This window comes from Cavia porcellus, unplaced genomic scaffold (assembly GCF_034190915.1).
Source record: "Cavia porcellus strain 051 isolate PalLab524CR breed Dunkin Hartley unplaced genomic scaffold, mCavPor4.1 scaffold_5, whole genome shotgun sequence".
NCBI lineage: Eukaryota > Metazoa > Chordata > Mammalia > Rodentia > Caviidae > Cavia > Cavia porcellus.
This window is the reverse complement of record NW_026947488.1, coordinates 85,399,862-85,654,338: the sequence shown is the minus strand read 5'-3', so window position 1 is coordinate 85,654,338 and position 254,477 is coordinate 85,399,862. Positions and strand designations below refer to the sequence as shown.

General features: G+C 36.5%; 4 protein-coding genes across 13 annotated transcripts; 2 read left to right on the top strand and 2 right to left on the bottom strand.

The window, feature by feature from the left end:
- Positions 1-43,236: 43,236 nt before the first annotated feature.
- On the top strand, positions 43,237-52,759 carry Trim59 (tripartite motif containing 59). Of its 5 annotated transcripts, none has more exons than XM_063249278.1 (4): positions 43,237-43,445; positions 43,895-44,072; positions 46,757-46,818; positions 51,122-52,759. In XM_063249278.1, exon 4 carries the CDS (start codon positions 51,125-51,127, stop codon positions 52,301-52,303), a length of 1,179 nt encoding a protein of 392 aa, XP_063105348.1. In that variant the 5' UTR covers positions 43,237-43,445; positions 43,895-44,072; positions 46,757-46,818; positions 51,122-51,124; the 3' UTR covers positions 52,304-52,759. The 5 variants fall into 5 exon arrangements, with proteins under 5 accessions (XP_063105348.1, XP_063105345.1, XP_013015340.1 ...); XM_063249275.1 differs by having other exon boundaries at positions 43,237-43,461; XM_013159886.3 differs by lacking the exon at positions 46,757-46,818 and having other exon boundaries at positions 43,251-43,445.
- A 1,480-nt stretch (positions 52,760-54,239) lies between these two features.
- Positions 54,240-85,871, bottom strand: Smc4 (structural maintenance of chromosomes 4). Of its 4 annotated transcripts, XM_063249267.1 has the most exons (24): positions 85,572-85,865; positions 84,399-84,542; positions 83,309-83,487; positions 82,654-82,845; positions 81,084-81,260; positions 74,495-74,659; positions 74,127-74,254; positions 73,391-73,531; positions 72,631-72,781; positions 70,915-71,079; positions 69,091-69,324; positions 66,829-67,014; positions 65,165-65,326; positions 62,831-63,056; positions 62,671-62,750; positions 61,712-61,864; positions 60,693-60,819; positions 58,875-59,064; positions 58,041-58,185; positions 57,602-57,775; positions 57,046-57,228; positions 56,680-56,912; positions 55,636-55,819; positions 54,240-55,223 (listed from the first exon to the last, which is right to left on the bottom strand). In XM_063249267.1, the coding sequence occupies exons 2-24, from the start codon at positions 84,535-84,537 to the stop codon at positions 55,071-55,073; spliced, it is 3,867 nt and encodes a 1,288-aa protein (XP_063105337.1). In that variant the 5' UTR covers positions 84,538-84,542; positions 85,572-85,865; the 3' UTR covers positions 54,240-55,070. The 4 variants fall into 4 exon arrangements, with proteins under 4 accessions (XP_063105337.1, XP_063105340.1, XP_063105339.1 ...); XM_063249270.1 differs by lacking the exon at positions 69,091-69,324 and having other exon boundaries at positions 85,572-85,871; XM_063249269.1 differs by lacking the exon at positions 57,602-57,775 and having other exon boundaries at positions 85,572-85,868.
- A 157-nt stretch (positions 85,872-86,028) lies between these two features.
- On the top strand, positions 86,029-217,049 carry Ift80 (intraflagellar transport 80). Of its 3 annotated transcripts, XM_063249273.1 has the most exons (21): positions 86,081-86,208; positions 88,648-88,721; positions 98,077-98,161; positions 100,946-101,165; positions 106,979-107,089; positions 108,901-108,969; positions 119,081-119,190; positions 122,917-123,006; positions 123,912-124,049; positions 168,217-168,396; positions 174,284-174,402; positions 178,137-178,211; positions 182,607-182,770; positions 189,568-189,632; positions 196,298-196,433; positions 196,830-196,977; positions 199,217-199,388; positions 203,177-203,266; positions 203,361-203,533; positions 208,945-209,068; positions 215,398-217,049. In XM_063249273.1, the coding sequence occupies exons 3-21, from the start codon at positions 98,123-98,125 to the stop codon at positions 215,503-215,505; spliced, it is 2,331 nt and encodes a 776-aa protein (XP_063105343.1). In that variant the 5' UTR covers positions 86,081-86,208; positions 88,648-88,721; positions 98,077-98,122; the 3' UTR covers positions 215,506-217,049. The 3 variants fall into 3 exon arrangements, with proteins under 3 accessions (XP_063105342.1, XP_063105343.1, XP_063105344.1); XM_063249272.1 differs by lacking the exon at positions 88,648-88,721 and having other exon boundaries at positions 86,029-86,208; XM_063249274.1 differs by lacking the exons at positions 88,648-88,721; positions 98,077-98,161; positions 100,946-101,165 and having other exon boundaries at positions 86,083-86,208.
- Positions 217,050-231,032: 13,983 nt separating this feature from the next.
- CUNH3orf80 (chromosome unknown C3orf80 homolog) lies at positions 231,033-232,188 on the bottom strand. The gene is made up of 2 exons (XM_063249279.1): positions 231,309-232,188; positions 231,033-231,168 (listed from the first exon to the last, which is right to left on the bottom strand). Exon 1 carries the CDS (start codon positions 232,097-232,099, stop codon positions 231,368-231,370), a length of 732 nt encoding a protein of 243 aa, XP_063105349.1. The 5' UTR covers positions 232,100-232,188; the 3' UTR covers positions 231,033-231,168; positions 231,309-231,367.
- Positions 232,189-254,477: the final 22,289 nt, after the last annotated feature.

Genomic DNA, 254,477 nt, shown 5'->3' with positions numbered 1-254,477 from the left:
CTTACCTTGTCTGCAGTTCATAGGCTTTTCTGTTTCCTTAAAGGTATAACTGTATTATAAAATGATGGGTTTATTGTAAAATTAATGTACTATATGGGACACCCTTTTCCTATTTTTTCATTGCCTCAATTTCCTCAAGATTGCAGAAGTTAGCCTGGCATGGTGGCACATGCCTGTAATCGCAGCACTCAGGACACTGAGGTAGGAAGATCCCCATTAAGTTTGAAACTCAGCCACATAGTTCAAAGCCAGCCTGAACTTATCTTCATAAAAGTTACAGAAATCAAACTAAGTTTTGGCTTTAAAGATTAATTACTGTAAAACAAATTACCTCAACCATTACATATATTTCTTCAGTTTCTGAGGAGTCCAATAACAGCTTAGCTGCATCCTGTGTTCAGGGCCCAATAAAGGCAACAGTCAAGTCTCATTGAAATCTGGGGCTCAAAAAAAAAAAAAAAAGAAAAGAAATCTGGGGCTCTTCATGATTGTGTGGCAGAATCCATTTCCTTGTAGCTGTAGAACTCATAGCAGCATGCTTTTTCAAGTCCAGCAGGAAACTTTCTGATCTCAGGGATGGCCCATCCACTTAAAGGGCTCAGCTGAGTAGTTCAGTCCTCTAACCCCCAGATAACTTCCCTTTTTAATAACTCAAAGCCAAACTGAATAGGAACCTTAATTATACCTGCAAAATCCCTTCACCTTGCCTATATCTAGACTGCTCACATGGATTAGTTATTTCTTTATATTCACAAATCTTGCTCAGATTCAAGGGAGGGAGTTGTACAGGGTATGTATGCCAGGGAATATTGGGAAGCTTTAGTAATCAAACGTGAGGGAATATAGTTACTTAGAACTGGATCAGTTTAGAAGTGATTATATGTAGTGCAGCCTCATGTTTGGATCAGTCACCTGTGAGAACCTAATGAAAATTGGACCAGCTTTCCTCCAAAAGTGCATTATCCATACATTTTCCATAAATTTTGTTAAGCGATGTGTGGGTGTCTGGTTCACAGAGGACGTATGATCTGCCCCAGTGTTCCCCTTCAAATGACTGGTCAAAGTGGTTTGCCCAAGTCACACAGCTATTAAGGAAGGGCCAGCTAAGGCACAGACCTCTAGTCCTGTACTGTACAGTGCTTCCAGTTGCTTCTTTAGAACTAATCTAAAATTTGTGAACCAGTGCAAAACAAGTTTGCAGCTTCCCCTGTCTTGTATATAAACAGGCCTGTTTATCTTTAATCAAAGGCAGTTACCAGAGTTTATTTTCTTTTTTATGTGTGAAATTTAAATTAGAATTACTATTGATTATTTTGAAGACCTAGATATGAGTATTCTTACACCAATTTTACTTCTGACTACTTACATTCATTAAAGGGAAACCAGTTTAATAGGCTAGAGGGGGAATTTTACAGACATTCTGATCCAATATTCCAGATAATAGCAAAGTCCATGCCTGTAACATTGGGAATATTTAGTGAACTATTTTAATGATTTCTTTTTTTAGTGTGGCTTTTTTTTTTTTTTTTTTTTTTTTTTAACGAATGGGGATGTAGCTTGGTAGAGTGCTTCCTAGCATGCACAAGATCTGCAGTTTGACCCTTAGTACCACCGAAAAAAGCCTTTAAAAGTACAGTAGTACAATTGTGCCTGGTGCACACATCTATAATCCCAGCACCCTGGAGGCTGAGACTGGAGGATTTTGAGAAGCCAGCGTGGACTGCATCATGAGACTCTTGTCTCAAAAAATAATAAAATTGAAAATCCGGTTGCTGCAAATGAAGATACACAATGGTAACTGTAGGGCTATGTTTTTTTGTTTTTGTTTTTGTTTTTTGAGAGTCTCGCTGGCCTCTACTGAGCTTAAGTAAGTCTACCTCAGTCTCTCCAGTAGCTGGTCTAAGGCATTGTACCACTATATCTGGTTCTGTAGTGCATCTTAAGAAAGATGAAAAAATTTGTCAGCTACTACTCTGTGTAGGAGCAGCTGAGTGGAGAAAACTGAATGTTCTACAGGTTCTTTCTGACCTACCTCCTGCCATAGGACTGCAGCATTCCTTTATCACTTACATTCTCTTTGCCCCAATTTCTATATCTTGTGTCTATGCTGCCTATGCCAGGTACCTAGCTTTTCCAGACAGTTCTTCCAGTTTTATTGTATCTTCTATTTTCATTTTTCTATTTACTCTTCAAACATAAATCCTCTTCCTTGATTATATTTTACTTCTGATATGTATAGCTGTTACTGTTTTGTATTTGTCATTGCTGTTGATAATTGAATACCTCAGACTGCATAAGTTCTTTTAAAAAGGTTTATTTGGGGTCAGAGTTCTGATCAAAGGTCAGGGGGCCATGTCTGGTGATGCTCTTGCTGTCAAGAGTCCTGCGGTGGCCCAGAACATCACATGGTGAGAGACAGGAAGTACTGACATGTGCATCTGGTTTCGCTCCCTCTTATAAAAACTCACGAATTTAATCGTGGAGGTTCTAGTGACCCTGTCTAACCCTAATCATTTTCTGTATCGCTGCCCCCCCCCCGCAACTAAAGTCACCTTGTGTTTCCGCCCTTTTAATACCTCAGTGAAATTACAACATGTGGCCTCAGGCAGCACTCAACTCCTATCAGATAATAGCAGTAGCTGGCCAATTCCTTGACCATGGTTACTCTCTTAACTTTGCTCAAGATTTATTCCAACCAGTTTTTACTCTTTGAAGCAAGTAATTTCCACTCATGGAATCCCAGCATACTGGGAAATAGAAGAATCACAAGTTGAAGCTCAGCCTGAGTGATTTAGCAAGGCCCTGTCTCAAAGGGCTAGGATGTAGCTCAAAGTGAAGACAGTTGGTTCAATTCTCAGTATGGGCGGGGTGGGGGGAGCACTCCAGTAATAAACCTGGGTTTTTGTGGTCCACTCAGATCTCCAGTTTCCTTCCAGATAATGCCTTCAGTTCCCTGTGCTCTCCATTGTTCTCAAGTTTTGAGCCCTGTGATATTCTTTGTATGTGTATATGTGTACACACAGAATAATCTAGGTATCATCTAAGGGAAATTCTCTTTAAAGTTTGCTAGAATTAGGCAAAAGCTTAATTCTACATTTGGTGATATGTGAGAACTCACATTGGAGTAAGAGTTTAGAAAAACAACTAAAATGTACTAAACACATTCTACTATTGAGCTAAATCCCCTGACAGCCTCCTTGTTTAGGAACAGTGATAAAACCCAACTCTTGGACTTTACTATAAAGAGGGAGTTCTGTAAGAAACATTTTGACTCATAATTGTGAGTGGGTTCAAAGTAATCTTCCGACAGTATTACCATACTTCTTGTAACTTAAAGGTTGCCCATCTTTAAACATAAAACTTAACTCCAGCTATTTCCTTTTGGATCTACCAATGTGCTGCCTCCATAAACAGGTATATTCTGCACAAATGCAACTCCCAGTAGAGCGTTCAGAGTGCACTGCCCAGGAAACTAGGAATTCTCCAGGTCTTTATTGTATTCAAATTAGTGATGGATGGTTTTGCTCATCTTAATGTTTTAGTCAAAGCTAAACTAAATGCACACAGAACTGGTGCATGAAACTTACCTCCCTCCGCCTTTGAACTAGTTTAGGGTTGTCTACGGCAAATTACCTAAATAAGTAGCTTTGTCCTAGTCAACTCAAGACATGCAAAAAGAGTACTGCAAGGTTCATTTCCCCATTACCTGTGTCTTATCTTATTCTCCCAGCTGCAGGGAGCCAAAGAGGCAGCCAAGAGATAGTGTCTTGTTTTCATCCTGGTTTTTCTCAACTTCATAGGTCCCTTGAGTACTCCAGATATCTCTCAAGAAATAAGGGAGATATCTAAGACTACCTACCATCCTTGCCATCCCCATTAACTTTTACTTTGTAGGATATGTTTTACATTTATGAAATTTTTTCCAGTCTCTAGTGTGTTCATTCATTGCTCTATCACACTGCGTTTCTCTGTCTTTTTCCACTAGATTGTAAGCTCCTTAAAGGGCAAGGACAGCGTATAAGCAAGCTCTGTAAACACCATAAGGTGCCATGAGTTCTATGGGTACTCAATAAACTTTTGTGATAATGATGCAACTTCTCACATGAACTGATTGTAGTGACTACCTCTAATAGTTAAGAACTTGAAATTTTCCACATAGTATCTGAGGTTTAGGAAGCTTTCACTAGTGAGGAAAAATAATTTATTCCTTGCAGACTAATGTTCCTTATTTTTCCTCACTTTTGATATTTTACCCCTATCATATCTGAGTATCTAATTTTGTAAAATGTGGAAATAGATCCTTATGTGTTTTCTAAATAAAACTTAGGAACATGAAGCAGAGATAACCTAAAGTGCCCTGACACACTGATACAACTCATTTCTGGGGAATACATACTGAAATGGTTTTATTAATAAATGTTTCCACAAAAAAAGTGTCCAAACCATAAAGGTAAGTTAATGCTTTTTTGATCAGTCAACTATAGTATGAAATTATTAGCGTGTGTTTTTTATTCATGTGTTCATTGGTTTTAAATAACCACATAATTATGTAAGTTTTCTTCTGCCTAAACAGCATTTACACATTTTAGTTGATGGAAAGGATTAAAAGCAAACATAAGAAATATCCTCAGTTTTATTTAGTCCCTTTCTAGGCAATATTATCACTAATGTATTGGTTCATTCTTGTACTGTTAGTTTTTGTAGAGGCCTTATTAAAACTCGCACAGTGACCCTTTGATAGCTTATCTGGCTTCAGATCTTGGCTCTGCTGCTTAACTCCTGTGGGACCTTATATTTCCACCTCTGTGTACTTCAGTTTCTTCATTTGGAAAAGTGAATCAATAGTAGTACCTATCTGAGTGACTTAAATGTGTTCAGTAAACCACATAGAATAATCTTAGGTATACAACATACAGCATTTAAAGGAAGCTTGCTTTGAAGTTTGCTGCAACTAAATACAGAAGTTTTATTCATTTCTACGTGTGTCAATATTTGAGGACCCACACTGGATCAGCACTAAGGAGTTTAGGAAAACAATGCCAATTAAAATGTATTTGCTGTCAATTTAGTTTAGGATAGAGAGTCATTAGTGGATTAAAATGTGATAAAAGAACAAATAAAAGCATGATAGATACATGGTAACTGAGGTTAAACACTACAACTACGTATTTGATGAAACACCCAAAAAATTTAGACTTAATACTGTGTTCCTAAATTCTTTATCTCGGTCTTCAGACTTCAACTATTCAAACTCCCATTTTTTTCAAACCTCTAATTCCCTGCATTCACCTCACTTATTAAAAAATAATCTTTCCTATTTCAGTGAGGGGTGGCAGAAAAAAAGTAGCTCACTTTCTGCTTAAAAACCAGAGATGGCAGTTACCTAATCCCTATTCCATTAGACACTGTATCTTTTCTCATAACTAAGTCAACCCTGTTTTAATTCCTATCTTTAGCCCTTCTCAGGAATCCCATACTATGCATTAGAGCTTTTCTTATCATGTCCATTATTCCTTTCAGTGTGTTCCTTCCCCTAACACTTAAACATCAGATTTTTTTCATTTTAAGAAAGCTCTACCCTCTCATTCCAGTTCTTACCCCATCTTCCTCTTAATCATCACAACCGAAACACAAGTTTGCTTATTTTCTTCAGTTGTTCAGATCCTACTCACCTTACCTGTTTCAATCTTTAATTTGCCCACAGCATTCTATAAAGCTCTTGAAAAGTCACAAGAATATTGTGTAAGTGGTGATTATTATAATTAAAGCATTCAGAGACTGTACCATTCTCTTCTAATTTTTCATGCCATCTCCTCCCTACTGCCAACTCCCTCTGCCTCCAGAAATTTACCCAGTATTTTGTCTTTTCTTTCTCCGAAGTTTTAAGTTTCAGCCTAAGGTTCTCTTCTCACACCAAACTCCCTTTATACAAAAATAAAATGAACATACTTAAATGATTATAACATACTACTAACCTCCCGTTGAATGTTGGCTATCTCTGAAATCTATTCTGCCTTCCTGAAACACATAAGTGTTTGAAAAGCAGCCAGAAGTCAACTTGTCCAAACACAAGCCTGTAGTCTTGCCCTGCTTCCCTCAGACATGGTCCTCTTGTCTGTGACTGTCTTCCCCCTCTAATGTTCTCATGAATGACTTGCATCCATTCACTTGCTTCCTTAGTATGACTGTGCCTTTTCTTGAGCCGCTGTAAAATTCTGTTAAGATAATCTCAAGCCATTCTGGCCCTTCCTAATCTGATCTCTGCATGGAAGGCAGAATAATCTTTCCAAAATCGAGTCTGAGGTGCCAGCATTTTTCTCATATCCTCTCACGGCTCTCACAATAAAAGACTTTTTTTTTTCTTTTTGATCTAATTATTCAGAATCTCAACATGTGCAAAATTAGGGGGAAAAAGGGCCAGGGATTTAGCTCAGTGGCCTAAGTGCCTCCCTGGCAAGCACAAGGTTGTGAGTTCAAACCCTGGTACCAAAAAAAATTAGGGGTGAAATCCTGTATGCATTGCCCAGTTTCAGCCATCAACGCATAGTCAAACTTATCTCTGGCCCATCTATCTTTCATGTTTTCTATGATGCTTATCATCATGAGAGAAATGAGGTACAACTCTCTGTCTTCATTACAATGGCTCTGATTTTTGAATTGACAGTTCCAAGTGCTGACAGATGCAAAGCAATTGGAATTCTCATACATTCCTAGTGGGAATGCAAAATGGCCCAGCCTCTTTGGAAAGTAATTTTCTAATATGTCCTTTATCCTGCTACCAGCAACGCCAATCTTTGAGATTTACCTGAGCAAAATGAAATTTGTCTATGTGAAAACCTGTGTATGAACGCTTATAGGTACATTATTTATAATCATCCCAACAGAAAACAAAGTTCTTTCAGTTGGTGAGTAAACTAGTACATCCACCTAACTGATTATTACTTATCACTAAAAAACTGATAACGACATGAATGCATATGTTTGTTAGCTGTAATAAGCCAGATTCAAAGATTTCATACAGTGTGATTCCATTTATATGACTGTTTGGAATAGGAAAAATCAGTTATCCAGTACTGCAAAATAGATAAAATGCTACTATCGAACATAACAAGACTGGAATTAAGGGCTGGGAATTTAGCTCAGCGGCATAAGCGCCTGCCTTGCAAGCAGGCAGTCGTGAGTTCGATCCCTGGTACCGATAAAAACGAAAAAGACCAAAAAAAAAAAAAAGACTGGAATTAAAAGTTATAGTTTCCTTTTTATTTATTTATTGGTACTAGGGATCAAACTCATGACTTCACACTTACCAGGCAAATGCTTGAGCTACTGAGCTAAATCCCCAGCCCTACGATTTTCTTAAGACATTTAATAAATAGGTTGGTTCTTCTAATTTGTACTTTAAAAAAAGGAATGTTCATATGAAAATTCTGAAAAAGAGCTTTGTTGGACTTTAAAATATAAATCAGTAGTTAAAACAATATAGAATTGGCCCAATACAATTTGTTAGAGCCTTTTGGGAGGGGTGCTGGGGATTGAACTCAAAATCTTACACGTGGTAGGCAGGCATTATGTATTCCTGAGCTACACTCTCAGTCTTAGAGGCATTTTTTAAAATTGAGTAGACCCAAATGATTATGAAAATGTATTATATATGAGAGGTAGCATCTCAAATAACTGAGGTAAGATGGGTTGTTTACGAAATAGCAACAGAAATCAGACTAGCCATCTAGAAGGAAAGTTGTCTTTACATCTCCTGCTTTTATACCAGGAAAAAATACAAGGAATAAAGATAAAAACACTGAAGCTAGATGTGGTGGCGCACATCTGTAATCCCAGCTCTCAGGAGGCAGAGGCAAGAAGATCACTACAAGTTTGAGGCCAAAGTTTGGGCTACAAAGTGAGTTCAAGACCAACCTGAACTACCCAGAAAGACCCTGTCTCAAAAAAACAAAAAATGAACACTAAATCTATAAAAGTACTAGGTGAAAACCATAGGATAATTGTTGTATAACTGCAAAGTAGGGAAAAATCTTTCTGGGCATGTGTAAAACTGAGAAGATAGGAATAAATTCACTAACATAATTATTTGTGCAGGAAAATCTTTATCACTGGCCACTCATGCTGATATACACCTGTAATCTCAGCACTCAGGAGGCTGAGGCAAGAGAATTAACTGAATTTGAGGTCAGCCTGAGGCACAAGTTCAAGGTCAGCCTGAACTATGTAGAGAGACCCTGTCTCAAAAAAAAAAAAAAAATCAGAGCCAGGGGTTTGGCTCAGTGGTGTAAATGCCTGCCTGGCAAGAAAAATCTTCATGAAAGAAGTGAGAAAATTTGTGTGCTGGATGAGCGGGCATTGGGGATGGAACCCAGGGTCTCATGTGTAGTAGGAAAGCACTTTAGCATTAAGCTACACCTAGCCCAAAAAAACCTATTCGTAATTATTTGATACAAGGGGTCACCTGGGCATGGTGGCACACGCCTGTAATCCCGGTACTCAGAAGGCTGAGGCATGAGGCTCACTGCAAATTCAAGGGCAGACTGGGCTACAAATTGAGTTCAAGGCCAGTCTGAACTGCATAGTGAGACCCTGTCTCAAAAAGACAAACAACAAACACCAAAACCAAAAAAAAAACAAAAAAAAAAAAAAAAAAAACCAGGCCCAATATTTCCAACATGAAGATTCCTACAAATTACTTTTAAGAGGCTCAGTGCAAAACAAGATAAAATCTACAGAGTTAATAGTGTACAAGTGGCTGTCTTATGGGTTGAATTTTGTTCCTCTAAAATTCATATGTTGAAGTTAACCCTCAAAATGTAACTTTATTTGGAAGTGTGTTTAGAGAGATGATCAAGTAAAAATGGAGTCAACAGAGTGTGCCCAAATGCTATAAGACTGATGTCCTTAGAAAAGGGGGAAACACACACACACACACACACACACACACACACACCAGTGAGTGATTTTTCTACAAGCCAAGGAAAGCCCCCTATCAGAAGCTAGGGGAGGAGTGTGGATTGTTGTGGGTACACCACAGTTCACAGAAAGCTCGAGATACCTTGATCTCAGATTTCTAGGCTCCAAAACTGTGACAGTAAATTTTGGTTATTTAAGCCACCAAGTTTGCAGTATTTTGTTACAGTAGCACTAGTAAAGCAATATAGTCTCTATATCTGAAACCTGCAGTATCCCAGTAAGTGACATTCAAATTAAAACTGCAAGAAACCGTATGTAGTCTAGCAGATTAAAGATGAAGAAACTGGATGACAAAGTGTCATTGATGTGAGCAAACAGTGCTCCCATGCCTTGCTGTTTGCAGAGCAGATTGGTACAAAATCAACAGTGGAGATAAAATTTTCTTCTCTTTTTGCCTAGCCCCACCCCACCCCACCTGCCCCACCCCACCTGCCTCTCCTCTCCTCCGCTCTTCCTCCTCCTCCTCCTCATCCTTCTCTGCCCTTCTTTCCCCTTCCCTCCCCTCCTTACCTTTTCCTCCTCTCCCTCCTGTCTTCCCTCCCCTCACCCCTCCCCCATCCCATCTCCCTTCTCCCCTCCCCCAGCCCATCTCCCTTCTCCCCTCCCCCAGCCCATCTCCCTTCTCCCCTCCCCCAGCCCATCTCCAATCTCCCCTCTCTACTGTCATGTGATGTATTAGGAATTTGCACTGAGCTACATCCTCAGCCTTTTTTGTTTGTTTTAGGACAAAATCTCACAAAGTCCCTTATGTTGCCCAGGCTCGGCTGGAACTTGCATTCTCCTGCCTTATCTTCCAAGTTATATCTCACTAAAGCTGTTTCTAAAAAAGCTAACGAAAGTTGGGAGGTAATTTCAGACTGCTGAAATTACAGGTGTGAGCCATCATGTCCAGCTGGTAGAAGTAAATTTAATAAAATCTATCAAAATTATTTTTAAAAGTATCCTCAAAATATGTGAAATAACATGCATGCAAATGTATTCACTGAGACATCATATAGAAAATGAAAAAACTAGAATTATCGGTAGTGAGTGGTTTATAATCAACAACCTCAGAATAGATTATTTTACACCTACTTTCAAAATAAAAAGACCTTTTGTGTATGGATATAGACAGATCTCCAAAGTATTAAGAGACTAATAAAGCAAAATTCACAATTGTACATGGCATTTTAATGTTTACATTTTAAAAGGATGTGCATATACACATTTACTTGCTTATGCTTAAAATATCTCTGAAAGAATATACCCAAGAAAGTATTAACATTGGATTCTCCATAGAAGAAAATTGTATTTGTAAAGCACAAGATTGGAGGGAATCTTTTATCACATGATCTTTAAGAAAATACTTTTGAATTTTGAATCACATGAATAATATATATTTTAACATTTTTTGCTGCCACACGGTGGCAGTGTTCAAAGCTTTATAGAACATAATACTGTGTTTTAAAATTTTGTCACATGACATAAATTTATGTATTTGTCTTGTATCCTTCAAGGATACAACCAGAAACTAAAAATATTTTAAATTTATTTTCATGTAGTGTAGCATATTTTGGGAGTGATATATTTCTTCCATTTCCCTAATTTTATAATCATAGTCTATTTGTTTCGGTTTTGTTTTCATCAAAGCACTACAGACCCAAAATAAGGAAAAAAAAAAAAAAACAACACAGTACAAAAGGACCTTTAATGAAACACTAGTCCTCTTCTCCACCCCTCTTCTATCCCCACAGTCAACTGACTATCAAAATAATCTTAAATACTATGTATATATCTCTAGTTTTAGTTTTTATCAACTTTATTTTTTTATCATTTAACTTTACAATAGTTGTTCTTTCAATCACGTATATCAAAATAAAATGAAATACAGAACATTATAGAACTTATCAAAACAGAATATTGAATAGAGCAGTACCATTAATCAGAATAGAGCAAAACAGTAATAAAAATCTTTGCCTTCAAAGAGATGGTAGAAGGAAATCCCCCTTATTTGCTATGGTCAACCTCCCAGGAGATGCTCAGATTTCTAGTTCCCATTTGCTAATGGGGGGCGGGGGGGACATGACAGAAGAAGGGGGTAGGGCTAGTTTGACTCTAGGCCATGCGCCAGTAGGTTCACTGTCGCTTAACAGAGAGGCACGCTGGTTGCTTGGTTTCCCAGATTCATAAGTTCCAACATGGTGTGGATCTCAGAAGACACTGGTGGTTCTTCCCCTGGAGGGCCCGTCCTCTGCCACACTGTAGCCGCTTACTGGGGAGGGGAGGTGCTTGTTTGGTTTCCGCAGCATCCTAAGTTCCAACATGGCGCGGATCTCTCAGTTTTTATCAACTTTAGTTAAAATACACTACTTACGACAGTCAAAGGCTTATATCACTAATACTACTTACCATTCCTATTTTCACCCCCTCGCCACAGTACTGGGGATCAAAGCCAGGGATACACTACCAGTGAGCTACATTCCCAGCCCCTGCACTTGAAACCAGATCTTTAAACCTCCAGTTCTTGTTTTATCAGTTTTCAACATTGTCTCTTACTTCCCTGAAATGTAAGACAGAATATTATCACTCTCTTTCTTCTTTTCACCTCTCTGCCCCTTCTCACCTCCCAACTTTCGTTAGCTTTTTTAGAAACAGCTTTAGTGAGATATAACTTGCACACCGTGAAGTTAACCTACATGCAGTATATCACTCAATGGCTTTTAGTATATTTTCAGTTATACAATCTTCACCATTGTCGTGAGTAACTAGGGTACTCTGAACTCCGGGAAAGGTAAACACGCAAACACGCCTGATCGGGACACGGGGGGTGCAGCACTCGGAAAGGAAGACAGGAGAGACACGGCACCTTTACTGCCTGCACCGCGTTGCACTGTACTGCACTCACAATCTTTATTTTAAGATTCATATATAGTAAACCAGATCAGTTCACAGAGCCCAGATAATTAAGTAGTGAAAAGGCATTCTTTGTGACAAGCTACAATGTGACAGACTACAATGTTTATTCTAAACTATCTAAGTGAAGCAAATAATCACAACCAGTTCTCCTAACTTCTCTAGCCCAGGAAGAAATTCATTAGCTCAAGAATGTTGTTAATTTGTCTGCTGTTAGTGTCACAAAGGGTGGCCAGCCACTTCCTCAAGACTTCTGCAAAACAAAGCCAGCTCACAGTATGGTTTCCAGAGGGTGAGAGATCTCACTGAGAACAGGCATTCCTATTCTACCTCGGTCTCGCATACGGGGGAGGGGGGGGCGGCGCTATTGTAAATTGCAGGTTAGAGGGGGTTGGGCCTACAAAGTGACACCTCATCCCCCACACACCATAACCTATTATTAGAATATTTTCTTTCTTTTTTTTTTTTTTTATCAGTACCAGGGATCGAACTCACCACCACCTGCTTGCAAGGCAGGTGCTTATGCCGCTGAGCTAAATCTCCAGCCCTGGAACATTTTCATTACCCAACAAAAAAATACTCTGCACCAACTAACAGTCACTCCTCATTGCCCCAGAGCTCCAACCTGACTCCACCATCTACCTGCCTGCTGTCATGGCCTATTGTGAATACTTTTCATAAATAAAGCCCTACAACCATATGTGATCTTTTGTGACTGGCTTCTTTACTTAGCATGTTTTTGAGAGGTTCATTAATGTGTAACGTGTCACTATTTCTCTTTATTGAAAAATAATACTCCATTATCTATATTTATACCTTTTGTTTGTCCCTTCATATCAGTTGATAGATATTTTAGGTGTTTCCACATTTTTGTCATTTTATACACAATGCCGTGGTACACCATTATCTTTATTTTCTCATTTTCTTCTGTAACTAAGGTTGCCTTCTCTCTCCCGACTATGGCTTGATCCTGAAAGCTGAAAAGTAATGAAAATGATTGCTATTGTGTGCATATTTCTCACCACAGAGCCAGCTATTGGGTTAGGACTGTACTTGCTTCTCTAGAAGACAATTAAGCAACCTGTACCACTTTCAGCAGCAAGATCAAACAGATTTTGATACTCTATTTAATTCCTCAAAATCATGCCACACTTAAATTTGTTTCACATTTGAATTGTCTTCTCTACGGTGTTTTCTCTCAGATTTCTAACTGTGCCAATCCAAAAGAAAAAAAGTTCTCATCATATCTCCAAATTTATCCAGCATCTCTCAAGTTAATGTCTCATTTGATATTTGTAAATGTGACCATGTATATTTTGCTGTAGTTTCAGGGTTACATCTTTTGTTTTTGCAAAACAAAAAAACAAGGCCAAGGATATAGTTGAGCAATCAGCACTTGCCTAGTATGTTCCAGGCCCTGGGTTCCATTTCTAGCGCCACAAAACACATGCAAACTAAACTAAAAAAAGAAACAAAACACTCTGTAAAGACATCTTTTAGAAATAAATCATGATAAAGATCATTATATATTTAAAGTATAATTCCAAAATTTAACTGTTACTTGGAAAATTTTATGTAAGCCAGTACACTATAGAATAATTGCCTTAAACATAAGACATGTTGATAAAAGCATTTCAACATAACTGAATATTTATAAAATAATCAGCTTACCAAGCAACAGAGGTTTTCTAAATACCTTCTATTTGCTGAGTGCAGAGTCAGCCCCTGGACCCTAGAAGTTTTCAGTAGCAAATAAAGTTCCCTTCTCATGGAGCTTATAGTCAAGCTGATTGCAATAGGACTGCGGACACCTTTACCATTAGCAGGTACAGCTGTGGCTTCAGGTACAGGCCAACAGGGTAGTGCCCAGGTGTTGGGGAAGAACTGGACAGGGTCAGCGCAGTTCTTCCTGCTGTTCTGTACTTGTCATGAACACAAGGGGTAAGAAAAGCAGCACCCGCAGAGCCACTGCTCTCTTCTGTTTTGGTTCCATTTCATTCTTCCTCGGACTTTCCATACACCTACAGATCTTGTTTTTCTAATGACTCTTTACTCAGTCAAGTCCTGTGGGTTCTTGGGCTTGATTCTGAAAGCCCTAATTAAGACTCCTTATCACTACAACCTGGCCGTTTTCCTACAGGCATCTAAGGAGAACAGGAATCTTCCAGCCACTCTAAAATGGTCTTTACTGTTTCTGTTTTTCCCTAAATCCTTCAAGTGAAAGCAAAAAGGAAATGGGAAGGAGGAAAGGATGGACACACAACTTTGTTGATACTTTTGAAAAGCAGCACCGCTTGGCACAACATGGGAGCTGCCATACCAATTTAGTGAGGTAGCATGTTTGGACAAGGCGATTGCTTCACCCACTCTCATCTCCCAAGCATTTCAGACTGAATACGAAGGAGTGTTCCTGCTCCACGGCCCAGCATGGCTGAGCAAGGTGACTTACCCTTCACCTTGGCTTCAATAGATGCCAAAGCAGCAAAACTGGAGATTGCAGAAACTTTGGGGTCCACCTGCAGCCCGAGTCAGAAAGCCAGGAGTAGTCGAGAAGTGCCTGGGGACGTATTATGCCAGGTGAGACAGCTTCGTCTCCACTTTTTGGTTATGTGTGAACTAATGAGTGGAAACTCACTGGTAGATCAGCAGGTCTGCTCTATCAGCTAGAGATTCAAAGACGGATGGTAATTTTCTACAGACAACCAATGCATTAATTTTTTAACTCTCCAAAATGATCCTCTTCTAGGTCCACTGAGCTTGTTGGCAGATAATCTGTAGACCCTCAGCCACTGCAGGCTATCTGCAGCTTTCTGTCATCGGGGGCCCGCTACAGGCAGCTCACAACATGGTGCTTGCTTCTTTAAATCAGCAGGAGAGCAAGAACATGACAGGTAGCAAGACAATCTCCTAATGATGACATAATTGCAGCAGTGACATCCCATCACCTAGTCATATGTATCGGATAGAAACGAATCACAGATCTTACTCACATTTAGGACTTCTTCAGGGTTTTTATCCTGCATAGATGTTGGATTCTGTCAAAGGCTTTTTCTGAGTCTATTGAGATGATCATGTGCATTTTATTCTTGTTTCTGTCTATGTGAAGAGTTAGGTTAGTTGATTTGTGTATGGTGAACAATCCTTACATTCCTAGGATAAAGCCTACTTAGTCACGGTCTATGATTTTTTTTCATAATTTTTTTGCCTTGTGTTTTGCTGGTATCTTGTTGAGGACTTTTGCATTATATTCACCACAGATATTGGTCTATAATTCTCTTTTTTTGGTTGGATTCTTGTCTGTTTAGGGAATTAGAGTAATGTTAGCTTTCAAGAAGAATTTTGGGAAGTACTCTTTCCCTCTTGATTTCATCAGCGTTTGAGGTGTATTGGTGTTAGACCTTCCCTGAAGTTCTTGTAGAAATAAACTGTGAATCCATCAGGCCCTGGGTGTTTCTTAACTGGTAGAATTTTTTATTTTCGCTTCAGTTTCATTGCCTGTTGTTGGATTTTTCAAGTCTTCTTGGTTCAATTTTGGTAATTCATATGTATCTAGGAGTCCCTCTATTTCTTTTTAGTTCTTCGGTTTTTTGGCATAAAGATTTGTGAAATAGTTGCTAATGATATCCTTGATTTTGGCAGTGTTCACTGTGATTTACCTTTTTCATTTCTTTTTTTAAAAGCTTTTTAGATTTTATTTTATTTTAGTACCGGGAATTGAAACTCAGGACCTTATGCTTGCCAGGCAGGCACTTATGCCACTGAGCTATATCTCTAGCCCCCTTTTTTCATTTCTAATTGCATGGATTTGTGTCTTTTCTTTCCTTTTTGGTAAAATTGACTAAGAGTTTGTTTTGTTTATTATTTCAAAGAACCAGCTATTCAATTCATGGATTCTTCTCTTTTCTTTTTTTCCAGCCTCCATTTCAGTGATGTCTGCTCTGATGTTTATAATTTCCTTCCTTATACTAACTCTGGACTTGGACTGTTTTTTGTTTTTCTAGGACTTTAGAGATGCATTAGGTTGTCTGTTTGGGCTTGCTCTGTTTTTCTGACATTGGGCATTCACACCTATAAACTTCCTTTATAAGACTGCTTTCATTGTGTCCCATAAATTCTGATATGTTATACTAACATTATCATTTAATTCTAGGAGCTGTTATTTCTTCCTTAATTTCTTCTGTGACCCATAGTTTTATCAATGACAAACTACATTTGTATAGTTTCTGTGTTTTCTTTGCTATTGGTTTCTAGCTTCTTTGCATGTGATCTGATAATATACATTATAAAATTTTGATTCTTTTGCATTTACTTAGCCATGTTTTATTAGCTTCTATGTGGTCTATTTTGTAGGAAGTATCATGTGCTGGAAAAAAGAATGCATATTCTGGTGTTGCTGGGAGGAGCACTTTGAAGATACCTATGAACACATTCCTGCCAACTTGAACCACTGGTGGTACATGAATGACCGTCCCATCAGGTAGTGTGTACCATCCAAAAGGGCTATCGCATGTTACCTGGTGGAATGGTCATACATGTACTACCAGTGGTTCAAGCCGGCAAGTATGTAACACATTCAAATTAGAGCTGCCCAGCTGTGAGACATATGAACTATGGCACCTTCCTGAACATGTTAAGTCCATTTCTTCAAAGATTTGGCTCAACTCTGATAGTTAATTTTTTTGTTCAGTTGATCTATTCACGATAGTGGAGTTTTGAAGTCTTCCACTATAATTGTATTGATGTTTGTCTGATCTTTTATGTCCATTAGTGTTTGTTTTATGAAGTTGGATTCACCATGGTTTGACACATATATGTTTATAATTGTTATCTCCCCTATTGAATAGTCCTATAACCAACATGTGATGTCTTTGTTTGTTTCTTTTGATCAGCTTTGGCTTAAAGTAAACTTTGAGAATAGGATAGCTACTCCTAATTTGGGGGGAGGGGTTCCTGTTGTATGGAATATTGTTCTCTATCTTTGATCTTTAGTATATGAATTGCATTTCATGTAAGATATGTTTCTTGTACACAGCATACTGTTGAGTTTTGTTTCTTGAGCCATTCCACTAATCTGTATCTTTCAATTAACAAATTGAAGCCATTCACATGGTTATAATTGATAGGTACTGACTTATTTCTGTCATTGTATTATCGTTGCCCTTTTGCTTTCTTTCTCTTCTACTTAATTGCTAGTCCTACCTGATGCATTCTTTCTATTGGTCCTCTTGGCATTGTTAGCTTCATTGTCTCTTTCTAAGTTATCCATGAGATTTTTTTGAGTATTAGTTTGGTAATTGTGAGGTTCTTTAGCTGCTTTTTATCATGGAAATGTCTTGTTTTTCCATAAATTCTGAAAGATAACTTTGCAGGATAAATCAATCTGGGTTGGAAGTTGTTTTGTTTTAGGTCTTGAACCACTTCATTCCAAGCTCTCTTTGCTTTTAAAGTTTATGTTGAGGAGTCTGTTGTGATTTTAACAGGTTTTCCTTTATAGGTGATTCATTGTTTTTCTCTAGCAGCTTTTTAATTTTTGTTTTATTTTAAAGAGAATAAAACAAAAGAGAACAGAACAAAGCAAATCAGAACAGAACAATGCAAGCAACACAGCACTAACCAACAAGACAACTGGTCATCAGCAGTAGCTACCATGTGTCTTTTCTTCGACATAGTTGAGTAAACCTTCACACACAATAATATCAAACATAACAAAATAGTATAAAACCATTCAAAAGAATGAAAGCATTACAAGACTTCAAAACCAAATAATAGGAAATGAACAATGGCTACTGTAATATCTCATTTTCCTCAAAAAATTTGTTTATACCATCTCATATAATAAAATCAAATAAAACACAACACAATAGAACCAATCAAAGCAGAAGAGCAAAAGCATGGTGGGACTTCAAAACAAGATGATAGTAAATTAGCAATGGCTACCATAATGTCTTGTTTTCTTCAAAATAGCTGTTCATACCATCACACATAATAAAATCAAACAAAATAGAATAAAACCCATCAAACCAATAAATGAAAGCATTATAAGGCTTCAAAGCAATATAAGGGGAAACCATGATTACCATAAAATATTCCATTATATTCAATGCCCCTACCATAAACTCTAACAAAATAAGACAGAACAAAGCCAAACCTTAACAAAATTGTGTAAGCAATGCAAGAATTCAAGACAAGACAATAAGAAATTGACAGTATTTTCCACCTTTCCCTCCTAGATGTTTCCTCCCCTTTGCTCTTACATTAACCATTTTGCTTTTGGATCCCATAACTCCTGTTTCTTATGCTATGGTTCACGTGTATGAGTTCGAATTGTTTCGGCCATGAACTGATCTCCAGTGGTGTCTATTTACCTACAGGAGCCTTGAGATTATTCTACTTTATAGCCGTAACTTCCCACTGCATAAAAATACCATATCTTTCTTCTCCATTCTGTGGTTGATGGGCAAGTTACTCTTGCTTTTTTTTTTTTGTCTCCTGTCACATGGAACAATTGTTTTCTCTCCTTTGATTTTCAGTCTATGAATTTCCTTTCCAGTTAGATGTGTTTCTTGTATACAGTATATCAATGGATCTTGTTTCTTGATCCACTCTCTCTGTTTCTTTTTATTGCTGACCTGAGGCCATCTACATTAATGGTTACAATCAGCATGCATTGGTTTGTCTCTGCCCTGCTGTCCTCCTGTTGTTGGCCCTCCACTTTTCTCCTTCATTCAATTGCCTGTGTTTTTTGGTGACCCTCCTCTGCTGCTGCTCCTGGAACCATGATCATCTTTATCTCTAGGATATTCTCTGGCATTCTCTGTAGGGTTGGTTTGATAATCATGAATTCCTTCAGTTGTTCTTTATCATGGAAATATCTTATTTTTCCATCAATTTTGAAAGATAGCTTTTCTGGGTACATCAGTCTGGGTTGGAAGTTGTTTTCTTTCAGGGTTCGAAACACTTCACTCCAAACTCTTGTTGACTTGATGGTTTGTGTTGACAAGTCTGCAGTGATTCTGATTGGTTTTCCTTTATAGGTATTCTGTCTCTTTCCTCTAACAGCTTTTAATATTCTGTTTTTGTGCTAAATTTCTGGGATCTTGATTATTATATGTCTGGGAGTAGATTTACTTTGGTCATGGCTAGTTGGAGTCCTATATGTCTCACTTATCTGCATGCCAGATCCATTTCTCATGTTTGTGAGGTTTTCTTCTATTACTTCTGTGAATATCTTTCTAATTTCATTTGTGTTGACTCCTGCTTCTTCATTGATACTTGTCACTCATAAATTATGCTTCTTTGCATCATCTTGCAGCTGTTGAGTTGTTATTTCCTGATTCCTTGTTATTTTTAAGAGATCTTTCCTATTACGATCACTAGCTGCAATACTGTCTTCAAGGTTTGAAGGTCTATCTTCAGTCTCTCTCAAGCGGGTTTTGCTAGCTTTCGATTGAATTTTTAACTTCCTGCATCTCTCTTTGAATCTGTTTCATGCATTGTAATTCCTTTCTACATTCATTCAAGGTTTCCATCATTTTCCTATGCTCCTCTTTATTGTCTGTCTTCTTTACACCTGCTGAACAATTCTTTCAGTACGTTTCTGATTTCTTCTTTTACCTGAGACATTATTTCTGATTTGACTGCTTTTACAATCTCACGAAGTTGTTTCCTTACTTCAGTTGCTATCCTCTCTGAGATTTCAGGTGTGTAACTTCCATTTTCTTCTGTGACTGTATCTCCCAGACTTACTGTGTGTGGGCTAGAGGTCTGAGTTTGCCTTTTGCTCCATTTTAACATTCTCCTAGGTTCCTCCCAACAAGCTGGTTGTAGGTTCTTAGGCACTTCCCACATAGGCTGCCCCTAAGCAGTGTAGTAGGATGAGACAGGCCCTGGGTTCCTCTAATTCTAGATTTGTAGGGAGGTTGTAGAGTGAGGAACGGGCTTCTCCAGAGATATGCAGCTATACTGGACCTTCACTGATGATCATAGGTGCATGCAAGTGGGGCTGCTTCTCTCAGTCTGTGTGTCTACACTGGGACTTCTGTGATGGGAGACACACAGACACACAGCGTGTATTTGTCTGATTCTGGTAGTGGGTGATGGCTGTCTGAGGAAACCAAGGGCCTCCAATGGTGGCCTATGGATTCACAGGACTTACCTGGCTGTGTGTCCCTGCTCCTGCTGGCTGCCTGCAGAAAGGAGCCTGCCAGGGGCAGCTCCCTAAAGGTGAAGACAGATCTGCTGGTTCTCTCTGCCTACATTGGTCGCCTGTAGGATGTGGCCTTTTGGTGGAAGTGCACAGCAGGCAGAGGTGGATCTGTCTGTCTCCTTTGGCCCATGCTGGGCTGGGTGTGTGGAAGAAAAGGTGTTCCGTGGTGACACCCGGCAGGCAGAGGCAGGTCTTCTAGTTCTCTCTGCCCATGCTGGGTGTACCTCTAGCAGCTTTTAAGATTCTATTCTTGTGTGGTATTTCTGGTATTATTGTTTTTGTCTCTTTTTTTTCTTTCTGGCATTTTAATTATTATATGCCATGGAGTGAATTTTTTCTGATTATGGATATTCAATAGTCTACATGCTTCAATTATCTATATGTTAAATTCTTTCCCCATGTCTGGAAAGTTTTCTGCTGTTTCTTATGTAAACTGTTTTTTAATGCCTTTTATGCTGTCTTCTGATTTATTATTAATTGTAACTACTCTTATATTAGTCTGCGCATTATCTAGCAGCTGTTTGATCCACCTTTCATGTTTGCTTACTGTTTTTAAGATGTCTTTCATTAACTGATTGCTAATCATAGCCCTGTCTTCTAGATCTGATGCTCTTGTCTCACACTAATTGCTTCTGCTGCCCATACTTTCAATCGTATTTTTAAACTCCTGAGCTTCTGTTTGTAACTCTTTATGGATTCCCATTCTTTGCTATGCTGGTCATTCATGTTTTATATCTTTCTTTTACTCCAGTAGATTTTTTTTTTTTTTGATCTTTTTCCTTTTTATCGGTACCGGGGATCGAACTCACGACTGCCTGCTTGCAAGGCAGGCGCTTATGCCGCTGAGCTAAATCCCCAGCCCCCCCAGTAGGTTTTTTATTACTGCCTTTTCCAGACTTGCTGATCATTTGTTTCCTTTGAATCATGTGGTACATTGAAAACTGATGGTCAACTTCAACACCTGCTGAACTGAATCAGTGTGGTGCTGAGTGTAGATGGCCCACCTGAGGATTGTTGCCAGCATAGAAAGGAGACCTAGAGAGGAGGTGTAGAGTGTTGTTGTTTGGTGGTGTTTGTTCTCCTACTGCTGTGGGTTCTCCTGGAGGAGCTTGCTGAGCTTCTTTCCTGATATGAACTTGGCTGTTCTCATTGTCATAGAATCTTGGGACCATGTCATTGATGAGAATGGCTGTGGGGGAGCCACTTGGGGAAGCTCTGCTCCTCACATTGAGCATCACTTCCTCACTCTGGAGGGGAAGATGGTGGCTACTCAGTCTCCAGGAGAAACTTGTCACACTGGCTTCCTGACAGTTCTCATCATCATAAGAGCTTGGGACCTCATTGTTACTGAGGATGGCTGTGGTACTTTTGGGGGGGAGCTCTGGTTCTTACTTTGAACATTGCTGCCTGTCTCCAGTTCAGAACCTGTAGCCTACTGGCACAGACTTTCTAGCTTCCAACACTGACCTTGGGGCCTTCCCAGTGCAGATCTGTAAAAAAGACTTGGATGATTCATTGTTGTGAGCTCTAGGCCTCACGTTGGACTCATGGGAAGCATTGTCATGGGTTCGAGGCTTTCAGCTGAACTCATGCAGTATATTGTTATGGGATCCAGGCCCTCTGCTGGATTCTTTAGGTCTTTGGTGTGTGGACAGATTTCCTATACTTTTATATTTGACTCCTTAGATGATCATTATAAATAATACTAAAAATGTGTCCTATATTGTCTTATTCTCCTTGCAAACCCTGACTACAACACATCATTATCTGTTTATTTTTTTCTTTGAATTCACCAAACACCTTGTTGAACTATTTTGTTGCCTCTCCTGATACCCTTTCAGGCATTTCTGCTGTGTGATTTTTCTCCCCTTCATTGCTCCTCAGCTGGCTTTGAGGGAGCTGGGCATTTGGGGAGTTGTTTTGCTAACTTCTTTTCTCATTTTTCTATTTTTTGTTTGTTTTTTTATGCTATAGTTTTGAGCTTCTTTGACTCAGTGCCTGATTCTTCAGGAATGAGCCACAGTATTTTTTTATGACCCCCAGACAATCCAGCTATTGGCATGCAGAGAAAACCAATTCATAGCACCAACTATATCCTCTTGCTATGGTAGTAAATTCAACAACAACACTTGTGTCAAATATAAGGTGGATACTGACAAACCCCAAGAACTACTCATGAACCACCCATACCCAGAGCAAAAATGTCTATGATTTTAACAAGGACAATTAGACAATAAGACAGTGACCTATAGTAAATCAAACAGCTAGTTTCTACTGTAGTCACATAGAAAACTACCAATAGGTAGTGCAAAAGCTCCAATAGACCACTGAACTAAATTTTAGCTCCTTCAGTTCCATCTCCTCTAAAGATTACTGTATTCTGGCCCTCATCACGGAATACAGATCCTCTGATCTTCCTGGCCTGAGTTTGAGCTTCTTAGGAGACCTCAGATGACCTATGTTTTCCCCCCTAGCCCTCTCCAACTGTATTTCCTAAGACTGTCTCTCATAGTCTCTGCCACGACATAGCAGCTCTTGAGGTTCTGGGGGTGAAGGACCACAAAAGGAAGAGAAAATAAAGAAGAGACAAGGCTGGGGTCAGGTGGAGCCCTTACTCTCCTGATGGGAGGAAAAAACTGGCTGTTCACTGCAGGAATGTTTATTTATACATTTTTAGCGACTTGCGGTCACATGACACCCTCTTGTCCTAGCAGCCCACTGTTTGGATTGTCTTAGGGCCCGGTGTTTTCTGGGCTGAAGCAGCTTCTGCATGTGGCTTACCCCGGGCACTCTTTGTTCTTGGGATAGCCATGCCCCAGCCTTGTGCTGTGGTCAATTTCCAGCTTCAGTGGCTCCAACAGTCTCTGCAGTAGAACAACACTTCATTTTGGAGTGAAACTCTCCCTTTGGGTGTTGTCTCATCCTCAACCAGGTCAGTCTTTTGGTTATCTCTGCTGCTCTGAGCCATGAGGCGCTAGGGGAGGCTGATTTCAGCAGTGAGGGTAGGGTGGGGCCCACTCCTCTCCCATGGGGCTGGGAGTTCTGTCTTTAGAATGCTCATCTCCTTTTTCATTTTCCTTTTTAAACTGATAATGGTATTTCCCTGTGATAAAATGCAAAAAGTAAGCTTGCTGTGGCAGCACATAGACTGAAATACAAGAAGCAATTCCAGATTGCCTCATCTCCAAGGCCACCTTCACCCCAATCCCATACCAAACTGGAAGAGAGGTCCTTCTGTCTTGCAGGGCACATGCTGAATAACAATGTTGCTGGAACAGACATGCATTTTAACTTTCACTCCTCTGTCATCTACTTTGCTTCTTATCACTTCTCACTCTTACCTCTCACCCCAAATAACTGACGTGTTTCTAAATTTCTCAGGTCGTCAGATCTGAACACCTGCCTGCTCCTGTACTGGGTACATTAGAAAGAAACAAATGAGTTTAAGGTAAAAGACAACATTAAGAGACATAAGGCTGGGGCTGGGCATGAGGGTGCATACCTGTAATCCCAAATACTTGGAAAGCTGAGGCAGGAGGTTTGCGAAGTTCAAGGCCAACCTGGATAACTTAGTGAGAAGCTGTGTCAAAAAAATTTTAACAGGCCTGGGGATGCAGCTCAGTGGTAGAGTGCTTGCCTAGCATGTGCCATGCCCTGGGTTCAATCCTAGTAACACATACACATGCGCGTGCATGAGTAAAAAACAAAAATAGTCATTGCTTTAGATTTAGATTTTATAACATATATAAGAGGGACTAAAAGTGTGTTTGCTGTGTGTGTGTGTGTGTATGTGTTTTTCAGACCTAAGAATAAATGTATAAGTGAAAAAGTACTGTAGCACAGGCTTTCCTTTGCCTGCAGTGGATATGGCAGCTCAGTGGTTTAGCATTTGATGGAGAACATTGTTAGGTTGAAAGCTGTTAGCAAGATCTTTGAACTGTAAAATTTCTACCTAGCAAGAACCCTACTAGGACCAATCATTTTGACTTGAAGCTTGGTTTGAGTCTTAAATAGGCCAACAGAACTTCAGGATGAAAGAACCATGCTTCTTTTTCCAGGGAAAGGTGGATATTCTTCTTGAATTAGACCATTTATTAGCATCATTTTCATTTAGAGTCGCCGTGCCCCATAAAGTGTAGCATTAGTGGAGCCCATTTTCCTCTGATGACTAAAGCTTTCTGTGTGATGACCATGTCTGCAAAGATCAGTACAAACTGGAAAGAGCTGCTTGAGAGCCTGACTCAGGCCTTGTGTTTCCTGCCTCTCCACCTCCTTCCCTCAGGCCTTAAAACGATGCACCTGTTCTTTTATGGAATCAACCCTGTGGGATGGAGGAGGAAGGGGAGGCAATGAAGGCCTAAGAGGGGAGGCTTGGGGACTCAGGAAGGCTCCATCCGCAGTCACACGCCAGCCTCAGGAAGGGCGGGATTTGAGATTTGCTTCCTTCTCCTAACGTAGAAATTTTTAGAAAGTATTATATGGGGTTTGGGGATGCAGTTCAGTGCTAGAGTGCTTGCCTTGCATGGCCAGGGCCATGGGTTTGACCACAGCACTGCGTAAATAGTAAATAGTATCTCTATTTACTTTCTTTCCGATAACTGCTAATGCAAACATGTGTAGCAATGTTACACATTTAAACTTCATTTATTTGTAAAGATTAAGAACTGTATGAAAAAGAAAAGAATCGTATGGTGTGAGAACTTCTGGGAGAAGAGCACAGGTCCTTATGGCTGGAAGGGAATCTGGAGATGGCTGCTCTTATTTGGTATTTAAGGAAAAACTGAGGCCCAGAAAGAGGTGCCCAGAGTGGTTTAGCAGGTTAGTGGCAGAACAGTGATCCAACTCTGCTCACGCTGGGTGAGTGCCCTATCATAAAAGATGGCTTATTCATTCACTTATTTTTCAAAATAACATTTGTTTCTTTTTTTTTTTTTTTTTTGTCTTTTTCCTTTTTATCGGTACCAGGGATCGAACTCACGACCGCCTGCTTGCAAGGCAGGTGCTTATGCCGCTGAGCTAAATCTCCAGCCCCCAAAATAACATTTGGGTACTCAACGAGCCAGGCACAGTTCAGGGCAACTTGTACCTTATGATAGCGGTGAACACAGACTCAGGATGTTACCAGGTGCTACAGGAGGGTTAAGAAAGCCTAGGGGTGAGAGAGAGAGTCGAGGCTAGCGAGGGGTGCAAGAACCAGAGGTGTGCAAGCAGGTAGATAGCTACAGAATGATTCTGAGCTGGTCAGAGACCTGGCAAACTCCATGCCTCGGGAAGACCACTCTGGGGCCTGAGAACATGGCTCAGAGGCAGAGTACTTGCCTAAAATGCTCCAGGGTCTGGGTTTGATCCTAAGAAACAAAAGGAGGAAGAGAAGGAAGTGAAAGAGGGACAAGAAAGGAAGGAAGGGTTTCCTCTGACTGCAGCAGGGTAAAGAAACTAGGTTAGAGCTTGCTGGTGTGGCGTTGAGCCAAGAAAACCTCTGGGCGGCAGGCAGAGCACGGTGTGTTCCCACCTCCAGCGGCCTCACTCGGTACCCCAGCATGCTGCACAGAAGCTGTCTCTCTCTGTGTGCCGTCATGGGGTCACGCTGCTTTGAGGGGCTGCGAAACTCTGGGTGGAGAAACCGCTTAGGAAGGAAATCTGTGTGGAACTCTTACTGCCCTGAACGAGAGACTGGGATCTGATTCTAGACTTTGCAATGTACTGACTGTAGGTGCTGAATGGAAAACAGAAGTAAGAGACCCTAAGTCTCGGCAACTGGAAGGGTGATGGTACTGTTCATGGAGACGGGAGACATAAGCGAAGAGCTAGTGTGTGGGGAAGCTCAGTTAGCACGCACTAACGGTTAGGTTCCTGGAAAGCATGAAGTGATGTTTAGTCAGCAGGCTAGAGGGAGCAGAGAAGGAAGCCTGGCTGCACTTACGGATTCAAGGCTTCTCGGACAGCTAGTAACTAAAGGTCTAAGGTCAGGTAATAAAGTGGCCAAAAGAAATGTGTGTTTCCAGGAGAGGAGCATCAGTAAGAAGGATGGGCACACAGAAAAGGAATTCCAGGCCAGTCACTGTTGTGCATGTCTGTGGTCACGATACTTAGGAGGCAGGCGCAGGTGGATTCTTGAGCCCAGGAATTTAGGCCCAGACTGGGTAACATAGTGTTTGTCTGTTTGTCTCCAGAGCTATAGAATCTTGTGTGTAGCTATAAATAACCTCTAATCTATGGCTTCATTCATATTCTTAATATGCATGAATGGTGTTAACATTTTTGACTGCAAGAGGAAAACGCTTTGTTGCCTGAGTATACGGAAGACATAGAGAAAGATGAAGGAAACAGAGACCCCAGGGTATTTAAGTAAAATCTGACGAGAGACCTTGAGATTTGGTGATCTAAGAAATAGAGGTTTGGAGAAAGAGGACTTTCCCTTCCTTTCTTTTCCTTTCTTTTGCTTTCTTTTCTGTGTGTGCATGTGTGTTTCTCTGTGTGAGTGTGGTGCTGGGGATCAAGCACAAGATCTTACATGGCCTCACTTCTGTGTGGTACCCAGAGCACTGCTGTCCGGGTCCCGCAGAGAGTTGAGCTGCATCAGGGGCGGCCTCTCAGAGCTTTCAGAAGACATGCTCGGATTAGGATCCTGGCAAACCCTAGAACACCTGAAATCACCCTCCGATCCATGACACATCACTGGGAAACTTCCACGGCTGAGGGTTTGCTGGTGGTTGGAACAAAAGAGCAAGCACAAAACTTGGCTTCTGTGTGTCACAGGGTGAGATTGGGCGATTCAGGCACCTGGTGTGGGAGACACAGCAGCATTTTTGGGTTTTTTTTTTTTTTTTTTTTTTTTTGGTCTTTTTCCTTTTTGTTGGTACCAGGAATCAAACTCACGACTGCCTGCTTGCAAGGCAGGCGCTTATGCCACTGAGCTAAATCCCCAGCCCCTAGCATTTTTGGAAGGGGCAGCAAGCACCATATTTCCTTTGGGCAAAGCCAACTTTCTGAAAGTAGCAGACACTTAGTGAAAAGGTGACTTTCCTGGAAATAGAAGTTTGGAAGCTCATGGTTGGAGGGTTTAGGAGGGAATGCAACTGAGGAAGACTAGGTCAGGAGAAGGAAAATCAGAAAAATAAAGGAGTGGTGTGCATAAGAGGAGAGATAACCACAGATATTGCTGACTAAAGGGCTTGAGGAAGAGAGAAGTTGGGAAATAGGAAGCTTCCCAAAGATCCACTGTGCTTCCAGAGGGGCTCCTGGGAAGATTTATCCGGAACCTGTCTGTGAGCTTCCGGGGCAGGGTAAGGGTTGGATTTTGGACCCTGCATTCCAGCATCTCCTCTGCTCCTCTGAGGGAATGCAGAGTCTTTCAGTTAATACTTGTTGGCGTAGTGGAAATGCCTCTATTTTATATTCAAATGTCAGTCTCTCATCTCAGTGTCTGGTATTCACTAGTTAATTCCATGCTGATCATCCTCACATGCTCTTAGGGGTGTAGACTTAACTTCCCCCTCGCGGCTCCCGCCTGTCAGGTACCCCCTGGTGAGACCTGGCCCCGCCTCCACCTGTTACTGAGGGCAGTTTAGCCACTCTGCCGGTCAGGTGTGACAAGAAAGTGGTGGGGCCCTGGTTTGACCTCTGTGTTTTCTAACAAGGATCAGGGGTGTCTGGCTAGAAGAGCAGGAAGCCAGTGTGTCTTATGGAAATGGGGTGCAGTGAGGCCAGGAGGTATTCTCTTGCATCCCTAAGTCCTCTCTGGGGGAGGGCCTCCTTTACATATTTATAAATTTCTTTAGAGGCAGATGGGGGCAGAATTTAGTGCAGAAGTTTAAAGCTGTAGACACCTCAATCCTCTGCAGCACTTGTCAGAACACAGATCGCGGCCGCCAGCCCCCCCCCCCTCCCCCCGGGTTTCTGACTGAGTGGTCTGAGGGGGCCCGAGAGTGCGCATTGTGAACACAGCTCTGTGCTGCTGACGCTGCCAGTTCAAAGGCGGCATTTGGAGAACAAGTGGTTCCTGAGGCAGGATATTTCCTGATGGTAAAGGAAAGAATCTGGAGTTAAGAAGGGAAGGAGGGGAGAAGAGGGAAGCGATGGGCCGGTTGAATTCTGGGTCCTGTGTGACACAGTGCTTCAGCTGCGGTAAAGACACAAATGAACAGGCTTGGGGTGAAGAGATGTCTTGAGACAAATGAAAACAGATTGAATTCTGCCTTCTGGGCTGACATGTGGTGAAACAGATTCACTGTGAGGCCAGTGGAACTTAAAATTAAACCCATGAAGTTTTCAGCAAACTCAGCACTTGAGAATTTCTGTAGGTAGTGGAAATTGACTGCAGGGGTAGTTTCAAAGAATTGCACTTTAAAACTTAAGGAACAAAAAATAAGCAAAGTGAGAGACAGGTAAGGTGGGTTTGTGTATCTCTGCAGACCTACTGTATGTCATCTAGGAAGAAGGACCTGCTAGGAAGAAAGAAAAGTTGTGGGGGAAGAGACCTTGGTACACAGTGCACTGCTGAGGAGGATGTGATAACCCTAATGTACAGAATCCGTCAGTGGTCAGTAACACGCTGGAAACCCAGGGAAGACGGACGCTCTCACCTCAAACTCTTTAAATAAATCTGTGTACTCATTAAGTACCTGATGATATAACTCCACAAGTATTTACTAATTCTATTCATTATTAACTAGGGGAGACAAGGAGGTTTTTACTGTGGTCCAATTTCCCCTCATATTTGTATATACTCATAAATAGATACAATGTACACATCAGTTTTCTTTTTTTCTGGGGTTGGGGATTTAGCTCAGTGGCACAAGCACCTGCCTGGCAAGTGTGAGGTCATGAGTTTGATCCCTGGTACTGCCCCCAAAAAATAAAAATAAAAAAATGAGATCTCAGTATGGAGCCAGGAGCTGGCTTCAAATTACTGGGCTCGATCAATCCTCCTGCCTCAGCCTCCCATACTTCATACTGTTAATAGTGGTCACCTCGAAAAGGTGAGATTACCACATTTTTTCACTTCATTTCTGTACTGATAATTTCTCATAAAATGGGGGTTTTTGTTACTTTTTTAATTGGAAAATAGTTTTAGAAGCAAATTTTATTTTATACTTTAGTTTTCAATTGTTTCATGAATCTAGAGATTTTTTTTCACTCAAAAAAGGAAAAGGGATAAGAACTTTATAGTAAAGATGAAAATAGAAATAAAATTTAATGTATGGATACTCAACAAATAGAGATGATAAACTTGAAATTAAACTGAACCAACCTGTTCTGCAATGAGTTTAACAAGCTTCCAACAGAAACTTGTGATGAACGTGGCTCTGTGGGTGTGTAGACCATGCAGTGCTCAGTGGTTGGTGGTGGTTTCTTCACCCCATAGCACACATGTGGACTCAGCTCACTGGTATGCGGGGCAGGACTGACTGCAAAGACCAGTGTATTTAAACAGTGTTCAAATCTGTCAATGCTATATAGCTCTAACTTCAAACAGGGCACACAAATTCAATCTAAGCAGGGACTAATGCTGAATTTGCTCTTTGTATTTCTAACTCCTTCAAATTCAACTTCTGAAAGTCACCTTACGAGGTTCTTTTGTTTTCATTTTGTCTCTGTTTTGAGACAGGGTATCTTGATGTCATTCAGGCCGGTCTTAAACCTACCGTGTAGCCTCAGCTGGCCTCAAGTTCATAGCAATCCTCCTGCCTCAACCTCCCAAGTGCTGGGAATATAAGCATGTGCCATCGTGCCTGGCTTTCAGATTGGTTTTATTTTGTTCCTTTATCATTAATCCATATAACATCTCATTCACAGAGTAAATAGTGTGCTTTCAAAACTCATCATTATTTTCACTGCATTTGCAAACAATACTTTACATACTATATGTAAAAATCAAGTTTGGCAGGGCTAACAGGGCCTGGGCCACCCTCCTCAACACAATTTTGGCTGAGATGACTTGCACAGAAGAGCAGCAAGAAGTTTCTGAAAAAGCTTTTCTTTATGGTACGTGCCTACAATCCCGGCACTTGGGAGGCTGAGGCAGGAGAATCACTATGAGTTTGAAGCAAGCCTGAACTATATGGTAAGTCCTTGTCTCCAAAAATAAAGTGAGAAGGAAAGAAATAAAAGAAAGGGACAGCTCATAAGTAAAGCAAAGCATAATACACTACCTGTACTCCTGAGTAGGTAGTACTTTAGGACAATGAAGATTTATGATATTTATTATTCCACTGATTGGAGAGCTGTTTTGTGATCAAGGATCATTTGATTGCAAATGGCTCAGGAGCTTGGCATGGTGGCACACATATGTAACCCCAGCACTTGGGAGGCTGAGGCAGAAGGATTGAATCTGAGGCCAGCCTGGGCTACACAGTAGCCAGGACTACAGAGGGATAGACCCTTCTCAAAACAACAAAACAAATCAAAACAAAAAAACACAGCCAACCCTACTCAGACTAGCTATAACCAAACCAAACCAAACCAAACAACAACAACAAAACCCCCAAATTGATTAGTTCTTATAACCAAACACAGGCAGATGCAGTTCAAGCACAGAAGGACCCAAAAGTTCATTTGATGTCCTTTGTGCTTTCTCCCGTCATTCCTGTGTGCTGATTTTATCCTCAAGGATACTTTCCAGCAGAGGCCACTTACAGATTAAGATTCATCACGCCAGCATGTGTGAGTGTGTGTGTGGGTGGTTTTCTTATGGCTGACACGAGGGGCACAGGCTAGAGAGCTCACTGGGCCTTGGCTGTTGCTCGAGCTGGTTAGTGTGATCCATGGGGAAGGGGACAGCATACGTGGATTGTGTGAGTTTGGGACACATATTCATTTTTCTAGCACACATGGGTCTAGTCATTCATATTGGCACTGGGAGAGAACACAAATACTTACTTCATGAATTTACCCAGTATATTTAATAATCCATGTCTTTCATAATATTGCCCATCTTTTTTGTTTTACAGTTTATCATTAACATACAGTCATTTACATATAGTCAAAGGATACAGTTTGGTAAGTTTTAACACACAAGAATCTACACGTCACCACAAAGAAGATAAAGAACATTTAGCCGTCCTGTCTTAACCCATGACAGTTCTTCAGTCTTTGTTTTACAAGAAATTGACTTTATGTTATTTTTGAGTTAAGTTTAGACTTACAGTAAGTCGCCAATGTAGTTTTAAAAGTTCTCACAGGGCGGGCAGTGCAAGCTCAGCGACAGAGTCTTTGCCTGCCATGTGTGAGGCCCTGGGCTCAGTCCCCAGCATCACAGCAAACAAAAACAAAAAGTTTCCATACATATGTTACCCAGTTTATTCCCATTGTGTTAATATTTTTTGTGATCATTGTAAATTATCAGAACTAGGAAATACTATTAGTATATTATTAATTAGTGATCTCATTAAAATGTCACCAGTTTTCCACTACCTTCTTTCTCTGCCCTTCTTAGTACACTGTGTCAAGAGGCCCATCTTCCTGCTGTGTTTCATGAAAGGTGATGTTAACTTTGATGACGTGGTTAACGGTGTTTACTAGGTGTCTTCACTGTAAACTTAGGTGTGGGGATAAACTCCAAGACAAACATTCTGTTTCTCATCATATGTGCTCCTATGAATTGTAACAGACATTGATTAATTATTTTATTTTTTATTTTTTGACATTGATTAATTCTTACTTGGTATTTACCAACAGTTCTTACTTGGCATTTACCAAATGATTTTCTTTTCTCTTTTTGGTATCAGGAATCAAACTGAAGACCTTGCGCCTGGCAGGCAGGCTTTGGCTGCAGAACTGTATTCCTGGCTATTTTCTATTTCTGTCTTCCTATTGCATTTGTTAAATTCTGCTATGTTGGACAGCTGTCTCTTCTCCGCTATTTACTTACATATTTATTTCTATTACTGGGAATCTGATCTAGGGCCTCATGCCTGCTAGGCAGGTGCTCTGTTGCTGAGCTACATCACAGCCCTTTTTGAGACAGGGTCCAAATCTCACAGCCTGTCCTTGCACTCCTGCCTCAGCTTACCACATATGTACACTTACAGGTATGCGCCACCATATCTGGCTTCATTATTTATTTATATCAATATGGACTTGTGGATATGAATTTTATCTTATAAGTAATAACATTATCATTATTTAGTTAGTTGCTCAGATTGTCCCAGATTAGGCTATTGGTTGGGCCTTCAAGTTGAGTCCTTTTGAAATACTCTCTCTCTATATTTTTTTTTATACCATTTTCTTACTTTCTGTGATCTCTTTGTTTTTGAGCCAAGGTCTCCCTATGTAATTCAGGCTGGCATTGAAGTCACTATGTGGTCAAGGCTGGCCTCAAACTCATAGCAATCTTTCTGCCTCAGCCTCCTAAGTGCTGGGATACAGGCATGCACCACTATGCATGGCTACTTTCTGCTATAAGATGTTCCAGATTTCTTTTTGCCCTGACCGGTGTCCAGCTACAGAAGTCTTAAAAGATCACCCTGACTGGGCCAATGGAATAATTCTTAGTTTGCAATGTTCATCAATTTTATAGGCAAGAAATGGTATCTAAGCTGCTGTCTTAATTTGCATTTCTCTTAAATTCAAGAGGTTTGAACACCTTTTTAATGTGTTTAAGATCTATTTGTGGGCCACGGATTTAGCTCAGCAGCATAAGCACCTGCCTGGCAAGTGTGAGGTCATGAGTTTGATCCCGGTACCAAAAAAAGAAAAAAATCTATTTGTATGTTTTTTTGTAAATTATCTGTGTGTTTTCTCTATTTTTCTATCAGGTGTATGGTTTTTTGTCCCTCAGTGTTTCATAATAGGGATATTAGTCCTTTTGTACTGACAAATGTTGCACTATTTTCTTTCACTTGTTTTTGCCCTTGATTATGGTGGTTTTGCTATGCAATGTTTTTCATTTCATGTAGTATCAAGATTTTCTTTCATTGCCTCCAGATTTTGAGTCATAGAAAAAGCCTTTTTCTGCATAAAAGTTTAGTAAATGTTTATTCATTTTTGTATAATACTTCTATGCTTTCCTTTTATTTAGAATCTCGATACATTTGTAATTTATTCCTATGTGTGGGTATGAAGTATGGACCTAATTTTATCTTTTTTCAAATGACTAGTTAATTGCTCCCAGAATGATTTACAAAATTGTATCTTTGCTCCAGTAATTTGAAATGTAAACTTTATCATATTAAATTTTTATATACTTGAATCTGTTTTAAGATCTTTAGTCCAGGAGTTGGAAAAAATTTTTTTAAAGGATCATAGAGCAAATATTCAGGATTGCAGATCATGATGTCACTATGGTTATCATAAGGCAAAAGCAGATATAGACAATTCATGAATAAATGAATATTCCAATAGCACTTGCTGTAAAAAATAACTATGGGCCATAACTTGCTGACCTGTAGTTTATCCCACTGACCTATTTTGTGCCAGTAACGCATTGTTTTAATTACAGAGATTTTAAAGTATATTTTAATATCTACTATGGTCAGTTTTTCCCCTTGAAATTAGTTCAATCTTTTTAAAGACAAATATTAGGCCCATGAAATTAATGTAACTTTTTATTTCTTGTTAGTTTTTCGGTTTGGCTCATAGACTAACCCTAAAGACAGTTTCCAAAGAAGAGTTCTAGAAATGTTATAAGCAATGTTAATGACTATTTTGAGTCTCCCAATGTGTTAGAGCTTAGCAGCATGACATGGATTTGAATGCATGAAGTGTGCACTATTACAAAATTAATGCACACAACTTACCTTAAGGTTACTTTGCTCCCTCTGCCTTCCCTCCTTCCTTTCTTTCTCTCTTTCTTGCTTTCCTCAGTGCCAAGAATCAAATTCAGGGTCTTGGAAATACTAGGCAAGTATTGTACCACTAACATACCACTTACATATCTAGCCCATAGCTAAAGCTTTTACATGAGCAATTTAAAAACTGGAGTGAATAAAAATTTTACTGAGAAAATATTTTCAACTGTTACACTAACCTTTGAAAACATCTTTTTTTGCGGGGCGGTTGGTTTTTTGAGACCAGATCTCCATATGTAGTTCAGGCTGGCCTTGAACTCATTGGGTAGCCCAGGCTGGCCTCAAACTTGTGATGATTCTCCTGCAACAGCTTCCTGAGTATTGGAATTACATGCATGCACCACCATGCTCAGCAAAGAAGAAGTCTGAAATAATCTTGGATATTACAGTTAGCACTAGGAATGCCTTTAGTAGGATTTTTTCCCCTGTGGCAAATATTTTATTAACTGCAAGTGACAGATAATTTAGTACAGTTTAAGATCTTAGGAGTTCTACAAAAAATTCTGTCAAGCATCTCTTATTTAGCAGAACATTATTTAGTTGAATACTTTTAAAAATAGAACGCTTCTTAGTTTTAAGACATCTAGAGCTTTGTCCTATTGAGAATATCATCAAACCATTTGCCAAAGCTTTGCCATTACTTAGCCTTTTTGATTTGTTTGTTTGTTTTTCAACAGGGTCTTGCCAGGTAGCCCAGGTGGACCTGAATTCACTGTGTTGTGATGGCCTTAAACTTGCAGTGATCCTCCTGCCTCGGCCTCTCTAGTGCTGGGGTAATAGTCATGTCCTGCCATGCCTGGCATTGCACTACTTACTTTGATCAGTACTGCAGATATATTGAGTAGAATTTATGAACAAGAATTAGAAGCTCTGAGTAAATAGGAAGCACATTGTAACTCATAGTGCCCACCAGGAACCAGAAACACTGAACTGTACAAAGAGTGTCATGATTCTGATAGGTACTTGTGTAATTTTTATGGTGAAGAAAAAGTGATTTTAAAAAGCAAAGTGGGAAGTTCATTTTGGATTTTAATGAAAAGCAACAGTGTCTTGTCAGGTGAACCATAATTGTTATTAGAGAAGGAATTACCATTTGTTTTAGGAAAAACAGCTTGATTTTATGAGGATGGAAGCCAGGAGCTGATACAATGAAAAAGGATACTGTGTCCTGTACAGCAAAGTGAATAGACTGTATTTTGCTGCAGAGAGAAGGCGATTGGAAGAGAGGTCCATGAGATGGAGCGAGGCGAGGCGATGTGATGTGATGTGATGTGAATAAACCCATCCCTGCCAACGTCGTCTGCCAGCGTTGTCTCACTGTGACAAACGTCTTTTTGTTTATGGGTAATAGATCTCCAATTGTTCATCGACAGGTGGGTGAAATTGTGACTTGTTTTCAACACAGTGTCAATGGCAGTTTGAACACAAGCAGATCACTCCATACCAAGTTTAATTTTTGGTTTTCAAATGTCCCGTTAGAATTTACTCAGTGGGGAAAGCTCTTCTCCTGGCTCCGGATGAAACGCCAGCAAGCCCTTGATTTTTCTAGTCATTGCTTAGTTACCCGAAGTCTCCTTTAACATGTACAGGCTCATTTCAGATGCTGGTGCCACTGTGAAAGCTGAACCTTTATTTGCAACTATATTTGTTCCCACTCCTTTAGGTAAAGGTCAGCTGCTGGGGGTTTTCAGATTGACTCACAGGGAAGGAATGTGTTTGCCCCCCCCCCCATTACCTCCCTTCCACATCCCTGCTCTCACTCAACCTGCTATTTCTTAACTGCTGTTTCTCTTCTTCCTGGAGTGGAGGAGGAGAGGGAAGTAAGGTGGGTGAGTTCTTACTGACAGGCACTGGGAAGCCCGGTTTATGTTTAGACCTGGGTAACGTTTAAAGCTGGCTCTTCTCATGGGGGATCTTTGAAGGCTGTTTGGAGAGCCTGAAACTCTTTCATGAGTGCTTTCGAGTACACCACTGGGGACCTCTCATCCCTGGCTGCCCAAGCTGGTGAGCATGCTCTCTTCTGGCTCTTTCTGCAGCACTGGGGGGCTAGGATGCTCTTGGTTCTGCTCACTGCTTGCCCCTCTCGTTGGCACAATTGTGTAGGACCTTTGCAACCTGCGCCTGCTTATCTGGTCCCTGACAACATTCAGGCTTCTGCGGTATCCACTAACGTTGGGAATGCAGCAGCAGCTCTTCCTCCTTCTGGCCATGAGGGTGGCCGGCTTTCCGGGGCTTAGTAAATGCCAGTCTACTCAATCCCTGCAGGGCAGGAGAGACTTTGCTGGGAGCCCGCTGCCCCTCCGGTTCTCAGGAGGTCTGAGGTGAGAGGCAGGCTGTGGGGAGACAGTGGGGCTGGAGGCACCTCCCGGTTCCTTCCCCTCACAGAGCCTCTCTCCACCTTTCTCCACCTCCCCTACATGGAAGGAATGAAGCCTGGGCTACAAAGGAGGGAACTGGTAAAACGTGGACCCAATGCTTTAGCAGCTGGCCACAAACTATTACAGTTGTGTACCTTGCACAGTTATCACTGCAAAACATCCAAACAAACAACTTTTCCTGTGCTGAGATCTGAAATTCGTCACAAAGACATACTGATGATTTTTGTACTGGGAAATTTTGACAGATGAAAAACCATGAGATGAAAAACATGTTTAATCACATAATGACATAAATTACCCTCTGATGGCCCTGCAATCTCACAATATGCCACATTGGTATATTGATCATTTCAAACAAAAATCCCTTGAGAAACTGTACCTTCAGGAAGAGACATTTGGCCTGCATCTTCCCACATGCCATGAAGATTGCTTTGGAAGGGATGTTCCTCACATTGCAAGAGCAAGAAGCAGCCTTGAGCACTAGAGACGGGGGCCAGAAGTGAACCTGAAAAAACACATTCTTGGAAGCCACCGTTATCTCCCACCAACTTCTTCATTGCCCGTATTATCTCTTAGTGACATCCCTAGGACTCACCACGGTGCAGATATCCATGTGTCTTGTCATTCCTTCACAAATTTGTTATTTGTCTAAAAAGTATAAAGTCACCATGCTTTGGTCAGTTCTCTGACGTCACTTTTCTGCAAAACTCCCTCATGTAAAATTAATAAAACATGTATTTTTCTCTTGTTCATCAGTTCTGGCATTAATTGGGTTTCTAGATCCAGCCAAAGAACCCATATAGAACTAGAGAGAAAGCAGGGGATCTCTCCCCAGTAGTGCAGAAGTGCTATTCACTAGGGCAATAGGAGGGTTAAGTCTGGCCTTGCGTTGCCGTGGACTTGCTGTTACCTCGAGCAAAGTTCTTCTCCTGTGAGACCAAGTTATGCTGCTAAAAATGAGATCATCTCTGGGATACGTTCTCCACCTGCTCTGTGACACTAAGCTCTCAACACTTTATATGTGCCAACACCAACCCACAGAGATCTTGTTAGGATGGCACCGTGTATTTATGGAAGGCCCCTCAAATTACATCCATAGAATCTTAACCCTACAACCGTGAATATAACCTGATTTGGAAAAAATGTCTTTGCAGATAAAATTAAGCATCTTGACTTGAGATCATTCTGGATTATGCACATAGGCCCTAATTCCAGTGACAAGTGTTTCTTATAAGGGATAGAAAAGGTGGACAGAGGAATACCGGTGTGGCAGAGGCCAAGGGTGGCATCACTGTGACCACGAGCTACCAGAAGTTGGGAAACACAAGGGCATGCTGTTCAGCCCTCAGAGGGAGCACATATGTGATTACACCTTGTGTTCAAAACTGTGAGAGAATAAATTTCTGTTATTTTTAGACACTAAGTTTGTGGTAATTTGTTACAGGAGCCTAGAACACTTACACAGAAGCAAAGAAAGGCTGTGTGGTGGTGCATGCCTGTGATCCAAGGTATTCAGGAGGCTGAGGCAGGAGGATTGCGAGTTTGAGACCAGCCTGGTTAATTTAGTGAGAACCTGGCTCAAATAAAATTTAAAAAGCCTAATGTTGTAGTCAGAGGTTGCAAGGAGAACAATTACATACAGAACACAGAATTTATAATACTATTATATAATGGTCACCCAGAGTTAAATAACAAGAAAGGGCAGGAAATCTGTCCACAACACTAAAGACCGGATAATCCAGCCAAGGGCCTGGATTCCACAGCAATGTCCTGCATGAGTTCAGCTGAAGACCTAGAGCCCATGACAATGCCCCTACAAGTCCAACTGGAGACTCAGAGCCCTTGATTCATACCAGTCTGTTTTATGGATCCGTGTTGGGAAGGTTCAAAGGTCAGCGGTGGACACTAGAAGGTCTGTGCCAGTGGGTGAAGAAGTTGTGCCAGTAGGTTGAAGAGTCTACACTGGAGTCAAGAAGTGATGCTCAAAATAAGGACCAGGGCTCCCTTTGTATCACAGCCATCCTCAGTGACAAGATCCTGAACTCCTGTGATGACGGTAATAGTCGAGTACATGTCAGAAAGCCAGCGTGACAATTTCTGGTGATTAAACAACACACACCTTCCCCTCTGGAGCCAGGAAGTAATGCTCAACATAAGGACCAAAGTTTCTCCCAAAATAAACCAGGGCCACTCTCAGCCAAAGGTCCCAAGCTCCTTTGCTGATAATGGCTGAGTTCTTTTCAGGGAAGCCAGCATGACGAGCTCCTCCAGGAGAACCAACAGCTCTAAATAACAACACTTAGGAGAACCCACCACACTAATCCTACTCCTTTCCATGTCTCTATGCTGGCAGCTTTCCTCAGGTGGCCATATATACTCAGCACCGTGCTGATTTAATTCAGCAGTGTTAAACTGACCACCAGTCTTTAGTCCATAGCACCTAATACACACAGGAATCTGGATTCAGTTCCTGGCACAGGTTGGGGCAGGGCCGTGAGGAAGAAGATAAAAGCACTCAGACTGCAGTGAAGACCTCGTACTTTGGGATGAGAGAACCACATTGAGTAGCCTTGAGGGAGTTAATTTTGCTAGCATTTAGTTCTTGCTTTATAAAATGATAGGACAGTGGGTTTTTAATATTTCATTTAGAAGTTTAAAAAATAAAAACTTTCATAGAGCATTTGTGAGGATTAAGTAAGATAATGAACAGCCTGGTGTGGTGGCTCATGCCTGTAATTCCAGCATTCAGGAGGCTGAGGCGGGAGCCTCTGCACACGAGTTTGAGATCAGACTGTACTACATGGTTGAAAGTCAGCCAGGAGTAAGTGACAAGACCCTGTCTCAAACAAACAAATAAACAATAAATGAGTTAGGACAGTGCCTAGCTCGTAATAAGTGTTCAGTGAGTGGCAGCCATTGCAGTTTAAGGTTATTACATGCATACTGCAACCTTTTCCTTTTTTGAATGTGCTAAAACTTACTTCTATATTCAGCGTTACCATCTGAAAAAATAATGCAGAGTTCAAATTAAGTCACACCCCATCAGCCTAAACTTTTTTCCTAAATGGCAAATTGTGGTTACTGTGAACATTAAAGGCACCCCGCAGAGAATTACAGGCAACGTTCTGTCTTCCATAGTGACCTCTCCATAGGTCCCCTCTCCCCCAAAGAGATGCCAAATTCTGCAGATGCTCCAGTCTCTTATGAAAAAATGGGGTAGCATTTGCACAACATCCATGCACATGCTTGCATGTACTTCACATCATCTCTGGATTACTTAAAATCCCTAATATAAGGTAAACATTAAGGAGATAGTTTTAGGCTCCACTAGAGGATAATAGGAAAATATCTGTACGTCTTCAGTACAGATACGGTTTTCCCCCAAATAATTTTGATCCATAGTTGATTGAAACAGCACAAGTGGAAGCCAAGCACACAGAGGACCCTGTGAGAGCTGACTGGATATGTGACCATCCATATGAACAATTTCGAGTCCTTAGCACACAAACATATTTGCCATTTGTCATTCTGAATACTCAGGGTGACGTGTGCGCTTCACCATGTGCTGAAGGGAGAGCGGGGTCTTTGGAAGTAGAAAAGTACTGTTGTAGTCCTCTGAGAAACGCGGGCAGTGTCTCTCTCAGTAGAGGGCTGAAACGACAGAGGCGGTTCACTACTCATACTCTTCAAAACGCAAAAGATAAACATTTCTTAATTTTCAGCTGTGATGGCAGCTCCACAAGGGTGGCACTGTCCAGCGCTGGACTCAGTTCGCTGTCTCACGTCCCACCCTGTTGAGTGTGGGAAGCAGGCTCTCCTCTAAAAGGTGTGACAGCCTGTCATTAACGGGTGCTGAGAGAGCCTGTCAGATTTGTATCTGTTCCCGAAATGCCTCAGTGGTTTCTCAGGACGGATGATCACAGGGTGCCACTTTAACTGCCTGCTCACCAGGCACCTGCAATTAGAGGAGCTCTGTTCCAATCTGAGCTGCTGGTCCCAGTTTGTCTAATATTGCCATTTAACTATGTTTGTATGTTAGCTCAGTTGAGTATAGCAACTTGAGTACAGGAGCTATATTCTTTGCTTTTTTTTTTTTTTTGTACTTGGTATTGAACCCAACACCTGCACATCCCTTTTAAGTTTTGAGACACCGCCTTGCCGTGTCTCTAAATTGTGCAGACAGTACTTGAATTGGTGCTCCTTTTGCCTCAGCCTCCCAGAGTGCAAGATTACAACTGTGTGCCTTTAAGCCCAGCTTGTTCTTTGCATTTCTAATATTGCATTAGGCAACTAACAAATATTGCACTTGTTTGATGAGAAAAATTAGAAAGTCACGTAATACTGTAGCAAATAGAAATGCTATGATTTATAAAAAATCTTGAAGTTCAAAATATCTGCATAATTAAATGCTGCTTGTGTAAAATTTACACAGTTCTAGAAAACTGGGTAAGTGCCAACATCATTAAAGCAAATGCAATTAGTGGCATTTGAAATTCGATGATTTTTAATGGTAGACAGTAAGAAAGAAAACTTCGTAGGAGGTAACTGATACTTGAAGGAAACATTTTTATCAACTTCCAACTTGCATTCTAGGATACAGCTTGAGGTCTATGTGAAAATAAATTCTTCATACAAGTTACTGCCTAGGGTTTTAAAAATGTGTGGTTTATTTTGAGCACTAATATGTAAATTTGGGCCCAAAATCAGTTTAAGGGAAACCAACATTGACAAGTTTTTCCTTTTCTGAAAATTTTCAAGATTGCCTTCAAGATCTCTTCCAAGTCCAAATCTCTCTCTCACTGCTTCATAAAGCTATGGCTCTTTTTTCCAGGTAAAATGACATTTTATAAACTGTTAGATTCTAGCTCAGAGCCCCTGGTTCACTGGCACTGTAACCATGGCAGTTACAGGCATCACTTACAGTAACCATGGCAACTGTAACTAGTTGCAGCTGTCTGTTCTTTGAAATCAGAAATGAACTACAGGAACCTTCCAACTGAAAAATCACAAGTTGTCTTTAATTCTACTGAGGCCAATGTGGTGGGAGATTTAAAATCTGAAGCTATTAATAAAACCCCAAATTAAACGGAATCTGAGCACTCTGGGAAGCTGAGGCAGGATCACAAATTTGAGCCCAGCCGGCACACCTCAGTGACTGAGACTGGGTCTTATAATAAAAAAGGGCTAAGGATGTAATTATGTGGGAATGCCCTGGATTCGGTCCTTCATATCATAAAAAGCAAAACCAAAAACCAAAACCGCCAAGTGTTTTAGCTATTCTAGATAGCTTTTCCCTGTCATTCAGATTGCTGTTGTAGTGCTTGAGACAGAAGAAGCAGGGAGTCTGCCCTGAGCACCAAAATGTCCCCAAATTTGTTTTTTTGCTTCTTCTTCCAGTATCTGATAGTAACTGAAAGTTTTTTTTATCATCTTTTTCCAATATTCTGTTAAAAGGTTATTATTGGAATTGAACAGCTGGACTTCCCCACTCTCCCTTTTTAAGGGTCCTACGCATCTTCGTATGTGATTTTAAGCTTATAGATTTTAAGGTTTTTTTTTTTTTTTTGTCTTTTTCCTTTTTATCGGTACCAGGGATCGAACTCACGACTACCTGCTTGCAAGGCAGGTGCAGACACTTATGCCTGCTGAGCTAAATCCCCAGCCCCTGGATTTTAAGTATTTACTCCTGCACTCGTGTCAATTCTCCCATGGACCCTTACAGCCCAGTGTTAACTTTTATGGAGTGCATGAATCACTCAGTCCTCACAGTTGGTGGCCACTGCCTAGGCTGCCTGTTTCCGTCGGCTCCTGGCTGTCTGGAGATACAGGTGTGGCCTCTTTTCCACGTCATAACTCCTGGCCCCACCACCAGGACCCCAGGAATCTGCTTCTCTCAAACATTTAGCTTTTCCCTTAAATGTTATTTTTCTCAAGAGGTTCAGGCTTTCTGGAAAACATCTATCTTCCAGAGCTATTTCTTTCTTGCAACATGTAATAACTCTAGCAATAAGGAAGCAGAGGAGAAACCAGGTGGAAAAACTATCTCAAAACATTAACACTCAGCCATATTCATTCCATCCTATACGATACGCAATTACACCTTGAAGGAGAATAATTTTTAGAAAAGTATATGCATTTATTATTCTGGAAAGATTCACGACAGACTGATAGTAAGTGATGGGGAGGACCCCGATGTTTATAATAAAGTGGAAACAGATTTATACCAGCATGAAACCGGGTATCTCTGGGTGTGCCCAGATCCTCACTTCCTAAGCAGCCTTTCAGGAGAGCCTCTGTGGTTGAACTGGAGACTTGAGAGTCGTGTCTGCCATTGTTTTGACTTCTGCTTTATATTCGTTTAATGTTTTTCTGTAATCTATTGAATAAAACCCTAGGCTCTGAATGTACTGGCCACACTCCATACTCCAAGTCCTGCTTTTGCTACAGCACTAACTAAGACGCCTTTTAAGCATCCACTAGAGGCGGGAAGCTGTGAGAATGTGTGGAGGTCTCAACAGATGAATGGTTTCCCAAGAAAAATAAAAAGGAAACGGGTCACTGAGCTGTCGCTGATTCTAGGGGTCAGGAAGGCGGATCGGAAACTTGAATTTGGCGGGCTGGGGATGGGGTGCAGCGCCTGCCTGGCGAGCGCGGGGTCCAGAGTTCGACTCCCAGTCCCCACAAAAAAAAGAGTTGCGTGCAACCCGCGTCACCTCCCGAGTTCAGGAAGTGAAAAGGGGCAAGGGCTTCGCACAGCCCCTAGCGCTCCGTCCTCTCCACGCGCAACCAGGGCCACGCGGCCGCGTCAGCCCACGAAATCGCTGCGAGGGACGTGGGCCGCCGCAGGCCGGCCTCGCCCGCCGTCGTCAGGGCCCTGGCGCCAGCCCACGTCGGCAGCCCGGAGCCGGCCAGCGGCGCGCAGGCGCAGAAAGGCCGGGCGCCCCCGCGCGTGGAGTCCGGGCTCGCGCCTCCGCAGCCGCCTGCCGTTTACTTTCAAACGGCGCCGCGCGCTTTTCTCGCTAAGCCCCGCCCCCTGCCCCGCCCGCGTCCTGCCGTGCTCTGCCGCGGACCAGGGCGCTTCCTGGACGCCCGGTTCTTCCCGGTGACTCTGGAGGCGTTTGGGAACGGACCGGACGCCTCAGAGACTGTCTTCCAGCATCCCTCTTCTTTCGGGAGTTGTGAGGCGTGAGGACGGAGACGACGGTGGGCGCCGGAGCCGGTCAGCGCGGGCGCCTCCGCCAGGAGGGAAGAGCGGCTGGGCGGGGGCGGGTGCTGTGCCCGTTTTACGGACGGGAAAGTTCGGCTTTGCGGTGTGGAGTAAAACTGGGCTGGAGTCCCGCAGCGCTTCAGTGGCAGAACGGGGAGATGGAAAAGCGTGCTGAGGAGAATGACCCAAACCGAAAAGGTTTCAGCTGGTCATCTTTAACTCCCACGGACGCTTCTTGCCTTCCTGTTAAATTTAAGCAACCTAAAACGGCCGCGAACGATGGTTCGTCATCAGCATGTTGGTTAATATTGAGCACTCGTAAGATACTTCATGCTGTAAAAAGAGATCTTTTGTGTTACAAAAGTGTTGAGATTTTCAAGATGCAACTAATACCTCTGTTGTAGCTGCAGTAACTCAGTACCTGCCACTGTCTTTCTTAAAACAGGTGTAAGGAAATAAAACATCAAAAGTAGTGAGCTTACGACCATTTCTGTGGTGTACTGTTTGAGTACACAAATCTGAGAAACACTAAGGATAAAATTAATTTTGGAATAAGAGAAACTGGAAAAGTTGGAGAAGATAAAAGCATATCCAGTATCCTTATCAGGAAACCAACAAAATAGGTAAGTTCTAAGAGATTAACCGAGTGATTTAAACTGTAAGGTGAAATTTAAAAATCATTGAGAAAAGATATACTACAACACACCACCTTATGGAAAAGCAGAAAGCAAGCAGCTCCCTCAATTTGACATACACTTTCCTCAAAGGCGGTCGTTATGAATTTTTTTTTTTTAAGTACTGAGAATTGAACTCACAAGCTTGTGGTTGCTGAGCTATATTCCCAGCCCCATTATGAATTCTTACATAGCGTTACAGAAATTGTACAAGGATTTATATATCTCAGCACGGCATTATTTTATACATACAGATTGCATTTATTAAATTATCTGATATTTTTCTAATCATTCACATGCTGGTCTTTTTTTTTTTTTTAAGTGAACTGGTGGTATCAAAGTTTAGTTCAGAAATTTTGATTTTAATGTTAGTTGCCTTTTTTTTGTTTTGTTTTGTTTTTGTCTTTTATCGGTACCAGGGATCGAACTGACAACTGCCTGCTTGCAAGGCAGGCGCTTATGCCGCTGAGCTAAATCCCCACCCCCTTGTTAGTTGCCTTTTAATGACATTGCCTTTTAAGCAACTGTTTTGCTGAATGTTTTCTGCCAAACATATTTTCACTTTGTAAGTGTAAAAAAAAGTGATTCAGAAATTTTGTTAAATTTTTGTTGTTGTTGTTTGGGGGAAATGGGTTGATAGCAGAGTGAAAGAAAACAGTACAGACGGCCAAAGAGTTAAAATTACATCTGAGTAGGCTTATTTTTTTAATTTGCAAGCATTATTCGTGATGCTTCCATTATTTTTGTATGTGACAAAGGCATTTAAAAATAATCTTATCTGCTAGGGATTTAGCTCGGCGGCATAAGCTCCTGCCTGGCAAGCACGAGGTCGTGAGTTCGATCCTTGGTACCAAAAAAGAAAAAAAAATCTTACTAAAGTATGTATAGAGCTGGTGCAGTTGTAGCGTTTTTTGTTTCGAATTACATGAAATGTATTTTTTTAATCAGGTCCACATGTGAACCCTTACCCTCCGGGTAGTACCCACCTCAGTTTTCTCAGACTTCACAGCTGGCTCAGCGGAAGTCCTCACAAATTATTTAAACCTGTAATGGGGTGAATAGAATTTCTTTTCAGAAGTTATGATATGTAATGTTTCATAGTCAGTCATGTTTAGAAATGAAAAGCAATAAGGTATTAGTGAATTAAAACTTAAAAATAGTTTACACAGGAGAATGGGTAATATTTTTGGTATTGCTTAATTCTGTCACCTGTAAATTAGTATGTGATCTAATGTGCTAGACACTGTGTTAGACATTGTGTTTGTTTTTCATACTGAACATAAGAGGTTTGTGAGGTAATTTGTAAGTAGATAATTTAGCCTCAGATTTCTTTCTGAGATTTAAAAACAAGTTCATATTTTTGTGACTTATAAGGAAGCCAGAAATCTTGAACTAAGTCCAGTTTTACTTTGGCTTTTAATATTCAATAGGGGAAAATACATTTTGCATGGGTTACTTTAAATTTAGTTTTCGATGTTTAAAACCATAAGTTAATACATTGATTCTAAAATTTGGCAGAAGAGAGGCTAAATAATAAGACAGTTGAAACACTTTTTTAGGTTTATTATTAAATGTGTGTAACATAAACTTACCATTAAACCATTTTTTTTTTTTCTTTTTGGTCTTTTTCCTTTTTATCGGTACCAGGGATCAAACTCATGACTGTCTGCAAGCTAAATCCCCAGCCCCATTAAACCATTTTTAAAAACTGTACAGGTTGGTGGCGTTGCATATCAGAATGACCTTCTGTCTTCAGGCCTTTTTTTATCTTCTCCAACTATGCATTAAACACTTATTTTTCTCTGCCTGGAACCACTGTTCTCCTTTGTCTGTGGATTACTTACTCATGTTTGTACTACCTGTGTTTTTTGCTTTTAGTATGACTATACATCTTTTCTCTAGGCACTTAAATGAGTGAATTAATAGATTTTGTTGATTTAACTATTTCTGGAGAGAACTATCATAGCACTTTTTCTTGGCACCAGGGATTGAACCCATTGAGCATGTGTTCTACTGCTGAGCTACATAGCCAGTCCAGTTGTGGTAGTTTTCTTTAAATGTACTCCTTGATTGATTTTTGCTGATTTTGTATTTAGGATTTTACATCAGTATTCATTTTTGAAATTATCCTACTTTAGTTTGTGCCGGCTCTTTGAGGTTTGCAAACTTCTATATTGGTCTTCTGGTACCGGTGAATAAGAAATTGTTTCTTGAACATTTGAAAGAACTCATCAGAAGAGCTTGCCTCCCTCTCCTCCAGTTTTTTTTCAGATTAACACTCTGCAAAGCAGTAAAATTTTCCCATAGTTTACGTTATATTCTTGGGTCACTTTTGATACTTTGAACTGACTTAGGGAATAGTTCATTTGTTATAAGCTGTTACACATACTAGTGTACAGCTTTGTAAGTTCTAATGTATAACTGGCTTTTTTCTTGTTTGATTTCCTTTTCTCAGTGTTAACTGTACTTGTGCTCTTTTTGTCTTTTTTAGGGTAGTGTATTAATCTGTTGCTGCATAACAGATTATCTCAAAACCTAGTAGCCAATAGGTAGAGTTCATTGGGTGCCATTTTAGAAGCTGCTTAAAAAAAGAAAACTGCCTGTCACAGGTAGCTAATGTTTTGTTTACACAGCCCAGGTTGGCATCTAACCCATGGAGATCTTTCTGCCTCAGCTTTGAGTGACAGGAATACTGGTATGTACCACCATACTTGGCTCCATTTTTTTTTTTTTAATTCCCTGAAAGGTGTTCTGTGTTGCTCAGCTGATCTTAAAACTTCTGAGCTTGGCCACCATGCCTGGCTTTTTTCAGTTGAACCGTCATTTTATGTTCTTTTTGTTAAATATGGGAGGTATGGCTTCACCTCTGCCCTGTGGAATTGTTTAACCTGGGTCTTGCCAAGAATGTTTTGTTTCACATAAATGAATTACATCTTGAATGTGAACAGAAATTCACAAATCCTTTTACTTCCAGACCTTATGGATGTTGGCCACATTATCATCGAGTACGCCTCCTTATTTTTTTTATTATTTTTAATTTTTGAAACGGTCTAGCTGTGTAGTCCACACTGGCCTCCAAGTTACTCTGCAGGCTAAGCTTGGCTGGCCTCGAACCCGTTGCGGTCTTCCTATCTCAGCCTGCAGAGTGCTGGGATAACAAGCTTGCATCACCATGCCTGGCTTCCTCCTTGTTTTAGATATGTTCTGGTTGTGTACTTTTGTGCAAGTATCTGCATGTGTAAGAAGGCTTTTTCATTAAGATCTCCAGCATTTCATTTATCTTCCATCTAGTGTCTCTTCAGCCAAGTAGCCTGGACTTCTTAACATAGCAGCTGATTGCCTGGCTTCTTAATGGCTATATCAAGAAAGCAAAGGATTACTTAAATTGTATTCTGCTGGGTAGAAGCAGACCTTCGGTCTCCACAGATTTCTATTAGATTTCATGTCTGAATGAATTAACAGAAAACTCATTCTATAGAAGAGCGTAGGTGGGAACTAAGTTGTGTGTATCTGTTTTCTTAGGAAATTACAATCTGCCAGACCATTTAAGACCATTTTTAAAATTTTCCTTTTTTTCATCCTGCTTTTCCGCTTGGATGCTTATAGGGTTATCTGTCTTTCATCTGTTTATGTTATATATTTTCTTTCTCTTTTACTTTCTGAGATGAGAGTCTAAGTTGCCCAGGGTGGTCTCAAACTTGTAAACATCAGCTTCTGGAGTTACTGGGATTATAGGCATGACCTACCATGTGGAACTAACCTTTTATTATATTTTTAATTGCATGTTAAGTGAAATCACCTTACATATAATGAAAAACAGAAGACCCCTGGTCTCACTTTTTTTTTTTTTTTTTTTTTTACTTCTGATTCCTGTTCCAAAAGCAATCATCACATCTCTTCAAACTGATCTTTTGGTATTTACTTCTGTATTTCAATATGCTTGTACTGTCTTTTTCATTAGAAACTATTGACTTTCGTGTAAGGGAAGATTAAGATTTTATAAACTGTTTTCTCCCTTACCGCTCTCCCTCACAGAAGTTGTCACTCCTGTAAAAATCAGTACAGTATTTGATACTTAGGACTATGTTAACTTGGCAGATAGGCCACTATGGTATTTGGTGTTTTCATGATTATTCCTTTTTTCTTAGTTTTTGCCCTCTACCTTTAAGCACATGAAGTATTCTGTCCATTCTATTTATTTAATGACAGCTCTTCTGCTCATGCTTGGTGGCACACACTTAGAATCCCAGCACTGGGAGGGTGAGACAGCAGGACAGCAAATTTGAGCCCAGCCTAGCCAGTTCACTTAGTGAAACTCTTTCTTTAAAAAAAAAAAAAAGAAAAATAAAAAGGACTAGCTCTGGTCCAAAACCTCAGATTCAGTCCTTACTACACAAACAAAACAAAGCCCTGCCTGTTCTCTAGATCGGTAAAGTTGTCCTGAACTGTTACCCTTTTTTTCTCCCTCCTTGTACTTCATGAAGAGTTGTCCGGGGTTCGTCTGAGAACTTTCATGTCAAATTGCATCAACATGGATTTTTTTCTGGGGCATAAATTCAGTCCCACTTGAGTAAATCTTTTTTCTTCCCCTTTGAATATCAAAGGCATTCATTGTCTTCTAGTCTCCAGTGTTAGTGATGTTTTCATTATCTGGATATTATACAGCATAGCTAAATCTAAGAGGTTTATCCTAGAAAGTACAACCTAGAAAGTTTTGTCTTTTTTTCTTCCTCTAGGTGGCTTGTAGAAAATTTTTGGTGCATGAAGTTTTATATTGGTTTCTGAAAAAACCCCTAACCATGATAGATAGCCACCTATATTCTTGTACTTTGTGCAGGCAGTAACTGGTTAGAAAGTGCCCAAAAGTTGAACTTTTTAGGCTCCTAAAAGGAATTTCAGAGAAGTTTGTTCCCATATTTATTAACAAGGACAGAGTAGGGTAAAGTTAAGTTTCTTAGAAAAGTTTTTCTTTTTTGGCTAATTTTGTTACTTATATATTAAAAAGTTCTAGATTTAATGTCCATTGTTGAAATTTTGTTTTTTGTAAAGTACTATTTTGTTTGTCCCTCACTAAAACATGTTTGGCTTCTTGGGGGTGGTTTTGTGACTTCACAGCCCTCTAGGTGAGGGATAGTTGTAAAGACTGTCCAGCACCCGGGCACTTTAACTTATCTGCTATGAGTGTTGTCTTCTGTACTGTTGCTCAGTTAGTTTCTTAAAAAGCTTCATAGTTGAAGCTTAGTTTCTTTTTGTAGGACACAATTTGGCTCATTTGGGACCTGAACATTGTCAGTATAAAATGGAGTATTTTCTGATGAACTATTGTTACAGCTTTTCCTAAGAAATAAAACTAAGGTCTGTATTAATACTGGTCTCTTACCAGGCAGCCTTTCACTCAATGGTAGGGCTTGAATGTCTACTGTGTTTAAGTTTGGAGCTTAGACTATAGAAATGTCTGATACAATTCCTGCCCTTTAAGGAAGCTTACATTGTTTTTTTGTTGTTGTTATCGCTGGAACTGAACTCTGGACTTTTGTGCCTGTCAGGCAAGCACTGTTACTGAGCTGTATCCACAGCCCTTACATTCTAATATATATACAGTGTTTAAAATATTGAGTAAAAGTGTCCAATGAGAACCAGGGAAGAGGCCAGGTTTATTTAGACTTGAAGGATGGAATAGAGTTTAGTAGATGCTAAGGATGAACCTCTAGCTAAGTCTGAAATTTTTGTTTACTAAAAGTGCAGTTATTTTAGATGCTATTTTCACAAACTTAATTTTAAAATATTTTTGAGATATGGGGTCTTACCATGTAGCCCAGGCTGGCCTTGAATTCCCTATGTAGCGGAGGATGGCTTCAAACTCGTGGAGTGATCCTCCTGTTTTACCCTCCCAGAGTGCTGGATTACAGGTGTGTACACCTGGATTAAAAGGTTTTGTAAGATTTGATAACTTCATATGTTACACGAATGATGCTTGAATTTTTTATATTTTTGGCTTAAGATTCTCGTAGCAGTAGTTTAGCTTGGTTTCTATATCAGGACTGACTAGTCCTGAGGATGGCTTTCATGCAGGTATGTACAAAGGAAAAATCTAAGAGGTGGTAGAGTATAAAACTGTCAGATTTTTCTAAATACTCAGAATAGATTATAGAGATGTTACTTTTATCAGGGTGAGAACAGGGTCTCTGTCACAGGGAACAAAAGATGACTATTGGACATCTGTCTTCTAGTTTTTCATTTAAAAATTAAATCAGGACTTCTAAAGCACCATAATCAGTTCTTCATCCTTCAAACACTTTTATTGCAACAACTGTTTTGAAAAAGCTTTCCCTTCCAAATTTTCATGCTAAAGCTGCTTATGGAACTTGATTGTAACTTATATTAAACACTTGCTTAGCATGTGAGATCTTGGGTTTTATCCAGCACACCTATCAAAAAGTATTTCCTTATGCTGATCCTGGTCTTTAAGCTTATGTTTGAATTCAGGCAGGTAAGAAAATTCAGTTTCTACAGAAATACGTATGTTCTTTTAACCATGATTGAGTCAACTGGGAGCATGTTTTCTTCTTTTGCATTAAATAATCTATTTTATTAAGTCTAATTTGTAATAGAAATGTTTAGTTTTGTCTGTTCATTCCATGTGGTTTGATTTTAACATGTTAGCATGCAGAAAGTTACATATGGTAGTTATAATTCAGCAGACTTTAATGTAATGTTTGAGCTAACTTTAGTCTTCATTACATAGAAACAAATTTTTGAAGTATTTTATTACATACTGAAATTTTAGATGAACTTTGTTCAAAAAGAATAAGCTCTTGATTAGGTTTCATATATTAGGAATTGAATACTAAGCTTCATTTTTAAAAATCTTAGTAAATAGTTTTCTTTTAAATGATAATCAGTGTATCAACAATTTGAAGGTTAATGACTAAAACTTTACAAAATATGAGCAGATGGATTTGTTATATGTAGACTTTGCTTTTCCTTTTTCTCGACAGGAAATGCACAATTTTGAGGATGAGTTAATGTGTCCCATTTGTTACAGTATTTTTGAAGATCCTCGTATTCTACCATGCTCTCATACATTTTGTAGAAGTTGTTTGGAAAGTGTTCTTCAGGCATCTGGTAATTTTTATATATGGAGACCTTTAAGAATTCCACTCAAGTGTCCTAATTGCAGAAGTGTTACTGAAATTACTCCAACTGGTATTGAATCTTTACCTGTTAATTTTGCATTAAGGGCTATTATTGAAAAGTACCAGCAAGAAGACCATCCAGACGTCATTTTCTGCCCAGAACATTATAAGCAACCATTAAATGTTTATTGTCTACTAGATAAAAAGTTAGTTTGTGGTCACTGCCTTACTGTAGGTCAACATCGTGGTCATCCTATAGATGACCTTCAGAGTGCCTATCTGAAAGAAAAGGACACACCTCAGAAACTGCTGAAACAGTTAACTGACACACATTGGACAGATATTACTCATCTTATTGAAAAGCTAGAAGAACAGAGGTCCCATTCTCAGGAAATGGTCCAGGGCAATAAAGAAGCTGTTCTCCAGTATTTTGAAGAGCTTACTGATACATTAGAACAGAGGAAAAAAAGTTTGATAACATCTCTTTGTGATGTTGGCAACCTGATAAATCAAGAATATACTCCACATATTGAAAGGATGAAAGAAATAAGAGAACAGCAGCTTGAATTAATAACACTGACAACGTCTTTACAAGAAGAGTCTCCACTTAAATTTCTTGAAAAAATCGAGAACATCTGCCAGCGTGTGCAGGTCTTGAAACAAAGACCACTCATGGAGGTCCAACCTGTTGAAATTTATCCTCGAGTAAGCCAAGTATTAAAAGAATGGAGCAAAACAGAAATTGGAGAAATTAAGAAAGCTCTCATTCCTGAAATGAAACTTTCTTCAATAAGGATGCCACCTTCCTGGTCTGATAAAAAAGTTGAATTTTTTCAAATTTTAAGCATTTCGGTGTTGTTAATATTGATACTCTTTTTCTGCCAGTATGTAATAGCCTTCTTAAATGACATATCTTCAGTGTGTTTTTCTGAAATCTCTTACCAAAGTTTATCTAATGATTTGCATGATTTAAAAAACATGCTATGCCATACTTTATATTTGTTAAAGGAATTTATTTGGAAAAATTTCTCCTTGAAAATTTGAATCTAAATTAATTGGGCTTATTCTGTACAAAAGGCTATTGCTAACTGGAGAAATAGAAGGTGTAAGTGGTAAACTAAATGAGTCCCAGCAAACTAAAAACTTGCTAGACCTCCCATGCTTCCGTTGAAGATGGTTCAGCAGTGAAAATTCAAATCATTAGATATTGGTAATCAGTAATCATTTGTATTGGCTTGAATGTTGACTTAATGCTGCTGACATTTAAATATTGTACTGCTGTTGTCTATTACATATGTTACTGGTGTCTATGTATATATCTATGGTTTAGATTAAAGTGGAAAATCCTCAAAATACACGCCTTTATTTCCTTGTGGCTTGAAGCTTTTGAATGTGTGAATAAGGAGGGTAAAAAGAGGCTTAAACCACACAAGCAAATTTTAATGATATAACCCTATTTAAAAAATTTAAAAAGCAAAATAAAGCATAATCTTGACAATTTCTAATACTTAAGTGTTTTTATAGTTTACATAAATTAAAAATGGCATTTGGGAGCTGAGTGTGGTAGTGCAGGCTTAAGCTACAGGGGAGACTAAGGCATTTCATTCCTAGATTTCAGGGTCAGGCCTGGCAACAACAAAATATAAATGGGAAGGGAAAGGAAGGCTGAAGGTGTAGCTCAGGCTCAGTGGTAAAACCCTTATTGCCAAGCATGTCTCTCGTTCTGTCAAATTTCTTAAAAGCTATAAAACATTTTCCTAGGACAGAATGATGTTGATTGCATACTTCATTCTCAACAGATTTTCATGGCATCATGTGAAATTATATTCACCTTAAAATGGTCTTACGTTTTGCTGCCAGATGTTTCCAGTGCTAGTACAAAAGTACCAACAATTTAATTTTATATTCTTGAACAGTATGTACTTCATTAAGTCAGAGCTCTTTAATTGCTTTAGCAGGGACTCTAACCCTAACCCACAACTGTACTTCAGTCCATCATCTGTCACATCTTAAGCACTAACTAATTTGCTTTTCAGAACTCCCAGGTACCCAGACGGGCTGCTCTTGGATCTCTTTCTAGGAGCCTTAAATTCAGTAATTTTCCTGGTCAGATTAGGAAAATACTCCTGATCTTACAATTTATACACACAAAGTTCTAATGAATAGACACAGCTGTGTTTATAAGCTAGTTCTAAAATACTCCAAAGGTCTTGTTAAGAATAAGCCTTAACATTTAAGATGGCAGCATGAGGTCATTTTATGATTAGACTCACACTACACCTAACAATTATTGTGCAAATAACCAGTGTAATTAATTGAGGTGAAGAGACACTTAGGACAGAATTCTACAAATGCACTTAAGTTGCACTATCATCACCTGAACTTTTATCCACACCACAAAAGTCTCCCATGGGTTTAAGTAATAAAATGTTAAGCTATTATGCACTTAATCTTTTATTTCTGAATAATGCAAAGCTACCATGTGGGAGAACCAACCCCCTCTTCAGTTAATACTCATAGAACTGGAGGCCAACCAAGATTATTGCATATGGATCTGGATTATTTTTAATCCTAAAAAAATTTCACTTTCCACCAATGAAAAAGCACAGCATTTTCTGTTTTCTCCTTCTGTGCCTGAACTTGCTTTAAGTTTACTTCTATTTTTGTGTTCACATTTTAATGACTTTTTAAAGGTATCAGGACTTGAATTCAGGACCTTATGCTTGCCAGGCAGGCACTATGCCAGTGAGCTACATCCCTTACATGTTTGTTTGCTTATTCATTCATTATAATGGCTTTATTAAATGTCAGGTTTCTGATATTTAAATATTAGTCTTCTTAATGAGTCAACTAAGGATAAATTTCCAGAAATTGCTTGGGTAAAGATACTTGATTCCATCAGGTGGTTGTTGACTTTCATAATATTCTTGAGACAACATAAAAAATCCGGACATGAGTCAAACAACACATTCACGGTATCTTATATTCCACTTATTACTGTATTCATTCTTTGAAATGTAGCATCATCATGTTCAAACATTGTTTTTGCATTCAGTTTTCCAACAAATTTTAAATAGTCAAAGCACACCAAGTTTTGAAGTGTCTGTTTAAATTTTTATAAATTAAAAACGGCTGTTTACAAAACAAGGTTCCCTTTATTTGGGTAATATGATTGTCACAGAAAACCAAGTAGAATGCTTTAAAAATTTTTCCAAGATAGGTTGAATGTCCATGGAAGCTATGTTGAGCCTTGGAGAATAAGATCTAGTTTTAGAACTTTGTCCCAACTAAAAAACTTAATACTCTGGGACAAAGGGCAAGTCATTGGCCCCTACAGGAATCTGATTTTTCTTAACAGTCTTACAAAACTCTCATCCTGCTGGGCGTGATAGGATATAGTGGCTGAGGCAGGGGGATCACAGATTTGAGGCCATCTTGAATTGTGAAATGAAATCCTATCTTAAAAATCTCTCGTTCATTCTTAACATTCCCTATAAACAGGTATACAGGAAACAAAACTAAACAAAACTGGGTGGTGGAACCACTGAGGTGGTGATTCCAGGGTCTTCATAGTGTGATAGATTCCCAGGGACTTGCTAAATTACAAATTTCCTGGGCTAAAATTGCAACATTCCTGCCTCAGAGAAGCATTGTTTTAGACACTGTAACATGATTCTTAACATCATAAAACAAACAGTTTGGTCATCAGTTAGAATATGTATTTTATAGAATATGTCATAATTCTTACAATAGAAAATCAATAATATACCATGCATCTATGCCAATTCAACTTGAATCTTCAGGATGAAATTCAACAAAGTCCTTTAGATGCAATTTCTTTTGGATTTACTGCAACACTCTTTGTTATATTGTATGTCTTGTAGATTCCAATAAGTCTATCAGCTATCTCAAACATATTATTTCGAAGGGAAATTATTATGAATTGGGCATTTTTTGTTTGCTCCTAAAGAGAGAAAAAAAAAGGAATATTAAATAAGTAAATCATATAAACAGGCAAGCTTTAGTTCTCTATTTCCTGGGCATTAAGTTCAGTATTACGTAGGTAATTAACATGTATAAGAATGATAGTACAGATAAGAGAAATCGGGGTATTTTTTTGAAGCATTACTGCCTACAAGTCTAGTGGAACAGATCTAGGAAGGAGACTTGGGATTCTAGCTGGTGTTCTGTTCATTTGGATGGTCAATTTATATTTTACTCATCAAAAATGAAAATACTTGGTACAAATAAAGACTTGGTTTCTTCATGGAGTTAGAGAACACAGAAAAAGCTTAACAATCAAAAAACAAAACTGCACAAACAATGTTTAGGGAAACCATAAAATTTCTAGAATTAAAACGTACATGATTACTTACATAGATATAAAATGCAACAATGGACACATTTTTAAAATCAAGGGCTGCATCAATCTCATCCATGAAGTAAAGAGGAGTAGGTTTGTAGTGGTGAAGAGCAAATACTAAAGCCAGTGAACTAAGTGTTTTCTCTCCTCCTGAAAGGTTGAAGATCTTCTTCCAACTTTTCTTAGGTGGTCTAACACTGAAATAATTAAGAAAATCAGTGCCTATAATTAGGTGCCTACAATCCCTGTTACTCAAGAGGCAGAGAGAGGATTATCAAGCCTGAGTTGGCCCTGGGTAGCAACAAGAACCTCGCCTCAGAATTAAATTTAAAAAGAAGCTGTGCTTAGTGGTACAACATCAGCTTTGTCCGCCTAAGGCCCTGCGTTTAATCCCAGTACAGAAGGGTGGGGAAAGTCATGGTTTTTTTTTTTTTTGACTCAGCAATATATATGCCCCAGCCATATTTTGGTACAGAGTCTCAGTCTCACCAAGTTGGTGGTAGGTTTGTGAACTTCCTGCCTCAACCTCTTAATAGTGCTGGGATTAGAAGTCACCAGCATGCCCGGCTAAGACTCCATGATTTGATTTGTATGACCGAGCACTACTACCTTCCTCCTTGGGAAATCTAACTTGATTTTCACAAATACGAACTTTTTTTTCGGGTAATTTTATGAAAACGTTACTAGAAGATTAATATAGACTAGCTATCAAAATTTTAGTATTTCAACAGCCAATTAAGTACTTCTTACTATTCCTTTTATCCAATAAAAATTTTCAATCCTGACATTAGATTACAAAGATTTGAAAAAAAATTTTTTTTGGTACCATGAATTGAACTCACAATCTTATGCTTACCAGGCAGGGAAGATCTGAAAATATATAAACTAGGTTGTAAAGATTAAATATTTGTTTGTACATAATATTTACTGTAAGCCGCCTGTATAAACTAGTATTTATCATCAAATAAAATAAGTTATAGATCTCACCTTCATATCTTATCAAGAAATATTAAGTTTGAAAAATAGGTAAAGTTAGTATTTAAGACTCCATACAAACCTGAACATAATTCCTTCAGAGAAAGGATCCAAGCTGTCTACCAGTTCTAGTTCAGCATCCCCTCCCAAAGTAAGCATCTGGTAATTTTCCTTTAATTTATTTGTTATTATATAAAACCCGGCCATGAATTCATTAAGCCTTTGTTTTCGAAGATCTTCATATGCCTGTCTACAATTATCTCTTTCAGAAGTAATTTTATCCAATTCTGCAACCCGCTGCAAATATAATTCTTCCTGTGAAAAGATTGAGAAAAACCTCTTCAGATATATATGAGATGAAAATTAATACAGTTCATTGTCTAAAAGTAAAGGTGATAATTTAGGCTAAGAACCAAAAATATGTATTACTCAAACAATTGATTCATACTTTCTTTTTATATTCTGCAATGGCACCAAGGTTTGGTTTGATTTCATGACACCGGGCTTCTAAGAGTGCAATTTGATTTGTTATAGAATCTGGATTCTTAATTGTTTCAAGATCCTCTGGGCTTAGAACAGAAACTTCTTCAACAGGATTATTATCTATAGGATGCAGTGATATTTTTGAAATCTATGAAAGAAGACACAGTAATAAAATTTATTTTTTAAACATGAAAACATTACATAGTTATGAAAACAGGAATTGTGATAAATCAACTTTTTTCTCAAAAGCTTTCCACAGACATAGTTGTTCCATAAGAAGTGTTCATGTGATCAAAATTTTGTTAAACCTCCAGATCAGCTCTGGAATAAAAAGCAGTGTAACCATTACTCAGATTTTTCTGTATATAATTATTACTATTTATTGCTCATTATCCTTATATTGAGAAGTGATTATAGAATACTGTATCATAGAATTAAGAATTACAGCATACCTCAAAAAATAAAAAACCCACACGTTTTTCATACAGGTATAAGGTTAAACTTAATGGTAGCAATCTCACCTCTCTTTGCCAATATTTTATTTTAGAATTATGTTCAGCAATATGACTATCTATTTGCTCAAGTTTCAACTTAATACTTAGTGCATCTTTTTGAAGGGCATGTTCATTATCTTGAATAACTTTTAGTTCTTGAAGAAGATTATGATGTTCTTTCTGGATCTCTGGTAAGGACTCCTAAAAACCAAGAAGAACTGATACAGATAGGATCTTTCTGAAAGGCATTTTTACATTAGAAAGGGGAAGTCAGCAATCTCTCCCACATCCTTTCCATCTTAAATTAAAAAAACCCCAAAACAAAAATTACATGTTATACAAATAAAAGTTTATAAAGCTAAAACTTCAGTTTATTGAGTGCTTATTATGAAGCACTAAGATGGTGTTTGCAACCCTTAAAATTGCTTCAAGTACCACCCCCATCCTTTTTAAAATGAAATATTACCTCTGCAGCATTTGTATTTTTTATGACGTCTGCTGCTTTATCCTCAAGACTTCTTAGTTCTGCTGTTAAGTCATTTATTTCCTTGTTAGTATCCTTTATTTCTTTCTCCGTGCGAAACTGAGAGTCTTCTGCCTTTTTAAGATTTCTAAAGCAAAGGGACATTAAAAATGTAATACTGTTTTGAAAATCTACCAAGGAATTTTCCATGATAGTTGATGTGAAATTTTTTTTATCATAGATTGTTTATGATTACTAAAACATTCTTGAATTCGTTTATATATATCAGAGAAATACTTGTGGGGTGAGTTGTATTATTAAATATTCTTACAAACAAAGTCATCATCCAACTTTAGATTCAATATTATCCATTAAATTATTTCTTATCACAGTAGAGGTTTTAATTGATCTTAATTTTAAAAGACTGAAATAGTTTCGTGGTAGAGTTCCATCTGACATGCATGAGGCCCTGGGTTTGATCCTTAGCACCCCAACAAAAAGCTACCAAGACAATTTTGCCACGAGTTGCCATAAGCACTATATCTACTTAAATTACATGGATTTCTCTAAATCAGACAAAACTCTGGTATCTGTGCACTCAAAACTGGGGAGTTATATAATTATACTTTGTCAAAGTTTACCTGTTTACCACATTTAAAAAAAACTGGTTTCAATAAATGTTCATTGTAAGTTTGCCCTTACTAAGTCCTACTAAGTAATAACATGTCAGATACGTTTAATAAGTAACAATAAGAGAAACATTTAATGGAACATTAAATTTAGGTATTAACTCCCTTTGCAATGTGAAGAATGGTTAGAAAAGTATGGATATTCTACCTGTTGGCAGTCTTGATTGCTACTTGGGCTTTAGTAATAGCAGAAGCACATTCATCTAATTGCTTATTTATTTTATCAAGTTTGTCTTGTTGGGCCTTGAGTTTATGATTATTGATTTCTACAATGACATTATGTAACCGTTTAATCTCAGCTTCTACTTTACCAGCTTTCTCAGCCACACCATCATATTCTGCAATTAAAAAAAAAAATTAAATTTAAATTTCTTTAATCACTTAACCTGATGTAAAAAATAAAGTTTTAGATATTAGGAAAAAGTACCTTTAAAAAACCAGAACCCTATGTCAATACAGTAATACATATTGTTAAAAATCTCTTGCTCAACACTGATTTCTTAATGGCTTCATGCTTTAGGTTCTTTTCAAACACCTCCAATTTTTCTTAGATGTTTTACTACTTCCTGGTTTCATGGTTTTTAGCCTTGAGACTATATGTCTGACTCTTACTTACTCAAGGTGAAGAAATTGTGGTTATTTTCTTATTTTAGTAGTTTTTCACATTTTGTTTGTATCAAAGTGAACAAGATAAACTGATGTTCTTCCCCGTGATAATGGATAAATATTTCCAAGATTCTTGTGTAGATAGGATTTAGACTTAAATCTATTCACATTGACCTGCATAATTTGGAAGGACATGTTTCCTGTTGGCACGTAGTCTAGAAAAAAAGTCTAGATTTTTTGGTGATGGTCTGAGATGTTGTTGTGGCCAGTCAGTATATCTGTACTGATAACAGGCTGTGACATTAACTTTGATGAGATAGAATACAGTCGGTGCACTGTGCTTCTGCTGTAGGCATTTACAGAGGCATCTTCCCAATTTGAGAGATTACTTTCTAAATGTAGAAGAGGCAATACTCTTTTGCTTGTTCCACAAAGTACTCTGAAAATTATTCCTGAGTGTTTAACCTAGAAACTCTCTTGTAAATAATCTAATGACTTGTTACACCTGTACTATACAAATCCTACTTACACTAGTGAGGGTGGGTTGTGTTCTTATAGTTGAATTCTAATCACCATCCAATGAAGGAAGGATGGTAGAAAGGGTGGAGAATTCAAGCTACCAAGAACAGCTTGTTCGGGGCTGGGGATTTAGCTCAGCGGCTTAAGCACCTGCCTTGCAAGCGCAAGCAGGCAGTGGTGAATTTGATCCCTGGTACCGATAAAAAATGAAAAACAAAACAGCTTGTTCTGAAAGACAAGCAAAAATGCTAATGGGTATAGAGTACCTCAAAGCTCCAATGTACCTTGCGGAATAACTGGCACAGAAAGAGGTAAGAGATGTGATGAGATCAAAGGACTGGACAGAGTTTAACTATTGCTTCCTTTCTTTTATCTCTCCTCTTACGTAGATGTTATAATTTCAAAAATCTTCCAGATACCTTCTCATTTCTTTTATCTTTTTGTAATTCCTTACTAGAACATAGCCTGAACTCTCATCCTATCTATTATGTTTAATTCCAATCTCTCTCTCTCGTTTTTTTTTTTTTTTGTACTGGGACTCAAACTCAGGGCCCCCTGGTCCTATTTGCTATATTTCTGATACTACTATTTGGCTCTTAAAAAACAAAAAACCCCTTGCTTTTTTGGGGGGATGTCAGATATACATATTTTATGGTCCTATACATTGGTAACACTAGCCATAGCTTCCACCTAGTTTCTCTTACTTTATTCTCTAAAAAGCAAGGGAGATATCTATCTTACCTATCTATCTATCTATGTGTGTGATCTTTGACAAACTGCTATGTTAAGCATTGTAAACTTTATTCTTGACAAACTCTTAAGTCTGTATCTTTAAACATACCTTTTTTGAAAGCACTGACATTTTTTTCTAGCAATTTCTGCTTTTGTTGGTCAGGAGCTGTAGCAAGTACATTAGCTTCAAGTTCCTTAACTTGTATACTCAAATATTCTTCTTGCTCTGATAAACGCTACAAAATATTTTAACATTTAAGGCCAATGTATTAACATAGTGACAGTAACATTTTTGAAAATTTAAAACAGGCATTTAAAAAAATACGCTAATAGGAAAAGGGCAAAAACATGAATATATATAATGAAAATGGCCCTAAACACAAAAAGATATGTAAGACAAGTTCAGATGCCATTTTTCACTTTAGAAAGGAGCAAACTTACATATAGTTAAATCTAGTATTTAAAGATCTGGAAAATATTTATATGTGCTGTTTCATGAATTAGTACCCACTTTGAGGACAACATGTCATTACACAAGAAATGCTTTGCCCTACACACTGTATAATTCTTATGGATAAATATGTAAAGTTATACAGTACTACAAGGATATTTTAAACTATGACAATGTACATGACAATGTACATAATAATACAGAAAAACATTTATCAAAAGATAGTATAAACAAATACTCTAAAACAACTAAAAAACAAAGGCAGTTTATACTGGCTTGGAAAGAAAGCCACACTTTGTTAAGAAAAGTCAGTACGATATTAAAAAAAGTCATCTGTACTAAAAAACAAAGGCAGTTTATACTGGCTTGGAAAGAAAGCCACACTTTGTTAAGAAAAGTCAGTATGATATTAAAAAAAGTCATCTGTACTCTTTACATAAATATATCCACCAGATATGTAAATATATAACATGCAAACTATGTATTTTAAAAGCTGAGGAATAATTTGAAGCACTAATCTGGGGATTTTCTGAAACTTTAGAAAAAATGATGGGTGCACATCACTTTTTCATAATCAACAAAACATCCCACTTTGAAAAGAATACAATAAATGGTAACCTAATTGCCAAGGGAGATCATCACACACACACACACACACACACACACACACACAGTACCTGGATGCTTGCAGTAAACTTCTCTAGTGTATTCTTCATTTCTCGATCATTCTGTCGTAATTTAACTACTGCTTCTTCAAGTTGTATTTTCTGTTCCTGGATTTGCATTGCTTTTTTGGAATCTCTTTGCAACTGTGATTCCATTTGATTTAGCTACAAAGAAATGAAAGTCGTGTCATTTCAGATTGACAGCAGAATCAATCCAGAATGAAGAAAACCGAAACTTCTGATTTTACGGACACAAAACAAACTTCTGATTTGATTTTTGAATCCCAATGTTAAATAAAGCTTAGGAGATGGTCAACAGATTTCTGAACCATATGGAGGATGGAAAAACAACTTTAAATTTTGTAAAGTAATCAATTCTTTCAGAAAAGATACGGCATTCAAACACTTGAGTGGAAAGAGGCAAACTATTTCAAAAATGGGAGTATGTGAGAGTCAAAGCATATTTGGGATAAGTTTGATAGCTAGGATAACTAAGTACTTTTTTCTTTAAAGGAGGCTGTGGTGGGAATCAAGCCTAGGGCCTCACATCTTCTGCATGCATTTTACTACAGACCTACACCCCCAGCCCACCTAACATCTTGTTTTTAAGGAAGAAAGGTTTAGATAATAAATACTCCTTACTACAATAATGAAAAACAGTATTTTTTCCTTGGTATTTTGTTAGAAAAATTTTAAGTACAGGAAAAACAAAACAGGCACCAGAAGTTTTTGTTATACCTTAAAGAATTATTTTGAAATAAACTACTTATGCAATGCAGCAACAATTGTGTGACAGAATAAGGGTGTTATATAAACATAAACATTCCCAGTCATTTATATAATCATTACTAGGAAATTCAATGTTAATTTAAAAATTGAGCATAGTATAGTTAAAACGGCTGAATTTTGTAGGATGCTTTGCCTCAGCAAAACTAAAAATAAAGTCTAACAACATTTTTACATATGCTGACCTCTTTCTCAGAGATTTCAACAACAACTGAAGAACCCATTCTTCCTTTCATTACTTTGCTTCCACCACCAGTCATTGTACCTGGAGAACATGGGAGAAATCAGTGAGGGATCCTGACCAAGATTAAATAAGTTCAAAAGGAGGAAAAAGATCACCCTTACCTGACTGTTCTATGATTTGCCCCTGTAAAGTTACCACCCTCCATCTTCTATTTTTCTGATATGCTACTCTTGTAGCTTGATCCAAGTTGTCAGCTACCAAGGTATCTTGTAAAGCAAAGTAAAAAGCTTGGCGAATTTCCTCATCTTTTACTTTAACTAAATCAAATAACCGGGGAGTATTTTCAGGAGTTTGAATTTTGGTCATTTTTTTGGTCCAGACTGCCATCTAAAGTTAAAAATTTTAAAAAAAAGTATTAGTATTTTGTTTCTTTTAAGTATCATGATCCTATTCTATATAACAATCTAACGAATTCACATCAAAAACTTAAGCTCAGCAAGTTTATAAGATATAAGACCAATACTTAACTGCATTTCCATATAGCAGCAATGAATAATCTGGAAGCAAAACTTACTACAAAGCTATAGTATCCAAGACTGTATACTTATACTAGCACAAGGGACAAAACTTGAGAGTATAGAAATAAACTGTCACATTTATATTTGGCTGATTTTTAATGAGGTGCCCAAAAATTCAATGGGGGAGAATATAACCTTTCCAAATAAGTAGTGCTGGAAACAACTGAACTTGCAAAATTTGCCCAGAAACTACATATCATAGAAAAAAATTAGAACTGGGCATGATGGTGCTCTGGGAATCTGGAACACAAGGAACACAAGTTTAAGCCTACACTAAACAGTGAGATCCCATCACAAAAATTAGAAAGGGTTGGGGATAATAGCATAGCATGAAAGCTCAATCCTTAGCACAGCAACAACCAACCAACCAACCAACCAACCAACCAAAAACTCAGAATGAATAAAAACCTAAACACAAAAAGCTAAAAAGTACAATACTAGCAACCTAAGAAAAAAAATTAGATAACGAAATGATCAAAATTAACCTTTGTACTTCAAAAGACACTATCAAAAAGCGGAAGTACAATCCACAGAAATGGCAGGAATTATCTGTAAAACATATACTGACAAGACATGAATAAAGGGTGAAGAACTCACAACTCTACAATATGAAGAAAAAACAAAGCTATGAAAACACAGGCAAAGGACTTAAATAAACATTTCTCCAAGAAATCAAAGGCCAAGAAGCACATAAAAGATTGTTCAACATTAGTCATCAGAGAAATTCAAAAAAGAATTATAATAACTGTTAATCGGGATGTAAAGAAACTGGCACATACATGCACTGGTGGGAAAAAGTACTGCCATTATAGAAAACAGTTGGGCAAGTCCTCAAAAAGTTAAACAGAATATTACTATATGACCCAGCAATTCTACTCCTAACTATGTTATCTGAGAAAACCAAAGACTCATGTTTATGCAAAATCTTATGCATCAATGTTCACAGAAACATTATTGCTCAAGCAGTCAAAAAGTGGCAACAATCCAAATGTCAACAACAGATGAATGAATACTATGTGGCATGTATACACAGACAATAGGACATCATTCAGCAATAAAAATGAATAGGTACAAGCTACAAAATAGATGAACATGAAAACCTGTAATGCAGCAGAAAGCCACAAACTGTATGATTATATTTGCATGAAATGTCCAGAATAGATAAATTTACAGATACAGTACAATGGTGATAGGTTAGGGGTGGAGAAGAGAGTAAGGACTGACAAGTAAAACCTATGAGGACACAAAAATAATCTGGGTTTAGATAATGGCTATGGCTTGAAAACCTTGAGAGTATATTATAACTCACCAAACTATATATATTCTGACCATTTAAACTCAGGCAACACGTTTAGTTACATACTGACTGTTCCAAGCATTGCTTGGGGAAGGTATCATTTTGACCAATTGATTTTTGTACTGAATTAATTTGATAAAATTGATTTTTATTCTTGTATTTTATAGAAGAATGAAAAATATGCATTTTTGGTAACCCTGTTTTTAAACAGACTGTTATTAAAATACTGAGTTTTACTGTAAAAATTCTTATACAGCAACTATTACTTGTCTCAGTAAAGGTTTTATTGAATGATGTCTCATTATCTGGATCTGCGTACCTAACTTATCTGTTAAATGCACATTTAGGTTGTTCCACTCTTTGGTAAAAAATTTTTTGTTTTTGTTTTTTGAGACAGGGTCTCATATAGTTCAGGCTGGCCTTGAACATAGTGATCCTCCCTGCCTCAGTCTCTGGAGTGCTGGACATGCACCACCATGCCTGGCTGGCAAAATCTCTTATTAACCCAAAGTCTAAAATAATTTCCCAAACTTATCAGAGGTTCACTGAATAATGGAAAAGAAGAGGGTAGATTTCAAAAGGAAAAAAACATTTGGTACTAGCTTACTATGAATACTCACTTTATCTAAACCTATAAAGGTTGCAACTCCAATATTTTGTCTTTTAAGGAAGTTTACACATTCTTGGGCTGTATCAATAGAATCAACAACAATGTAGTCTAAGGCATGGCAGCAGGATGAAATCGCCACATCATATTTTTCATCAATGGCTCCTAGGTCTCCCTGATGAGAAGAGGTTAAAAATTCACAGATAATTACAAAGGAATTAGGTTAAGTAGTATAAGGTAATTTCATTAGTATTCACACACACAGATTTAAAGCTACCTTAATTAAAACTGTATGTATACATAGTTTAGAAGTATGAAATGACACAACGACAATTTTTCGGTGTCCCCATCACTACAACCTTCTCCTACTACAGAAGTAATTGTTACCAGTGGTTTTTAATGTTATTTATCTTTTTATTCTTTTTTTCCCCTTTGAGACAGAGTCCTGCTACAGTTTAGGTTGGCCTTAAATTCATGGTGATCCTCTTGCTTCAACCTCATGTGTGTGGAATTATAGGCATGTACCATCTTGCCCAGTTAATGTACATTTAAAAAAACATTTAACAGTAAGTGGTTTGAATTTGAATGAGCAGAGTGAAAGAACATATATTTATGGAGGTAAAATCTAAGCAAACTAAAAGTAAAATAACTTACAAAAATTTACATCTACCTACCTACCTACCTATGCTGAGGACCAAACTCAACACTTGCTGGGCTAGTGCTCTTAGCCCTGAGCCGAATCTGCAGCCCCAAGAATTCCAATTACTAAAAGCCATCTAAGATAATATAAGTACTGACGAAACAAATCTGTCTCATTATTAATTTGTCATTAAGCTACCAAGCAGCATTCACTGGCTGGCTTTGATTTTCCTTGGTAACAAATGAACAGAATCAAACTGCAGCACTAAGAAACTATGGTAGAAGTCACTTAATACTAATATAGAAAAACCTCTGGTAGCTGATTTGTATTTGCCCTTTTGTTACCATTATTCATGTTTCCTTCTATGGAAGGCTACTTGGAAACTGCCTCTATTAGTTGCTTTTGGCTCTCTAGCATTAGGCAATATAAGTTTATCTACTGGGACTGCAGGGCAAGAGATGAAGAGGACTGAGGTATTTCCTTTTGATCATAGTTCCCTAATCTCAGGAGTAAAAATTTTCCTTAATATCCCTGATCTGTCATAATCGACATGTTAAATATGATAAATAGTTTATCTTAAAATGCTGTTTTATCATGATTGGTATAATCATAACATTGGTGATTGTGATAAGCCATGGGATTGGGGAGGGTTGCACTGATAATTTTTTCCTTTATCAAAGTTGTTTAGACTATTCTGAGTCTTTTGTATTTCTACAGAAAAAGTTAATATTTATGAAAAATGATGTTGGCATTTTGATAAGGGATTGTGTTTTCTGATCTTTATTATTTGTGCCCATTTGTTTTTGGTTTTATTCTTTTATTTCTAATTTGTTAAGGAAATGAGGGTATTTCATAACTTTCTTTTCCAATAAATGTACTTGGTGTTAAAAAAGTATGTTAGATAAACTCAATATATTGCAATTCTTATTTTTCAAAAAAAAGATTAGTTTATGGTGATGTTCAATTGATACAAAGTAAGAATATAATCTGCAATGTCTATCTTGAAAAAAATGTAGTTATTCTCAAATTTAGATTACCAATCTTCCATATATTCCTGGAATCCTGCCAGACTTTTTTTCTTGAATTATTGCATCAAGTACTTTTCCTCTACTTCGATTCATTGCTAAGGAACTCTTCGCTTCTTCAACTTTTCGGAAAAGATCATGAACCAAACTTTTGAAGTTTATTTCTTCTTGTGTAAGTTTCTGAAGTTCTTTTTCCTTCTATAATAAAGAAAAAAACCAAAGAAAACCAAACCCCAAAACATTAGATCTTCAACATATCCAATCACAGCACAAAATCAATTGTAATGTTTTAATAATAATCAAGAAAGAAAGGGCCAAAAGTACACATTAACTTCCAACTTGGCTTTGAAAAATATGCATGGACTTTCTGTTTTAAATTATTTGGGTCAATAGAAAGGAACGCAAAAGCAATATACTTCCAGAAATAGTTCATCCTGATAGAGAATGAAGAGACATAGCTAAGGAAATCCTAGTTTGGCACCACAGCAATGTATTAATATGTTCTAATTCTTTTTCTTTTTTGTTGTCTTTTTGAGACAGGGTCTCTCTAAGCAGTTCAGGCTGGCCTTGAGCTCACTTTGTAGCGTAGGCTGGTCTCAAACTCCCAATAATCCTCCTGCTTCAGCCTCCCGAATGCTGGGATTACAGGTGTGAGCCACCATGCCCGGCTATAACAATTTTTTTTTTTTTTTTTTGGTACCAGGGACTGAACTCATGATCTCACACTTGCCAGGCAGGCACTTATGCCACTGAGCTGAATCCCCAGCTCCCCTAATTCTTAAGTTCTGCTCTAACCAACAGCAGATCTAGGGTCAGGATACCAGGTAAAGAGTGACTGGGCACAGTATCATGGTTATGCTATACTTTTCTTTGTGATTAAATAGAAATGAAAAACAAACAAAAAAACATTATCTAAATAAAGAAAGGGGGGGGGAATGATTGGATAGCCTCACTACTATGCAAAAATGTCAATGCTGCCAACCAGAGATGACCCAAATCAAAATTTCATTTCTCAATCTCCAATTTAGCAGTAGTAATATTTTTTAACTGGTGCACTCCACCATTTTCTGCCTTTAAGTTACTATTACTTGTTATACAAGCATAAAGTTAAAGCTCAAGCTATGCATGAAACTTTTAAAAAGTAAACTCAGTCAGTAGAAAGGTAGAGGTAGTCAGTAGATGTAACTTACATTTACATACCACATGGTCATGAAATCCCGATAAGAAAATAACACGTGCTTATTACAATGAAAAATATTCATTTTTTAGCTGGGCATGGTGGCTCACGCCTGTAATCCCAGCACTTGGGAGGCTGAGGCAGGAGGATTGTTGAGAGTTCAAGACCAGCCTGTGCTGCAAAAGTGAGCTCAAGGCCAGCCTGAATTGCACAGCGAGACCCCATCTCAAAAAAGGCAAAAAAAAAAAAAAAAAAAAAAAAAATTTATTTTCAATATTGTGACTACATAAACAGCATGTTTTTCTTTTTAAGTCAAAATCTTGTCATGTTGCCCAGGCTGGCCTCAACCTGGGATGAAGGAATCTTTCTTAGCCTCCTGAGAAGGAGAGGCTGGGACTACAAGCAGGTGTCACTGTGCCTTGCTAAAACAAACGTGATTTTCTGTTCTATCCTGTCTATAGAAGCTTTGGAAATTTAAGTTTATGAAATTTCTTAGACATCTAATTAACTCCAATTTGTGAGAGGGTCACTGATGAGCTAGGTAAGTTAAGATTGTTCATCTTTAATTCACAATATTTTGGAGTCCCAATAGAGAAGAAACTATTTAGAAATTAAATAATAAAAATGAGAACTTGCACATTCAATTTCTTATGTTTACATATGTTGCCTAACCTACAGATTTAGAGAGTTTCTTTTGCTTAAGTTATTTCCATGGGAACGCAGCAGTGGCTAATTTGTTGTATGAGGCTTCTGAGGAGGAGTTTCTTTTGTAATAACAGGGACAAACTGAAGGCCCTTGACATGCTAGGTAATATGCTGAACAGACTCCATTCTTTTCAGATAATACTAAATGAGAAAAAAGTTAACTACACACCAGTCACTTTAATGTTAAGATTAAAAACAAAAATAATTCTAGGGTTGACACCTGTGCATGTTAGTGCACACCTGTAATCTCAGCATTCAGGGGACTGAGGCAGGAGGACTGTCATATAATGAATTTAAGACAAGCTGAAACTACACTGAGATCCCTGTCTCAACACAACACAATACTAGGGTTGAAAAACAAATGTTAAGAGGTAGTACAGAAAGAGATTTACCTCCTTCAATTCTTGTTCGATTTGAGGGAGTTTTGCCTCTATATCTCCGATTGCAGCTTTCCTTTCTTTGAGAGTCTCAGAAGCTGCAGTGAGAGCTTCTTTTGCCTTACTTAATTGAGATACTGCATTATTGTACCGACTGAGGTAGATGTCAAGTTCTGACTGGGCTACCTCCATCTTTGAACGTGCTTCATTTACAGATTTGTTGAAACCCATTAGTTCTTTCTCTCGACTCTGTTAAAAATATGAATCCATTAAATCTGAAATACATTTCTAAAACTAAACAAATGGAAACCATACATTTTGAAGTCAATTTATTCTGTAGGCACAGTACATGAAAATAAGGTGTTTTTTTTTGGTATTGGGGATCAAACTCAAAAGTGCCTTGCCTTGCCTTGCCAAGCAAGCACTTATGCTGCTGAGCTAAATCCCTGGCCCCCGAAAATAAGTTCCTGTAAGTGGGACTCCTAGTAGTGCACACCTAGTTGTCAACGTACAACATATGAGAGTCTTGATGTTCTAAAAGCTTCACAAGGCAGAGATTAGTATGCTCATTTTAAAGATTCAAACAAAAGGAGTAATTCAAAGAAAAAAAATCTTGTGTCTAAAGTTTACATTGTATGCGTTTTCCTTATTACCAGGCATAAGAATTACCCAGAAAGTTCCTCAAATGTATTTAAACTGAAAATCTTTACATTAGCAAAAGAATAAAGAACGAAGACAGCTGAGCTCCAGTTGTGTATTTAGCACAGTGAAAGGAACACAGAGGAGCCCAGTATACACTGAATGTGCAAAATCCACTATTTTAAAGCATTCTATCATGAAAGTGACTGCATTACCCATTGCCTCTTATCATCTACACAGCCTACTTGTAGATCTGTAATGACACAACATGTCTATATTTCAAAGCACATTAGTACACGTTTATATTCCAAAGTACAATTAAATCTGTAGCCTTTTATGCAGTCAATTCAATTACTGTATCTATTAAAAAATACATATTTAACATTCTCAATGCTGGGGCTGAGGATTTAGCTCAGCGGCATAAGCTCCTGCCTTGCAATCGTAGGCAGTCGTGAGTTTGATCCCTGGTACTGATTTAAAAAAAAAAAAAAAATTCTCAATGCTGTCAAAAGGCTCTGTTGAATACAAAGATGCCTAATGCTATGTTTATACTTTGTTGAGTAGACCATACATATTAATGTTAAAACCAACCATCCTCATACTCTCGTTTTATTAATGAAGAGGTAAAATAATAGCTGAGATTTATAAATTTCTTATGTTTTAGGTACTTTATATGTATATATATATTTTTTATTTACTCAGAGGATATATTTCTCTCTTCATTTTGAGGAAGATAAATTGGAGATCTAAAATCTTCTACAGGAGCAGAGAGAGACTTATCTAGGATATGAATCACAACCGGACATAAGAGTCACAGCTTTTAACTGTTACACCACATTAAAGGAAAAAGGTAAATGTTGATAAGCTATGCTTAGCGTGTTCCTAGATTTTTAATTGGCCAACAAACTACCAAGAAAATAATTTAGGGGATCAAGAGGAAAGTGTGAAAATTTTGTAAGTTTACAGTAACCAAAGTACTTGACATATTTTCTACTATTACAAATTCTGAATTACTTTTTCTTTAAGTGGGAAAGCAAAAAGTAGGAGGAGCGTCTCTAGGTTGAATAGTTTTAGGGATGTTCAATATATTCAAAGGCTAAACTTAATTCTTTTAGAAGTTGACTTTTGTAGCACTGCAAAAACATCTTCAAGTTTTAAAAAAGCCACCAAAATCCACACTGATTATAAAAAAAAACTTACTTCTTTTTCCTTCTGAAGCCCTTGTGTTTCCTGTTTAAGACTATCCATAACTTCCTTTAGTTTTTTTTCTTCTTTCTCTTTTTCTTTTTCAAGGGAATCTTTTTTAGTTGTTGTTTCAGTTATGATGGTCTCACTCTTGGGAGGTACGCTTTTAAATTCTTCAACCTGAGATTATAAGACAAATTAAAGTTACAGAAGCAAATACCTTTATGCTACCAATAAAAACAACATTTGATTTGAAAACTACTTCTCAGGCTATGGGTATGGATCAGTAACAATGCCCTTAGCGTACACAGAACCCAAAATTAAAATCCCCAGTACTACAAGAAAAAAAAAAAGTAACAAAAAGAAATTCTTAGGAGCAGTGGGTCTTTGTAACTAAATTTGAACTGGTTAGCTTCACAAGGGGTTTTTCAATTATTTCTGTACTTTCAATTTAACAGTAAAATCAATCTTATGCATGGATTCATTTATGAAAAACTATTCTTCCTGGTATAGCTATAAGTCTATCTTTCAAACATCTTGATTTTGGGCTGTAATTATCCTTCTTTTGCCTTAAACATGCTATGACCACATGGAATTGTAAATACTATTCTTCATGGTATATATCATAATATACTGCAAATTACCTTTATCTCACCCCTGCGTCCAAATCTAAGATCCGTAACAACTTTACCCTTCTAGAGTCATACTGAACTTACATTTTATATTATTAATAGTTACTCAGCCACATTTTATGCCTACAAGTTAATGCCTCTGTAACATTTTATGCTTTGTTTAGTCTGTCCAATTTGAAGTTACTCCCAATTTATTTTTTTTTTCTGACTGCTTTTTACCAGAGAAGTTCAGTATTTCCAAAATTAATACTCATCAAACACTGATTGATTGACTTAAACAATGATTTATACAATTTGTGTTGGCCATACTGGACACAAAATATCTTAATACATTTGGAGAATGCTTATAATGCAAAGCAGTACCGACTAAATGGTAGTTACTCTGTCATACATGGAATAAAGCTTTTGAGGTTGGATTTAGTGGTTGTATCTATTAATATCTGTTCTATGATTATTTAAGAGACCCCCTATGGCACAGTAGGCTGTTGCACATTGTGGACCTGGTTCATTTTTTAAACTTAAGAATAGCTAATTAATATCTTGTTATAAATTATGAACTTTCCCATCTTTCCTGGGAAGGAGAGAGAGAGAGAAACTCCTACTCTGATCTTGTTAGCTTGATTTTTATAAGGGGCAGGTTTTTAAAAAGTCTGTAATATTTATTCAAAAATATCTTTTTAAACTATTACTTTAGGAAAAAGAAAATTATCACAAGCATCAAAATAGAACTGCTGATAAGTATTTTCCCAACAACACATTATAATATATACTCTAAAACTCAATGTATACAAGGTTTCCCATCAGGGAACAAAAATCATATTCTGAGAAAAAACACTGAACATTCAGAATTCTAACCCATGATTTTTTTGTTTTGTTTTTTGAGATAGGGCCTTGTTACTTAGTTAACATTGGTCTTGAACTCACAGCAATTCTCCTGTCTCAGCCTCACAAGTGCTGGCATTATAGGTATGCACCCCACCATACCTGGCCCTAACTCATGCTCTTAAGGCAATTAAAAAAAGTACATTTGTAAAAAAATAGTAGTAATTGGATCTGATATTCAGATATGAAGTTTTCAGGATTTTTTAATAGCACATACCTTTTCTTTTTCTTTTTGAAGTTGTTTCTCCAGTTTTTTGCCTTTACTAGTAGCATGCTTTAATTTTTCCCTAACTTGAACATCTTCCAAATCCAACTTTGTAAATTTTTCTTTATTCTCTTCAATAAATTTTGTAACTTTATTGAGTTTCCTAGAAAAGCAAGTAAAGTAGTAATTATTTTGGAGAGCATATATTTAAAAATCATAATGTCTTTTATTTTTCTCTTTGAGACAGGGTCTTATTGTGATTTCCCAAAAGTCAAACATGTTAAAATTTCTCATTACAAAGTACTTTTCTTTCCGTTTTTAAAATGGAAGGAAACACATTTTTCAATGACTATGACTGTAGATATATAAAATTTTACTATAAAAGTTAAAGAATAGGGGCTGGGGATTTAGCTCAGCGGCATAAGCGCCTGCCTTGCAAGCAGGCAGTAGTGTGTTGGATCCCCAGTACCGATAAAAAGGAAAAAGACAAAAAAAAAAAAAAAAAAAAAAAAAGTTAAAGAATAACCTATTAGGTCAAATGCTTTGGTGTTATAAATGCATTCTGCCGCTAGAGGGCGGCACCCCAATACCAGTGATCCATACACATTCGCTAACAGTGAGTTGGATTCAGGGCAGTACTTTTTTAAACAAAAGGAGACCATCTTACATACTGGCAAACATCTTAAAAATGTTTGCCCAAAGTCTACATATAGACACATGCATAATAAAAATTTAGTTTAAATACATTTACTACTTTCCAAAATAATATTACTTCTCTATATCTTGCACAGCTTTATTCTTTGCTTTCATTTCATTTGACAGTATATTGTTCCTCTCATTGATTTCTTTGGTATCTTCACGATTCTTTTCCTTTTGTATTTCCATTTCAGCAATTCGTTTCTGCAAATCATAACTAGAGAAACAACAAAAAAATAGATATTCTAAAACTGTACAACTATTTTAGTAAAATCAGCTGTTTCTAAATTATTTGTGACTATAGTCAACTTACAGTCACCTAGGCTATGATTTATCTCTGCCACCCCCCATTTTAAAGCTAGAAATTAGGAGTAAGAGAATATAAATAAAATTGGACCTATCATGTGAATTTAAAAGAATATATACAGTAGTAACCTCTATTCTTAGTTACCTGCTGACAACTATCTGAAAACCTTAAATGGTAAATTCCAGAAATAAAATACTCACTAGTTTGAAACAGCACAATATTCTGTTCCATAATCTTCCTCTTTGTTCAGCATTCCCCCACTGTATATACTCACCACCAACAGTCACTCAGTGATGCAAAGGCAGCACCAGGGTATAAAACATGGAGGAAAAATTAACTGTACTATGACACTGCTATAAGGCATGTAACGGTTTGGAACCATCTGGAATATTATCTACATACTGTGTATGTAAAAGTATTTTTTCACATCAGTCTTCACGTTACTATAAAAAAAGGGCTTTGATTAGATAGAAATATATAAAACCTGACAACTTAAGGTACTTACATGTAATACTGACAAACATGATTTTTTTTCTTAAATATTTCATTTTCCAAGGTAAGAAATTCAATGGCTATGTTTTTCTCTCCTTCTAAGGCATCTTTTTCCTTTTCCACCATTTTAACTCTGTTTAACTACAAAATTAAAAATTTAAAAATCAAATATACACTTTATTCATACAAACTGAATCTAAACTATGCCAACTTTAAATAAAAACTGTATTAACAAAGAACATGTTCTTTTGAAATGCTGACAATATATATTTTAATATAAAATAGTAAAGATTCAATTAAAAACTATTATGACTGATTCAGTAAAATTCTTAAATTCATAAATGAAACATTCTGATTCATAAGACTACAATACAGATTCACCTTTTCTCCTCTGTGTTCATTTAGTATTTCAACTCTTCGACACAGGACTTTAATAGGTTCATTTAGTCGTCCACAACCAATTATATCTTCTAAATATTCAAGCATACCCTCATCATGTTCAGTCTGGCCTTTTGGTTTCATCATAGCTATTTGTTCAACTTCACCCTTAAAAAAAAGTCATATTTCATACTCATTGTATGTGTTTAAAACAATTTTAGGTGAGAACTGGAGACAGTCAAACTCAACAGTAATGAACAACTAATGTTCATCAAATAACCTAGAAATATGTACTGTACTTACTAGTCCCTTACATGATTCTTTTAACATCCTAACATATACCCACATATATATGCAAAGCCAAAAGGAAGTTCCCTATCTAGAATATTCTTTTAATAGAATTTTTCTATTAAGCAAAATTTAGCAAAGTATTGGTGTAATTAGCAATTTTATCGTTGTGGTGACATTAACCAACCATTAATAACAGTCAAAGGTTCTGTTTAAAAGCATTTCATGGCTAAAGTGTGGAAGGAAACCTGTCCCTGAATGGTTAGTATAGTTTCTATATACAGTTATATAACACCTCAACAAGTAAAGGGCTTCATAAGAATGTTTAAAACTTCAGTGTTCAATTTTCTAAAAATAAAGGCTTAAATGGAAAAGGTTAACTATTTCTTACAGTAATAAAAGAAATCCAACTGATCACATTGACTGGAGAAAATTAATGGCCCTGGAGTATGTACTACAGGAAACTTTTGCTCACAATCTTCAACCTAAGAACTCTGAATTCCGGGGTCTGGGGATTTAGCTCAGCGGCATAAGTACCTGCCTTGCAAGCAGGCGGTCCTGAGTTCGATCCCCGAATACCGATAAAAATGAAAAAGCCCCAAACAAACAAAAAACCAAAAAACCTCTGAATTGTAATTAACATCTTAGATTAATGTTTGTATTTATGTAGTTCAACCAGCAACACAAAAAGAAAGTCTATAATCAGTCAAGGTTTACTATCAGGTGAAGAAAATTTTGTCTGAACATGTTCAGACAAAATGCTTTTACTTCACTTCTTAGAAGTAGCCTACTTATACTCTACTATAACTATTACAACAACAACAACAAAAAGACACAGGCAGGCAAGTGGGAAAAAAATACATTTCTTACTTCCAGCAAAATAGCTAAAAAAGGAAAAACAAAACAAATAAACCAAGAGCACCCCCCCAAAGCAATTACTCATTAAAATATCTTAGCAATTCTTTTTTTAGTCTGATTCAACCCTCAAAATTTGAGATAACACTTGTTACTAATAAAAGGTATAATATTTAAATAAACATCAACATAATTTATGCCTTCTACTTATATAAAATAATTAAAGGTAACACAAAACAGCTCATTTTGAAATCTTCTCAAAGCATAAGTTTTAATAGGTTTATAGGTCATCAATTTTCAGTAGTATGACACTCCATTAGCACCATGATCACTAACTATAAAGTGACATTTATTTCAAAAAGGCCTGTTATTTATTTTTCTTAAGATTCAGTACCTTATATATGAATCAGTTCATATGTTTATGTGCACTATTTTATTCTGCTTTGTTAGTTCTTCTCAAATGTTTGCAGCAATAATTTAAGTTTTAGATAGCACTTAAACTTGGATGAATACCCAAAACTGGGTTACAACAGATGAATTTAGTCATTGAAGAAACCAAAAACTTTTTTCAAGTTTTTACTTCGATAAGGTTTATCGATAGTGGCACTTCTGTTATTTGCTATGGCTGTTCTTTGTTGTGGGAGTTGTATTGGGTGCTGTAAAAATGTTTAACGTATCTGACCTATATTTACTACTAGTATTCCCCTTTACCAGCTGCAACAACACAAAACAGGGGTACAGAACTTCCTGAGAACCACTCATCTAGAAGCTGTAGTTTAAAACTTTTGATTTATCCAAAGGATATCTGACAACCAATTTAATACAGTACCTATCAATTTGAATATTTGAAAGCCTATTTTGAAAATCTAAATACCTATTTTTAGATAAATGAAAAACACACCAAAAGAATTTATATCAAATGGCCATAAGGTATTACTTAAGTCTTTATTTTTTTGATAACCAAAAGCTGGGATCTGCTCATAGTTTACACAGATTAAAAACACTCCTCATAGTATCACATGTTTCTGGCTAACTTCTTGAAGAAATGGTGTATAGTTATTAGGAAACAGTCTAGCTTTGGCTAAAGCAGAGTAGTTGCTTATTGGGTTATTTGTTCCTTTCTTCCCAAATAAGATGGAAGGACATACAGTTCATTTCCTCTCATTATAATAAATATTCAATTTTAAAAATGTTACGGCAAATTCATTTATGAATCAAAATAAATTCCACCTGAAGTCCCATATAACATTTAGTTTTAGATACACTGTACATTTTTTTAAAACCAGTTACTATATCAGATCAGCTTGGCAATACTGAATCAACAGTGTGAACCTTTAGCCCATACTTACTTGACTTTTGACTATTAGGACTTCTATGGTTTTCCACTGAAAATCAAGGACTGTTCTTGCAGCTACCTTTTGCATCCTAATCCTTTCCCCTCATTTTGTTATTTACTACATAATCTGTGGGTTGAACAATCTGATTAGAGGACGACTTGTTTCTCAGAAAATTTACCAGTCCCATGAGAATTTTTAAGTTTTCATTTAGGGTAATAATGCAGTATATTTCGGAAATAATTTAAAAGCACCAATCTGAATTTATCAGTTACCTTGCCATGTCAAGGCTCCAAATCACATAGTGGTGGCACAAAAACCCACAAAAGTATTTCAGTTTGTTAAAATGCTGGTATCTGAAACTGGCAAAATTTTATAGTATCTTACAAAGTTATCTCTACTTCCTGAAGCTTCATGCATAGAAAATAAGGTTTTAAATACCTGTTTTTTCAATTACGAATTATGTTAAGATGCTTGGCTATGGGTGTAACTCAGTGGCAGAGCAACTGGCAAGCCATCTGTGAGACCCTGGGTTTGACCACCTGCATCATACACTTAAGAGTAAATATACAAACAAGGCCTTAAATTCTAATTTATTGAAGGCTTTGCTGGGTGGCAAACAAGGATACTGTGATTTAGTTATACCAGTGATAGCAAAACTTTCAGAGCTTTCAGTGATACAAACAATCCACCATAGCACACATGCCATAGGTTTCCCACCACTGAAACTATTCTTTGATAATCAAATCTAAGAAAAATGAAGATCGGATGACTTTTATGTTTATTCGATATAATAAAAATTTTACCAAGCATATAGAAAACTCAAATAGCATACAGCTATAAAAGAGGGGGCCTTGAATCATTAAAATAAACATGGGTGTCTGCATCAGAATTAAATGGCTCAGAACTATTATGCTTTGATAAATCCCGCCCCAGTGTTAGGGAGCTAGCCCAGGGCCTCACACATGCTAAGCATGTGCTAACTCCAACCCTTGAACTTTGAATTTTTATTTTGCTTTAATCTTTATTTTTCACATTTTAACTATACTATAACTTGCTCTTTATCTTCTAGTACATTTTACTCTAATTTGGTCTTTCATAGTTACTACAGGCCAAGAAACAAAATCACTAAGGTTAATATCTGTTTAAAAAGTGCACAACGCTTCTGTGGTTGGACTTCATATTTAGATGCTTAGGGGCAGCATTCTAAATTCTTATTTTTCATGGTTGAGGTGTTGACTCAGACAGTTTTGGAAAAGCTGAAGTATGGATTAATAAGGCTGAAACATTGCTTTTGATATTACAGTAAGTTATTTCTACTATCCAAAAGACTAGAACTTGAAGAGTTTGTATGCCATGTCAACCTTGGAAGACGTATATTGAAAAAAGGGTGATAGATAACTCAGATCTAGATTTAGTCTCCAAAACTGAAAACAATAAACTTAGATTTTGTAATTCCAAAATTTGAAAATTTGACAACATTAAAGTTGTGCTAATAGTTGTAGCCTTTTCTGGGGGACTGGGGATTAACACAAGAAGTACTGAGCTATACCTTCAGTCCTTTTTTGAGACAGGTCTCAACTAAGTTGCCCAGGCTGTCTTTGAAGAACTTGAATTTTTGATATTCTTGTCTCAGCCTCCTGAGTAAATGCTGGGATTACAGGCAAGTGCAACCACATCATGTCATAATCTAATGCATAGGTGTAAAAAATAGTTTTAACCATCTTTGTAGTACTTATAGCATCTTTGTACAGTGCATTAGAAACCCATATGAATTGTTAATGAATGAAATTTTTAAATGAATCAAAATACTAAAAGTGCTTATTTAAAAATACCTAAGACAGTAGTATATGAACACTGTAACTTTTTAAAAAACACTTATGGCCTTCTAAAATTTAGGGCGTTTTATTCTTAAAAATAAAACTTTACTTTCAATAAATTTAGATTACTTGGGATGTGTTAACCACTACCACTGTTCAAACAGACCATATATTTAAAGTAATCATTTATGTCTTGGTTGATATCATGTTGCCTCTAAGTTCACAGGCTCCAAAGTCATTAAAAACCACAATATTACTTACCTTCAAATGCTTTGTATTGCTACCGTAAGAATCTAAAAATTTTGATTAAATAGCTAAAAACAAAACACACCCCATAGAAACCACTCCCATTCTTTCTCAAACTTAGTAGTGTACCACTGTCTAATCTAACCCTAGTTTTTTCTTCTAACAACTGAGTTCCTAAGGTTCTTACTGTAAATTTAATCATGTCAAATTCAATCTATTAATTTGAAAGTGTTAGTATATTATTCAGGAAGAATATTTTAAAATAATTTAATTGTTAAAGAGCACAGAAAAAGGTTCTTATTATCATGAGGACAAATGGCTTAACTATCCTAAGGTTTTTTGGAAGCATACACTTAATATAAATGTGACAACTTATAATTTATTTATTTCTTTGGGAAATTATTACATATTAACTGGATTTTTCACAAAGCAGCTAAATGAAGGAAAATAAATTACCCTTAAAAAGAGCTAAAATTCAGTCTGTTTTGCTAAGCCTTTGCACAGGTTTTTAAACTTTATCCCAGGATGAGAGTAATGGAACAGCCAAGAACAAGATAACAGGAGGCTGAGGCAGGACTGCTGTGAGTTTGAGGCCAGCCTGTCCTACAAAGTAAGCTCGAGGCCAGCCTGAACTGCATAATGAAACCCTATCTGAAATAAACAAAAAACAACAAAACCCTCACAATTTGTAGTGAAATACTATGACTAGTAAATTGAACATATAAAGGGTATTTATTTATAATCAAGTCAAATTCTAAAAGATGATAGTCCATAAAATAATTCAATTTGATTTAAAGACAAACCCCAGGGAAGCTGTAATTCCACATGTACATAAACTCAAATCTTGTTTAAAGATGTATCTACAATTGATTTCCTAACATAAGCAAGTTTGGGTCATTTGCTACCTTATGTAACAAATATATAGGATTTGGGCAGTAAATGATACTGAGTAAAGGTTTTCCAGAATGTTACTAATTTGCCTTGAACATTATGCACTATACGTCTAAAAGTAGTATTTTTAAAAAACAGGTGAAGAATATAGACTAAACTGGAAATATTTAATAACATTTTATAAGTTTGTTAATGGGAAAGTCATCCCAAGAAAACATTTAGTAGCAATTCAAAATTATCAACTGATTTTAAAATCAATAAGTAGCACAAGATATTAGTAGCAACTTCTGCTTAAGGAAATGGTTTTACTTTTCTTACTATGCTCCTAGGTAATAGCAGTCCTCAAATCCACCAGTAATTTCAAAATATTTGAAAATGCTATAGTTTTATAGTAAAAAAAGCTTTTGAAAACTAAGACACAGGGAAGATTTTTCTTACCAAGCAATAATGGTAGAAAATACCTTTACTTAAAAAAAAAAAAAATCTGTAGTCAAATTCAGCTTAATATTGGGGATTTAAAACTTTTGTTCTTAAAAGTTGTGATATATTGGGTTATTTTCTGATCTATCAGTAAAAGTAGCTCAAGAAAATAAGTCATTCTAAACAAAACAAACCAACGTAAAGAATAAACTTTTAGTGTTAAAAATTAAATAAAATTAGGTGTTCAGGAAAACTTGCCAAAAATAAAGCATATATATATTTTGCCATTATTAGAAGAGATAAAACAAAAAAAGGAAAGGCTATTAAAAGATAATCTCATTTAAAATTTTATCTTAAAGGGAAATACAAACAAATGATAAATAGTTGCTATATTCCTGTCACACTAAAGCAGCACAATAATATTGGTGTTTAATATTTATTTCACTACGCCAATATTTACGTGCTGCTAGAGTGGAACAAGTATGTCAGTCCATCCAAATTAACAGATACTGATGAAAGTATACGTTTGAATGAATTTCCTTAAATTTCTAGAGCAGCATATAATGATTCGCATCTTGACTAACGTATGTAAATCATGATGTGCTGCTAGAGTACTTTAAGGCCTCAAATATACAGGATCCATCCATTAGGGAAAACCCCCAATCTATCATTATTGGAAAAAACAAACAAAAAACCAAAAACTAGAGTTTTATAGTATGTGGTTTTTAATAAATTTACCTGCAATATTAAAAATCTATTATGGTCCAAGTCAATTCCATGGCTTCGCAGAAGGTTCCCAACATCCTTAAATGTTGTTTTCTTCCCACTTATGTGATAGACAGAAGTATTATCTCTGTAGGCCGTTCTAGATACATAGAAGTTACTGTTAGGAATGACTTCATAATCATCCCCTTCCTGTTTTGAGGAAAAATAAAACAAGAAAACAACTGTTGGTATCAAGTCACTGTTCTGCTTCAAATTTCACTCACTTCATACTGAAACTACATCTATACATTAAATACTTAAATTGAACATGCACACAAACTGACAGTAGTTCTCAAAAATAACCTTGCTTAGCAAATAAAAGATAGTTTTTTCAAGTTGTTTGCTTCCTTTCTCAAAGATCTCCAAAACCAAAAGCCAAACCAAGCAAACAAAAACTCCAGCCCTGAACATATCAGGACAGATAAGAACCAAGGAGTCCCACCATAACTAAAATAAACCTATTCAAATTAATAATCATGTTGACAGACCAATTATCAGTTCACATAAAAAAGCTACAAGACTAGATAATACAAGGAAAAGCAAGATAGTGATGTTGGGATATTTTGGTGGTGCTGGAGGAGGACAAGTCACTAACTGAAGTAAAAAGAATTGTAAAGAACTCACAACTCTATTCTTTGATTTTGAAAAGAAATCATATGCAAATCTACTGTAACATTAAAACTTACTTATAAGCTCAGTGATATTGAGCCTATAGCTTTTCTACTGTGGATGAATCAAATATAAACAGGCAGTGGAATAAAACTCTCATCTACATTGAAATCCAAATTATAGAATAAAATGCATTAGCAAGCAAAATCAAAATCTATTGCTTGGTGTAATCAGTGCTCTTTATATTAAAAAAGAAAGGAACGCCACCACCACCCAGTAGCTGTGTCACCTGCAGTTAAGGTTTTTTTAGATTCTATTCAGTCATTTTTGAACCATTTCCTAAGTTACTCATTAAACACATGACAATCTCCCTAAACAATACCAAATAGTAAACAATCTAAATAAGACATTTTATCAGTGCCCCCAATTCTAGATAACACAGTCATTTACCTTTCTCCCATTTCAAAAGTGTTTAATCATAGTAGTTCAAATGAAAGATCTTTCATATCACAGATACATAGGACCATTAAAAATATATTTAATATGCACTGGAATAATGAAAAATTAGTCAACCACTAAATTTTCAAGTTTAGGTAATTTTTCTAAAGTAATAAAATATAACTTTCGAAATGAACCCAAATTTATAGTAAAAGACTCACACTGAAGGTCTTCAATCTGCTCACTCTTTTATTCCCAGAGGTGAGGATTACCATTAACTAATCGTAATTTTTCCTCTTTAAGATTTTTAATGCTTTATTTTTCACAAACACCACTGCCCCCAAAGAAAATATGGTATTAAAAGAAATTATCTTTTTGCTTTAATTACAGACATTTTAAAAGGCTGATTTAAACCGGTAATGATAAAATGTATGTAATGTATTGAAGTCTTTTCTTACTTGAAGTTATACTAAGTAAAAACATAGAAACTCCTTACCTTATCAATTATCTTTTGAAAATGAACTTCTACAGTACAACTCTTAATATCCTTGTGTTCATCGGAATTATGTATTAGCACTGAAAGTTTTTTGGATCTTATTTTTTGTGCTCGATAGCCAAACACAAAAAGCATAGAATCAATAACATTGGATTTGCCACTGCCATTTGGCCCAATAATACAGGAAAAGCGCTGCATAAAAAAACAGGAAAAAAACTTAAACGGTCATAATACTACTACTCATTTTTTAATTTAAACTGCCTGCCTTTTTATTTGCAGCAAAAACTGCAAGTTAAAATTTTCATTGCTAGAAGACACACCAACCTGAGTTTTCTCACATCATAATTTCGTTTTGCAATCTCCAATGCCTTAAAATCATGTTTTAGTTTGTGTCCAGACTTTACAAAAGTCAATGTAATAGTTAACGGGAAACGTTGCTTTTAAACAAAAACATTCAATGAGGAAAACTTTATAGAAAGGTACCAAAGAGAACAGACAATTTCAGTCGTTAAATTCATTATATATGTAATGTGTGAGAGAGAGAGTGAGAGAGACAGGCAGGATAGTTATAAAATTGAAACAACTTGTAATAAAGATGTATTAACTTATAAACGATTATAAAAGATCTTACAAATGATCTGAAAAGGGCAAATACCTTATGGAAAGGTCCTAGAATTTTTTCCCCAGCATAGGACTTAAAGTTCTGGTTTACAATATGAGTTATCATAAGCCGAGGAGCTCCAGCTTCATTTGTCATAGCTGGAGGTGGGGGTGGAGGAATACTATTCAAAATCTCTTCTAAACTTCGGTTATCGAGTTGTTCACCTGGAGTCTCTAAGTCGTTCAAAGCAAAAGCAAAGAAAGGGGGAAAAAGCCTGTATTAGTTTGGAAGACTACTGCCTGCTAATATTCAAAATATAGAATGGAGAAATGTTACTTTAGAAACCTAGAAATCTCTATTTGCCATTCGAGTATACTATTATTCTAAATTCACGGGGATGCTATTTAATCTTTCAGTTTAGTTTTACTAAAGACAGAAACTCTTAAAGAAATGCCACCAGTCATAAAATCCATAGAACTAAAGTATAGTTAGGAATCAAAACATTAGATCATGAAATAGATCCGGAAAGAAAACAACAAACGAATCCCCCACTTCCTATCGTAAACAGGAGATTAAATTCTAAGGTCCTAAGTCAGATGCAGGACTCCTTATCTTTCAGCGCTTGAAAAACGCGCTTCAAGGATACTGTCATAGGGGTTTCACAATACGCATCGCTCAATTCCTAGACTCAAAAAGGTACAGCAGTTTTTAAATAAATTATCACCTCTTTAAGGGCTACCTAAGACCACAAAAGTGAGGTTAGGGTTCAGGCAAGTTTTCACATTCATTTACAGGACGCTGAATCTGGGAAAAAAGCTCACTAGCTCTTGGCTGATAGTGACGATTTCAGCGAAAATTCAGTACATATTTTGGGTCAGTTGCCTTTCAAAACGCGGCAAATTCACAACTGAAACCCCTCCGCACGCCCCATCTCTCCAACACCATAGCACCGAAACTGCACTGAGTCCTCTCTGAAAATCGCCGAATGGTTTTTCCACAGTTGCTCTCTGGAGGAGACCCTGGACTTTCAAAGTCACCGCACATCTTTGGCCCGCGCCCCACGACCCCGCCAGCCTCGGGGCTGCTCGCCGACGCACCCGGCCCCCAGGCGCGCGCTCCGGCCGAATCGCGGCGGGTCATTCACCTGCGGCGGCTGCTGGGTCCTCGGCGCGGCCGGCCGGCGGCGGCTCCTGTTCCGTGTCGCTGCTGGCGGCGTCCGGGGACGGCGGTGTCCCCTTCTCTTTGCGCCGGGCAGAGGAGGGCTGGGTGCCTTTTCGGGGCATGGTCGCTGGCCCGGAGGAAAGCGGGGAATAGGTCAGCAACACTGCCCCGCCGGACTCCGCACCAGGCCAGCCTCGGTCCGCGCCCTACTCCGCGTCGCCCGCCCTACTCGGGGAGACTTCGGTCCACCCGTTTCCAAGAGCCCCATTTAAAACTCCGCTCCGAGGCTTCAGATCCTTAGGGAAGGGGCCCCCAAAAAAAAGAAAAAAAAAAAAAAAAAAAAAGAACCACCCAAGTACAAGAAGGCGGGACTGGTTTACTTCCCCAACCCTATCAAGTTAAAAACCTAGACCTGCCTGGGAAACCAGAACTGTGCACGCACTGCGATCTTTTCTGTTTTTAAGGCTATCGTCTGCAGCACAGGCATATCACCTCTAACGCCTTTCTAAATGACCAACTCCCATTCCCACGCGCTCTGGGCGAGAGGATGCAAGCGCACTTTCCGTGCTAATTCACTTTAGCTTCAGCGTGGAGTGGCCGTCAATTCCACAGGAGGAAAAACCTCTAGGCGATTCGCCGCCCGCTTTCCTCTCCGCGCCATTTACTCTAGGTGCCCGGACGGCCCGGGGGACTCGAGGTCCCCTCGCTGGTGCAGGCGGGAGGCCGAACAGAAGCTGGGGCTGTCTGCCAGCCGCTTCGAAACGGGACGCCGGCAGCGCCGGGTCGAGTTCGGTCGCTCGGGGCGGCAGGGGTTTGTCTCCCGGGAGCTTGGGGCGGAGGCCCGCTGGACAGCGAAGCACGAAAGTCACCAGTGCAGGCGCAGACCTGGTGACCAGTGCCGCGGGGACCGGGGCTTGCCTCCCCACCGCGCCGGACCTGAGGGTTTTTGCGAAGAGGTCCCGAGGGTTGCTGCCTCCTAGAGAATCGCGTAAGCAGCCGAGGAAGAGGCGCCGGGGAGGCGCGCGGAAGCCCCCGCCGCGGGGGGAGGGGTGACAGCGAGAGACTCCCGCATAGCCTCCGCCCAGAAGTGGCTGCTCCCGCGGACAGCGCAGTGAATATGAGTGTGACAACCTGACCAGGAAAATAGGTACTTTACCTGCGGGACAGTCCGCTCAGACCGGGGCTGGAAACGGTTGTACAGGCCCACCCCCTCCCCGCTCTTACTGGTGTTTCGGCTCCGGGTCCTTCACTCGAAAATGGCGCCTAAAATACAAACTCGAACGGAAATTCGTTACAAATGCGCGCAATGATTTCTGGGATTCACTAATTTAAAATAAAGTGCAGCGATTACCACCGCCATCTTCTGGTCGCTCGTGCGCATGCGCAAGATCCTGGCGGGCTTCTGGAGGCAGGGGAAGTTTCTATTAAGTGAAAAGAAAATGTGAAGAAATGCTTTCTCTGTGGCCTAAGCAGAAGCACTGTTACAGGAACTACAGCGTTTGCAAAACCAACTTGGCAAATTTTGGCGGAAAAAAAGAAAAAAAGCGAAGGGTCCCGCCCACATTTGGAGGCGGGGCTCGGTTGTCCAATGACTCCCCTTAAAGAGAGGGCGGGCTCGATTAGGGGCGGGCACCCGGCCCCACCCCCCTGACGTAAATCTGGAAAATCTCGCGGGAAGAAGGAAGCTGGAGCCCTGCGCTTAGAAATCACTATGGTGACGAGCAGGTCAGGAAGCTTCTTGAAAACTGGTCGCTGGTCTACTTGCAGTCGCCGCTGCTTTCTTGAAACTTGAGGTAAGTCTCTTTACCTCTTAGGGGTTTGAGAAAAAGATTTGGAAGTTGTAGCCGTCACAGGATTCTACTGTCGCTTGCTTTGAGAGTGTGTGCTTCGTGGCGCATCAGTTATTTTCTGTTTCTCTGGGGGCTTTAGGGCTCTGGGGGTAGCTTTTGGGATGCGAAGGAGGAAGACCAGAGCATGAAGGAAGTAGAGGAAATACTAGAAGCCCAGGTTTAGTGAATGATTGTGTAGTTCACGTGTCAATAGCAAAATTTCGATTTTCGAATTATTAAGTAATTATTGTCATTAATGAAAGGGAATTTGGGGCGCTTAAAATCCTTTGACCAAAGCATTTCTAATGGAACAACAGTTTGCCGGGGTTATCTGGTTATCTATAAGGGAATTATGGATCAGTAATTATTTAAGTCGCTTTTTTACACATTGTACTGCACAGAGCATATTTGACAAGCACTGTAATGAAAATTCCTGTCCCAGAGTATTTAGTTTTTGTTATGGGTTTTTAATTGAGTCTATGGAACTGATGGTAGATGACTAGGATTTAGAACCCATAAATCTCCTGGAAATTATATACAGAGTTCGTGTGTGCATTTTTTTGAAGAGTCGGTTTTCTTCACATCTTTGCATTTGATCATAATCCTTCACAGTGTTAAAGAACCACTAGTTGATTTGACTACTGTATTTATTCACGACGCATATTTTTAGAACCGTTAGCCTCGTTTTTTTTTTTTATTAGGGTCTGGCATATTAGAATACCAATAAATCTTTATGAATGAGTTTACATTGTTTCTCTAAAACTAGTATGGCTCTTGCACTGAGGAGCATAAAGTTAGCTTCAGTGATTATCAGAAAGAGGTGAAGAGGAGGGGTACACTCCTTTCAGCTGTAAGCATTCGGTGGGTTTGAGAGACTGATGTGGTTTGAATAAGCCTTGACTTATTATAATATACCTTTGGGTTTTTGCAGCTGAAAAAATTGTTTTCCTAAAATAAAATACAGAAAATCTTAAAGTAATACTTAATGAAAATAATTTTGGGCTGTTCAGGATATCAGGATACTATAGAGATTCCTTTCAGGCCTCTGGAATCATTTTCATTTTCAAAGGATGTAAAACACTACAAAACCTAAGTAGAAGAGATATCAACCATGGGGTGTGAAGGAACCGTTGTAGCCCAAATTGAGTGGTAGTAATAGATGCACAAAGTAGTAGAAAGATGTACCTAGGAAAAGCTTACAATCTCAAGTCCTGTAGTTTTCACATTGTGTATTAGGACAATGTACTCAATTTATCGTTTTGCCTGAGGGGATTTATTTATAAAACCAGCATATCATATATAAGATTATTTATAATTGTTCATATAGCACATGTAAGCATTTGATGTTGCTGTGTTCATAACATTAACATTATGAGTGCTAAGGATGAATAATGGAGTGCCAAGTTAGAGGAAGGATAGCTTATGAAGCATTATGAAAGTCACGTTAAGGATATTAGATATGAGATGGAAAATACAGCTATCAGAAAAATTTTGCCTGAAGAATGACTTGGTACAAATAAGAACAATTAACAGTTATTATATGGGATGTATAAAAAGGAAAAAAGACAAATAATTCTTGGTTTTAGTAAATTAATGTTTTCTTGAATGTGGGAAGTAAGATACCAACACAGCAGAAAGGAAAAAATATGAAGTCATTTTGGGGAAAAATTTATAGCTTTTGATAGTAAGAATATACAGCTTTAAAGTCAGACAGGTACTATCTTCATGAATACTTGAATTATTGTTTAGGGGATTAAAAAAATGGTGAGTCAGAGATATATCCTAGTTGTACTGGCTTGCCAAGTTGCTATGTGTAAGGAGGGTCTTAAATGATGTGATGTGAAAGAAACGGAATTTTAATAAATCAGTTGGCAGGTGGCCTTCAATTTGATTAAACCTAACCACCTCATTCAACAAATATTTTCAAAACAAGTTTAAACCAATTTTGTAATGAAGAAAAAGCATTCATAACAAATGCATACAGAGTACTCCTAAATCAAGAGATCTGTATATACAAATGAAAATAATACATTCAGAATACACGTAATTTTTGAGTTGGTATTAAGGTCACAGTAAAGATTTTGGTTGATTGTTGACAGTACTTTGTATCCTCTTGTGAAATTAACGGTCTAATTATAAGAAGTTAGTCCACCTGGAAAAGATTGGATTACAACCATAACCCCATCATTGGAAACTATACCCTTGTCGAATCTAGGGCACCAACAATACTTATGCAGTGTGAATCAAAATACATAGTGAATGCTTTTTAAAAAAATTTAAAATTAATATAGTAAAATACACATTATCCTTAATTCCCATATGTATAATCTGTTTCAATGCACATACACTTATCCCATCATTGTTGCCATTTTGAGCTGTGGAAGTCTTTTGTGTCTTTTTAAGGTGTGATCAAAAATATGGTGAATGCTGCTGCAGAGTGCCATCCAGTGGAAAGGCCGGCTTGGAAAAACATTATGGTGTGTCCTCATCTGTTTTATTCACCAAATCTGACGCCATTTGACTTCTGGCTCTTCCCCAAACTCAAAATGATCATGAAATGGGAAATGTTTTAAATCAATTCAAAGAAGCAAAGCATTCAGCACAACTAAGACACAAAGAATGCTTCCAGAACTGCTTCAGATAGTTGAAACAATTATGGAATAAGCGTGTTCAAAGTGAGGGGAAGTAATTTGAGAGAGATTAATAGCAATGTGTCTTTTAATATAATACATTTTAACATTTATACATTCATAGTACTTGTTGATCACACTTCATAGCTGCAATTTCAGGCAATATGAGAAAAGAAGCCTTATTTTTTATACTACAAAAGCAAAATTATATCACACATGAAGAAATAAGCTTTGATAAAAATTTGACTTAGAATTAAAATCCTTCCTTACAATTTTTTAAATGCAGTTTTATAAAAATTCTAATGCTTTAACTTTTAAAAACTTTTGAGAAAGTCTGAAATGAAATTTCTCAGCAAATGTTAAAAGATTATAATAGCGAATATTTAAATAAATTGGATATTAACTAATAAAAACATGAATTTATATAAATAATGTATAAATACTTAGATAATATTGTTAAATTTTAATAAGTTGGATAGAGACATAGTACAGGTAGAAATGAATATCCCTGTTGATGATATAAATCCCTAGGTTTTGAATATAGCTTAATGGTAGAGTGGTTACTTAGATATTTGAGGCCCTGAATTCTATCCCCAGCAGAAGCAGAGTGAGATAGAAATACATTGTAAGTTTCCTAGTGTGTTAGTTTTATTGGATCTCTGAGCTAACATTACAAAAAATAAACCAAAGCAAAACAAAAACTTTGGGAAACTGGGAAGTAGAATAGTTGTATTCTGGAAATACCATCTTGTTTTTATTCCTGTAGGTTGGAATTATGGAAAGACTTATTCAACTGATAGAAGAAGTAGAGAATATAGGTCAGAGAAAATAGGGTAAGAGAGTGTCATAAGAGTAATTGAAACTCTAAAAATAGGTTACATTTTTAAGGTTAATAAATGGGGAGAGACTAGCACCAGAACAAGGTTATTGAAGTTGTTTTCATTTTTAGAATCTAGGAAAAACATGTAATTACACTAATGTCTAAGATATATTACAAGCACTGGAGAGTCTAAATTCAAATTTGTTGTGAGAAAAAAATTCTGTATATTGTCTGTTAAATGTCAGGCGATTAGAGCTGGGGCTGTTCAGTGGTAGGGTGCTTGCCTAGCAGGCATAAGGCCCTGCATTCCATCCCCAGCTGGTGGGGGTGGTAGGAGTGACTATAACTGCTGGATTCAGGGCTCACCAAATAAACCACCATCTGTATTTACATTCATGTAGTGCTGCTGCATGTTGTGATTAAAAAAAATAATGCTTAAATTACCAACGTATTACAGGAAAATATACATTAGTATTAATCCCTTTCAAAATACCTGCTGCTCTCAAACAGTTACTCCATTCTTGCCATTTTCTGAACCTACTCTGAAGTCCTCTTTTATGAGTGTTTAGTGGTGCTGTTATGGCTGTCCTGATGTCCTGAACAGATTCAAACTGTTTACCCTTAACAATTACCTGTAATGGTAACTGTTTTTGACCTTAAGAAGAATCAGAAGTCCCATGGGGCTGATTTGTTCAGTAAGGTGGATGAGGACACACCATAATGTTTTTGTTTGGCAGAAATTGCCATTTACTTTTTGAATCCATGAAACGACATCAGAAAAAGGAGTTCTAGAATTGTTTCAGAAGGTGGCAAGAATGATGGGATAATTGTGTTCGAAGCAAGGGGAGTGTTTTCAGGCTTGTATCTTTTAGTGTGATAAATTTCTAAAAAATTTAAACATTCATTGAGTTCATTGATCACACCCTTTATATTCTGACTCCATGTTGTGGCTTGTGATACCTCTAGGCTTTTTTCTTGCCGTGGTAAGAACTACAGGAACTCCAGCCTCAAATCCTTTAAAATTAAAGACCAGGGGCAGGGGGTCAGTCTATCATTTCCCTGAGCTACCTGTGAAACAGTCACTGTCCTGAAAGAATGGAAGGCTCTACTTGACCTAAGTGTAAGCATCATTCTGACTCTATTCAAGTCACGTAGGATAAGAATGAAAAAGCAGTTATTCCATAGACAAATTCTTTTTATCTAGGAAAAGAGTCAATATATGTTAGGCCTCCAGTTGGACTCGTGGGAGGCACTGTCATGGGCTATAGGTCTTCAGCTGGACTCATGAAGGACATTTCTGTGAGATCTAGTCTCTGGTCTGAATTTTCTAGGTCTTTTAGTGTTGTGGCCAAATTTCTGCACTTTCTTGTATTTAACTCTGGGTACCCATCATAAAATAATATAAATTCTGTCCTGTATGTAATGTTCTCCTTACAACCCCTGAATATCATGATTGGGAATTCTAGGATATCCTGGGCTATATAGTAAGTTCAAGTCATGGTCTCAAAGATGGTGAATATTTTCAGTAAATTACCTAAATTTCAGTGGAGCACATGTCCAAAAAGAGAAAGATCATAAAACATGTGCAAGATAGAAAGTTGCAAAGCAAAAAGATAACTATAAATAATATAAACACATAATGCACATAAGATGGCAATTTAGGAGTAAATTTGATTGCTAAAATTATTTCTTGAAACTGCTCCACAGTAGAAAGAAAAAGAGTAACACTAGACTATGGCTATTAATCGTAGCCAGAATTGTGAAGAAACATAAATACTGAACTTTATACATGCACTATGATAACTGCATGCAGGTATTGGAGCGCGTGAAGATTGGAGGTCTTTACTAGTTGAGCTACACTGCCATTTTTCAGTCACGTGTCTTGACTCTGTGCCTGGCATTGGTTAATCTGTTCCTGTCTCTGTCCTACCATATGGGAGATCTTAGATTTAGTCTGCAAGCAGCTCCGTGATAGACTATTCGAATAAAAAACTGCCACTTCCTTATTTCTCTACTCTACATGTGAGTCTGATTAGAGTTATCAGCTTAGGGAAACTTTGATGAAAAATGCAGTTTTTAAAAATACTGTCTTGTGTGGTCATGGACAAGCCTAATGTATTTATTAATAACAATCTTCTAGGGTTATCCAATATGCAACTAAATAATGAACTTGGTAAAATATGCTGATGATTCCTCTCATTCTTGTTTGCTCACTTGCAGTTTTTGCCACTTTATATTTCTATAGGTACATTCTTGTCCACAAATCAAGCCTTTCCTGTTTACTGCCTAAAATCTTTCTACTTAGTGCTTTACTGCATAGTTATTTCTTAAATCTGATTCTTTTTTTCTTTCTTTAAGCTATCTTAATCTTTTTTTTTTACCATGTTAATCTTTTTAAGTGTACACTTCAGTAGTATTAAGTACATTAACTCTGTGTGCTGTTGGTTGCCTTCATCTACAGAACTTTTCATCTTGCAGAACTGAAACTCTTCACCCATTAAACAATAACTTGCCATTTCCCCCTTCCCCTTATATCCTGGAAGCCACCATGCTACTTTTTGTCTCAAGAATTAGACTACTTTTGGTGCTTCATCTATGTAGAACCATACAGTGTTTGTCCTTCAGTGACTGGTTTATTTCAATTAACATGATGCTTGGGTCTTAATTCTTAATTTTCTTGTTTCTAACTCTGTTCCATGTTAAAGCCACATATTCGCACACAGAGGTGTGGAATCTATGATGAACTTACATTTTTACAGGTTCAGTATCCCTTACCCAAAATATTTGAGACTAAAAGCTTTTCATATTTTGATTATTTTTATGTACTGGAATAATTATATATATATTTGAGATAGCTTGTGTGTTACCCCAGAATCTAAAAACACTTATTTAAGCTTCATGTGCACCTTATACATGTTGCCTGAAGTTAATTTTATACAATATTTTTAGGCACCTCTATTCTGACATTGACTTGTCACATGAGGACAGGTATGGAATTTTCAACTTGTGACGTCATATGACATTTAAAATGTTTTGAGTTTTGGAGCATTTTGGATTTCAGATTTCTAGATTTAGGATTTTCAGCTTCTTCTATATAGTTTATAATGAACATGTTTAGATATGGATTCTGGTATACCTTGGTGTATATATGGTAAATTCTGATTACTAGGAGTTCTTCTCAGGGAAGAGTCCTTTTTAACAACACCTCCTTCTTTGAGTCAGTCACGTCTAATTCAAAATATGGCACAGATATCAAATTGTCAGAGCCCGTATCCTAACTGTAAGGAAGATGAAAGGGAAGTTGATTTTTAAAAAAATTTTAGTAGTTGTTTTTTTTTTTCTTTTTGTAAATTCAAAATCGCTACCATAATTTATCTTGTTATCTTTGAAATAGCTGCCAATGCCATCAGATGCAATAAAATCAAACAACACAGAACAGAACAGAATTTAACCCAGTGGAACAATGAAAGTGATACAGGACTTCAAAACAAGATAATAGAGAATCAACAATGGCGACCACCCTCAGAAGGAGATCCCCCAAAATACTAAAGTGTGTATTGCCATCCTCTGAATAGGTGATCAGAGAACCAGCTTTAGACTTGTTAAGTCAGTGAAACAACTAAACACTACAAGCATTAAATTGTATTTTACCTCAATAGCCATCATCACAGTCTGCATTTCTCTGGATCAGCTGGTCACTTTTAGAAGGGTGGTTGGTTCTTCTGGCTTCCCAGCCTGCATGCCAGAAGTGGCTGGCATCTGGCTCTCCCCAAAGTGGCCTATGCATGATGCCAGTTCGCAGGGAAGGCTTGCTTCTTGGTGACTTCTTGTTCTCCGCCTTTACAGTCCGTGAATGGCACTGACCCATGGGAAAAGGCTGATGTCTGGCTATCCCCGCAGTAGCCTGTACATGGCGCCGATTTGCAGGGAGGGCTTGCTTCTTGTTTTCTTCTCCTGCAGACCCTGTTGTTGTTTTTTTAATCATGGGGAAAAGGTCAAAGGGAAAAGGTCAGTTCCGAAAATATATAGGCGTGATAGTACCAAATTTACCTGATTTGTAATTCTATATAAATATGTTAGTATCCCAACAATGGGTTCTGAGTATTTTTAATTTGTTTACTCTGATAATAGAAAAATGGTATCTGGTTGTTCTAGTTTTCATTTTTTTATAATTGAAGCTAGACATTGTTTTGAGTTTTTGATTCATATATTATATGTATTTATGTTTCTGTGAATTGTCAGTCTGTAAGTTTTTAAAAGTAGAAATACCTCATCCACCAATGACTTTGATTAAATGACTATAAAGGACTTCTTTTAGTTATCATCTATCTCTGTGGTATCCCTAATATATCTCCATTATTGATTCTCTGTCCTTTGCCTCCAAATATACTGAAGTCTACCTTGATTTAAAAGGCCTTTATTGATGCTATTCTATTTCTTTCCTTTAACATCTGTATTTACCTACATATATGTATATACATATATATGTAGATATGTACACATTTTCTATCATCTACTTACATATTTACTGTGAGTTTAAAGAATTGGCTAGTGTGACTGTGGGAACTGACATCTACAGGGCAGTGTTACCCAGAAGGTTAGAAATTCAGGTGGTAGTTGATATTGTAGTTTTGATTCTGAAAGATGGAAGCTCAGGCAGAATGTCTGTGTTGTGAACTGAAGGCAAAATTTCTTCTTTGGGAAATGTCTGTCTTTGTTCTTAAAGTCCTCAACTGCTTGAATGCAGTTCACTCATGTCATATAGAGAAATACATTCTACTTAAAGTCATTGGTTATAAATGTTTATCACTTGTAAAAGTAACATTTACAGCAAAATTCAGACTAGCATTTGCCAAAAAAAAGTAGGCATCATAATCTAGCCACTTTGACATATTAAATTAATCATCACAGTGGGAGTCCTGATCAATAAGTGCTTTTGACACTGTCATAAGAATTTGTTTGAGTGCTGAATGAGATAGGTTAAAACAGTCATGTTGTCTGTCATTGCATAGATTGTTGTGGGTACAGGAGACCAGTTGGGAGCTATTGTAATAATTCTGGTTAGTAGTTGATGCCATACAGGCATCATAGCAGGGGGTTTGCCTTAGTTTTCTCTCATTGCCAGACAAAATACCTGACACCCATAGTAAAAGGAGGAAAGGTTTATTTAGCTCGCAGTTTGCAAAAGTTTCAGTCCATAATTGGCTGGCTCCAAGGCAGAATGGCACTTGGTGGAGGGGCAAAGTTCATGGTGATGGAAGATAGCAAAAGTAACAAGAACAAAAGGGGAGAAACAAGCCTTTTTCCTCCCATATATTGTATGCAAGCTACTCACTTTAGGGCGGGTTTAGCACTCACACCCCAAGTCCCAGTACTAGACAATGAATCAATCACAAACTTTAGATTCAGCCTCCTTTAAAAAGTTTGCCTCTATGACCATGCATGAGGTTTGAGGGGATATCCAAACACAAACCATAATGGAGTAATGAGTGCTTTGAATATACAGCCAACAATTTTTCCAACTTGGATTTGGGGTATGAAAGAAGAGTCAGTGATGAGTCTGAGATTTCCTGGCCTATGCATCTGAAAGAATGGAATTGCCAGGGGCTGGGGATTTAGCTCAGCGGCATAAGCACCTGCCTTACAAGCAGGCGGTTGTGAGTTGGATCCCCGGTACGGATAAAAATGAAAAAGACAAAAAAAAAAAAAAAAAAAAAATGGAATTGCCATTTACCAAGGTGGATAGCACTGTGGGAAGAGCAAAGGTACAGAAAAGATCAGAGATCTGATAGAGAACCAGTTAAGTTTGAGATGATTATTAGAAATTCAGAGTTGTCAAAAAGTTTAGTGGAAAGATATTAACTGGTGACATGAAATTGAGAGTTGTTACTATACAGTGAATATATTTGAATTGTAAATGATGAAACTTTGTGAGTTCACATATAAGACCCAGAAATGGTACAAGGTCTGAACTCAGAAACTGCTTTTTCTGTAGACATGTAGGGGCTGTTTTGCCTCCCAGGATCCCATTGTGCCACTGTGACTGGAAACTTGATTTTTTCTTCTTTCTATTTGAGACTTAATCCCTTTGAAACAACTCCTACTAGATTAGGGTTAGGGTTGGTATCCACCTTCTTTTTTTACAATCACCTGCAGATGTCTTTGCTATTTCTACTCATTCAATGAATATCATAGCAATGAATTGCTTGTCTCTTCTCTCCCCTTCTATTTTTACTATTCTCAGTGATTTAAATATCCACATATCACCATAACCTTCTCTGTCCTCAATTCCTCGACCTTGGCCACCCACTCCTTTGTTCATAATTCCTCCACTGCATTCTTAGTTCATTTGGAAGAAAAACTGGAACTTTTATTGTGACTTTCCAAGAGCCTACATAACTTGTGTTTCCTTTCTTTCCTGATTTTCTTTTTACTCGCTTTGTTTTAACCACACTGACCTTTGTATTTCACTGCCTTGAAAGGAGCTACTATTGTATGCATTTATATAGATAAATTTTTTCTTATCTGTTGTCGTTTTCAGAAGCAGTAACTTTCTGACTTTATTCTTTTAAAATCCTTGTAATCTGAGTAAATTTGAATTATAATGAGCAAACTGCCTTTTATAAAGTATAATTGGAGACCATCTGGTGGAAGAGAAAGGTTTTTTTTTTTTTTTTTTTTTTTTGTCTTTTTCGTTTTTATTGGTACCAGGGATCGAACTCATGACTGCCTGCTTGCAAGGCAGGTGCTTATGCCGCTGAGCTAAATCCCCAGCCCCAAGAGAAAGGTTTTTGTTGTTCTGTTTTTGTTTGTTTGGTTTTCTTTCTTTCTTTTTGTCCTACTGGGGTTTGAACCCAGAGTTTTTGCACTGGACTTTGCACTGTCCTCACATGTTTTCCTTTTTTAAAAAAAATAATTGATTTAAAAAAATTAATTTAAAAAGTTTAACACCGAAGATGGTGTTTTGCCAAGTTGCCAAATTCCTGAGACTGGGTTTGAACTTAGAATCTTTCTAAGATTCTAATCAGCATCTCAAGCTAAGGAATTTTAAGAAAGATGAAAAACTCCTAAGGACAAAAAACTGAGCTTGTGAATTGTGCTTGGGAGAGATTATATTCTGCCTCTGGTTGTGCTATCAATAGTTTTCATGTTTCATTTTTGTTGATGGTTTTTCTGAGACCTGTTTTCAGTATGTAGCCTACACTGCCCTGGAACTTGCACTCCTCCCGCCTTAGCCTCCTGTTTTTTTGTGTGAGATTGCTCTCACTATGCTGAGATTGTAGATGTGTGCTACCAAGCCCAGATCCAGTTTCACAGTTTTGAACATCAAGAGAAATCCTCTAAGAGTCCTAGAAGAGAGAAAAGTGAAAAGAATGCTTTGGAATATAGCTATATTTATTCTTCCGTGGTTCCTGGATTATGGGGACAGATATTTTCTAAGGGAGAAAGTTCTTATTGAATTCTTATATATAGTAAGCACAATTCCTTTGATGTAGTTAGAAGTAATTTTCTACTTGGAAAAGAGATTTTTTTCACCTTTAATTAATTTTCATTTGATTTAATTTATTTAGATTTGTGATAGTATTTAAAAAGAATTCTGTAAATGCAAATTGGACTCAGACAATTTAGCGTTTTCTTGATTATGTGGTGATTTAGCGGATGTTTTCTTTTTGCAGGTTTTCATTTGGTAATTACACTATGATTCTTATACAATTTTTTTTTTTTTTTTTTTGTGAGTTGGCCTCTTACTATGCCTTGAATGCCTGTACTTCAGTAGTCTTGCTGAGTAACTGAGACTGGAGTCGTGTGCCATCATGCCCATCTTATATTACATCTACAAGTTATCTATTATCTCTTCCTTAACGAATTCATTCATTTTTCATGTTGCAACTATGGTAGCTACAATTGTTGGGCCACTAGGTTGATAATGTTTTGTTAACATTATTATTCTAGAATTAAGGCTTTTAAAAATAGAGTTTTGCTACTAGACCATATGAATATAGTTGATAACCATTAGACAGAATCAAAATTGATCTGTGATTTCACAGTTCCCTTTTTGCAGAATCTTTTGATTGGCCTCAGAACAGGTTTTGGATATTGTTTGGTTGACCAGATTTACTTAGTGTTGTTCTAGATTGGAAGGACTGTCTCAGGCAGATTATAGAAGACTTCTGGAGTTCAACCCAAGGTTCCCCATTACCTCTTGGCAGGATTGGCACAATCACTAGTTTTCTTCCTCTTTCTGTATACTTAAAGCCAGAGGATTAGAGTTATTGTGGTTCTTCTTGGGGTATTTTATCTGCTTTTTCTTTTTTCTTTTTCCTGTACACGTACATTTTGTCTTTGCTGCTCAGTTATGTTTTTCTCCTTTTATTTTTACAGTGAATACAATCAAGTGGCAACTTAAAATTTTACTGGAAGTGGAGACATGAGACTGAAGATATCTCTTTTAAAAGAACCAAAGCATATCCTTTTAATATTTACAAACTATATTGTAATCACCTGATGATAGTATTATTGAACAGTTTTTTTTCCAGTTTTTTAATCTAGAGAATGGATTGATTTTTTAAAAACTTTTTGGAGTTTCTGTGCTGCTGAAGCAAGCATTTTTTTTTCATTTTTAATAGTGGTTTAGCAAAATTGTTTTTGAAATATTTGAGATCATATGTTGTAGGTACATTTCTCCAAACTGTTTGTTCTAAACCTTATTTTGAATTTCTTACTCAAGTATTTTCCTTAAGTGCTTGAAAAGTAGTCTTTGTTTAGTTTCATAGTTTAATATATTTTTTAAAAGTATATAACTTCTTTGTTAGTGTGAACTCATAATTGAAGTTTTGCACTCTGTAGAGGACAAGCTAAGGAAAGCTGAGAAGGAAGATTCTTTATTTTACAGAGGAGTGTGGCAATTGTTAACATTTCCTTAAATACATGATTCTGTATTTTGTCAGCAAGAGTCTTCAGTAATGTGTCAAGATGTGACTGCCCACATTTAGACTAGTTCTCAAAACACTATTTGTAGACTTTATTGCAAGTCTGTTAAGGGGTAAGGAAATTGAAAGTGAGAGGTGGGGAATTTTTGTAGCAATTTATCATTATTGTAACATCCAGACATAAGATAATTCATTTTAATTTTTAAAAAATGTTACTTTATATTGCTGAGGATTGAACCCAAGGCCTCAAACATGTTAAGCATGTACTGTACCACTGAATCACATTTCCAAGCCCACACTTTAATTTTTTTTTTTTTTTTTTTTTAGGTACCGGGAATCAAACTTATGACCTGACACTTGCCAGGCAGGTGCTTATGCCACTGAGCTGAATCATCAGCCCAACACACTATAATTTTATAAAATGTTAGTTTGCAGTGGATTCAAAATAAAGACAACATGGTCCTTTATCAAAAATAGAAAGTGCTGATTTAAACATCTGATCAAACCTTTTGATATTAGGGGCTGAGGATTTAGCTTAGCAGCATAAGTGCCTGCCTTGCAAGCAGGCAATCGTGAGTTCGATCCCCAGTACTGATAAAAAGGAAACACCAAAAAAAAAAAAAAAAAAACCCTTTTGATATTTATATGTTATCATTTGTACTATTTGTTCTAATTAATTCTTAAGTAAAGATTTAATTTATCTTCTTTTTAATGTGTACTTTAAGGAATTTATACTATTCACAATGTATTTAATTTTCTTTTGTTTTTTGGGTTAGGGTCTCACTATGAAGTTCAGGCTGATCTTGAACTCACGGTGATCCTTTTGCCTCAGCTTCCCGTTAGCTGGGGTTACAGATAAACTCACCTATGCCCAGCCATACACAATTTTATAGATGCCTACTATTTGCTTTTGTATTTTAAAGCTCAAGAATAACTCCTTTTAGAATTTCTTGATCTAGCAGTACTTTAATTTCTCCCATAATTTTAGGTGACCTATTTGATGGTAACTTCTTGCACATCTGATATATTTATGGTATTCATAAAAAGATAAAATAATGTCTTTTGATTTGAGATATACATATGTATTTCTCACTTTCTAGAATTTACTGTATTCATTTATAACTTTTAGAAACCTTGTTGGGAATACAGCAATTATATTGGAGCAGTTTTTCAGTCATGGTCTAGTGGTCCTTTTGTTAACATTGTGTTTCAAATAATATTTCACTTCCACTATAGTACCTCTTTATGAGGACTCTTAAGGACTTCTTGTAATCTTTTAGTCTTTCTCATTTTTGCTTACTCTACCATATTTTGAAATAATAAATTTTTGAACATCTCAAAATAACTGGCGCATTGTCTGTTTCCTTGGAAAAAATTTGATTGCACGGATAAACCAAAAAAGCATTGAGAAAAGAGAATAAAGTAAAAGGATTGCATAATAATAAGACAGGAAACAACCCAACCAGGAATGACAGGTCAATTTAAAAATACCAATGTAAACAAGAAGAACCATTCTATATAAAAGATAGACCGAAATACCTTCTCTAGGTATACAGCTTGTCCTGATGGAGGATATGACAGCTACTTTAGCATCTCAATTTTCATGGAAATTCTTCTGATAATTCACGAACTAACAAATTAGGTTAAATAAAGGATTTTAGAGGTCATATTTTATTCCCGACTATGCATCTGATGGGTATAATAAATTGTAGAATTATATTTTGACTTTAATATTTAAAAGTTGGGTATTGTCAATTGAAAATAAATAATGAAAAATAGGTGGAAAGTTTGGTAAGATTTATCTTCAGCTATTAAGCCATGATTTGTTCCTCTAGGTGCATTGTTCTTACAATGTGTGATTTAAAATGATGTTTTTCAGTCATCTTTTAATAGTTGATTTAAAAAAAAAACTTGCCAAAATAATACATCCCTTCTAATAAATGCTACATATCTAGTGTAGTTGTTTTTTTCATATGTATATCCTAATACTTTAGATCATTTCCTGCCCTTTGATCTATTGGATTTCTTTCGTGTATCTTTTGGCTATGTTTAAGAAATGTTTTGTAACACAAATTTAAAATTTTTATGAAGCTAAACTCCCCATCTTTGGCATCTGACTTTCTTTCTTGCTTTCTATTTGGACAACAGTTTTTATAGATGTTTAATTTCCATTATATGGAAAAACATCAAGATCATAAAGTGCAAACTACGTTTAGAAGCTTAAAAACATTTGACTTACTTTATTCTATAATCCACATCTGTGAATTTGTTAATTTTTTGAGACTTTTTTATTTTTATGCTTCCTTAATATGGCATCACATCAAGAATTAGTAAGCTGTGTGGGCTGGACTACTGCTGAAGAACTGTATTCATGTAGTGATGATCACCAGATAGTGAAGTGGAACTTGTTAGCCAGTGAAACAAGTCAAATAGTAAAACTCCCTGATGATATTTACCCTATAGATCTTCACTGGTTTCCAAAAAGTTTAGGCACAAAGAAACAGACTCAAGCAGAAAGTTTTGTTCTCACAAGTTCTGATGGTAAGTTAATGTTATGATGCTGGTCTTTGTATTTAAAAGACAGAGTATGTTCATGTGACTTGTGGTTTGAATTGTTTTATAAAACTGACATTTGTGGATCTGCATACTTGCATTCGCACATCTTATTCATTTTCTACTTCGTCATTTGGTTTGTGTTTAGGCCATAGAATTATTGTTATTGGAAGAAGTGAATTAAACTGGATTATAGTAGTATTGAATCTAGGCCTTTGGCTTTACTCTCATTGTGCTCTTATGAGTTGATTTTAGCTGTTATCATAATTTTGGGTTCTAATTTCTTCACATTTGACTTAATAACATAAGCACATTAAAAAATATGGGTATACTTACTCATTTAGTCAGGTATCTATTAAATATATCCTTTATTTTCTAGCTCATATTAATATCCAGGTACAGAGTAAAATTTATGTAATTTCACCGTAGTTTTGTTATTAGTGAATAGAATTTCTTAAGTAATCTTTTTATTTTGGCTTCTTAGAAATACTTAAACTATTTTTATCTGTACTGTATTTTGTATACCAAATGCAGGTATACCGATTATGAGTACATTCATTTTAAGTAACAGAAACTTGGCAAATTTATGTGCAAATTTTTTTTTTTTTTTTTTTTAACCTAGCTCTGGGAGTAGATCTTCAAGCTGCCCAAGACTCTGCAGTTCTGTTTCTTGAATAGGATTTCTCTTATCCTTATTGATTTATGTTTTAGATATGTGAAACATTAATAGGGATGGTTCTACAAAGTGAAAACTACAGTGTATCAAAATATGCAGAATAATGTCGCTAACCTCATCCACCCAATTTCATACATTCTGTTTCTATTTTTTTCCTATAGGTGACTAAGCTCTTTAGTTTTGGTTTGTCTATCCTGTGTTTCTTTAGTTTTGTCACATATACATTACCACATTTTCTTTGCATTTTTTAAATTCAGTAGAATATGAGCATTGACTTCTATTTGGTAAATTTGTTAAGATAATTAGTCTATTTGGTAAAATAATTAGTCTTGATAATTTCTATGGTCTGTTTATCTGAATTATTCAGATTACCTAGTCACAATTAAATAAATATTCCTTGTATGTCTAGTTCACATTGGCTTTAGACAAAAGATTGTCACAGTGGAAAAAACATCTATACTAAAACAAATGTAATTTGAAAGACAGATATGCAAATATAATATGAAAAAATGTGACTTGAGAAACTATAACATTTGGTTTTATTTTCGTACTTTCTATTCAAAATAAAATAAGAAAGCATGCCCCAATTAGATGTGGGGAAAAAAGAGAACCAAATATTTTCTCCCAGGCTACGATGAGGGGTCTTGTAGAAGGCAGTGAAGAGTGATATCAAAGAGAAGAAGTAGGATGAGACAGAAAATAATATCCATGAATAAAAAGAAGTGTTCAGGGAAGAAGGTGGATGCCATTGGGATATTGTCAGTGGGTCTCCCTAGGAAAACATCTGAAGTCATTCTACTTCTTTGTTTTTATTTTAGTGATACTGAGGTTAGAACCAGGGCCTTCACACTGAGCTACACTCCCAACTTTTTTGAGACAGAACCTAAGTTGCTGAATTTCCCAGGACAGGCTTAAATTTTTGATCATTCTTCTTAGTCTGTAGTACCACACCCCTGTGCTATGTTCTTTTTTAACCCACTACATTTTAAAAAATTTATTTTGAGCAACACAAGTGAGATCCATTCTCTTAACAAATTTTTAAATATGCAGGACAGTATTGTTAATTATAAGCACATTGTTTTATTTTAGTCTCTGAAACATGTTCATGTTGCTTGATGTTAACCCAGCACTTAAAAAATTTCCTCTAGCTCATTCCTCAAGAGGTTCTCTAGTTGCCTGTCACTTTTTCCTCTTGACTTTTGTCCTCAAGGCTGGCAGAAGAGGAAGTTATATTTTTAAATTTGTTCATTACTCTTTCAGTGTTCCCCTTTCTGACCCCCTTCCTCTTCTGTATTTATGACATCAAGTTTTAAAAAAAATTGTGAGATTTGAGGGAGGTCCAAAAATGTATAAGCAAACTTTTGCCAAGTATTTTGTCTTACCAATACTTTTCTCCGCTAGGTTATTTTCTATTTTTAAATAATAGACACAGCTGTATTCTGCATTTTAGAGATGTTCTTTAAAAATGTGTTAAAGATTTACATTTTTAAAATAATTGAATTATTTAATATGTATTAGGGAGACTGCCATGTAAAAAGAATTCAAGAATAAAATGATTTTTGGGAGGTGTGAATATCTTTTGTAAAGCCACTAAACACTTGTTATATTAGGGAAAATTGATTTTTAAAAACATTTTATTAGATATTAAAAATTTTTGCTATATATTCACTTAAAATCCACTTTAAAAAGAATTTGTATGTTTATCTTTTGTATTAGAAGTTACTCATTAGAATCACTCTGACTTTTGCTGCCATCTGCCAAAACATTTCTGCTATGAGCAGTCTGCAAAAGTGCTTGTATGCTCTTTTTGCTGGTATTCTATTCCAAGCCTTCTTGTTCTCATGGGCTTTCTTAAGGCATTTGGACCCTTTAAAATGTTTTTCATAGATTTTACTGTCTTTGTTCTTTTGTCATTTATAAATAATTTGGTTTATTCTGAAATGTTGGGGTTAATTTAATGTAATTATTTAATGTGTTTGTTTTATTTCTCAGTGTTTAAATATCTATTCCTTTAATCCAGATCATCTACTACTTGGTTAATAAATGAATCAGTGAGACTTCCTGATTATATTTTTTCTCAACCCCAACCCCCAAGCAAGTAATTAGAAATAAATTAATCTATTGTTTTAGTCTTGCAGTTTCTTTTATATCTTTAGGAAATTAAGCCCAAGAATTCACACCTGGCACTTTCTACAATTTTTTTAAAAGTCACAGAAGGCCTCTATGGTGGGTGGTATGCTCCTCCCAGCACTCAAGAGGCTGAGGCAGGAGGATCATAAATTCAAGGCCAACCTTGACTACATCCAAGTCAGTCTCAACTACATAGTCAGATGTTGCCTCAAAAAAATAGAGAAGGACTTGTAGAGAAGAACTCAGATAGTTAAATGGATAACTATGGGTTTTTACAAGCACTATTGTAAATAAACTATAGGTTGATTTATATAACTTTGTATTTCTTTCTAAATCTGGATTTGCTGTTTAAATGGTTTGTAACAATGCAAATAACAAATCTATGCAGAAAGATGACCTCACTTGTCGTTGTCCACAGAGGTTTTCTGTGGGATTATGAAAAGCTGAAGTAATATTTGCTCTTGTCAGAAAGTTAGTGTTTTAGGGTACAAAATATCAGTATTTAAATACAAGACTTTCTAAAAATTAGAATAGATTCAGAGACAATTTTTAGACTACATCTGATCAAATGTTATTTTGTTACTCTGATGGATTCCTTTATTAACTGCAACAGTATTTTATTATTTGTACTGTATTTTATGTGCCAGTCATGCTAGCGTTTATGAAACAGACTTGAATAAAGTAAATAATGGCCACAGGGTTAACTGGTTAACTATATGTCTTTGGTTCTTTCCTTCCTTCCTTCCTTCTCTCTCTCTCTCTCTCTCTCTCTCTCTCTCTGTCTCTCTGTTTCTCTGTCTCTCTTTCTCTTTTTCTTTTGTTTTTTGAGACAAGATCTCACTGTGTAATAGTTTAGACTGGCCTTGAATTTACTGTGTAGCCAAGGTTGGCTTCAAACTCTCGCTATTCTTTGTGTCTCAGACTCCTGAGTGCTGGGATTACAGAAGATTGACCCTGCACATGATACTATATATCATCTTTATATATAGTTTCATCTTTATATATGATTTCCTCTTTCAAGGTTATTTTTCCCCTTGTATTTTCTTTGTAAGGTAGAGTGTTAATAAGTATGTCATGTTTTATAAAGTAATATAGCACAATTGATTTCAGAGTAATCTTGTTACTTTAGAAAAACCACACAGCTGTGAGTATAAAGTTAAAAGAAAGATATAAGGAAAAGTAGTTGGTGTCACTGGGTGGCTTGATGAAAGACAAGAGTAACTTATGGTTAAAGGCCAAGAAAATGAATGATGAGAGAAAAAAGCCTTTAAAATTAATGGGAAAGAAAAGGCTGTTAAAAGTATACTGAATCGGGGGCTGGAGATTTAGCTCAGCGGCATAAGCACCTGCCTTGCAAGCAGGCAGTCGTGAGTTTGATCCCTGGTACTGATAAAAAGGAAAAAGACGGGAAAAAAAAAAAAGTATACTGAATCAGTAAAATTTAACAAATGCTGGCTACACAAAACCACTATTGCAAATAAAAATGAGTAAGATGTGGTCCTGGCCTGAAAGAAATTATAGCTTAATAAAAATGCTGTAACAGTATTAAATTAAAAAATTTGAGACTAACAGGTTTCTGGAATGAAGGGGTTTATTAAGCCATAACAGACACTAGTCAGAAAGAAAGAACTGGCCCTGAGACAGATTCCTTCCACCAGCAGCAGCAAGGGAAGGCAGCAGCTAGGGAAATGGCCATTGTATCTAAAGACTGAAGTACTTTATGTTGAAAAGCTGGGGAAGGAATCTCAGGTTAGTTATACTTGGCTATTTAGAAAAGGGGCAGTGTTACTCAGAGGGGCAAATATTGCTATGTATATTACCTGTTTTAAGTGCTGGAGAGGAATCTAGCACACTGAGCATGCTAAAAAAGTACTTAATCACTGGGCTATATTGACCCCCTACTCTATTACATATATTTTTACTTTTTTTTTTTCATCGGTACTGGGGATTGAACTCATGATCTGCCTGCTTGCAAGGCAGGTGCTTATGCCGCTGAGCTAAATCCCCAGCCCCACATACATTTTTAATGAATACATAGGTAAAAGATAAAAAAAACCATAACTTTAAAGAATATCAGCAAAAATATATAAGATGTCAAAGGAACAAGTCAACTGTGCAAAGAATAAGTGACATGACAAGCTGAGAATCTTGAGAAGTTGTAAGTTAGAAGTGAATTTAAACGAAGTAAATTCTCAGCTAAAATTTGATTAGTTAACTACATTATTCTTTTGCATATCTATCTATCTATCTATCTATCTATCTTATCTATCTATCTATCTGTCTGTCTGTCTATATATATATGTAGTTTAAGCTGGCCTTGAAATCACTTTGTAGCCCAGGCTGGCCTCAAACTCACAACATTCCTCCTGCCTCAGCCTTCTGAATGCTGGGATTATGCATATAATGCAGGCATGGTGCACCACCATGCCTGGCTGATGTTTTCTGGCTGTCTTACATATTTTTACTTAAGTCCTTTGTGTTTTTTACTCTTTTTTTTTTTTTGCCTATATATGTATAAGCTTTTGGAGGATAGTATCTAAGTGGCCTAAATTTTGTCTATCTAGGGATGTATAAAAATCATATAAGGTAAGTATTTTAAAACTTGGGGTGATTCACTTAAGCATTTTTGTTCCTCTCCTTTATACTTTTCCTGACTTTTACCTAACTGAAAAAGAATACCAGTAATGCAAAAGTTTGCTTATATAGAAGATGTTCTTCACATCTTGGTGTTTCTTGGCTATATTCCAGCAGAATTTCATTGTGTGTCTGAACTGTCATAGTACAGCGTACATATATCTATTATATTACTTGTTTTGAAGTTTGTTAATTTTATTTTTATGTCTTTTCCTGTAGGTTCATGCGTTGCTTGAGGTTGAAGTAATTCTATTGCTTGCCTTAATGCCTTTACTGCTTGGTACTGTACTAACTGATAGTAGATGTTCAACAGATGTTTATGAATTGAATAAAACAGACCTGTCAAATGCAATTCTTCTAGGTAGATTTCACCTGATTTCTAAGTTAGGAAGAGTAGAAAAAAGTGTGGAAGCTCACTGTGGAGCAGTACTTGCAGGAAGATGGAATTATGAAGGAACAGCATTAGTTACAGGTAAGTTGCAAGATGACATTTGTGTTTTTTTTTTTTTTTTTTTTTAAACAATTTTTGCAGTGTGTGGGATTGAACCGAGGGGCGCATACATGCTAGGCAAGTGTTTTATCGCTGACCTCTGCCTCTACTTTGGATATAGTCGTTTAAATGAATCTTTAAAAGAAAGTCTCCAAAACAACAGAATATTTTCATTCAGCAATAGTCTTTTACAGTGTAATAGCAAGTAACTGGCACAGTACTAATCTGCACTGCTATGTAAGTATTACAATTCAAAATGTCTATTGTTAGTTTTCTCATATGACTTTTGGAGACTGTTCTGTTAAATAGGCTTTTAGAATGGTCAAATATGGAATAAGTAAATTGTAATTCTGTAAAATTCCAAAATTAAAACGTTCACTTAACTGACCTTTATTTTTCTTCTATTTCTCTCTTATCCCTGTCCTTTGAGAATTCTCATCTTTACTTATTATACCAATTATTTATTGTACCATCACAAATCACCCCAGCAGTTGATGAGTTAACATGTAGGATCTGACCATTTTTGTGGTCAGGAGGCAGTTTAGATGGATAGTTCTTTCTGGCTTAGTACTTCTAGGTGTTATGTGGGGCTGCAGTCATAAGAAATTGACTATGGCTGGAGGCTCCACTTCCCAGATGGCTTACTCACATGGTCTTGGCAAGAGGCCTTAGTTTTTCTCTGGTTTGGCAGAAGTCCCTAATTCCTTGCCACATGGATATCTCTATAGTGATACTTGAGTATTTTTATAACATGACAGGTGGCTTCTCCCAGTGATTCAAAAAAAAAGCAAGATGGAAACCATGATATCTTTTGTGACTTGCCCTCAGAAATCATGCTCCATTATTTCCATCACATTGTGTTCATTAGAAGCAAGTCACCAAGTGCAGCCCACACTGAAGGAGAGAAAAATTAAATTGCACTCCTTAAAGGAAGAATAAGAAAGAATTTGTGTATATACTTTAAAACTACCCATACCTATTTCCTGGGCCTTCATAGTAGAAGGACTTTTCTCAGTGAATTGTTCATCTCTCACTTGAAATTTTAACAACTGCTTTTATTCAGTGGCTTCTTTATTTTTAGCATATAAATACCTTTAGATGTCACTCATTTTAAAAATTAAGAAGGAAACCTAAAGCCCAAATTGGTCATATAATTCATTGATAGCATACTTAGCATGCGTGAAGCCCTGGGTTCTAGAGCTACACACAAAAATAAATTAATTAAAATAAAATAAAAGTTCCTCTCTTAAACAACTCTAGCACAACTTCCTCTTCTTTTTTTTTTTTTTAAAGCCAGTCAAATTTAGCAGTGGGGGGGTGGTATACCAATTTTAGTGACACTAATGTTAATAAGTTCTGATAACCCACTGCCATCGGACCAGCCAACTTCCTCTTCTTTTTCAGCAAAGCTATTTTAAAGAGTAGTCTATTATTTCACTTCATTCCATCCTCGACTCATTGGAATTTAACTACAGCAGCTCTCCCTACACTGAAAATACTTGTTAGAATTCTAAAAGGGAGATTACAATGACAGTGGAAACAATATTTGAGTACATTTATTAGTCATTAGCAAAATTAGCAAAAGAATGAAATTAGCAAAAATAAATTCAGTTAGGAAAGTTAGAGACTACCTTGATAAAATTGTGTCAAAGTAATTTCCATTTCATTTTATAGTTATAAAGCATTCTGTCTTTTAAATTTTAAACATACACTAATATACTCTTGATTTTACTTGCAAATTTGATGCTTAAATTTATTTCCTATAGATGAAAATAATTTTGTTCTCTATGCAGTTGGAGAAGATGGACAAATAAAAATTTGGTCAAAGACTGGAATGCTTAGGTCAACTTTAGCTCAACAAGGTATGTTTTATAATTGATACTTTTAATAGTTGATAATTTTATCTTTGAAAATTGTGCAGTATAAAAGTACCTTTAACATTTTTCTTTAGAAGCAATTTAATACAGTATGAGACTGATTTTGATCATATTTAAAACTTTTCTTCTTACCTGCTATACTCTGGTATTCATATTATTGAAGCTGAGGAACATAAGAGATACTCCAGTACTTTCTGTGTTTGTGGAAAGGTAATTACAGACTATTCTTTTAAAATAATTTTGAATGGGCTGGGGATATAGCTCTGTCACAATGCCTGCCTAGTCCAGAGTCCAGGTCCTAAGGTCCTGAATTTGATTCCCAATGCCAAAAGAAAAAAAATTTTCAAAGCATTTGGTTCATATTTTATGTAAATTAGAGTTAGTTGTCTAAGTAAATCATAGTAGGGGAAGTCATTAAAAAGTATTTCCTGGGGCTGGGGATTTAGCTCAGCGGCATAAGCGCCTGCCTTGCAAGCAGGCAGGCATGAGTTCGATCCCTGGTACTGATAAAAAACGAAAAAGACAAAAAAAAAAAATTTCCTTATTAAAAAGTTCCAATAGCTGTATAATATTAGGACCCCTACTCCATTATGTTGTGCATTTGATTTCTATCCTAATGGAGGGGAATATAAACACTAATGATCTGGAATTTAGTAAACCTCACTGTTTAAGGGAGCATCTCAGTGTTCCATATTAATGAACAGGGATGGCAGTAAGTTGCTTTCTTAGTTGTTCCTAATGAGATTTAGATTATGATTTTCTTCTAGAACTGATTTTTTTTTTTGGTACCAGGAATCAAACTCACAGCCTTGCACTTGCCAAACAGGTGCTTATGCCACTGAGCTACATCCCTGGCCCAAGATAACCGATTATTTTTTTAATTATATTTTAGGTAGGACTGTAGCATGTTTTAATGTTGACTTGAGCATACAGGCGCTGATTTACAGAGGCCAAAATATTTGTAAGTTATTCTTCAGAATTATAGATAAAGTTACAGTATGAAGCATCAATAACTGACTTCTAAAAACTTACAGATTCCATTTTAAAAACAATGTTTACTCTTAGGATCATGTTAAAATCACATTTCCTTTAGCTGGGCTTTAAACAAATATAAACAGAAGTATCCAGATGTTCAAGTAGTGTTTTTCTTCTGAAGTTAAATGTTTGCTACAGATAATCTTCTTTTATACAGGTAATCAAGTATAGTATTCATGAGTGGAAAATTTATTGTTGATAGAGGGAGTCATAGTTGAATATCAGTTTTTTTTTGTTTGTTTATTTTTTGTTTTTTTGAGATAGTCTTGCTGTGCCATGGGAGCTGACCTTGAACTCACTTTGTAGCCCAGGATGGCCTCGAACTTGTAACGATCCTCCTGCCTCAGCCTTCCAATGCTGGGATTACAGGCATGTGCCACCATGCCCAGCTGAACATCAGTTTTAAAGTCAACTTATTACTTTATTAATAAAATGATAAAATATACCTTTAGAAAATAAATCTTGCCAGCTGTAGTGGTGTATATTTATAATCCCGGCATTTGGGAGAGTGAGGCAGGAGGAATGCTCTGAGTTGCAGGCAAGCTTGGGCTACATAGTGAGTTCTAGTCAAATCTAAACTACATCGTAAGATCCTATCTGGAAAAAAAAATAAATAAATATTACTTTAATCTTTTAGTGACCATGGGAATTTGATTTTGGCTTTATAGATTTTTTTTTTAATTGGGTTTTGAACCCTCGCCCTTGTGAATGCTAGACAAGTTCTCTACCACTGAGCTGTAACCCAAATTCCTATAGACTTTTCTGTTAAAGCCAATTATGTGAGTTATGTAATATTCTTACTTTGATACATGATTTATGAGCATTTGACAATATTCTTAGAGAGATCACCAAAACCTTAGAAAGACTTCAGACAATTTCAGTTTTTGACTATTACTACTACTGTGACATCTTTTTTCTTTATCAATTTTGTTAACTGTAAATGACATGTATCCTCAGAGAAATTCTGAAAGTTTATCTCACTGTCCACCATAGAAGATCTGTATTCTTTCCTAGGGTCTTTCACCTTCATAATCAGAGAAAGTCTTTAGTTACTGATCCTATTATTATTTTTGCAGTGATGGAGACTGAACTCAGGGCCCTGACTATGCTAGGCAAACAATTTACCACTGACCAGTCAGCCCCAGCCTCTGATAATTTGTAAACTTTCTTTGATAAGTTTTGAGGGTGGTTGTATATCTGAACTACTGAGACCAAGATGCGAAATACTTAAGGCAGAATATAAGGTAGGTGCAGTGAGTGACTCCTGCCTCCTTTGAAGAAAGAAGCTATAACTTTAGATACAAAATAAAACTATGTAAACTCAACTTATTGTTAAACTTGAAATTACATACACAGTTTTGAAATTATCCTGGAGATTTTTATCATGTTTCTTATTATTCTTTGATAATTGAAAGGAACCCCTAAAGCTTCTGTTTTCTTAGATTATTCTCAATCACTTCTTTTGAATCCACCATTTCAGACTTCTCAAAGTCTAAAGTGAAAACCTGGAATAAATTGTTTATTATAAGCATTGTTAATAATAGTCAGTACTGTAGTTTATCTATGCATATAATGGATCCGATAACCAACCTACTATTTATTTTACTCTTAAGGGCAAAATGCTTCAGTGTTCCCAAATTTGCAAGGCCAGGTTGGAAACACATGTTTACAAATTAGAGGCTTCCTGTAATATCAGAAATTACAAACATGTGGCCTGTAAGTTGAACCTGTCCCACAGGGTATGATGTAGGCTCAGTTTTAAAATCAGGAGACTTAATTTACAGATTTAGATTACCTTTAAAAAGTTGGAAGATATGGCAATATTGGGTTTGCTTTCTGGCATAAATATAGTGAGTTGGGGTTTAGTAGTGTTGCTTCATTTTTAGTTGGATTTTTAAAACTTCTTTGCATGTTTTTTATCACACTACCCACTTCACTCATTTGTTTCATGATATAGCACAAAGTAAATCTCTAAAGGGATTTGAGTTTGTAATTGTTTCAGTTATAGTAATAGTAAAATTTGAGGTTTAGTATAAGTCTAATAAGCAACACTTAAGTCATTTTACTTGATTTTTGTTTTAATTTAATATTTAACAGGTAATATATTACATGGATAAGAATTTGAAGCATGAAAATGATATCATGTTACTTTATATCATTTTTTGTTTTAAAATACTACCTTTGTCTCTCCTTTATTCCTGTTTTAGCTATGCAGCTCACATTCCTACCTAGAAGCAATTAGTATTACCATTTTCTTTTATTGAAGTTTTTTTTATCGGTACCGTTGATCAAACTCACGACCACATGCTTGCAAGGCAGGCGCTTATGCTGCTGAGCTAAATACATTTTCTTGTGTATTAAAAAATATTTATAGAAATATATGTTTATATATATTCAAATATATATGTATAAACAAGTGGTGCATACTACTGACATAGGGGAATGAAACGCCCAACTACTATGTCTGTGAGTTCGTGTTCTCAAAAATCGAAGAATGAATTTTAGGAACAATGAAGGTAAGAGTAGAATATATTTATTGAGAGAAAGAAAGCTTCCATCTGAAGAGAGACAGAAGGGATTCCGAGAGGGTTGCCAAGGACTCTGTCTTTTTTAGGGACTTTATTTATAGAGTAAAACCATGGGTTCAAGGTGGGGGAAGACTGGGAACTCACAAGGCAAGTTGGGCATAAGATGGGCATTAACTGTAGTTAGCCAATAAGATCAATAGTTCAGGTAAAATTGATTACATTAGGAACAAATGTGGAAGTGAGTAGTAGAAAGTGGGCATTCTTACAGAGCAGTGACTCTTTCCTTGGAACTATTTAGGGTGTCAATCCCAGGATATGGGTGCATTTGTATGGTCTTTTGTCGTGAGGCCTGGCCCACAGCAGGAGGCATCACCTTCCCGCTGCTGCCAGGTGTTTGCCCTGGCTCCATTGAGGACCTAGCCCTATCTCACTGCCCATAGTATTTTTAACTAACTCAGCTGCCTGCAACACTACTGTAGTGCTGTTTGCTTTTTTCCCACTTGAATCATAAACTATTTTATAGGTTATTTGCAGCATGTAAAAGTTGTCCTCAAAGTGTTTTTCTAAAGTGGATGTACTAATGTACCTATCAGCAGTAGATAAACATTTCAGTTTTCCACCTCCTAGCAAATGTTTGTCACTGACTTTGGTGTGTGTGTGTGTGTGTGTATGTGGAGTGAGTGAATGAGTGAGAGACATCGAGAGCGAGAGCCAGAGAGAGAGAGAGAAAGTGAGTGAGTGAGAGAGAGAGAGAGAGAGAGAGAGTGTGCGGCACTGGGAGTTGAACCAGAGCCCTACAAATGCTAAGTGATAGAACTGTGGGGGACCGGCGGTGGCTGAAAAGATAAGAAGTATGAAATATAAATGACCTTTATTTTGAGAATGTGGGGAGAGACACCCCCGATCCCCTGGGGCACAGCATATACCCCCTCATCTCTCCGTGGAACACGTGGAGTGGAGGATTACCTGTAGCTTAGGTTAGGGGTGGTGCCTGAGGGGCATTAGGGCTGCAGAAGTAGCCCATTGGTATTCTTTTGGCACCATAGGTAAATTCCTAGGGGTGGGGGAGATAGAGTCACAGGTAAATCCCTAGGGGTGGGGTAGGTGGAGCTCTTTGGTTCCACCTGAGGCTTTTCCAGCTACAGTGTCTGGCCTGGGCCAAAACTCTTTCACTAAGCATGTGGTCTGCTATTGAGCTATACTCCTAGCCTTTGTCTATTTTTTAATTGTAATCTAGAGTGGATGTGAAATGGTATCTCAATGTGGTTTTGATTTGCATGTCCCTGTTGATTAATAACAGGGACATGCAAATCCCTTGAACATCCTTTTATTTTCTTCTTTCTTTTTTCACTTTATTTTCATTTTCTTGTTAGTCATTGGTGCTACTTAAGCTTTTCTAGTAAGACATACTTTTCCTGTTTCATCTCTGGAAAAATCATTAGAGGATTTAAATTGTTGTAATAACACTGCTCCAGAAGGGAAAGCTTGTGATTATTTATAATGTCTGTATTACAGACTACAAATTTTGAGGATGATTGTAAATGTGAACAACTGATGCCAGATGATACAGATTAAAATGAGAATGCAAGATAGATGGAAATGGGGGAACCTCTGCCTACTTTAAAGAGAAAAACTAAATTTTGATACAGAGTACAAATATTAAATTATTATAAAACTTGTACATCTGTAAACACTGTTGAACTATTTTTGTGATTTTCATCTCCATGTTTATTTTAATTTCACTTATTTCTTGATGAATAGAAATTATTTTCTGCATTTATTTCTCGGCTGTTGGAGCCAAATTTTCCTACAAAAACTCGCCATTATAATTTTGTCCTCTAATACAGAAGACATAATAATTCCTTAGATGTTTTGAGAAAAATTTCACTTACCAAGATCAGTTTAAAAATGATTCTTATTGGTACCTGAGAAATTATTGTTTCTTAATAGAGAAAAATAAGATACAGATTAGGAATAATTACAGATAAGGTCTATGTTATGTAACATTGTATATTTTAATTCTGAGTTCAAATTGTAATAAAGTAGTACTACAGATATTTCAGACATGGGAATGGAACAAACCAAAACCTGCCTATAATAAATTTAATGAAGATAAACTGGAAATCTAAATAAATATAAGGCAGAATGTGCTCACTGCTACAAAATGCTTATGGAGGACAAGAAGACAGGTTAATATTTTCTTAGGGAGAAAAGGTACTGGAATTTTGTTTTCTGGAAAATATTGCAGCATCTCTATTGGACTTTGAAGAATGAAGACATTATTTAAGGAAGTAAGCTTGTTGGCACTGGAGTTGAGCTGTGAAGAAAGTGTAATGATTGGAGGCATAGGGACAGAAGAGTGGGAGGCACAGAAGTCGGAGAGCTGGAGCAGACCCTTTGGGCTGGGGTGCAGGCTGAGGTTCTGTGCTCCTAAAAGAGGCAAAGGAAAAGGTTTGGAGTTTGTCATGTAACCATACAAAACAAAAAACAAAACAAAAAAAATTGAGTAGGACAGTAAGAGATAATAGGATCTTTTAGGAAGCTTAATTTAGTAATAACATCTGGGATAAATTAGGGGGAAGTAGAGATTAAATGGAGGTAGCTAGTAAGGATATTTCTGAAAGGTCCCATGCTAGTGCTGATGAATGCTTCAGGGGATGCAGTGACATTGTAAGTGAATAGTGTTCCCTGGGAACCCTGTAAAGGATGAAAAGTTCAGAGAGAGAGTAAACTAGGGAATATTTGTTGAGGGATGATGACTTTGCATATGAAGAGTTTGAAGTTCTGGCATGGAAATATCTTCAGGGCAAATGGAAAAGTGGAATGGCTCAAAAATAAAAAGTAAAATATTAACTTGGAAGTCAGATAAAGGTAGAAGATGAATGACTGTGGGGGAAATGGAGACCTCTGAAAGAGAGGTGCCTGAGCATCTAAAGAAACAAATAGAAACTAAGGAAATAACCTTTATTTAAGCTTTTTCTTGTTCTGACTCAGTGTCATACATAACCCTTAATTAGTTTTTTTGGAATAAATCTAGTTGTATTATCTGTTATATTTACTGTACCATATCTTCTACAGATAGATTGAAAGAAAAATAGTTCCTAGTTTTTAATTCTTACTGATTTGGTACAAAATTGAATGCCTGCTCTCATGAAAACATTAAGCTAATGGTTGCTTATTGTATTACAAAGTCATTTTTAGTAATAGTGGTTAAAAATGCTTATTTAGTGCTAGACTTTATTCTAATCACTTATTTGTTAATTTAGACCTATATTACTTTGAAGGCAGAGATTGCTGTTGCTTCATTATGATAATGAAAAGTTTATCTTAAACATATTCTTCAAAACAAGATTTTTTGGGGATACTTTTACATAGTATGAATGTAAAAAACATGGTCTGTGTGACCAGGTACTTCCTTAAAACATTTGAAGTACATTTTTATCTCTTCTGTGGTTTAAAATGCCTTCAACAGGTTGAAAGAATTTAGATAATTTGTTTTACAGAGAGATAAAGGTCTGACATTTAACACAACCCCAGGTGCATGTGGTTTCTTAAAGAATGTCAAAAAGGTCACATGATTTTAGTGTGCAAAGTCAGAAAAACAAGATCTTTTTGAGTTTCTTAAGTGAAATGGAGCATAAATAAAAAGCGTGACATTAATTAATATATATTATTTTGGTGGTTGTGTCCATTTTTGTTAATGACTGTTAATAACATCTTGTTACGTAATTTGCTTAACTCTTTGTTTTAAAGTAATTCAATCTGGAACTTAAATTTATTATTTGCATCTCAACTTTGGGAACTAAAATATAGCTCTAGGAATAGTTTAGTACTTTAATAAGTATGTTTTCAGCATTTTAAACGTTATGAGTTTATCCCAAATTCTACTGGGATGAATTTCCAGTAGAAATATAGTAATAGAAATCATTATTGTCTTTGGGAAGTTAATTCCCACTTATAATAATGTCCTTTATCAGAACCACCCAAATTAGAAGTTATATAGCTATGTCTTTCATCTCCTTTAAAAAAAAAAAAACTTGCATGTGTGGTCATTTCACATGATGTTTTACTTAAATGTATGGAATGAGCATAATGAAGACTTCTAGTTAGTTGTTGATGTTATTTCCATATTGGGTTTTTTGAACTACCGAGGCTTAGCTGTTGATCTTATTTCAGGCTGCATATTTATCATAAAGAACTCCATATTGTTTCCATTGCTTTTATTTTGACTGAAGGGGGTGGTTAAAAACTGTTATAACAAAGGAACTAACTTTTTTCTATACTGTTTCTTTAACATTATTATTGTTTAAAATTTGTTATATAAGTAGGAAGTAAATTATCTTGTGTCAACATGTAGATAAGTCTTATGAAGAAAAATTTATAAACAAGGAAATGGTGACACAGTTGACTTAAGAGGCCATGAATAAATACTCAGGAGGATGAAAGCGTCCCTTAGCTCCTCATCCCCTAACTATATCTTTACCACAACTAAAGGCCTAAAGTCACATCCTGTATAACTCAATGGGAGTTGTAGCTACCAAATTATTTCCTTGGGGGTAGATGTTTGTCGTAGTTCATGTATACCCCATGAGAGTATAATTTCACTAAATTTATTCATGAGGACAGCCTGTAAGTTAAAATATATTAGTTTTATTTTTGCAAAAAATTATAACTGTAAAAGTGGAAATAAACAGGCACCCACAGTTCTGTCATAAGTCTGTCCTGACCCTTTTCCAACTCTCACTAAGAACTACATTTGAAATATCTGAAATTTTGACTCACGTTTCTGAGGAGTTTATTAAAATTGAATTATTCATTTGGAGTTTCTATTTTTGAAGCTTAGGTCAGCTACTGACGACTCGCATAGAATATTCCCAAGAATATATAGAAGGAGTATCTTTTGAGGATGATCATAGAAAGGCAAGATTAGTTCAAATCTGAAAGTAATAGAACAAAGGAAATTATAAATATCAGAGTTGAAATTAATGAAATTGAGAATAAAAATATACAAAAAAAATCAATAAATCAAAACTGGTTCTTTGAAAAGGCAGGAAGGAGATCTGGGGATTGGGACGAGGAAAAGGGAAAGTAAACTGGAACAAGATACTACGTGTGTTTGTACCAATTCCTCACTATGAATGTATTAGTGTTTTATGGTAAGGGAACAAGGGTCATGGGTGAGGAGAAGGGGAAAGGGAAATAAGAGGAATAAAGCTAAGCCATGTACAGTAACCTAATAACTCCAGTTAATCTAAATATTGTATGTTGTAACAGGAACTAAGACAATATCAACAAGAGTGGAAAATGGGATAGGGTAACTGAAGGAGGAGGGAAGGGAAAAGAATGAAAAGAAACAGCAATATGCTATAATATGTACATGTAATCATTCCTCAAGGTGATTAAAAACTACATGAACTGTGAATGCATACAAATAAAATTTTAAAATACATAAAAATGAAAAAAGATGGATGTATTTACTGTGTATTGAAAAGTATACTACTAAAAATGCAAAAACAAGGAAATGTTGTCCTTAAATATAATTTAGTTAAAAAATATAATTGAATTAAAAATAACATTTCTAAATTCCTCCCAGAAGTTAAAAACAGAATCAAATTTAATGCAGTTTATAGTATGGTTGGTAGGTTAAACTTGAAATTTCCTATGGAGTTAGCTTTATTCTGGTTACAGGAATGTGAGCTTTTTAAAAACTAGCTTTTAGGGTAAAGCTACACTTGATAGACAACAAAGATTTCCCTAATGTGATTTTTAATTTACCATTTAAGAATTCATAGGTGGGAGAGATAGATTGGTTTGAGATGGCATTTTCTATCCATGAGACTATTGCTTAAGCACCAAGGTGAGGGGAAATTTGTTATTTATTGCAGCATCAGGTATGGGACTAAATGTATAAGGTAAGTATACCATGTGATAGGATTTTGGCATGCCCAAAAGATGAGAAGTGTAGCTTAGGTTTGGGGTGGTGCCTAAGGGGCATTAGTGATGCACAGGTAGCCCATTGGTATTCATTTCGCGCCACAGGTAAATCTGCGGGAAAAGCTGACCTCAAGATAGAGCCCCTTGGTTCTGCCTCCCAGCGCCCCCCGCCCCCCAGTGTCCCATCTGGGACAAAAACCTTTCACCATGTATATTTTCCTGTGGAAAATTTATTCACCTTCTATATAGAATTAAATACCGATGGCTATTGATGATGGGACATGATAAACTGACTTCAGATATCACTGTATATCTTAAAAATGAATTTTATTTTTTGCAGCGTTTCTGAAAACTCTGTATTTCCTGAGCAATATCTAAATTAATAAAAAGGTAGTATGTCAGTTATTCACAGAGTTTTAATGACCAGTATTAATTTAGTCTGTATTTCAGCCACAGGCTGTTTGTTCTCCAGTCAGAAAGGACCTTTGAATAGGAAGAAATGAAAAGATGCCACAGAATGCTTTATTGATCCTAAATAATACAACTTTTTATAAGTTGTTAAAATGAAAGTTTATTATTATTTTTTATTTTCTCTACAGGAACACCAGTGTATTCAGTAGCTTGGGGCCCTGATTCAGAAAAAGTTCTTTATACAGCAGGAAAGCAGCTGATTATTAAACCTCTTCAACCGAATGCTAAAGTTTTACAGGTATTTCACAGGCATTTGTAAATCGTTACCACGCTATGTCTAACTGCTAAACTGGAGGAAACTTGGCATCCCTTTCTTCTGAGTTGTTACTTCACAGTTTGAAGTTTTAAGTGTATAGTTTTATCAGCCTTATAAAGAGGCAGTATTCTGTTTTCAGTAAGATTCATATTCCTCTTATTAAAATTCATATTCTACCAGTAAATTGTAAAGATATTTTTAGTTACTAAACTGTCACATGATTTGGCACAGCTAAGCATCTTTAAATTTAGTGAGTCAGACTTGTATTTATAGATTTGAGACAAAACAGAAGTAAATCATAAAACTTATACTAAGAGTTATACTTTTTAAAAATCATCACCAGCATCATCTATTGAAGCTCTCCAAGAGCATAGCATTCTTTTAATATTTTTAGAATGGAGGAAGAGTCAATATATCGTTCAAACAAATTATGTGATACAGCTCTATGAATAATATGTGAGTATGTATCTGAAGGATGTATGTTAAGTTCATGTTTTGAGTTGTTCAGAAAGGAAGAAGAGTTAAGTTAGGAGCTGAATCTAAAAGGAAAGGAGAAAGGAAAGTATCAAATCCAGGTGCCAGGAAAATGATTAATCAAAATGATAGCAGCACTGTTTGACTAGTAAGAACATGGGCTTTGGAGTTGGTCAGCAAGGCTAAAAATCTTCACTTACTTGCCCACATGTGGTGTTAGGCAAGTTATGAAAAAATATTTGAGTGTCAGCTTTCTTGTCCATTAGTTGTTGACACCAGTACCTACTTAATAGGATTATTGTGAGGATTGCATGAGTAAAATTACGGAGTACATAAGACAGTGCCTGGCATGCAGTAAGAACTCAGTGTAGAGTAGTTATTATTGATGCTATGTTAGTATGGGTTAATTTGCCATCTGTACCTCTTGACTAGGGAAGTCAGGGGAAAAAGTGTAAAATGACGAGGCTCTGGTCCGGAAACTTGGGAATAGAGATTGACAGGATTTAGCAAACAGAAAAGTGTTTTAAAAGACGTAAGGCTCAATAGTTGAGTAGATAGTGATTTTAGCAAGTAAAGAGAGAAAACATAGAATATGATATATGTGCATTTATATATATGAATATATTTATGAATATAGTCAACATACATTTTTACCATGTAGAGAACATTGCTAGAAAAATTTGGGCAAAGAAAAGAAACTGGGAAAAAGAACTAGTTCTGGCTACCTTTACACAAAGTTCTCTGTTATCAATTCTTATGCTCGGAAAATTTTGCTAAGAAAAATAGCAAAACACAGCAATAACAGGCAAGTTGAATCTTTTAGTTTATATCTTTACAGTTATATAGACACATGTAATTAGGCTTATATAAATGAAGTTCAGGAAGCTGCTTGTATACTGATCAATCAGGAGGTAGTGTACAGTTCAGGAGATAGTAGAGATGGAAAAGTACCCATTGTGAAAGTTTAATTAGAATAAAGGAGCAATTAAAGAGCAATTAAATTAGTAACTTAGTTAATCAATAAAGGAATGCATTACTAGTTCTTTTTTTCTAGAGTTGAGTTTAGAAGTATCTGCCAAATTTCTTTTAAGATGTTCTGAATATCCAAAACCTGGTCTTATAATGAATAAGCTTTTTATTTTTTTATTCATTCAGGAAAAAATATATTGCATGCTTACTATGTATAGCACTATGCTTGGTATGAGATATTTAAAGTGAAACAGGACAGGGACTGGGAATATAGTTCTGTTGGGGAGCATGTGCTGTAGTATGTTTGAAGCTCTGGATTTGATCCCCCCCCCAACAAAAGCATGTCTTAAATTTATTTAAAGAAAAAAGAAATACAAACTCTTTCAAGCAGCTTGTTCAAAGGAAATTTATAAAATGTCTAATACATTGAGAAACAATTGAAAATTATCTATAATTACGATATGTAAATGTATACAGATACTTGTTAGCATCGTAAGTCATAAGATCATTTTAATTCATGTTTTTCATAGCTTTCAAATAATCATAACTTTATTTTGTAGCTTTAAAAGGAAACTCAAGAAACCATGTGTATGTGTGTCTAAATGTCTTTTTGCATTTGCTGTTTATCTCAGGATATTAGATTCACTTAGAAATCGTGAGAGTTTTTGCATTATTAACATGTATTATCAAAGCATTTGTGCTGGGCATGATGGTGTGTGCCTATAATCTAGGCTACACAGGAGGCTGAGGCAAGAGGATAGCAAGTTTAAAACCAGCCTGGGCAACTTTAGCAGGATTCGTTTAAATAGTTTTTAGAAATAATAAAAAGAGCTGGGGGCAGAGACTCACACATCAGTGATGAAACTGACTTGATTCTCATCGCTACAGAAATCAAAATAGACCAACCAAAAACAAAAACAAAAACAAAAACAAAGTGATGTATTTTTGTGTATTTTAAGTGAAGCAAGCTGCAAATTGTTGCTTATTCTTGGAGCTTGTTTTACCCAAATTTAATATTTTACTCTGTATACTTTAAGAACAGTAAATTGGGAAGATTATTATAAAGAGATAGTCTTTTAATCTGTCACCTTTTGATATTAAGAGGCATTGAAATGTAACTCAAAGTGTTTAAGGTATGTTGTTTTTGTTATTTTGTTCTGCTCACAGTAGCATTTAATTACATGTGTGGTAATAACTAAATGGGAACATAAATTATGTTTAAGAGCAAGACACCATGCTTGTTTCCTAGATTGCCAGTGTCTGGGTTACTTTATATATACATATATGTATAAAATATATGTGTAGAAAACATTATCTTGATGTATAATAAATGCAGCAGAAGATTTTCAGTCATCCAGTTATGAACCAGACCCAAAAAGGCAAAGACAGTGATGCTTAGGGGAATATGCAGAAATGAATAAAGAGAATATTTAAGTTGTTCATGCAGTAGGTGTTAAAAAACAAAAGTAAAAAAGAAAGTAGACTGATGGTATACCTCAGTGATAGGCATATTGAGCCTGTGTTGGGCCCTGGGTTTAATTCCCAGCACAAGAAAAGAGGGAATGAGAGGGAGATGGAGTGTGTATGTGTGTGTCTGTGTGTAGGGGAGGAACAGGCAAGAAGACAGTATCATATCAGTAATAGGATCACTTGTACAAAGGAGACAGCAAGATTTAGAGTCAACTGACATTTTGGAATATATAATATATTTATTCCAATGTTAGCACACAGATAAAAAATTTCAAATAGTTCAGCAGTATTTGGAGTCCAGCAGTATTGAGTAAGCTGCTGCATGGATGTCAAGAGCTTTCACTGTTATAAACTAGTAATGACACAAACATAAGGAATTGCACAGTGGCTATGAATATAGGATTATAGGTTACACAGTGGAATACAGGATTTTCTGAATTCATGGCAAAAAAAAAAAAAAAAAAAAACCATTAGAAAGAGATAAATGAGGTAGATGTGGCAGTGTGATTCTGAAGCTCCAGATACTCAGGAGATTGAATCACTTGAGTACACAGCCAGCCTGGGCAACATAGCAAGGATGCTGTCTCTTAATGAAAAGAGAGAGAGAAGAGAGGAGAGGAGAGGAGAGGAGAGGAGAGAGAGAGAGAGGAGGAGAGAGAAGAGAGAGAGAGAGGAGGGAAAGGGAGAGGAGAGGAGAGAGAGAGAGAAAGAGAGAGAGGAAAAAAAGGTTAGAAAATCTTCACATAAAAAAATCCTCACATTTACAATTAATTTTTGGCTCTTTTTTTCTCACAGTGGAAAGCTCATGATGGTATTATTTTGAAAGTTGATTGGAACTCAGTCAATGATCTTATTTTATCTGCTGGTGAAGACTGTAAATATAAGGTAAGTAATGTTTAGACTTACCACCTGATTGAAGGGATCAAGTTTAGCATGTATGGTTATAGTTTCAATATTTTAATTTAGTCATGTCTTTTAACTCTAGAAATTTTGCTAATTTTTTAAAATTTTAAGTGGAATTCTAATGTTCTAGGTATAAAAACTATCTTGTTGACCTATAGAATTTAATAGTCAATATGATTCAATTTAAATCAGCTCAGTTACATTTTTACTGAACAGTGATCAGTTTCAAAGCAAAATAATTTATGAGGAAGAATAAAATTTTTCTTCTCTGTTGTGGTAGGGATCAAACCTAGGACTCTGCATATGCTAAGCAAGTGCTTTCCCATTGAGGTACACCTCCAGCCCCATGACACTCAATGTAACTATAGTTGGAAGAACTAGAAATAGAAATAAATTATTTCTAATAAACTAGAAATAGAAATAAATTATTTTGGAGAAAGTTGATACAGCTTTCAGTGGACAAACAGAAATTCATGCAAGGTATTAAATATCTCAAAACCTTGCTATTAATTTAAAGCACTCGGGGCTGGGGGTTTAGCTCAGCGGCATAAGCACCTGCCTTGCAAGCAGGCGGTCGTGAGTTCGATCCCCGGTACCGATAAAAATGAAAAAAGACAAAAAAAAAAAAAAATTTAAAGCACTCAAAATGGTTTAGGGTTGAGTAAAATCTGAAAGTTGCTATAATGTTTACTTAATATCTTTTTGAAATATTAGGTTAAAAGGAATACAGCTTTTTTCGTCATATAATAATACCTTTGATAATAAAGACATTCCATTGCTAATAGTATAACATGATGATTTATTAATCTTTGATACCTTATTGGAGGACAAACTTGTTTGCAATAATATGGTGATTGTTACAGATTTTTAAAAGTTTGCTTTTATAGGTATGGGATAGTTATGGCCGTCCATTGTACAGTTCACAACCTCATGAACATCCTATAACCTCAGTTGCTTGGGCTCCTGATGGAGAATTATTTGCTGTTGGATCATTTCATACTTTACGCCTGTGTGATAAAACTGGGGTAAGTTGTAATGGTGATCAGTCACATATATGGCATCATAAGTGTGATAAGTATCATGCACATGTTTCCTGTCTTTGGAAAACATTCTCAGTGACTGCATTTGACTGAGTCTTTCTCATTTATCTTCAATATGCTGGTTCCATCCATTTCATATTAGTGGGGCCAAAGAAACTATTAAGATTTGAAGAATGAACATCTACTGTACTATTTCTTTCTGGAAATACTTACTTTGAACCTGATTATGAAGCCTGTAAAGTGTTGAAATTATGCACGTTCAATAGGGAGAATCTAGTTTTAAATTTGTTTTTACTATGTTTCATACAAAATTTGAGTTGTATATTTCTTCTAAGAAATTAATAGTAAATTTTTAAAAAATTCATTTTAATACCAGAGGACATATTTGTCTTTAAGAATTCATATCTGAGGGGCTGAGGCTCTGGCATAAGCGCCTGCCTTGCAAGCAGGCAGTTGTGAGTTCGATCCTCGGTACCGATAAAAAAAAAAAAAAAAAAGAAAAAGACAAAAAAAAAAAAAAAAAGAGAGAATTCATATCTGAATATATGTGGGAATTTCCTCCTCCTGAGACTATGCCTTCTGTCATACAAATTCTGTTTAGAACCTAGGAAACAGCCATGCTTAGTGTCATTTTGTCCATTGTTCTTCAAGAAAGAGTTCTTCCATTGAAGTGGCTCCCAAACAGCATCAGTGTGTAGCAGAAAGAGTTTGAATGGGTGTTGTTTAACTGTCACTATAACAGAATACCTGAGTTAGTCAGCTTATAAATTGAAAAGACTTACCTTACCTACAGTTTGGAAGGTTCCAATCCATGATTGCTCGGCCCCATGTTTGGGGCCAGTGTTTGGGCCAGTGGCGAGGCAGCACAGCATAGGGAGAACATGGGGCAGAGCTGCTCATCTCTTCAGCCAGAAAGCAAAAGAGAAAGCAAGTGGGCCAGGGTCCTACAGTTCTCCTCAAGGGCACACTCCCAGTGACATGAGGGCCTCTTGCACTTTAACCTTCTAAAGGTTCTACCACCTCCCAGGAGTACAGTTCTGGAACCAAGGCTTTAACAGATGGGCTTCTGGGAAAACTTTTAAGATCCAAACTGTAGCAGTGAGGCTACTCCATATTATTCCCAACTAGGAGGAAATCACATAATTATTCTATTGCCTATTTTCTTCAAATATAAAATAAGAGCTTGGAATTTTTAGAGCTTGATAAATAATTTATTACTTTTCAGGTTACTTACTTTCTATCACATAAAGTTTCAGCTGTCTGCTTGGCTTTAGAAGCTCTCTGAAATCTGGTGTCATAAAATTTACTCAATCTCTTCCTCTATAACTCTCTGATTTGTATGTGTACTCAAATTAGGTTAAACACTGGGTCAGGAACCTTTCCTGCCCTGTGCTAATATCCTCATTCGTTACCTCTTTTCACATAACACTCTCACCTGTAAGACATAGTGAGTCCTAATGTTAGCTTACATTTGACATCGTTGCATTGTATCATCCATAGATGACTTAAAAGTTTATCTCATTTTATTTCTGTTACCAAGATCTCTTTTTTCTCACTTACAGCGTTTTTTTCAGTTACATTATTTTATCACTTAAAGACCTGTTGTTTTGTGTTTTGTTTTGTTTTTGGAGTTAAGAATCTTTTGCTTCAGGTTTTTTATCAATAAATTTTGTCAGTCTAATTTTTACCATGTATTATGCTCTTATATTATTCTTAATGCTAAAGTTCATAGGATCTTACAGCATAAACATTTTTATTATCTGCAAAATATATTAGATATTCTAATTTATCAATAAGACAATTTAAGCATAATTTTAATTTGTTGTTTTGATGAAAATATTTTAAAATTTTTAAGTGGGGATTGATCTGAATATTTGAATTAAAGATTTACCTCATTAGGTACTGTTATCTTTACCTCTTTAGACACTGTAAATCTGGAAAAGTAAACTGAATAGACTGACTTTTAATGATTTTTAGACATTTGAGACTAACATTTTATTTATTTATTTTTGAGACTAACATTTTAAATACATATTTTTTTTGTTCAAGAGGCATTAAATATATATAACTCACCAGAGAATGTCCTAGAACCGGGGGCTCGAAATAGGAAAAAAATGTAGACTTTCACCACAATTGTTAACAGGCGAATCAGATGAAAAAATTTATTATAGAATGGTGTGATGAGTGCTTATGAGTTTGTTAAGCACTGGGAGAGCCATACTATGTCTGTGGGACACTAATTAGAAAGCTGAGGCTAGGTATCTTAATAATTTTTTGATGAGACAAGGTTAGGGGAAAAGAGTTGCATGTAAAAGGAATCTCTTGTGCCTTCAAGTGTAAGAGAGTATGGTGCTTTTTGTGCAGTATAAATAAGATGCATTGGAGAATGCCAGGAAGATGATATAGAATAGATACTTTTATCCAACCATACTAATAACCATGGTCTTTAGATTGCACTTGAAGGGATACTTGGATAAAACATGTGAGATGTCTGATAGTCTCTCTGAGTTCTGAAAGGAGCAATGTGTACCCTAATGTGAAAAAAATAATTTGGAGATGAAGTAATAAACCATAGTTTAATTGAAAAGATTGTTTTGTTTTGGTGCCTGGGATTGATACTGAATTCTGTATCACTGAACTATACTCCCAACCCTGAAAAGATTAAAGTTTTTAAAATCTTTTATAATTTATTCTTCCTATTCTTAGCATCTATATTTAAAATTACTTTCCTGTTACTTCTGCCATTTTGCTATAAGGAAAAATTTATATCATATGAATAATATGTGTGGTAATATTGCTTTTTGGTTTTCTAAATTGATTCAGAGTAACTAGTTGTAAATACTATTTAAGCACTTTTTACCCCTTTTTGAGACAGTCTTATTCAGTCATTCAGGCTGGTCTTTAACTCACTGTGTAGCCTAGGCTAGCCTCAACAATGGCAACCCCAAGTGCTGGGATTATGGGTATGTACCACTATGCCCAGTTTGAGCACTTTAATTCATTAAATTATAAAAAAATCTTTCTTTCATTTTTTGATTGCCTTAGTTTATTAAAAATATTTGATATTTTTTCTTGCTATGTTTTTTCATTTTTCAGGGTTTTTATGATAATCTGCTTTTATTCAGTTATCTTTTTATTTAATAAATTTCTATTTATCTTTTTTTTAAATTGGTACTGGGGATTGAACTCACAACCACCTGCTTGCAAGGTAGGTGCTCATGCCGCTGAGCTAAATCCCCAGCCCCTTAATGAATTTCTTGATTATACTAGGTTTTATCCCTAGAACAGTTGCAAGAAATAATGTATTTATTTCATATACACATATATATTTATTTTTTCAAACCTTTCTGAAAAATAGTTTGCAATTATGCATCAAATGCCTAAGAAATACATATGTACATTAGCCTAGAAATTCCAGTTCTGGGAATTTATCTAAGGAAAAAAATAGAATGAAGAATGTCTAGTGAAGCATTATGTGTATTTAATAAAAAAAAAGATTCAAAATCTCCAAAAGAACATTATTTAATTGTTGTGTAAAACTGTTATAATGAATTTTTATTTAGTTATCAAAATATCATAATATACTTTTATAATGCCATCAAGATATTTTTGAGATAAAATGTCTAATCATAGGATGCTGTAATTGTAATTGTAATTTGTAAGTCTGAATAAAAGGTAGTCTGACAGCCTAAAACAGATTTTATCAGCACTGTAGTTATCTCTGGAGTTTGGGGTTATAGGTTAGTTTTCTGTTTTACCTACTTGCATTTCCTAAAATTTTCAAACCAGGGAAGATGGCAGATTAATAGGTAGCGAGGTAGAGAGCCTCTTTGAGAAAAACAACTCAGACACTAGAATTTAACACCATGGAGAAGAACAGAAAAAAGAAGAGGGATTCTCATGACCTAGGAAGAAATTGAGGAAAAAGAAAAAAAAGAAAAAAAAAAAAAGCAGAAAAAACGTGGATGAAAAGCTGGAATCAATCACACACACTCTCACTGGAGCCGGTCCCACACTATGCTGGGTACACCTTGGAGGCAGACAATTTGCAATAGTACTGAAATTGGGAATGGTGAGTCCAAGACCCTTGGTGGGAGGATGTAGTGCAGGAGAGAGCGGAATCAACATGGAGAGCTGCATTAACACGTGGTGAGTGCTAGGAATTTGGTCTCATGGAGGGGGTGACTGCCTGGATGACATATTGGACAGGCCTGCACCTGGAACTGCAGTGGCATCAGTTGGCCACTCCTGGCCCAAAGAGGACTGAAGTGATCGGCTTGGGCTGGATCACACCCCTGGTCAGGACCCAATAGCCAGGGACAAAACTGTCCCGAACCTGTGACATACTCACAGCGTAGACTAATGTGCTGAAGGTACTCGCCAGCTGACTGGCTCAGAGGAGAGGGGCCAGCCCACATCGTCCCTGCATGCACCTCACAGATCAACAGTAAACTGGAGAGGGTAGCAATCCCCTAGGCCAGGATGCTTCAGAAAAACTGTAAGCAATATGGAAAGGGCCTGAGACCTCCACCATACACCTATCTGAAAGAAATCATAAACATGACAAGAGACAGAAACAAGAAGAAGCCTCCAACTGCTGACCCAGGGAAAATAAGTCCAGGAGAGGTAAATACAGAAGAGATTGAGGGCAGCAAACATGTAATATCGGACACAGTATTAGCGGACATACAGAAATACCTTCGTGACTTAAAACTGAAATACTAATTCAAATGAGGCAAGTTACAAAAAGATTAATAAAAGAAATGCTAAGCACTTTTCAAGAAGTCACAGATGGAAGAATGGAGGAACCCAGAAAAAGGAGAGAAACCTTTGATGAAGAATATAAACAAAATCTAGAATAGATTTGTGATCTATTCTATCTTTGGATCATGTGAAACAGATCCAAAGAGATTACCAGGAAATTAAAAACTCCATTGAAAGCTGGCAAAATTCCTTGACAGAAACTAAAGTTAGACTTTCAAAACTTGAAGATAGATTTGCAATGTGTGATCATGAAAGGAAAGATTTGTTAAAAATAACAGGGAACCAGGAATTAACAATACAAAGGATAGAAGATGACAAGAGGATCTATAACTTAATAATAAAAGATGTGAGCGAAGAAGCAGGAGTAAACACAAATGAAATACAAAGGCTATAACAAAAAAATAATTAAGGAATACTTTCCAGGCATAGGAAAAGGTAATGATATTCAAATATATGAGGTATACAGAACTCCAGCCAGCTACAACCAAAACAGATCTATACCCAGACATATAATAATCAAGATCCAGAAATTCATCACAAGAACAGAATATTAAAAGCGGTCAGAGAAAAGAAACAGATCCACCTCTAAAGGAAAACCCATCAAAATCACAACAGACTTCTCGACACAAACTATCAAATCAAGAAGAGCTTGGAGTGAAGTATTCCAAGCTCTGAAAGAGAATAGCCTCCAACACAGATTGATGTATCCTGCAAAACTGTCCTTCAAAATTAATGGAGAAACAAGATGTTTCCATAACAAAGAGGAACTGTGGCAGTTCGTGACCACCAATCCAACTCTACAAAAATACTGAAGAACATTCTAGAAAGTGAGAAAAAAATCACCAGGATTCCAGCAACAGTGGCAGAGTGGGCCCAATGAATGGGGCAGACAGTGGAATGAAGGAGAAAAGTAGATAACCAAAAGCAGAAAAATAGCATAGCAGAGATGAAACAGAGAAGACTGGCTATAATCTCTAACACAGATGGCCTTGATACACTAACAAAAAGAAACACAGGCAGAGTAGATCAGGAGATAGAGTCCATTGAGATGCTCTGAATAGGAAATATACTCAACCAGAAAGAGGGTTAATAAACTGAAGGACAAAGATGAGAAAACAATGCTCTGTGTGTTAGGCAACCAGAGAGAAATAGTGACAGCTCGTCCAGCAGCTGCAGATAGGTTGGAAAGTCATGACACTTTTGTGCAGTGGAGAATTACTCAGCTATAAGGAAGGAAAACCTTGAGGCTTTAGTAGGTAAAGGAATACAGCTCAAGATCAAGCTCAGGGGTAAAAAGATTCAGAACCACTTAGGTAGATAGCGGGTTGCCCTCCCTAGTCTAAAAACTAAAGGAGTTAGTGGGACCCAAAATATACAAAGCACCCTGAGAAAGGGAAAGGGGAGGAACTGTCTAAAAAAGGAAGGCAGAGGATATTGTTAATAGTGTATCAGAATTTAAAAGCCACACTAGTCTTATCACTGTTTACTTTGATTTTATTCTGTTCCTGTCTGTTTACTCATACTAGATATGAGGGCACAGACAGCTATCCCAGAAGTAGCAGGATATACTATGGTAACTATCCTTAATTTCCTATTAACTTAACCTGAAGCCGTGTATTACTTACACTGTCATATTATGACTAATCTTATTTGAATCTGGTTTGTTAGATCACTGTTTTGTCTTGACTGATTTTATTCGAATTTGGTATGCGTGATAGTAATCAAGTCTAAGATCAGAGGCAACTACTCTGAAGATGACAAGATACAATAGGATACCCATTCCAGTTTGATTATTAACTGCCTTTGAAGTCCTATAAGGTCTCCAATGTTTTGTTTTTATTAATATTGCTATGTAGTGCCATGTTCAATTATATTATGCCTGATGATATAGACAATTCTATTGAAAATAACAAGAGACATCATAGTAACTACTGTAGATCACCTAGTATTATAGTTTTATATGTCTTTTTTGTTTCATGTTTTTCTAGGAGTTTGTTTTGTTGTCTTGTTTTGATTTGTTTTTCCCTCTAATACAGAAAGGATAGGTATACATGTAGAGATTCATGCATGTGTAGAACTTCTAAACAGTTGATGAGAATAGATTATATAATGCACGATGTAATGAGCAGATACTCTGAAGAAAAAGAGACACTAAGATATGAGTGCTAATTCCGTAGTGTCATGATATAAAATCTAGCAATACTATTATTCTCTGTCTAGAGTGATATTAGTTTGTTTTCTTTTGTTTAATTTCAGTATTCGTAAACATTTAGACAGCTATTTCGAAGAGAATGAGAAACATTATGGCAGTCATTGTTGACTCCCCTGTTGTCTGGTATTGAAGACCTAAATGCTTTCATCATCCTCTTCTGATCAGTTTAGTCCTATTTATTCAGTATGAATGTACTGTGTGTGAAGACAGTTTAGTCCTATTTGTTCAGTATGAATGTATTGTGTGTGAAGATAAGGACAACTATTTGGAAGAAAACAAGAGATAATAGGATAGACAGTGAAGATCTCTGGTGGTCTTGCTTTGAAATCTGTGTTTCTTAAATTGTTTTCTTATGATGTGTTTTGTTCTGTTTAATTTTACCCTCTTTAAAATTAAAAAAAAAAAAAAAGAATGTACCATGAAAAAAAATTTTTTTCAGACCAAGTAAGTACTGATTTTTTGTTTGTTTTGTTTTTGTCTTTTTGAGACAGGATCTTGCTGTAAAGTTCAGGCTGGCCTTGAGCTCATTTTTTTATCCCAGGTTAGTCTTGAATTTGCAAGAATGCTCCTGCCTCAGTCTCCTGAGTGCTAGGATTACAGGCGTGTGCCACCATGCACAATCTGTCTTTTTTTGAGATAGGGTAAAAACTAACTTTGACTTTAATTTTATTTTGTTTACAAAATCTATTGGATTCTCTAATGTAATTCATCCTTTCTTTTTTAGAAATACGCTTTTGAAGCTTTTTAAAAAAAGAAATATGCATTGGTTATAATATAGAAAATTTATTTTTGGTGACAACAAATATATCTTTATTGGGGAATAATTCTCACTGTAATATAATTGCTATAAGTATTTTGAGTTAAAAATTACTTGTAAACAGTACATATATTCAGCATCTTTCTAAAATGACTGAACATACCTTTCCTTTGTGGCTAGACAGTTATTAAAAATTAATACAGACTTAGTTACGGATTTAATTATATTTATGATGAATTTTAAAGGCAGGTACAGGCTGCTGCTAGTAATGAGAACTGATCTAGCTAAAGAATCAAGGGAGGTTACTGTGATGAAAAGGAATTATTGAGACCTTTCACCTTTTATGCTTAATAGCAATACTAACTGCAGGACCAATTTAAAGCTGAAAATTTATCACCTGCTTCTAGCCACTTTGCTCACATAGTTGCTTAGCTCACTTAAAAAGAAAAACTTACTAAATATTGATATCATGATGTTAGGTAAAATAAACCAGACACAAAATACTGCATGGTTTCTTTTATTAGAGTACCCTTCCAAATAAAAAACAAAATATAGGATAGATAATAAGAATTAGGAAGACAGATCTTTCTAATATGGAAGAGGATTAAAAAGATGAAAGGATGTGAAAGAGAGGAGAAGGGGTTGAAAAAAAGAATTAAGATATGTGATGTACATGTACCAACTCGGCACAAGAAATGTAATCTTTATGTATTAGAAACATAATAAAACATAAAAACTGGAAAAAAGTAAGTGTATTTTCTTTTTAATCTGCAAATGCTACACTTAGGTGTAGGTCCTTCTTTCTTTGTTTCCCTTAGAACTTAAAGTAGTATAATTAATGTATGGATAAATAATGTAATCATTTATTGAGGGTAAAACTAATGGCAGAATTTCAATTTGAGGTATTGATTATAAGATTTGAATACTCAGGGATGACCTATATTTAAGCTTTTTCCATAAATTTATCAGATTTCTATTTAGTGTTTAAAAGCTGATCACAGGTTTTTAGTTAAATGCAGTATTTCTAAATCAGCCATGTATGTATCATCCCCCCCAAGTGATCACGTTCAGGGCCTTACATGTTCTAGGCAAGCACTCTCACTGATTGCATGGGAAGTACTACAGACAATCAACAATTAGAATATCATTCTTTTGCATAGCAAAAGAAATCACACCAGAGTGAAAAGACCATCTACAGAGTTTGGAAAAAGTTTTTAGCTGATTCTTCCTCAAAGAACTAATATCTAGAACATATAAAAAATTGAAAAAAATCAGACCCCACAAATTTAAAGACCCAGCTCAAAAATGGGCGTCTGAATATACACTTTTCAGATGTAGAAGTAAAAACAGCCAATATGTATGTGAAAATATGTTCACCATCATCTGATCATGCAAGAGAAGTAAATTCATACAACTCTGAGATTCTGTCTCACTCCAGAAACAATAGCTATTATCAAGAAATCAACCAATAACAAATGTTGGTGGGAATGTGGAGAAAAAGAAACCCTTTTCTGCTGTTGCTGTGGAACTCAGAGTGGAGATTCCTCAGAAAACTAAAACTAGATGTTATTCCCCTTCTTGATATTTTCTCAAAAAAATTAAAAGCATCATACCACAATAATATTAGCACACTCATGTTTATAGCAGCAGTTTGTAATAGCTAAATCTTGGAACAAACCCAAATGCCCATCAATCAATGAATGGATAAAGAAAATGTGGTTCTATAATACAACATAGTACTACTCAGCTATAAAGGAAGATAAATTTGAGACATTTATAGCTAAATGGGTTTACCTTGAGACCATACTCTTTAAGCGAAAGAAATTGGACAAATGTATAAATATCTCATTGTTCCTCGGATTTGAGAAACCCTAAAGTGTAAATAAGAACCGAAATGTAAATACAATTGAGAAGGAGGAAGATATTGTTCAAAAGAAAAGGGGAACTGAAGAGGTGGGAATAAAGAAAGGGGAAAAAATGAGAAAAGAAAGGTAAAATGGAAACAAAGCTTTGTAAATGAGAGAAAGAGGGGCTAGAGGGAGGGGAGGTAATAAGAGAAAAAAGAATGAAGATATATACAGGTACATACTCCCTGTGGTGAATATAATCACTATGTATATCTAAATTGTATTTCAAAACTTAATAATAAAAAAAAAAGCTTGAATATTTTGAAGGCTATTTCTAATTGGGTTTTGGTTTGCATGCATTTTTTTGTTGCTTTTTTTTTTTTTTTTTTGAGGGGGATGGGGTACTAGAGATTGAACTCCATGACCTTGAGCTTGCCAGGCAGGTGCTTAATGCTGCTGAGCTAAATCCCCAGTCCCTGGGTCAGGCTGGTCTCAAACTTGAGGTGATCCTCTTTCCTCAGCCTCCCAAGTGCTAGGATTACAGGTGTATGCCTCCACACCCAGTCCAGGTGCATTTCTTAATATGCAAATATAGAGCTAGTTTGGTGACAGGAACGTTTGAAAAAGTGGAAAGTCTTGTCTTTTTCTATAGGTATATTACTCTCTTTTGTTACATAGTAAATCCAACTTTCCCATTAATTTGTATCATAAATAGTTCTGTTTAGATCTTTTATTGAGCAAACAGTTACCTGTGTTGTCTCACAAGTCTTGTCCTGGCTGATTTGTGAGGACTATGGCCAATTGTCAGTTATTTTTCAAGGCCATTGCTGCATCATTCTGATGTGTCCTACTAGTTTTTCACCTAGAGACAAATTTGAAACCTCGGTATTCCATACTATAGTCAGCTTTTCAGTTTTATTGTGCTGATGCTGAGGCCTTTATACACTGATGTAAAGATCCCTTCCCCCTGCTCTCTAGTCTCCATGATTCTCTTCCAAGAGGAGTCCTCCCTTACTCCCTTTTGCTGTCATTATTGCAGTCCAGGCAGTAGGCATGGCCCCTACTCCAGGCTTCCCTGCATATTGAGAAGTCACTGCTTCATTATTGCAGGCAGATAGGGTCTGACTGAGTTGTCCCTGCACTGTCTACCGTGCCATGTGGGCTTGAAAGGAGAGCTGCCTCTGCTCACTTTAGTGCAGAATGGGATGTTCAGCAGGCTGGGTCCCACTGCTCCTTTAGCATGTAATGCCTGTTGGGGAGAGTATAAAGGTTTCTTCTGTGATGTGTGCCAGGATTAAGGTAGGACCCCCCTCTGCCCTGTTCTTTTGCCAGAGAGAATGGGCTTCATTGCATGCTTTGTTCTCCCCTCCCCTCACTTCTCCTTTCAGTACTGGGTGTCAAATCTAGTGAATTTTACAGGATAAGCACATACTCTACCACTGAGCTATACCCCTCAGAGTTACTTTACTTGAATCTAAATTCCAGGCAGGATATATATGGGGAAAAAAGATGAAATTTCAGGGTGCTTACCACTGGTTCCCTAGCCAAACTTCTTGTTTTTCTTTGCAACTTTCAGAGTCTTCTGATAGTTCTTTTCTAAGATTTGTCCAGGGTTTTTTGTTGCAGTTAGTAGGAAGAACAGGGTAGAATGCACTTGATTCTATTTTGTTCTCAGTTGAAGTCCCATTCATATCTCTGTTGACTTTTTAGCTATATGTCTTTGCATTTACTTCTTTGCATGATAGTTATCTCTGGTTGCTCTGAAGATTAAAATATATATTAACTATGTAGGTTACCTGTAATTAGTATTTACCACTCACTGTTCCAGTTTCTCTTGATCCTTTATTATGTAGTTACAGATACTGCATCTTCCATAGCATGTAGTAAGTTTTGCTTTTAAAAAATAACATTCATTTTAAAGAAATTATGAAAATTATTTTTTTATAGTTACCTATGTATTTAACATTTCTGTATGCATCCTTTCTAAAATTCTAGTTTTCATCTTATATCATTTTCTTCAGTCTAAAAACTTTTAGCATTTCTTATGTGTATATTTGCACTTGATGGATTGTTTTTACTTTTTATTTAAAAATGATTTCATTTCTTTCTCCTTTATGGTAGGGTATCTTCACTGGATTTTAACACACTGTATTGAAATTTGCTTTGTTGCTGTCATTTCCTTTAGCATGTTAATGATGTTCATTCACTTTCTTTTGATTTTTTTATGAGATGTTTAATGAAACTGAAATGGAAAGAGTACACCCAAAGTCATTTCTACCACTGCTCTAATTCCCAAACCAGAGTAGGCTCCAACCAAAAAACACAAAACTAAAAACCATTCTCTTCAATGAATATGGATATAAAAATCTTTCAATAAGATACTTGTAAACAATGTAACACATTATTAGAAAAGATTACAATTAAGTTAACTTCATCCCAGGAATGCAAACATGGTTTAATATTCTGAATACAAATTAATAATTAATATATCACACAAAAGGTACAGAAATGACAAGGTCATCTCAATAGATGCAGAAAAGGCCTTTGACAAAATCAACACACAAAATCACTAGTGTTCCTGTACATGGATGACATGATGAAAAAAAAACTCTGAAAGATATAGAAGGACATTATCTCAATCTCATATAGACTGTTTGACAAATCTACTGCCAGCATCATATTAAACAGAGAAAAACTGTAAGTTTTCCTCTAGAATTAGGAACAGCAGCATGGTGGCATATGCCTTTTATACCAGAACTTGGAAGGCTGAAGCAAGAGGATCGCTGTGAGTTTGAGGCCAGCTTAAACTGCATAATGAAACCCTGTCTCAAAAAGACCAAAATAAATACCTATATACATACAGAAATAAAATTCGGAACAATATAGGAAAATCGTCTATCACCACTCCTGTTCAACGTAGTACTTGAAACATTAGCCACAGAAATCAGGCAAGAGAAATGAAAGAATCTGTGCAGAAAAGAAAGAAGTCAAACTATGCTTATTTGCAGATGATATGATCCTGTACGTAGAAGGCCCAAAAAATTTCACTGAAAGACTCCTACAATAAATACAGCAAGAAAGCAGGGTACAAAATCAACACACAAAATCACTAGTGTTCCTGTACATCAACTAAGAAAGATATTTGTAAAACAAGACCATTCATAGTAGTTTCAAGAAAAACTAAATACTTAGGAATAAACCTAACAAGAGAAATAAAAAGACCTCTATTATGACAGCTATAATACTTCAAGGAAATCAAAGGAAACATCATAAAATGGAAAGATATTCTGGATAGGCAAAACCAATACCGTCAAAATGACCATACTGCCAAAAGTGATATACAGATTGAATGCGATTCTAATCCATATACCTACAGCATTCCTCACAGAACTTAAAAAACAAAATCCTAAATTTGTATGGAAAAGCAGTCCTGGGCAACAAAAGCAAAGTAGGAGGCATTACAGTCCTCAAATTTCAAGTTATATTACAAAGCTACAGTGGCAAAACAAAAACAAAAACAAAACTGGCTCAAAACCTGACATGTGGATCAGTGGAACAGTGTAGAAGATGTAAAAACAGTCTCAGGCACTTTCAACCATCTGATCTTTGACAAAGGAGCCAAAGACACATGCCAGAGGAAACATAGCCTTTTTAACAAATGGTCTTGGGGAAACTGGCAATCCACCTGCAGAAGATTGAATGTAAACTCATATCTTTCCCCATGTATTAAAATGAAAATCGATTAAAGACCTAGATGTTAAAATAGTCACTGAATCTGCCTGAAAATTAAATAAGCAAACTATTGAAGACAGACTTAGACAAGAAATTTTTAAACAGAACCTCAATTACAAGAAGTAACATCAACCTTTTTCCTCTGAGTGCCCAGCATAGGCCGAGAGAACCAGGAGATTGGCCTCTGCCAGCCAGGTGCTGCCAGTGGAAGGCCCTTTCTTACGTGTGCCCACAGCAGGTCGAGGGAGACAGACAGATCCATGTGTGCCTGCTGTGCGCTGCTACCAAAAGGCACATCCTGCAGGCAGCCAGCGTGGGCAGAAAGAACTAGCATATCCACCTTCACCCTGAGGGAGCTGCCACCAGAAGGCTTCTTTCTACAGGCAGCCAGCGGAAGCAGGGATACACAGCCAGGTAAAAACTGTGCATCTGTAGGCGACCATTGGAGGCCGTTGGTTCCCTCAGGCAGCTGTCACCCACTAGCAGAATCAGACAAACACGCCTCATTGCATCTGTCACCATTGTGGGAGTCCCAGTGTAGCCACACAGCCTGAGAGAAGCAGCCCCACCTAGATGCACCCCTGATCATCAATGAAGCCCCCATGTAGCTGCATAGCTCTGGAGAAGCCTGCTCCATTCTCTGCTATCTCCCTGTAAATCTGGAATTAGAGGACCTCAGGTGTCTGACTCGTAGGGGCAGCCACCATGGGAAGTGTGTGGGGCCCCATGACCAGTTGGGAGGAACCTACAAGAATGTCAAAATGAAGGAGTAAAAGGCAAACTCAGACCTCTAACCCACACACAATAAGTCTGGGAGATACACTCATGGAAGAAAACGGCAATTACACATCTGATATCTCTGAGAGGGTAGCAACTGAAGTAAGGAAACAACTTTATGAGATTGAAAAAGCAGTCAAATCAGAAATAATGTCTCAGGTAAAAGAAGAAATCACAAACATACTGAAAGAATTGTTCAGCAGGTGTAAAGAAGACAGACAATAAAGAGGAGCATAGGAAAATGATGGAAACCTTGAATGAATGTAGAAAGGAATTACAATGCAATGAAACAGATTCAAAGAGAGATGCAGGAAGTTAAAAATTCAATCGAAAGCTGGCAAAATTGCTTGGAAGAGACTGAAGATAGACTTTCAAACCTTGAAGACAAGATCGCAGCTAGTGATTGTGAAAGGAAAGATCTCTTAAAAGTAAGGAATCAGAAAATAGCAACTCAGTGGCTGCAATATGATGCAAAGAAGAATAGTTTAAGAATGATAAGGTGTAGGTGAAAAAGTAGGTGTCAACACAAATGAAATTAAAAGGATATTCACAGAAGTAATAGAAGAAAACCTCACAAACATGGGAAATGGATCTGTGAAGTAAGATAAGTGAGGCATATAGGACTCCAATTAGCCATAACCAAAGTAAATGTACACCCACACATATAATAATCAGGATTCCAGAAATTCAGCACAAGAATAGAATATTAAAAGTTGTTGGAGAAAAGAGACAGATCACCTATAAAGGAAAACCAATCAGAATTATGGCAGACTTATCAACACAAACCACCAAATGAAGAAGAGTTTAGAGTGAGGTGTGTCAAACCCTGAAAGAAAATAACTTCCAACCCAGATTGATTTACCCTGCAAAACTATCTTTCAAAAAATATATATATGTATTTTGTATCAGGGATCGAACTCACAACCTCGTGCTTGCCAGGCAGGCACTTATGCAGCTGAGCTAAATTTCCAGCTTTATTTGTTTCTTTCATTTTTTCTTTGTTTTGGGGGTGGTGCCAGGGATTAAACTCACAACCTTGCATTTGCCAGCCAGGCAGTTAGGTGACTGAGCAAAATCCCTGGCCCTATCTTTCAAAATTGATGGGGAAAAAAGATACTTCCATGATAAAGAACAACTGAACTCATGACCACTAAACCAACCCTCCAGAGAGTACTAAAGAATATTCTAGAGAGAGATAAAGATGACATTGTTCCAGGAACAGCAGCAGAGGGGGATTGCCAAACAAGACAGGCAATTGAATGAAGGGGAAAAGTGGAGGGCCAACAATAGGACGATAGCAGGGCAGAGACAAACCAATGTATGCTGGTTGTAACCATTAATGTAGATGGTCTCAGGTCAGTAATAAAAAGAAATGCAGGGAGAGTGGATCGAGAAACAAGATCCATGGATACACTGTATAAAAGAAACACATTTAACTGAAAAGGAAATTCATAGACTGAAAATCAAAGGAGAGAAAACAATTGTTCCATGTAATAGGAGACCAAAAAATAAATAAACAAAAAGCAACGATAACTTGCCCATCAACCACAGAATTGATAAGAAGTATATGGTATTTTCATGCAGTGGAAAGCTACCCACCTATAAAGTACAATAATCTCAAGGCTCCTGTAAGTAAATGAACGCAACTGGAGGTTATGTTCATGGCCAAAATAGTTTGAATGCATATGAGTGAATCCTAGCATAAGAAATAGAAGGAGTTAATGGAATCCAAAAGCAAAATAGTTAATATGAGAGCAAAGGGAAAGAAATACCTGGGATGGAGAGGTGGAAACTACTGTTAATTTCTTGTTGTCTTTTCTTGAACTTTTGCATTGTTTACAGAATTTTGTTAAGGTTTGGCTTTGTTCTGTCTTGTTTTGTTAGATTCTGTGCTGTCAGATGGTAGAGGCAGTTATTTTCAATATAATGGGATATGTTATGGTAATCCTGGTTTCTTATTATATTGCTCTGAAGTCTTATAATGCTTTCATTCATTTGATTGGTTTTATTCCATTTTTTTATTTTATTATGTGTGATATGAATAGCTATTTGGTTTTTTTAAAATTTTATTTACAGAAAGACTGAGCAAAACAGAAAATGGGTAGAAATAATACATTCAGAGAAAAAAATAAACAGAAATCACTAGTTGATGATTACAGATTGTCTTCTTACAAATAGTTGTTCACGATACAAAAGTGGAACATATAAACTGGGAATTCAAACAGCAAGACTGCAAAAATTCTGCTCAACTATCCAACAAAAACTTAGTAATATGGTTGTCAATCCTATACACTTAAACATACATGTAGTTATCCATATCTTCATTTGTGTTGAGATTATACAAATTAAAGCATGCTAAAATCATTTTGAACAAAAAAATAATAGTATTGCTGGATTTCACATCATGACACTCTGGGACCAGCATTGGGTACTGTAATGTCTTTTTTTTTTTTAATTTCATTTAAAGAAAGACTAAACAAAACAGAAATTGGGTAGAAATAATACATTCTTTCAAAGAAAAAAATAAACAGTAAGAAATCACTAGTTAATGATTACAGATTGTCTTCTTACAAATAGTTATTCAAGATACTAAAGTGGAGTATATAAAGTGGGGATTCAAACAGTGAGACTGCAACCAGTTCTGTTCAGCTATCCAACAAAAACTTAGAAATATGTTTATGAATCCTATACACTTAAACATACATGCAGTTATCCATATCTTCAATTATATTGAGATTGAATAAACCCAAGCAGGCTAATATCACTCTGAACAAAGAATAATACTATTGTTGGGTTTCACATTATGACCCTCCAGGACCAGCACTGGGTATTTTAGTGTCTCTTTTTCTTCAGAGTATCTGTTCATGTGTCATAAGATCAGTTCTCATAAACTGTTAATAGATACTACACATGCATGAGTCTTACCATGTAGTTCTATCCTTTTTATATTAGAGGGAGAAAAGAAAGCAATAAAAAACAAAACATATTCCTAAAAACACATGAAACAAAAAAGACCTTTAAGACCATTGTACAAGGAGTTCTACCATAGTTTTCTGTGTTGTCTCTTGTTATCGTCAATAGAATTGGCTATACCATCAGACATAGTATAATTGAATATATCATTACATACCAATATTAATAAAAACACAACTTTGTATGTAGTATAAAAGTTCAAAAACAGGCAGAAATCAAACCAGAATGTGTATTGTAGTGAGTCTTGTCATCTTCAGTGTAGTTGCCTGTACTCTCAGACTTGATACTATCAATCATATCAGTTTTGAATAAAATCTGTCAATACCAAACAGCAATCAAACCAGATTTAACTAAGATCAGTCATGATAAAACAGTATAAGTCATACATGGCTCCAGATTAAGATAATAGGAAAATAAAGATGATTACTGTGCTATATCCTGATGTTTTTGGGATAGCTGTCTGTGCCCTCAAATCTAATGCAAGTAGACAAACTGGTACAGAATAAAATCTATAAAAAAATTTTAAAACAATAAAATTTTTCTAAGCAGAGTGGTGCGAGTAATGTGGGTTTTAAATCCTGATACACTATTAACAATATCTTGTGCCATCTTTTTTAAGGCTCTCCCTCCCCTTTCACTTCCCCAGGGTACACTGTGCATTTTGGGTCTGACCAATATGCTTGGTTTTAAATTAGGGAGGGGGCAACCTGTTATTTACCTAAGTGGTTCTGAACCTTCTCTCACCTGTATTAGAACTCTTCATTGTATTCCTTTACCTATTAAAGCCTGTCTTTCCATCCTATTCACAAATACTGGTCTAGTTGCCCCCATTACTCTCTGGTTCTCTGTCACAGAGAGCATTGTTTTCTCATATTTAATTTTCAGTCTATGTACTCTTTTTCATGTTAATTATATTTCCTATAAATAACATCTCAGTGGACCCTGCCTCCTGATGTACTCCATGTGTGGTTCTTTTTTTTTTTTTTTCATTTAGTGTATCATGTATATTATAGATTATAACCAACCTTCTCTGCCTCATTTCTGTTATGCTCTTTTTTTGCCCTCAGTTGTCTGCTTATCTACTTCATTCTATTTTCTGCTGCATTCATTAAGGCCTCTCTGCCACTGTTCCTGAAATCCTATACTTTTATCTCTCTCTAGAATGCCCTGCAGTATTCTCTGTAGAATTGGATTGGTGGTTGTGAATTTCCCAAGTTCCTCTTTGTCTTGGAAGCATCTTGTTTCTCCATTAATTTCTAGAGACAGTTTAGCAGGGTATATCAATCTGGGTTGGAGGTTATTTTCTTTCAGGGCTTGGAATATTTTGCCCCAGGCTCTTCTTGACTTGATGGTTTTTGTTGAAAAGTCCTGCGTTATTCTGATGGGCCTTTCTTTAATAGGTTATCTGTTTCTTGTGTCTAACAGCTTTTAATCTGTTCTCATATTGAATTTCTGGGATCTTGTTTATTATATGCCTGGGTGTAGCTCTGTTTTGGTTGTAGGTGGCTGGAGATTGGTATGCCTCATACATCAGAATATCATCTCCTTTTCCTATGTTTGGAAGTTTTCCTTAATTATTTCTGTGAATAGCCTTTGTAGTTCCTTTGTTTGCACCCCTGCTTCTTCATTCACATTCTTTATTCTCAAGTTATAGATCCTCTTTTCATCTTCTATCCTTTGTATTGTTATTGCTTGTTATTTTTAAAAAGTTTTTCCTTTCATAATCCCACATTGCAAACCTGTCCTCCAGTTTGCATAATCTGTCCTTAGTTTCTTTCAAGCAGTTTTGCCATCTTTACATATAGTTTTTAATTTCCTGGTAATCTCTTTGAATCTGCTTCATGTATTCTGTATTTTCTTTATATTCTTCATCAAATGGTTCTCTCCTTTGTTTGAGTTCCTCCCTTCTTCTGTCTGTGTCTTCTTGAGGGGTGCTTAACATCTCCTTTATTAATCTTCTTATATGTTGCTTTACTTGGCTAAATATTCACCTTTGAACTTGTCTATGAGGTTCCGAAGATATCTCTATGTCCACTAGTGCTGTGTGTGGTAATGCATGTTTGCTGTTCTCATTTTCCTTGGTATTTACCGTCCTGGGTGAATGTTCTCAGGGACCTGGGGACCTGGAGACTTTTTGTTGTTGCTTCCTCTTCCCATCTTTTTTGTTTCTTCTAGCAGGCCCCAGTTTCTTTCTTTGTTGGTAACAATTCTGAAGCAAGCTGGCTAGGTGACCCTTCCCACTGCAGTGTGCTAGTGAGTTGTAAACAGGGGCAGCGTACGCTGGGCCCTCCCCTCCGGATCAGTGAAGCTGCTGAGGCCTGCACTGTGTTACTGTGCACTGCCTGCCTTCCTGGACAGTCAAACTTCTGAGGCTTCACTGCCTTAGTGTGGTTAGTGTGCGTGGCAGCATAGGGAATTGATTTTGGATAACCTATTGTATCTCAACGAGGTTGCATGCCCCAGGCCTAGCTCACTTCACCAATACCATTGGGGAAGGGAACAATTGACTGAAGTCACTGCTGCCCCTTGTACTTGCCAGTCCTGCCCAGTCCCAGAATGTTGTCTGCCGGAGCCCCCCTTTCTGTGGAATGGCTCCACTCCTGTTGCTCACCACAGGTCGATACAGGCTGCCCACCAGCTCAGCTCTCCTTTCGGCTGCCCAACCCCTGACCTCAGTGTGAGTGCGCCTCCATTGATTCAAAGCAAAGGACCTTGTATGGCTCAGCAGTTTGCCTGCTGCAGCAGGAGCACTGAACCTTTAGCTGTTCCAATAATAGAACCAGGACTGTATGTTTCATTGGTTCTTCTCACCTTAGTTTCTTCTTGGGACGTGAGAATTCATCTCACTCTGGGGCTCCCCACACTATTTTGTTGAATTCTAAGTTGACTATCCCAGGGAGCCTCTGTTGCCTGCTGTTATCTAATCCACCATCTTTTCCCAAAGACCTGAAGCGCTATTTTGAAGAAAATAAGACATTATGGCAGCAATTGTTGATTTATTATTATTTTATTTTGAAGTCCTACCATACTTTTGTTGTTTTGTTTTGATTGGTTCTGTCTTTTTGTGGTTATTAGATTTTGTTATGTGTGGTGGTATCCACAGTGTTTTTGAGGAAAATGAGATATTATAGTAGCCATTGTTCATTTCCTTGGTTTTGTTCATTTACTTGGTTTTGAAGTCCTGTAATGCTTTCATTCTTTTGAAAGGTTTTATACTATTTTGTTATGTGTGATATTACTGTATGAGAAGATATCCTCAACTGTTTCAAGAAAAGAGACATTATGGTAGCTCCTGTTAATGACCAGTTTTCTTGTTGTCAAGTCAAGCTGTGTTGCTCGCATTGTTCTGTTCTGGTTTGCTTTGCTCTGTTACCTTTTGTTTTATTCTCTTTAAAATAAAAGACTAAAGAAATAGCATCAAGAATCAACAAATGGGACTGTATCAATGAGAAAAGTTTTTAAATGCAAAGGAAATGGCCAACAGAGTGAAATGATAATTACAGTATGTTTAAAAAATTTTTTTGCCAGTTTTTCCTTAGAGGGCCAGTATATAGAAGAAAAATTATGTGTGTATATATATATATATATATATATATATATATATTTCCTGATAATAATATATATAATATATATACCCATATATATATATATATATATATATATATATATATATACCTCCTGAAACAAAAGACCCACTCCAAACATGAAAAACTGAAATGAATAGAATTTCTGAGTGCAAATGGCCAATCAGTAGATGAAAAAATATTCAATAGCACTGGTCATTTGAGACATGCAAATTAAAACATTTGAGATTTGCTCTTCTGCCAGAAATAATGAATACCATCAAAGAATCAAATAATGTTTGCAAGGCTGTAAGGAGAAATGGAACCCTTCTGTATTGTTGGTGGGAATATAAACTAGTATAACTGTTATGGAAATCCATATAGAGATTCCTCACAAAACTGAAACTGGAGATTTCATTCAACCCAGCCATCCCTCTTATCGGTATCTTCTCCGAGTTAAAAGCATCATATGACAGTGATACATGTGTATCTATGTTTGTAGCACCATAACTCCCAATAGTTTAATCTTAGAAACAAGCTGTATGTTCATGTCCATCAACAAATAGACAAAGAAAATGTGGCTTTTATGCACAATGGAATACTACTCTTCCATAAAAAGGATATACTTGAGAATATAATATTAAGTGAAATATCACATACACAAACTTAAATATTGCATGATTTTTCTTATATGAGAAACTTCGTGTATAAGTAATCTTAGGAACAACGAAAAGGCAATAGGAATCTGGGGGTTAGATCTTTTGCAAATGCCAAGGGGACCAAGAAATGAAGGGAGGGGGTGAGGGAAGGAGGATAAATAGGAAGTAAAAAGAATTGAGATGTGTAATATGCATCTAGCGACTCCTCACAATGATTGTAATCATTGTGTACTGCAAACATGTATTAGTAAAAATTTAACAGTTTTATTTTGAGACAGAATTTCACTTAGTTTCCCAGGCTGGTTTTAAACTCACTATCCTCCTTCCTGTACATTACTTGCCTGACTTTTACTCCTTTGTTTAAACAAATAATATTCCATAGCATGGCTATAATACTCATCTGCTCTTATGGCTTGTGTCTAGATGTCTCCTCAGAGCTTCACGTGGTCATAGGTAGAGCTTTTTGGAGATGGCAGAATCTAGAGTGTGCAAAGCTGGGATTAGGATGTGATGCTGGGATGGATTCAAACTGTTTTGCTAGGATTAAGGGTGCTGCATCCTGCGTGGGAGTACTGTCTATCCTAAGAACAAGTAGCCTTGGACAGAATATATGGAATAGAAAGAGATTCTGCTGTTGTTGCTGCTTGTTGTCTATTGCTGTCTCACTACTTGGCTGCTTTTGCTGCCTTTTGACCACCATTAAGTGTTTTTCCTCCACAATGTGCTTCTGCCATGCCAGCCTGCCTTGGAGTCTGCCAGGTATGAACTGAAACCTCAACAAACTGTGAGCTAAACAAACTTTTCCTCCTTTAACTTTTAGTGTCAGTTATTTTGTATCAGCAATGAGAGAAGTAATTTAAGACACCTATTCATCAATTGATAGATGAATCAATTGATCTGTCATCTTTGGGTTGTTTTATATTGATTATAAGAATTAGTGCTGTCAAGAATGTGTAATTTTTGTATGGACGTAAGTTTAGTTTCTCTTGGGTGTATAATAAGTAGGGACAAGGTGTTGGGACAAGTAGTGTCTCTGTGTTTAACATTTTGACGAATTGTCAGAATTTTCCAGTGTGGTTTTCTGCTTGTTTTTATCAAAAACTCTAGTCTTCAGATAGTTGTTTTTATATTTTATCTGGAATGTATAGATTCTGTGAGAAGCCTGATTTGATAGCAGCTGTTTTGCTGTTGTCTTTCCTTACATTTCAAAAACTTTTAGAAGTATTTCACCATGAATTCTTAAAAATTGGCTCTTTACATTTCAGTGCTATGCTAAAGTACTTTACTCAAGGTAGAGTGAGTTTCCTATTAAGAAACTGTCCAGGAAAACTGAGATTCATAAGTAGTCAGTTCACAAACAAATGCAAGTGGTCAGTACAAATGTATTCAATTTAATAAGTAAATTTTAAAAAGCAAATAATTAAAATCATATATTTTATCTAACATTGAGAAGATTGATAATGACTTTTAAGCCTCAGTTTCATTTAAACAGGATTCATTCAACTTTTCCTTTTCTTTTGTGCTAGAGCTTGAGTCCACAGTCATGATACATGTGCTTTATGACTAATCTACACCTTGACTCAACCTTTTTTCTCTTCAAATCCATTTTATTTCAAGGAGAAAAAGAAAGAAAGAAAGAAAGAAAGAAAGAAAGAAAGAAAGAAAGAAAGAAAACCTAAAAGTTTCAAAACATGTCAACTAGAGGGCAACGATGGTACATACATTGCACACCATTATCCCCAAATCATTTACCCAGATCACAAGTTATCCACATTCAGTTGTCTGCACAATAGTGGCACAAATCTTTCTCCTCAGTGAACTCAGAGAAATAAGTAATATAACTATCTTAACTAATTTATATATGTATATATATATATATATACACACACACACACACACACACACATATGTGGTTTCTTTCAGCTTCTCACACTAGTGAGACAATATGATATTTACATGTCTTATTTCATTAATGATTGTGGTTTCAAATTGCATCCATTTACTTATAAAAGCCTCCAATTTATCCTTCTTTATGGCTGAGTAGTACTCTATCATATAAAAATATCTAATCTTTTCTATCCATTCCTAGTTAATGGGCATTTAGGTTGTTTCCAAGATCTGGCTATTACAAATTGTGCTGCTATAAACATGAGTGCACATATATCACTGTGGTATGATACTTTTCTTTTGGGAGAATACACAGAAGGGGAGTAGCTGGGTTGAATGGGACCTCTAGTCCTAGTTTTTTTTTTTCTTTTTTTAATTGGTACTGGGGATCGAACTCAACGACCGCCTGTTTGCAAGGCAGGTGCTTATGCCACTGAGCTAAATCCCCAGCCCTATCCTAGTTTTTTGAGGAGTCTCCAAACTTATTTCCACAGTGGTTGCATCAGTTTACACTCCCACCAACAGTGGAGGAGGGTTCCTTTGTCCTCCACAGTCCCTCCAGCATTTGTTATTGCTTGATTTCTTTATCCTAGCCATTGATTCTGAGGTGAGGTGGATTCTCAGTATTGTTTTAATTTACACCTCTTGAGTGACCAGTGTTGCTGAACATTTTTTACATATTTATTTGCTGTTTGTATTTCTTCATATAGGAGAAATATGGGTTCATCTTAGATGCCCATTTTTGGGTTGGATTTTTAAATCTGGGGGGACTGATTTTTTTTTTTTTTTTAGTACTTCATATATGTTCTCAATAGTAATCCTTTGAGGTACAGCTGGAAAACGTTTTTTCCCACATTGTAGTTTTCTCTTCACTCTGTTGGTGGTTTCTCTGACTTTGCAAAGCTTTTCAATGGGGTGAGATCCCAGTGGTTGATTCTTTGTGATAGTTCCTGTGCAATCGGGGTTTTGTTCATAAAGTCTTTGCCTATACCAGTATCTTCAAGAGTTTTACCAACTCTGTCTTCCAGCAGATTAAATCTTTCTGTTTTAATATTAAGATCTTTGACCCTATTCTGATTTTAGCCTAGTATATGATGAAAGATATGGGTCCAGTTTTAATCCTCAACATGTGTAGAGTCAGTTTTTCCAGCACTATTTATTTATTTTTTATTATTTTGAAGGTAGTGAAATACAACAGAACAAGACAGAACGTAGCCAATTGAGACAGTGCAGTAAAATTGGTACAGAATGTCACAACAGGTTATTGGGATAACAGTAATAGGTGCTGTAGTATATCTTGTTACCTTCCCAATAGTTGTTCAGGTATAGCAAAGTCAAACCAAATACAGAACGTTATAGAACTTATCAAAATAGAATATTGAATAAAGCAACACAGTTAATCAGACCAAAGCAAAAACCTTGATAACAATATTTGCCTTCAAAGAGATGGTAGAAGGAAATCCCCCCTATTTGCTATATTGCATTTGGTCAACCTCCCAAGAGATGCTCAGACCTCTGGCAATTTGCTAATGGGGGAGAGGGGGAAAGAAGGTGTGGTTGGGATGCTTGATTCTTAGCCCGTACGCCAGTAGGCTCATGGCTACCGGCTGGTTGCTTGGTTTCCCAGTGCCCTGAGTTCCAACATGGCTTGGATCTCGGGAGATGCTGGGGGGTTCTCCCCCTGGGGTAGCCACTGCTTTTTAAAGGCACGGCTGCTTACCAGGGAGACAGGCTCAAAGAGCTGGTTTTTTTTTTTTTTTCCTCAGCACTATTTGTTAAAGAGACTATCTTTCTTCCAGTGAGTGTGCTTGGCACCATTGTCAAAGATAAGGTGGCTTAGTGTGTCTGGAGTTTTTTCTGCATCTTCTAATCTGTTCCATTAATCTTTGAGTCTTTTTTTTTTTTTTTAGCCAGGCCCACTTGTTTTTATCACAGTAGCTTTATAGTATAATTTCAGTTCAGGAATTGTGATGCGTCCTGTTTTGTCTTTGTTGCCCAGGATTGCCTTTGCTACTTTAAGCCCCTTCTGGTTTCAGATGAATTTTATGATGGTTTTTCTCTAATTCTGTGAAATATACTATTGGAATTTTGATTGGGAGTACATTGAATCTGTATAACAGTTTTTGAAGTATGGCCATTTTCACCATATGTTTCTTCCTACTCAAGAGCACAGGATGTCTCTCCATTTTTTAAATATCTTCTTCAATCTCCTTTTTCAGAATACTGTAGTTTTCAATGTAGAGGTCTTTTACCTCCTTGGTTATATTGATTCCCAAGTATTTCATTATTTTGGATGTCATTGTAAAATGTATTGTTCCCTAATTTCTTTCTTTCTTTTTTTATTTTAAAGAGAATAAACCCAAGCAAAATAAAACAGAACAAAGCAAATCAAAACTAGTGTAAATGATGTAGGGCTTCAAAACAGTATGAAATCAGCAATGATTACCATAATGCCTGTTCTTTTCAAAATAGCTGTAAATACCTTCAGACATAGTAGAAATCAAACAAAACAGAACAGAACAGAACCCATAACAGCAAAGCAATGAATATCATAAAGGACTTCAAAACAAGACAATAGTGAATCCAAAATGGCTACCATAATGGCTCCCTGGCGTAGCTTGCTTTTCTTTTACCATAATATGTCTTGCTGTCTTTAAAATAGCTGCCCATTTGATCAGATATAACAAAATCAAACAAAATAAAAGAATAAAACCCAACCCAATAAAACAATGAAAACAATACAGGACTTCAAAACAAGAAAATAGGGAATTAACAGTGGCCACCACCTTCAGAAGAAGATCCCCCTAGATGCCTTTCTGCATACCATTGCCTTGGATTTGTCAAACCACTGGCCCTAGACCTGCATAGTCAGTGAAACACCGAAACCCACAAGCATCAAATATTCTCAATAGTTATCATCGCAGCCTGTGTTTCTCTGGATCAGCTGGTGGTTATGGGTGGGGAGAGATTGGCTCTTTTTTATTCCCCAGCCTGCAAGCTGGAAGGGACTGGGATATGGCTGTCTCCCTGGTGACAGCCGACTGTGCAAGGTGCTGGTTTGCATGGAGGGCTTGCTTCTTGTTGACTTCTTGTTCTCTTCCCCTGTAGTCTGTGAATGGCACTGATAGGATAGGATCTGGCTATCCCGCGGTGGAAGTGGCCCATGCATGGCACTGTTTGTAGGGAGGGTTTGCTTCTTGTTGACATCTTGTTCTCTTCACCTGTCTGTTTCCCTAATTTTTCTCTTGGTGAGTTTGTTGTTCATGTTCAGGAAGGCTATTAATTTTTGTGTGTTTACTTTATAACTAACTACATTACTGAATTTGCCTATGAAATCTAGTAGACGTTTGGTGGAGTTTTTGGGGTCTTCTAAGTAGAGTATTATGTCATTTGCAAATAATGATAGTTTAACTTCTTTCTTTCCTATTTGTAGTCCTTTTATTTCTTTCTCTTGTTTAATTGCTCCGGCTAAAGTTTCCAGGACTGTATTGAATAAGATTGGAGACAGTGGACATCCTTGTCTTGTTCCTGATTTTAAACAGAAAGCTTTCAGTTTTTGTCTGTTTAGTATGATGATGGCTGTTAGTTTGTCATAGGTGGCTTTTATCAGATTGAGATAAAGACCATCTGTTCCAATTTTCTGTAGGGTTTTTTTTTTTTTTATCATGAATTGGTGCTGACTTTGTCAAAAGCCTTTTCTGCATCTATTGAGATGATCATATGATTTTTATCTTTGGCTCTGTTAATATAGTGTATTACATTTATAGATTTATATATGTTCAGCCATCCCTGCATCTCTGGGATGAATCCCACTTGATCATGGTATACAGTCTTTATGATTTGCTGCATTCAGTTTACCAGTATCTTATTGAAGACTTTTGCATCAATATGCACTAGGGAAATTGGCCTGTAATTGTCTTTTTCAGTTGGGTCCTTCTCTGGTTCTGGTATCAGGGTAATGCTTGCTTCAGGAATAAAGTTGGAAGTATTGCTTCCCTTTCAATTTCATTAAAGACTTTGAGAAGTAGTGGTGTTAGATCTTCTCTAAATTTCTTATAGAATTCAGCAGTAAATCCATCAGGGCCTGGGCTTTTCTTTTTTGATAGGCTTTTAATTACATCTTTAATTTCATTCATTGATATTGAGTTATTTAGGAATTTTATATCTTCTTGATTCAACTTTGGTAATTCATATGTATCTAGGAATCTGTCTGTTTCTTTTGTATTTTCCATCTTATTAGAACACTTGTTTTCAAAGTAGCTATAGGTGATTTTCTAGATTTCTGTAGGGTCTGTTGTGATACCAGCCATTTCACTCCAGATTGCATGGATATGAATCTTTCCTTTTTTTTTGGATAAGGTTGGTTAAGGGTTTGTCAATTGTATTTGATTTTTCAAAGAATCAACTCTTGGATTCATTGATTCTTTGTATTTCTTTTTAGTCTCCAATGTGTTGATTTCTGCTCTGATCTTTATGGTTTTCTCCCTGGCTTAGCTTGCTTTTCTTTTACTAGCAGTTCCATTAAGTTGTTTAATTGACTTGCTCTATGTTCTTGATATAGGTATTTACTGCTCTAAATTTTCCTCTTAAGATTGCTTTCATTGTGTTCCTCACGTTCCAGTATGTTATATTATCATTATCATTCAACTGTAAAAACTGTCTAATTTCTTCTTTAATTTCATCTGTGACCCACTGGTTGTTCAGTAGGGTGCTATTTAATCTCCATATGTTAATGAATTTCTTATGCTTTCCTTTGGCATGGATTTCCAATTTCAGCACACTGTAGTCTGATAGTATGCTTGGGATAATTTCAATTCCTTTGCATTTACTTAAGCATGTTATGAGTCAGCATATGGTCTATTTTGGAAATGTGCAGCTGAGAAGAGTGTGTATTCTGATGTTGTGGGTTGGAATACTCTTTAGACATTTACTAAGTCCATTTGTTCAAAAGTTTGATTTAGTTCTAATATTTCATTATTGATTTTTTTGCCTAGTTGATCTGTTTTTTGATTTTTTTGTGAGTGTGTGACACTGGGATATTGAGTTCTCCCAATACAATTGTATTAGTGCTTATTTGATTTTTCATGTCCATTAGTAATTGTTTTATATAGCTAGGTGCACTGTTATTTGTTGCATATATAGTTATGATTGTTATCTCTTCCTCTTGGATTGTTCCCCTTACAAGGTTGTAGTGACCTTTTTTAATGTCTTAATCAGTCTTGACTTGAAATTCACTTTGTTTGCAAGTAGAATAGCTACCCCTGCTTTTTTTCTGGGTTTCTATTGCATGGAGTGTTGTTTTCCATCCTTTGACTTTCAGTCTATGAATTTCATTTTGAATTAAATGTGTTACTTGTATGCACCATATTGTTGGATCTTGCTTCTTGATCCATTCTGCCAATCTGTCTTTTGACTGGTGAATTAAGACCATTAACACTAGGAGCTGGAGGTTTAGCTCGGCGGCATAAGCACCTGGCTTGCAAGCAGGCAGTTGTGAGTTCGATCCCCGGTACCGATAAAAAGGAAAAAGATCAAAAAAAAAAAAAAAAAAGACCATTAACACTAATGGTTATAACTGAAATGTATTGACTTATCCTTGTCGAGTTATTTTATTTTCCCTTGCTTCTTCTGATTATATGTCTTGTCTGTTGGATTTCTTCTGTTGGGGTTCATGGAGCTATAGTCCTTATTATCTCTTTCTAGAATGTCCTTTAAAACATTCTGGAGTGCTGGTTTGGTGTTTATAAATTTCTCCAGATATTCTTTGTCATGGAAGTATCTTATTTCTCCATCAGTTTTGAAAGATAGTTTTGTGGGGTACATCAATCTGGGTTGCAAGTTGTTTTCCTTTAGAAGTTGGAGAACTTCACTCCAAGCTCTACTTGACTTGAGTGTTTGTGCTGAGAAGTCAGCTATACTTCTGATGTGCTTTCCTTCGTAGGTGATTTGTTTCTTTTCTCTAACAGCTTTTAGGATACTATTCTTGGGTTGAATTTCTGGAATCTTGACTATGATATGCCTGGCTGTAGATTATTTGTAGATCATTGCATGTCAAATTCTTTTTCTCTATCAGGAAAGTTTTCTGTCATAATGTCTGTGAACATGTTTTTAATGTCATTTGTGTTATCTCCTGCTTGTTCATTGACTCCAAGTAATCTTAAGTTATTCTTCTTTGTCTCATGTAGCAGCTGCTGGATTGATTTCTCATGATCCCTTGCTAGTTTTGAGAAATCTTTCTTTTCCTTGTTGCTGACTGCAAGCCTGTCTTCAGTATCTGAGATCCTGTCCTCACACTGGCCTAATCCACTTTGAATATTTTCAGTAGAGCTTTTATTCTGCTGAATATCTGCTTGAATCTGCTTTATAGATTCCATTTCTTTCCTATGGTAGGCTTCCATAATTTTCTTAAACTCATCTATTTTTTTTGTCTATTTCTGTTCTAATATTGCTAAGCGTGGTGTGTATTTTGGTAATCTCTATAGTTACCTGAGAAATTATTTTTAATTTCATTTTTTTCCCAGAGCTTCATTCAATTGCTCTGTTGTTTCCACTTAAGAGAGACCTGGTGGGGGCTTTTGGATTGTCCCACCTCATTGCCCCCTGGATTTGCCTTTGCCTAAGTAGTTATCTGGGATTGCATTTTTCTTAAGTGTCTTCTCATTTTATTTTTTAGCTTAATTTCTAGGATGATGCTTGTAATTGCCTATGGTGGGTTGCTTTATTGGTAGTATTTACGGCCTTAGTTGATGATTACTTCTTGGAGGTATCTTCCAGGTATAGCTGGTTTTTGGGTTTTGAGTCTGTTGGAAGATCTTACTTCTTCAGTTTGTTGGAGATGAATTGTTACTGGTTTGGCCTTGTCCCTGGTTCTCTGGCACTGTTTCACATATTTTCTGTGACCCTTAGTTAATCTCAGTCATGGTATACCAGGACCAACAGTTGTTTGGTGCAGTTATGTCAATTTTTGCTATAGTGATACCAATAGTATCAAACACAGCCCAGAAAACAACAAACTGAGGTAACCTTTACTTTGCAACTTTTAACCGTATGAACTAGATTTGTGATTATATAATAAGATATAAAACCACATAATTATATTCAATATATGTCTGTAATGTCTCAATTTTGCCCTTGGGAGTTTAAATTTAAAATGGATTAAGGAGAAAATAGAGAAGTAGAAGAAGAGAAAGAGATTAGAAACAAGATTGGAGGACAAAGGGGGATCATGTAAATTTGTGGAAACTGGTGCAGAAGACTGAAAGAAAAGAGATATGGAAGAGATAAAAGGAAGAAGAGAATAGAACCACACCCACAAAGAGTTTAGGAACCACTTTCACACTCATGTAAAAACAATGAAGGAGAAAAGAAAAGGAAAAAACAGAAAACACTGAAAAAGAAAACAGTACCCTTCCAGGATTCTCTCTGGATTCACTAGTCTACAGACTGTGGAGACAGAGACCCAAATTGTTCCATTCTATCCCAGCCAACCAGCAGTAGCTTCATGGTGGAATAGTGGATAATCTCAGCAGTCCTGCCCTGAGACCAGATTCATTAGGTTTGCTGCAGTTCAAGCAGTTTCCGTGGGCCTGCGCCCATTGGGAGCTGCTAGAGGAAGCTGGCAGCAGTTCTAGGTTCTGGACTTACCTGGCCTGGGTCCAAAATGGCTCCTTGGCCAATCACTTGGCTCCCAGCTATTTACTGTCTCCCTGGGGGAAGATTAAATTCTCTGCACTCTCCACCAGCCAGTGCTGCCCTCTATGTCCACTACTTCCTTCCACTGCCACGTATCTCTGCAGAGGCCTCTGGGGTCACCAGTCATCACTGTCATCGTGATTGCATCTCCAGGTTTGAACAGCTCCTCTAGTATTGTAAGTCCTGTCTCAGGGCGAAGGTGCCACTGACTACTGCCTTCTTTTTCCTTGAAGTTTTTCTTTTTACTCTCTCTGTGGGCTTCAGTTCGCACTTCTGATTGTTCCTAGGCCCAGGGGACCCACTTCCTTCCTTCTTGTCTTCTTCATGATGCTATATTCCAGCATCTGGATGGTGACTCTCAGAGAGGCTCTTTTAGGGCAGTTTAATAATATATATCCAGATATCAAGTGTATACATCCCTTGACCCTCTCTAATCCTACCTGTAATAATTCTGAAGTGATATTACATAAGCTTATAAAATGTAAGCTTAACAATTTATAATATTTATGTCAAAATAGTAAATATTAGAAGTGAATATCCATGAGTAGGCAGCTTCTTAGGTTATTATTCTTTGTACCTAAGATGTAATCTCTTTAACTCATTAAAAATAGGGAAGAAAGGTTATGCATAATAACACGGAGAGATAACCCACATTAGCTACTTGGTAGAAAGATCAGACTATCAGATTGCATGTTCCTCTATGAACCCACTTTATGTAAGATTATGTATCTGTCTCTCTACATGGCTAACAATTTATCAAGGTTTCTGATAATGTATTTGGATCATTTTTTCCTTCTTTATATGATTTTGTGTAGTATAAACTTTGCGTCAATTGTACAGATACTTTAGTGGTTTTTTAAAATGCATAAAAATGAACAAAAGAGGATTAATGTTACAGCAAAGGTAAAATAGGCACCTTTAATAATTAACTTCCTACATTGAAAGATCCACTAAGCTGACAAATGTGAGAATCAAGTTTATCACACCTCTGGAATCTAATAAAAAATCTAATAGCAAGTGGACCAGTTCTTAATAAACAAAGAGACTGCTAATGTTTGGTCAGAAATTATTGTAAGTTTTTCACTTGTTCCAGCTTGCCAATAGTCATAGCAGTGGCAGTTTGAGTTAATAGCAATGGCAATCTTGAGTCCTACTGCTATGTGGGATACTGTGGCTGATGTTGTAAAAAATGTGGTTCTCAAAGCTTGCTCTTTTTGACTGTCTTATGTCCCCTGAAGGACTTGCATAGAGCCTCTCTTTGTGTTTGCTTCCTTTGGAACTCTCAGCCGGGAGTGGCTTCCCAGGTGTCATCTTTTAAGAACACATAAAGTATACTACCTATAGCCAATTGAGACAAGGGATGATGGATGCTGCAATCAATAGACAGACTGAAAATATCAAATGGAATGAGGCTACGGAGGAAGATATATGGAAGAGTAAAAGGACTGGCAGGCTCTTACATATACTGAGGAGTCCAGTGTGCAATATATATGACAAGGGCTGAGACATGTGCTTCAGAAAGACCAGAGAAAATGCTAAGCTTGTAGTATTAGCAGAATTTTTTAGCTCTGTCAGGTGACTGTTCTGACTATAGAAATAATGAAATGGTGACTTCCGTGACCACTGGTGAAAGTGACAGTTTTTGCAAAAAAGAGTCTAGAAAAGTCATTAAATAGACAGATGCTCAACAAGGAACAACATAGTCTGTGAAGATCTTATTTCCAGAGTTATTACCTTATGACATGGAAAATGTCCATTTTTTCAACAAATCATTACAAGACATCCTAAGAAGCAGGAAAGTATGGCCCATTCACAGGGGAGAAAAATTGACAGGTCTCTAAGCCCAGCATTGAGCTTAATTGATGGAGGCTCAGTCAGTGATTTTAAATATGTTGAAGGGCCTAAAAGAAAACAGGAGAGTAACATCTGAGTGAATAGAAAATACCAATGAAAATAAAAAGAGAAATCACCAATGGAGAAACAAAAATTATTTTAAAAGAAATCTAATAGAAATCTGGAATTCAAATGAAGAAAAGGATAAAGAAATATAAGTGCTTCCAGAACCTCCCAAAATATATATCATATCATTTACCATTCATCAGAAAAGATGAAAATGCACTCCTTATAGAGCATTCATGGGAACATAACTTTCCTCAAGTATAATGAGGTAAAATGTATTGAGAGCCTTGTAACTTTTGACACAACTGTAACACTTTCAAGGAGTATATAGTGCATTGTATATTCATTTGCTAATTTATTTTCTTATTTCACAGATATCGAGTATATTATGCTTTATTTACTAAAAACAATTAGTAAAGAAAATAAACTCCTTGTTTTGAGTTTGGTTTTTTTTTGGTACTGGGGATCAAACTCATGACCTTGAGCTTGTCAGGCAGGCGCCTATACCTCTGAGCCAAATCCCCAGCCCCTTAGTGTTTATTGTTATAGTTGAGAAACTACAAACAGAAGGAAAGTGCTCTAAAGGACATAACTGTATGTATGTTTAAGTGTGTAAGATAGATGACAATATTTCTAACTTTCCATTAGATCATTGAACAGAATGGTTCGCAATGTCACTGTTTGAGTGTCTGTCTACCTTTTATGCTTTGATTTTGTAACTGGAACAACTATTTCTAAGAGGACAATATGTAACTTATCAACTAGTAATTTCTTAGTGTTAATATTTTTCTTTGAAATTCTATACTTCTACCCTTTATCTGTTTTGTCTAGTTTTTTTCTTTTCTCTTTAAATAATAATAAAAAAAGAAACTACAAAGAAAAGCCCTCCAAAGAAATGTATAGTATGTGAATTACTAATGAGTGCTATAAAACAAATTCAGCTGAGAAAGGAACATAGCATTATTTTAGGTGAGTTAACTAGGAAATCTTAAAGAAATGTACAAACTAAATGTATACTCCTGGATGTTAAGGAAAATAAATGGTGGTTCAAATGAATTGCATGTGGAATGAAAATGGCAGCCATTTTATAATTTTTTCCTAAATTCCATAATTTTATCTTTGGTTTTTAAGAAATACATGATTCAGTTATGTAGCTCATAAATGTTCAAATTAGCCTAGTTATAAGTACTACACAGAGTATTTGCATGATTTTTACTATATTAAACAGAATTTAGTGCAAAGATCTGACTGTATGTTACTTTTGACCTCCTTAATTAACTAACATTGTTGCTTTTATTTATCAGCAGGTGGTGCTATTGCTTTTGTAAGAGATAACTTGTGATGCTCATTTTTTTGAATATTTAGTCATTATAATAAAAAGATTTCCATGTGTTCATCAATTCCTCCATTCAAATAAAATAATTTTGATAATTCATTTTCTGTAGTAAATGGCCTTACTGACATATGTAATGGTTAGTTGTCAATGACACATAATAATTCCGTAACCAATAACGCGCTATTTACATGAGAGTGAATATATGAGAAAAAATATTCGTAGAAATCAGGTAGTGAGAGCTGAGCATGGTGGCTAACATCTGTAACCCCAGCACTCAGGAGGCTGAGGCAAGAGGAGCACTGTGAGTTTGAGGACAGCCTAAGGTACAAAGTGAGTTCAAGGCCAGCCTGCACTGCATAGCGAAACAAACAAACAAAAAAATCAGGTAGTGAGTCTTAAAAAATACAAGAAACTTTACATTTATTTTTTCTTTGACTTAAACTTAATTTGTGAATATATAGTTTTATGAAATGAATATACTGAACTTGGTGAAAGATTATGCTTTTGAGAATCCTTTCAATGTAATATTTTTATATAGGCATAGGGAAGAGAAGATTGGGGTTGGCATTATCAAAGGTGTTACAGTCATTGTTTTTAATTTAAATATTTATTTCCCTTTTGGGGAATAACTTGTATACAGAAGTACTTTGACCAATACAGAAGGCAAAAAAACTGGTTTCTTCTCTCAAAGAAATGTGTCATCTGTTGGTAAGTCAACAATATATAGGCACCTTCTCAGTTGTTTTTTATATTGTGTTGTCTAATGTGATTGCTCATTTTGTTTTCTTTTTAAACTAAATTAGCTTTTTCCAATTTACTTTGAAACAGTTTAATTTTAGGATTGTATCTTGATGCAGAAATAGCACGTCATGCTCTGAAGCCAGACTCCAGCAGTGGATCTACAGAGTTGAAGCTCTTCCTGGGCCGTTAGGTTTCATCTACCCAAAACACCATCAGAGCGAAAGCATCCCCTGTTTTCTTTGAGCTGTACAGTTCTGTGGTACTTTTTTATTATAGGCATTGGGCATGCTGCATACTACTCTTATAAGTATTAGTTTACTGTTTGTTTTTTAATATAAGAAGAGGCAGTATTATACATGGCCTGCCAGAAGTGGGAAACCTCAAGCAGTGCTGGTAAGATGTCAGATGTGATTGATCCTCTGACTGTAGGCTTATCTAGCCCTTTATTATAGTCAGATGTAAGTAAAAAGCCTCAAAAAATATAAACCGTAAAGCATGGGAGTTTTGTTTCCTTTCTAATGTGAGACCCTGCTGCCCAAAACTCAGCAAATAATACAAAATTATACTTCTGTTTCAGAATTTACTTTTCATCTATTCTAAATCAATATTAACAAGTACTGAGTGTTCTGGAAATGTGTTTTAGTAGATTACAAATAAAATATATTGTTTTTGTTTTTAAAGTTTTATCAGTGAAGCTTTTTGACTAGTACACTAAAGGAATTGATCCATTCAATAAGTTTGGTGGGTTTTTTTGAGGAAGCTAATTTAAAAATTAAGTCTCCTGCTTCAGTTTGTCCTTTAAATTTTTTAATTTTAAAAATCTGCTGTTGACAAATTTGTGCTGGAGCTTAGGGAATGATTCCTTAAGGAAATAAACTCACTCGTTCATTCATTTAATAGATATTCATGTGTTCTGGCTATTAAGAAAATAACACCCATGTATTTTCCTCAGGAGTACTTTACTTTCTGTTTAGGGGACTGATGTGTAATAGATGTTTAAATGTTACAAGAAAATAGAGAAGAAATTGAATAATGGTAAATTTTTATATATGATTGTACTTATTTTGGTGAGACTAAGTTCAGTTTAGGGTTAAGTAAACTTACTTTCTGTGGTTGAAAAACACTTTTTGAAAAGTGACTTGAGATTTTTTATTTTTATTAATAAGCACAAATTTGAATTTGCCTTTTTATGCAGTGGTACCTAAAAATCTAAATTTAAATCAAGTTATATAGATGCATAGGATTTTACTTCTGTTTGATGAATGTTTCTATGTTTTCTACATGTTAAAATCATGCAAAAGCTCCTATAAAGTATACATATAGGATAATCCAGCTATGACTTTTATATACATTTTTCTTCTACCCATCATTTGGGGGAGAAATGGTAGTTTCCTCTTCTGCAGTTTTGCTCATATTTTCTTCTACTTTAATACTTCATAAATCAAATGTCAAAATTTACAAATTCTAATTAGTTGTTGAGGAATACCAATCATGTAAAAACTTTTAGAAAAGATGTTGTCTTACTTTTCTTGTTGCTGCAACAGAATTCTTGACACCCAAAGTTTTAGGAGGAAAACTTTATTTGAGTCACAGTTTGATGAGGTTTCAGTTAGGTGACAGGCTCCAAGGTATGGTGGGATGACAAAGGGGCAATGCAGAGGAGAAACAGTTCATAACAGGCAAAAGGTAACATACTACAAGTGCCAAGTGACCACAGTGGTCCTCTTTCTCTCTCTTATATTTTTATCCAGGCTACCCACCTTTAGGGTAGGTGGCAGTCAGAACCTTGTGACACACCTTTACTCCTACTCAGAACTGTGCCAAACCAATCAGTGGACTGATTTACTAATCATATACATGTATCCCAGCAGCACATGCTCTAAATCTAGCCACCTCGGAAAAAGCACACCTATGACTGTGTGAGACTTTGGGAGGACATCTAGACACAAGGCATAATAGAGTTTTTAGAAATTTCTTTGTATGCAGTTAAGTTTTCCTTATTCTTCCCTCTTTTCTAGATTTTTCTATACCATCAAGTAACCTCTATTTACTGTATCATGTTAAATACTGATTATTTTACATTTAAAATTACTCCTTAAGTCCAGGCATGGTAGTACATTCCTGTAATTTCAGCACTTAAGAGGCTGAGGCAGGAGGATTGCTACAAATCTGAGACCGGCCTGAAATACATAGTGAGAAAAAAAAAATTGTTCCTTAATGACTTTCCCCTGTATTCTAAGATGTCTGTATTTTTTTCCATCAAGTTGTGGTATATATGGCATATCAACCATCTAACTTTTCTTGTTGGAAAATTCATGAGAAATACTAGATTTTTAAAAGAGAATTTTATATAATTCATATGAGAATTTTATATAATTCAATTCATATGAATTTATATAATTCAAAGAATATTTTATTTGACATCATAATCTATTATGGTTCTTTATTCTTTTTAAAGCATTTCATTTAATGACATTGCAATATTTTCTTTGTAACATCCTTGTTAATCTAGTACCATCTAATCAACACCCAGCTCTTAGTACCACTTGCTAAAAATGTGTTCTAATGGTACTGTTTAGTTTCTTTTTCACAGTAAATAAAAATCCTTTGAAAGCCAAGCCTCAAATCTCAAACTACTTTTGAAGTGATAAAAATATTATTTTATATGTTTATCTTATTATTTGAATCTGAATCTTTAGAATAAAAATGAATAAGCTTTTAGATGTTGACAAGAGAAGCCCTGGAATTCTGTAAGTAGAGCCTGATGGGCAATTGTGGTTAGAGCTCAGAGGAGTACCGTAATGATTAAAATACAGAAAGTACAGGCCAGGCTCACGATATTTCAGTTGGCCATTAGGACTATATTGAGAATTCAGCTGGAGGCAGTGCATGTTACACTTTGGCAAAAATTTTGTCTTCATTTTGCCCAAATCCTGAGACTGAGTTTAAGGGTGCCAGGCTAATTCATCTGATGGAAGAAATTTTAGGACTGTCTAGTATTCTGGCTGTGGCAGGCATACTGTTCACTGCTTTTAGCCAGGGTTATAATAAGATTCAGGAGCAAAAATCAGAGCAGAAGTATTTGAAAAATTTTGGCCTGAAAAGGGCATTATTCAAAGTTGGGACCAAAAGAAGTGTGGCTGTTGAACAGGTTAGCATCATTAAGAAGAAATCAAGTATTTTGAATTGAGATTAGAAAAAAGATGCTTTGAGGCTATCTCATGAATCTCACCACATACCATTGCAGGCTCAGGAATAAAAAATGGTAAACCTTTCATTTGAGAAAAGATTCTGTCCTTCATCTAGAAAGGCTACCTAGGGATTTACTTCCTCTGAATTCGTTTTACCGTGTTCAGCCATCAGAGGCTGCAGCTGCTCTGACTGTAGTCCAGGGGTCTGGCTGCTGGTAGCAGACCTTGGCACGATCCACATGGTGCTGGCCTTTTAGGAATGCAGAATACAAGAATGGTTGGCCCATAGACTTCCATTCAGATTTCAGAGGAAGGCCTGGGTGGCCAGGCAGTGTGCCTCTTAAAGGAGTATGCATGAAGCTGTTTATCCCAAACACACTGGACACACTTCAGGTCAGGTGATATGTTAGGAATCTGCTTCAGAACACACTGGGCCGTGCATGATGGTACAGATGAGATGATAATCAACTATTAGCTGATAATTGTTGAATTCAAACAATGGGTAAATGAGTTTTAATTATGCTAGACATTCTCTAAGTGTAGTCTTTGACTCCGTAATGTCAGCATTTCCTGGAAACTTGTTAGAAATGCAGATTCTTAGGCTTCACCCGACATCTGCTAAATCAGACACAATGGGGTAAGGCCAATAATTACAGAAATATTATCTAATGCATACAGATGTTTGAGAACTGTTGCTGTATGTTGTTCTTTTCATTTTAGTTTGTTTTTGAAATGCTAGTAAAATTTCAAAAAGAAAAAAAAAATAGGTTGAATATAAGAAGCCAAATTTATACCTAGCTTGCAGAGGCTGGTTTAGAGGTAAAGACAAAGGTCATATAGTTTATTAAACTTTAGCAAATGAATTGGCAAGGAGACTCAACTGCTAATAATAGTTTTAGCCAAATAAAGTTTTACTTTACTCTTGAAACAGTAGTTTTTCATTAATGTCATCTAAGAACTTTTTAAAACATGCCTAGTTCCTTCTTACCAGATTTTAGATAGATAGATTTATTTATGTATTTATTTATTCACTTATTTACTTATTGATTTGGTCCTGGATTTTTTTTTTTTAAGTTACCAATACAGTTCTAATATAGGGCCAGCTTAAAAAACCAGTATCCTAATGTTATGTGTGCAAGTGTGATCTCAAGAATTCCTTGAATGCTTCCTTTTTCTCATTCCTAGATTTTCAGATTTAATAGTTTGGGGTAGAGCCCATAAATTTGCATTTTTAATAAGTTCAGAGGCAATACAGAAGCTGCTAACCCATATAGGGTTTAAGTAATTTGTTGAAGTAAGGAATAGTTTGGTTAAAGAGGGAGATAAGCATAAGTCAGAGTATAGGGCAGGAAAAGTAATCTTTTTCGTCCCAATCTTAGGTTCATGATTGGGGACCCTATAACAAAAGATGGGTTCACAAGGAAAAAAAAATAACGATTTAATGTTAGTCTTACACATAATGGAAGCCTTCAGAAAAACCCAAGAAACAGCAGTCTGTTTTTATGCCTGGGTTTGATTATGAGTGGACAGTCATGGAGAAATAGGATTAGATCAGGGCGTCTGATCTAATGTTAAAAAATGAGAGGATATTGAGTGTATTGGTCTGTTTTCTGTTGGTGATAATACAGAGTGAGTACATTTGAAAGACGATAGGTTTATTTCAGTTCGTGATTATGGATATATAAGGTATTGGGGCCACATCTAGTGATGGTATTTTTCATGTCAGAGTTCAGGGCATCATATGGCACGGGTCAAGAAGAACGTGTTCATGTGTGTATCTGTTGGTCTCCTTGTAAAGTCCAGGGTTCAGTCACAGGAACTGTGTCCTAGTAACCTTGTTGTCTTTTTACTTGTTGCTGAGACAAAATAACTGAAGCCCAAGTTGGAAAAGGAAAGATTTATTTCTTACAGTTTTTGGAGGTTTCAGTCCACACTCATTTGGCTCCAAGGCAGGAGGGCATGGCTGGGCCGCAGTTCATGGTGGCTGCAAACAGCAAGCAGGAACCAGCAAAGAGCAAGACACGCCTTCTTCTTGCCATTACATTACATCCTGGCTCCACCCCTTTGTGGGTGTAGCACTGATACCATCAATCTAAACACTAGCCAATGAACCATCACAAATGCACAATGCAAACTCACGAGGCCTGGGGGCCACAGACATAAACCATGACACTTGTCTAATCCTAATCATCTCCTAAAGATACTGCATTTCCATACTGGTAATATCTCACAGTGGGGATATTTCATTGCATGAAGTCTTGGAGGACACTCAAACCATTCCTGAAGTGTAACATTTAGTAAAATCTGTTCAGTTTCTTCATTGTGTCCTGTGTGTTTGTGATAACCTCCAGTATTGGAGCAGGACGCATTTCTCCTACCTTGGGAGAAGCGTGGGGAAAAGGTCACCATGGCCTTCCTACTTCTGCTGTACCAACATGCTAACCGGAGGATTTGTGTGTTCTCAGACTCATCCAAAGGGATAGTTTAAAAAATTCATTTTTGTTGTTTGTATTTTGCCAGTGTCACTAAAATTCACTCATTCCCTCCTAGAAGTGATAATGCAAATGTGAAAAAAATATTCTGTGGTATATTTGGGAAAAAGACAAGACTTACAATGTTAAAATCTCCTAAAAGTATAAATAAAGCCTAGCATAGTGGGATACTGAATACCTGTTCTTATAGCTCTTTAGGAGGCAGAGGCAGAAGGATTACAAGTTTGAGACTCATAAAAAATGGTGCTGAGGATGAAGTTCAATGGTAGAGTGCCCATGGATTCAACCCACAGTACTAAATAAAACATAAAAATCAATCAGTCAATCAACAAAAGCAAAAATAACAGCTGGGACTATAGCTCATGCTTTTCTAGCATGGGAAAGGCCCTGGATTTAATCCCTGAGTCCATCAGAAATGAAGAAGTACAAATGATAAATACATATTTTTAAACTTACCAATGAAAATTATTTGTTTCTTTGTTTGAGACAGGGTCTCAGGATACAGTTCAGATGGGCCTTGACCTCACTATGTAGTCCAGGCTGACCTTGAATTCATGGTGATCCTCTTGCCTTAGTCTCTCAGATGCTAGGATTACAGGCATGCACCATCATGCTCAGCCACCAATTTATTTATTAGATAATTTAGTAAATATTAAAGATCTCTTTTACATTGATTAAATTTTGCTGATATATTTTTAAATTATTAGAATAAAAAAATCCCTTGAGTTTAGAATTATTATTATTATTATTTTTTTGTCTTTTTCCTTTTTTATTGGTACTGGGGATCAAATTCACGACTGCCTGCTTGCAAGGCAGGCGCTTATGCTGCTGAGCTAAATCCCCAGCCCCAAGTTTAGAATTCTTACATTTAAATTAAAATTTAAACTACAGCTTTAAAAAATTTAAATGTAAAAACTTAACTTCCCCATCATCATACTGTTGTACTTCTTGAAATTTGTTTTTAGAATAAGTTGCATGTTGTATATTTTGTTTTTGTTTAATTGTGTGGAGTATGGAAGAGATGAAAGGAATACAAGATGCTGATTTTTTTTTTTAAACTGGTACCAGGGATTGAACTCACCACCACGTGCTTGTAAGGCAGGCACTTATGCTGCTGAGCTAAATCCTCAGTCCCATTATCTTTAAAATTTACCATTTTTCTCTTAGGATAATTCAAATTTCTTGTGTAAGTATGTACAATTTTAATAAACATTTTCTTTCTGACTGAATTATTTGGGTGAGGTTTTTTTTGTGTGTATGTATGCTTTTTATTTTTTTAGTCATAGAGATTGAATCATGCTAGGAAGGGGCTCTACTACTGAGTTATATATTCAGTCATCTTTGAATATTTTAAAGCCATACCTTAAAGTAAATAGTCTAAAAATAGGAATCTATGCTTTAAAAATACAAGTTAAAATAAGATGTCTATTCTATCTACAGTACACTATGAAGCAGACCAGACTTAGAATGAGAGGTGTACATGAATCTGGTCTAAACCATTAAATAGAATATATTAATAAATCTAGTTTCATTTGTCTGTATCAAGAACATTTAATCTTTGTGTATTAATAGTAGCCCTATAGTAAATAATTCTTGCTTGTCAAGCACAAATGAATTAATTTTTTTATTTCTAGCAGCAGATTACTTTTAGCTTTGAAGTTCTCAGTCCTCTTTTAAAAATTTATTATAATTAATTAATTTTTTTGGTTTTTTTGAGACAGGGTCTCACTAGGTAGTTCACGTTGGCCTTGAACTCACTTTGTGGCTTAAGTTGGTTTGAACGCACAATAATCCACCTGCCTCAGTCCCTCCCTAGTGCTGGAATTACAGGCATGGACCACCATTCCTAGGCCAGTCTTTATTAATTTTAAAAATATATTATCTACTACAAACATGGCTAATAAAAGTAAGAGTTAAAAAATACACAGGAGATTGTTTAATACTCCAAAAAATAGTTTCAAGTGTTACATATTGTCTTTTTATTTGTAATTTCAGAAAAGGAAGGCTTAAATATTTTAATCTTGCTTAGGAAGCAAAATTTATAGTTTGCTTATTACCTTTTTTTGATAACTTTATTAATAGGCCTTTTAAGTGATCTAAGCAACAGGTAGGAATTCAAAGAGATGGGAAAGTTGAAAAATAGTGTCAGTGAGTTGTAAAAGTCATTTAATATTTTTATTTTGTGTATGAACCTTCCTGAAGAATTGAAAATCTTGTTTTATAGTTATATGAATTAGGGAATTTTTCCCTGTACCTTTAAAATTTGTTCTACATTTGTGGTTAAAGTGATCCCATAATAGTGAATTTCCTTCCTTCTTTCTTTCCTTCCTCTGTCCTTTCCTTCTTTTTTCTGTACTGTGGATTGAATCCATGGCTTCATACATGTTAATTATGTGCTCTTCTGTTGAACTAGAGCCCCCAGTAATGGCTATTTCTGAAACAGTAGTAATATAAAGCAAAATTTTTAAAATACTGAACTAAATGCAACAACAACAACCTTAAGACTTAATTTGACTATAGGGTATAAGTTTGGAAGAATGGAAAGAGACTGTATATATAGGTTTTGTCAAATAAATTAATTATCCTTCTAGCAAGTATGTGTTGCATCAAAGAAAATGCAGCCAATATCATTTATCAAAAAGTTTCATTTTTTTTCTCGCTGTCTTATATACACTTAAGAATTTCTTTTGTTTTAGTTGATGCTTACTGGTTTCTAGATAATTTTCTCAGGCAGATGCATTTTAGGACAGTTCATACTGCATTCTAAAAAGAAACAAAATAATTCATTTATCTGTAATTGCATAATTTGAAATACTTGTTGGAAATATTTTAGTTATATTGCAGGTTTAGTTTCAGTGTTAGTTATATCCTTGAAATGTTGTAACCAGAATTTTTATACATACAGGCTATAGAGAACCTTAAAATGTAAGATGTCTTGTCTTCTATAGAATTTTTGCTTATTTTTCTATATTATTATAAGTAATCATAAACTGAAATAATGTGTGTTCTAACAATTCTTGAGACATTTCATGTACTGTTTTATTATGTTTTTCTTTGCTATACCTTAAAAGTATCTGTATTGGGGCTGGGGATTTAGCTCAGCGGCATAAGCACCTGCCTTTCTTGCAAGCAGGCAGTTGTGAGTTCGATCCCTGGTACCTATAAAAAAAAAATCTTTATCAGCATAGTTTGATTATGAAAAAAATTTTATGTGAATGTTCTTTAACAATTTTTAAGTTATAATTATTAGTGAATATTAATAAAAAAATTTTCAAGCTAGGCATGGTGGTACACACCTATAATCTCAGCACTGAGAAAATTGAGGCAGGAAGATCTCTGTGAATTTGAGACCTGCCTGGGAATATAATGAATTCAAGGGCAGCCTGAACAATATAACCCTGTCTCAAAAAACAAACAGAAACCATTTTCAGTAATTCCACATAGTGCTGGGGGTTTAGCTCAGTGGCACCAGCGCCTGCTTGGCAAGTGCAAGGTTGAGAGTACAAAAAAAAAAAAAAAATTCCAGATAAAGATACATTTTCTTAAAAATTATGTTAACATGTGCTCAATTAAAAAGCTTCCTAATTTTTTTTGACTAATTAGTTTTTCTCTTGTATCCTCTCTACTTAGTGGTCATATGCTTTAGAAAAACCTAACACTGGAAGCATATTTAATATTGCCTGGTCAGTTGATGGCACTCAGATTGCTGGAGCCTGTGGAAATGGCCATGTTGTTTTTGCACATGTGGTGGAGCAACGTTGGGAGTGGAAAAATTTTCAAGTGACCTTAACTAAAAGAAGAACCATGCAGGTATGAGTATACTCCAAGGTGTTGTTATTCGAAAGTGAAATACTTCACAGATGAATATCGAGAGGTTGAGACATGGCAGGGGGAGATGAGGGAAATATTTACAGAGAATAGTGGTCAGTTATTTACTCAGTTGTAAGGTTCCTAAGGACACAGATGTTACATTTCACTCATCTTTGTTTTTCCTGTAGGGCTTACACTAGTCCAGTGTCTTGGCTATAATGAATTTTCCATAAATATGTTAAAAATTAATTGAAAAAACTATGAGGAGTAGGCCAAAGATAACTTACCACCACAATCCTCTGTTGAAGACAGAGGGATGCTTTTGTTTCTTTTCTTATGTCCTATCAGTTGCTTCTGTCTTCAGTATTCATAATTACTATTGTAGGCCAAGGATATCACTCAGTGGCAAAGCACCTGCCCGGCAAGCATGAGGTCAAGAGTTTGATTTCTAGCACCAAAAACAAAAATTGAAAAAGTATCATTTCATGGCAAGTCTTATCAAATAACTTTGTTAGTCCAAGAATCCAGATTTCTAAATTTGAACAGTATGGTCACCAGATTAATAATAGTTTCATTATAATTGTCCTTTTATTTTTTTGTTTAAAAAGTTTAAGGCTTTGTATTTGGAGAATATAAAACACACACAGAATGGTACAATGAATCTCCATGTGCTGATGGCCCAGTCCCAGGTGCATTTGCCCCATTCAAATCCATGTCTATTTTTTTCCTTTCCGAGTTGTTTTCAAGAAACTTCATATTCTGTGCATCATCAGACATTGTCTGTACAAAGTTCAGTATAGGAGATGGGGATGGAGCTCCGGAGTAGAGTGCTTGCTTAATACACATGAGGCACCGGGTTTGTTGGCACCCCTTTCACCGCCAAAATCAGTGTTTAAAACTAAAAGATGAAGACTTTTTTTTTGTTTTGACGTAACAATACCATTATCCTACCTTTATAAAATAATTCCTTAGAGTTATCAAATATCCATAAAGTGTTCAGAGTTTCAGTTGTCTCTTACATGTTGCAATTTTGTTTATTTGAATCAAGATTCAAATAATTATAACCAGGCTGATGTATTTTTTAAGCTGGTCTTCATCTGTAGTTTCCCCAGTTATCTGTTTATAGCCCGGTGTTTTATTCGCTGAAGAAACCAAATGCCTTGTCCAGTACAGCTTTCATAGTCTGAACTTTGCTAATTTTATCTTCATGGTGTGTTTTGTTTTGTTTTTTCAATGTTAGGGCTCAAATGTAGGGTCCTATACAAGCTATGCAACCACTCTATGACTGAGCTATATCTCCAACCTGCTATGGCATGGATTGATATGTCTGTCTTCCAGATTTCCTGAAAATCAATAGTTGGATCTAGATATTTATGTAAATATATATTTCTTTTGTTTAACCTAGGAACCAAAACTAGCTGTTTATTGTGCCTATGACAAAGAATGAATTGTGAGTTCCAATCAACTGATTTGGGACATAATTTTTATATTCCTATAGTGCATAGGAACTAGAAATGTCCAAAGATGAGAATATATATAGAAAGAGGAACTTTCTTTCAAAACAAAAAGAAATTATCCTAATGACTTAGAGGGATTTTACATGAGATAAGATGAACTGTGGAGGTTTTTAGAAGGCTTATTGTATCCAAATTGTGCTTATTGTTTGTAAGTAGTTTCTTAGTTTTAGAACTAGAAAATTTGGATTTATAGAGGGATTTTACATCAATAATTATAAAGCATTTGTTTCCCTTTTTGTTAAATTAGACCTATTCAATGTTTTTTCTCAGATTAATTTCACTCATTCAATAGAAACTTAATGAGTGAACGGTGTGTGCTGAGCCAGTGATGGAGACTCTACAGCAGGTGTACCACAGAAGGCAAAGGCATCTTTGTTGCCATGAGAACCATGTCATCCCAGCAGCTGTTTGTCAGATAACACTTTTTCTAAACTTAAACCTCAGTGTTCAGGTTTAATTGCAGTGTTGACACTTTACAATAAATGAGCTAGTTTTGGGTTGCAGTTTGGACACTTGGACTCAAAAAGGTTCACCATCACTGGTAAGCCCTGGGGAATGCAGTAATTAATAAAAAAGGTTTAGTTCTTGTCCTTATGGATGTTCTAGGTTAGTGTCTTGAAAATCTTTAATTTAGGTGAGAAATGAAGGAATAGAAAGAAACTTACTGGTTGATGTGAAGTCATGAGATTACTGACTTGAGGTACTCTTGGTTCAGAGGCTTGAATGGTGTCAACACTACTTCACTTCTTCTTCCAGTCTCCTCTTCTCTGTAACTGACTTCATTTTTAGAAAAGCCTTTTCTACTTGGGGCTTTGGTAGCTCTGTTTCTTCCCACTAATTCCAGCAGATGTCTCAGCCTTATATTTCATATGTATTTGGTTGAGGGAAAATGAGGAAGTTGGTTTACTACATTTGAAATACTTTAGTGGAAGGAATTGTTGCCCAAAGGATAATCACAGTATATTTACTATAAATGGTATAATTTGATTCTGGGAAGACAAAAAATATAGCAATGTAGTCTGTCATTTGGTTGTCTAGCAGTTATATGGTCTCCATTAATCTATTGTTGTATAATCTCCCCCAAAACTTCGTGGCTCAAAGCAGCAGCATTTGTCATTTCTCTGTTTCCATCAGTCAGGCATGGATTATTAGCTTATTTGGCTCAGATCCTCTCAGTGCTGTAATGAAGATATTAGCAGGACTTAGTCTTAAGTAAAAGTTTAAAGAAGGGAAGATTTATATTCAGACTTACTGACATGATTGTTAGCAGAATTCATTTCAGTGTTGTCTTTTGCACTGAAGGTTTCAGTTTCTTGTTGGCTGTTGATGGGAAATGTCCTTGTTACTTGTATAAGGACTTCCCAGATGGCAGCACCCAACTTAGTAACTTGCTTTATCAGAGCAAGCAAGAAGAGCCTGAGTGTTCAGGCAAGATGTAAGTCATGCTTTTTATTTTTAACTGAAATCGGAAGCGACATCTCATCATTTTTACCATATTCTATTTAGTAGGAAGCTACTAAGTGCAATCCATAAGCAAGTAGATTTACAAAAGGGTACAAACAATAAAAGGCAAGAATCTTTGGGTGTACCTTGTCACATATACATACCCCTATTCATGTGAATATGATTCAGAAATGCACTATTTAATAAATTCAGCTATTGCATATATGTTTGAAAAAAAAAAACCATACCCTTTCCCTAAAAGGAAATCATCTAAATAGTTGAGCATTGAGCTCTAAGTCTGTTGTCTGGAAAACTATAAATATGCATTTCAATTTTATCCTCATTTCTCTCTTCCTGTATTGCAACTTTATAATAATGTGTTTCAATTCATTGCAGTCATTATTCTATAATGTTCATAATGTTCCATCTTTGGACAGTTGCTATTATATTCTTTCTGATATGATTTCAGTATCTTTATTGCTTTCTGGTGTAACAAGATGCTCCAGGTTTCTTTTGTCCGTTTGCTACTTGCTCTCCATACTTGGAACAAGCTGTTTTCCTAGGAAAGCCTTCCTTCCATTGCTGGGGGCCTGGAGGTGTCATGTAGAGACCACAGTTGGGTGCTGCATGTGCTCCTTGCTACTGATGTGATAATTACTCCTAGACAAATTGTTTCTGGTTTTGATAAATAAAAATATATCATGAGTTTATACTGAGGTTTCTGTGTTTACAGTTTTACTCTTCATATTTTTACTTGTGACTGTTTTACAAGAAAATTTTGGTTTCTGAAGACATTATTTATGCTATTTATATTCCAAAGTGTAGTTTTTTCTTTTTGTATTTTAAAGAAAATAAAACCAAAGAAAATAAAGCAGAATAAAGCCAATTGAAACAAAGCAATGAAAGCGATACAGGACTCCAACACAAGCTAATAGAAAATCAACAATGACTACCATAATACCTCTTGTTATCTTCAAAATAGCTGCCTATACCATCCAAAGTATAGTTTTAAAATAAAAGTAAATTCTAGTCTTATGAATACTAGTTAATATTTGTTTTTTTCAAAAGGAGCAAATCTATGTATATTTGTATCTTTAACTTTCTTAGATAGAAGGTATTATACTGTTCTACATCTTATATTTTTACTTTATGTCTGGATGGGCACTCCATACAACTTCCTCATCATGTTTTGCAGCTCCATAGTATGTTGGTACACAATTAGGGCTGTATTTAATCTTTTTCTTTTGCCAATTGTGCTGTGATGAATAGCCTGCACATGTTACTTCATAGTTTATTTTTTGGGATAGGAGTGTATAAATGAGATTGCTGGGTTGAGGAGTATACATGCATATAATTTTTCTGTCTCTTTAATTATGGTTGTAGTATTTTGATAAAATAGGAATTGGTGAACAGACAGTAAAGCTATAATATACTTGCCTTAACCTTTTTAGGTTACTGTAGTAAAATATCATAGTTTAAGTAGCTTATAAAAAAGAAAAACTTTTTTCCTCATAGTTTTAGAGGTTAGAAAGCCCAAAATCAAAGTACCATGAGATTTGGTGTCTGATGAGAGTCCACTTCCTGGTTCATAGATGGTGTCTTCCTGCTTTGCCCTTACTTGGAAGTGGCAAGCTAGCCCTGTAGGGCCTCTTTTATAAGGACATGAAGGTTGTTCTTGAAAGAAATACTAATCAGCTTCCAAACCCTACAATATGTGAATTTGTACATAAAGTAATTCATATCCTTGCAGTGCCTAGTAGTACTTACAAAAAGTTTGAGTTTATCTTGCTACTTTTCTTTCCATATCTTTTCATTGTTTATTAGAACTATATCATATTTGTTTTAAAGAAAAATATCATTTTGAGGAGAATTTAAAGAACTAACTTACAAGGATAATTACATTGTTTTTCTTTTTATAATGCATTATCCAATCTGATATTGACCAGAAATTAAGATTAACTTGCCCAACATTTTTTCTTGATTTGTTGCTGTTTGCCATTTTCAAGATTTTTGACCAATATTGCCAGTTGTTAAATTTTTTTGCAAATTAGTCTATATAAGATTTTATAACAATTTTAAGTGTCACAGGCAAATTTCTCTTTGTTAGCTGGTGCTTAATTTCCTTATATATTATCTCTTGTGTTTTTACATATGTAAATACTTTTATCCCTTCTGAAGTTTGGTTTCTTCATATGTAGTTGGTTTCTTTTTTTGTTTTTTTGTTTTTTTGTTTTTGGTATCAGGGATCAAGCTCACAACCTCACACTTGCCAGGCAGTCACTTAGTCACTTATGCTGCTGAGCTGTATCCCTAGTCCCTGGTTTCTTTATCAATACCTTTTTTCACTTGTTTGATTTTTAAAGCAATTCTCTCTCTCTCTCTCTCTCTCTCTCTCTCTCTCTCTCTCTCTCTCTCTTTTCTCTCTCTCTTTTCTCTCTCTCTGTAGACAAGGTCTTGTATGCAGTTGAGGCTGCCTTTGAACTTACTTTGTAGCCCAGGCTAGCCTCAAATTCACAACAATCCTCCTGCCTCAGGCTCTAGAGTGTTGGGATTATAGATGTGTGCCACCATACTTGGTTTATATGGCTTTTTTTTAGTATCTAAATTTTAAAGTAAAATCTAACTTAAAAAGAGATTTCTTACCATTTTGGGCAAAAATCATGTAGTTTCTTTCCAGCTTCTCTGTGCCACCACCTTTTAATTCTGTCTTAGCATTGAGAGTTCACTTTATCATTCCCTTGCTATAACTTCCATTTGGCTTGAAGGTTAAAAGTCTCTTTTTACTTATTTAAGAGACCTTTTGACTATAATGTTATATGGTTAGATAGTTAAGAATGTGTTGAATTTTTTTGTGTTTTAGAATCTTGCTAACTTCCTAAAATTTTGATGTTTTAATGTTTGTTGATATTTCATTTTTATTTGTGTAGGTTCGGAATGTTCTTAATGATGCAGTGGATTTATTAGAATTTCGTGATAGAGTCATTAAAGCATCTTTGAACTATGCACACTTAGTTGTTTCAACTTCTCTTCAGTGTTATGTGTTCTCGTAAGTATCTTGCATTTCTTTAAAATTCAGTTTTGACTGAGCTAAAGTATTTATTTTTAAGTTTTTACATCGACATGGTTTAATCACACAACATAATATGTGTGATAACTTTCTTAAAACTTTGCCTATTCTGAATTTACCTTAAACCAGGAAATAAATAAGAAGCCAGGGATAATGAAAATAGAGCTGATAAAGTTTATGCTCTAAATGTTTTTTTTTTTTTTTTCTTTTTATCAGTACCAGGGATCGAACTCACGACTGCCTGCTTGCAGGCAGGTGCTTATGCCGCTGAGCTAAATCCCCAGCCCTATACTCTAAATGTTAATAATCTTTTTATAATAAGAAATGCCTTCTTTGAGATAATGTCTTTTTACAATGCTAAGAAATTCGATTTTGAAACCCAGAACCTAGCAGCATTTGATAGTTGATGAGAAGACTCATTGATCTACTATAAGAGAAAATAGTTAACAGCCTAATAGGCTGAATTTTTCAGTTAGGGTACATGGTAGTTAAGCTTAATACCATAGCCCTGTGTAATCATGGATGTTCATATTGATGAAGAATGATGTCCAAGAATGATGAAAGAAAATATATTCAGTATACTTCCTCTGTATTAGAGGGTAGGGAATGATAATTAATACACCCAAGGAAATTGAATCTAAATTTTAAAATCATATTAGGTATTTTGAAAGGGAAATAAAATGTTCTGATAAGGCACCAAGCTTTGAGGGGCATGCAGTGTTTAAAGATTTTTGTGATGTAAATACTTCTACCCTGAAGATACCAATGTAATTTCCCAGAGAAGAGAGTTGCCAGGAGATGCAGAATAGCTGACCATTACATAGTACTACAACTGTAGTAGATGTAAATAATTTCAAGTACATGGATAGTAGTAAAAATAATAAAATAATCTGAAGATGACAAATTTTGAGTATTTACTAGCTTTACTTTAAATATAGTTTGCTTGATAGTATTTAAAATTTCATGATACTCAGTATATTAACCATTGTTTTTCTCTAGTTTATTATGAAATTTTTTATAGAAGTGATTTTATATTATCTTTATTGATATCTACTTATATTTCATTAAAATAATTTTTAATGTTCTTTTTTAAATAATAGCTTTATTTAACAATTCACATACAAAACTCTTAATTTAACATCTGCTATAAGCTGGTGATAACATGCCACTAGGTGACTCCTTAGTTATTCAGATAATTCAAGTAATCACTGTGATAATTTCAAGAGTTATGAATAGTTCAGGTTTAAAAATTTTTTTACTTGTTCTGTACTTTTAACATTTTATGGTTATAGATTATTAATTGAATATAAAATTGAGGATAGAGAATTATTTCTTACTCACTATACCCTCTATGTGGCACAGTGCTTAGTATGTGATAAATACTTACTAAATATTTTGAATGAATAAATGAAATGAAAAAATAATGTTGTCTTGGTATCCAAAGCCCTGTAATATTCAACCTGAAGGTAGCTACTGATTTATTTTTTGTCACTTTTTCTATATTAGTTAATTTATGGCAAAAATATAAGGTTGCTTTTCTTCTTTTCTAATAATCCTGCCTCTTACTCTGGTTGTCAAATTCATTATTAGGACACAAAATATTTATTGAAATTGAATACCAGGGAACCAAAATAAGAATGAGGTAGTGCTAAAACTTATCACAATCAAAATATATTTTATTAAGCTATACAATCTATTAATACTTTAATAATAACTATCATTTATTGAGCAGTTGTACTTTTGTGTTTATTAGTATTATTCCCATTTATAAAATGAAGAGCTTAAGGATTCAGAGAGTGATTAACTTGCCACAGGTTGAATTATTTATTTATTGAAGGAAGAGCTAGGATTTGAATCCAAATTTTTAATAAGTTGTTGTCCTTTATTGTAAAAAAATATAATAATTTTAAACATACGTGTAAGTAATAGATTGGTGTATTTTTGAAAACATTCTATGGAAGTAAAATAATACATAAACATTCCACATTACATTTTTATTTTATTTTCCAAATAATTGTATCAAAAAATACTCTTTCAGTGTACATGGTGGCACTTTTCTGTAACTCCAGCTATTCTGGAGGCTGAAAGTAGAGGACCCCAAGTTTGGGGTAAACCTGGCCAACTTAGATCTGTCACACAGTTTTAAAAAAAGGCCATGAGTGTTATTCAGTGGGAGAGGACTTACCTTAGCGTGCACAAGGCTTTAGTTCAATCCTTAGTGCACAAAAAGAAAAACAACTTTTCTGTTCTATTCAACATGATAGCTTATGGAGTTTTTAAAAATTGCCATGACATTTATACTATATCTCAATTGTCAGAAATTACAGATTTTTTAAAGAGAACATTGTAAGATATACTATAGAATAACTTTTCCTACCAGCTCTTTTGGACAGAGAATGAAGATTAATTCCACTGACTGAGCTAATAAGGCATGCTGTGAAGTTTGTTCCACAAATAGAGAAGTGCATAATTTTATCATACGTGTCAACCCCAGATTAATTATTAATAGTAATTTATTTGTTACTTTGCATCTTATGCATCCCTTCACCTACTAAAATGGGTATCAAGTTTGCATTAGTCAAGATTAATACTAATTGCCCATCAGTTTGCCTGTTCACTGAAATCTTCCCATCTTCTGAGTGTGAATATGAGATTTAAACTGATTTAAAGAACTGGTTGTATGAATATGATTGAGGATCATTTAGATGTATAGGAGAAATAAAAGTTATTTTAAATTGTGGAGCTACTGATTATTTTAGGATGAATTTTTCTATTTGGAAATGTTTTCTTAATCTAATGTTTTCTTAAACCCAATCTTTGAATCATATTGTCCTAAAGAAACAAAAGGAATGATTTATTTCATCAATTTTTCAGTAAACATGGTCATAATTTATATAGTGTTGTGTAGATTATAGAGTACTTCATGGAAATCATGTCAGTAATATTGGGGGACCTGTACCAAGAAATAATCATGTTCGTTAGTTTTCTAGTAGGAAGTTTGCCAGATACTTCAGTGAATCATTATGCTCATTTTGCAGATAAGGGCATTGATGGTTTAGAAGTTAAGCTTGTTGAAATTTTTATTTTTTTCAGTACTGGGGGTTGAACTCAGGGTCTTCACACTAAGCTATGCCTCCATCCCTTCCCCTTTAATTAATTTTTTATTTTGAAGTAGGATTTTGGTAAATCACTAAACTCCCCAGGTTTGGTAAATCACTAAACTCCCCAGGATTTTGGTAAATCACTAAACTCTGCTCAAAGTTGCAATTCTCCTGCCTCAGGCTCCCAGGTGCAAGGATGACCGGTGCATGCCATGGTGCCCAGCTAAGCTTACTAACATCATACGACACTCAAATCTATTTTTTTCTCACTATGCCACACTGCCACTGTTTTTCAGATAAGAAACCTTAGATCACTTGACCATGCTCTTAGGGCTAATAAATAGTAGAACTGGGACTTATGCTTAGGATTCCTTAATTCATGCCTTACAATACTACAATAAGAATTATTGAATGCTTACTATGTACTAATTGCAGGGGCAGAGGCTCTTTATTGGTTGGGAATACACTGATGAAAGTGAATAATTTCAGAACAATGTGCCAAGTGCTATTAATGAAAGTATGTATACAATTACTGTGAAACTATAATTGCTTTATTTAAAAATGAGTGCCTACTGCTTTTAAATGTTAATAAATACATGTTTTGTCTTTTAGTACGAAAAACTGGAATACACCACTTATATTTGATCTCAAAGAAGGAACTGTTAGTTTAATTCTACAGGCAGAAAGGTAATTTGTTCATTATTTTTATTGCATTTAGGGCTACATATCTCAGGAATAATGCATTGTTTAAAGTATCCTGTTTATAGAACAGTACTCTAGTCATTTGGAATCAAACTGTTTCTATTATGTATTTTAAAACTAAAGTAATCTGTTAGACAAGTAGTTCTGAAACTTTTTTTAAACTTGAAAAATATCTGTATTTTTTATTTTAATGTAATAATGCAATATTAATATTTTCTTAACATTAATAAAGAAAATATAAAAAGCACACTTATGAAAAAATAAATTTTCATAGCAAAATAATTAGAAAATAATAAGAGTTAATACACTGTCTACTACCATAATATTGAATGGCCAAAATATTATTCTGAGTACAGTTTTGAAATTCTTTACATTCTTAAAAAGTTTTGAAGGTTCTATATATCTGTATTTACTGTATTAGAAATTAAAACTGAGAACTTTAAAGTATTAATTTATTTCAAATAATGAACATATACTCATTACAGGTAAACAGCAGAGTAATGACATGAGAGGATAGGAGTGAATCAAGAAAAATTCCTATTAAATAGTTTAGACCTCATGACCCCGTATTTTTCTTCCCTTCTCCCCCCCTCCCTGTCCCCTCCCTCTGTTCCTGCTAGAGATTGTTTCCAGGGTCTTGTGCTTGCTAAGGATGTGCTGTATACCTTCAACCCCAATTTTGTTTTAAATATTGGTTGGAACTCATCGTTTTCATGAGCCACTGCTGGACTGCGATTTGAGATTTAAAAAAATAATAATTCTTTACCAAGACCTTTAATGTATATAGGACTAAATAAAACTCTAGGCAAGTTAACTGAAATAAATTAGGACTAGCTATTATTCTAGAAACTCACATTAACGAATTAGTCAGTTAATCAAGTACAGTGATACTCTACTGAGTCAGAAATCAGACTTAGGAAAGCTACCTGATAAATCTGGAACAACATATGTAAATATAATTGACATTTACTAAAACAGTATGCATGGGGCTGGGGATTTAGCTCAGTGGCATAAGCGCCTGCCTTGCAAGCAGGCAGTCATGAGTTTGATCCCTGGTACTGATAAAAAGGAAACAAACAAACAAACAAACAAAAAAACCAGCTATGCATAAAACCTTTCATCTGAAACTATGTACTTTATTCTTTTACTTATCACCTAGGTACCCCTTAATAATATTTATTATCAGATTTGCTAGCCCACAGCTTTTTATAAATAGCAATCCAGGAGAAAAATGGTGCTGGTGGGCTATTAAAGTTTGGCACAATGACAAATAGAAAAGCGACTGTTTGTCAAAGGAATATAGAGAAAACTAAAAGCATAGTTTTGTTAGCTGAGTAGCGTAATTCTGAGTACCAACAGATTCTCATGAGTATCAAAGCTGTCATTGTCTGAAGAGAATGATCATTGATTGATAATCTTGAATGATCAAGAAAATATTGTTAAATTTGTTATTTAATGAAATTGAAATATTTATTTATATTGTACATTTTTAAAATAAGTCACGTTTGCCATTTAAAAGACAAGATGTCAGCTGTCTTTAAAAATTGTATGTTTAAGTTGGGTGTGTTGGCACATGTCCATAATCCTAGGCTGAGGTAGGAGGATTTGAGCCCAGCCTGGGCAACACAGTGACATAGCATGACCCTATCTCAAAATATAAAAATAAAGTAAGTTGGGGATGTAGCTCATTGCGGAAACCCTAGGGTTCAGTTCCTGGTACTGCAAACAAAGCACTATATTTCTGACATGCTTTTTACTTCAGTAGTTCCAAATAAATTGAATGTGTTTGTAGTAAGAGCTTATGCTAGTGGCATAATTAATGAAGAATGTTTTAGTTACTGGCCACCACTGGTCTTATTTCTATAGTTAGAGATGTTGTCTGTTGAAACAAAGTGTTTGTTTAAAGGTACCATCTTATGTAGAAGAGAAAATACTTTTAGTAATGTCACAAAGAAAGAATATATGCTACTGTGCTGCATCACTTCATCAAGATTTGCAAATAGTTTTTCATATACTAATATGTATTGTCTCGTGTAAGGGCTAAAACTTTTAATTAAATGTTACCTACCAATCCTTAAATATGAAGTTATGCATTTGATATTCATTATGTACTATATTTTCATTGATTTCGATGTTACTTTCTGTTTCCCTAACAAGAAAGAACAATTAGCAATTTCTGAATCAACAAATAGTTCTGAATTGAAGATAATGAGACTTGGAGTACAGTATTTAAAAAATAATGTGTCAGCATTAAGGAAACAGGCTCACCAAAATAGTTGTAGCACCTATGTAAATCAATGTAACCTTTCAAAAGATGGTTTAACAGTACAGTATATACTATGCTTAAAATAATAAAAATTAAAAACTGAGTAATAAAATCCAAAATGTACAACAGCTTTTGTAATAATGAAAGGGTAAGAAAGTGCTCAAAAAGAAAGAACAACTGGGATTGGGCAAAGGAGAAAAGGAAGAAAGGAAAAGATATTTATGTAGGTATACATATATGCATGTATGTATGTATACATATGCAAGATAGATAACTATACTTCTAATCTCTGTTCATCAAAAAGAACAGTTCCTGCTATCATTGTTTGACTGATTGTTTTTTATGCCTAGATTTTCTAACTTGAACAACTAGTTTCAAGATAAAAGTATGGAATATATTAGCTAGTGTTAATTTCCTATTTTTTTGAATTCTATATCATTTCTATCCTTTTTTTCTGTTTATGTTTTTAAAATAAAAAAACTAAAAATGAAAAAATATACCCTTGGATTTGGCAATTGTGCTTCTAGAAGCTGTATAAGGAAATGAGTAGAGTGGACAATACACAGAAACATGTACACTATAGATACTTTTTAAAGCAGTATATAGTTTGAAATAAAATAAATGCCTCTCAACAATGAGTTAAGTAAAAGTTATGGGGTCTGGGGATTTAGCTCAGTGGCATAAGCACCTGCCTTGCAAGCAGGCGATCATGAGTTCGATCCCTGGTACCGATAAAAAGAGAAAAAGGAAAAAAAAAAGTTATAGTATTGGCATACTTTGCCACAATAATGTTTATGTAGGTAAGATCACAAAAGGGCTTTTGTTTTCTCTATATTGTTTGAATTAGTTTTTGTAATATTTATTTTCAAAGGAAAAACATAATAGCCATAAAATATTTGAGTTGATAAAAAATTATACAGTCTTATACTTTGAATATAGCAACCTTAAACCTGAAACCGTGTTGTAAAAACTGAATGTTTAGATATGAATATTTACTGGTGATTATATAATGTTAAAGTGAAAAGTATCATTTTCTGTTTTTCAGTACTAAGGATTGAATCCTCACTCATTCTAGGCATATGCTGTACCACTAAACTACATCCCCACCCCTTAGAGCATCTTATTTTAATAAAATGATGATAGTTTTGATGATAGTTTTTTGAGGTGTTTTTTGATGATAGTTTTTAGTCATTTTAAATGTTTCAGACTAATATGCATTAATAGTATTTCATGAAATAAATAGCATGTATCTTTCTTACTTTTCTCTCATTGCTGAGAGAAAATACCTGACACTCAGAATTAAGGAAGGAAAGGTTTATTTAGCTCACAGTTTGTGTAAGTTTTAGTCGGTAATCAGCTGGCTCCAAGGCAGGGTGACAGTGAGGAGCAAGGGTTCCAGGCAGCAGAATACAAGCAACAAGAACACAAAAGAAGGAGAAACAAGCCTCTTTTCCTCCCTTCTACTGTAAGCAGGCTACCCATTTTAGGGCAGGTGTAGCACTCATACCATCTCCTGCCCTCCTGTTGCACAGCATGAGGATGTTTACAAAGTGAGGGTCCTGGCCCCCTGCTGAGTCTCTTAGTTAAACTTCTGAACTTCGCAAGTTGATAAAATGGATCCATAACAGCATCTAACATTTAAATCACTGAAGTATAACTTATAAATTTTCTTCTTCGGGGTTTTTTCTTTGTTAGTACTAAGAATGAATTCAGGGCTTTGTACTTGCTAGGCAGGCGTGGCGTCCCTGAGCTATATTCATGGCCCTATAACTTATAAGATTTTCTAACTGTCTTTATATAAATAGTCTTCTTTAGGAAAGGAAGTTAATTGAGGATATAATATAAGTGAAATCACAACTTCAGTATATAGGGTGGTAATTATGGACTTTTCCACTTTTCTTCCCCTATCTCTATCAAAAAACAAAAACTCAGAAAAACAAATCAAAATAACAAATGTTGATTTTTAATTTTTAAAAATATTTCATTCTTTATATATATCTGTGTTCTTTTAATTGTAGTATATAGATTTTTGTGAAGAATAAACTTTTCTAATATAAAAGTGAAAACATACTGGCATCTTACATGAGAATATATTTTCGTTTATTATATTTTAGACATTTTCTTCTTGTTGATGGTGGTGGTGTCTATTTATATTCTTATGAAGGGCGGTTCATTTCTTCTCCAAAATTTCCTGGAATGAGAACAGATATTCTGAATGCACAGACTGTGTCTCTGAGTAATGATACTATAGCAATAAAAGATAAAGCTGATGAAAAAAGTAAGTACATTTTTATAATTTTCCACACCATTTGTTAGTTAACACTTTCATAAACTTTCATTTTCATACTAATATTAATTAAATGAAGGAATTATGAGTTTCCTAATATTTTCTAAACATAAATAAGAGCTAGATTTGTGATACTGCATCCAGTTGATTGAACAAGTAGGTATCAGTATACCTACTAATACAAATAGGTCTGAGATTAGGGGTAAGAAATAAATCTTATTCAGAAGCTTTTGGTAGAAAGTTTTAATTCAGTATTATGATCCTAAATGTATGTTAATTTGTAATCTTTTAAATATTTTCTTCATGTTGTAACACAGTAAATATTATACTTCAGCCCAAGTTCTGGACATCTGCATCTCTGACCAACTAACTACAAATTTGAGGATCCCCATAAATCCCTCAGGTTCACTAATTTGCTAAGATCACTGACAAAATTTAGGCAATCCCTATATTTATTCTTAATAATTTTGTTACAAAGGTACACACAGGTGAGGCTTGGGAACTTTTATACCTTCTCATGGAATCAGGGCATGTCACTTGCGCAACTTTTTTATATTAAGCCAGGAAGCTCTACTGAGCTTCAGTGTCCAAGACTTTCTGGGTTTCATTGCATACTTACTTAGACTTGATTAATTAAATCATGGGCCATATGATTGAACTCAGTCTTCCAAAGGTTAGGAATAAGGGTTAGGGGCTGAAAATGCCTCCTTCTAAATCATGTGCTTGGTCTTCCTAGTGTGAGCATCCTCTATCCTAAAGCTATCTAGGAATCCACCCCATCCCCCTATACCACCCCTCACCCTCCCCAGATTCACTTTGCTTAACAAAGACTTATTATCAAAGGATTCCAAAGACTTTTGAAGCTCTTTGCCAGGAACTTGCAACAAATTTATTATAACACAGATTATCCCCAGGCCTTGGACCATGGAATCCTTTGTAGCATAGGTATCATTCCTATCGATAATACCAACATTAACATACCTAATGTTTAGAAGAGTCTATGTGCGATAGTGATAGGGGTTTTTAATTCAATTCCCAATACATATTATCATCCATGTCAGTATTATACTTTTACCAACAATACTAATATTACACCACATTGAAAAATAAAAATGAAAACATGTTGGCCTGCTACAAACATTTTACTAGTCAGTAATGTGTCCATCACTGTGTTCTGTGATCAAACATTTTCTAAGGTGAGACTATGGAGGTTTGCAGGATTCCATTCAATTTTATCAAGTTCCGAAAGCAAGGAGAGGTCTCAGTAACACATACCTTCACCCTTTCATGTATCTGGTATAATGAGGTACTGCTGTTTCACATAAGAGATATTAAGGTTAAGAGACTACCTAAGGTACTTACTTGTTGCTGAGACACAATTCCATTATCCACACTTTAAAGGAAGAAAAGTTTATTTTGGTGTATAGTCTGTAGAGGGAATACTCAGCTTGTTTGAGGGCAGGGCGGCACAGCAGAGGGGCATGGCAGCGGAGAAATTCTATATGGCATGGCAGGCAAGAAGTCTTCCTTCTTCTTTCCCTTTTTGTTCTATCCAGGCTATAAGCCCTTTGGTTGGTGCCCATTGGAGGATGGGTCTTCCCCCTTCAGTAAGTCCATCATCTGTTTGCAGAACTGTGCAAAACCAATAGGTGGACTAATCCAGTATCTTGTCACATACCATGATCCAGTCACTCTCCACAGCACCACCCATAGAGTGTGTGAGGTTTTGGGGGCCATGTCAGAGACAATATCATTCTCTTGATCGAAATCCCTTTTGAAACACTAATGTAATTTTAGATTTCACGTATCACATTACCCATTTATTCATTCTTTATTTTCAGTCAATGTATTCAGTCAGCTTCATGTTGCTGGAATAAGTACCCAAGGCAATTATCTATAAAGAGGAAAGGTTTATTTTAGCTCATTGTTCTTTAGGTTCCAATCCATGATATACTGGCTCCATGACCGTGGGCCTATTTGCAAGAACAGCACATGGTAGGAGTATGTGACAAAGCAAACTACGTTCACCATGAGCCATGAAGAATAAACAAATGGAGAGACTGGAGCACCCCAGTCCCCTTTCAAAGGCATAGTACCAATGACCTGAGAATATTCCACTAGGCTCTACCTTACCATAGGGCCACCTGGGAATCAGGCCTGTAACAGATGGGCCTTTTGGTGACACTATCTGTATTCAGATCATAAAAGCTATAATTTTTCCTTCTGTCCATTCGTATAGAACTAATGGCCATTTTAAAGATTAGTATTACTACATTCAAGGTTAACTTCAAATTTGCCAGATGGAGTGAAAATATAACCCAGTCCAAATAGGCCCTTAGAAATTGTGACATAAAGGCCTAAAAGTATAGTTTCTTGCCTAGAAATCTTCTCTGTTTCTGGCAGTTGTAATTGCAGCCAGCCCTGGAGGCACTGCATCAGGTAGAGAAAAGAAAAAAAAATTCTTTGCCATACCAGCATCCTGTTTTTTCTACTATTTCTTCCCAAATCTGTCAAATAAGCAGAGGAATCTGTGTACTGTGGCCTCTCCCTTTGCTCGTTTTATGGTGAGTAAACACACAGGAATGAAAGCCAGCACGTCATGACTTCTTCCCCATTATAGGCATCCATTATTTTAATTACCATTCCAATTCTTTTCTAAGCCATTACTCTGAAGAGGATATCTCTTTGCCCAGTGTTGGACATTTTGGACTGTAAAGTATCTGTCTTATTCTGAAGAAATTTAGTTAGGTGGTTCAAGTCAGTGCAATATCCTCTCTTCTCATTCTTTTATAGTACTCTTAACATTCGCATCTTTCAGTAGTTCAACCCTGTCCAGAGTCTTGTCTATTCCTGTCAGGGCCCATTTGTAGTCCTCAGGACTTCTGACATCAGTCCAACTTGCCAACATTGTGTAGGGCCTTATTCCTGGGGAATCTGCCCCATAGCCTCCTTTGTTGGCTGACAAAATAGTTCTTACTGTTACTGTGTACCTTGGAAGATATAAGAGAAAGGTTCTTAGATTCAGCCCAGTCCATCACTGCATTATTTTAGACTCCAATGTCTACTCGTGTCATGAACCAAGGGAGGTCTTCTGATGGACATCAACATATCCTGCTTTAATGCAGCCTCCAATTTTCCCATAGTGTTTCCATAAAGCTGTGCCCCTTTTTTGGTATGCCTTTAATAAGCCAGTTTTCCATTGCCCTTTTCCTCAACCATATGACCAGGCCACTTGCCAGTATTAGTTGGTGAAAACCCAAAAATACAGCCAAACAGCATATAATGCAGTCTACTAACTTGATTTGTTTTTCTCTTTTTTTCAATCAGCTTAAGACCTTCCAAACAAAATGTGGTCATATTAGACCCACCATGTCTTAACCAAGCAGGTATCTGTTGGTCTGTTGAGTGCTGTTTATAGATCACTACAAGTGATCATATAATCTGACAGTTCCTTAGCCAGTTCCACAGTGTAATCTTTTCCATTCCCTGCACAATTCATTTCCATGTTATTGTAGAGCTCTTCTGGAAATTACCCTCCCTAGTGGAATCTTTCTCTAATATCACCCAATATATTATGGGTACTTTATATTTCCAGATTATTTTATGTTCTTCAGTTACAGAAGCAGTATCAATTCTTGGATGATGGGTCTGGGGATTTAGCTCAGTGGCATAAGCACCTGCCTTGCAAGCAGGCAGTTGTGAGTTCAATCCCCGGTACCGATAAAATAGAAAAAGACAAAAAAAAAAAAAAAAAAAAAAAAAAATTCTTGGATGATTGGAGCAACTAATTGCCTCTCAAATGGAATATTTCTAGTCAGAGTCTTAATATTTGTCACTGGCAGTTACTTAACAGGCTTTTGCCATAAGCCTCAGCTTATACTCCACCCAGGCTTATTATACAGAGAATTTGTCTATTTCAGCATTCCAGCATCTCTTCAGTACTATTTGATGTTACTAATTGATTGATTGATTGTTGTGGTAGGGATTGAACCCAGGGTCTTTGCATTGAGCTACATCTACAGTGCTGTTTATTTTTATTTTCAGACAAGGTTTCTCTGAGTTGCTAAGTTGTCCAACCGAGGCTTAAACTTGAGATACTCCTACCTCAGCTTCCTAGAGTGTTGCAAATACAGACGTGCACTACCAGGCCTGCTTTATACCACTTTATATTAAAGGCCTCTGTGAGCTTGAGAAATCTTACTGGGAGCAAACATTGCATGTCCAGTTAATATTGCTTGAAGGATAGATTGGAACACTGTCTGCATTACTTGATAGTCTGTGTTTCTAAAATGCACTCAGGTAAAAAGAACACAACTGCTTCACATGAAGCTTGTTCAGGCTACCAATTTTCATCCGAAATTTCATCTTAAGCTCATTAACTCTTGCATGTATATATCCTCTTAATTTGATGATGCCCCTCAGGACTTTATCAGTAGATTCTGGTTTTATAATATTAAGTAGGGACAATGTTCTCAATAAGGAGTAATTACCACTCCCATAAAGCATTTAGGCAGAGTTGGCATCTTTTATATGAAACCTGTGTATGCAATCCAATTTTTATTCAGATTATTATCTTAACCCTATCAACCTTGCATTTCTGTATTCTCTTGTAGTCCCTTTTAGGGCTTCATTAGTTGGGTTTTGGTACCATAAGTGTATACCAATTCCCTATCCAGAGTGTCCTAGAAACTTCTTTACTTTATGATAATTTTTCCCACTAATGTGCATAAGGTTTAGATGCCGACACTGAGCTGAGCCAAGGAACCCTGGCTATTCCCCAAATCTTTGTTTAATTAAATGTGGAGAACAGTGCCCCCGGTTATGGGAAATCAGGCTTCCTCTTGTCCTCTTGACCTTTCTGCTTTCCAAATCCTTCCAAACTAGGATGAATATTGTTTCGAGCCCTTAAATTTTGGGTCACTAGTAGGGGTTCCCATCAGTCCACCCAACTTCTGTATTTTGGGCCCACCAACATTGCTTTATTTATTCACTGTATTTTTAAATGACTGCCTAAAGATTTCTACCTGGGTACGATCAGGGACCTGGACTCCTTTTTCTGTTTCTCCTGTGTTTCAGCACCATTATTTACTTTTTTCACCCTGTTTCTTAGTGACTATTTAGATCAACACACAAACACACATTTAGCCCCTTAGCATTTGTTTCTAGCTATCCTCATTCTCTTGGGAATCATTTACTCTTAATAATTAGCTGCAGCATAACTTTTTTTTCCCCTTAAAATGGCTCTGATGCTGGTGGCCAGAATTTGGATCTTCCTCATACATGCCAGAAAAGTCCTGAAATTAGAGGATATGATTCAGATGTTAGAATTTATATTTGCTTACCTCTACTTTTCATTTTTGTTATTACAGGTAACAAGTCACTGGAGTTGTGTTGGGAGCCATTCCTTCTGGGGCTTTAAAATCATACCACTTACCTCATTTACTTAAGCCTTTGCCATACATTTGTTTGGGAGATTGAGGATTTAGGCCAGGTCCCTGATAGAGTTGCATATTCCTTTTTAATTATTATTTTACATTTTCTCATGCATTTAGTGAGCCAGTTCCTTCGGAGTTATATCTATCATTTCTGTATTCAGTAGATAACTTTTATTTTCAATAACTGATTGCAGCAGGCCATAGATAATATCGTGGCTACTACAGAATCAGGGCTTCCTATCTTTTTATTCTTTCTTTTCTTAAAACAAATAGTTTAGTGAGTCAGGATCAGTCTAGTAAACCCTACTTTTCTTGATCCAAACTTCTATATTTTAATCTCAACTCCATGTACCATAATTTATTTTTGACATTACCTGGAGTTAAAGCAAACCCTAAAGTTTAAGGATAAAATCTTCCACAAGATTGCCTTCACTTCAGATGCCAGACACCAGAAGGTCCCTGGTGATTTATTTCTTTTGGTCTATAAATTCAAAAGACCCCTGTGACCCCTTCACATTTGATAATTTGCTGAAAAGACTTAGAACTCAGGAAATCTATATTTATGATTATAGTTTTATTATTATAAAGAATATAGATAGCTTGATGTGTGGAAGGATTAGTCACCCCTCTGATCAGTGTGTTCACTAGGAAGCTATGCTGTGCTTTGGTGTCCAGTATTTTTAATGGAGTTTTATTATATGTCATAATTAATTAAATCATTAGCTACTAATTGAATGCAATCTCCAGCTTCCTTTCCATCTCTAGAGGTCAGAGACATCAAAGGTGTAATATGCTAATCACAGGTCAGTCCTTGTCCTTAAACCATCCAGTGCCCACCAAGAGTCTTTTTATCAATATGGCAGCCTGTGTCTTAGGACCTTTAAGGGTTTTTGAAACTCCTAGTGAGGAAAACCAGGACAAAGTTCAGACAAATTACTTACACCACAATAGCATATTAACAGAAAACACACACATTACCTCCACTGTAGCAGGCACTTACTATATTTTTCCTTTGTGGAATACGATTGCCTATGATGTTATACTGGTTGAAATCATAGATATCAGAGTTACAAATGCATGCACATTTGAATTGCCAATGTTGGTCCTATGGAACATTGATGCCTTGCTATTAGTAACAGCTTTAAATAAGTATGTTTTAGGGAAGAAGAGTTCAGTTCCACTGTTTTCATAAGTGTGACCCTATTAATAAGTAGAAATTTGACACTATTCTTCTGTGCTGTCAGCTACTGTAGTGTCCAGAGAGTTAAACAATGTCTCATGAGTATTATAATTCCACTGGGATTCACTAATAATATAGCATACTAATTAATATTCTGCTTTTCTTCTCTTAAGTAATCTTTCTCTTTGAGGCATCAACTGGAAAACCGCTAGGCGAAGGGAAACATCTTTCTCATAAGGTAATGCACTTTAGCTATTTCTAATGTAAATGCTATTTATTTATTAATTTTTTCAAGATAGTTTTAAGGAGGAAAAAAATTAATTTTATGTTTTTAATATAAAACATTCTACATAAAATATTTTACCTAACAATGTCACAAAGACTAAGCACAAATAAAATCTGCAATAGGAAACTGTTATGCAAATTAATTGCATAAAAAGATCTGACTTATATGTTAGTTGTCTAGACACTTTACTGCTTTTCAATAGCATGTTCTATTTTGATTAAACTCTTAGTATACATAAAAGAAAATATTATATATATATTTCCCCCACTGTGGTACTGGGGATTGAACTCACACCCTCACATTTGTCAGGCAGGTGCTGTGCCACGGAGCTATATCCCCGGCCCATTACAATATGTATTTTATCCCCTACATTCTTACAGTTTTTTCATTGACCTATCATTAGCCAGCATTCTTGTTAAGTTTTAAGACTAGTTACAGGAACAAAAAACTCCATCTAGAAAGTACAAAAAAACCCTCAGTTTTTCATTGGTTTCTGATATTTTAGCCTAAAACAAAAAGCACATGATAATTATCTTTGTAAATGACATGTTAGAGTCTACATATACTTCTAATTTTAATTATACTTCCAATAACACCTCATTTATTGTTATTCTATGTTGTACTTTCCTTTTTTGTTATTTTTTATAATTACTGGTTTAAATTTGAATAATAAATACATTTATATGGTTCAAAAATCAAAAACATTAAAAAGTATGTAATAAGTTTCCCTGCTATTACTCATAAATGCAAATCTCCCCCAAGTAAGTACCACTGTTACTAATCTCTTATATATCCTTCCAGAGATTTTTATTGCATGTACAAACAAAACTGATACATATTTTTCTCTTCTTACCCAAAAATATAGCATATACATTTCTGTACCTTGTTATTTTCACACAGTGCACTATTTCTGGAGATTTTTCCAAATTTTTTTTTTCTACTTGGAGAAGTCTTTGATTTTTTCCAAATCTTTGGAAGCTTGTTTATACTTTCCCTATCCTTTCTCTCCCTACTATATAATACACTATTTCATTGTTGTATCAGAATTTATTTAATCTGTGCCCAGAGGATAGACATGTAAGTTGCTTCCAGTTTTTTGCTTTTACAGCATTGCCAAAGTGAATAACCTTTCATATATATCTTTTTGCATATGTTCTAGGGTAATTTGGCTCAGGAAATGTTGCTAGGTCAAAGGAATGACTGTAATTTTATTTATTTTTGAGACAAGGTCTCACTTTGCATTTCAGGCTGACCTTGAACTTGCTTATGTAGCCCAGACTGGCCTCAAACTCACAGCAATCCTGCCTCAGCCTCCTGACTACTTGGATTACAGGCATGTACTACGATGCCTGGCTTTGTTTGTAATTTTAATAAGTATTGTCAAATTTCCTTCCAAAAAGACTGTATCAGCATACCTTCCCACCAATAAGATATAAGTTACATTTTTCTCTACAATCTCTCTTTTATAGTTATTTAAATTAATACTATTAAACAGAAATTTTTTCTTAGTAGGAATAAGTATATAAAAAGAAATAAGTTTCTTAAATGCCAAGATATAGTCATTTTTGTTAGAGTGACTGAAATGAAAGTCATTTAATAAGGTTAAACTTTCATTTTAATGTGATAGCCCTTTTGCTAGAATTGTTTTCCTAAGTACAAGGATTTCCTAAGCATAAAAAATTTATACTTTTCTAATTATTTCCACATCTCATACTTCATTTAATTACTCAAACATTTGTGTATAATTCAGGTAATTTAAAAATTTTATATTCAATAAAACAATAGAAAAGTTATCTTATCGCTCTTATTTTATATGTGAATCAACAGATATTTAAGATCGTTCCAAATAACAGAGCGCAAACTAAAACTTGCCTGTATATTATTAAATTAATATTAATTAGTGTAGAGCAAGACAGGATTCTAGTGAACACAAAACTACTTTGATCTTACACTATGAAGTGTTTCCATCTTTGATTTTTTTCAATAGTATTGTGATTAAATTTAGGGCCTCATATATGCAATATGGTAGACTCTGTACCATTGAGCCATATCCCTAATCTTGATTTTGAATTTTTTTATAGAACAAAATCATATCTTTTTAACTATTCTTTCTTTTTTTCTTTTTTTTAAATTTTATTTAAGGAGAAAACAAAAAAAAAAGCAGAGAAAGGGTACAAGTTATACAGATTTGCAGAAAAAAAATGAACAGTAGGAAATCACTAGTTAATGGATTACATATTGTCATCTTAGAAATAATTGTTCAAGTCACAAAATTAAAGCTTGTAAAGTGGACATTCCATCAATGATACTGCAAACAGTTCTGTTCAATGATCCAATAAAACTCTGTGATATCATATTCTATCTTATACACTTAAATATACATGCAGTTATATAGTTTAGAGCACTTTCTTTTCCTCTCTTTTGTACAATGACTATTACACATTTTGGGTTTCATTGCTCTCACGGTTCTTATTACTTTTTTGGAAGAGAGTAAAACCAAATGTGACATAACAGAACAGAATCGGTCAAGTCAAAAGGGTGGACATAATAGATAATGTGAAAACATAATACAAGGTGATCAACAATGGTTACCATAATGCCTCCCGCTATCTCTAATAGAATTGCCTATACCATTAGTTATAATACAATTGAACAAAACAGTAAAGAACAAAACCAACAAAACCAAAACATTGGTAACATTGTAGGTCTTCAAAAGTAGATAAAAATCAACGAGAATGGGCGTTATAATGAATCTCATTATTTTCACAGCTGATGCCTAAATTTTCGAACCTGATACTATCCAGCAAAACAGAATAGGGGAACATCAGTTAAAAACCAGATGGTGAGAGTAATACAGGGCTTTAAATCGAGGTAATGGAAAGTCAAAGTGGGTTACTATAATATATCCTGCTATTTTTTTTCCTTTAATTAAAAGGATAAAAATTTAAAAAAGTATTGAAAAAGTAAATAATGGAGTGGAGATTGAGATAAAAGAGGGCATAACAACGAAACAGTGCAGATCAAAACATAACCATTTAAGCAGAATAGTGTTTCACCACCAGATAATCCTGACCTAAAAGTAGTTACCATATTGTCTCTTTCCTTGAAATCCTTGAGTACAACTTCGTATACTGTAGCATTAAGTATATCAAAACAATGTAAAACCATTTAAGAGAATGACAGCATTACAGACTATTTAGAATCGACTAACAGAAAACGAATAATGGTTTCTGTATAATCTCCTTGTCTTTAAAAGGTTTTTTCTTATACTATCGTACATAATAAAATCCAGTAAGATACAACCTATTTAGACCATTGGAGACAGAAGGACAAAAGCTAGATGAGACTTCAAAACAAGATGATACTAAATCAGTATTACCTATTAAGATGTCATTTTCTCCAAAATAGCTGTTCCTATCATCCAATCTTCTCTGCCTCATTTCTGTTGAGCTCTTATTCTGTCAGTAGCTGTCAGTTTGTCTTCTTCACTTTGTTCTCTGCTCCATTAGTTGTGGCCTCCACTATTTCTGGATTCTTTGTATTTTTCTTTTTTTAGAATATCCTGCAATACTCTCTGTAGAGTTGAATTGGTGGTTGCAAATTCCCCCAGTTCCCCTTTATCCTGGAAGCACCTTGTTTTTCCATCAATTTCCAGGGACAGTTGTGCAGGATATCTCAATCTTGGCTGGAGATTATTATCTTTCAAAGCTTGAATTATTTCCCCCCACGCTCTTCGTGATTTGATGGTTTGTGCAGAGAAATCTGCTGTAATTCTGATGGGTGCTCCCTTGTAAGTGGTCTGTTTCTTGTCTCTGACAGCTTTTAATATTCTGTTCTTGTATTGAATTTCTGGAATTTTTATTATTATATGCCTGGGTGTTGCTCTGTTTGGGTTGTAGGTAGTTGGGGTCCTGTATGCCTCATACATCTGAGCATCTTTACCTTTTGCTAAATTAGGAAAATTCTCCTGGATTCTTTCTGTGAGTAGCTTTTGTAGTTCATTTGTTTGTGTCCCTACTTCTTCTTTTATGTTCTTAATCCTTAAGTTATGGATCCTCTTATCATCTTCTTGTCTTTGTATTATTGCTGTTTGTTTCTTTGTTATTTTTAAGAAGTTTTTCATTTCATTCTCCCATATTACAATTCTGCCCTCCAGTTCAGATAGTCTGTCCTTAGTTTCTTTCAAGCTATTATGCCAGTCTTCGATAGACTTCTTAGTTTCTTGGTAGTCCCTTTGAACCTGCTTCACGTATTCTATGCTTTCCCTGTTTTCTCCATCAAACAATTCTCCCCTCTTTTTCTGTTCTTCCATTCCACCATCTATTTTTTCTTGGGTGGGGCTTAGCATTTCTCTAACTATTTTGCATACTTCTAGCTTCAGGTCGTTGATAACTTCATTCCTGAATTGGTCTATGAGGCTCTCTATATGGTGCTTTATGTGTATTGGTGCAGTATCCGCTATTGCCTGTTTCTCAGAATTGGGGGCCGAGGAGCCTTTCTTGTTGCTGCCTCTTCCCATATTCTCTGTTCCTTATATATGCAAGCTTATATGAGAGGCCCAGCTTCTCTCCCTGTCAGCCACAGCCTGATCGAATTGCGCCGGTTATGTGTTCCCACTCACCGCTGTGCACCAGGCAGCCTACTCGGGGGCCCGCCCCTCCCGGCCTCCGTCAGGCTCTGGGATCTGGGTTGGGCCAGCCTACGGGGCCCACCGGCAGCGTCACGCAGGCCAGGCACTTTTCACCAATCCCGCCCGAGAGGGGAATGTGTGGCTGGAGTCTCCACCGCACCCTGCTCCCGCAGGACTGCTCGGGCCCAGAAAGTCCGCTGGAGTCAAACTGTGGTGGAGTGTCAGTTTCTCTCACTCACCTCGCCACAAGTCAGAACATGCCTCCCTGCCCGTCCTGTTTTCGACTCCGTTCGCAGACTCCCGTTCTCAGAGTTTCCGCGCGTCTCTCTCCTTACCGAGCCGATGTAGAGGCAGCCAGCCACCGCGCGGCGGGAAACCCAAATCGCGGCTTCCAATGGCGCAGGGTCCAGCCTCAGCAGCGAGACTTTTCTGTTCCTGTTTTAGCACCAGGACTGCATTCCAAGTTGGTTTCTCTCAGCCGAGTTCGTTCCTGAGTCAGCAGAGCATAACTCCACCTGCTTATGTCTCTTTAGTCCGCACCATACCTGGCTTCTGAGCCTAGTTTTTCAGAGAGCCTCCGGTAGTTGCTGTTATCTGTCCGCCATGTTCTCCTGGAAGTCCTCTTTTTAACTATTCTTAAAAATACAGTTAAGTTCTTTTGAAAATGATGACAATCAGTTCATCATTGTAAAGATGAATTTCTTTGAAAGATTTTTATTTTGAAAATACACTAATATTTTGTATATGTCTTGATATACATGATATAAAATTATTTTCTTCAAAATATAAAATCTAAGAGCTAAGTTTTTAAAAATGCACTTTAATTAGTATATCCTGATATGCCAATTTGGATAGAGATACATATTTGTTTTAAAAACTGTTATTTATGGTACACATAAACACAGTAACCTGGTGGTGTGATCATGATTCTAACTAAATCCATATTCTCTAGCAAAGTCTTGCAGGTATAGCAGTTAATAAATCCCTTTTGAGTTAGGAACTAGGGCATTTACCTGTGGCTCCGCAACTCAGAGGAAGCAGAGGCAAGAGGATCTCTTGAGTCTAGAACTTTGAAGCCCAGCCTGGCCCACATACTGCATTTATACTAGACGTTTGCAAGTTATAAAACAATTCACATTTCTAATTTGTATGATATAATAATGAAGAATGCCAGAAATACTCTTCTGTTATGGAAAAATTGATACTGAAGTCAGGAGTCTGATTTGTAAATTTGAGGCATGCTTGGTACTAGCTTTTTCTGATAAAATCACTTCATGTCTCTGGGTCTCAATTGTATAATAAATATTATAATATATACATATAGCCAGGTGTGGTGGTGCATGCCTGTAATCCCAGCACTCGGGAGGCTGAGACTGGCGGATCATTTTAAGTTCGAAACCAGCCTGAGACTACACAGTGAGCGTAAGGCCAGCCTGAGATGCATAACAAGACCTTGTCTCAAAAAAGGGAAAAACAAAAAAACAAAAATAAACACAAATATATATATATTTCCTGTTTTACAGGAAATTACTATGGAAGAATCTGAGTTTTAGGCCTGGAAATGTGATACTTAGGTATATTTCCATATTTTTTAAACAAACCTTAAAACCATAGTTGTTAACCTGATTAAAATATGATCTGATGTGAGGAATGTACTAATCAAAATAGACCTCTCCTGTGATATTTAGACTTGCTCACCCTTTTATCATGTTTACTAAAGACAGGTCAGGAGGGCAGATGGGAGTGTTAGTACAGACATCATCTAATTTGAGGGACACTTGTCCCTTGAATTGCAGGCAAAGTACAACTCTACTGCAACTCTTGAATTATTAGTACACTGGCAGTTCAAAATTAGATAACAGGGATATTTCACCATTATAAGTAGGAGAATGAGCTTTAGAAAAAGAAATGTTCTTATAACCAAATAATTAGAATGATCATTATGTGAAGCACTTAAACTAATCCAGCATATTTTTTAAAATTTTAGAATGAAATTTTGGAAATTGCTTTGGACCAAAAAGGACTTACCAATGATAGAAAAATTGCTTTCATTGATAAAAATAGAGATCTCTATATAACTTCTGTAAAACGATTTGGGAAGGAAGAACAAATTATCAAACTTGGTAAAATAATTTTAATACTTTTTAACTTTTAATTATTGCTAATTTTCTTAAGTGTACTGTCATATAGTAGAATTTTTACTTGAATGAATTTGTGGAGACATTTGATTGTATATTTCTTAGTTATATAATTCCATTTTTCAATAGCAAGTCTTTACTGTAGTTTAACTGGCATTGAAAGAAAGATCTGTGAATTAAAAATATGGCTGTACATATAGCATTCAAATATTTGTAATTTTTATGTGAAATTTTATGTATGTTTCAGAATTGTACTATCAGAAAGTAGATACATACCTACCAGAAATTAGATGAGATCTGTTTGTCAGCTGATTTTAAAGATGTATTTTTATATTTATATATTGGAACTAATGGAACATTAGCTTTGTTTTTTAAATTCAGGAACAATGGTGCATACTTTGGCCTGGTGTGATACATGCAATATTCTTTGTGGACTTCAGGATACCCGATTTACAGTGTGGTATTATCCAAATACAGTTTATGTGGACAGAGACATTTTGCCTAAAACACTATATGAAAAGGATGCAAGGTAACATTAACTGCATAGAATTCTGTATTGTGATAAACATAGTTAATAGAGAATCATGTTTTTGTCTCTAATTTCAGTCTTGCAATGTCTTTCACTTTAATCAGACTCAACTGAATAAATTGTTTAGCTAGAACTAGCTTAATGGAATTTAATGTTGGAACAAGTTGAAAATACAATATGAACTGTTTACCCTTTATATGAATATAATTTTCAAGTTTAGTACTCTTTAATAATTGGTCAGGTAAGTTTGTGTTTTCATTGTTCGATTGTTTGATCATTTTTTCATGCCTTGTAATCTGGACAACTGCTTTGAAGATAACAGTACACAATATATTAACCAATGTTAATCTCCTATTATTTTGATTTGAAATTGTGTATCATCGTTTTTTTGTTTTGTTTTGTTTTGTTTTTAAAAAAAAGAATCCTTCAGGTTGTTTATTTGTTTGTGTTACCGGGAATGAAACCCAAGGCCTCGTGCTTACCAGGCAGGAGTTGTGCTGCCGAGCTATGTCCCTGGCCCCATAGGGTTGGTTTTTATCTATGTGGTGTAGTGATTTTAATCACTGAGATTTTTTCAGTGATGTACAACTTCATGTTAACTATGCAATGCACAGATTATTATTAACATTAAGACTTTCAAGAATATATTGAATTTTTGATATTAAAATTAAAAAATGAAGTTACTAAAAAGCTTTTAAGTAATATAAATGCTTCATAAAAGCATATTTATATTCCTAACTTTTCTGATAGTCTTTTAGTCTTAACAAAATAGGAATACAAAAATCTTAAATCTAAATCTTAGCTTTCTTTTCAAATCTGTTTTGAATTTGTTTTTAATATTCAAGTTTACAACGTTAGGAAAACCAGATAACTGTCAAAATAAAACAACTTATCTTTAAAAAATACTTTAATAAAAATATACTAGTCTCCTTACTTAAAGTTCACCTCTTCTTACTCTGAGAAAATAATCTTGGAATTCAGCTTAATTTTATATAGCATATACCATTAATATCTTTAAAGGCAAAAGTTATTTAATCATTTATATTATCTTAAGACTCAGAAAATACAGAGGTGTTAATCGGCATTCCATCACTATAACAAATGTCTGAGATAATCATCTTATTAAGAGAAAAGTCCCATTTTGGTTCACACCTTCAGAGGTTCCATTTCATAATCAATTGGTCCTGTTGCTTTTAAGCCCATGGTTATGTAGCATATTATGATAGTAGTGTGTGATTACTTTGTTACTTTCCTCTGGTTGCTGGGACAAAATACCTGATAACTCAAAATGAAGGAAGGAAAGGTTTATTTAGCTCACTGTTTGTGGAGGTTTCAGTCCATAATCAGCTGGCTCCAAGACAGGATGGCATGTCACCAGGGCAACAGTTCAAGGAAGTAGCCAGAGCAAAAGAGGGCAGAGCAAGCCTCTTTTCCTCCTTTGCATTGTACAACCCAGCTCCAACGCTTATGTAGCACTGCCAAAATTTCCTTGCCCTCTTCTTTTGCCCAGGATGAGAATATTTGCAAAGTAAAAAACCTGCTCCCTGCTGAGTTTCTCAGTTAAACTTCTAAACTGCTTAAGTTGACAGAATGTATCAGCCGTAACAGCAATGAGCCAAACTCTTAATCTCATGCCCAGTAGGGAAGAAGAAGGGCCTGGAGTCACTCTCCCCTTCATGGGCATGTCTCCAGATGACCTAAAACCTACCATGTAGGTTCTACAACCTCCCAGTAGAACACCCCGAAGAGCAAGTCTTTACCGTGTGAACCTTTAGCAGAAAATTAAGATCTAAATAACAGCAACTGGTCATTTCAAAATGATGACTTTAAGAATAGCTCTTAAATACATAGTAATTTTTGTCAGTTTAAACTTTTGTTTTATTTTGCTTCCAGTGCAGTATTTTAATATAGCAAGTTAGATTTCAGATGTTTTATTTGAATGACATTTAATTCTTTAAAAATAAAGTTTTCTTATAATTAATTAAAATGATCTTATGTTAAACAGTAAAACTAGTTGAACATTTACATTTTTTTAAACTTTAGAATAACATCTTACAAAATTCCTTAGAGTTAATGGGGGGGGAGTATTTTGGAAAGAGAGAGACAGAGACAGAGAGAGAGAGAGAGAGAGTGTGTGTGTGTGTGTGTGTGTATAGTCTGGTGTATCTCAGGAGTATAATTCCCCACATTTTTGCTCATAATAAAACCTTAAATTGTCCTTTACTTTTTTTTTAAACAGTGAATTTAGTAGAAATCCACATATTGTGAGTTTTGTTGGAAATCAGGTAACTATAAGAAGAGCGGATGGCTCCCTGGTACATATCAGCATATCACCATATCCTGCTATTCTCCATGACTATGTAGGCAGTTCAAAATGGGAAGATGCTGTAAGGCTTTGTCGCTTTGTTAAGGTACTTTATACTTCAGTGTTGTATCAGTGTATGTATTGTCTGTGGCCCTAATTTTGTGTAAGATGGGCAATGTTAACATTGGGCTAGAAAAATTTTAATAGTATCTTTTGTTTTATAAATGAACACAAAGGAATAGATGTTGCTCTTTTGAAAACCTGTAATTAGACTAGTAGTCTTTCCATAAAAATCTGTGGAACTTTTTTTTTATTTTATGAAAGTCAGGTTCCTTGAGGACTCAGCGATTCATACCTATAAACCTAGCCATCTGGGAGGCTGAGGCAGAAGGATCACAAGTTGAAGCCTAGCCTAGTTAACTTAATGAAACCTATCTTAGTTACTGTTCTCTCATTGCTGAGACAAAATACCTGACACCCAGAGTTACAGGGGGAAAGGTTTATTTAGCTCACAGTTTATAGAGGTTTCAGGCCATAATCAGCTGGCTCTAAGGCAAGATGGCTTGGCAGAGAACAGTTCATGGCATCCACAAGGTAGCTGTTTTACTTTCTTTTCTCTCTTATTGTTGAGACAAAATACCTGATGCCCAAAATTAGGAAAGGGAAGGTTTATTTCTTACAGGTTGGAGTTTCAGTCCATATTCAGCTGGCTCCAAGTGTCAGGGTGGCATGACAGGCCAGCCATTCATAGCTGGCTGCAAACAGCAAGGTGTGAACTGGCAAAAGAGAGTGAGACACCTTCTTCCCATCTTTACACTATATGCTGGCTCCACCCCTGGAGGGTGTAGCACTCAATCTGAGCATAAGACAACAAACCAATCACAAACACTAGATTTGGTCATGTCCATGATTGCATGAGGCTTGGGGGAGGGCAATCCTGAACATAAACCATAACATTCTACCCCTGGCCCTCCTAAAGACTCATGCACATCTTTTATACAAAGGACATTTAGTCTATCTCTAAGAGTTGCCAAAGTACTAACAGTTTCAGCATTGCTGAAAAGTCCAAGTCCCAAGTTTCCTTTAAGATCTGGCAAACTCTTAACTGTAGACCCTTATACAAATGAAATAAGATTAAACAATTCTAAAATGCAAAGGCACAAGATAAACATTACCATTCCAAAAGTTACAAACAGGAGGGTACAAAGGATTGGGACAAAGGCAAATCCAAAATCCAGCAGGGTAAACATTAAGTCCTGGAGTTCCACACAGCATCTGAAGCAATCTGGTTGCGAGCTCCAAAAGGCTTGAGTGACTCTACTGCCACAGGACTTTCAGGGGTTTTAACTCCCATAGCTTTTCTCTTAGGCCCATTGTGTTCAATTTCCTTGGATGATTTATGCTCCTGGCTTTTCCAAACTTCTGGGGTCTCCACTGCAACTTTGGCTTCACACTTGTAGATTCACATATTGCCCTCTCAGGTGCATACTTCCTAGCCTCCCAGACCCTCTGAAATCCAGGTGGAAGCTGCCTTAACTTCAGAACTTGTGTATTTTCCTTGTACTTAAAGTAAACTAGCATCATGTGGATGCTGTCAGGGTCTACTGCCAGCTGGAGCAGTAGCCAGGCTTTCCTTTTTCTTGGCTGGAGGGGTTGAGTGCTTGGATTGCTCAGCTGTCTAAACCTAACTGTGAGGAAAAGCTTCTATATGCCATCACCATTCTGGAATCTGGTGTAGCTGCAGCCATTTTGGAACCTCCTGTGGCCTCCATTGCCACTCTGGAATGTGCCACTCTGTAGCCTTCTCCTTGGATCAAACTCTTTCAATTTTGCCACTTTGAGACTACAAATGGTAGAGAGACCAACTGCTTCTTGGGATGGCCCCAGGCCATCTTTTTTATTCTTTGTTCCTTCTCAGAAATGGAGGTCTCAGGTATGTCTTTATAGTCCATGGCTTCCTGGATAAACTCAAAACATTTTAAATCATCCTGCTGGGCTCTTTGCTCTTGATTTGCAACATAAATCCAGCTAAAAGCCCCCAACAATAGCCATGCTGCCACTTCAACATTTGACTGCCTTGAAATTTCTTCTGCCAGATTAATCAGTCCATCACCTTTAGTCTCAGTCTCAGGCAAAGTCTCTGGACATGAGCAAAATGCGGACAAACTTCTGCCAAGCCATAACACACATCATCTGGAGTCCAACAACCAATACAGTCCTCCTTCCCAGAAGAAACTTCCCAAGCCTGGTCTTTACCTGCAGGCTTTTTATCAGCCTTCTGGTCTCCTGAGCTGTGACCAGAATCTTCCCTACAGAACAGCTTTCTTTCAGGCTATATCTTTGAACCTTTCCAAATTCTTCCTACAAGCCATTTCCAAAGGCTTTTGAACCATATGGTCAGGTATAGTCACAACACCTACCCCACTCCTCTGGTACCAAATTGTGTCTTGGTTACTTTTTTCTCATTGTTGAGACAAAGATCTACCTGATAACCAACAAGAAGGAAAGAAAAGTTTATTTGTTACAGTGCTTTGGAAGTTTCAATCCATACTCAGCTGGCTCCAAGTGTCAGGGTGGCATGGCGGGGCAGCCATTCATGGCCTGCTACAAACAGCAAGTGTGAGCCGGCAAAAGAGAACAAGACGCACCTTCTTGCTGCTGTTACGTTGTATGTTGGCTCCACCCCTAGGGGAAGTGTAGCACTCATACCACCTATTTGAGCACTAGACAATGAACCAATCACAAATGCTAGATTTGGTCATGTCCATGATTGCTTGAGGCTTGGGCGGGGGGGGGGGGAGCATCCTGAACATAAACCATAACAGCAGCAAAAGCAACATGAGACTTTAACAGCATCTTTCTGCCCTTTTAATATTGTATCTAGACTGCTGGACGTAAGGCATTTGGTGGATGGGTTTAAGAACTACACATCCTTAATCTCAGCATTGCATACTCTACACTCAGCCACCTCTAAAAAAGCCCCATCTAAGACTGTATGAGGTTGTGGGGGGACAGCTAGACATAAAGCATAAAAAAAAAACCTGTCTTAAAATCTGAAAAAGAAGCTGGGATGTATCTCAGTAGTAGAGTGCTTGCCCAGTGCTTGCACAATACCATGAGTCCAATCCCTAGTACCCACCCCCATCGAGTCAAGTTTCTAAGTTTCATCACCACAGAGGTTCTGATTCATTAGATCTATATTGAGGAGCACTGGGCATCTTTTTATAATTCCTCAGATGATTTTTTACAGCTTAGGTTAAAATTTGCTTTAAATCAGCATTTTCTAGCTTGATTAAATTTAGTATTTTCCAAAGATATTTGAGCATAGATCTCTATTATTAAATATCAGATAACATTATTTAGTATACAGTTTTATGACATAGTACTTAGATTCTTTCCCCTGCAATGATTTATTGATGGTTATCTGCCATAATATCATTATCTGAAAACCTCCTGTTCCTCTGGTTACTTGTAAGTTATGATTTTTGCCACCTTATCAGAAAGACTGAATGTTTTGTGACTTTGAGTTATTTTAAGTTAAAAACTAAATTCTTGGACTGGGTCTGTAACCCAGTGGTAGAGTTTTTGCTAGTGTGTAGAAGGGCTTATGCTCAATCTTTAGAATCACAAAAATAAATAAATCTTTTGATAATTAGAAGTAAAACGGTTTTAGAAAAATTTACTTGAAAGGAGTTTATTATGTATTCTTAACATATTTTAACAAAATAGCCACAATGAAATTTCTACATGATTTAACTTTTAATTAGTTTTTTCAGTTCTGTGTTCCTTAATTTTTTCCTTTATAAAAGTGTCTTATTTTATTATTTACATCACTATTTATTTTAAGGTAGTTCAACCATGTAGTTGAGACAATGTTTTCATATTTTCCTTTAGGAGCAAACTATGTGGGCTTGCCTAGCTGCGATGGCAGTTGCTAATCGAGATATGACTACTGCAGAAATAGCTTATGCAGCCATTGGTGAAGTAAGTAAATAATATTTACATAAATGAACATGTGTATTTTTTAGTCACCATAATTTGCAATATTGCTTATTATCTACTAAAATTTTTTTTCTAGATGGATAAAGTTCAGTACATCAATTCTATGAAAGATCTTCCATCCAAAGAATCAAAAATGGCCCACATACTACTGTTTAGTGGGAATATACAGGAGGCTGAAATAGTACTTCTTCAGGCTGGCCTTGTTTATCAAGCAATCCAGATCAATATTAATCTGTATAACTGGGAAAGGTAATAAAATGTTTTTCCTCATTGCCAAAAATCTTATTGACCTAAATGTATTTTTCTGTCACTTAGTAAATTCCGTTTTCCATTGCATGTAGTAGTTTGCTAATATCACAGAATTTTTTTGTTTATATTCATGAGTAATTTGGAGTCAAAGATGTATCCTTCTATGACCTGCTAACTGATTAGAAGTTGGGGTATGAAAAAGAAAAACAGAGTTACAAAGTCTCCCAGATTTTTTATTTTAGTACTGAAAGGACAGTATCAACTGCCTTTATGGGGTGAGTGAAAGAAGGAAAATCTACCTAACGTATCATAATGCAGTCAGAGAGGCAGAGAAAAGAAGAGATGAGGATTTGGGATGCTTAAGAAGAAACAAGAAAGGATTTATAGCTAGGAGTGCTCAGCAGCAACCTTTATTTCTTCATTAGACTTTCAGACAGATGCTTTCTGAGACAGAGTAGCATGCTATTCTCTGATAGTTTCTTCCATTCATTCTCACAGGTTTTGTCTCCCAGTGAACATGTGGTGCTTATTGACGTACTTTCCCAGGTGCAAATTATCCTTCTTGATCTGTTTCACTCTATACTCAAAAATACTGTTGTTTCATTCATTTATAAGACTATATTATATAACTTTCTTAGATTAGAATTTAGGTACATGTTCCTCCACATCCAGAGGCTAAGAATGGCTCCATACGCAGCATGTCTCAGTAATGTAACTTGGACATTATCACAGAACTGTAAACACCAGAAGTTGTTCTTGGGATAGCTATAAAGAACCAGCTATATTTGGAGAACATCCCTGAGGAATGAACATCTCCTTTCTTCCTTGAAAGAGGCCCCAATGCTAGTGGTAGGGCTCTATATCATGGGAAGTTGGTGGGCATCAATGTAGAAGACAAAAAAAAAAAAAAAAAGAAAATGTTGAAAATGGCAAGACGCAGAGGAAGGGTATGGCCCCAGATCCCTAGCACACCCAGAATAGGCCCGGAACTTAACAAGATGGATGAAGTTAGAAATCGAACACTGGAACTTTCTGAAATGATGACAACAGAAGTGGAAAAACAAGTGGGAAAGGGTATAGAGAAAATGATCTCTCAAGTACAAAAAGAAATAATGTTTAAAACAGACATACAGGAGAAGACACAAATAGAAGAATAGATGAGCTTAGAAAAAGATGAAAACAAAAATGCCGTACATAGGAGAGAAATGGAATCCCTGAAACAGATTCAAACAGATCTAGGAGATTAAAACCCCCATTGAAAGCATATACAACAGAGCCAGTCATGGTGGCATATGCCTGTAATCCCAACACTCAGGAGGCTGAAGCAGGAAAATTGCTGTGAGTTTGAGGCCAGCGTGGGCTACAAAGTGAGTTCAAGGCCAGCCTGAACTGCATAGGAGACACTGTCTCAACAGACCCCCCCCCCCAAATTATACACACACAAACACATATATATATATACATATATATGTGTATATATATGTGCAATAGATTGAGTGAGGAAAGGATAGAATTTCAGATTTTGAAGAAGACAGAATTGCAGCTAATGATCATGAAAAGAAACACATATCAAAAATACCAATAGACCATGTGAAATCAATCCAACAGCTCCAAGACAAAACAATAATAACACGATTGATTGGGGTCAATGAGAAAGCTGGAGACAGCACAAGTATTATAAATAAATATTATAAATAATATAAATAAATATTATAAATAAATAATCACCTAATACAGGAGCATACAACTATATAGGACAGTTAGTGGTAGACATGGAAAATAAAATGAGCAGTAACACAGTTGTAACAGAAGTCCTCAATACCCCATTATCACAGAGAGACAGATCAACTAGACAGAAAATCAGCAAAGAAATACCAGCTGAACCAAACCTGTGAACAAATGGAGTCAAGTAGAAGAAGCCACTTCCCAAGGCACATGCCAATAGCCTGGAGAGATCCCACAAGCCTGGTACCAGCCTGGAGAAGAAGCCACCCCCCAAGTCCATGTACCAGCAGCCCAGGGAGATCCAGGGAGCTCATTGTGGGCCCAGAGAAGCAGCCACATCCCAAGACCCTGTTGCCATAGGGGAGCATTGGTTAACCAGTGCCCTGTGCATCTCCACCACTCCAGGAACCCCAGATTGGAGAAACCTAGGTGCGTAGACAAATCACTATACTGAGGGACTGGCAGCCAATGCAGGAAGTAGCCATGATGTAGCAATGGGCTGATTTGGAGGAACACAGGAAAATGTCAAGACAAAGGAGCAAAATATAATCTCAGACCTCCAGCCCACATAGAACAAGTTCAGGAAACGCAGACATAGAAAAAATTAGTAGTCATATACCTATAATTTCTGAAAAGATCACAACTGAAGTAAAACAATTTAGTTCTTGTATTGTTTGGTTAATTTTACGTAACTATGTCTGTGCACAGCTGTTTTGAAGATAACAAGGCATCATGGTAGCCATTCTTTAGAACTTTAAAACTTTTTTTTTTAGAGTCAGGGTCTTAACAAATTTGTAAATTGTCCAGGATAAGCTTAAACTTGTGATCCCTCTGTCTCAGCTTCCCAGAATGTTGAAACAGATATGTGCCACCATACTCAGCTAATAAAAATAATTTCTCATCTTGCAGTTTTACAAAATAAGTTTGATTCATTCAAATTATGCAAAGATCATTCTTTGTTTTTTGGTACCGGGGATCAAACCCACAACCTCACATTTGCCAGGCAGATGCTTATGCTGCTGAGCTAACCCCCGAGTCCTTGTTATTGTTTTGAGATGATTTCTCACTGTAATTGCCCAGGCTAGTCACAAACTCATGAGCTCAAGTGATCCTCCCTGCTCAGCCTCTGGTTAGCTGGGACACAGGCATGTGCCACCATGCCTGACTAAAAGATTGTTATTTTGAAATTATAACATCTCTTTATATAACTTCCTTCTATTTAAAATACATGGATTTATTCCAGCCCTAGAATCTAATGTCACATTTGTTTGGTTGCCAAATAGCCATTTTAAAGCTAGAGACATACTGTTCCCAAACCTCTTATATAATTTGGAGTAGGTTCCCTCTTAAATGTGACAAAGAAATATTCTCTACCCAGTGTATGCTTTTAGAGAACATTTAAAATAGCACATTATCACTTAAATGTTTTCCTTTAGTCATTGGTTCTTCAATCAGATAATTAATACATGTTTTATTAATATCGAATGACAATAATGATATCTAATTCTTAGGATGTAGCATCTAACTATAGGAGCAGGTATCATCTGTTCTTTCTGAAAAATGAAATGTATTGATGTTAGGACTTTTGAAAAGCCTCAGATTAGAACAGTTGCTTATGTCCTCCTTATTTAGAATACTTTCAGTTTTACACAATCAGAATTTCCTTTCCTGTGATGTACAATAGGGTGCAGAAAGGAAGATTCACCAGAATCTTTGCCTACACATACACTAATGGAATTAGAGTCTAGGGATGTTGTTATAACTTATATTTAGATGTCTCTCAAAGCCTCATGTGGCCATAAGTGGGGTTTTTCAGACAGATCAAAAGTGTGTAATGCTTGGATTAAGGATATGATGTGGGGACCGATCCTTGCTGTGATGCTAGGATTAAGGGTGCCCCACCCTGGGTGACTGCTACCTGCCCTAAGGGCGAGTAGCCTGGATAGAATGTAAGGGACAGAAAGAGGGCTGCTCTTGTCATTGGGTGCTTGTCACTGCTTTATTCTTTGCTACCTTCTGCCTTCTGCCTGCTATGAACTGTTTCTCCTCTGCAATGTTCCTCTGCCATGCCACCTTGCCTTTGAGCCAGTCAGCTATAAACTGAAAACTCTACAAATTGTGAGCCAAATAAACCTTTCCTCCATTAACTTTGGGTTTATGATTTTGTCTTAGCGATAAGAAAAGTAACTAAGACAGATACACAGATAATATATGTGAGAAAGGATTGAGAATTTTGACTTTCATTTTTCTTCTTTTGAGCCTCTTTCAATTACTTTTTGAATTTTTTTATTTTCCTCTTTCATTTCTCTATTCTAGTACTTTTACATCCTTTCAACTTAATTTCTTTTTTTTCTGGAAGACTTAGGAAAATCACAGAGAAGAGATAGAAATTTGTGAGAGTCCATGATGGGTAGCAAATACTGACCTTTGTCTTTAACAATAATAGTATATATGAGTATGTTTTGAGGAGAAATAATTTTGGTTAATTTGACTTTGTTAAATTACAGTCATGTTTTCATTTGTCTTTAGTATCTGAATTGTTTATCAACTGTTAGTCAATACATACAGCATATCTAAAATACTTTTGAAAGCAATTAGTTTGGTTAATGTAGGACAGTATATACTAAAAATAAAGTAGATTTTCATACTGAAGAGTGACAAGTTGAAAAATATTTAGTCACTAATAAATTTTGTCTAAACTAACATCATTAACAGTTGGCTCTGATAAATCATGACTGGATTATTTGGGAGTCACATGTCAGAAAGCAGGAGAACTTGAGAAGTAGTGTACTTTTGACTATTACGATGAATGTTGCCCATGCTTTAAAAGAAAATGACCAAATATTGTGGGAGTGCTTTATTCCACCGGGCTGTTCCTGACTAACTAATAAGCTGTGGGCAGGGTTGCAGTGGTGAGGTGCTGCCAATACGTACTTGTACAAGTAAGCCTTGACTTGCATTTTAACCTGTTTATTTCCTTAAAAATTACCAGCAATGTGTGTTTTGTATCTTCAGTATTGTATGTCTGTTTTCATTGTCACTAGTTCTATTTGAATAAAATATGACAAAAATAACTTAGTTGCATAGATATTGATTTGAATGGCTGCTTAACTTTTTCTAGCTCAAATAACAAAGCTTTTTGTGAGATTTTTCTTAATTTCAATTTATTTCGTGACTTTTTTAACTTTAGTGATGTTATCAACTTTGAACTCTTAAATTTATTATAAGCTTATAAATATAAGGATAGTTGAATTCAAATGAAGTTCATATACTTGCATTTTATGATTTCAAAAAGTTCTCTAAGGAACATTTATTTATGACACATGGCATTTATAGTATTCACCAAATAGAAATGAAACCTGTATATCCCTCCCATCAATATATAGGCTAGTGGAGGGAACAGACTCGGTTATAACACACATTAAGCAGGGCTATAATAATTGTGTATGTAAATGATATGGAAGATAAATAATACTTGTTTTTGTGAGGAGAGTTGTCAAGGAGGAGGAGTTGAATCTGGACCTTAAAGAATAGCAGTTTGCAAGATGAGTAAGGTGAAAAATGATACTTCATAGTGCAGAATAAGCAGAGGAAAAAACTATTTACTCTTTCCCCTAACTAACGCTGTACTGTCTTTGCAGTCTGACAGAAGCAATACTGATAATCTGTTTTATTTCTCATTACAGGGCACTGGACTTGGCTGTAAAATACAAAACACATGTTGATACAGTTCTTGCTTACCGTCAAAAGTTTTTAGAAACATTTGGTAAAAAGGAAACGAATGAACGATATTTGCAATATGCAGAAGGTGTAAGTATTATAAAAAATTGTATAATAATATATATACTTTATACATATTTGACAACCATACCATAGTTTCTAAAAGAATTGCTTTTTGCCTTATGGTTTTGTCGTTATTTTATGACTGCGTAGCACTAATTTTTTTTCTGTATTCTTATAGGCATATTCTGATTAAGTCAAATCTGTTTTAATAATATTCAATTTATTTTAAGATTAGGTGATAAGTTTTAGATAGTAAAATAAACATCTAGGATAAAAGTTAATTCTTGAATTGTTGTCTTCCCCCAGCTGCCCCTTATACTCCAGAAAAAATATGGCCAGAAGACACTGGCCAAAAAACACGTATTTTCTCATTTTGCAGAATCTTAGGGGGTTGCTTGAATCTCACAGAAGTGCCTAACCTAGGTAGACTAAAAATGGTTCTTCTCCCTAAAAAAGCTTGTAATCTTTGCCTCCCCGATTTCTTCCAGAATTTCAGATTTTATTACTCCAATTAGAAATTAATAATTCCAGTGTACATCAGCCCATAAGGAGAGCCAAACACAAGAGTTTGCCCTATCACCTAGAGCATAACTAATGTGACTACTTACCCAGCTCCTCAAGGGTTAGACAGCAATAATAAGTTCATCTTGCTAGCCATGAAGATCCGAGAAATTTGACTTTGAGGACTTGTAATTCCAAGACAGGTTGGACCATGATTCCAGCTCTGTGAGTGTTTGCTTAGCACTTTATTTATTCCAAAAAAATATTTATGAGATCTCATTCTGAGCTGGGCTGGGCACTGTGCTTGATACTGAATCAAGCACCCTCCATCTTCCCGTGGTGTACAATGTGGGGACAATGCTTCTTGGGATAGGGTACTTTAATACAACACAGAATGTTCTGAGCATCCCAAAGGCAAGATAGAAGAAACTTGGAAAGAGCAATAGAGAGAAGACATCTGGCTTCTAAAACATTGTTTATTATATTAGAATACTACTGGGGGTAGAGTCTACATTTTTGGACTTCAAAATAAGTTTCAGGGTAATGAGAATTTGAGAGTCACTTTATTTAGCAGTGCAACTTTCTTAATCTGTAGCTAGGATGGCTACAAGTTGTAGGTTTTGTGGTAGAAAGGGGACATACTTTATAGAAGCACCACAAATTAGTACTGAAGTTAGTGCAGGATTTTGGACTTAATAGTCCAAAACTGTTATAGAATTTTTTCTACTGTAAGGACAACCTCTGGGTCCCTGGAATGTCAGATACTGCATTGTAATTCATAAAATATAACAACAACTCATGTACAGTGTTAAGGAGCCTGTGTTATACCTGATTGTTTTGTCGTAGTCTTGAAAACTGAGCGCCTGATCTGGGATTTACAGCATTCACCTAGCATGTATGAGACCCTGGTGTTACAGTAGCCAACAAAACAAAACCCTGAGCACCCACAGTAAATTTTATTGTTTTATATATTTATTTTTTGGTACCACATATTGAACTCATGAGCTTGCACTTGCCAGGCAGGCACTTACACCTAAATCTTCAGCCCTTTATTGTATAATTTAAAGCAGATTAATGCTTACTTTGTTTCTTGGTTCTCATCATCAGTATTTTTTCAATATTTTCACATTGCTTTTTTGTGTGTGGTACTAGGGATTAAATCCAGGACTTTCACCCAAAGCTGTATCTCCTACCCTTTTAAAATTATTTTGAAAGAGGGTGTTAGTAAGTAGCTAAGTTGCTGAGGATGGGCTCAAATTTGTGATCCTCCTGTCTCTATCTCTCAGAGTGTATTAGATACTTTTGAAAATACAAGAAATATAGAATATAAAATTTAGGGTAAGGACCCTAAATAAAATATTTTAAATAGAAAACACTGTATGTACGTGTGTGTGTGCGCACGTGCGTGCACATGTGTATACTTAGCAGGTATATGCAGATAAATGTATTTAACTGTTAGGAAATACAGTATTTCAATCAAAAAGGTAACAGGAATTTCAAAAGTGAGATAACCAGACACGATTTTCTTAAGTGTTTTGTTTTGTTTCAGAAACGTTTCTTTCCTGAAACTTTTTACTTTGACTCTCTCCCATTGTATTATAGTTTCCTACTTTTCTTCTTCTTAAATGCCCTTTGGAAGTTAACTGAAAATTGGAAAATAGTATTTTAAGATGAAAATTAATTTTTACTTAAAAATTTCCCACTATTGAGCAAATAACTTATGGGGACATCCACTCTACTTTCTGATCTTTTGATTTCACTTAGCTCTATAATCATAATTTATCAACCATGCTTAACTATCTGTAAAAATTATATCAACTTCATTTTAGAACTAAAGTTGAATAGACAAGTGTCACTTAAAAGAATTGAGAAATCCTAGGTATCTGGTGAATTCTGGTGGGTTGAATATGCAGAAATATATAAATGAATGGAATCCTAACAATTTAAGGGAAGAGGCAAGAAGTTTGATATACATTTATGTTTATGAGCTTTGAAATGTTGAGTTTTTCTAATTTAAAATGTGGAAATCTGTGACTATATAAGGTAATGTCTTCCAAGAATCTAAGTTTTTAGAGTCATTGTACTTACACAGTGCTGTTCATTAAATATTATAAAATACTTTGTAAGTTTGGGAATATAGTCAGCTCAAAAAATATATTCAGTCTGCTGAATTCAGTCTGCTGAACACATACTTTATGTAAGAAGAAAACCAGGAAATGCTTAAAACATTATATTAGGAAAAAGAGTAGGAAAAAAACCGAATTTATGAGCAGAATTTCAGAAAGGACAGAAATTTGAAGAACATCCAGAAGAGTTTACATCATAGTTAGGAAAAATTACCATAGGCATAACTACTACCAAGCTGCCTTTCAGGGTCTGTTTTAAGGTCTTATGAGTACGAATTGTTCAATGATAACTCACTTTCTGTGTAATTATTTACTTTGTATTCATTCATTATTTATTGAGTGCCTCCTTAGAGAATTTTTATTCTCTTCTTGGTGTTTGACATGGTAAACATGACAGACACAAACTGAAGTTTATATTTAAATGGGAGTGATAGTTGTATAGTTAATTTCAATTCTGATAATTGTCTTGAAGAGGGTATACATGGGACTGTAAGACTATGAATGGGGAGCCTGACCTAGGTGGAGATCAGCAAAGCCTCAGTCTCTCCCCCACCCCATCCCTCTCTCCTGCCCTCCTTTCCTTTTTTTTTTTTTAAGCAAAGCAAATAATTGCTCTGAGCTGTCTAATGTGAACAGTGGAAGCTGACTGAGAGTGTGGCTAGGAATGGGAAAAGACCTGTTCCAGGTGGATGGGAAGCTTTGAAGTGAAAATGATTAAACATAACAGATTGACCAGGATTTCAGAGGCAAGCTAAATAATAATAAGTAACATGGTCACCTTTTCTTTTTAAAAACTTGGTTCTAAAAGTGGAAAAGTAAGTGGGAAGTTAAAATTTTTCCATTTAAAATTAAAATTATCCTAATATTTTATAAATCATTTGAGGATATAATAATAAGAGCAAATGTATGGACCCTTGAAAGAAGGGGGAGGAAACCTAGTGACTGCTCTGGGTCAGAGGTGATTAGAATATTGGCTGAGTCAGACATTAAAATCTTAATACCATGTTAAGAGACTGGACATCGTTATTAAACTCAGCAGGAAGTTTATAATCAAGAGAATAACTTGAAAGATAACTTTAGATACAAAAGCATTTTGTACTATTTTTTATTTTATTACCTGTGCCTTCCATTATTATCCATCTTTATTATCTCTCCACAAACATAGTGGTTTTTATCTTTTTGTTCACTGCTGAATTTTTTTACCTAGGATAATACTTGAAATATACTACGTGCTCAATATTTGTTGAATAATTGAAGCACACAAAGAAAGTACATGGGATAAGAACTAAAAACAGCCGATAGTGTCTTTAACAAATAGTGTCTGGGGCTAGAGATGAAGTTCAGTGGCAGAGATGCCAGAAGTGAAAGGTCGTGGGTTCCATCAGCAGCATCATGAAAGGAAATTAGTGTCTGAAATAAAATAGGAACACAATCAGTATTACAGAAGTCTTTGGAGAGGATGAGGGGAAAGAAGAGAATAAAGGTGGGTTGCCTGCAGGAAAATAGAGGCAAAGAAGATAAGAAGGAAATCGAACATGTAATAATTGAAGGCAGTGGTCTAGAGGAGTTGAAGCTGGGATTAGAGACACATGAAGAGGTTAGCCCGACAGAAGAGAAAGAGCAAGATGAGTACAGTACAGGTAAGTTTATGAGTACAAGGAAACAAAATTAAATGAATTCATGCTGATTGCTACTGTATTCTCTGTAAAGCAGGAAACTGACTTTCCACTGAGAGAGATATGGAGGTTTATGATGGGAACTAAATAGCGTCTATGTGATTAAGTATTGATGAGGGACCAAAATAAGAAGTACCAGATAGTATTGGCAAACCCCATATGGCAAAAAGATGGATTTTTAATGTGGAAGTCACTTAACAACTATCAAAGAATATCCTTATCTAACACCCATTCAAAATATTCATACCCAACGGCTGGAGAACTCTATTTTAAAACTGGATAAATGCCTGAATGGAAGTGCAACATTTATTTTCTGTAGGATAGCTAACAACTGATGCCTTCTTTGAATTACAACAAGTTAACTAGCATGAATGTCATCAATTCAGTTGACAGACATCTGGGGCAACCCAACAACAGTTCAATGTAACCAATCAGTGGTTGTATTGTGATTGATTTGAGAAATATATGTAAGTCAATTTAAGTCTGGAAGAAGGCCAAAACATTCATCAGCTTTTGTCTTCTTCTTTATGAATGTTTTGTTAGACATGGAAACAAGTGTTTTGCCATTTGAAAATACCAAGTTGAGGCCTGATTGAAAATGAATCTTTCAAATAATCTATCATTGGCTCTGCTTTTCTGCAGTCAATCACTTGTATCTTTGCACAGACTTTTGTTTTGAAAACACAGATTTTATCTCCTAGAATAAGAGGAAGTATTAATTTGTTTACTTTAGTGTTATAGGTTAAATATGTAGGATTACTATTTTCTTAAAAAGATGACCCAAAATATCCACAAATTACTTCATAGAAATTTAGATTTAGAATACTGAAAAAGAAAGAACCTAACATTTAATTCCACCAACTCCCAGAACTCCCAAATAAATGATCTGCAGATGTTAAACAGTAGATTGTATTTTCCTAAAGAAACTGCTGGTAGAACTCAGAGGCAGAGTCCTTTCTTAACTTCAAGACATACAGTATTATTAATGTTAGTCTCTCAGTTATTTAAGATAAATGTGTTTGACAGAAAGTAATGCTTTAATACAATTTAATATTACTTAACTCCCTTATCTGGAAATGAAAACTTACCCCTTACTCAATTGCAGCCATGGGGGTTGAGTTTATTTCATAGTACATCAGTTTAATCTAGGACCCAATCTTTCCCATGTCTTGCCTCTGATAGGTCACACCTTCCCAAGTAAATAATCTCTAAATTGTGTTAAATAGTGGACTGTATTTTCCTAGAGAAATTGCTGGTAGAACTCAGAGGCAGGGTCCTTTCCTAACTTCAAGGCTAGTGTACTTGCAGAGGGGGAGGCCTGGACTAGGGGAGGGGAGATTGCATCATGGACAGAAGGGATACAAACATAAAAAGCTTCCACTGTTCACTGTTGTTGTTTTTATGTGTCTCCCAGTCTTGCCTTTCCTCTGCTTCCTGTGATACCTTCTCTTCTTTGTCTTTGTGGCTGCTGTGTCTTTATATTTCTTTAAGAGTTGTTGCAGAGGAGACATTTGTATAAAATGTGCTCAGGTTCTTCTGATGTTTTGCTATCTTTTCTCATAGCTAGGCTTCTAATGGAAATTTTAATATATAAATATATATATATAAATATATATATTATATAAATATAATATATAAATGTTAACTTGTTGGAACCATAGTTTAGTGGACAGAGTGTGTTTCATCATTTGGATGAGAGCTGTCTACCTTCTCTCTCAACTGTCCCTGCAGAATTCTGTGGAATCCTGAGAACCTATGGGACTGTATCTATATGCTTTTTATAAACAGCTACAACTAGATTCACGTCTTTTATATGACATTGAGAGTCTTTTTTTTATTATACAATTGTCTGCTTGGTGTTATTCTTAAAGATATGTCCTGACTTTGAGCACTGTCATGTTTTCGTCAATGTTCATATTTTTCTCTAATATTTTAGAAGTCATGCATTCTATTTTTGATCAGTGTTGATTACATTCCATTTTGATTCTTGGTCATTTTAGATTTTAAAAATCTTATACTATATAAGTACACTTCTTCCTTTTTTCTGTTGTAGCTCCAAATAGATTGGGAGAAAATCAAAGTCAAAATTCAGATGGAAATTACTAAAGAACGAGAGCGATCAAGCAGCCAGTCCAGCAAGAATACAAGTCTAAAGCACTAAATATCTTGCCAACTTTTAAGAAAAATGTAAATTAATTCTGATTAACCAAAGATAAGCATGTTTTGGTTTTAAAAGAAAAAGGCATAATTTTACTTATAAGTACTTTCTGTGTATTTGATACTTAAAGTATAATCAGAAAGAGTAAGCACAAAATAATTGATATAATTTCAACTTTTATATTTTCTAGTATAATATTTAACAAAGCATTCTGTAACTTCTCTAAACCTATGCAGTGTTGATTACATTCCATTTTTTGTTCATTACTTTATTCCTGAGTCTTTAAGCATGATCAAATATTAAAGCTGATAATAAAACACTACTCAAAATGTTACTAATTTTTGTTTGACCTCTTAAATTGTAAAGTGCCTATAAGAGCTTATTTATGCCAAGGCATACAGATAAATTTGTGAAAATATATAATGATTTAGATACTTGTTAGATACCAAAGTTCAGAGTAGCTTTCTTTGAATAGCAAAAGGTAGAAAAACTCAAATGTCCATCAACAGATATGTGAATATAAACCAGTGTAGTATTCAGATACAATGGAGTATAATTCAGCAGAAGTAAATTCTGCTACGTGCTACAACATAGATGAACTTGGAAAAAATAGGCTAAGTGAAATAAATCCAACATAAAGTTCATATATCATATCATCCCACTTCTGTAAGGTACCTGGAATCAGCTAGTTCATAGAAAAGAAAAGGAAAATAGTGGTTATCGGGGACTAGGGAAGAGGAAAACTTGGGTGTTTATTGTTTAATGAGTATGGAGTTTTTGTTTGGAATGAACAAATTATGGAAATGGGTAGCAGCAATGGTTGTACAACATTTTTGAATTTTAATGCCACTGAATTATATTCTCAAAAATGATTTTAAAAGGGCTGCAAATATGCCTTAGTGGTAGAGTGCTTGCCTAGCATTTGGGAAGTTCTGAGTTTAATCCCTAGCACTGAAAATGTTTTTTTGGATGGTAAGTTTTGTTATATATAATGTCTCCATAATTTTATAAACATCTAGCATGAGCAAGATGTATTCTCCTAGCAATAGGTCATAGATTCTGAATTTGTGAAACTCTTATTAGGTGATAAATCTGTTTGACTGTGCTTAATTCAGTATGTCCCAAAGTTATTATTACCACAAAAGCACTTTAATAGTAACACAAATACTTTTTTAAAAAGTCTTCCATGAGCCTGTTTTTGGAAATGCTACACTGTTGTGTGTGTGTGGGAAAGGAATTACTTCTTTTACTTCCGTTTTAATTACTTAAGTTTCTAAGTTTCTTTTATAGAAATATTTACTTTTAAGTTCATTCTTTTTCTTTTTGAAAATGTTGGAATATGCTGTTCTTGCTCCAGATGCCAGATGTTCAATTTGTGAAATCTGATTGCATTGTTTACTTATAAGTTGCACTTTCAAGCTTATATATGTTTTTTAAATTGTTACATTTCAGTGAAAAGTTAAAAAGAAAAATACTTAAACGGTTAATTTTTGTTATGTATATTTTACCTTAATAAAAAATGAAGTAGGTCTGTGTTGTAAAAACAATTCTCTGTTTTTCTGCAATTCAGTTCTCACACTACCTGGAGTTAGCACCAGATCCTGTAAGTTAAATGGCAGCACCCCTGTTCTGATTTATACCTAGATGCCCCTCAGGAACCTCCTGTGTTCTTAAGTGAGGCTTTTGGAAGGTGACTGAATTATGGGGTGGCATAGCTGACTTGCTGTTTGGAGACAGGTTCTGTTAGAAGAGACAAGGATACATCTCCTCCCCGGTCTTTCCTTCTCTCTCTGCTTCCTTGCTCCCCTGTCTTAAGCAGCTTTTCCTCCATTATGCCTCTCTGCTGTGCCATTCAGTCATGAAGTCAAGAGACTATGGACTAAAAACATATGCCAGCATAAACCTCTCTTCCTTTAAGTTGTGTACGTTAGGCTTTGTGTCCCAATGATGAGAAAGTGATTAAGACAGCTCCTAACAAGACTGCTCTTCCTTCAGATACCACCTGCACGTGGAGCCCCCACACTACCCTGAAGTCTCAGGTTCCGTGCACTTGGTCTGTCTTGGTTATACATTTGGGGATTCTCATGGTCTCCCTTCACATTTGATAATTTCCTAGGATAAGTCATAGAACTCACTGAAAGCTTTTACTTAGTTTCATTAAAAGTATTCAACTCAGGAACTCCCCCATGGAAGAGATGCAAGGTATAGGACAGTGATGGCAAACCTTTTAGAGCTTTCAATGATACAGACAGCCCACTGTGGCATGTGTGCCATAGGTTCGCCATCGTTGATATAGGAGAAAGGAGGAGCAGGGTAGAGGGGGAAAGGAAGGGAAGTTAAAGTTATTCTCTTGTTGCTGAGATAAAATACCTGAAACCCAAAATTAAAGGAGGAAAGGTTTATTTGGCTCACAATTTGTAGAGGTTTCAGTTCATAGTTGCCTAGCTCCAAGGCAGAGTGGCATGGCAGAGGGGCATTGCAGAGAACAAACAGTTCATGGCATGTAAAAAGCAAACAGCAAAGTAGTAAAAAAGCAGTGAGAAATGCAGCAGCCCTCTTTCTTAAGTTGTGACTAAGTCATAAATATGTTACTGAATTAGTCCACTGTTGGTGTAGCATATTTCTAGGTGTAGATAAGGGATTTACTGAGGAAGGAAGACCCACCTTGGGTATGGGTGGCACCATGAATAAATAGGCTTATTGCCTGGATGGTATAGAAAGAAAGAAGGAAGTCTTGCTGCTTCCTGTTTGCTTTTCTCCTCTGCCATGCCACCCTGCCTTAGAACCAGACGATTATGGACTGAAACCTACAAACTGTGAGCCACAATAAACCTTTCCTTCTTTAAATTGTGAGTGTTGGGTATTGTGTCTCAGTAGCAGTAGAGAAACTACCATAAGACTCCAACCAAGAAGTTCTGCCTAGCCCTGAGATGGTGGTTTTTTTTTTTTTTTTTTTTTTTAAATCAGAGTTTGTTACATGGGCATAATGAAATATCCTGCAGTTGAACTCAATCCCCAGGTCCCTCCTATGCTTCAAGATCTAGTGATTGATTGATTTTTCTGACAACCAGCCTGAATCCTGATACTACTTAGGTCCTTTCCTCCAAAAGTAACTGCATTCGCATGGCAGGCATTCTTATCATTCAGAAAATTCTAAAGATTTTGAAAGATCTGTGCCAACAACTCTCCTTCCTCACTCCCCAGAAGACCAAATATATTTTTTTTGTGTATTGCAGGCCACTGCTTTCCTCCCCATCCCCACCCCTTCCACTACATGATCCTTTATAACAAAAGGATCATACCTGACTGAAACTTACAGATATAGCAATATTTGTTATTTTCCCACATATTTGACAATACAAGCATTATAGTCTTATCAGTAAGACCAGTATTAATAGCAATATTGCATTATGGTAGTTGTAAGGTAGGAAATAAATTAAAAGATACTGGTATATTATTAGCATTCTATCTAGTTTTTCTCTAATTGGCAGTTTGCTCCTCAGAGGATACAAGAAGAACATGTCCATATCAGCTCATCTCTTTATTGCTTTAACTCCCCAAATCTGTTCATTAATGAACCTGGATAGCCATATCAAGTGCACACACTGGGATATCTCTCTGTTTCTCAATTCTGATCACATCATAATCCTAATCCATTTTACTGCTCAGCTACACACCCAACCCAAGAAGAAAAATTTTATTTTCTGAGTCTAGTTAATGTATTCAGTTCAAGTTGTTAGAAAAGCAGTTATACAAAGTTTTATAGCCAAAAGTGAGCAAAATTCCCTTGTGTGGCACTTGTCTTTCCTGAGTTAAATCTCCCTCACTCTTAATGATTTCCTATACTTCACAAAGAAAAATCCATTTACTGACACAATCACTACTGAAAACCCACTGTAGCTTGTGAACCATTCTAAATGGTAGAAATGGAACAGAACAGAACAGAAAAAATAATTCTACCCTCTTGTGAAGCTTACATTCTAATGGAACTATGTGTGGGAAAATATAACATGATCAAATTTAAAAATATATTTCAGGACTGGGAATGTAGCTCATTGGTAGAACACATACATAGCTTAACGTGTGTGACGCTCTGAGACCTAGGCTAACCACCACCAACACACACAATAAAAATACAGTACTTTTTATATTGATTGATAAAGCATGAAAAGAAGATGATAGGAAGATGATGAAGGCATGTCTTTTGGAAATTGTCACTGAGAAGATGCAATTTGAGACTTCAAGGAAGGGATACTCATTTTAAACTTCAAATACCACATAAGAAAAACATTAGATAAAATTCCTATTAGACGCGCTTATATTATCCCTCTGAAACCTAATTTTAAGAATCAAGCCCAGGCCTTTGCACATGCCAGGCAGTCCCTTTAAACTGATTTTAAATGAGTTTATCTATAAGGTGTATGGTTTTGACATGAATAGTAATTGCCATACATAATGTAGCTTAGTGTGGAATATAATATATAGTGACATAGTCATACTAATGCAAACACTGAATAGTTGATACAGCCAAATTATAACTGTTCGGGTCCAGGTCCATAATCCCACATACGAAACCCTGAGCCAGATCTGTTACAGAATTCAAATCTGTTTTTAAAATGCTGCATATATTCCAATAACTTAATAAACTCATGCATGTCACCCATTTATTATAGGATATGACCAACAGGGTCACAGCTTTAGTCCTTAATCAAATACATTAATATTTCTATTTGGGACTGGGGGTTTAACTTGGTAATAGTTTGCTTGCCTAGCATATTGAGGCCCTGAATTCAACCCTCAGCTCTGCAAAAAGCAAAATAATATTTCTATAATGTAGCTCATGAATATTTACATTAAATGGTATGAATAAAGATTAGAAATGCCTTCTCTTCAGGTTTACTGTCAAGTGGGTTCAGACTAGGTTCTGTTATGAAAAATTTTTGAAATTATCCAAGCCCTGAAAGAAAAGAATTTTTTGCAACCAAGACTGATGTACCCAGAAAAACTCTCTCTCAAAATTAATGGAGAAATAAGATGTTTCCAAGACAAGGAGGAACTGTGGGAGTTCATGGCCACCAACCCAACCCTACAGAGAATACTAAAGGACATTCCAGAGAGAGGAAGGGATACCAGGATTCCAGCAACAGTGGCAGAGAGGCCTCAATGAATGGGGCAGACAGTGGAATGAGGGAGTAAGGTGGACAAATTATAGCAGTAAAGTGGAGTAGCAGACATGAGGCAGAGACAGTAAACTATAATCTTTAGAATAGATAGCCTTGATACACTAAAATAAAGAAAACAGGCAGAGTAGATTAGGAGACAGGCTCCATCGAGATGCTCTGAATGCGAAATACACTCAACCCGAAGGAGGGTTAATAAACTGAAAGTCAAAGATGAGAAAGCGAAGCTGTATGCAACAGGAAACGAGAGAGAAATAGGGACAGCTCATCCAGCAGCCACAGATAGATTGGAAAGCTATGACGCTTCTGGGCAGTGTAGAACTATACAGCTGGAAGGAAGGAAAACCCTATGACTTTAGTGAGTAAAGGAGTACAGCTCAAGATCAAGCTCAGGGGTAGAAAGGTTCAGCAACACTCAGATAGACAACAGGCTGGCCCCCTAATCTAAAAACTAAAGGGGCTAGTGAGACCCAAAACATACAAAGCATCCTGAGAAGGGGAAAGGTGAAAAACAGCCTAAAAAGGGAGGCAGAGGTCATTGTTAATAGTGTATCAGGATTTAAAAGTCACAGTAGCCTTATCGCTCTGTTCAGTTTGAATTTGTTTTGTTCTGGTCTGTCCACTCATATCAGATTTGAGGGCACAGACATCTAACCCAAAAATAGCAGGTTATAGCATGGTAACTGTCCTTAATTTCCTATTAACTTAAACTGAAATCCTGTATTACTTACATTGTCTTACTATGGCTGATCTTATTTGAATCTGGTTTGTTAGACCGCGGTTTTGCCTTGGCGGATTTTATTCGAATTTGGTATGCTTGATAGTATCAAGTCTAAAAGTAGAGGCAACTACTCTGAAGATGACAAGATGTAAAAGATATCCATACCAGTTTTGATTATTAACCGCTCTCAAGTCCTACAATGTTTTCAAAGTTGTGTTTTTATAAAAATAGCTATGTAATACTATGCTTAACTATATTAAGCCTTATGATGTGGACAAGTCTATTGAAAATAACAAGAGAAAGCATAGTAACTCTGATAGATCACCTAATATTGTGGTCTTATGTGTCTTTTTCATTGCATATTTTTCTAGGAATTTGTTTTGCTGTATTGTTATGATTTGTTTTTCCCTATAATACAGAGAGGATAGATATACATGTAGAAATTCACACATGGGAAGATTTTTTAAAACTATTTACGGGAACAGATTATATAATGCAAGATGTAATGAACAGATACTCCGAAGAAGAAGAGACACTAAGAAACCCAATGCTAATTCTGAAGCATTATGATATAAAATCTAGCAATACTATTATTCACTGTTGAGAGTGATATTAGTCTAGTCTTTTAAGTTCAATTTCAGCATACGTAAAGATAAGGACAGCTACTACGAAGAGAATGAGAGACACTATGGTAGTCATTAATGTCTTCCCCAATGTCAGATCTTGAAGACCTAAAAAGCCTTCATCATCCTGTAATGATTTGATTAGTTCTATAATATGCAGTATGTATTCAATGTGTGCGAAGATGGGGACAACTATTTGGAAGAAAACTAGAGACAATAAGATAGTAAAGATCTCCAGTAGACTTGCTTTGAAATCTGTATTTCTTTAAATTGTTTTTTTTTGAACTGTTTTGTTCTGTTTTGATATGTTTAATCTTACCCTCTTTAAGATAAAAAACAAGTGTGTAGGACTGATAACCATATTACTAAGTTTTTGTTGGATCATTGAGCAGAACTGTTGGCAGTGTCACTATTTGAATGTCACTTTACATACTTTAATTTTGTAACCTGAACAGCTATTTCTAAGATGACAATATGTAACTTATCAAGTGATGATTTCTTACTGTTTATTTTTCTATAATACTGTATTATTTCTACCCTTTTTTTCCTCCATGTTTTTTTTCCCTTTCTCTTTAAATAAAAAAAAGAAAATTTTTGGATTATAAATTATGGATATCAGACTAAGAACTTGTGAAAGAATTAGAGCAAAACTAGGAGTGTATACATGGGGCGGGGATGAAAAGAAAGGTAAAAAACTATATTATTTTTCATAATGGAAAGGCAATAGACAATGCATCCAATAGGAAATAATAAACATGTTATTTTGAGAACTGCTGGTAATACCAAACATCCAGCTAACAAGAGTTGAAAATTGTCCAAGCATAGTGGTGCACATCTGTAATTCCAGGACTCGAGGTAGGAGAATGACTACAAGTTCAAGGTCAGCCTGGACTACATAGCAAAACCCTGTTTCAAAACACGAAACAAGTTGAGAATGACTTCTTGAAAGTTTGATGAGAAAGGTCTGATAGCAAAATTTTTCACAATAAGCCTTATAGAACTATTAGCCTATTCCACTGTGCGCCTGATAACTTTGACACAAGCAAAAACTGACCTTTAAAAGATGACAAGTGGGAAAAAATATGCAAAATACATACTTATGCATCAATACATCAAGAAGTATTAAATCTCACCAGTAAAAAACAACCATCCGGGCCTGATGGTGCACACCTGTAATCCCAGGACTGAGAGGGTTGGAGGACAACTGTCGTGAATTCAAGGACACCTTGGGACCTGGGCTATATAATGAGTTCAAGACCAGCCTGAATTATGTAATGAAACTTGTCTTAGAAAAGAAAAAAGGAAACAAAAGCAAAGCAACTCAAACAGAAAAAGGTCAAAAGACTTGAGTGAACAAATACTTTACCAATGAGATTATACAAATGACAAGTAGGCCCACAAAAAAGACATTCATTGTCTCAGCCATTTAGGAAAATGCAAATTAAAACCACAGTGATCAAAATGACAAATAAAAATAGAATTAATACCAAGTGCTAACAGAAATGCAGAAAAACTGGGTCACATATATTGCTAGTGGGAATGAAAAGATACAGCCACCATGCAAATATATGATAGTTTCTTGAAAAACTATATGCATGAACTTATATGACCTTGCAATTGCACTTTTGGGCATCTATCTAAAGAGAAATGATACTCATGTAAAAAACTGTACACTAATATTTATAGTAGCTCAATTCACAACAGCCAAGAACTGAAAGGAAGAACTAAAATATCCTTCAGTGGGTGACTGGTGAAACAAACTCGTACATTCATATCATGAAATACCTTTCAGTAGTAAAAAGAAAACTACTAACACATACAACATCCTAGGTTAATCTCTAGGGAAATATGTTAAGTGAAAAAAGCCAGTCTCAAAAGGTTACACACTGTGATTGCATTTATTTAACATTCTTGAAATGACAAAATATAGAGGCAGAGAACAGATTAGTGGTTGCCAGAGGGTAAGCCCAAGTGAAAGGGAGAGTGGATGTGGGTAGAAGGCTATAAAGGGTGGCATGAGAAAGCCCTGTAGTAATGGAATGATGCTGTATATGGTTATGGAGATATGAAGCTACTCCTGATAAAATGATACAGAAACCAAAACTGGGAGGGCGAGGAAACAGCACTATGTATATTTACTGTAGTACATCTATATGGAAAAAACATTCAGAGAAAATATTCATTACATTGTGGTTAAATCTCACATTGGAAGAATAGGCAAGAATGAAGTATTAGAGGGGACTTTTGTAAAGTTCTTAACTCCCTTCTCTTGAAAAAGAAATGTACTATTAGCACTTAAGTAATTGAAAATTTAAACAAAAAAGACAAGGAAGGTTATATACCTTTGTTGGAATAGCTCATTGCAATGGGATAAAGGATGGATTTTAAAATTGAATTTTCTCTAATGTCTGTTGAAATAGCATATTTGTAATTTTAAAAAAATAAAATAACTTTTAAAAAGCTCAAGAGAAATAATGTGGAGAATAATTTACAAGCTATGTGATTTGAATAAAACCTCTATTACAATATTGGGACAATGTTCCTACGCTACGTTCCTCAGACTTCTTGACGAATTGCTTCCCTTATACTGAGCATCAGGTTATGCCATTAGCCTGTACTGAGGACCTAATTTTGAGAATCCCTATGGAACATACTTGGTGTACATATAGTTCTATAGTTATTTTTTACCTTATAGTGTTGTCTTTATGAGAACCCATAGAACCTTCTGCTAGATGTTGGTAACAGGAAGATTTCTGCTTCTCAAGGTATTAGTCTGGTTTTTACTTATTAAACATTATGAATCCTTTAACTGATAGGCTTTGTATTTCTTGCTACAAAACTTAGAATCAAGGTACAGCCATATCCTTCTGTATTTCCTTTTGCCCTCATTTTTCATCTAATTTGGAGGAGGATCTTATCTGGTATGTATTGTTAGGAAAACACCCTTAAATCTGTTTCATCGTAAGTTACAGAATGGCTGAATGAATAAAGAAGTGAATCGGTAAGTGAATGGACAGATAGAATAATTGATGTATTTGTAGTTGAATTTTTTAACTTTGAATTCTATCTATATGAAGTCTTAACAATCAAATTGTTAGATAAAAATACAAACTGAGCTCTAAGAATGCTATTTTTATTCTTGCTTTGATATCAGCTTTGGCACTGAATATTTAGTTATGTTGGACTCTGTAGTTCTCATTTTAATTAAATTATTTTTGCAATGCTGCAGATCAAACTCAGGGCTTTGCACGGTAAGCAAGTACCCTACCACACTGATATACCCCCAGACTTAAGGTTTTTACTTTTGTGCTGAGCACACAAAACCCATCCTATTTCTTTTTAAAAATATTGGACGTTGTTTACCAGCTATTTTAAAAGAATATTTTTCAGTTTTTAAAGTTAACTAGGTCAGACTGGGAAGGAGGTACATTTGGCACTGAAGGAATTAAATGAATGACATGGAAAAACCAGTGTCTCAGTCCTTTTTCCTACAAAAATTTCAGATTTAATAGATATACTACGAACACTTTGGAATCACTTTAGATTACCATTCAAGATTCTGTATTTGTAAAAAGCAAATTAAAAAATGATAGCAACCTTATTTTGTGAAAAAATTTTAAATGATGATGTTTACAACTATAACCACAACTCTAATGATAAGATAGTGTGTAAGATTAAGTTTATTACCCATTGAGACATTTAATGGTAAAAAGCACAAGCTTTGCATTAGGCTGAATTAGCCTCTGCTTATCAGTTATGTGATCTTGGGTGCACTATTCAACCTCTGTAAATTGTACTTTTCTCATCTGTAAAATGGTATTAATACTCCTCAACTATTCCTGCTGTGAATTATGTTACTATTTTTTTTTTTTTTTTGGTACTGGGGATTAAACTCAGGACTTCACACTTACCAGGCAAGCACCTGAACCACTGAGCAAAATCTCCAGCCCCTGCTGTGAATTTTTAATAAAATAATAGATGTAAAATGCCTAGCATAGTGTTTGGCACATGTAAGCATTTGGTGGATTGTAATTTGTTATCAGCATCATGATAGAACTGAAAAGTGTCATGTCTATTGCATGTATCAAACTTAATCTAAAGTCATATCCATGCCTTTATTTTTTGGAAGAAAAGCTAAAATGTAAGTTGCTGCCAAATGTTAAATCAGAGTAAGCTACAAATAATATTTGGCTTATCAAAGTGATTTGCCAGAATTCAAATACAGTAACTATAAATTTCAGGAATTCACTGATGAAACCATTAATTATAAAAAGATTACAGATATTTACAAAAATAAAATTAGGTGCACACAAAAAGTGTAGGAGCACTCCAAATTATAATCTGGAAGCAGTAGAAACTAACATTCAAAATACTGCCGAAAACACTTGAAGGAAAGACAGAGCGTCAAAGACTTGTCAGGTCAGAATTGGACCAAATCCTCACAGGACCAAATAAATGGTCCTAACGCCCACAGAAATTTTAAGAGAACTCCAGAGCACAAACTGGCCCTGCAAAAATTTCAAGAATCTTCAAAAACAGAGGATGCCTAAAATAAAACTAGAATCCACAGAATACCTGGTGTGTATCTAGAGAGCTCACATAAACATTGAAAGAACCAGAGAGATAAATGGTGAGAGTGTCCACCGAAAATTCAAGAACACTCTCTAACAGAATGTAGTAATGGAACAAAATCTAACAGACATCAGGAGATTGCTGTGAGAGACTAAGATAAAACTAGAACTCATGGAAGATCTGGCAGCTGTAGGAGTGTTCTCAAATACAATGACAGGAAAGAGAACAAATAAATGGTGATACTATACCTAGACAGGGAACATTTCAAAACAAACCAAAACTGGCCAAAAAAAAAAAAAAAAAAAGCCCACAATATCAGATGATGTTGGGAGCAGGTAAGGAAAATACAGTCAGGAATAAGTGAGGGGATCAAAAACGTAAAAGTACCAAAGCAAACAATATAGATAACATAGTTAAAGCAGCAAGAACACCAGCTATCTCAAATGGAAATATGGAAGAATGAATACCTCATAGAAATTGTTTAAGAGAGCCACAGAAAAGACAATTTGTGGAAGACCAGTAAGAACCAAGGGACTTACAAACACTCTACAGCAAATTGCAGACCCGGGAAATAGTCAACAAGAAAGTCAGGACAGAGTGGTATTAAATCATAGCAATGAGTCACATGGAGTGGTAAGACATGTGTTTCTGAGGAAAACCTACTGGAAATTCAAAGGGTAAGAACACACACACACACACACACACAAGACTAAAACAACTTGAAGATAACAAAACAAGATATTTCACTACAATGTTAAGGAAAATAAGTTGTTCAGTAACAAGTATAAGTATTCCCATAAAAGTACAAGTCAATTTTGTAAGCAACAGTAAATAAAAATTTTATATGTATTTAAAATATTTATTTACATTTGTTTTTCTGACCTTTTTCAGTACTAGGAACTGAAGCAGTCCAGGTGTTTGCACTGAAATACATCTCGGGCCCTTTTAAAAATTGTTTAAGACAGAGTTTCACTAAGCCCCTAAAGCAAGCTTTACAAAAGGAATACTTTTCTAGTACTAACATACGGAAGAAAGGCTATCTTGCTTTTCAGTAGCTATCTGGCTGTTGAGTTATTCTTTGGTTGATAAAATACATTCCCTTAGTCTAGTCATTACTAGCTTTTCACCAATGAAAAAGCATATTGTAAACCATGAGTTCAGATGTAAACTTATGAAACAGTCTATTATTGATTGGTTTATGAGATGGTTAGATCTTGTTGCTCAAAAACAAAACTAGCATGTATTGTTTCTCTCAACCTGGAAATCTAATTTTTTTTTTACAATCAATGAAATTTTTATTAAAGTGTATGTGGAATACTGTATAAATCTGTCACATTTGTGTTTATTACATCAGTTCCAGTTCTGAATTGCTTTATTAATTCCACTTGAGAGAAACTGTATACATAAAAATACAACATTAAGGTGCTTCTCATATTGCCTTTTAAACTGCTAAGTGAGGCAATTTCCTGAATATTCCCTTTGGCCTTTACAACTGAATCTCGTTTTCCTTATATAGCACCCTTCATGCCCTTTGGCATAATTGCCAATGCCATTTTCCATGGTTAAAGCAACTCACATTTGTAAAATGTGGCAATTAATAATCTCTTAAAATTCATTTTATCTCAAGATATTTTGTTTATGATATTGGACACCTGTAACAAATTGCTTTTAAGCAACAAGGGACTCTCTCTCTCTCTCTCTCTCTCTCTCTCTCTTTCTGTTTCTCTCTCTCTCTCTCTCTCTCTCTCACACACACACACACACACACACACAACAACCTGTACACCTATTTATATACCTAGCACACAAATTTAGAAAGTCAATCCTATTTCTCATCTTTCAGATGGGTTACCATATTCAGGACCATTATTTCCCTACTCATAAGAAGTCAGTAAAAATAAAGTATTCTTGAAATGTTTCAGTATTTGAATTATTTCAATAACTGAAAATCAGGAGAAGAGGCTCTGTACTGGAGAACATAGCACTCCCATATGGGTTTGCTGAAGATATATATATATATACTCTAAAGTTAAACTCATTTTCCACATTTATCCCATTAATATTCTAAGCCATAAATTAATGTTCAGTATAGGGTTGGAAAACACTTATTTCTCAAATATATGTAGAATATTAAATGTAAGCAGAATCACCATTTTATCATGAATTCAAGTAACAGAATAATGATTTTCTATTTTAATAAACATGCAATGCTATAAAATAAGCTCTTGCTACGTAATAACCTCCAGGACAGCATCTGTAAAACTGAACACCCAGATGTTACCCTTAGTGATTTAAAAGTATTTTTACCTAAATATTCCAGCATTGTGAACACGCAGGTTAAGCAATAAAATTGAATAAAATTGTAAATTAACGCACTTTGAAGGAAAAAAAATACCCTCAGTAGAGTCAAACTAATTTCTCTAAACAATGTGAATAAAAGCTGGTGGGTTGTGCAGGAAACAATCAAAAACTTACTGCAGTTTTAAAATTTAGTAGGACTTCATTGCATGGCTGTTATAAAGTATAATTACCACCGTGTAGACATTCCAGATTTTAGGTGATGACACATTTCATAAGATACAAGGGAAAAATACTTGATCCATATAATTAGTGGATTTTATATGGGATTTTGATTATAAATTTCTGTAAGACAATGTGTCTTACATGTAAGCTTGTCTTCATATATTGGTACTTGGGTATTTAGGTTGCAGTTTCAGATACAAGTGAATTTTAAGAACTGTCTAAAACAGTGTACTCTCAATGAATAAATCATTTAAAAGAATATGGCAGCATTCCAGTGTTTGAATAGTAGGTAGTCGTATTGTTAGCCACACACAACAAAAATCTAGCATATTTGAGTCGTTAATATATTTGATTAGTCAATATAATCACATTTCATTAAGCTTGTATTCTCAACTGATAATTTCAATTGATGCTTTTGTCAATTCACAGCTTAAATTTACTTGTAAATGACGTATTTCAGTGTTACCCTATAATATCTGATGGAATTTGTGCAGAGAAAGATTTTAATCTTTTTCTGTTTTAATACACTTCAAATGATTTTTTTAAATGATAAGGTCATCAACTTTTAGAAGTTTAAAGTAAACCATTTGATTTTATTACAATTCAGACATTTAAAAATTTCTGAGAACTGTCAGACTTCAGTCAATCTTGAAAAGTTTAATCAAACCTTATTCTAGTACAAGTCAGCTATTTTAAGATTTGTGGCATTGCCAACTTCTTCAAACCATAAGAAAAAACAATGTTCTAGGTCTATCTATGAGATGCATTTGGCCAATCTTTTAATGTAATATTTACCTTTCTCCAAACAGAAACCTTTTGTTTTCCTTATTTTCCTTTCACATGAATCATAAACTATTATAACTATATGGTATTCAATGTATATACTGTACATAGACAATATGCGTATGTACACTATACACAACACAAATAGTTATATTACCTTTTACTTAAAAACACAACATAACAGTAGAACTAATGTGACACTTGCTTTTTTAAGACAGGTTGACTATAGCATATGACTGCATATCTATGGCTTAAACAAAAGTTACAAGCTCTAGTTCTTGTGTTTTGTTCCATGTTGTGGAAAGTATTCCAAATAAAAAATGGAGGAGAAAGTGTCTGATGTCATGCTTTGTGGAATGGAATATATGTATCAGTTATATTTTACATATAACTATGATATGAATGATACAATTAAGATCTAGGCTATATAATGTATACTTATAAAAAGTTATGCCACAGTACTAAAAATAAAATATACTCTCAAATGGTGAAAATAAGATATCCTTCATGTCTTTATGTCACATTTCCTGGTTTCATCATGCCTTTTTTTCACTTTTAATGAAACAGTGTCCAACATTTTGTTTAAACAATAACGACAGAATACAGGGCAATGTTCTATTAATGGCCTAAAAAAGCGATAAGACTGCTATCTTGTCATTAATTTGTTGGAATCCCCTCCAGTTACAATCAGTACATGGAAAAATATAAAAATAAAAGACAAATAAATATATAACTTCTCAGTTACTGAAAAATCATAAGTCCAACTGTACCATATTACGAACATGGTTTGTATAGAATAGTTGCAGTATCTTGGATATTACCCCTGCCCACCCTGCGCCCTGCTTAACTGTAAGCCACTGGCTGTGCATATTGGCTTGGCCAGGAAGACACCAAAGAGTTTTCTGGGCTCTCCTCAAGAAAGGGATTCTGTCACACCCAAGTGCTGCTCCATCAGACCTCCAGCAGCAGTGACCCGTGACAGTTCGGTCTCAGCTCATCCCAAGGGCTTCTGTTCTCCCTCCATCCCGGGAGACGGTGACCTGTCCTGGCCACAGGGAAACTGAACTGTGCCCCTTTCTCAACCTTAAAAAAAGCCGCCCTTCTGCCAAAGCACCAAAGGGCTCACGAGTCCTCTTGGTTCGGGGAAGCAGGCACTTACGAAAGAACACAGGAGATGGCAAGGCAAAGGGCAGAGAAGGCCTTCGAAGTTGGCGGTGCGGGCTCATTCGCTGCTGCTGCCCCAGCCGCGTGTGTCCAGCGTTTCCTTGAACCAAATGAAAAGGAAACATCAGGTCCCTGGGAAGCGCGAGGGAGGGGTGACCCCAACCCAGCTGCGGGGCGACAGCAGATTATGCTGGGGTGCCAGGTGGGGTCGAAGGCAGATGGTGGCGGCCACGGGCTCACCCTGCCTCCGGCAGCCCCGTCTCGCACCGTCCGCGCGGTCCCCGAGAACCCCCGGGCGCTCAGATGAGCGGGAAGCGGCCTTGACTGGCGTCGGGGTCCCCGGCGCCGCTTCCTCTCGGGCGGCCGAGCACCGACACCGGCAGGACGACCTCTCCGGGACTGAGCTGCTGCAGCCGCATGGACTCCTCATAGGTGGGCAGGTACTTGACCTCCTCGTAGCTGGGCAGCTGCAGGAAGACCGGCGACACCACACGCAGCTCGTGCTCCGAGGCGCAGGCGGGAGCCAGGCGTCTCCCGCCGCCACTGTCCAGCAGTGAGTCCTGCGAGCCGGCGGCCGCCTCGTCGGGCAGCAGGGCGGGCGAGTCGTCCTCGTCGTCGTCGTCGGGCGGTCCCGCGCCTGCTGGCGCCCCAGAGCCTCCGGGAGGCGAGGGTCGTGGCTGTCCGGGTCGCCCCTGACCGCGCGGGTACCTGCGTGGGTTGGGGCAGATGATGCGCTGCAGGAAGTAGCCGATGGCGAAGAGCACCAGCAGGATGAGCAGCCCCGAGAGCTTGCGGACGAACCAGCCCACGTTGTCCAGGAAGGCGTGCAGCGGCAGCTTGCAGCAGCGCATCGCCGTGGCGTTGGCCGAGTCGCAGCAGCCCTCCCGCTCGCCGCACGCCAGCTCCGCGCAGCCCCCGCCGCCCCGCGAGGGCGCCACCAGCGCAAGCGCCAGCGCCAGCAGCAGCGGCAGCACGGGCGGCGGCGCCGGCGCCAGCCACAGACCGTCGGCCGCGACCCCGGGCCCCCACATAGCCCGCGCGCAGCCCGCGAGCCTCTGAGGCGCGAGCTGAGCGGCCGCCCGTCCGCGCGTCCGCGGGCCCCTCCCCGGCGCTCCGCTCGGGCCCCCGCGCGCCGCCTCCCGCGCCCGGCTACCTGCGGCCGGAGCGGGCCTCACTCGGCCGGGGGGAGGAGCCCGGCGCGCGCCCGGGCTGCGGGGGGTGGCTGCTCGCCCCGGCCGGGGCAGCCTCCGGGGCGTCCGACCTTAGCCCGGCGGGCCCGCGCGCAGGCCTGTCGCGGGGCATCCGGAGCCGCCCAGAAAGACAGAGGCGGCCCCCCGGAGCCCCCCGCCCGGCCGGCCCTCCCCGCCTCGGGCCCCTCGGAACGCGCAGGGTTAACGCCCGAGCCCCCTTGATCTTGATTAACTCAGCCGTCGCGCTGCTCCCCACCAGACGGGCGGGGGCCCTCCCACCCGTTGGTGTCTCCGTTTTAAGTGATTGGATTTCTTTAGGAATGTTATTTAAATTGACTTGGAACTGGGATCCGCTTACCATCTTTCTGGCAATCTTTCTGATTAAAAATGAATGATGGCCATTAAAGGCTAGTGCAGCCCCACTGCAGTCCTAGGGTTTGGGGGTGGGCACGGCCCCGAAATTCCCCTTTTAGAGTGCTCCTTCAGAACAGGCAGAGGGTTCCTTGGAGAGGCTCATTATTAGCTCACAGAAGTAGCCACAGGGACAGGGAAGTGCAGGTGACCAGAGTGGACCGAAGAGAGATGAGGGGTCGCGCATTCCTTTGGCCGCTCAACCTAGTAACCTTTGCTGCACAAAGGAGGCATTCTGTTGGGAGGAGCAAGGAAGCCCCTCCTGGAACACAACGTGTTTGTGAAATGTCAGAGAGGTGCGATACGTGCTTGGCACCGTTCCTAAGCACTGGTCTGTGCCGAAAGGGTCTTTTTCAAGGGTATTCTTGTTTGCAAAGTTTGACTTTAAAGGAAGACAGAGGAAGTCTGTGCCTCTGTTAAGCATGTAGGATAGAGTGTAGCTTGCTTGTCACCACTCTAGGGAAGCCCCTTAGCACACGGTGGAGGTGACTTGCCTTGAGCCCTGACTGGAAGACAGGTACAACTACTGGGTGGCAGAGTCAGCAGCTCCTTGGAGCTATGCCGTAGAAAAGCCAGGAGCTTGCCATTTCTATTATGGCATTTGGAGTAGGCCATCCTTCTCTCGCCCCTTTCACAAAAGACTCCTTGAAATACTAAAAGGAAAATTCCGTAGTCATCGTGAGAAAAGAGAAAAATATAGAGACATAAAAGATTGAACTGTAAGTCAGATAAAAGCAAGTATTTCTCTTCTCGTAGATCTCAACAGAGTAATGGACCAAGAAAGGGTAGAGGTGTGGTAATTGAGACAGGTCTTTGCCCAGACTCAATGAAAACATTTTTAATAATTTTGTTGCTGGATAGATCTTACTTTGCTCACCTTACAAAATGATGCTTTTTCCTTATGGAGAAGCCATTCTGAGTGTCACTCAGGGTACTTTGTGAGTTGGCCTGAACACAGGACACTTTTTCTGAGCTCTCCTGAAGCCACACATTTCTCTGGGCCACCATCTAGTTTCCTGAAGGGATGCTTGTGCTCTATTTGTAAAGCGGGATTCACAGCACTTTCAGGTTGTAGTAAAATAATGAGGGAAGGATTCATTTTAATCTGGTGCAAATTGTATTATTATTCGATTCATCTCTTTTGCTGAATATGCACTGAACATTTTCTATATTTAGGGAGCTCTGCTATATGCTCACCATAATAAAGGAAAACCTACTCCTTTACAGGTAGGTAAACAGAGTTCTGCACTCTCTGCTTCTACTAACTGGAGTAAGCAGAGATTCTACCAAGGGAATCAAAGGCAGTTTTCTCTTCCCTCATAATGTGTTCTTCCTTTCCCAAACACAAAATAAATTTATGAATTTCAAACCTTCTCAGGGCAATGCATGACTTCAGATGAACTTTGAGTATGAAACAAACAAACAAAATTACAAAGATTCCCTTGGATATATATTACCTATGTGTGTGTGTGTGTGTGTTTTTTTTTTTTTAAGGATTTCTGCCAACCTTAGTAGAAGCTGTTTCAAAGTAGAGAGAATTGTATGGCTGATGAAACACAGAAGAAAGTGCCCTGCTTATTGTTATTCTGAAATTACTTAACAGCAGCATTTCAATTATTTTGTTTGTTTCTGCATTGAACGGGTTAGAATTTATTTACAGAATGTTAGGTTAGAGTAGAAGAACACAGATCTGATATAAAACATTGAGCAGAAGTGCTTTTGTGAAAACAAAGGAAAGGATAAGGTCTATAAGGTGAGTGTGGAATGGATTTTTAAGTTTTTCTTTCCAAATTGATAGTCCCACAGTATCAACCATTAAAGCCCCTCTACAGAAACTGGCACCTCCTTATTCACTGACCTCTCAGTTTCACTTAATTCATTTTTATTTGCAGTGTAATTTATTGTATACAACCTTCTGAAGGGAAGAAAGAAACCCTATATCTTTAAAAGCCCTAGAAAAGCCTTGTCTTCATTACTCAGCATCTTTTTTTTTTTTTATCTAACATACAAGTGAATAGGGTAGATTTAGCTCCCAGAAACGTATACATCCAAGCCACTGAGTAAGAAAAATGGAATTTAATTATTTGTTTCATAAAAACATTCACGGTGCCTTTTGTTAAATATTGCAAATTTTGTTGATTGATGAATGCAAAAATATTGATGAATCCAAAAATATGGTTTCTTTGAATGTTACTTTGATAAAAATAAGAACATTAACAGCCTTATGTTGCTGTGGGGCTTGAATATTATTGTTTTAAAAATTTCCTGATTTATTTATACTTGCCCCAATCAGTAGTGAATTAGGCATATTTTTCAACTTTTTAGAACAGAAAAAGTGGACAGACCTTAGCAAAACTGGCTGCTGTTTCGCCTGTATCCCTGGGAGCTGTCCTGGTAGCTCATGAAAGGACTTAGTAGCTCCATCATGCCACCCTCTGTTCTATCACATGACACCAGTTCACAAGCAAGGGCTCTTTGACATCTCCTACATGAGCTCATACCTTCAAGCCTTCCTTTTTCAGGTCCTTTCTTCAAAGTGTCCAGACTTGGCAGTTGGGACCTTGTAAACAAGCCAGTCCGGAAGAACCTGTTATTCAGAATGTGCAAGATAGTTTGCTTACTCCTGAATTACTATTTCCTCACTCCTGAATTACTATTATAATTGATTTACTAACTCCCTTCATTTTATGGTCTCCCTTCATTTGCAATATGTCCTCCCAAAGCTACAGTAAATTACAGGTTTTATGTATATTTGTATAGATACACCTACTTAGAAATGATTTGTGATCTGGGATAATCTGCTTGGCGTTCTTTTCAGATCATATTTCTTTCATCACTCTTTCACTAAATATTTAATGAGGGCCCACTCTGAACTGGGCATTCTGCTCCACTCTGGGGATATTATGAAATCGAGCCTTTCCCTGTCCTCTGGGAGCTTATTGGTAGCGGAGGGGAGAACAACGGACATTAACCAAACAGCCAAAATAAAGAATTGATATTCCAGCGATTGATACTTATGACAGAGAAGTGCATGATGTTCTGTCTTTACACTGGCCCCGATCTGGAGTAGGGTGTTGGTGTTGGCTGGGAAGATCGCCTTAAGAAAGACCTCTCTGAAAAAGGATAACAAGGCCAAGAGGAAAAGAGTCTTCCAAGCAAAGATAGCTTAGAGACAAATCCCCAAGATGCAATGAACTTTCATATGTTGTCTCCTTTCCTTGGGACAAAATATGCATAATTTCTGCTTCAAGATTTTTGACTCTGCTTCTGGATTAGCTTTAGGTATCATTGGGCTACCCTTGCTGTCATCCAATATTTATTTTATTTTATGATTTTCAGCATTGGAGGTGAAACCAGGACCTTCACACTGAACTACACCCCCATCGGTTTTTTTTTTTTTTTTTTTTTTTTTTTTGACACAGTCTTGCAAAACTGCCCAAGCAAGTCTTAAATTTGTAGTTCTCCTGTCTCAGCTTCCCATAATGGTGGAACTACATGGGTACACCACCACCATCATGTTTGTCTCTCAGTTTTTAAACTAAGTGTAGTTCCCTACAGAAATCTTAACTGGTTTTGCATTTGTGGTCATCTTTGTTTTGATCCTTCTTGGTGTTCTCTTGGAGATGAGGGAAATTCCAGCAACGTTTTCTTTTCCTCCCGTCTTCACAATCCTGACTTGAAGTGGAATTCACATTTCTCCTTTCATGTCTAAGAATCTGAAGATTGTTAACAAAAGCTTCCTCAAGCCGCATGCTTGAAGCAGGAGAAGAATCAAAGTGAGATGCAGTGCCTCTTGTTCATATTAGGCACAAAAGGACATGGGAATATTTTCCCCAAGATTCGAGTCAGAAACAAAACGTTGAATAATTTCAGGCCCCTATGAAAATAATATCTACATTTACATTTGGCCCTTCAGCTTCTTGAAGAACTCATACGTGCATTTTTCTCTGTATGTCTGTGAGATGGGTTGAGGTTATTCTCCCTTTCATGCCTTTATCCAAATCACAGAGCGAATCTGTGACAGTGCTGAAACTGGAATTGAAGGCTTGTGAATCCAAGTCCCCTTCGAAAGGTTGATGGACAAGGCTGATCACTTCCCCTGGATTTGGACCAGGCCAACAGACTACACCTGGGGGAGGTGCTTGTTTTTGCTTTGAAGCTCCTGATGCATCCAGAAGCCAATTTATGAGAGTCAACCCAGGCTTGTCCTAACCACAAATATGAGATTCTTCTGAGGAAATGAAGCTTTCTGTCATTTATGACTACATTTCATAGTCCATCTATAGTGGTTTAGGTCATAATGTGATAGGCCAGGTATTTTTGTATGTATTTCTGGGAAAAAAGGTAAATTGCCTTCCTTCATTAAATTTAATTTTAACTATGAACTAAGTCACCTAATGTTCATCAATATAAATGATATATCCTTGCAAAAATAAGGACATACTGGGTTCTGAGGCAAATGAATACATAATATTAGCAATGACAGGCTTTTGTATTTAAATATTTGCTTGATAACAATTAATCGGTTAATTTCTCATGACAACCTTGTAGAAGAGATGGATAACTTTCACTTTATGGTTGACAATATAAAAGTTAAGTAATAAATATTATGAGAAATATTTAGTGAGGCCATAAAGATTGGGAATTAGAATTCCAGTTATGTTAGCTGAATGAATTTCTTTCTTACGTGTACTTTTTTTAATGGTTGGGTTGTTGACGTTGGGATATATCTGTCAGTATGCTGATGTACTAGCCAAATGATTTCATTGGCAGCAAAATCATACAGTGCGAAATAATTTCATAAGGAGAAATAATTCCATAAGGTGAAATTTTTTTCTGCTCCACTATTGTAACTTGAAACTAGTAATGTATTCTTTGCCTCCTTTTTATTACAAGGAAAAATTGTTTGTTAATACCTCCTATTACATATTCTCTGCAGAAGTGGGTGGAGTGTGAAGTGACCATTTGTGCCAAGGCTGGACAGTGCAGAGCAACAGGACTGGGCATTGGCACTGAGCTTGCCATCTATCCCTGGGCAGCTGGGCTGTGGCCTGTCACCCAGTGTTATGGTTTATATCTGGATGTCCACCTCAGAGCCTCATGTGCCTAGAGAGGGGGCTTGGAACATGGGGGCTCTAAAGTCGGCTTTATGTTAAGAGGCAGGGTGTGGTCAGAAGAGGCAGGTCTTTGGAGGTGGTTCCTGGAAGGGTATGTCTTCCGGCCTGGCTCCTTTCTCTGCTGTCGTGAAGTGAGCCACTGTGTACCTCTGCTGTGCTGTTCAGCCTGAGAGTCAGACTATCAACTAAAACCTCTACCAACTGTGAGCTAAAATAAACCTCTCTTTCTTGAAATTTTGGGTGGTAAGTATTGTGTCTCAGCAATGAGGAAGTGACTAATACACTCAGCATTCTGCTTCTAATATTAAAGAGAGTGGGATAACCATCTTCTAAGACACCTGCCTCAAAAGATTTTAAATGCATCCTAAATATTTGAAATTTCTCTTAACAGTTTCATTGAAGATTTATTCAACCATGCATTGCAAAAGGTCCTTCAGATATCATCTTAACTTCCCTTTTTATATTTCTTTCTTTTCTGTACCTTTTGCTTCAACAAATGATCACCTAATACAGCAGTTCAAGAGCCTGCTTCAGAGGTATTGTCCCTTTGCTTTTGCTGTTCCCTTGCTGGGAATTGTCTTTCCCTATCACTGTCATTGAAAACATATAGAAGCAGCAAGAACACCTCATTTCTAAAATTTTGTATACCCATCCCCAAATCCACCTTCCCCGGTCATGGGTCATGTTTCAGACTTCTTGGAATTCTTTTCACACTATCTCCTGTTTGTGACAATTCTTATTTTTTACGTCATATTCCAGGTGATTAGGTGTACATCTTAACTTTAGAATTTTTGGGGATAAGCTTTGGGCAGTATGCTTTCTACTATGTGTCTCTGCATCACAGTCATTTTCTATCTTTTGTGTACTGGCACCTTTGGGGACAGCAGTTGTTTTAGGTTCTGGAAACTGACTTGAGTGTGTGCCAACCACACGCTCTACCACTGAGCTACACCTCCAGCACTGTTGTGAAGATTCATCTGGATCCATGGTATTTTCCATTCGTTGTTGTCTTGTTTGAATGTAGCTCTTCGCTGCCTGTCTATGTCCTACTGGAAAATCATGAGATAAAGCTTTCAAATGTTCCTGTATTTCACCATCTTTTTTTGGCCCCTACTAATTGCTAGAACACCCTTTTTACTTCCTGCAGCATGACTGCTGCTTAACACAAGTTACAACACCCACAATGTATATCACTCCATTTGATAGGGATTGTCGCACATGTACAGGCTCACCTGGTACAAAACGAATTCAGCTCATCCTCTAAGAGGACTCCACCATGCCATAGCCACATCATCCAAAGTACATGTAATGGTGTTGAATTGCTAGGAATTAATTTACTTAAATTGATGAATCTTTATCTTCAACATACACTTCCTTTTGGGTAACAATTCTATGGTTTTTTCTCTTGTGGAAATGTTTTTCCTCTTGTTTCTTCTTTCAAGCTGAAAGAGGGATTTTCCCTTATTTTACTGACCTCAGATTTACAGGATAAGCTTTCATTTATCCTGTGATTTGCTTCCTAGAGCCCATATGCTCAAACTACTGGAAGATGAAAAGTTCACATTTACATCTTAGGATGGGAGCCAGTCTTGGGAGTTTTGGGTTTTAGATTTCTTCCTTAACCTTTTGAAGTTCTTCCCTGTGTCATTACATTTCCCTGCTCATGAAATTTTGGCCAGAGTTCAGCCAGTGGGAGCCTCTGGTGGCCCTTCCAGGGTGGGGACTCCCACTGAGGTCTGTAGGGGTTCTAGCTTTTGCCAGATGAGTGCCCCCTGCCCTAAGGCTCCCATGATACCATCCTCTTCTTTCTGTTACATTCACTTTCCAAGCTACCTCACCATTTCTTAGGAGTGCAACTCTTTCTATGTAGCTAATTTCTTGTATTTCAATTCCTACTTTAAAAACTCAGAATGGTCTGCATGTCAAAAGAAATCTCCAGCATAGTGAAAAGAAAACCCACAAACTGGAAAAAAATCTTAGTGAACTGTCCCTCAGACAAAGGACTTCTGTCTAAAACATATAAAGAATTTAAAAAAATCAGACCCCCAAAACTCAAAGATCCAATCCAAAAATGGGCATCTGAGATGAATAAACACTTCTCAGATGAAGAAATACAAATGGCAAATAAATACATGAAAATATGTTCATCATCATTACTCATTAAAGAAATGCAAATTAAAACCACATTGAGGGGCTGGAGGTTTAGCTCAGTGGCATAAACACCTGCCTTGCAAGCAGGTGGTCGTGAGTTCGATCCCCGGTACCGATAAAAGTGAAAAAGAAAAAAAAAAAAAAAAAAAAAACACATTGAGATTCCATCTCACTCCTGAAAGAATGGCCAGGATCAAGAAAACCAACAACAACAAATGCTGGAGAGGCTGTGGGGATAAAGGAACTCTCCTGCACTGTTGGTGGGAGTGTAGATTGGTGCAGCGATTGTGGAGGTCAGTCTGGAGATTTCTCAAAAAGCTGGGATTGGAAGTCCCATTTGTTCCAACTATTCCACTTCTAGGCATATTCCCTGAAGAACTGAAAGCATCATACCACAGTGATATATGTGCACCCATGTTTATAGCAGCACAATTTATAATCGCCCAGATCTTGGAAACAACCTAAGTGTCCATCAACTGAGGAATGGATAAAAAAGTTGTGGTATTTTTATACCATGGAGTACTACTCAACTTAAAGAAGGATCACATTGAGATATTTATAAATAAATGAGTGCAGCTTGAGACCATACTCATAAGTGAAATAAATCAAACTCACATGTATGAATACCGAATAGTTTCCCTAGTGTAAGAAATGATATAAATACATAAAAGTATGTGGTAATCATAATTCCCCACTATATGGCTTTGAAGCCTTATAAAGTTTTCACTCATTAATTGGAATGATTTTATTCTGAGCTGTTTGATTTTATTGTCTGTGATGATATGAACAAGTATTTTGAAGAAAACAAGACATCATAATAGCTAGTGCTGATTTAGTATCATCTTGTTTTGAAGTCTCATCAAACTGTTGTTCTTCTGTCTCCATTGGTTTTATCATGTTGTATCTTACTGGATTTTATTATATGTGTTAGTATAAACAAGATTTTTTATAGGCAAAGAGATAATATAGAAACCATTGTTCGTTTTCTGTTAGCTGGTTCTAAATACCCTGTAATACTTTCATCCTCTTGAATGGTTTCACACCATCTTGATATGTTTGATGCTATAGTATACGAAGTTATACTCAAATATTTCAAGGAAAGAGACACTATGGTAACTACTATTAAGTCGGGTTATCTTGTGGTGAAACACTATGTTGCTTAAACAATACAGGTTCTGTTATGGTGCTATGCCCTCTTTTATCCCAATCTCCCCCTTTTTAAAAAAATTATTTGTTAGTTTTTTATGAAGGGAAAACATTTTTTAAAAATTAGCAGGATATATTATAGTAACTTTTTGATTTCCTATTAACTTGATTTGAAGCCCTGTGTTGCTTTCACCATCTTGTATTGACTGATTTTACTCTATTCTGGTTTGTTTGATAGTATCAAGTTTAAGGGTATAGGCAACTACTTTGAAGGCAAAAAGATTCACTATGATACCCATTCTGGTTTGACTATTATCTTCTTTTGAAATCCTGTAATGTCTCCAATTTTTTCATTTTATTGGTTTTGTTCTGTACTGTTTTGTTCAATTTTATACCTGATGATATAGGCAATTCTTTTTAAGGTAGCAAGAGGCATTATGGTAACCATTGTTGATTACCTTGTATCCTGTTTTTATACCATGTACTATGTCCATCCTTTGTTTTGACTGACTCTGCTTTGTTTTGTCACATTTGGTTTTATTTTCTTCCAAAAAAAAAAAAAAGTAGTAAGAACTGTGGGAGTAATAAAACCCAAAATGTGTAACTGTTATTGTAAAAAAGAGAGGAAAAGAAAGTGTTCTAAAGGATACAACTGCAAGTGTGTTTAGGTGTGTAAGATAGATGACCATATTACTAAGGTTTTGTTGGATCATTGAACACAACTGTTTGCAGTCTCACTGTTTGAATGTCCACTTTGTATGCTTTAATCCTGTAAATTGAACAACTATTTCTAAGATTACAGTATGTAATCTATTAGCTAGTGATTTCTTACTGTTTATTGTTTTGAAATTCTGTATTACTTGTACCCTTATACTGTTGGTTTTTTTTTTCCTTTAAATAAAATTAAAAAAAAAAAAACCTCAGAATTTGGCTGGGGATTTAGCTCAGTGGCATAGGTGCCTACCTGGCAAGCACTAGGCCATGAGTTTGAGCAAAACCAACCTCAGAATGATGTTTTCCTCTTTTGACCTGACTGACCCAGAGCTTCTAAACCACCTTTTTGAGTTCCAGAATGCAAAGATAATTAAGTAGCCTCTGATTCTATAGACTGAATGATGTTCCTCTAATACTTAAGACTAGTTTCATTTCTCCTACTCATTGACACAGTTGTCTCCAAATGCTAGCAGCAGTGAACAATGTGCTGTGTGACTTTGCGTACCTCATTTCTAGGCTTGAAGTCCTTGCTTACAGTGTAGGGTTGTGGTGAGGATAAATGCATGAATACCTGTTGGTTCTTACAAGACTTTTAGGCACAGATGAGCTCTGCATGAGTGTTAGCTATGATTATTTAACCACAAAGTGTGCATTATCATTCTTTGCCTGCTAGTTTGATTCTGGGAATGGTGAAATACAAAGATAATTTTTCTTATTGTTATAACTTAATTAGATTTGAAACTTGTCTTCCTGAGTCAGACAAAGACAAATGAAACCCATTAACTATGTAGAATCTAATATTTGCCTCTGAGCTTTATCACTAGCAATACTATAAGAATTAACCACACGAATTTGTTACTGCATTTGGAAATTTTCTTGGAGGAACTGTCTCCTATAAAATTCTTCTGTGTAAAAGATTTTAGACCCCAAAAGCTACATTTGCCTTATAAGCTATAAAACTTTTCATTTTTGTCATCATAGTAATTTTGTAATGATCGTGAATCCTCTTTTCCCCTTTTGGTGGCTAGGGAACTCAGAACTTAATTTAAAGTTAGTCATACATCTATATTTTTCCTTTCTTTTTTCATATTTATGTTTCTGCATTAATATGATTTTCATTTTCTAACTATTTTCTTGTTTCATTGTCTATTCATACTTTGCCACTTATATTCATGTTGTAAGTTATGGGATAATTTTTATGGAGCAAGACATGATATAACCAAATAACACTAAATTTGTAGGATTTTTGAGAGTGCTGTGAATTTTCCATTAATATATTATTGTACGCTGCCAAATTCCTTTTAGAATATAATCTCCATATAAAGAAATTACATTCTTAGTTATATTTTCTCAGCATGGCATATCTAAGAATGTTCAAGTGGTTTGGCCTCATGTTGTTTGTTTCAGAATCAATTATCATAACCTTAACAAAACTCTCACAGAGCATGAATTCTGTGGAATGTTAGTGTTATTTAGAAAACTGGTTTTGTGGCCAAGCAAGTTTGAGAAATTCTCAGGAAACTTAATTGCTTCCAAATTTTCCAGAATCTTTAGTTTGTGACGATATAATGTGGGACTGGGGATGAGCATTTGCCTAGCATGCATGAGGCCTTGGGCTCAAGGGTGTGAGAGGGAGAGGAGAAGAAAAGGAAAGAAAGAAAAGATATTTTGTAGTTGTCTAAGAAGGAAAAACTTATGTAGGAATGCCCCCCTTTTTGCAGGTTTTTTTTTTTTTTTTTTTTTGTACTGGGGATGAAACTCAATAGTACTTTACCACTGAGCTGTATTCCCAATCCATTTTAAATTTTATTTATTGATTTATTTATTGATAGAAAGTCACTCAGTTGCCCAGGCTGACCTTGAATTTGTGGTTCTCCTACTTCAGCCTCCCAAATACATGGAATCACAGGCAGGTGCCACTGCATCCAGGTGCAGTTTTCTTCCTTTTATTTTAAGGAGGATAAAACAGAATAAAACCAATCAAAACAAATAGTGTAAGAGATACAGAACTTCAAAACATTACAAAATCAACAATAGTTACCATAATGCCTCTTGATGGTCTCAAAATAGCTACAGATAACTTTGGGATATAGTAAAAATCAAACAGAACAGAATAGAATAAAAACAATGAATGCAATAAAGGACTTTAAAACAAGCCAATAGTAAATCCAAAATGGCTACCATAATATTTCTTGCTATTTTTGAAACAGCTGCTCCTGCCATCAGATTTGATGTAATCAAACAAAACAAAAGAAAATAAAACCCAACCCAACAAAATAATGGAAATGATACAGGACTTCCAAAATAAGACCATAGGGAATCAACAATGGCTGCAACCCTCAGAAAGAGATCCCCCCAAGAGGTCACACTGCATACCGATATCTTCTGAACCTGTGATCAGACCACTGGTCCTAGAACTGCAAAGCCAGTGAAACAACACAGCACCACAGGCATCCAATTGCATTTCACCTCCATAGCTATCATCACAGCCTGCATTTCTCTGGTAAGCCTGTGGCTTACAGGGGCAGCGAGGTGGGGTTGGGAGGAGGTGGGGTTGGTACTTCTTGTTTGGCAGCCTGGGCACTGTAGGGGCTGGGGTCTGGCTGTTCTCAGTCTGGCAGCAGCCCGAGCATGGCACTGGTTCCCAGACTGGGCTTGCTTCCTAGTGTGGCCTTGTTCTCTCTACCTCAGGGCCATGAATGGCTCTGACACACGGGGAGAGGCAGAGGTATGTTGGCAATTTCTTTTTTCTTAACTGGAATTCCAGTTAATATTCTGAGGAACTAGGGTTATCTATTATGGGCCAAATTTCCCACAGACTGGGTTCTGCCCAGACACGCAAGTGCCGCTTTTTTAAGACCACAAGAAACTTTGAAAGGGATATTCAGCAATTAGGAACATTCCATAGAATCAGGAATTTTGAAGATGCTTCAATTTTCTTTTTACTATCTTTTTCTAATAACCAAAGCAGATTATTTGGAAGTGAACATACATCTTTGGTGTGTACTTTCACTGTTTTTGCTTAAATTCTCTTACTCTGTCAGAAATATAAAATCAATAACTGTCACTAATGTGACAGTTAAGTTGTCAGTATCCTGGAGCCATAATCTAGCTGTAGCTAGTGTCTGATTAGAAAGGAGTCTAGTGATAGAGTTAAAGGGATTAAACTATGAAAAGGATAATTTTTAAAATAACATCCTTGGGAAATATAAGTAATTACTTTTGAGCATAGTTTTGTATGTATAAACCTCAGGCCTATGATACAATTTTATTAATATTGACAGGTCTAATCTATAATTAAAGCAGTTCAGAAAGGCATTTTAACAGTGACTTACTTCTCCTTAAAGCGGAACAAAGCAGGTGCTGCTAAGTGAAACCGTCTAATAGTAAAGCATTCTGGCAGCCCATCTTTGCTTGCAGAGAATACAGTGGCATCAGTTCCAGAATTCCCAGTCCCTCTATCTATATGGACCTTTATTTCCAAAGCACCGATATCCTCTATCAGCTTAGTTTTCCTGTCTTTGCCAGAATCTTAACAGCTAAAATCTGTTTCATGCCTAACTCTCACATGTCTGTGTCTGAACCATCTCATTCATTAGAATAACAAGATGGATAGGGTGGTTAAGCCAGGGAGTTTAAGTCAGTATAAAAAGCTGGTATAAACCCAATTTTAACACTAGCTCTGTAACCCTGGGCAGGTTACCTGATTATTCTAAGCTTCAGTTTCCTTCTATAAAGTGGAAATAATAATGTAAACTAATTTACAAGGGTTTTGTAAGAATTAAATGAGATAATTCAAAGTGCTTGGTGATAGTAGATGCTCAGTATTATTTTGGAACTTTAAAAGAAAATATGATTCAAGAATATGGACTCATTCAGAATTTCAAAACATGGAGAGCCAGGATGTGAACTCTGGTCTTGCCCACAATAAGAAAAACTAGAGGAACATTATGCTGAAGACCTCTGCTGTCTGGTGAGTCCCTTGCCAACCCTGCCCAACACGCTCTGGGGCCAGTTCTACCGTGGCATTGGGATGGAGGGGGTATAGAGGTGCCCAAGTGCATGAGTTGCAGAATTAGGTAGTTAAAAAGTGCCACTGAGAAGGTTGGGATAATGATTCAGGACCACCAAGAGAATTCAATGAGATGACATGCATCAAATGACTAGTGCATGTTGGTCTCGCTGAGAGGTCATGTGAGCTTGGGAGGCTCCTCCTTTATATCAGTTGGGGCAGAAGAAAATTTGGAATGGCCCCAGTCTACACCCAATAGGGTAGAGACAGACTGATCGTATACTTCATTCCCTCTACTCAGATATAAAGAAATAGAAAGGCTTTCTCACTCCCATTATTTTTTAACGACCTCGTTCATAAACTTTATCTGCATAATCCAAAATAAAATATTTAAGCTCCTCTTAATAGGCTCTTAGAAGTAACATTTTGGCAAGCTGTTCCCAGCATGTTTACTGCACCTTGGGTTTGTAGTTACAGTAAGTCAATATGTACTTTTAGATATAACTTGAAATTTACACTTCAATATTAGATGCATAAAAGAAGATCCAGAGAATGGAATATTCAAACAATGCCCCACCAACATTTGATCTTAACTGTCATTGATTGGGAGTAATATAAGCATTTAGGTGTTATAAAAACAAAGTCTTAAATTTTGGAAGCCCAGGGGACCTGGAGAGCAGGGCACACAGCAGGAAGAAGCCCCAGGGAGGAGGGTTGGCCCCCCCAAGGAGATGGGAGGAGTCATGAGCTGAAGTTTGAGGGAGGAGCCTGGACAGGAAAAGGCACTCAGAACTGTGAGTGCTTGTAATATAAAGTTGTATACTTCATGGTCTAAGGAATAGAATAGGTGTAAGGGTTTGAGAGTATGTATAGCTAAAAATTATGCAGTTCAGTTTTTCTCAATTCTTGGTAATAACCATATTTCCCTGCCTCTTGCCTTGACTCCCTGATGCTGGCTTAAATGATATCCATCTCATCTATGTCTCATCTCACATGCTTTTGCAATGGGGCATAACATGTCCCCATTAACATGGAGGTTTCTGATCCCTCTCCCTCAAATGACAGAATGCAGAAATAACTCAGGCTGACTTCCACAGCTAGCTCACTAATTGCAAGATTCTCTCTCTCTCTCTCTCTCTCTCTCTCTCTCTCTCACACACACACACACACACACACACACACACACACACACACAAGTACGAACCTTTGCTCTTGAAATCATGTTGTGGGGAAGCTCAGGTCGCAGAGAGAGACCTCACGTAGATATTCTGGTTAACAGCCCCAGCTAGGCTCCCAGCTGGCCTCAACCACCAAACACTTGGAGGAATTAGCCTTTCAGGGACCCCTGCCCTGGCTGACAGTGCCAGTGAGGGTGTGGAGATGCAACAGTGGAGCCAAGTCAGCTTTGCTATGCCTCTAAAAATCTGGACCAGAGTAACTGGAGGAGATAATAAATGATGATTGTTGTTTCAAGACTATGTTTCAAGGTGATTTAATACACACCCATAGAAATCAGTGCAAATTCTCTCCAAGTTATTTCTGAGAATCCCTGGGGGCACCACAAATGTGTCTCATGAACAATCTTCCCACGCCATTCAGTTTTTCTTTCTCATGGCCGCTGCTCAAAAAAACATGCAAAGTTTAATGCCTCCTTCCATCACTATTGCAAGGGTGATTGGTATAAAAAGAACCCTTTAGGTTTCTTGGGAAAACTTCATATACAGATAGAGAACTTTGATTAGTTATTTAATTAAGCTGGAAAGAAACAAAAATAGCATTATTTTAAAGGAGAATAACATATCATGTGTCATTCTATATCCTTTTGTATATATATTTTATTGCACATTACTTTATGGCTATAGTATATCAAATCTACCTCCAGACCTCTCATCTGAGTTCCAGGTAGGAGGAAGAAAGAATACAGTCTAAAATGTATATGCCAATTATAAAAACAAAATTTAGCAGTACCTGCCACTGCCTTAGGAAGCTATCCTAGACGCTCTCCCTAAATAATTCTATTTATATCCCATAGATGAGTTGTGCTCCTGGTCCTCAGTTGCAAGGAACCCAGGATACTTAGCTCAGTAGTTGGGCACATACTGCCCAGACCAAAATGAAGACCTGCTGGTAAAAGTAAAACAAAAGTAGTGTCTATCATATGGAATTTGAAGTTTCTTATATGTGGTTCCGGGGCTGACTTGAGAGAGACTATATGCCACGCAGACAAAAAGAAGAGTAACCATGTGATGAGTCCTGAATGAAGGCCCCAGGAAGTGTGACCCCCTTAATGCCAGGAGATACAAATAGAACTCAAGCTGCAGTGGGTTTTCAGACTTTGGGGTTACGGGTCCCTCTGGCACCCTTCTCCTGAAGCTGTTGAGACACTGTGCAGAAGCACTACGGACCTGATGAGCAGGTCTGTGACCAAAGAGGGAGTTTAGTTAGATGGCATCTCTCCTCGGTCACAAGTCATGGACACCATATCATAAAGTGTAAAAGATCAGTTGGTGCCAGGCTTAAAGGCCTTGATGAGATAGTGATGTGACAATGGAAGAAACTGCCATTGTGATATGCATAGATGGGTACTGAGCCAGGAGGACACAAAAGAGAGGACAAGAGCCTATCACAGAAGCTCACCCCCCATCTGGGCACATGTGAGCTGTGAGTTAAGGAAAGGCTGGCTGGAAGAACAACCTCTCAGAAATCTCTGTGGGTTGGCACAGTGGAAGTTTCATTTGCCCCCTTGTGAAGTTTAAAACAGGCTCTGACTGGGGCAGTTCTCCAGCAGGGTTGGGTACCCTCCATCTTTAGTATTTCTGCTAATGCTCTTGAAGCTAGCAGAGGGGGAGAGAGCAGGGGTAATCCTCATAGTGCTTGGGCTAACATCCCTGGAAGTCATGTGTGGGACACTGACTAGAAATCATTCACATAGCTGCATCTTATTGCAGGAGAGACTGGGAAATGTGACCCAATTTGTATCCAAGGAGACAGAGAAAATGAGTTCAGGGATCATCTAATCTGTGTTTGTCATGGAGAAGCAACAAAAGCCAGGTCAAACATACTGTAGCCTTGAGTGCTAAAACCTTAGGGCCAGAATAGATTTTAGTCATTTAGTTCATCCTCTTTGTTTTGAGTTTAGTTCCATTTCAAGTCAAGGCAACACACTGTACTAGGCACTGTGGGAGAACAAAGAACAAAGAACTGAAGGCTGCCCTCCTCTGCCCCTGCCCCTGCCTCGGTCTGCCTCTGAGCGTAGAGTCAGGTGGGAGGGTGCGAGAACAGAAAGCAGATGTATATGTGAAGTTTAAGGCAGGACAGATGGTTGCTAAATGACAGGGGAAGTTTCATAGGTGTTTAAGTGTTGAAATATATGAGTGAGGAGGGTACTATAAACCTAGTAGCAATGAATAAATATTAGCTTTAGGCAAGTAGAGTGATTCTTAAAGTGTGATACCTGGACCAGCACTGTCAGGCTCCTTCAGTAACTTGAAATTTCCAGGCCCCACTTAGGGCAACTGAAAGAAAATATGCTGTAGTGCCTGCAATCTGTGTTTTGGCAAGCCCTCAAGGTGATTCTAATTTATAAAATTTGAGAGCAGGAGCTTCAGGCTATATCAGCTTTTACTTTACAAAAAGGTAATTAGGGCTATAAAATGTCTTAGACCAGAAAGGTTTTGCATGTTTGCCCCACATTTATTCCAATGTTGTAAGATTATCTCATTATCAAATATCAATGTGGGTTAAGTGTTTCGGGTTAGTTTTTTACATTGCGTGACTTATGCACCTGCAGGATGGTGAACCATGGCAACCTTTCTAATTCCCTGTCCAGAATTTTTTTCTACAGCATTTAACAGAGCTAGAATGGTTCATATAGACCATTTAATCTCAGGCTGTGAATGGGGTTATATAAGCACATGCTCATATTTCAGGGAGAAGGAGCTCCAACTTCCTGGAGTCCAAGGGAACCACGGTTCCAGTGAAGTTGAGAACTACAGACCAAGCCCAGGTCTCTGTTGCTACTAAAATAGAAACCAACAAGGTCTCGAAGAATCAGTGGTGGCAGAGCTGGGATTTAGAAGAAAGGTTGCACCTCCCCCTAGTCCTGCTCACTGTTAACACCACTCCTGAATCAAGAACCCTTCTCAGCACCACTCTGTGATACTTGCTGAGATGGTAAATTTGGGGGAGGTTGCGATATGCAGTGAAGTCCAGTGAAATGGACCTTTCTGATGTCACACAGTGACTAGGTGGTGATAGGCCTGGTTGTTTCCCTATGTCACAGATACAGTGAGGAATCTAGGAGCTTTGGCTTACAATCACTTCAGTTTCAAAGCAAAGTAGCAAGTGTACAACACGGTTAAGTGCCAAGTGTGCGATTAAGTATTGGTCTTCAGATTGCAAGGTTTAATGATCCCCAAATATTGTTGTTAAGAACAACAGTTAGAATGACTGTTGAAAATATTGTCCAAATAAATTTATGTAAGTGGATAGAGAAATGGGCACTCTGTTCTTAGACTTCAGGTAGCAAAAAAGGTCAAAAGTTCATAAAAGTAGAAATAAGAAATTTACACTTTAATTTTTTATTTTGATAATGTTAGGCAGCAACTTGGTAGTAATTGTCTTTCACCTGCTAATATCTAGGCAGGGAAAAGTATGATTAAAATGTATTTCCATTTGCTTTTGATTAGGCATAATGGCAATGTAATCATCAAAAGCTAAGAATCAGAGCAGCGCTAGGATTTGGAGAGTTATTATTTAAATAGCCAGGAAAGTCTAAATGCCAAAACCAACAACTAACTAGAAAATTATCCTCCTACCCACACCTTATATTTTGGTTTACATTTCAATATTAAACAAAGCAAACTAAAACCAGTTAATTACATCAATTTGAGGTCAACTTCAACAACTCAAATCTCCATGATAAACAAACCGCACTATTGAAAGCTTTTAAAAACAATCAATAAGCGAACTACTATTATGCTAGAGAAAATTGCAACATATTTAACAGCATGTCAATAAATTCTGAACAAGCCCCGTTCTTTTATTAGCTTAAGACACCTGTCCACACCTCTATGCATTTCTGTTCCCCTCACCAGTGGTCCCTGAGGCCTGGTAATACTGCAGTTGGACAGCTGTTAGAAACCTCCGTTGCAGAGTTCTTTGTAATAGTATGGTTCCCATGGAAAACAAATATTAATAAGCTCACAAATGGGACAGCACATAATTTCAGATCTGGGTGATGATCACAAGGTGCTCTTTAGAGCTGTTGATAATAGAATCACTTTCTTTCCTATATTTGTTATCCAGAAATCTAAAGTCATCTAAAGGCAAATCTAAAGTCAATCTAAAGGCAAATGTGAAGGTACTCCAGCACGAGAACAAATGAGGTTCTTGGCTTGTCTTTCATTGTGATCCTGATTGAGGATCATTGGACAAGTCTGTTAGGACTCTACCCACAATCCATCGGAAATCACTGGAGAACCAAAGAGGAATGAAGATACACACGTCTACAAGGGAAGCATTGGTAGATGCCCGGTGGTGGAGAAAACTGTAGCCCAGGGGCATAGATGTTTGGGATTACAAAATCCTTTGTTTTCTCTCTACTTTTGCCTCCTCTTACTTACTTTTGCTTTTTTTTTATTTTAAAGAGAAAAAATAGAACAAAACAGAACAGAACAAAGCAAATCAGAAGAGAACAATGCAAGCAACACAGAGCTTCAAAACAAGACAACAGGAAATCAATAGTGGCTACTGCAGTGTCTCTTGTTTTCTTCAAAACAGTTGTCCATACCTCCACATACAGTAATATCAAAATAACAAAATAGTATAAAACTACTCAAAAGAATGAATGCATAATAGGACTTCAAAACCAGGTAATAGGAAATGAATAATGGTTACTAGAATGTCTCATTTTCTTCAAAACAGTTGTTCATACTCCCACACATAATAAAATCAAATAAAATACAACAGAATAAAACCAATCAAAACAAAAGAATAAAACCAATTAAACAAATGAATGAAAGTACTATAGGACTTCAAAGCAAGATAACAGGAAACCAACCATGAATACCATAATCCATCCCATGTTCAAAATAGCTTCCCATATGATCAGACACAGTAAAATCTAACAAGATAGAACAAACCAAACCTAACAAAATTATAAAAATGATACAAGAGTTCAAGACAAGATAATAAGAAATTAACAGTGATTTCCACCTTCCCCTCCTAGGTGGTTCCTCCTCTTATCACTTTTATGATATCTGTTGTGCTTTTTGGATTCCACTAACTCCTTCTGTTTCTTATATTAGGGCTTACCCATACTAGTTCAAACTGTGTTTCTTATATACAGTATAATAATGGATCTTATTTCTTGATCCACTATCCCTGTGTTTCTTTTTATTGCTGAATTGCTTTATTGAGGCCATCTACATTAATGATTACCACCAACAACAGCAGGTTTGTCTTTGCCCTGCTGTCCTTCTGTTGTTGGCCCTCCACTATCCCCTTCATTCTATTGCTCATCTTGTTTGGCTATCCTCCTCTGTTGCTGTTCCTGGAACCGTGGTCAGCTTTATCTCTCTCTGGAATATTCTCTCTCTGTAGGGTTGGTTTGGTGGTCATGAATTCCTTCAGTTGTTCTTTATTGTGAAAGTATCTTATTTTTCCATCAATTTGGAAAGATAGTTTTTCAGGGTACATCAATCTGGGTTGGAAGTTGTTTTCCTTCAGGATTTGAAACATTTCACCCCAAATTCTTCTTGACTTGATGGTTTGTGTTGACAAGTCTGCCATAATTCTGATTGGTTTTCCTTTATAGGTAATCTGTTCTTTTCTCTAACAGCTTTTAATAATCTGTTCTTGATCTGAATTTCTGGGATCTTGATTATTACATGTCTAGGTATAGATTTACTTTGGTTATGGCTAGTGGGAGTCTATTTGCCTCACTTACCTGTATAATACAGCCTTTTTCCCATGTTTGGGAAGTTTTCTGCTGTTACTTCTGTAAATGGCCTTTTTGTTTCATTTGTGTTGACCCTAGCTTCTTCAGTGATACCTATCGCTCTTAAATTATGTTTCTTTGCATTGTCTTGTAGCCATTGAATTATTTCCTGGTTCCTTATTATTTTTAAGAGAGCTTTCCTTTCATGATCACTAGCTGTAATCCTGTCTTTAAGGTTTGAAAGTCTATCTTCTATCTCCTTCAAGCAGTTTTGCTAGCTTTCGATTGACTTTTTAATTTTCTAGCTATCTCTTTGAATCTATTTCATGCATTGTAATTCCTTTCTATATTGTTCATTCAAGTTTTACATCATTTTCCTATACTCCTTTTTTTAAATCTATGTCTTTTTTGAGATATACTGAGCAGTTCTTTCATTATGTTTGTGATTTCTTCTTTTACTTGGGACATTATTTCTAATCTGATTACTTTTACAGTTTCATGAAGCTGTTTCTTTACTTCAGTTGCTAGCCTTTCAGAGGTTTCAGACTTCCATTTTCTTCCATGACTGTATATCCTAGACTTGTTCTGGAGACTTGTGGGCTGGAGGTCTGAGACTGTCATTTGCTCCTTCGTCTTGACATTCTCCTGGGTTCCTTCCAACAAGCTGGTTGTGGGATCCCAGGCACTTTCCACATTGGCAGCCCCTCCACAGTGTAGGGAAATGGGAAGGCAACTGGGTTCCTCTGACCCTGGGTTTACAGGAGGTAGCAGGGCATGGAGTGGGCTTTTCCAGACCCATGCAGCTACACTGGGGCTTTCCCAATGGCCAGGAATACATGGTGGTGGGGCTGCTTCTCTCAGCATGTGTGTCTACACTGGGACTCCCGTGATGGTGGCAGGCACACAGGGATGTGTTTCTCTGATTCTCCCAGTGGGCGATGGCTGCCCAAAGGAAGCAAGGGGTTCCAATGGTGACCAATAGGTGCACTGGGTCTGCTTAGATGCATGTCCTTGCTCCTCCTGGCTACTTGCAGAAAGCAAGCCTTTTGGTGGTGTTTGCTGACAGGCAGGCGTGCATCTGCTGGTTCTCTCTGCCTATGCTGGCTGCCTGCAGGAGGTAGGCTTCTGATGGTGACGGCTGGCAGGCAGAGTTGGATCTCTTTCTTTTGCTTTTTATGCTGTTGAATTCCTTAAAATTCTCTCCTACCATTTTCCTGAAGGCCGTGGATACACCCTACTAAATGAAGTAAGATATTTTTCATCATGTTGGATCAATCCAGGCAGATTTTCTCAATATAACCATTGCTTTATTCCAATATCACCCTTTTTATTTTTCCTTTAAAAACAAATGTGCTTTCACTCAAAAGACACTGAACCCTAAACTCTGGCCAACCACTGGCTCAGGATGTCCTGATATAAATGATCTTATATTTTAATAGAAGAAAGTTGAAAATGGACTACAAAATCATCTATCACTTTTCCTATTATAAGAACATGACAATTCCCATGATCGGTCTTCTCATATGGGTAAAATTCCATAATGTTAAAGTCATTGATTTACAGACACTTATCTGAGATTACTTCCAGAGAAATCCCAATTTCTGAATGCTTCAAGTGTTGATAACTTTGACGTGAGAAGAAGCATACTCTAATATTTGAAAGCTGCTTTGGGAATTAAGGAGTTATCTGGATCCCCACTCTCTGGCATCACACTGAATTAAAGGAAGA

What these genes read in the sequence shown, in the direction of transcription:
- CUNH3orf80 (XM_063249279.1), bottom strand. Translation starts at nt 232,099, where the DNA reads ATGTGGGGGCCCGGGGTCGCGGCCGACGGTCTGTGGCTGGCGCCGGCG.
- Trim59 (XM_063249278.1), top strand. Translation starts at nt 51,125, where the DNA reads ATGCACAATTTTGAGGATGAGTTAATGTGTCCCATTTGTTACAGTATT.
- Smc4 (XM_063249267.1), bottom strand. Translation starts at nt 84,537, where the DNA reads ATGCCCCGAAAAGGCACCCAGCCCTCCTCTGCCCGGCGCAAAGAGAAG. An exon ending in GGACCCAGCAGCCGCCGCAG is followed by an intron (nt 83,488 to 84,398) that starts GTGAATGACCCG and finishes TGAACGACTTAG; the next exon opens with AGACTCCAGGTGAACAACTC. An exon ending in TTGTTGCATTTTATATCTAT is followed by an intron (nt 55,224 to 55,635) that starts GTAAGTAATCAT and finishes TTCTCTCTTTAG; the next exon opens with GAGCAAACAAAAAATGCCCA.
- Ift80 (XM_063249272.1), top strand. Translation starts at nt 98,123, where the DNA reads ATGAGACTGAAGATATCTCTTTTAAAAGAACCAAAGCAT. An exon ending in AGGAACAGCATTAGTTACAG is followed by an intron (nt 107,090 to 108,900) that starts GTAAGTTGCAAG and finishes TTCTCTATGCAG; the next exon opens with TTGGAGAAGATGGACAAATA. An exon ending in GGCTTTGTCGCTTTGTTAAG is followed by an intron (nt 199,389 to 203,176) that starts GTACTTTATACT and finishes ATTTTCCTTTAG; the next exon opens with GAGCAAACTATGTGGGCTTG.